At 38.6% G+C, this 288358-nt stretch overlaps 1 protein-coding gene and 2 long non-coding RNA genes across 5 annotated transcripts, besides 8 other annotated features; 1 reads left to right on the top strand and 2 right to left on the bottom strand.

Moving 5' to 3' along the window:
• Nucleotides 25870–27069: an enhancer, noted in NCBI's record as "BRD4-independent group 4 enhancer chr1:170803258-170804457 (GRCh37/hg19 assembly coordinates)". NCBI's record gives its function as "activates an origin of replication core promoter dependent on BRD2, P300/CBP, MED14 and CDK7 cofactors, and independent of BRD4, by STARR-seq in HCT116 cells {active_cell/tissue: HCT116}" and the evidence as "EXISTENCE:reporter gene assay evidence [ECO:0000049][PMID:35650434]".
• LOC124904454 (uncharacterized) lies at nt 35093–55287 on the top strand. The gene is made up of 2 exons (XR_007066729.1): nt 35093–35518; nt 53582–55287. It is a non-coding gene; the product is annotated as an uncharacterized LOC124904454 (long non-coding RNA).
• On the bottom strand, nt 121765–198418 carry PRRX1 (paired related homeobox 1). Of its 3 annotated transcripts, none has more exons than XM_006711388.4 (5): nt 198262–198418; nt 196727–196880; nt 141285–141460; nt 134785–134966; nt 121765–125138 (listed from the first exon to the last, which is right to left on the bottom strand). In XM_006711388.4, the coding sequence occupies exons 2-5, from the start codon at nt 196824–196826 to the stop codon at nt 125000–125002; spliced, it is 597 nt and encodes a 198-aa protein (XP_006711451.1). In that variant the 5' UTR covers nt 196827–196880; nt 198262–198418; the 3' UTR covers nt 121765–124999. The 3 variants fall into 3 exon arrangements, with proteins under 3 accessions (XP_006711451.1, NP_008833.1, NP_073207.1); NM_006902.5 differs by lacking the exon at nt 198262–198418 and adding an exon at nt 130838–130909 and having other exon boundaries at nt 196727–197055; NM_022716.4 differs by lacking the exon at nt 198262–198418 and having other exon boundaries at nt 196727–197055.
• Nucleotides 192192–192714: an enhancer, noted in NCBI's record as "H3K4me1 hESC enhancer chr1:170637613-170638135 (GRCh37/hg19 assembly coordinates)". NCBI's record gives its function as "activates a minimal SCP1, AML or CMV promoter by ChIP-STARR-seq in primed H9 embryonic stem cells {active_cell/tissue: H9 hESC(primed)}" and the evidence as "EXISTENCE:reporter gene assay evidence [ECO:0000049][PMID:30033119]".
• Nucleotides 192715–193237: an enhancer, noted in NCBI's record as "H3K4me1 hESC enhancer chr1:170637090-170637612 (GRCh37/hg19 assembly coordinates)". NCBI's record gives its function as "activates a minimal SCP1, AML or CMV promoter by ChIP-STARR-seq in primed H9 embryonic stem cells {active_cell/tissue: H9 hESC(primed)}" and the evidence as "EXISTENCE:reporter gene assay evidence [ECO:0000049][PMID:30033119]".
• Nucleotides 195562–196422: an enhancer, noted in NCBI's record as "H3K4me1 hESC enhancer chr1:170633905-170634765 (GRCh37/hg19 assembly coordinates)". NCBI's record gives its function as "activates a minimal SCP1, AML or CMV promoter by ChIP-STARR-seq in primed H9 embryonic stem cells {active_cell/tissue: H9 hESC(primed)}" and the evidence as "EXISTENCE:reporter gene assay evidence [ECO:0000049][PMID:30033119]".
• Nucleotides 197623–198150: an enhancer, noted in NCBI's record as "NANOG hESC enhancer chr1:170632177-170632704 (GRCh37/hg19 assembly coordinates)". NCBI's record gives its function as "activates a minimal SCP1, AML or CMV promoter by ChIP-STARR-seq in primed H9 embryonic stem cells {active_cell/tissue: H9 hESC(primed)}" and the evidence as "EXISTENCE:reporter gene assay evidence [ECO:0000049][PMID:30033119]".
• Nucleotides 200903–220273, bottom strand: LOC105371610 (uncharacterized). The gene is made up of 4 exons (XR_922277.2): nt 220083–220273; nt 205728–205778; nt 204339–204400; nt 200903–200987 (listed from the first exon to the last, which is right to left on the bottom strand). It is a non-coding gene; the product is annotated as an uncharacterized LOC105371610 (long non-coding RNA).
• Nucleotides 221244–222443: an enhancer, noted in NCBI's record as "BRD4-independent group 4 enhancer chr1:170607884-170609083 (GRCh37/hg19 assembly coordinates)". NCBI's record gives its function as "activates an origin of replication core promoter dependent on BRD2, P300/CBP, MED14 and CDK7 cofactors, and independent of BRD4, by STARR-seq in HCT116 cells {active_cell/tissue: HCT116}" and the evidence as "EXISTENCE:reporter gene assay evidence [ECO:0000049][PMID:35650434]".
• Nucleotides 229355–229854: an enhancer, noted in NCBI's record as "H3K4me1 hESC enhancer chr1:170600473-170600972 (GRCh37/hg19 assembly coordinates)". NCBI's record gives its function as "activates a minimal SCP1, AML or CMV promoter by ChIP-STARR-seq in naive H9 embryonic stem cells {active_cell/tissue: H9 hESC(naive)}" and the evidence as "EXISTENCE:reporter gene assay evidence [ECO:0000049][PMID:30033119]".
• Nucleotides 241086–242285: an enhancer, noted in NCBI's record as "CDK7 strongly-dependent group 2 enhancer chr1:170588042-170589241 (GRCh37/hg19 assembly coordinates)". NCBI's record gives its function as "activates an origin of replication core promoter dependent on BRD2, BRD4, P300/CBP, MED14 and CDK7 cofactors, with strong dependence on CDK7, by STARR-seq in HCT116 cells {active_cell/tissue: HCT116}" and the evidence as "EXISTENCE:reporter gene assay evidence [ECO:0000049][PMID:35650434]".

Below are 288358 nucleotides of genomic sequence, written 5' to 3'. Positions count from 1 at the left end.
TCCAAAATTCTAGCTTCAAACTTTAGTTGCATTGCAAGAATGCATCAAGCTCAACACCTATGAAGCTTTAAGAATTTTCAATTTTCATTTTTGAAAACTTTATGGTTTTATAACAGCTCCAATTATTCAGAATGTCCATCATCAAAGGCAACAAAAAAGAGGAATGTATGAAATATCCAACTCATAGCAACAAATTCAAACTTAACTATTAGGCCCGTCTTGCATCACTATAAATAAATACCTGTGGCTGGGTAATTTATAAAGAAAAGAGGTTTAATTAACTCATGGTTCTACAGGCTGTACAAGCATGGTGCTGGCATCTGCTCAGCTTCTGGGGAAGCCTCAGATAACTTTTTATTCTTTTTATTATTATTATTATTATTATTATTATTATACTTTAAGTTTTAGGGTACATGTGCACAATGTGCAGGTTAGTTACATATGTATACATGTGCCATGCTGGTGTGCTGCACCCATTAACTCGTCATTTAGCATTAGGTATATCTCCTAATGCTATCCCTCCCCACTCACCCCACCCCACAACAGTCCCCAGAGTGTGATGTTCCCCTTCCTGTGTCCATGTGTTCTCATTGTTTAATTCCCATCTATGAGTGAGAACATGCGGTGTTTGGTTTTTTGTCCTTGTGATAGTTTGCTGAGAATGACGATTTCCAATTTCATCCATGTCCCTACAAAGGACATGAACTCATCATTTTTTATGGCTGCATAGTATTCCATGGTGTATATGTGCCACATTTTCTTAATCCAGTCTATCATTGTTGGACATTTGGGTTGGTTCCAAGTCTTTGCTATTGTGAATAGTGCCACAATAAACATACGTGTGCATGTGTCTTAATAGCAGCATGATTTATAGTCCTTTGGGTATATACCCAGTAATGGGATGTCTGGGTCAAATGGTATTTCTAGTTCTAATCCCTGAGGAATCGCCACACTGACTTCCACAATGGTTGAACTAGTTTACAGTCCCACCAACAGTGTAAAAGTGTTCCTATTTCTCCACATCCTCTCCAGCACCTGTTGTTTCCTGACTTTTTAATGATTGCCATTCTAACTGGTGTGAGATGGTATCTCATTGTGGTTTTGATTTGCATTTCTCTGATGGCCAGTGATGATGATCATTTTTTCGTGTGTCTGTTGGCTGCATAAATGTCTTCTTTTGAGAAGTGTCTGTTCATATCCTTTGCCCACTTTTTGATGGGGTTGTTTTTTTCTTGTAAATTTGTTTGAGTTCATTGTAGATTCTGGATATTAGCCCTTTGTCAGATGAGTAGGTTGTGAAAATTTTCTCCCATTCTGTAGGTTGCCTGTTCACTCTGATGGTAGTTTCTTTTGCTGTGCAGAAGCTCTTTAGTTTAATTAGATCCCATTTGTCAATTTTGGCTTTTGTTGCCATTGCTTTTGGTGTTTTAGACATGAAGCCCTTGCCCATGCCTATATCCTGAATGGTAATGCCTGGGTTTTCTTCTAGGGTTTTTATGGTTTTAGGTCTAACGTTTAAGTCTTTAATCCATCTTGAATTAATTTTTATATAAGGTGTAAGGAAGGGATCCAGTTTCAGCTTTCTACATATGGCTAGCCAGTTTTCCCAGCACCATTTATTAAATAGGGAATCCTTTCCCCATTGCTTGTTTTTGTCAGGTTTGTCAAAGATCAGATAGTTGTAGATATGTGGCGTTATTTCTGAGGGCTCTGTTCTGTTCCATTGATCTATATCTCTGTTTTGGTACCAGTACCATGCTGTTTTGGTTACTGTAGCCTTGTAGTATAGTTTGAAGTCAGGTAATGTGATGCCTCCAGCTTTGTTCTTTTGGCTTAGGATTGACTTGGTGATGCAGGCTCTTTTTTGGTTCCATATGAACTTTAAAGTAGTTTTTTCCAATTCTGTGAAGAAAGTCATTGGTAGCTTGATGGGGATGGCATTGAATCTATAAATTACCTTGGGCAGTATGGCCATTTTCACGATATTGATTCTTCCTACTCATGAGCATGGAATGTTCTTCCATTTGTTTGTATCCTATTTTATTTCACTGAGCAGTGGTTTGTAGCTCTCCTTGAAGAGGTCCTTCACGTCCCTTGTAAGTTGGATTCCTGAGTATTTTATTCTCTTTGAAGCAATTAAACTTTTTCTTCTTGAATGTGAAGGGAAAGCAAGCGTATCACATGGCCAAAACAGAAGGAAGAGCAAGAATGGAGGAAGTGAACACACTTTAAACCACCAGATCTCCTGAGAGCCTCACTCACTACCTTTAGGACAGCACCAAGCCATGAGGGATACCCACTCCCAGGACCCAAACACCTCCCATTAGGCCCCACCCCCAACACTGGGTATTACATCTCAACATGAGAGTTGGAGGGGACATCCAAACTATATAAATGACACTTTCAGAAATAAATAACTTCCCAAATGAAAAAAAAAAAAAAGAAGTGGCAGATTTTGGAAAAGGCAAAGGCTAGTTTCTGTATTCAATAACCATAAAGCAGGAAGGTGAATGATTGTGTTCGCATAAAGCTTTGGTTCAGACTCAACCTTTAGGTGAAGCAAGCTAACTGCAAATGGAGAAATCTTGAGTACAAGACCTCCTTAGCATCCTGTGGCACTGAGGTGTCCCTAGCTTTATGCCTTGCAATGTTCTTGGCTAAAGGCTTAGAAACATCTTTTTGATAGTGGAAGAGAAGAGTTTGATATAAATTCACAGTCAGCCACCTGTTAGATTCTTTAGTAGGGTAGTGGTTCTCAAAGTTGTTCAGGCAGATAATCAGAAGACATGATGCTCTGTGTAAAGAAAGAGCCACAGAGCACTAACTGATTTCATTCCCCCAAACACACAGAATTCTTACCAGCAGAAAATATGACTCTGCTATATGTAAACAATGTGAAATAATAGAATCACAGCCACAAGCACACTATCCACAAAAGAGCAAAGCATCACACTAAACACCTTTGGCTGCTTACAAGTGCTTTCTGTTTTTCCAAAGAGCAAAGCCTGAGGCAAACTGAAAAGAAGATATTCTATTTGCCCTGCTTTTTGTCTCCAGTGAACTGTGAAAACAGAGCCATTATTTTAGCAGCTGGACAATTCCACCCAGTACTCTGTTGGAAAACACATTGAGAGCCACTATTTTAGAAAAAAAAAAAATTCTCCTCAAAGGGTCCTGGATTCTTCTTTTTCCTTCTCCTTTATTACTTCCATCTTCCATTTCAGGCACACAATACCCTAAGGCTCTTTCTAACACTTCCTTTGTAAAAAAAAATTATTATTATTCAATAAATGTCTTCACAATGAGATGTACATTAATATTAAGGCAAAATGTTTGATCATATGCAAGGATATTTACTTGTTTAATAAAAAGAATAAATAGTAGTAAGTTAAATAAATGAAGCTCTAATTATAGGCATCAACTAGCAAGGTAAGGAGCTCAAACTTTGGCCAGTGAGGACAGGAAAAGACAAAAGCGCTGAGCTCTCATAAGAATGAAAGGCGACAGGTTGGGCGTGGTGGCCCACACCTGTAATCCCAACACTTTGGGAGGCTGAGGAGGGTGGATCACCTGAGGTCAGGAGTTCGAGACCAGCCTGGCCAACACGGTGAAACCCCCATCTCTACTAAAAATACAAAAATTAGCCGGGCACGGTGGCAGATGCCTGTAATCCCAGCTACTTAGGAGGCTAAGGCAGGAGAATCGCTTGAACCCGGGAGGCAGAGGCTGCAGTGAGCCAAGATCGTGTCATTGTACTCCAGCCTGGGCAACAAGAGCAAGACTCCGTCTCAGAAAAAAAAAAAAAAAAAAAAAAAAAAAGAACTAAAGGCGACATTGCCTATTCCAGGAAGAAATGGCAGAGTTCTGAAGAGTGTAAAACTGCATAAGGAGAAGGAAGAAGCAGTAGAAAAAACTGTTTTATCTTAAGGTGGCTTTCTAAAAGTTTGTATTTCCTCATTTGGATGTAGTATTGATTAATGAAGCATTATCTGAGGTTTGGATTATTGCTGAAGTTCTAATTTTCTCCATCTAAAATTAGGGCATCACTGCCCATTTTTCTGTATTCTGAGCACTTGAATTTATTTTTTTAATTAGTGTTATGTTTTCATTTTTTCATATTTATTTCATCTTGAAATAATTCAACTCATAAAAAACTTGCAAAATAGTAGTGGTTTTTTTTCAGCCTACCCTTTACACAGCTTTTCCAAATGTTACATCTTATCTAAGCATAGTACAATTATCAAAACCCAAAAATAAAAACATTGACACAATGCTATTAAGTTAATCTACAGTCATACCTTATTCAAATTTTACCAGTTGTCCCACTAATGTTCTTTTTCTTGTACAGGATTCATTTAGTTGCCATGTCTTCTTAGCCTCATGTAATCTGGAACTGTTCCTCAATCTTTTTTTGTCTTTCATGACCTTGAAACTTTCAGTGAGTCCCTCAATTTGTTTTGTCTGATGTTTTCTCATGATTAATTCAGGGTATTCATTTTTGGCAAGGATGCCATGGAAGGGATCTCGCTCCCTTCTTAGCACATTCATATTAGGCGATGTCATATACTGTTACGTCTCATTACTGGTGACGGTAATTTTGATGCCATGGTTAAGGTGGCAACTTTCATTTCTAAACTGTTGTTACTCTTTTTCTCCTTGCAATGAGTAAATACCTTGTGGGGATATACTTTGAGAAAATGCAAATATCCTATTTCTTGTCATACTTTTGTTCACTAATTTTAATATCCAGTATGATTCTTGCCTGCAACAATTATTACTGTGGTGTCTGACAAATGGTGATTTTCTGTAGAGTTGATTCTTTCTACATTTCTCCCCTCCTCCCTTCTTCTCTTCTCACCTCTCTCCTTTTCTTCCTTCCTTTTTGTTCAAATTGTCCCAATTTAGCTATTGGGAATTCCTTCAAGTTGATTTCCGTATCTTCTCAATATATCTCTATCATTTTTCAGCACTTCCTTAATCCCTGGCACCACAGAATATTACAGATTCTTCCTGTCCTTTCTTTGACCCAGCCCTGGAATCATCCATTTTTCCAAGGAACCCTGGTTTCTTTTACTGAACAGAATTATTTAGAAACTAAAATCTTGGTGCTTTTTATGTTAATTCTATTATGTGTCATTGCTCCTAGGCTCTTTCCCCCAGAGAGAGCTGGGGAATATATGTATGTACATACATACACATGCACGTCTGTATTTCTTTCTATCTGTCATCTATCTAGCTAGCTAGCTAGCTAGCTATCATCTATCTATCTATCCAATCTACCTATTATCTATCACCTGTTAAAGACCATGAGTTCATACTAATATCTCCAATTCGAATCCAATACCATAAGTTTTTTTCTTTATTTTTTTTTTCTTAACCTAGATTTCTCTTCTTCCTTATTTGTAACTCTTTTCTCTGACAGGGAGAAATCTGGCTCTCATTGTCCACAACATATTTTCATGTTTGTTCAATCCCCCAAAAACACATAGAGTAGCTTCAGAACTACTAAAACATACCACGGTTCAAACCATGTTTATTTGCTAGAGCACATGTGTGCTACATCCTTTTTGTACTTAGTCTTACACCATATACTCAAAATCTGTTTCCCAAAGTTACTTAGGATAACTGTGTTCTTCCCCAACTCCTTCAGTGTGACTTGGTTATTCATTTGTTATACAGTTAGGTTTATTTGTTACTATTTGTGTTACATTTTGGGTTGACCTCCACACCTCAGCTGATTTAATTGTTTATTTATTTGGGGGCTATGTGAAACATTACCATGTTTCTAAACACTCAAACTAAACAAAAGGATATATCCAGAGAAGTTAGACTGATGGCTTATAATTAATATGTTTTCTTTATTCATTTACTTATTTTTTTATATTTTTCTCTGGTTATTATTTCAGTCCCAAATTCATAGTTAACATTTTTCCTTTTCTGTCACTCTCTTGGGTAGTTTAGTGAAGGGAACTCTAGGTATAGGTGATGTTAAAGATAGATATATAGAGATATGCACAAGGATTTATGCAGGCACATATTTATACATTAATAGAAATCACTTCCTGCTTCAAAATGTTTTTATTCAACAATCTATATTCCAAAACAATACTTCCATAGCACTCCTGCCTGAGGCGAAGTCATTCAGAAGCTCTGTTGATAGAAGTAGAGCAGAGGCTGCTGAGGAGTTTGAAGAGAACTGTGCCCTAACCCTCCTCCTCCACAAAACATGAGGATGCATGGCCAGCTGCGTGATCTTTTCCCCTTGCTGATTTTCTATGTCCTCCTTGAAGCTTTTGGCTGTTCCGAGCACCCTCCCCCTTTTTTTTTTCTGGCCCTTGCAACACCTTGTATACGTGGCTGCCTTTTCTGTTTTTCCTTCTTCTGTCGCTAATATTCCAAATTCTTGTTCTCTATCAGACAGTATCTTATCTACATTTGGTGCCACAAAATCTGTGAAAAATGTACAACAAATGCAAGATCAAAAATCAAAACTTGAGCTGTCTTTTTTATAAATGGCTATTCCAGCTCTTTCCTTTCCCTCCAAACTACTGCTGAACATTTCCCAAAAATAACCAGAATTGTTCAGGTTGTTCAAAGCAAATCATAAGCTAATTAGTGAGCAGAAAATCCTCCCCAAAGCCCTCTTGACCACAGGTACAGAGCTGCAGTAAAAGGTCAAGAGTAAGTAGAATCCTGTAGAATCCTCAGAAGAGGGCTGGTGTGTGGGCATGCTGGGTGAAGAGCCCACTCTGCCTGGAGAGTTAATCCATGACAGACCAGCCAGGTTGTAAGTCTCAGAAATGCACACAATTGGTCTTTTCTTTTATGTATCACATAGACCATGGTATTAAATTTACTTTTATGTGAATATCACAGAATATAAAGAAATCAAGGTAAAACAAAGAATTATGAACTTCAGATAATTTTTTTCTGCAACAAAAGTTATTATTCATGCTTCAACAAATCTCTAAAATTGTGGCACAATCTTCTGAGAAGCATTGTTAAATTGGAGTATTATACTGGAAAACTGTATTATTTAATATTTGACAGGATCTAATGATTCTCTACTATGATATATGAGGAAAACAATTCACCCAAGATTTTTGCTGATTATGTTATTTTTACAATTTCAAAATATAAGTCATTTTCTCCTATCATCTGGTTTCAGTTTCATAGTTGTGTAATTCTAATTCTGTATTTAAATAAAGTCACCAATTTCCACCAGTTCTTGTGTCATGGCTTCTCTGTTCCTGGCATCTTGGTGGCTAGATTTTGTCAAGAAGTGTGTTTTGAGATGTCCTAATGGGACCTGTCTTCTCTGAGTTCTTAAAAGCTTGAAAGCAGGTGTTTTTGTTTTGTTTTGTTTTTGACAGAGTTTTGCTGTATCAACCAGGCTGGAGTGCAGTGGCATGATCTCAGCTCACTGCAACCTCTGCCTCCTGGGATCAAATGATTCTTCTGCCTCAGCCTCATGAGCAGCTGGGATGACAGGTACCTACCACCATGCCCTGTTAATTTTTGTATTTTTAGTAGAGACAGGATTTTGCCATGTTGGCCAGGCTGGTCTCAAACTCTTGACCTCAACTCATCAGCCCGCTTTGGCCTCGCAAAGTGCTGAGATTACAGGCATGAGCCACCGTGAGCGGCCAGCATGTGTCTCTTGACCTGGACAATGCTTCATCTAGCAATGAAATGTTTTGGTTTTGCTTTCCTCTTGTAGATATTGTTCCACTGTCTTCTGGTATTGACCACTGCAGTGGTTAAGTCTGAGAGCAGTTTGGTTTTTCCTTCTCATAAGTGACTTGCACGTCTGTTTTGCTTTAGGGCCTGACTGATTTGATACACTTTCTTTCTCTTTGAAGTTCAGTAACTTTACTAAGATGTTTTCCCAAGTTCATACCCTGTGCCAGTTTCTCCTGGAATGCAGTTTGTCCTTATGTCCAACACATCTTGCTCCCCACCTTGAATCCTCTCAGACCACCTTTCACTCCAGTCTTTTCTGTAGTAGCCAACTTGATAAGCTGTCACCTGACAGTATCTTGCCTCAAATAATACTCAAATCCATCTCTTTCTGTCCAGGGCTTTGCCAATGTAGGGATTTGGGATTCCTAGGGGGACCCTCTAGACCCCTCTTCATGTGCAACTTTGGAAGTACAAGCGGGTTAACTTTATGCAACATGGTACCCTTTATTCTGGGAGGAATAGAAAGAGGTGTTGCCCATTTCTCCTTTTGAGTAGTGCAGGGTGCCACAGCAAGACCTGACTTGGGAAACACTGATGTTTGTATTCCCCTTCCCTCTTATGCTCTTCCCAGTTCTTCTCTTCTAATGCCTGGGATTACTTCCCAAAATAACTACCTGAACATAATACCTTGTCTCAGGCTAGGAAGAATAATTATTTCTAAAATGTCCTTGGATTATAGGTTTGCAACTTTTTGTTTATTCATTTATATTTATTTCACTTTTTCTCCTCTGTAAATGTTTCCCTATCTTCACTTTTTTTTCCATCTTATTTATTGAGCTTGCCTCAAGCCTACTCCAGGTTTCAAACAGATTTTCTCAGTCCAACATGACATAAATCTCTGTGATTATTTCATTTTTCTCTTTGATTCCTTTCCAGCACTTTGCCATCCTATTTTTCGTTACTTTTAATAGGTTATTGTCTCCTCTTTGATTTGTTGTTTCTCCTATTGGTATGTTTTTTAAACTTTCAAGGGATCACAGTGTATGGAAGGGTAATTAATTGTGTGATGTATGTTCTTCATCTGCTTTTTGCTTATGTTCATTTCTTATCTATGCATTGTCTCTATGAGAGTTTTTTTTCTGTATATCTGTCATTTTTAACAGGTCAACAATTTGCTGGAGTACAGTGGGGAGGAGATTGGTGAGAATGAGTAATGCAGTCTGTGTTTTGGGGCTTATGTTATTTCTTTTTCCTTGGGGGACCATCTCAGCTTGGTTTTCAACATTCTAACAGATCATATCGATCACTGCAAAGCTCTTTCTATACTTGCCTGTGTTGTACATTTGTGGTTTCCTTTTCCCCTCCCTTTTCCACCTCTTTCTCTCTCTCTTTTTTTTAACCTTTGGCAGCCTGTCTAAGCCAGGAGACCAGAATATAGACAGTAGCTGCTCCCCTTATGTTATTTTGTGGTGTTTTACTAGGTATCTAAAGAGAAAAATCTTTGATTTTTCTAATGGCCAGTACCAACCCCTAGAGCTCCTTGCTCTAATTAAAAGACTATACAGGGCTTTTAGATTCCCAAACTAGGGTCTCTAACCAATAATATCAGCATTACCTATAGACTTGTTAGAACTGCAGTTTCTCAAGCCCCACCTGCTGAATGAGAAACTCTAGGGGTAGAAATGAGCAGTCTGTGCCTTTAGGAAACTCCCTAGGTGATTCTGATGCACACTAAAGCTTGAGAAACACTCTTTTAAAAGAATCTCCTCTCTAAAGCCAGGACTAAGGAGATTTGTCTCACTTCTGAGTTATCCTCGCTCATTTTAGAGCAAATTACACAAAATTTGGGGTTTAGGATTGTGGTTTAGGGTTGCAGCTCTTTGTCCTAAGAAGATGGAGGGTATTTTTTTCTCTTCTTATTGTTTTCAGTGTGATTTGAAAGAGAAGGCAGGAATAAAAACATACATTTAAGCCCACAATTTATAACTGGAATTCTAGGCCACTGATCTGAAAGACAGAGCTATATGGAAAAGGATGGGTTTTCTAGATATAAAATCATGTCATCTGCAAACAGTGACAATTTAACTTCTTTCTTTCCAATTTGGATGCCTTTTATTTTCTTTCTCCTGCCTGATTGCTCTGGCTAGGACTTCCAGTACTATGTTGAATAGGAGTGGTGAAAGTAAACATCTTTGTTTTGTCCCAGTTCTTAGAGGAACAGTTTTCAACTTTTCCCCACTCAGTAGGATATTAGCTGTGGATTTCTCATAGATGGTGGCATTTAGTGTGCTGAGCAAATTACATTCATTCTATACCTAATTTGTGAAGATTTTTTAATCATGAAGGGATGTTGAATTTTGTCAGATGTTCCTTCTACATCTATTGAAATGTTCGTATGGCTTTTGTCCATTCTATTAGTAAGAGTGTATTAGTCTGTTTTCACATTGCTGATAAAGACATACCCGAGACTGGGCAATTTACAAAGGAAAGAGTTTTAATGGAGAACTCATAGTTCCACATGGCTGGGGAAACCTCACAATTATGGAGGAAGGTAAGGAGGAGCAAGTCACATCTTATGTGGATGGCAGCAGACAAAGAGACAGCTTGTGCAGGCAAACTCGCGTTTTTTAAAAACCATCTGATCTTGTGAGACTCATTCACTATCAGGAGAACAGTGCAGGAAAGACCCACCCCCATAATTCAATCACCTCCCACAGGGTTTCTCACAGGACATGTGGTAATTGTGGGAGCTACAATTCAAGATGAGATTTGCGTGGGGACACAGAGCCAAACCATATCAGAGATGTATCATGCTTTTGATTTGTATACATTGCACCATCCTTGCATCCTTGGGATAAATCCTACTTGATCATGGTGACTAATCTTTTCAGTGTGCTGTTGAATTTGAACTCAGGTTGCTGGTATTTGGTTGAGAATTTCTGCATCTATGTTCATCAGGGATGTTGACTTGTAGTTTTCTTTTTTTTCCTTCTGGTTTTATTATTAAAATAATGCTGGCTTCATAGAATAAGTTTAGTAGAATTCTCTCTTCAATTTTTTTATATATAGTTAGGAAAAATTTGTATTAGAGTAGAGCTTTTTTAATGTTTGGTAGAATTCAGCACTAAAGCCATCAGGTCCTAGGCTTTTATTTTATTTTTTTTTTTGGAGACAGAATCTTGCTCTATCCCCCAGGCTGGAGTTCAGTGGTGCGATATTTTTAACAGAGATGGGGTTTTGCCACATTGGCCAGGTTGATCTCGAACTCCTTACCTCAGGTGATCTGCCTGCCTCGGCCTCCCAAAGTGCTGGGATTACAGGCGTGAACCACTGTGGTGGCCCTGGGCTTTCTTTCGATGGGAGACTTTTATTAGATTGGTGCAAAAGTAATTGCCATAATGGCAAAAACTGCAATTATTTTTGCACCAACTATAAAGTCTTCATTCTTTATTGGTATGTTCAGACATTCTATTCTTCACACTTTTGCACATAGAAAACCCTAAAGACTCCACCAGAAAAATTTAGAACTAATAAATGAATCTGATAAAGTTGCAGGAAATGAAATAAACATACAAAAATTAGTACATTTCTATACGCTAATAGAAAATTATCTTTCAAAAATCAATAAAACAATCTCATTTACAATAGCTACAAAAACCCTATGAATTAATTTAACCAAGGAGGTAAAAGATCTCTACAATGAAAATTATAAAACACTGATGAAAAATGGAAGAAGACACAAAGAAATAAAAAGATGGCTGTGTTCATGGATTGAAATAATTAATATTGTTTAAATGTCCATAGTATCCAAGGTGATTTACAAATTCAATGTATAATCTCTATCAAAATACCAATGGCATTCTTCATGGAAGTAGAAAAAAAATCCTAAAATTTGTATAGAACCACAAAAGACCCTGAATAGCCAAAGCATTCTTGAGCAAAAAGAATAAAGCTGGAAGTGTCACACTATCTGACTACAAAACGTGGTATAAAGCTATAACAACCAAAACAGTATGGTACTAGCAGGAAAACAGACACACAGACTAATGGAACAGAATTAAGAGCCCACAAATAAATCTATGCATTTACAACCAATTGATTTTTTTTTTTACAAAAGTGCCAGAAACATACGTTGGGGAAAGAATAGTGTTTTCAATAAATCATGCTAGGAAACTGGATATTCACATGTAGAAGACTGAAACTAGATGCTTATCTCTCACCACATTAAGAAAATCAAAATGGATTGAATACTTGAATGTAAAACCTGGAACTATAAAACTATTACAAAAAAACATAGGGGAAATGCTTCATGATATGGATATGGCCAAGGATATTTTGGATAAGTCATCCAAAGCACATGCAATAAATGCAAAAATGGACAAATGGGATTGTATCAAAGGAAAAAGCTTCTGCACAGGAAAAAAAAATCAACAGAGTGAAGAGACAACCTACAGAATGGGAGAAAATATTCATAACTATATATCTGACAAGGGTTTAATATCCAAACTATATAAGGAGCTGAATAGCAAAACAAAACAACATACAAACGAACCCCAAAACAATAAATGGGAAAAAAATACCTGAATAGACATTCTCAAGATATACAAATAGTCAATAGGTATGTGAAAATAATGCTCAACATCACTAAACATCAGGGAAATGCATATCAAAACCATAATGAGATGTGGCCTCCCTCCTGTTAGAATGGCTATTATAGGCCGGATGTGGTGGCTAATGCCTGTAATCCCTGCACTTTGGGAGGTTGAGGCGGGTGGATCACCTGGGTCAGGAGTTCGAGACCAGCCTGGCCAACATGAGGAAACCTCATCTCTACAAAAAATACAAAAAGTTAGCTGGGCACGGTGGCGGGCACCTGTAATCCCAGCTACTTGGGAGGCTGAGGCAGGAGAATCACTTGAACCTGGGAGGCAGAGGTTGCAGTGAGCCAAGGTCGCGCCACTGTACTCCAGCCTGGTCAACAAGAGCAAAACTCCACCTCGAAAAAAAAGAAAAAAAAAAGAAATGGCTATTATCAAAAGGACAAAAAATAAAAAGTGTTGACAAGGCTGTGGAGAAAAGGGAACCCTTAAACACTGTTGGTGGGAATGTAAATTAGTGCAGCCATTATGGATAATGGTATGGATGTTTATCAAAAAATTAAATATAGAACTACCATATGATCCAGAAATCCCACTACTGGCTATTTATCCAAAGGAAATAAAATCCATATGTTGAAGAGATACCTGCACTTCCATGCTTATTGCAGCACTATCTTCAAAAGCCGAGATATGAAATCAACCTAAATGTCCAGCAATGGATGAATGGTTAAAGAAAATATATACCCAATGGAATAGTATTGAGCTATAAAAACAAATGAAATCCTGTCATTTGCAACATGGTTGAACCTGGAGGACATGATATTAAGTGAAATAAGCCAGGCACAGAAAGATAAATACTGCATAGTCACACTTACACGTGGAAACTAAAGTTGAATTGATGAAATTAGAGAGTATAATGGTGGTTCCTAGAGGCTGGGGTGGTTGGGCAGGGGATGAGGAAATGTTGATCAAAGAATACATAAATACAGTTAGATAGGAGAAATAAATTTCAAGATACCTATTGTATAGCAAGGTGACAATAGTTAATTTGATATTTTATATTCTTTAAAAACGTAAAGAGAGTGGATGCTAAATGCTCTCACCACAAAAAAATGATAACCATGTGAGAGAATGCATTTGTTCATTAGCTAGATTTAACATTACACTATGTATATATACAAGTCAAAACATCATGTTGTATGTGGTGAAAACATATAATGTTATCTATCAACCTAAAAAAAAAAAAAAAGGAAAATGATAGGCTTAGCAGCTAGAGGCCCAGTTTGGTTCTCAGTTCTGCATCTCATTAGTTTATGACCTCTGACAAGCCACTTAACCTCTTCAGGCTCCTCTGAGCCATGTAAACTCCATGCCTTTGAGCAACAAAAATGCTCCTTGTGATTTTCCTCCTTAGCTCAAGTTTAAATGCCTCAAAAGATAACGTTTGTTTTCTTTCCTGTAAGAGGTCATCACTGGGGAGTGCTCACTGCCATAACCTTGAAGCCTAAACTAATTCTACTCTTAATTTATATTTATTCATGTTCAAAGACAGTGACACCTTCTTTCAGTGAGGGTAATTTATTCAAATTTCAAGTCTTTGTCAAAAGCTATGGAGCCCTGGCAAGGCCTGCTTTCCATTAATCCTGTAACTCTGGTTCTCTAGGGGAGAGAAGGTAGCTGACTCCTGCTAGCAGAGGGTGAGGTGGAGGCCAAGACACCATAAAATTTGTATATGATTTCTGACTTTTCCTGTGCCTCATCACATTTGAAATAATCACACCCCTTCTTCCTCGGCTAAATGATTGTTGTTAAAAATTTACCATAGTGCGGCCGGGCGCGGTGGCTCACGCCTGTAATCCCAGCACTTTGGGAGGCCGAGGCGGGTGGATCACCAGGTCAGGAGATCGAGACCATCCTGGCTAACACGGTGAAACCCCATCTCTACTAAAAACATAAAAAAAATTAGCCGGGCGTGGTGGCGGGGTCCTGTAGTCCCAGCTACTCGGGAGGCTGAAGCAGGAGAATGGCGTGAACCCGGGAGGCGGAGCTTGCAGTGAGCCGAGATCGCGCCATTGTACTCCAGCCTGGGTGACAGAGCCAGACTCTGTCTCAAAAAAAAAAAAAAAAAAAAAAATTTACCATAGTGCTCAGCTAACCCTTAACAAATATCCTAGCAGGCATATCCACAAAGAGAAGACTCCTGGCCTCTAGTTATTTCTAGGGATCCCTGCTCCCACATCCAAATGGATTCATTGCTTCCTTCATTTTATTGGTCACTGATTTAATGTCTAGGAAAGTGCCACTTGAAGTGGGCCTGTGAGCCAATCCATGACTGGTCGTTACCAGTGTGTGATGAGATAATCCTGGAAATGAAGAGTAAACATTGAGACATGTGTACAGCAATTTGCTTGACATTGCATGATATCCAAGCAGGTGGTCAATGGACTAGTCTCATTGAACAGAGGATAAGCCAATTTGAGTATGACTAACTCAGAAAGTGAGTTGCATGTACCTTGAGTTATATTTTTCATGTCAGCAAGGACTGGTTACATAATTTCCTGAGCCCAACACAAAATGGGGGGAACTGTGTGAATATACAGGTTGCATGCCCATGGAGTGAGACCTGAATGCATTGTAGAATAATGTTATGACATGACATGATTATTTTAAAGTTGGCTAATCATCTGGAAACTAAAAGCATGCAAAAATTTGAGAAAATATAAGCATATATTTTTATAACTTATCATTTTTATACTCAGCTTAAATTTAAATCAAGCCTGGTTTTCAGTTTAGCTGAATAGTATCAAGTATAATAGGATAGAAAATATTTGTCTTGTTTATTTTTAATTCTCATGTTCAGTTTGTACTATAAGTGTCACTGGATTTTTTTTGTCAAGAAAAGACACATCTCTTATGAATGTGGCAGTTGTAGAAAAGCAAATGTTGAAAACAGAAGTTATTTAAAAAATTGAAGATCCAAAGAGTTTGTATTGATTTGACATACAAGTGTGATCCCCCATATATTGATTTTGTAACCATAGTTGAGGTTGAAGTGTGTTATCGCAGAGATGTAGTAGCTAATAAAGCAATAAGACCATCAGAGCAAAAGTACTATTAACATATGAAACTTGAAGAACTACATGAAAACTCAAACACTGAAGAAATAATATTAAATTAGAAAGCTGACAGAGCATATGCTCAAATACTATGCTTGTAATGTATATAAGCATATATGAATATGTATAAATACTATACCTGTAAATACTAGGCCACTGTAGGTTTCTTGTAAAGTAATACTTCGTATTGCTAAAACAGACAAACAATAACAAACCCATGTAGGGCTTTGATGGTTTCATTCTTTATAAGCCAGTGCACCTCTGCAACAACACACTTCAACCTCAATACATTAATATGAGAATGTATTAAAGATGGATACTTTGAAATTTGGAATAAATCTGCAACCAAGAAGAGAACTCAAGTAGAACTCTCCAGTGATTCTGTTGGTTGGTGTGTTCAGGAATGAACTAGTGATAAGGAAGACAGATTTGTAGAAGAAATAAAGCTGGTAAATAATTTTTATTGCATTTTGACAAATGCACCGGCACCACTACCATGACAATTATTTTCATATATGTCCAATTTAATCGCGATACTATGAAGGAAGCACTTGACTTTCAGCTTCATTGCTGACAACCGCAGCTAACTTGTAACTACATAAAGCTCCTCAGAATTATATCATCTAAAATGTGGTTTGGAATTTAAGTTTTGTGTAGGAGAATGTTCTGATGGCACAGCTGCAATGATGAAAACATTTTGGAGTCTGTTGAAGATTATGGAGCTTGCACTAGAATGTAAACCAATGCACCAGTTTCTTCACCAAGAAAATGTTGTTATGAATAAAGTGTCTTCTGATCTAAACAGTGTGATTAGTGATATAGTAAAAATTGTGAAATGCTTAGAGACAAATGTGTTAAATTTGAGAATTCTCTTCATTATTATGATAATTTGTAAGCTGATAGTAAACAACTCTTGTATGCTGAGATACAATTGTCATCCAGGGGAAAAGTTATATTGGAATTATTTGAACTATGAAAGGAACTGTTAGTATTTCTGCAAGGTAAAAAACCAATTTGTTTCCATCTTCTTAAAGCTGTGAATTAAAAATTTAGACTTGCTGATTTTTACAGCATTGTAAAAATATCTTATCTGATAGCTACATTAGTATTTCTAATGATTTCAATAATTCCATTTAAGAAAAGAATGTGATGCATTTTTAAAAGGCACATAAGATTAAAGGACAAAAATGAAAGATAGAAGCTTGGAAAAACGGTTTCTACAGATTATTATGACAATTAATTTCACAATAATTTTCAATGAAATAATGATTCTGATATTGCTTATCTGCAAAAAATTACCTAATAGTTTAGAATGTGATAGAATTTTGGATTTTATTTTTCAACAAAAGGAGATGCATGCTTAGGAGAGTCATGAATCTGCAACCTATTTCTTTCTTTGAAAAATAATTTAAATTGAACTAGAAATTTTAGAATATATTGTTGGAACTGGGTACAGATGGATTGAATTTGAAAATTTAGCAACACTTGCTTTATTTATTTTGAATAAAAGATTAAAAATGACTATCCAGAGCTTGCTAAAATTGCTTTAATATATCATCTTCCATTCCTGTCAATAAAGCTCTGTAGGTCTGGTTTCTCTACTCTGAGTGTTATAAAAGCAAAATAAAAATAATTTAGATGCACGTTTTCTCATGGGAATAATGCTGTCGTAGGTCTCACCACTATTATATGAGAAAAAAGCAAACCCATTTATCACATTAATATTGATATACATAGATAGTATGTTTTCAAAGTGTGAATATGGCATTTAATCAGAAGGGCTATTTTACTTAAAACTTATTTAGTCATAATTGCAACTGACCAAAAATTACAAGTGTAATAGAAATTATCTATTTTAATCACCTGTCTGCACATTTCAGTGATAACTATAATTTTTCTGTTATGCTTATTCAAACTATATTAATTAAAAGGTAATGTTTGTTTGAATCTAATAATAAAAACTGGTTATTGTCTGTGTTTTTCAATTTTATTTTTGAATTATATTTTATTATACTTTACTAAAATATTAATTTGATGTGGACTGGAAATTTTAAAAAATTTAGGAAATTTTAAAAGAAATTTTTTAACTTAAAATTTTTAAATTAAGAAGTTTTTTCAGAACAGCATTGATTTTAAGAGGAAATTCAAAGCTTCCCTCACTCCATCTTCAGCAATGAGGAACTTTAATGTAGACAAAACAAGGGAATACATGTGGCAGATACTATCATTTGCCTAGCAAAAGTAAGTCCCATCCCTTAATTTTTAGGATCAAATCCCCAGTTACATTCTAAAATGCAACATGCCCAGTTAAAGCATTATGTTTACTAGCCTCTCTGAAAGTACTGGGTGGCCAATGAAATGTAAGCCAAAATTGTCTGGTGAGAACCCTGGAAAAATCTCCTAAGGGTATATGTTGGCAGGAGGCATGAGCCTATTTTGGTATTTTCCTCTTTTCCCTGTTTCCTGCTTGGAATAAAGGTATGATCTGTAGAGATGCAGTTGACATCAAGAGCTGATCTAGAGGATAATAACCACTGTTTTTTGTTTTTTTTTTATTATTATACTTTAAGTTTTAGGGTACATGTGCACAATGTGCAGGTTAGTTACATATGTGTACATGTGCCATGCTGGTGCGCTGCACCCACTAACTCGTCATCTAGCATTAGGTATATCTCCCAATGCTATCCCTTCCCCCTCCCCCCACCCCACAACAGTCCCCAGAGTGTGATGTTCCCCTTCCTGTGTCCATGTATTCTCATTGTTCAATTCCCACCTATGAGTGAGAATATGCAGTGTTTGGTTTTTTGTTCTTGCGATAGTTTACTGAGAATGATGATTTCCAATTTCATCCATGTCCCTACAAAGGACATGAACTCATCATTTTTTATGGCTGCATAGTATCCCATGGTGTATATGTGCCACATTTTCTTAATCCAGTCTATCATTGTTGGACATTTGGGTTGGTTCCAAGTCTTTGCTATTGTGAATAATGCCACAATAAACATACGTGTGTATGTGTCTTTATAGCAGCATGATTTATAGTCCTTTGGGTATATACCCAGTAATGGGATGGCTACCATCAGAGTGAACAGGCAACCTACAAAATGGGAGAAAATTTTCACAACCTACTCATCTGACAAAGGACTAATATCCAGAATCTACAATGAACTCAAACAAATTTACAAGAAAAAAACAAACAACCCCATCAAAAAGTGGGCAAAGGACATGAACAGACACTTCTCAAAAGAAGACATTTATGCAGCAAAAAAACACATGAAAAAATGCTCACCATCACTGGCCATCAGAGAAATGCAAATCAAAACCACAATGAGATACCATCTCACACCAGTTAGAATGGCAATCATTAAAAAGTCAGGAAACAGCAGGTGCTGGAGAGGATGTGGAGAAATAGGAACACTTTTACACTGTTGGTGGTACTGTAAACTAGTTCAACCATTGTGGAAGTCAGTGTGGCGATTCCTCAGGGATCTAGAACTAGAAATAACCACTGTTAAAAATAATGTACCAAAAACATAGAAAGAGTCAAAATTTCTGATAGCTAGGGTGATTTTATCATTGGAATATTAAAACAGGTCTGTTCTGAAGTGAGAGAAAATCAGTAAAATAATTCAGTATACTTTTGAAATATTTATTTCTTAATTTACAACTTGGTTTTATTCTATTGATGAACCTATAAACTAGTTTCATCCAAAAATATTTTGAAAAAGTGAATTTTTCTCTAATAAAATAACATCTATCTATATACTTAAAATTGTAAAAATTCTTAACTAGGCTGAGTGTAGTAGCTCATGACTGTAAACCCAACTACTTGGGAGGCTGAGCAGGTAGAAGGGATCACTTGAGGCCAGGAGTTTGGGACCAGCCTGGGCAACATAGCAAGACCCCATCTCTACAAAAATATTTAAAAATTAGCTAAGCATGGTGGCATGTGCCTATAGTCCCAGCTACTGGGGATGCTGAGGCAGGAGGATCGCTTGACCCCAGGAACTCAAGGCTGCAGTGAGCTATGATCATGCCACTGCACCCTAGCCTGAGTAACAGAGTAAGATGTCATTTTTTATTTAAAAACTAATAAATTCTTAAGTGGATTATCTGAATATTTAAAAATAACAAGCAGAATAATACCTTGATCAGGCTATTTTTCTGCAATATATTGTCTTGCCATATGGTCATATTATATTTATTTTTTCATAAAATTGTCTACAACCTGCCTTAATGTCTTTTACTTCATGCTTCTTCAATTGATGCGTCTCTGTAGACCATGTTACTTCTAATTGAGAAGATACTTTCCCACAGGTGGTAAGGTATCCATAAGTTGGAGCAAATTTCGCTGTATGGAGGGTATTCTACATTTAGGTTTCGTGGAATTGACAGGTGACTATCTCAGCCCATTTCACCTGTGCTATCTTTTTGTCTCCATCCAGTGTCCGTTTCTTCAAAAAAATAGTTTTACAAGACAAAACGTCAAATAAATTCTCTTCAGCCATAATTCTTTTGAATTTTTTGGTACACTTAAATGTTGAAAAATCGCTGACCATCTCAAAATTTTATTTCATCCTGGTATGATTGTAAATTCATTTTATGAAGAATAGAAGCTCTCTCCAAAAATTCTCAGCAAAATTGAGCTTTCCAAATTATAATTATAGAATTTTAAAATTAAATCTTACAAGCCATTTGAGCTTTGGTCATTATTTCGTTGTTATTTCACCCTGGCTTTTGGAGGTATGTATTCTAGTCTGTAAGCATTTTTTTTCAATATTGCAATCCTATAAAAGTCCCAAATCTATCATTTCGGGCCCTCTATTTATTGATTTTTTTTGGAATAAAAATTTTTCATGAATTTTTAGGAACCAAGAAAGGTTTTTTTAAAAGCTATGCATTTAACTCAAGAAATTTGTAATAGATCAGGAACAAACATCAAAAATAAGAAAGAAACTACACAATAAAATATTATTCAGCTGTAAAAAAATTAAATCCTGTCATTTGTAACAGGAAGAATGGAACTGAATGACATTATATTAAGTGAAATTAGCCAGACACAGAAAGACAAATATTACATGTTCTCATTTATATGTGGGGGCTAAAAATATAATCTCATGGAGATCGAGAGTAAAATGATGCTTACCATGAGCTGGGAAGGGTAGTGGGGGAGTAGGATCAAGAAGGATTAGTTAATTTGGTACAGAAATACAATTAGAAAGAAAGAATAAGGTCTAGTGTTTGGTAACACAATTGAGCCACTGTAGTTAACAATAATTTATTGTACATTTCAAAGTAACTAGAAGAGTGGAATTGTAATGTTTCTAAAACAAAGAAATAGTAAATGTTTAAGATGATAGATATCCCAATTACCCTGATTTGATCATTATACATTGTATGCTTGCATTAAAATATCACACATGACACATAAATATATACAAAGAATTAAATAAAACAAATAAAAGAACAGGAAAATTGATGAAAGAATAGCAGCCTAAACCTGAATCTGAAAAAAACCTCACTGATAGAGATAAATCTCATAAGATTAATCAAGGGAAAAAATAGAAGACGCCAATAAACAAAGTATAGGATGAAAAATGGGAAAGAAATACAAGCATGATAGAGGTTTTATATACACATATATGAATGTATACGACTATTTCGACATCTATGTACTAGTAAGTTTGAAAAGCTAAATAAAATAAATATATTACACTATATTTATAAAGTGTTATATTGGCACAAGAGTAGAGGACTTGAGTAGATAAATATTATTTAAATATACATATATATTTAAAGGTGATCAAAGACTTCTCTTCTTCAACAGCCTAGACTCATGTAACTTTATAGGTAAATTTTACTGTACTTTTAAGAAACCAAATCTTATCATATTGAAGCTTCCTCCTAAATAGTAAAAGAAGATAAAGCTGCCAAGACCATTTTTGAAGCTATTGTACTCTTGATTCCCAAACTAGAAAAGGACAGTGCCAGAAAAAAATATTATGATCCACTTCACTTTGGAACAGAATGTAAACATCTGAAATACAATGTTAACTAATAAAATCCAACATTATATTTTAAAAATAATAAGTGTAATTAAGAAGAAATTTCCTCCTTAATGAAAGAATGATTATTGATCAGGAAAATCTATCAACAAAATTATAAGAAATCTTTGATTATCTCAAAGCAGAAAACTATTTCATAAGGTTCAATACTCATTTGTGATTTTTAATTATAGCAAATTAGAACTATAAGAGGGCTTTTAAATTGAATATAAATATTCAAGTATAAAACTATACAACACATAGTCCAATTCTTTCGAGAACTGGAACAAGACAAGGTGATTTACTTTGAAAATATTACTCAGTATAGAAGTAGAAGTATTTGTCATTGCAATAAGGAGAAAAGGAGATAAAATCATCATTATTTGCAGAGGATATAATTGTCAACAAAACAACCAAAACTCTTACCACCAATAAGAGAATTCAGAAAGATTATCAGATAGAAGACAAACTTACAAAAATCAGCAGCATGCATTAATAACAACAATAACTAACCAGAAAAAAAGTATATAGAATAATGATTTTCACAATGTTAAGAAAAATAATCTCTAGGAAGTAATCTAAGCAAGAATACACAAAACTTCATGGCCTTTCGTAAGGAATAAAAACGATAATTTGATTAAATGGAAAGAAATTTCATGCACTGGGATAGAAGGCTTTTATTTTATAAATATGTCAATTCTTCCTCAAATTAATCTATTAAGTAAATGCAAGCTCAATCAAAATTACTATTTATTTTTATGTTTTTTCTATTTATAGTTTATATTTAAATTTTTAGGGAGGACCAAAAGCCTATGGATAATTATAGCAGATTAAAAATTTAAGAGTTAAATGTCAGTATTGTCATATCACATATTATGGCACACTCCAAAGCTGGAGCAATTAGAAAATATGGCATTGGTATAAGGTCAAATAGGTGGTCAACATCATTGATCATCAGAGAAATGCAAATCAAAACTACAATAAGGTATCCTACTTCTCCAGTTAAAATGGCTTATATCAAAAAGACAGGCAATAACAAATGGTTGTGAGGATGTGGAGGAAAGGGAACCCTCGTACACTGTTGGTGGGAATGTAAATTAGCACAACCACTATGAAGAAGACCTTGGAGGTTCCTCAAATAATTAAAAATAGAGCTATCATATGATCCAGCAATTCCACTCCTAGGTATGTACCCAAAAGAAAGGAAATCTGTGGCAGACTGCCACAATTACTACTTGAGACCGTCACTACGACAGTTACTACTGTTACTACGTGAGACCGTCATTGAGACTGTCATTATGAGACTGGACGAAGGGACAAATGTAGAAATGAAAACTTAAAGACAAAATAAACCATTTTAAAGGAAGGGTCCAGGGGAAGAAGAAGAGAGCTCCCTGCTTCTAGTGAGCAAAGGCAGCCTCCCCTGAGCTTCCACAGCCCTTCATATTTATTGGGTAGGATAAGCAGGGAGGAGGAGGTAATGATTGGTCAGCTGCTTAATTGATCACTGGTTCATATTATTACTAACAGGCTTCAGATGTGCTTAATTACAAGAAACACTGCGCTTGGGGCATGACTGCCCTCAGCATTCCTTCTGGGTGGCAGACGCAATTTCTCAGCTTGCCAACATTCTGCATGCATGAGAAACAGTTTGCTGCTTACTCATATAGCCTCCAGTGGTATACTGAGTTGATCACGACCCTCACTCTTTCAGCCTGTAACAGAAATCAGTGTATCAAAGGGATATCTGCACTCCCATGTTTGTTGCAGCACTGTTCACAATAGCCAAGATTTGGAAGCAACCTAAGTGTCCATCAACAAATGAATGGATAAAGAAAATGAGGTACATATACACAATGGGGTACTATTCAGCCACAAAAAAGAATGAGACCCTGTCATTTGCAATAACACGGATGGAACTGGAGATCATTATGTGAAGTGACATAAGCCAGGCACAGAAACACAAACATTGCATGTTCTCTCTTATTTGTGAAACCAAAAAATTAAAACAATTGAACTCATGGACATAGAGAGTAGAAGGATGGTTCCCATAGGCTGGGAAGGCTAGTTGGGGGATAAGGGGGAGGCGGGAATGGTTAATGGGTACAAAAAAAAAAAAATAGAAAACTAAGACCTACTATTTGATAGCATAGCAGGGTGACTATAGTCAATAATAAGTTAATTGTATATTTTAAAATAATTAAAAGAGTATAATTGGACTGTTTGTAACACAAAGAATAAATGTTTGAGGAGATGGATACCTCATTCTCCATGATGTAATTATTATGCATTGCATGCCTGTACCAAAACATTCCATATACCTGCATTATACCCATAAGATTAAAAATTTTAACATTAAAAAAACAAAAGGTCAAATAGACTGATAGAACAGAATAAGGAATACCGAGACAAAGCCATTTGCGTTGAGCAAATTAATGTACAGTAAAGGTGATATCAGAAATCAATGGAAGGGGGGAGATAAATTCTTTGACAGATGATATTAGAAAGCTGGCTCAACATATGAAAAAATACTGAATTCCTACACATCACATATAAAGATGAATTGTACATTAAATTAAAAATTTTAAAAATGAATATTAAATTTATGTAGTTAATGGAAAAGTGCAATTGAATAATTTGGATTAATATTTCTTAAACCATATTAAATAATGTAAGGCAACCTAATTCTACCTTTTTCTCTCTCTTCACACACACACACACACACACACACACAAACACATACACGCACACACACTCTCTCTCTCTCCCCATCTTGCTCTCTCTCTCTCTCATATGTATATAATTACATCTAAATTAATGCTTCCCATTCAATGAAAGACACTTAGGAAAAGTTAACAGTGGCTGGGCGTGGTGGCTCACACTTGTAATCCCAGCATTTTGGGAGGCCGAGGCAGGTGGATCACCTGAGGTCAGGAGTTCAAGACCAGCCTGACCAGCACGGTGAAACCTCATCTCTACTAAAAATACAAAAAATAATTAGCCAAGCGTAGTGGTGTGTGCCTGTAATCCCAGCTACTCAGAAGGCTGAGGCAGGAGAATCACATGAATGATTCTCCTGAGGATGAGGTAGGGGTTGCAGTGAGCCAAGATCATGCCATTGCCATTGCGCTCCAGGCTGGGCAACAAGAGCGAAACTCTGTCACAAAAAAAAAAAAAAAAAAAAAAAAAAAAAGTTAACAGATGGATGAAATCATAGGAAATTATATTTCTGATGCCAAAAACTAAAATGTAATTATTTAGAATTTATTGGAAACTCTTCATAATTAACAAGAAGACAAAAATACTAAAAGGTATAAAAACATTTGACAGAAGTGGAACCCCAAAGGACTAACAAGCACATGAACAAGCTACTTAGAATCATGACTCATCAGAGAACACAGGCTAGATTAGTGAGCTATTACTTTTATGTATTTGACTGGCAAAAGAAAAATGGGTTGGGAAAGGGTTGGAATGCCAAATATTAGAGAGAATGAGGGGATATAGGAACCCTCAATACTACAATGAACACATAACAAAGTCAACTGCTGCAGCTATTCTGGACAGCAAACTGACACTATATGCATAAGTCACCCATCTGTACCCCCGGGACCTGGCAATTCTGTCTAGCCATATTTACCAAAGACTACTCACTCAGGTCAATAAGAGGGCATACTGAAGATGTTCAATTCTGTGTATTCATGATGGTGGGTGTTTGATGATGAGAAGTTTGAAGCACTGTAGGTGTCCATTTCAGGACAATGGTTAGAAAAATGTGCTGAATGAAAATCATGCAGCAGTTAGAAGTAACCAAGTAGATGAATAGAAAGCAACTTCAACAGATATACATTACTTAATGAAAAGAAAGGGGAAACAACATGTAATACAAAAATGATCCATCATAAAATTAGTTAGGGTGGAGTCCCTCTTTTTCTACTGTTTGGAATAGTCTCAGAAGGAATGGTACCAGCTCCTATTTGTACCTCTGGTAGAATTCGCCTGTGAATCCAACTGGTCCTGGGCTTTTTTGGGTTGGTAGACTATTAATTGGTGCCTCAATTTCAGAATTGTTATTGGTCTGTTCAGGGATTAGACTTCTTCCTGGTTTAGTCTTGCAAGGGTGTATGTGTCCAGGAATTTATCCATTTCTTCTAGATTTTCTAGTCAAAAAGCTGGCAAATGATATGAAAAGACACTTCTCAAAATAAGACAATTATGCGGCCAACAAACACATGAAAAAAAGCTCATCATCACCGGTCATTAGAGAAATGAAAATCAAAACCACAATGAGATACCATCTCACGCCAGTTAGAATGGTGATCATTAAAAAGTCAGTAAACAACAGATGCTGGAGAGGATGTGGAGAAATAGGAATGCTTTTACACTGTTGGTAGGAGTGTAAATTAGTTCAACCATTGTGGGAGACTGTATGGTGATTCCTCAAGGATCTAGAACCAGAAATACCATTTGACCCAGCAATACCATTACTGGGTATATACCCAAAGGATTATAAATCATTCTACTATAAAGACACATGCACATGTATGTTTATTGCAGCACTGTTCACAATAGCAAAGACTTGAAACCAACCCAAATGCCCATCAATGATAGACTGGATAAAGAAAATGTGGCACATATACACCATGGACTACTATGCAGCCATCCTTTGCAGGGACATGGATGAAGCTGGAAACCATCATTCTTAGCAAACTAACACAGGAACAGAAAACCAGACACTGTATATTCTCACTCATAAGTGGGAGTTGAACAATGAGAGCACATGGATACAGGGAGGGGAACATCACACACTGGGGCCTGTCAGGGGGTGGGGGGCTAGGGGAGGGATAGCATTAGGAAAAATACCTAATGTAGGTGATGGGTTGGTGGGTGCAGCAAACCACCATGGCGTGTGTACACCTATGTAACAAACCTGCATGTTCTGCACATGTATCCCAAAACTTAAAGTATAATTTTAAAAAAGATCCCAATACCACTTAAAATGCATGCTATGTTAGTCCATTTTCATGCTGCTGATAAAGACATACCTGAGACTAAGCAATTTATAGAAGAAAGAGATATAATTGGACTCACAGTTCCATGTGGTTGGGGAGGCCTCAATCATGGTGGAAGGCAAGGAGGAGCAAGTCACATCTTACGTGGATGGTGGCAGGCAAAGAGGAAGAGTTTTGCAGGGAAACTCCTCTTTTTAAAGCCATTGGATCTCATGAGACTTATTCACTATCACGAGAACAGCACAGGAAAGACCTGGCCCCATGATTCAATTACCTCCCACTGGGTCCCTCCCACAACACGTGGGAATTCAAGATGAGATTTGTGTGGGGACACAGTCAAATCATATCATTCCACCCCGGCCCCTCCCAAGTATCATGTCCTACCATTTCAAAACCAATCGTGTCTTCCCAACAGTCCCCCAAAGTCTTATTTCAGCATTAACTCAAGATTCCACAGTCCAAAGTCTCATCTGAGATAAGGCAAGTCCCTTCCACCTATGAGCCTGTAAAATCAAAAGCAAGTTAGTTACTTCATAGATACAATGGGGACACAGGCATTGGGTAAATACAGCCATTCCAAATGGGAGATATTGTGCAAAACTAAGGGGCTACAGGCCCAATTCAAGTCTGAAATCCAGTGGGGCAGTCAAATCTTAAAGCTGCAAAATGATCTTTGACTCCGCATCTCACATCGGGGTCATGCTGATTTAAGTGGTGCATTCCCGTGGTCTTGGGTAGCTTTGCCCCTGTGGATTTGCAGGGTAAAACCTCCCTCATAATCATGACTAATCAGATTATGCTTGGTGAATCATATATGTCTAAGCATGACTAGCTGCTTTCATGGACTGGCATTGAGTGTCTGCAGCTTTTCCAGGTGCATGGTGCAAGCTGTTGGTGGATCTACCATTCTGAGGTCTGGAAGATGGTGGCCCTCTTCTCACAGCTCCACTAGGCAGTGCCCCAGTATGGACTCTGTGTGGGGATTCTGATCCCACATTTCCCTTCCACACTGCCCTAGTGGAGGTTCTCCATGAGGACACTGCCCCTGCAGCAAACTTCTGCCTAGGCATCCGGGTATTTTCATGCATCCTCTGAAATCTAGGCAGAGGCTCGCAAACCCCAGTTCTTGATTTCTATGTACTCGCAGGCTCAACACCACATGGAAGCTGCCAAGGCTTGGGACTTACACTCTCTGAAGCCATGGTCTGAGTTTTACATTGGCCACTTTCAGCCACAACTGGAGTGGCTAGGACACAGGGCACCAAGTCCCTAGGCTGCACACAGCACAGGGACCCTCGGCCCAGTCCACAAAACCGTTTTTGCCTCCTACGTCTCCAGGCCTGTGATGGGAGGGGCTTCCATGAAGACATCTGACATGCCCTGGAGACATTTTCCCCATTGTCTTGGGGAATAACATTCAGCTCCTCATTATTTATGCAAATTTCTGCAGCCGCTTGACTTTCTCCTCAGAAAATGGGATTTTCTTTTCTATCACATCATCAGGCTGCAAACTGTCTGAGGTTTTATACTCTGCTTCTCTTACAAAACTGAATGCCTTTATCAGCACCCAAGTGGAATGCTTTGCTGCTTAGAAATTTCTTCCACCACATACCCTAAATCATCTCTCTTAAGTTCAAAGTTCCACAAATCTCTAGGACAGGGGCAAAATGCCACCAGTCTCTTTGCTAAAACATAACAAGAGTCACCTTTGCTCCAATCTCCAACAAATTCCTCATCTCCATCTGAGACCACCTCAGCCTGGATTTCATTGTCCATATCATTATCAGCATTTTTGTCAACAAGTCTCTAAAGAGTTCCAAACTTTCTCACATTTTCCTGTCTTCTGAGCCTTCCAAACTGTTCTAACCTCTGCCTGTTACCCAGTTCCAGTTGCTTCCACATTTTCAGTTATCTTTTCAGCAGCATCCCCCTCTACTGGTACCAATTTACTATATTAGTTCATTTTCACACTGCTAATAAAGACATACCTGAGACTGGACAATTTACAAAGGAAAGAGGTTCCATGTGGTGGGGGAAGCTTCACAATCATGGTTCAAGGCAAGGAGAGGCAAGTCACATCTTATGTGGATGGCGGCAGACAGAAAGAGAGCTTTTGCAGGGAAACTCATTTTTAAAACCATCAAATCTTGTGAGACTTATTCACTAGCATGAGAACAGCACAGGAAAGACCAGCTCCCATGATTCTATTACCTCCAACCAGGTACCTTCCACAACATGTGGGAATTCAAGATGAGATTTGGGTGAAGACACAGCAAAATCATATCACATGTCATGATAAGTACACAATATATATTTTGCAAGAACATATTAAAACTGTTATACACCCACCTGAGAATGTTTGTCTATGTGTAGAGAGAACATAGAACATAGAGTGGGATATAGGAATTTAAGTGTGGATGCAGTGAAAAGGGCTCACTCATACACTGCTGGTGGGAATGTAAATTAGTATAACCACTAAGAGAGATGGTATGGAGATTTCTCAAAAAGCTAAAAGTAGATCTACCATTTAATCTAGCAATCCCACTACTGGGTATCTACCCAAAGGAAAAGAAGTCATTATATAAAAAAAGACACCTTCTCATGCATGTTTATTGCAGCACAATTCATAATTGCAAAGTTATGGAAACAACTTAAGTGCCCATCAACAAATGAGTGGATAAAGAAAATATGATGTCTATATACCATGGAATATTACTCAGCCAAAAAAAAGTGAAATCATGTCTTTTACAGCAACTTGGATGGAACTGGAGGCCATTATCCTAAGTGAAGTAAATCAGAAACAGAAAACCAAACACCACACGTGGCTTTTAAGTGGAAGCTAAGCTATGGGTATGCAATGGCATACAGAGTGGTATAATGGAAATTGGAGTTTCAGAAGTGGGGAGGGTGGGAGAGGGCTAAGGGATGAAAAGCTACCTGTTGTGTACAATCTACACTGTTCAGGTGATGGGTACATTAAAAGCCCAGACTTCACCACTATATAATTTATCTGTGTAGCCAAAAACCATGTGTACCCATGAAAGTATTGGAAAAAAAAATTTTTTTTTGAGATGGAGTTTTGTTCTTGTTGCCCAGGCTGAAGTGCAGTGGCACTCTCTCTGCTCACTGCAACCTCCACTCCCAGGTACACGTGATGCTCCTGTCTCAGCCTCCCAGGTAGTTAGGATTACAGGTATGCGCCACCATGCCGGGCTAATTTTTTTGTATTTAGTAGAGACGGGGTTTCACCATGTTAGTCAGACTGGTCGCGACCTCCTGACCTCAGGCATGTGCCTGATTACAGGTGTGATTACAGGTGTGCACCACCACACCCAGCCTGGAAAAAAAATTCAATAAGATAAAATCAAAACATTTTAAAGGTATGAATAAACAAACAATAAGTAAAACAAGAAAAGACGTATGAATGGACTCAAGATGGTAAAGTGCCATGAACTGAGAAAATCAATGAATTTTTTTTTTTTTTAGACAGTCTTACTGTATGGCCCAGACTGGAGGGCAGTCGCACAATCTTGGCTCACTGCAACCTCCACCTTCCAGGCTCAAGTGTTCCTTTCACCTCAGTTTCCCAAGTAGCTTGACTATAGGTGCCTGCCACCAGGCCCGGCTAATTTTTGTACTTTTTGTAGAGATGGGGTTTTACCATGTTACCCAGGCTGATCTTGAACGCCTGGGCTCAAGTGATCTGCTTACCTCAGCTTCCCAAACTGCTGGGATTACAGTCATGAGCCACCACACTCAGCCAACAGATGTTTTTATGTTTGTATGCATCAATGCACCTGAAGTAAAAACAAAAAACTATATAAAAGAAAATGAAGAAAGAAGAAAAGAAAGGATGGAGGGAGGAAGGGAGAGAGAAGGAGAAGGCAACACAGGGGCACCAGGGTGTGGCTCAGATAAAATGAAAAGGAACTGATGGCAAAGACAAGTTCTGCTTCCAGCTATAGGGAGGGAAGAGGAATTCTCTTTGACTCCTTCCTTTTCTCACAAAGGTGACATTCAGGATAATGAGGGGGCCACATTCAATGTGTCTCTACGTATGTTTTCTTCTAAGGAACAAGGCCAATTATGAGAAAAGCATTTGTCATTTGTAGCCTCCGACATCTTGACACCATCCCTGTATTTTAGTAGTTCTCCGCCGTGTTCATCTTGCCTTTCACAGGAAGATGTCAGAACATTCATTTTCTCAGTTCACTTGCAGCTAGGCTGTAGACATGTGACCTGGATCATCACTCAGACATATTCATTTGAGATTTTAATTTGGTAAGTGTATTAGTCAGAGTTTTTCAGAGAAACATAAGGAATAGTACATTGTGTATATATACATACATATATATATAAAATATATATTTTTAAAATGAGACCAAGATTTATTATAAGGAATTGGCAGCAGGGCACGGTGTCTCATGCCTATAATCCCAGCACTTTGGGAGGCCAAGGCTAGCAGACCACTTGAGTTCAGGAGTTCAAGACCAGCCTGGCCAATGTGGTGAAACCCTGTCTCTACTAAAAATACAAAAATTAGCTGGTCATGGTGGCATGCACCTGGAATCCCAGCTACTTGGCAGGCTGAGGTGGGAGAATTGCTTGAACCTGGGAGGTGAAAGTTGCAGTGAGCCAAGGTCATGCTGCTGCACTCCAGCCTGGGCAACAGAACGAGACTCCATCTCAAAAAAAAAAAAGGGGGAATTGGCTCATGTAATTATGGAGACTGACAAGTTCCAAAATCTGCAGTCAGCAAACTGGACACCCAGGAGAGCTGATGATATGGTTTCAGTCTAAATGCTGGCTGGCTCAAGACCCACAAAGAGCCAATATTTCAGGTGAGTGGGAAAGCAGAAAAAACAAACAAACAGCAACAACAAAAAAAAACCTATGTCTCAGGTCAAAAGCAGTCAGGCAGGAGGTAGGATGAATTCCTCCTTACTCCAGAGAGGGTAAGAGTTTTGCTCTATTCAGGCCTTTACCTGATGGGATGAGGCCCAGCCACAATGGGGAAGAGGATCTCCTTTAGTCAGTCTACCAATTCAAATGTTAATCCCATCTAGAAAACCCTCACAGACATTCCCAGAATAATATTCCACCAAATGTTGGAGCACTCGTAACCCAGTGAAGTTGACATATAAAATTAACAATCATAGTAAGCAATGCCAGAAAGAGTATGCATGAGAAATCGAGCACCTTGGTGGTCACACAGATGGTGGCATCTGCTTCTTTGTGGCTAGCAAGAGAAGACCTTCTAGCATTCCATTGTTCATCGTGGATAGACACTATAGCAGTGGTGTTGAGAGGTGGCAGCAGCACTGCTTTGCTAAAACACCTGTAGCATGGTTGGGCATGGTTCCTGGCTGGGCTGTTATGTTCCTAGTTTGGCTCTTCAGCTCTCCCAAGTCTCTGTGAGTGTCCTATCTCCTTTAATATTTACAAGGGATGACTTGTTTTTCCTTTGTAACTAATAATCCTGATTGATACAGGCCCACAAATACCACTTTCAGATTATAACTTTTTGCACTGCACAAATACATATTAATGCAAGGCACTGCACTACATGATGGGAGTACAAACGCAAAAGACTTCCTGCTCTTCTGAGCATTTGAGTGGGGCTATGCCAGTTCTCTAAGATAGAAAACCAGATTGGAGTCAGACCGTGATAAGCAACAACTCTATGGACAAAAGCCATGTGCCAAGAATGGTAGGGCAGAGAAATGGAGAGTCTTCCTCCTTAAATCATCACTGAATCATCTTTAAGTGACCATACTGCCCTGGATTGCTTTTCTTCAGATATCTTAAGTGGAGGCAAAAACAACTCAAACCCCTTTTCTGTATAGGAGTAGTACACAGCCAGGGACTATTTTCCCCCAAAGATACATTTCTATGAGACATTTTCAGTTTGTACAACGAGGGGAGTACTACTGGCATTTAGTGAGCAGAGGCCAAGAATGATGCTAAACATTTCACAACGCACAGGACAGCCCCTCACAACAAGGAATTATCTGGTTCAAAATGTCCATAGTGCTGAAGTTCAGAAACCTTGCTTTATAGCTATGCTTTGTCAGGTTCTGTATAACTAACAACAGAGCACAATCATATCTGATATGGGTAGGAAGTATTGTTATTCTCATTTTACATATGGAAAAACTAATGTATGGAGTTAAGTAACTTGCCTACATCTTTGTGGCATAGGCACATCTCTCCTGGACTTATTTCAGTGTCTATGGCAATATACATTTTACCTGGTTGCTATCCAGCTAAGGCTTTACTTCTCAGACTCCATTTCAGCAAAAGAGAGCCATGTGATCAAGTGCTGGTTGAAGGGCTATGACCAGAAATGATTAATACAACTTCTTGATTATGCCCCTTAGTGGTAGAGATAAGCCTTCCCTTCCTTCTCATGTCCACTGTCTAGAATGCAGACATGATAATGTGAACTGGAGCAAGCCTTCTTGGAGCAAGAGTTGGAAACATATTGAGGGTGGAAAGGCTGTTTGAAAAAAAGGTCCTGCATTCCTAATACTGGTGGAGCTTCCATAACAGCTCTGGACCATCTATCTGGAATTAACAGCCCAAACCACCTCACCCAGAGTTTTACATGTTATATAAACTAATTTCTAACTTGTTTAAGGCACTGATTTTTTGAATCCCTTTGTTATAGAAGCCATGTCTGTAGCCTAACTAATACAGATACACAGTTACCAAATGGAGGACTAGAATTCAAACCCAAGTGCACCTTCATGTGCATGGAACCCATGCCCTTAACCACTTGTACTATACAGAAACCACTGTGTCTCTTTGTCTTCCTCCTTCTCGCAACATTACCCTATCCCTCCCACAATAGCCTCTCTTTATTACTGATTGAGGCATTCCAAAAAATCGACTGCCTCTCCTCCTTCCTCACTCCAGTCCTGCACAGAGTAAATTATATTCCTATAGGAGCAACATCAGAAACTCTAAAGAATTCTTTCTCCATTGACTTTATCAGCTATTGTTCCAGAAGTAGTGAGCCAGATCTCAGTAAAATGAAGCTGTTAGACTGAATGATATCCAGGATCTATTTAGGACCCAGAATGTTCTCATACTCTCAGGTAGTTTCTTATTACGGTCACAGGCAGAGAAGATGCAAAAAAAATATCATACAAGTATATGTCACTCCTTAGCGAAGTAAAACCTACAGGCCATTTCAGGTTCATATGTCATGCTATGCATACTTCCCCAGAGGAGAGGATATATTTTATTTTAAATATATAATTTAGGACTTACACCTGAAAATATGACTGATGGGCTTCCCTTTCACAAGCCAAAACTATTTTCAAAGACAGCATGTCTCATATTTCCCAGAGGAAGAGGTGAAGCAGGCTAAAATGAGTTAGAGTTCTGATGGGAAATGGGGTGTGAAAGACCTTTTTCACAGCACGGTTTTACTTTAAAGGAATATATATGTTTTAGAAAGTTAGTGACCCAAAGAATTATCCTCCAAGGTCTTTAATATTTTCAAGGCAAAGGCATATATTATCTGTGCATAAAAGACTGGAGAGAAGAAAACTAAGGTCTCAGGATGAAAAATCCTGAGAAAGGTCATACTCAGTGTCATAGCAGTGTGGCACAGGTTTCTTGGAAACTGGATTCAGGTTTATACAATTTAGAGATTATCTAATATATTTCATATATCATTAATATGTATTAGGCATTTCATGTAAGAGCAACACTGAAATCCAAATTTGAGAAAGAGAACGATCAAGCAATGTGACTTTCTTTACGGAAAGGTCAGTGTAGAGTTCATTTTGACGAGTTCCCCAGTGCAATTCCAGGTTGGTATTCTATTTAGAATGCTCTTGCTTGCAGGAAGCAGAAAAAATGCAAGTATGAGTGGCTTAAATGTTAAGTAATGTTGAGGTTCTCACATGACAGGAAATCTTAAGGTAGGACAGTTCAGGAGTTGACCTATTCAAAACTCAGGGAGGTCATCAGGAACCAGATGCATCTGTCTGTCCCCTCTGCCGTCTTCATCATACTGACACTCCTTGTGGACCCAAGATGGTCAAAGCAGATGAAAAGATGAAATGCTGATGACAGCATGGAGACAGACATGCCACAACCTCTCAATGTGTCCTTTTTTTAAAAAAAAAAACAGGATGCACTGTAGTAGACTTTCCTTTAAATATTATTGGCAAATTGGTTTTATACGCCCATTCCTAAATGAGCTCCTAGAAAGGGGAATAGGATTACTATCCTTGCTTAGACTAATACAGATTGCCTTTGTGGATCAGGGAAGCTCAGCTTTCTCTAAAACACAAGGCCACCAAATATCTAAACAAAAGGAATTATATTTTCAGTAAAGCCGAAGAGGAAGATTGGATAGGGAACCAATGACGTCCTTCAGGTTTTGCATTTGTCTTAAATACTTTCAAGGCAAAGGCATACATGGAGAGAGGTTTATAACATCTGCATATATAAGACTGAACGGAAAACAGTTGAAAGATCTGTAACAACTTAGAGTGAATTGAAAGTGGCAAGTGGGTGCTACTGCGAAATGACCATGGACACAAAGCACAAAGTCAATATTACAGTGTAAGTGTAAGAGAGGATAAGTTAAAAAAAAAAAAAAAAAAACTGTGGTATTGTAAAGTGAGAACCAGATTGGAAATCAGAATTGGAAGCAGCCCAAGTTCTGCCTCTTGCTGGTGTTATGGCTTTGGGCACACATAAATTTCCTTAACTTCAGTTAATTAGTCTGTAAAAATAAATAACGTTGCTTACCTTGAAGGGTGTTTCTGAGGGCCAAATGAGGTAATGCAGTCATTTATTCAAGTATTATTTAATAAGTGCTTACTATGTATTATGACACAATCTTTGCCCTAAAGAATCACAACTTAAAGGGCCAATGCAAGAAGAAAAGTGGCAATGACAACACTTTGTTCAAACAGGGCTGAGCATTTTGGGCTGTGGGAAAACAGAAGAGAGGCTCCTCACTCAGTCATGATGTGTCCAGAAAGGAGTCCCAGAGAAAATAACATCTGATCTGAGAAAAGAGAGAAACAAGGAGCAGAAGTTAGGTAAGTGAAGGAGGGGCAATTCAGGCAGAGAAGGCGGCATAGAGAGAGACAAAGAGAAAGAGTAATTTAGGAACCTGTTAATAAGTGCAGTATAACTGCATTTGAGAAGATAGCATAAGTTTGGGGAAATCATTAAAGACAAGACCAGAGAAGTTCAGCACAGATCAAAGAGTGATAAGCATTTTTTTTTTTTTTTTGAGACAGGGTTTCACTCTGTCACCCAGGCTGGAGTGCCTTGGCTCAGGTGATCCTTCCACTTCAGCCTCCCAGGTAGCTGGAACTACAGGTGCACACCACCATGCCTGGCTAATTTTTTTTGTATTTATTGTAGAGTCAGAGCTTCACCATGTTGCCCAGGCTGGTCTTAAACACCTGGACTCAAACAATCTACCTGCCTCTGCTTCCCTAAGTGGTAGGATTGCAGACATGAGCCACCACACCCAGCTGTGATTAGCATTTTAAACCTCTTTAATTAGAGGGTTCGAAATTTATTCTATTTGTCATATAGAGTCATCTAAAAAGGATTTTTAAGCAGCAATTGCATGACCATTTTTTCTCTTTAGAAAGATGACTCTGACTTTCTGGCAGAGACTATTTGGTTGTTACACAATATGTATTTTCTCACACCTTCCTTAATAGTAGAAATAGTAATTTTTAGTTAAATCCACGGGCACTTGAAATAAGCCCCACATTTGCTAGCCTTTCATAGCTAAGCGTGGAAGTAGGACTAAATAAATGTCTGATGAGCTGTAAGCAGAATAAATATGGTTAACTTCTAGGAAGTTAACCCCTTCTTTGTCATTTTCCCTTCTTGCTAGTTGACACAATGGTTGTGATTGCCATTGTTCAATCAAATGCTTTGGAACACATAGAAAAATTCATATGCTAAAGATAGCAAAGTAGCAAGATAGAACAAACTTGGGTCCATGCCAAGGAACTCTACTTTTAACCCTGGACCCACCTAACTTCAGACTTCTTTTGCGTGAGAGAAAAATCAATTTATATCTTGTTTATTTTTATTTTATTTCTTAAATAGCCAGATCTTAATTGACATAGAATGCATTATGCAAAGTGAATTGAGTGGCAGCAAAATTGGACATCCCAGTTAGAAAAATGATGCAAGTGAAATAATACAAGTGAACAATGATAGTTACTTGAAGTAGGAAAGTGAGAGTTAGCATTCACAGAGGCTAGTGATTTATGGGAGGTGGGAGATAACAAAGAGTGTTGACACTATTGATATTTTAGGTTAGTAATTCTTTGTTGTAGGGGGATATCCCGTGCATGGTAGGATGTTTTGCAGCATCGCTGGCCTCTACCCACTAGATGCCATTACTACCACACGGTTACAGTCATAACCGTAAAAAATGACTCCAGACAATGCCAAATGTACCCTCAGGGATAAAATCACTCCTGGTTGAGAACCACTGATACATGAGAAATTTTAATATTTGTAAGTGAGACACTTGCATGGCGTCCCTCTGGCCTTAAGAATTGTTTCAGGAATTGGCACATAACACATAATTCACACCAAGAAAATGTGAAAGGAAATTTCTGAGACTTTGTGGGAAAAGTTTCTATGCTTCCAAAAAACCCATAAGAAGGGATGGCTTTCTGTCTTCTGAATACTGTTTGTGTGCCAAGGTGAAGTCAGGACCAACTGCAGCCATCTTGTGCCCAGTCGATTCATGTAGGAGAGCAGACCTGGAGCCACAGGATGGAATGATGTCTGATCAGTGTTCTACCCCTGGTATTCCAATTAAGTGAGCCAAAATTTCCTTCATAATTTAATCCAGTTTGGGTTGGGTTTTCTTGTACTTATAGCCAGACTTCTAACCTACCCAGTGACTTTGGCAGACTGTCATGACTTGAGGATTAAACGGGAGGTGAAGAGTAGGAGAGTAGGGTGAACATAGTTACAAATAACTCATTGTGTATTTCCAAAACAACTAAAAGAGAAGATTTGGAATGTTCCCAACACAAAGAAGTGATAAATATTTGAGGTAATGGATATCTCAACTACCCCGATTTGATCATTACAGTTTGTATGCATGCATCAAAATGCCATGTGTACCCTGTAAATATGTACAATTATTACGTATCCATTTTACAAAAGTTTAGCAGTGAAAGGATACATATAAGGCAGAAGATGGGGGTGGAGTTTGACAGAGGCTTATTTGTTTATTTAAATGTGTGGAGGACTTGAGTCTGTTTAAATGCTAATGGGAAGGGGTCAGTAAAAAAAGAAAAGGTTGTACATAGAGCAAGGATGAGAAAAAATTCAGTACTGCAAAGTCCCTGTGGGCGTTGTGGGGGAGGGACAAAAAGGATGAAACTCCAGGATAGGTGGAATGACTCATTGTGGGTCAACGGAAGAAAATGTCTCCCATGCTGACATCAGGGATGGAAAAGAAGATGCAGATAAATTTGTAGTGTAGATGCAAGATGTTAGAAAAGTTCTTTTTTTGATCATTTCAATTTTTCTATAGAGTAGCAGGGAAAGGGGAACAGGATGTAGATCAAATGCATGGAGAAATTCTCAGAAACTCTAAGGAGCTGTCCAGGTATAAAATGCTCTACTTAATTTACATATATGGGAGCTCTTAGTAGATGACTGGTATCACAACTGTTGGACAAAGTAAGTTCTTGTCATTCTTCACTCTGTAGAAGGTGCTCTAGAGACAGGTTAAAACAGAGATGCCTGAGATGAACATCAACATAAAATACAGATGCCTGTGCTTTACATACTGAGAGGTTGCAAAGGTCAAAGGGGGCTCCCAAAACTCAGGGCTGCTTCCTCTTGATGACCTATGTTGTCCATTCTAAGCCCTTCTGCTGAGACGGACTTCAGAGCTGGGGCACTCATTACAGCTATTGTTCATCAAACAAATGTGAGAAATGGCTGTTTAAAGTCCACTTCAACATGGCTTTCCTCTCAAACCTCTTGTCTGAACTTTAATAATAGAATGTTTGGAAATCGTTAAATAGTTGCCTTGATTTGTTTAATGCAATGGCCATAGACATTTCATCGAGCTGACATAGGATTTATGTCTCAATAACACAATGACATTTGGTGAGCACTGGTTTCAGAACGATTTATGTCTGATCTGCAATTGGAGAATGATTTACACTCAAGTGAGGGGCAGAGTTATGAGAGACTCTGCTAAGACACCCTGTATCCTGTTGCTTACCTGCTTGCTTTCCACTAGAGATGGAGGGGAGATGGCAATATTCACTCTCTGACATATTTCCTTTATGGTTTTTTCATTAGAAAAAAATAGAAGTCTGAACTTGCTAGCTTATCTCTGCAAAATGTTTCCAATTATTCTGGTTCCCATTAGTTCTTTCTGTAAACTCCAAATTGGTCTTGGACAGCACCAGGATGAAAGCAGTCACAGGAACTCCACGCCAGACAAAACTCTTCAGTTTTCCCATCACTAATCTGGCCTTATTGAAGGGACCATGGCAACGGCCAAATTTTGCACATCTACTTGTAGATCATCTCAGTGCCAAGGTCACTGGAAGTTTTTTTCAGGCCTCTACTGATACCCACAACAAATAAGCCAGTGGGTCCTCAGGATGCTAGGGAGGTCACAGTCAAAATGGGATGGCCTCTTGGAAACCAAGAGGCAGAAAAAGCCCCAGGGGTGGCTCAGAGCATGGCTGCGTACCTGAGACGGATCCTGGCTGCACTGTTATCTAGCTCTGCAACGCTGGCCTGTTGTCTCATCTGTTTGTGCCTCAATTACCTCATCTATAAATTGGGACAATAGTACCTAATTCAGGGAGTTGTTCTGAGAAGATGTGACTAAGAATATCCAAAATACCAATAGTGGGATAGTTAGAGAGAAAAAGGAAACAAGTAGAGCCAGGAAATGAACAATCATCTTGAAAAGGAAAAAGAGAATTGAACTCAAAGTTAGAATTCTGGTTTTACATTCCAACTCTGTTTTTCATTAGCTATAGAAATGATAACTGGTATACCATGCAATTGTTTTAAGTACATGAAAGATCATTTGCAAAAACACCTAATAATTCACAGATATTGACTATATATGCATTCTCTTCCTTCTTTCCATGCAAGCAAGAAAGTGGATGAGTTTATATCTTGATTACCAAAGTGTTAGGTCATAAGGACGATGTCTGTTTTGTAGGGTAAGGCTGTCCTTGAAGAAATTTGTGAAGCAACCATAGGTTTCCTCTAGCATCTTCCCACTTGTCCTCCTGGATCTTTTTCTCCAGTCAGGAGCACCTACTTCCTGACTCCACACAGATTTTCCTTTTCAAATTGTTGTCATAGGTAAAAAAGCAATACTTAGTTCTTGACAAATAATGGTAAAAAAAAAATTGTAAAAACCAAGGGTATTGTAATTTTAATACAAAAACTCCAAGAGGCAAAGAAAAACTGTAGAGACTCACAGGGCACTATAACAATAAGAATGACATTTTTCAAAGACTTTTTTTTGGATGCAAGCCTTTTCAAGCCTTTCCATCTTTTCCACAATATAATGTAGTCAAATAGCCTGAGGTTTCTATGTTTTCCACATCCTTCTCTTTTTGCCCAAGCCAGTTCTCACCAACCTGCTCTTTCTTTTTCTTTTCTTTTTTTTTTTTTTTTTTTTTTTTTTTTTGCGACAGAGTCTCACTCTGTTGCCTAGGCTGGAGTGCAGTGGCATGATCACGGTTCAATGCAAACTTGATCTCACCTCAACTTCCCAAATAGCTGGGACTACAGCCACACACCACTGCATTCGACTAATTCTGTGTATCAGGATCTTTTCATGTTCCCTAGGCTAGTCTCAAACTCCAGGCCTCAAGCAATCCTCCTGCCTCGGCCTCCCAAAGTGTTGGGATTATAGGTGTGAGCCACTGCTCTTTTCTTGTGTGGTCCTATCAGCCCTAGTCTTTTTGTAATCGGTTCTGTCCTTCAGTATATCCATCACTAAGTCATTCTAAGAGCTCTCACCCTGGACTGGAAGGATGATGACTTCATGTTGTCATATTTTTTTTTCTTCTTTTTTCTCTGCTACACATTTGTTACCATTAAAATAAATGCCCAGAACAGTTCAAATTTCTCACAATGCAAAGCACTGGGATTCTTGGTGCTTTCTATTACTAGCTTAAGAAAAATCTGCACAAGCTATTGAACTTGAATTTTATTCATGTATTTGTTTTCTAAACAATAAGGAAATAGGAAGTAAAAACACAAATGGTTTTCAAAAAAATGCCTCAAAGTTGCCCATTCATTCTTTCTCAAACTATTTTATTTCCTTTGGATCTGAGGAAAAGTAAATAAATTATAACTGATTTAGTTTAAGAAAAAATTTTGAAGGTGAGAAAAATAGATTAGTAAGTAGATCCAGAGTTGCACTATTTCTGCAGTTTGATTCTGCAAGTAGTTATGTACCACATACGTGAATGTTGCTAGGTATTGTCCAGGACACAGCTTAGATATGGCCCCTGCTCTCTGAGACAGCACACCCTCTGCATATATGATATTTGAGTTTACCAGACTATATTCAAATTACCTCTCTAGATTGTCCATCTGTCTCCACTAGTCAGTGAGATACTCCAGGGCAGGAGTGTGACTTAGTTATCTTTGTGATTCAGATGTCTTATCCTCTGTTGACCCCTCAAATCAATTTTGATGCAGATTTCAATACTACTTAATATCTTCCAGGAAAAAAAGAAAAAAGCACCAAAAGCATTCTTAAACAATAGAGATTTTGGTGAAGCTTTTGTAAGATTATGTTGGGGGTTTAAAATCATAATCCCCGCAACAACCTCTTAAAGCTTTTTATCAGACATGAGTTTTCTCCCGATTCCTCTTGTCTCCTCAGAGAGTCAATGCAGTAGTTATGCCTCTTGTCTCTTGTCTCCTCAGAGAGTCAATGTAGCAGGCAAAGTAAATGAGGCCTCAAATCCAGTCCTTGCCACCCTTTCCAGGCAAACAGTCCAAGTGTGGGCGGTAGCCACCCAGAAGCACCAACTTCTTTTTCCCTGCACGTAGGCACTGTCCACTTTGCAAACCATGCGCCTCTAGGAGCTACTTCTCACCTGAACAAGAACTTTCTTTTTCTACTTCCTATGAAGCTCTGATGAGTTAGAGGCCCTAATTCTTCTCCACCCTCTGAAATTGCATTTGTCCTTTTTTTGGTGTTCAGTCCCTTTCTTGCCCTCACACCCACCCCCTCTGCTACCCTGCAGCCAGTCCACAGTGAGATTACCAGCGAGAATGAATTTTTACTTTTTTGTATTTGATTCTCTGGAGTCCTGACAACACCAGGCACATAGTAGGCTCTCAGTGCACGTATGTTAAACTGAACTTCATTTAGAATAAAACTTTTAAAAGTAAGAAACAAGTATAAAACATTACTAGACCAATGCCAAAAGAACACTAGAGATAACAAATGCAAAGTAGTCTTATAATAGAAAGTGGTATCACTTTTAAGTCAGTAGGAAATAATGTGTCTGGGCCAAATTTGCTGCGGTTATCAACATAATTCTTACTAACATCCAGTTTTATCATGTGAACAATTTATCTTTTTTAATAGAAAAATCTGTAAAAATAATCTCTTCTTAACTGCCAGTAAAATTTAATTCAGAGCAATAGAAAATGGAGAAAGTTTGTTCGCCATTAATGAAATGTTTGAATTATAAAATGTCTTCAGACAAATACAGTTTCGTTACGTCCAATTACTGGGAAAACAATCTAATTAGAAAAACAAAGTTTTGCCAAATGGAGGAACTTTAGTAATCTGTTTCAGTGAGTACATAAAAGTTAATGATTAAAATATGAATTACTGTATCACAATAGATCTTTCCAGAATTAGGAAATGTTCTCTCTCATAAGTGAAATATCTCTCTTTCTTTCTATTTTTATTAAAAGTCATAATCATTCAGTAAATTACTTGTAAATAATTTAAGAGTAAATTTCATTTTCGCTTCTGTGAAAATGATCATTTTTATAAATATTGAGACCTCAGCGTTGATTTTACTTTTTTGTTTCAGTGCTGCTGGGTATGTAGGATTACTATTCCTTCTGTTACAACTGCTTGCTCATTGTCCCCACTTTCCAAAAGCCTCACACACATAGACACTATTTTCCCTTCCAAGAAATCCTCAGGGAAGAGAATATAGAAGTACCACTATTGGATGTGGTCAAGGCTCATAAATAAAAGAGTTAAATTTCAGTTACCTGGAAATACTTACATTCTGCCAAGGCTGCAATCATTCTCTCACTTATAAATTCTAAGTTTAAATTAAATCAAATCCCAGTCTTTCTTGGTTCCAACTCTTCCCTTTTGGCAAGGCTTGTATTCTTGGTTCAAAGAAAGAAAAGCTTTCTTTTTTTTTTTTAAGGGGCTAAAGTCTTCTTGGACATTGAATGGTTTTTACAAATTACCATTTTGTTGTTTAAAAGAATAAAAAACAGCTGGGTTACATTCTCTTTGAAATGCACACTTAGTTAAAAATTAAACACACAAAAAAATTAAAAGCACTAGAGAAAAACACTTTTTGGTTTTGCCAAGACCCAAACCATTTAGGAGGAAGATGGGATAAGAGAGAGGAAAAAAGAATAGTCTGAACTGTGTTGCCAAACCCATTCCCCCTCCTGTGGCAGTGAAGTTCAGTAAGCCCAAAATAAAATGGTGCAAGACACAAAATTAGATTGAATGGGTTCTGGAAACAGTTATGGGTCTGGTAAGAGTGAAGGGATTTAATGAATATTTCTCATCTCTGTTCTCTTCTATCCCAAGAATAGTTGCAGTCATTTTTTTCTTACCAGTTTCTGAATTTTGCCAAACTCTATATGATAGAAGTTTCCTAAATAGAGGAATTGAATTTAAGTAGAAAACTACATTCTAGTCGCTTAAGTTCGTGGAAACATGTTTGTACTACAAATAGTATATAAATAATAAAAGTGATTCCAGGGAATGAAAAGTTACTAGCTCCTGCCAAATTGCTTTCATCACTCAACAGAAAGACAAAAAGTCAACCTTGCCCTAAAATTGTAGGTAAAATGGGCCCATATGTGGTGATGTTGACTTAAATTCAATTTAACAAACACTGTTCAGCACCTACCATGTTCAAATCACAGAACTAGGTGCTATAAGTTGATTAAAAATATGAGCAAGGAGCTAAAAAATGGATAGAGGAAAGAGAAGGGAAGGGAAAAACTAAAAAACAAAGTACAGAATAGAACCAGAAAACAAAAATCTTCTATTTTTCAACATAAAATTGTTTTATTCAATTCAAAAGTTCTCAAGATGCAAAACTTTATGAAATTATCCTTTTTCTGAAGTAGTTTTCAGTTTGGGGTATAGAAATATGTATCAAAAACTTGCATTAAAAGTATCATATAATTATTCAATTATTCCAGAAACAAAGTGTCTCAAAATGACTGAATTTGGAGTGATTAATTGTACTTTATTTGAAAGTCTCCCTTTAGAATTTCCAGAACCAAGTTAAACGACAAGAAAAATATTTTTACGGTTTCATACATTTGTTAGACAGGATTCTAACAGCCTCATGCCAGTGTTGGCAAAATTGAAAAAAGCTAATCTGTACTTGCAATTTTTCACATTTTCAGATTTCTTTTTACCCCCAACACAAACTCAACAGACTCAACTTTTTAATGACACTTTCATGCTGCCTGTATTTTTCCACTGAAAGATAATCTGATATGTTAATTAACACTAAAATGACACTATTTTACATTTTCCTGTCTTTCTATTTTTTTTTATTGTGCACATATTTCTACTTTTTTTTATTGTGCACATGTGCACAATGTGCAGGTTTGTTACATAGGTATACATGTGCCATGTTGGTTTGTTGCACCCATCAACTATCATTTACATTAGGTATTTCTCCAAATGCTATCCCTCCCCTAGCCCCCAACCCCCCAACAGGCCCCAGTGTGTGATGTTCCCTGCCCTGTGTCCAAGTGTTCTCATTGTTCACTTCCCACCTATGAGTGAGAACATGCAGTGTTTGGTTTTCTATCCTTGTGATAGTTTGCTGAGAATGATGGTTTCCAGCTTCATCCATGTCCCTGCAAAGGACCTGAACTCATCCTTTTCTATGGCTGCATAGTATTCCATGGTGTATATGTGCTACATTTTCTTAATCCAGTCTATCATTGATGGACATTTGAGTTGGTTCCAAGTCTTTGCTATTGTGAAAAGTGCCACAATAAACATATGTGTGCCTGTGTGTTTATGGTAGCATGATTTATGATCCTTTGGGTATATACCCAGTAATAAGATTGCTGGGTCAAATGGAATTTCTGGTTCTAGATCCTTGAGGAATCGCCACACTGTCTTCCACAATGCTTGAAATAATTTACACTCCCACCAACAGTGTAAAAGCATTCATATTTCTCCACATCCTCTCCAGCATCTATTGTTTCCTGACTTTTTAACCATCGCCATTCTAACTGGCATGAGATGGTATCTCACTGTGGTTTTGATTTGCATTTCTCTGATGGCCAGTGATGATGAGCATTTTTTCATGTGTCCGTTGGCTGCATAAATGTCTTCTCTTGAGAAGTGTCTGTTTGTATCCTTTGTCCATTTTTTGATGGGGTTGTTTGTTTATTTCTTGTAAATTTGTTTGAGTTCTTTGTAGACTCTGGATATTAGCCCTTTGTCAGATGGGTAGATTGCAAAAATTTTCTCCCATTCTGCAGGTTGCCTGTTCACTCTGATGGTAGTTTCTTTTGCTGTGCAGAAGCTCTTTAGTTAAATTAGATCCCATTTGTCTATTTTGGCTTTTGTTGCCATTGCTTTTGGTGTTTTAGTCATGAAGTCTTTGCCCATGTCTATGTCCTGAATGGTATTGCCTAGGTTTTCTTCTAGAGTTTTTATGGATTTAGGTCTAATATTTAAGTCTTTAATCCATCTTGAATTAATTTTTGTATAAGGAGTAAGGAAGGGATCTAGTTCCAGCTTTCTACATATGGCTAGCCAGTTTTTCTCAGCACCATTTATTAAATAGGGAATCCTTTCCCCATTTCTTGTTTTTGTCAAATTTTTCAAAGATCAGATGGTTGTAGATGTGTGCTGTTATTTCTGAGGCCTGTATTCTGTTCCATTGATCTATATATCTGTTTTGGTACCAGTACCATGCTGTTTTGGTTACTGTAGCCTTGTAGTATAGTTTGAAGTCAGGTAGCGTGATGCCTCCAGCTTTGTTCTTTTTACTTAGGATTGTCTTGGCTATGTGGGCTCTTTTTTGGTTCCATATGGACCTCAAAGTAGTTTTTTCCAATTCTGTGAAGAAAGTCACTGGTAGTTTGATGGGGATGGCATTGAATCTATAAATTACCTTGGGCTGTATGGCCATTTTCATGATATTTATTCTTCCTATCCATGAGCATGGAATGTTCTTCCATTTGTTTTTGTCCTCTTTTATTTCATTGAGCAGTGGTTTGTAGTTCTCCTTGAAGAGGTCCTTCACATCCCTTGTAAGTTGGATTCCCAGGTATTTTATTCTCTTTGTAGCAATTGTGAATGGGAGTTCACTCATGATTTGGCTCCCTCTTTGTCTGTTATTGGTGTATAGGAATGCTTGTGATTTTTGCACATTGATTTTGTATCCTAAGACTTTGCTGAAGTTGCTTATCAGCTTAAGGAGATTTTGGGGTGAGACGATGGGGTTTTCTACAGATAAAATCATGTCATCTGCAAACAGGGACATTTTGACTTCCTCTTTTCCTAATTAAATACCCTTTATTTCTTTCTCTTGCCTGATTGCCCTGGCCAACACTATGCCCTTCCAACACTATGTCGAATAGGAGTGGTGAGAGAGGGCATCCTCGTCTTGTGCCGGTTTTCAAAGGGAATGCTTCCAGTTTCTGCCCATTCAGTATGCTATTGGCTGTGGGTTTGTCATAAATAGCTCTTATTATTTTGAGATACGTTCCATCAATACCTAGTTTATTGAGAGTTTTTAGCATGAAGGACTGTTGAATTTTGTCAAAGACCTTTTCTGTATCTATTGAGATAATCATGTGGTTTTTGTCATTGGTTCTGTTTATGTGATGGATTACGTTTATTGATTTGCATATGTTGAACCAGCCTTGCATCCCAGGGATGAAGCCCACTTGATCGTGGTGGATAAGCTTTTTGATGTGCTGCTGGATTCGGTTTTCCAGTATTTTATTGAGGATTTTTGTATCGATGTTCATCAGGGATATTGGTCTAAAATTCTGTTTTTTTATTGTGTCTCTGCCAGGCTTTGCTGTCATGATGATGCTGGCCTCATAAAATGAGTTAGGGAGAAGTTCCTCTTTTTCTATTGATTGGAATAGTTTCAGAAGGAATGGTACCATCTCTTCTTTATACCTCTTGTAGAATTTGACTGTGAATCTGTCTGGTTCCCGATTTTTTTTTTTTTTTTGGTTGGTAGGCTATTAATTATTTCCTCAATTTCAGAGCCTGTTATTGGTCTATTCAGAGATTCAACTTCTTACTGGTTTAGTCTTGGGAGGGTCAATGTGTCCAGGAATTTATCCATTTCTTCTAGATTTTCTAGTTTATTTGCATAGAGGTGTTTATAGTATTCTCTGATGGTAGTTTGTATTTCTGTGGGATTAGTGGTGATATCCCCTGTATCATTTTTTTATTGTGTATATTTAATTCTTCTCTCTTTTCTTCTTTATTAGGCTTGCTAGCAGTCTATCAATTTTGCTGATCTTTTCAAAAAACCAGCTCCTGGATTCATTGATTTTTTGAAGGGTTTTTTATGTCTCTATCTCCATCAATTCTGCTCTGATCTTAGTTATTTCTTGCCTTCCACTAGCTTTTTACTTTGTTTGCTCTTGTTTCTCTAGTTCTTTTAATTGTGATGTTAGGGTGTCAATTTTAGATCTTTTCTGCTTTCCCTTATGGGCATTTAGTTCTATAAATTTCCCTCTACACACTGCTTTAAATGTGTCCCAGAGATTCTGGTATGTTGTGTCTTTGTTCTCATTGGTTTCAAAGAACACCTTTATTCCTGCTTTCATTTCATTATTTAACCGAGTAGTCATTCAGGAGCATGTTGTTCACTTTCCACGTAATTGTGCAGTTTTGAGTGAGTTTCTTAGTCCTGAGTTCTAATTTGATTACACTGTGGTCTGACAGACAGTTTGTCGTGATTTCCATTCTTTTACATTTGCTGAGGAGTGCTTTACTTCTGATTATGTGGTCAATTTTAGAATAAGTGCAATGTGGTGCTGAGAAGAATGTATATTCTGTTGATTTGGGGTGGAGAGTTCTGTAGATGTCTTTTAGGTCCACTTGGTGCAGAGCTGTGTTCAAGTTCTAGATATCCTTGTTAACCTTCTGTGTCGTTCATCTGTCTAATATTGACAGTAGGGTGTTAAAGTCTCCCATTATTGTTGTGTGGGAGTCTAAGTCTCTTTTTAGGTCTCTCAGGACTTGCTTTATGAATTTGGGTGCTCCCGTATTGGGTGCATATATATTTAGGGTAGTTCTCCTTCATGAATTGATCCCTTTACCATTATGTAATGGCCTTCTTTGTCTCTTTTGATCTTTGTTGGTTTAAAGTCTGTTTTATCAGTGACTAGGACTGCATCCCCACCCCCTTTTTTTTTCTTTCCATTTGCTTGGTAGATCTTCCTCCATCCCTTTATTTTGAGCCTATGTGTGTCTCTGCACATGAGATGGGTTTCCTGAATACAGCACACTGAAGGGTCTTGACTCTTTATCCAATTTCCCAGTCTGTGTCTTTTAATTGGAGCATTTAGCCTACTTACCTTTAAGGTTAATATTGTTATGTGTGAATTTGATCCTGTCATTATGATGTTAGCTGGTTATTTTGCTTGTTAATTGATGCAGTTTCTTCCTAGCATCTATGATCTTTACAATTTGGCATGCTTCTGCATTGGCTGGTACTGGTTGTTTCTTTCTATGTTTAGTGCTTCCTTCAGGAGCTCTTGTAAGGCAGGCCTGGTGGTGACAAAATCTCTCAGCATTTGTTTGTCTGTAAAGGATTTTATTTCTCCTTCACTTATGAAGCTTAGTTTGGCTGGATATGAAATTCTGGGTTGAAAATTCTTCTCTTTAAGAATGTTGAATATGGGCCCCCACTCTCTTCTGGCTTGTAGAGTTTCTGCCGAGCAATCTGCTGTTAGTCTGATGGGCTTCCCTTTGTGGGTAACCCAACCTTTCTCTCTGGCTGCCCTTAATGTTTTTTCCTTCATTTCAATCTTGGTGAATCTGACTATTATGTGTCTTGGGGTTGCTCTTCTCGAGGAGTATCTTTGTGGTGTTCTCTGTATTTGCTGAATTTGAATACTGGCCTGCCTTGCTAGGTTGGGGAAGTTTTCCTGGATAATATCCTGAAGAGTGATTTCCAACTTGGTTCCATGCTCCCCGTCACTTTCAGGTGCACCAATCAAATGTAGATTTGGTGTTTTCACATAGTCTCATATTTCTTGGATGCTTTGTTTGTTCTTTTTACTTTTTTTCTCTAATCTTGTCTTATCACTTTATTTCATTAATTTGATCTTCAATCACTGATACCCTTTCTTCCACTTGATGTAATCAGCTATTGAAGCTTGTGCATGCCTCACGACGTTCTCACGCCATGGTTTTCAGCTCCATCAGGTCATTTAAGGTCTTCTCTACACTGTTTATTCTAGTTTGCCATTTGTCTAACCTTTTTTCAAGGTTTTTAGCTTCCTTGTGATGGGTTAGAACATGCTCCTTTAGCTCAGAGAAGTTTGTTATTACTGACCTTCTAAAGCCTACTTCTGTCAACTTGTCAAAGTCATTCTCCATCCAGCTTTGTTCCGTTGCTGGCAAGGAGCTGCGATCCTTTGAAGGAGAAGAGGCACTCTGTTTTTTAGAATTTTCAGCTTTTCTGCTCTGGTTTATCTACTTTTGGTCTTTGATGTTGGTGACCTACAGATGGGGTTTTGGTGTAGATGTCCTTTTTCTTGATGTTGATGCTATTCCTTTCTGCTTGTTAGTTTTCCTTCTAACAGTCAGGTCCCTCAGCTGCAGGTCTGTTAGAGTTTGCTGGAGGTCCACTCCGGACACTGTTTGCCTGGGTATCACCAGCAGAGGCTGCAGAACAGCAAATATTGCAGAACAGCAAATATTGCTGCCTGATCCTTCCTCTGGTATCTTTGTCCCAGAGGGGCACCGCCCTGTATGAGGTGTCTGTTGGCCCCTACTGGGAGGTATCTCCCAGTTAGGCTACATGGGGGTCAGGGACCCAGTTGAGGAGGCAGTCTGTCTGTTCTCAGAGCTCAAATGCCATACTGGGGAACCAGTGCTCTCTTCAGAGCTGTCAGACAGGGACGTTTAAGTCTGCAGAAGTTGTCTGCTGGCTTTTGTTCAGCTATGCCCTGCCCACAGAGGTGCAGTCTGTAGAGGCAGTAGGCCTTGCTGAGCTGCGGTGGGCTCCACCCACCCAGTTCATGATTTCCGGCCTCTTTGTTTACACTGTGAGCTACTCAAGCCTTAGCAATGGTGGACACCCCTCCCCCTGCCAGGCTGCAGCCTTGCAGTTCAATCTCAGACTGCTGTGCTAGCAGTGAGTAAGGCTCCGTGGGCATGGGACCCGCCGAGCCAGGCACGGAAGAGAATCTCCTGGTCTACCAGTTGTTAAGACCTTGGGAAAAGTGCAGTATTTGGGTGGGAGTGTCCCGTTTTTCCAGGTACAGTCTGTCATGGCTTCCTTTGGCTAGGAAAGGGAAATCTCCCGACCCCTTGTGCTTCCCAGGTGAGGCGATGCCCCGCCCTGCTTTGGCTCACCCTCCATGGGCTGCACCCACTGTCCAACCAGTCCCAATGAGATGAACCAGGTACCTCAGTTGGAAATGCAGAAATCACCCATCTTCTGCATGGATCATGCTGGGAGCTGCAGACGAGAGCTATTCCTATTCAGCCATCTTAGAACGGACATCCTGTCTTTCTACTTTTTAAGAAGATACTTGAGAGATGGCTTAAATAACCCAGAAAGATTGTTTTCTCTTAGGATTTGTAAGTAGTCCAGTATGGTAGGAGCTATCAGAAGGCCCAGGGTGGCAGTGAACAGATGATGACTTGACAGCAGCAGAGCTGAGAGGTGGCTCATCATGGCTAAACATTATTGTGGTTTTCAGTCAATTTTCAGGCACATGGTTGGCACTGGGAACCAACATGATGGAGCAGGAGTCTGGCAGATGAATAGGACCCAGGAGCAAGGAATCCTGGCCCCAGATGATACTCTGATCCTAGAAAGCCAGACTGACTTGCAGTCAATATTCAGCCCTAGCCACTGGGTTGGGTTAGGGGGAGGAACCCCACTGACTGGAGAAGGAAAAGGCAGAAGCTGAAGAAAAGACCTGGAAAAACTACAGAACTTCTCAGAAGGGGGCCCAGAATGAAACCTCCAGTGTAGACTGGGACAGTGATAAATCTCCTGGTGATTATAAGGGCTAGGAGGGTATGATGAAGAGTGAGGTGCTATTATAGACTCAGGATCAAAAACAAGAACCTCAGGCTCCCAAAGCCGCAACTTCTCTAGGAATTAACTGCAGGAAGTAGCTGGGAACCCAGAACAAATGGTGAGTACTCCTTTGGCCAACCCTGGAACTGACTGAGTCAAGTTAATTCAAGAATAGAACCTGCAGCCATGGAAAGGCACAGAAGGCAAGGCTGGAAAGAAGCCTCAGGAGCAGGCAGAAATGGATCCCTTTACTAGTAGGAGAAATATACCAAGGGTGAAGGAAGGGACTTCCTTTGGTGGTCAAAGGATGCTTCTATTTCTCCTTCTGAGTAGACATTTAGCTTTGGGATAATGCTGATTTTGGAGTCTGATACAGTACTTCCTTTCGTCCTTTCAGCAGAAGACCCTGGGCAATGGATTATCTGAGCTTCAACTTTAAAAACTTAATAGAATAGGATTTACATACTTCCTAACAAGGGCATTGCAAATATTATAAAGTGTGAGATCTCCAAAAAATTCCAGTAGGATAAACATTTCATTTTTGCAAAAGCTGATGAAATTTGATAACAGGGTCATAGGAAATAAGAAATTCCTGGGTAAACTTAGGATAATAAAACATCCATTAGTGGCCATGCCTGTCATTCCATTATTACCTTCTTAAAACCCCAGAAGCACTGGGAATGGTCTCTTTGAGACTGGGCTGGACAGGATGATCCCATACATGAAGAAACTGCTAACATGGTGGTAGTGGGTGGCTCTCCACATAATCTCACCTTGCCTTGCCCAGCTCAGGCGTTGTCTTGCTAAGGACCCCATTATACTCTGCCCACCCTCTCAGGCTGATGTCTGCCCCACATCCAGCCCCCGCTTTTTGTCTTTCCTTCCTGCGTGGCCCTTCTAGAAATGGCCTGCCTCCCAGACTCCCTGCCCCCTGGCCCAGCACCATCCCAGCCACCACATTGACCTCATCCCAGAGATTCCTTAAGTCCAGGATCTTCCTTTGTTCTTTGACAGTACCTAATAGTACTTGGCACTATTTAAAGGTATTTTAAATATTTAAAATATTAAAAAGATACTTAAAACCCTTATTATATTCAACGCAATTCTGGTTTCAGTCTTCTTTTTCCTAGGAGTGAATACTAGTAGGATTTCACAAATTATCCTGTCTTTAATATATTGAAAAAGTTTCTGAGATATACCTAGGGTCAGAAGTCTGAGAGCCATGGGGAGCAAGGCAAAAACCAATTATGCTACCTCTGTTGTGTGGGCAAGTCAGTGAGATTAATAAAGCCTCCCATGCTGTATTCCGTGGGTTGTTATAAGGATCAGACTGAAATAAGAAAAACAAATGAACAAAATTATTTTGCAAGCTTTATTAAATTATAACATAAACCTAAATATCATCTAGAAATGTGTTTCTGTGGAACATCTGTTTTGCAAGGGGCTGGATAAGTGAGATATCACTGTGTTTGAGTCTGTTTTTTAAATAGTTTGGGACTTATAAGAAAACCCTCTGAGCTTCTCTAGCAAGGCTGAGCCTGGCCACAAGCCACTCCTGCTGCAAACTGGAATACTAAAACCCTCTTGATGGCAAATATTGTTTTATAACCCAAACCTCAGCCAGTCTTCTGCATGACAGTTCATCGTTGTTGCTACTGCTGGTTAACTTACAGGTTTTCAAAAAGGAACTGTTTCCTATTTTTCATATCAAGACATTTGGGAACCCCTCCTCCCTGTCTCTCCTCTGAGTCTTCACCTCCCCTGCCTACCCTGTGCAGCTCCCCCACAAACAGGAATGTGTCACTATAAGCATCCAATAAAGAAAGCAACATGTGCCCTTCAGAAACAGGTTTATCAACTTGAAACAGTACAATTCAGAGCAGAAAAGCTTCCTTTTCAAGTGTAAAGTAAACGCGTGCCTATTTTTCCAAGAACCAGATGGTGCCATGGTTCTTCCAGGACCAATTTCCTCAAAATATTATATTTTGTGCTTTGATAGGTTGGTGCTTGTCCCCAGTAGAAACTGTTAATAGCCATGGGATACTCCTCCTATCCCTTAACATACTCATGAGTAAGAAGTTGCTGAAATCAAACTATTTCTATCTTTGTTTTATTCATGGCCCCCCAAAAATACACTCCAACTTTCCCCACATCTCAAAATAAGATGATTAATGCAGGGTTTGCAAAGAAGGTAGCTAATTACAGGCTTTGAGGCTTTGGCTTGGCATCCACTTGAGAGCACAAAATATTTGAAGTTAATATGCCTGGGAAATATAAAATTTTAAAATATTTTTGTAAAGAGCTATTAATATCCTGTGCATTTCATTCCCATCCCCCTTTCAACCATCATCCTAGGGACAGAGGCATTTTGGAGAGTTTGATATGTGGCCCTTGGAGCCCAGGATATCTAGTGGACTGGCATTTGGCTCATACCTGAGAGATCTATAAGGCAAGAGACTGAGATGGACTAGCTGTTCATCTAGAAGAACAAAGACAATATTATTGTGGGCAACCTACCCTTCCAGAGAAGGGCGCCTCATTCCTGTGAGTCACCAGAGAGAGAGATGCCATTTCATAATAGTCCATGTTAAGCAAAACCATTTTTTCCTCCTTTAGGGGTACTAACTGGAAGAAAGGAATGCGAATGATTACCAATCCTGCTGCAAGTGCTTAAAGAAGATGGAATCAGAGTGTGGGAACCAGGCTGAACTACATGACTGACAGTAGATGACCGCCACTGCCACGGGATCCACAGGGTCCACAAAGGTGCTTTTCATTGGGCTGCTATATTTAATCATTCTAGGGTGACATATTGCTTTGAGAATTTAATCAAAGCTTCAAGTTTTCTTCTTGCACATTTTAAAGGAGAGTTCAGGGTTTTTCCAGACCTCTTGAAGGCTGTCCTTGGATCACTGTTCTCTCTCTCAGACCACCCCTCCCACCAGCTGAAGAACTCCTGTTTTAACCTAGCTTGTCCCATGTAACCAACATGATGTAACAACAGGTTTCTGGCCCTCTCTGTATTGTTCACAGCCTCCCCTGAATCACTGGTCCTGGAACTCTCGTCTCATGCTTCTGCTTTCCAACCTGGGCCCCTTCTTCCTGGCGTCTAACCTGAAATCTTATTTCTTCATATTTATGTTGTCTCCCTTTTAGATTTGATCTACTGCTTTGTTCTCTGCCTGATCATAATTCTTACAGTTCCGTGGTTAAACTCTAGTAATCCTTCCATAATATCCAATCTAGCCTCTGGGAACTCCCTACTTCCCATCCAACATCCAGGCATCCTTGTCCAGAGAACACTCCTTTGAAAACTTTTTCTAAATTTTGCTTAGTTTAAGGATTGAATCCACATTAACATTTTTTAAAACACCTGTGGGAGAAGTAACAATTAACCTATTGTCTTTCATTTGGATTCCCGTGTTAATAAGTTTTAGGTCTTTGCTTCAGAGAAGATTTTGTTGAGGAGAGTTTGAGAATTAAATAGAATGAAAAGAAGAAACTCTGCTACCAAAGGAAAGGGGGCTTTGAAAGCTGGAGTGTAAAATTATTAATTTTTCCTATCCCTCGTTCTGCTTCGGTCCCACACTAAGCTGAAGTGTTGAAAACAGTACAGAAAAAGTTTTTCTGACAGAAAAACATTTGAGTTATTGCTGAGAGTGCCTTGAGATGGTGTGGCATGCTGCCAGGCCTTTGGCATTGACTGCCACTAGCTAAAAACTGTGTGTTTATAGTGTTGATGTGTGCCTGATGAGCGAGAGACCAGCCCGCTAGGCTCAACCCCTGAGCCTGGCCTCTCTTAAGACCGTAGAAAGAACATAGCACACTCCCAAGGCTACAGCTCTCCGTGGTTCAGTAATTGACTTAGGTCAGCATGCCAGTCAAACCAGACAGCCTGACTTTTCTTCCCCAACAGAAACTTGAATTTATAAAATGTATTCACATCTCATCATTTAGGGATTTATGCCTGCAAGTCCACTATCATTAAAGGGTTACATGCATACATTCTCCTTTCCATTGTAGGGATTACAAACGCCTAACGATAGTAAATTATTCTCTTCTGCGCTGTACACTACGATTACCCTGTGGAATTTTTTAGACTGTTTTGTAAGGCATTACAGCACTAATGAAGTGTTATTTATACTACACACTGATTTTCTGTTTTGTTTTTCTTGAAGTTTCTCCTTGTTCCATCTTTTTTGATTTATCATACATTTAGCAGACTTGAGTATGAAAGCTATTTTTCTGTCACTCTTCAAACTTTAAATGAACAAGACTTTTTATGAAGTGTAATTTTCAATAACAATGAAATATTAGAAGTCCCTCTTGGAGTTCCTCGTTCCATTCGTGTGTGTGTGTGTGTGTGTGTGTGTGTGTGTGTGTGCATGTGTGTGTGTGTGTTTTCTGTTCTGGTTTCCCACCAGTGCTGTCTGTGATTGCCTTAGCCTCTGATATATGGAAGCAAGGATCCAGTGGAAGGTCACAGACGTTTCCTCTTACTCAGAGAATACCAAGAAGTAAAAACATAGACGACTGCACAACAGGCTGTGCATACAACTAATGGATGAATGACTTAGCTTAATTCGGGGTGTTAAGAAGGTTAAAGGTGCAAAGAGGCATTAGACAAGTTTTCCAAAAGATGGGAGTTATTCTTCGATATTGGTCTGTTTTATACTTGCATCTAAGGTGGATAACTTCCAGCCATTCTCCCCTAAGGGGAGAAGTTATCCACCTTAGATGCAAGTATAAAACAAACCAGTATCTCTAGAGAGCATGTACCTTCTAATCATCAATTTGAATTCAAATCGTCACTGCCATTTTCAAGTGTGATTTGAAAGACTTAAAAGAGCTTCTAGAAAATGGGTATAATAAAAGTACCATGTGAAGAGCATATTGTGAAGTATGTAAAAGGAGCTAACATTAATTCATGGAAGTGCTCAATACATTTTCCCTTTCTCTTCTCCCCTCTTGTCTGTACTCCTCTCTTCTCCCAACCTCCATTTCCATCAGCCATATTAAAACTAAATTAATCCCTAGAACAAGAAGTTTGTTGTAGTGCTTGTGGCAGACAATTTTTTTTTTCTTTTTGCCATACCAACAGCATCACCAGCCCTCTCCCAGTGTACCTTCTTTTTTTGCTGGCTAAGGGAAATCGACGTCTTGAACAATCTCAGAGAGTGAATCGTGATTGGATTTAGGCCTAGATGTGTGGCTTATTACTAGCCAATAGCACATGCAGAGAATCCTACTGGGGGCACTGGAGGAAAGATTTTCTCACAAATTAAAAAAGAGATTTATAAAGAACATTCTCCCTCCTCTTAAATAAACGTAGTCATGGCTTCCTAGGATGCCCGAAACCGCTAGCACTATGCTCTTGAACATGAAACATTAGCAACACATAGGGCAGAGTAGAAAGGTGGAAATCCATAGTTCTTGAGGATATCACTGTGCTGCTGAACAGCCATCCTTCCAGATTCCCTGCCATGTTAAAAAACATATGCTTTAGGATTTAAGGGACTTTTTGTCAGTATGCTATTATCTGCAGCAGATATCAGCTAACTGCCAAAGGGTTCCACAGAGCAAAGTTCAAGTCCCAGCTTTGTTTGTATGTGAGCTTGGGCAGGTTATCTAAACCCACATGCTTCCATTTCCTCATCTGTACAATGAAGACAGTAATTTTATCCACTACTTAGATTACTGTGAGGATTCAATTGAATCCTCAGTAAATGGTAATTAAAAATATTTTATTTTATTAGTATTTTTTGGACAAGATCTGTCTCTGTTGCCCAGGCTGGAGTGTGGTACTGAAAACACGGCTCACTGCAGCCTCAACCTCCTGAGCTCTAGCGATCCTCCTGCTTTGGCCTCCTGAATAGATGAGATGACAGGTACACACCATCACACCGGCTAATTTTTTTAAATTTTCTTTGTGAGATGAGGTCTCTTCATGTTGCCCAGGCTGGTCTTAAACTTCTGGGAGCAAGCAGTCCTCCTGCCTCAGTCTCCCAAAGTGCTGGGATTAAAAGTATGAGCCACTGTGCCTGGCCTGAAATTATTTTAAAACTTTCCCCAATTCACATGCAGATTATACCTTAGTCTAATTACAGACACAGCTCACTGTGGATTATTTGGATAAAAGTGTTAGTGATCTTTATTATTAAATTCTGCTACTCTGGCCATGATTGTTCTCTTTTCTCTTCCTTCTTCATTCTTTGTGTTGAAGCTCTGAGCCCCACTAGCGGATGGTCACCCCATTATATACATTTACTCATGGGAAGGATGAAAGGTCTTGGTGCTCATGTGAGTCAGTCAGGAATTTGAGGTTTTGCTTGAAAATGTGAAGCCTGGACAGCCTTTTTAAATTTTTTTGGTGCAGGGGAGAATTTGGAACTTTTAATTTCCTTTTAGAATAACTCTTTCTGGCACAGTGCCCTAAAGTCTCTCCTTTGTCCCCATCTAACTGTTCCTATAACCAACCCTGATATTTCTATTATGATCTCTAAATCAAAACCTCCAACATTATTAGATATTAATATTCTGTTTTTTCTTATTCCCAAGTATTATATAAAACTAGTCTTGTTTTCATAACCTTTCTTAGGATCCTTTCCTAGATTTTTAATATGTGTGTTTGTTTCCTTGTCTTAGTCACTTTGATTACACTTGAACTTCTCCTTAATGCTTTCATGCTAACTAGAATTCTAGCCTGCTCCTCGTCTTTATGCTTGTTCTATATCATCTCAATTTCCCATAAATCTGCACAGATATATCCAATATTTGAAACCTGTATCTTTCCTTTCTGTTCCTAAGCTGGCTCAGAATTTGGGCACAGCCAGATGGAACAAATAAAGCCGGCCTCCCTATTTTCCAGGTTTAAAAAGTACTATATTTATTGCTTTGGATCTCAAGGAAAGTTAAAAGGGTTTAAGAATGAAACAAAACAAAGTCCTTAAAGGGCCAGGCACAAGTGGCTCATGCCTATAATCTCAGCACTTTGGGAGGCTGAGGCAGGAGGATCGCTTGAACTCAGGAGTTCAAGACCAGCCTGGGCAACCTAGTGAGACCCCATCTCTACCAAAAATTAAAAAAAAAAAAATAGCTGGACATGGTGGTGTTTGCCTGTGGTCCCAGCTACTCAGGAGGCTGAGGTGGGAAAATGGCTTGAGCCTTGGAGGTCAAGACTTCAGGGAGCCAATTGCACCACTGCACTCTAGCCTGGTGACAGAGTAAGACCCTGTCTCGAACAAAACAAAACAAAACAAACAAAAACCCCTAAAGGATAATCATCAGTGGATATTTGTCAACTTTTTCTTGGCAGCCTAGCTGCAGAAACTTCTTCCTTTGTTGGAGAATCTGGGACTATAGGCTTGTGGTGGAAGGGCCCCCAGAGGTCAGGTACCTGGTGTCCCTGGTACCAAGCCTCTAAAGGGACAGCATGCCTACAACATCAAATTAATGCATTGCCACAAAGAAGCAGGGACTGCTTAGCATCTGCTTTGGTGACTGTGATGGCAGAATTCAATGTCTCAGACCCTGACTAGGGGCTGTGGTGGCTTACTAACCTGGCTGAGCTGTTGGAGACTCAGCTTGACTTCTCAGACCTTGCCCTCTAGCCACCACATCAATCTCAGAGCCACCAGGTACCCCTCCAATCACTTCCTTTTGTCTTAAGTTAGGCAAACTCCAATTCTGTTGCTTGCAACCAAAAAAAAACAAACAAAACAAACCAACAAAAAACACCTGAGTAACATGATTTACTTCTTCTGTTTCACTGTCATGGAAATAGCATGACATAATGAAACAGGAGAAATAAACTGTGTTACTCTTAACACTCTTAAGAGGAGTAAACTGTGTTACTCTATTAACTTCTCTCTTCACAGTGAGAATATGGGATCAAATTCTCTCATTTATTTGCTGGCAAACTTAGGCAATTAAGTTAACATCTGAGTCTCAGCCTGCATATCTGAAACAAGGGAAAATAATATCAAACTCACAGTGTTATTGAAGGAATTAAATGAAATTTTATGTGTAAACCCTTAGTTGTTTTTAAATTAAAACCTGATTCTGCCTTCCAATCATTTACAATTTAGTTGGGAAACTATAGTGTGCACGCTTAATAGTAATAGGTAACATAATGATGCTTAGTAATATCTCATGCACTGTTATAAATGAATGTACTGTTATATTTATTAGTTCACTTAACCTTTGCAACAACCTAGTGAAGTAGATATTATTTATCATGTTTTATAGATGAAGAAACTGAAACTTTTAGAGAGGTCACTAAGTATCGAAAGATCACACAGATGGAATTCAAACACAGGCACTCTTACTCCAGAGTGTGATCCTAAACAGCTCACTCATGTGAATAGGTATTCCACACTTTGAGGATGGCATAGAAGGGCCAAAAAAGAGATGCAGGCAAGATATTTGGCTGAGTTCAGAGGACAGAAGAACACTGTGTTTCAGAGAAGCAAGGGAAATCTTTGTAGTAGGGCGAGGCATGGCCGGGCAGGGTGGCTCACGCCTATAATCCCAGCACTTTGGGAGGCCGAGGTGGGTGGATCATGAGGTCAGGATTTCAAGACCAGCCTGGACAACATGGTGAAACCCCGTCTCTATTAAAAATACAAAAGAAATTAGCCGGGCATGGTGGCAGGTGCCTGTAATCCCAGCTACTCGTGAGGCTGAGGCAGGAGAATGGCTTGATCCCAGGAGGCGGAGGTTGCAGTGAGCCGAGATAGTGCCACTGTACTCCAGCCTGAGTGACAGAGCGAGACTCTAAAAAAAAAAAAAAAAAAGAAAAAAAGAAAAAAAAGATGAGGCACATTTTTAAGATGTCAGATTACATGGGTACTGAAACACTAGACTATTTGACGTAATGTTGTCGTAAGACTTTTCCTCTGTCAATTCCTTCCCACCTTCCATGGGAAGAAATATCTAATTCTTATTTGTTCTGAAAACTCAGCCAAACATTATCCCCTCCAGGAAGGCTTCTCTGACTTTCATTGACTGGGTCAGGCACCTCTTTTATGTGCATCCATAACTTATACATCCTATACATAGGTCCTGTAAATATTGGCTTATTTGTCTACTTACAATCACTGGTTTGTGGACCCTATGGATGCAGAGGCAATGTGTGTCTTACTTACAGCTCTACTCACAACATCTAACATAGTACCTGGCACGTGGTGGGTGCTCAGTCAGCGTTTATTAAATGAATGCGAATGAAGGCCCCCAGCAGAGAAAACCACGGAGACAAATCTGGCTGAAGACAGAATGTTTGGAGTGAAAACATTACCAATGTCGAAAGATCCTGGCCCCTTTCAGAACTTGATTGCAAAAATATAGATGATCAAAGATGATCAAGATAATTAAATTAGAAGACGGTCTAGAGAAAACTTCTTGGGGGTTGTATAAAAGACATATGAAAATGAAATTATGTGAGTACATTCAATATAAAAATAGAAAAATACATCAGCGTGATAACAACTAGTCATTTTGAATGGATAGTGGCCATTATAAGCTCAGTGCAAGTGTGTGTGTGTGTGTGTGTGTGTGTGTGCATGTACATGTGTGCTTATGTGTACATATATCTGTCAATGAAAGTTTGTGATTAATCATTTTGCAGACAATCAGAATTCCATGTGCACTAGTATTTTGTCCTAAGTTATCCTCCCAGAAGTCTCACACTCATAGAAATAATATTGGCTTTTTTTTTTGACATAACATTTTGATTACTCTGGCTCCAGCAAGTCTGGGGTTTGTTCTCTATCTGCATGCTTTTTGAGGAAAAAACTTTCTGGTCATGACAGACCAATATATGCACCTGAAACATTTTTAAAATAATCTAAGTGTTAGAATATGTGCCAAAAATAAGGATCTAGAGGAAGAGTTATAGGAATTGAGACATGACAGGGCACAGGGAGCCAGAATTATTAGTCAAGTTTTCATGGATAGGAGAATAGAAATCATGAGTGCCCTTGGGGACTGATTTCAGTGAGATGGAGAACAATTTGTTGAATGTCATGGAGTAGGTAGAGGAAGTGGGTGAGGGTCACTGTTGAAAAGGATTGCAAATGGCAGCAGATGCAAGAACAGAGACGGCATTTTGTTTCACAGAGAGCCTGGCAGGGTGCTGTTCCTAAGAATTTTTTAAATTAACATACAGTTAAACTGACTTTTTTTCATGTACAGTCCTATGAATTGATACACATATAGGTTCATGTCACCACCGTCACAATCAGGAAACAGAATCATTCTGTCATTCCGGATGATTCCTTGGGATACCCCTTGGTAGTCGCCTTCTTTTTCCTTCCCTACCCCCTGAAAACCATTGATCTGTTCATCACTATAGTTTTGTCTTTTCTAGAATATCATATTAACAGAATCATACAATATGTAAAACTTTGAGACTAACCTCTTTCAGTTAGTGTAAGGCCTTTGAAATTTATCCAATAAATGTATCAGTAGTCCATTGCTGAGTAGTATAGCATTGCCCAGATATACCTCAGTTTGTTTATTTATTCTGCTGTTAAAGGACAATTGAGTTGTTTCCAGCTTTTTGGCAATTATGACTAGAGCTGCCACAAACTTTCATGTATAGGTTTTTATGTGAACATATGTTTTCATTTCTCTAAAGTAAATTCCTAGGAGGGGAATTGCTGGATCATATGGTAAGTATATATTTAACTTTATAATAATTGCTAAACTCTTTTGCAGAGTGGACATACCATTTTGTATTCCCAGTGGCAATGTATGAGTTTCAGTTGCTCTGTATCCTTGCCTATCTATAGAGTTATCTCATTTAATTTTAATTTGTATTTATCAAATATCCAAGGATGTTGAACATTTTTTTTCTTTTTTATTATTATACTTTAAGTTCTGGGACACATGTGCAGAACATGCAGCTTTGTTACATATATATGCATGTGCCATGGTGGTTTGCTGCACCCATCAACCCGTCATCTACATTAGGTATTTCTCCTAATGCTATCCCTCCCCCAGCCCCCCACCCCCTGACAAGCGTGTGATGTTCCCCTCCCTGTGTCCATGTGTTCTCATTGTTCAGGATGTTGAACATTTTTAATGTGTTTTTTGCCATCAATATATCCTCTTTGGTGAAGCATCTATTCCAACCTTTTGCCCATTTTTAAATTGGGTTGTGTTCTGGTGGTTGAGTTTTGAGTGCTCTGTATATATTCTGGATTCAATTCCTTTGTCAAATATGTAATCTGCATATATTTTTTCCAGTCTGTAGTTTGTATTTACATTGTCTTAACAAATCTTTTGCAGAACAAACGTTTTAAGGTCGGATGAAGTCCAGTTTATCCATTTTTATATTTAATGGATCATGCATTTGGCATAATGTCTAAGAATTCTTTGCCTAATCCCAGTTTACAATGATTTTCTTCCATGTTTTCTTCTGAAGGCTTTATAATTTTCCATTTTCCATTTAGATCTATGATCCAATTTGGGTTCATTTTTGTAACAGGTGTGAGGTTAAAGTTCATTTTTGCATATTAATGGACAATTTAACTCTTTATTAAAAAGACTGTTCTTTCCTTTATTGAATTACCATTTTACCTTTGTCAAAGATCAATTGGTCAGAATTTGGTGGGTCCCCTTCTGTACTCTCTATTCTGTTTCATTAATCTATGAGTCTATCACTCTGTAAATAAGATCACAGCCATATATTAAGTCTTAAACTGGGGCTAGTGTTATCATCCAACTTTATAGCTCTTTTTACAAAATTATGTTAGCTATTCTAGATCCTTATGATTTTCATATAAATTTTAGAATAAATCTGTCCATTTCTACAAGAAAAATTCTCTTGGGAATTTTACTGAAATTGCACTAAATCTCTTGATCAATGTGCAGAAAATTAAATGTTGTTTGTTGATGTTAATTGACCGTACCCTGTGACAGATCTATACCTCCAAACATTGTTTCCAATACAGAATTCTGTCTCCTGCCTGATCCAAGGAATGGATTGGGCTGGGTTATTATTATGGCTGGTTCTTGAGAATGCAGATATCCAAATAATTACTCAGCACATCATAAATACAGACCTAAAAGTTACAGGAAGATACGCACCTATCTTATCTCTTCATGCTGTTACAGACATCTGAGAAAGATCTTAGATTAGGTTTAACTCTCTAGATGGAACCACTGACTTTCCATACAAGACTGAATAACCCAAACTTTGAGAGACAGCACAAGGTCAGGCTATTGTAATGTCACATTCCTATGGTTGAGAATTAGATTTGCACATTCAGGAGTAGTATACCTCTTATTAATAAATTGGGGAAGAACATTTTCTTGACCAGTAGATGTACATTATGGTGGCTATTCTTAGACTAAGATAAAGGAACAAATTTCTTCTGCTCTGAAAAATTGTTTAAAACTTGTGAGGTTTCTCTAAATATATAAAAGGGCACTGTTTAACAGGTACCCCAAAGATTATTTAGTTATCTAGGGAATGTACTTTATTCGACTCACTATTTACTATGAACTCAAAGTTCCAGATTTAAGTGAAGCTATGTGTTGATAGATTTTTGTTTCGTAGATATGGAGCTAAATTTATCTAATAGAAAATATAATCCCAAAGTCATGGTTTATTCTTCTGAAGGACATTACCAGCTTTGTATCTAATCAAGAAATTTTATTCTAATATTCCTTCATTAAGTTGCCTATAAATTCCCAGCTTCTCAAATGCTCTTTGAACCTACTAAGGTATGATAGCCTTTGCTAAGGCTATCATAATAACATATCATAAACTGGGTGGCTTAAACAACTAAAATTTACTTTTCACAGTTTGGGAGGCTTGAAGTCCAAGATCAAGGTGTTGGCAGGTTGGTTTTTCCTGACGCCTGTCTCCCTGACTTGCAGAGGGCGGCCTTCTTGCTGTGTCCATACGTTGTCTTTCCTCGGTGTGTGCACATCCATGGCATCTCTGTATGTCTGCATTTCTTCTTCTTTTAAGGACACCAATTAGACTAATTAGGGCTCACCCTAAAGACATCATTTTAACTTAATTACCTCTTTAATGTCCTTATCTCCAAATACAGCTACATTCTGAGATACTACTGGGGGTAATGACTTCCATTTTGGAGGATCACAATTCAGTCCATAGCACCATGCCATCATCCTACTCCCTCATAATTAATGAACTGAATGCAATCTTAGACACATATTCATTTGTATAAGGGTGATCATTTTAATTTTTTTGAAAAGTATCTTTTAACACTCTTCAGTGTAGTTCTGGTGTGATATTTGACCTTATTTATGAGACACAAGAATGCCTTGAGCATTTCCAGTGTTGCAATAAGGGGCCAAGAGTGGGAGAAAACTAAGAATAACACTTTACAGAATAATTTTTCTAATGTATTATCCTTAAACCCATCTCCACAGATCTTGCCAGTGTATGTTGATCAATAATAACGATGATTACACTGACTTTTGTGTTTTGTTCTTGACTGCTCTCATAGAGCCTCAGAATCATCTAAAATACCTCTAAGATGTTTTCTTTATTGGACCCAGAGAAAGTCACAGATTTCCTTGTGAGCAAATCCTCTGCTGCCAGGCGCAGCCCAGCAGAGCATCTTCCGTGTGAAGTCACATCCACCATGCATTCATGGTAATGTGGGACATTCAGGCCTCACCCAGACCAGCCACTCTTCTGAAAAATATTCTTCTGATGCCAGTGGTGCTTCCTAGACCTTTGTCTCCAGTTCTCAAATGCCCTGAGTTTTTAAATCTGTGAAGTGGCCTGTGGCTAATTAAAGGAGATTCTTTTTTTGTGCTTTCCTCCATCAAAGGAATCCCAAAGCAGCTTTTTCTTGTGCCACGAAGTTCTACAAATAATTTAACAAATAGCTCTTTTAGTCTTTATGCTCTACTTAGGATTTGATCTTAATTTCAGTGGAAACTAAGTTGGAAGACAATTTCTGTGATGAACACCAAATTCTATTTTTAATTTTTATTCTTATCCAAAAATTAAATTGTTATTATTTGGTCAAATTTATTACCACTGGCTCCTTCTTTTCTGAGCATGAATTTTCTGGCTGAAGGCTTCTCATTCCCCTGCAAAGACATATGTTCAGGTTATCTCATCATTTCTCCAGACATACCAGAAGATTCCAAAGTATCTGTGCAAATAGGTTTCTGGTAGAACACTCCCATCAGCTTGCCAATTGTCTTGGACTACCATTTGGATTTGAGCTAAGATATCCTCTAACCCAATACGAATTTATATAACATAATGCCTGAAGGAAAATATGAATGCTGTCAAATCTATAGGCAAGAAGACTAAGGCTCAAACCCATTAAGCAACTTGCCCAAGGGATTCCTAGACCTAGGATTTAAATCCAGATCGTGTGACTTCAAATACCATTTTTCTTTTCAACAAACCATAAACAAAAGCCTAGCAATCATCCTAGGAGGTCACCTGACAATCTGTCTACCAATTCCAGTGGAACCAGCCAATCATTCAAGATTCTGCAACTGACTATGGTAAAAGCAGAGCAGAATCTGAATACAAGTCTGCTTGACCACAGCATCAATAAAAATGACACAGTAAGGAAATTAAGGCCACAGGTATTGTAGCCACGAAGAACCCTATTTGAATTCTACTTCTGCCACTTGGACATGTTTCTTAAACTCTTTAAGCCTCAGTTTCCCATGTACAAAATGGAGGTAATAAGGACTACCCCATAGTATTCTTAAGTGTCAGTATAGTTTTTACTCTTGGCCCTAAAGAGTCATAGTTCCTCACTAAATGACAATTGTTGTTATGAGTAATAAATAATAAATTGTTAATTTATTATTATATTTGAAACATATTAGGTATAATATTAAGTATATATTTGAGTATAGTAGGTAAATTGCATTCAATATATCTTCTTTTTATGAACAAAAACATTTAATGGGTAATAAGTTTCCACAGTTTAAGTGGTCTCCAACATTTGCAATTAGACCAATTTTGAAAACAGCACTCAGGATAGCACCAAATCGGACTGCCAAGCAGGGCTCAGGAAATGAAATGTAAAGAAGAGAGCTTCCTCAAAGAAATGAATTAAAAGCTTGGTAGGATTTATGCTATTCAGAATATACTGAAAATGGAAGATGATTAAATTTCAGCCCTCTTTACTCCAAAGAAATATATAAAGCAAAAAATTAATTTGAGATACATTTTCATTTCAAAAAACTTTAAAATGTTCATAATTAGCATTTCCACTCTGTTTATTGCTGGGAAGTAAAATAAAACCATCAGCCTGGTTCTCTGCAATCAGTTGCTTATTCTCTTTTGGTAAAAGCTGTAAGTGAAAGTTTTCCCGGAGGCAGACTTTCTTTTCCTTTCCTATTTTTGGAAAGAAAACAACAGATGAAGAAACAAAATACCATTTTCTTAATATCATATTTAGAGACCATAATCATTATAGAGAGATAATGTTGAAAAACCAACCTGAAAAGAATGCATCAGATGCTTAGTCCATGTTGAGCAATATGGTGAATTTAGATGAATGTAATGCAGAATATTAATCATCCTGTTAACACAGGACTAAAACACATAAAACAATAATATGCAAAGCAGTTTCATAATTCAATACTGAAGGTGATACACAAAAATAACAGAATGATGGCATCAGATCTACCTGAAGCAGACTTGTAAAGACAGAACAATTCCTTGAGTATGGTAAAATACACCCATGATATTATGTTTCTAAAGACGTAAATTCAAAGGAAAAGTCTGTTAAAATTATAGAAAGAAGTCTGAGAGGGAATGATTGGTTGCATTGGCTTACAGACCAGGCGACAGTGTTGAATTTATAACAGGTACATTTCCAACAACAACATTTTATCATATAAATTTCTGTATTCTCAGTGTAAGTGCTATGTTTGGTTTTGTGTTGATGTTTGTTCTAGACACTTTAGAAGGCTCAAGCAGCCTTTATATCTAGATAGACAGATAGATAAATAGATAGGCTAGTTTAGATACATAGATAGGTAGACAACAAATAAGCCCAAAGCACTAATAGAGCTTATATGAATAAAGAATATACCAGAGAGTGATGAATGCTATGAAGGGCCATTGTTATACAGAAAAACTGAGTGGAAGAGGATTTTCACTGAAGCCTTCTCTGAGCAGTTGATAGATATTTCAGCTGAGACCTGCATGGCAGAAGAAGCCAGTCAAGAAAGGATGTGGACAAGCGTCACAACCAGAGGGAACAGCTAATGCAAAGGCCCTAACAGGAAACAATTTTAGTGTGGTGGTGGAACAGAAAGGAGGGCAATGTGGATTTGAATGCAGTGAGCAAGAAATAAGGTGAAATGGAGTTGGAGATTTAGAAGGCGGCTATATCATCTAGGTGCTTCTACACTGAAGGAAAAATTATTCTAAATGTGATGGGATGGCATTGGACATTGGGCAATGCCCAGATATTACTAGCATTTTTAAAAGATTACTCTGGCTGATGTGTGTAGAATAAATTATAGATGGATAAGAGAAAGGTAATTTCAGTAGGCAAAGGGAAAGTTGATGGTAATTTGAATAAGAATGATGATTTGTTAGACATATATAGTAATTGACACATTGGCACTCAGATATATAAAGTAAAGGGGAGAAAGGATTAAAGATAATAAAAGAATGTGGAACCTGGGTGACAGATGCCTGATTCTGTGACAGTGTGAAGGCTAGAGTCATGAAACTTAGAAGAGGTAGGTACCGTCGGGGATGAAGGCAAATTCTGCTTGGGACATATTAAGGCAGAAGTAATGTTGAAATATATAGTCCCACGAGTCTGTGAATGATTTAAGACTGAAACTAATGGAAACTAAGAAAAATCTGGAAATGGCTATTTATAAATCATTCTAATGAATATAATGGCAAAATCAGATGAGTGAAAAAGTATATAGGGGCAAGAGGAGAAAATGAGATCACCTTAAGAACCATTTCCTAAATAATGTTAATTTTCACTTAAATCTACAGTCTAATTTCTCTGATAGGTGAGGGTTGCAGCTGTGTAAGCGAGGGGTGCCAAGACAAGTGACCTTGAAAACATGACCTGTCGTTTGTTGCCTTGTTACTCCTTTCCAGTAGTCTGAGACAATAGGCTCGCATCACTCCCCAGTTTATATCAAATGTCATGTGTCCAATGCCCACCCTCAACCCATGAAATGTTGAGTTCTTTAATTTGTATTTCATTCGTCTTTAAATGCTCTGAATTTCTAGTCTGTGGACTTGCATATATTAGCAAAAATAAATAAATGTTTGTTGTCTGAAATAGACATAGTCTATCTAAAACTTGCTTACTCATCTCTATATTACTAGTATGTCTCTTTCCTTACATTACACCATAAAACTACATGTCTCCTAGTCCTCAGCCTCCCCAAAGCACTTGTCACTCTTTGTATAGGCACTTCTCAGTCTGGGTACTGTTGTAAACCTAGGCTGCCTTTAATGTGATTTGCATGGCTGAAGAGAAGCCATATGAGATTGTTATAGAAATCCTCAATAGTTAGGCCTAGGCAATACAAAGAAGGAATTAAAGGTCTGTCCTCCTAAAGATCCCAAGAGAATGTAAGAAAAATATTCTGGGCCAGGAAACACTGGTCACCCAAGATTATTACACACAAGAAATCAAGAAAACAACCAAGATGCTACAAACATAGGAGTGGATTCAAAATCTGTGTGACTCTAAGGGTTTGATCTTAGAATCTTTGGGACAACCACTAGAAACAAATAAATCCAAGAAATACTAGAAATCTGTCTACTGTTACTTAGAAGTACCACCTGACAAACAGATGTAAACATAAGGTACTAACAAGAGGCCCCCATCAATCCCATGAAATTCAGAGATCCAGGTACTGAATGAAAGTGACCACAAAAATATTGCCCCAAAACACAAGCAACCAAAGGCCTTATGCTATTCTTCCCTTATTCCTTCTTTCTATTCACTTACATTCATTCCTGACTTGTGCCTCCCTTGGCGACCTTCCCGTGATGAGGCAGAGAAGAGACTATGCTTTCCTTTTTACTGATGTGGCCTCCGTCAGAGGGGATGTTGTGCAGTTACTTTACTTCCCCTAAACATCATAATGCCAAGGGATTCATATAAAAATCAGCCCAACCATGAACTCAGGTTTCGTAGTCAGATAACTGCCAACAGATGGTGCCTTAGACACCACAATCCTATCCTATTTTAAAACGTGCTTCACTTAGCTGGTATTTGGCTTAACTTTCTCTATTTCTCCATTTCAGGAGCAGTTTGTCTCCCAAATAAAACAAATAATACTGTCAGAAAGTTTATCCTAATTATTAACTTGAATTTATTGCTCTAAAAGTACTAAGTCTTTCTCCTTCACAGACACTGGAAAGTTTAAAATATTCATGCATTATTACTCACATCACTCCTGAATTATGATTCAGTTAGGCAGTCTCTAATCTCTCATTATTTTCTCAACCCAACTCTCAATCCTCAAAATCACTCCTGTCTTTTCCACACATTCTTTATAAGTCACCAGCATCACTGTTGTATTGAGGACCCCAACCCCAACATGGAATTTCCTCATTCTTTCCCTAAAACTCAATAATGACCTTAGTAATATCTCAAATGTTGACTTAACTTTCCATCTAATGTAATCTACAGATGGTTTTCATAACCCAAGTTTCTTGCTGGAGATCAAGATAAAAGGAAATATGTTATCCTGTGTTGTTTTAGAGAATAAACTTCTGAAAAAATCTACCTTTATTTTTAATTCTGCTGTGTTCTTTTCTTCAGAGGGTTCACACCTATTTGTATCTATAGCTTTGAAATATTCCTAAAGCTCTTCCCTGAACAACCCACCTGATACACTTGGGTTTGGATCTTTAACTCCATTTCAGGCTGTGTCAATAGACACAGCCAACTGGAACTTTATCTTTAAGTCAGACTAAGCCATGCTTATTGGGACAGACAGTGAGAGAGTTTATCAATTCACCAGGATTCTTACAATTCTATTAACTGTGACTATTACCATTTAAAATTCATCTCTTATTGCTTAGAATTGATTGAATCGATTGGCAACACTGCCCACTGTGACATTATCCCTTAGTTTTGCTTTGCTAGCTAGAAGCTCTCACATTGTTTGACACCATATAATCACCAATTTCAGAATTAGTCAGAGATGGCACAGAAGGATTTGAATTCTGTAGCAGTAAAAACAGTACAGTCATTAACTTAGCTCTTTAGTTTGTTTTTCTTGGAATTCATCTAGTTCCAAATATTCTGACCAAAACTTAAAAACAACAACAAAAAATTCTCTGTAGCTTTCTGTGCTTACCAACAGATAAATTTTAAAAGTGTAAGTTGAATCATAGCTACCAAGCTAACAGTGGAATGCAATCTCAACGCTTCAAAGAGAATAAAATCTGAATATGACCAGCGTGTTATTTGAGACTGTGAGAACCTAGATTGTGCCATATGTGAGTCTCTTACTACATACCTGACATCAGAATAAGACACTCAGAAAGTTTAGCCAACACCATGACTTTGTCTAAACATTTTCCCCAAGCGTCCTTTAGTGGAAGTTTAAATTTCACATCTTCAGGCTAAAATGAAATTCCTTAAATCTTTCCTTGCATGACTTGTTTTGAAACAGAATAAGCTTTCTCCTGCTTGACCAAAATAATTATGCCTGTGTGCAGCTTCCAAGATTTAAATTGGGAATAAATCTTAGCAGGATAAAAAGTCCAGCACTGTTCTTTGTTGGGTATAAAAAGTGGTGGTGGGGAATGTGGTCTTAGAAGATTTTGGAGAGAATTCAGTCTTTTCGACACTGAATGCAGCACCACCACGTGGAAACTTCCATTACCACTAACTGCAAATCACAGAATCTTGGGTAACACCTGAGCATTCCTGTTCCCTGGCCAGCAGGGACATTTCATGGCCTTTATGCTTTAAAAACCTGTTTCCATTCCTGTATATTTCCTATACTTTCATCTAAGTTTCTTTTCTTATGGTTCTTATTTTTTAAAACATTAACTTTTTCACATATTTAGAATTTTTTTGCTATTTAATGTAAGGTGAGAATCTAATTTGTTTTTCGCCCTAAATAACCAATTTCAACTCTGTCCTGCCTCTAATTGAATTATATTTTTTCTTTAAAGGTATCAAGTTTTAAAAAATCACAGATGTTCATGTGACCTACTAACTTATGTCAATCAAAGCGTATACTTAATAATAACAAAATCTAAACAACTACCTATTGGCACAAATGGCTGAAGGGATAGTCATCAGTGAGTATAAAGTGTTTTGTTTCTGTGAAATAGTTTTAAAAATAAAAATATGGAAGCCCTATTTATCTTCCTCTCTCCATTAAATAAATATACCTCTCATCTCCTACCCATTTTTTTTTTTTTTTTTGAGACAGAGTCTCGCTCTGTTACCTAGGCTGCAGTGCAGTGGTGTGATCTCGGCTCACTGCAACCTCCGCCTCCGACATTCAAGTGATTCTCCTGCCTCAGCCTCCTGAGTAGCTAGGACTATAGGCATGCGCCACCACACCCGGCTAATTTTTGTATTTTGAGTAGAGATGGGGTTTCACCATATTGGCCATGCTGGTCTTGAACTCGTGACCTCGTGATCCACCTGCCTCAGCCTCCCAAAGTGCTGAGATTACAGGCATGAACCACCACACCTGGCCCCTACCCATGTTTTTGTTACCCTAAGCCTTCTACCCTGTTTTCCAGGACCTAAAACTCTCCTCAGAATTCCATTTTCACATCTTAAATTTTTTATTTCTCTTAAAATTATCCAAGGAGGACATTTACTTTTTGTTGTTCTAACCTTTCCAGGATGGAAAGGAAAGAGAGAGCTTTAGAAGTGAACAAATCTGGTATCACATCTTCGCTTGACTACTTAGTCACTGGTTGTTTTGGGTAAAGCACATGACCACCCTGGCTCTCACTTTCCATATCTGTCCCTTGGGGATCTCTGGGACATGAGAAGATCAGTATTAATGCAAATAGGCTCCCCGTAACAGAAAACCATGGTTATATTTTGTTGCATGATCTTGCTTAATCCATAGGCTGCAGACTCCTGAGATAGGGTGATAGCAGAGTTCATGCTACTCAGAAATTCTTGAGGTGGATGCTGTTTGGAGTTATCCACCTTTAGAGAGAAGATGAACATATTTTCATTGTTTGTGGAATACTAACATTATGTTAGGTTAAACCCTTATTGAGGGTTAATATATAGGAATAAATTTGTGGATATTAAGATAGCCAAGGGCCTGGAGCATATACACATTTTTGTTTTTTCATATAGCAACAACTCTCCATCCTCTTCCTAACAATACTCATTCACAGGTTGATTGAACCATGGATCAGTATGCTCTGTGCTCCTCTATCTGAAGAATGAGCAAAAAATCTAAATTTGGCTATTCAGATATAAACTTTCTGAAACTTGGATATAGAACACGTTGACTAAAGGCAAAAACTCCTGAACATTGCATTTAGGGGCCAGAATGCTAGAAAAATCAACCATCTCTTCCTGCTTTTTCAATGTCTGCAGCTACTGTAATTTCTCACCTTCCTACTTCTTTTATCCCCTCCTAACCCACACACATTGTTCCCAGCCTCTGGTAACTATCTCGAACTCCATGAGATCCACTTTTTTAGCTCCCACATGGGAATGAGATATTTATGAGACAAATGTAATGTTTGTCTTCCTGTGCCTGGCTTATTGCACTTAACATAATGACTTCCAGTTCCATCCATGTTGCTGCAAATATGGCCAAATGATATTCCATTGTGTATATATACCACATACCACATTTTCTTTTTTTAAGGTAAAATTCTATTTTTTTTATTTTAAAAATTCATTGGTAAAATATGCAAGCATAAACTTTACATTTTCAACCATTTTTTTTAAAAAAGCTTTTATTTTAGATTAAGGGGTACATATTCAGGTTTTTTATATAGTTAAGCTGTATCATGGAGATTTGGCATACAGATAATTTCATCACCTAGGTAATAAGCATAGTACCCAATGTGTAGTTATCTAATTCTCTCCCTCCTCCCACCCTCCATCTTCATGTAGGCCTGGTGTCTGCTGTTTCCTTTCTTTGTGTCCACATGTTCTCGTTTAGCTCCCATTTACAAGTGAGAACATACAGTATTTGGGTCTCCGTTCCTGCATGAGTTTGCTTAGGATAATGGCCACCAGCTCCATCCATATCACTGCAAAAGACATAATCTTTGTTTTCTGACTCTCTGCCTCCTCCCACTCTCCAACGTCATGTAGACTTTGGTGTCTGTTGTTTCCCTTATTTGTGTCCGCGTGTTCTTGTTTAGCTCCCACTTATAAGTGAGAATATGCGGTATTTGGGTTTCTGTCCCTGCGTGAATTTGCTTATGATAATGGCCTCCAGCTCCATCTATGTCACTGCAAAGGACATGATCTCAATTTTTTTTATGGCTGCATAGTTTTCTAGGTGTATATGTACCACATTTTCTTTATCCAGTCTACCATTGATGGACATTTAGGTTGATTCTGTTTCTTTACTACTGTGAATAGTACTATAATAAACATATGTGTGCATGTGACTTTATGGTATAATGATTTATTTTCTTTTGGGTATATACCCAATAATAGGATTGCTACATCAAGTTGTAGTTCTGTTTTAAGTTCTTGGAAGAATTGCTACACTGCTTTCCACAGTGGCTGAACTAATTTACCTTCCCACCAACAGTGTATAGTGTTCCCTTTTCCCTGCAACCTCACCAGCATCTGTTATTTTTGACTTTTTAATAGTAGCCATTCGGACTGGTGTGAGATGGTATCTTATTGTGGTTTTAATTTGCATTTATCTAATGATTAGCGATGTTGAACATTTTTTCAAATGCTCGTTGGCCGTGTATATGTCTTCTTTTGAAAAGTATCTGTTCACGTCCTTTGCCCACTTTTTAATGGGGTTGTTTTTTGCTTGTTGATTTGTTTAAGTTCCTTATAGATGCTGGATATTAGATCTTTGTTGGATGCATACTTTGCAAATATTTTCTCCCATTCTGTAGGTTGTCTGTTTACTCTGTTGATGGTTTCTTTTGCTGTGTAGAAGCTTTTTAATTGAAGTAGGTCCCATTTGTCAATTTTTGTTTTTGTTGCAGTTGCTTTTGGTGTCTTTGTTATAAAATCTTTGCCAGATCCTATGTTCAGAATGATATTTCCTAGGTTATCTTCCAGGGTCTTTACAGTTTAAGTTTTACATTTAAGTATTTAACTCATCTTGAGTTGATGTTTTTGTACGTGGTATAAAGAAGGGGCCCAATTTCAATCTTCTGCATGTGGCTAACCAACCCCATTATCTTTATCCATCCATCTACTGATGAACACTTAGGTTGATTCCATATCTTTGCTATTTTTGAATAGTACACATGCCATTTTAGATCTCCTGAGAATACTCTCCTTCAAGATAGCATACTGGTGCCAAGGTTTAGAAAAACAATAACAACAACATCAACAATAAACAAAGAAACAAAAGATACTCATTGGAGAGTTATCTCTTAAGTAGCCTTCTTTTTCTCTGGTTACAGTACATATTTTTTTCATATCCACACACTGTTTCCAATGAGTCTGAAAAGTTTATGTTTAATTTTTTAGCCACAGTGGGTTATTCCCCACTGGTTTACAGCCTGTTTCTAAAACCTGACATAAAAAGTCACACATCCAAGCAAGGTTATCAGTGGCTACATCTGCTGATTTCACATTCATACTTGTCAGAAAACAAAACAAAACAAAAAAACTACTGATCTGAACCAATTTCTGCACATTCTAGCTAAGTGAATTCTTTCTTTGTTAATCCATTAATTTAATAATTACTAAATATTTGTTCTATGGCAGCACTTTACTATTTGTCAGATTGCCATATGCTTTTTAGGGGTGCTCTTCCTCCTCTTTTCTATATTTCCTTCTCTACTCAATATTTCTCAGAATCTTTACAAGTTTCTCCTATTTTTGAAAACAAAAACAAATATCCCAAACTAATGTTTTCCTCTGGCTTCACCTTCTTTCTTTCCTTCACAATATTTTTCAATATTTAGGTGCTCAATCTATCTGGAATTGATTCTTGTGTATGGTTTGAGGTAGGGCTCCAAATTTATTTTTCTCTCATATGAATTATAATTATTCCAGTTCATTTACTAAATAGTTTCTTCTTTCTCCAGTAATTTGTTATGCCACCTACATCATATATCAAAATTCCATTTATGTATACTCTGTTTTGTGAGCTTTCTATTTTGCTCAATCAGTTAACAATTCATTCCTACACTATACCTTTTTAACTTTAAAATAGCTTTATAATCTTTACAGTAAAGTTTTTTTCTTTCTTTCTTCCTTTTGAGAAATAAATTGCCTATTCTTTGTCTTTTGCTGCTCTACATAAATTCTAGAGCCAATCTGCCAAAAAGTCTGTTGGGATTAATATTTTTATTTTGAGAACATAGAGCCAATTTATCTGCATTTCTAATTGTCATATACTTAAGTTATTTCATCAGGAACATTCTGATGGTAAAAATGTTTGCCACCATTTATCATTAATTCCTTAAGGCAATTTTCTAGGTATTAAAATGTTTAGTAGAATATGTTCTCTCCCCCATTAAACATTGTATTATGAAACATTTTAAATGAACAGACAAGAGAGAAAGAATAATAAAATATATTCAAGGTCAAAGATCTAGATCAAAAAACTATTAACATTTGGCCATTTCAAAGTAATTTGCAGACATCATGACACTCCTAAAAATAAAGACATTTCTACATTTCTTAAAAATAAGAACATTTTCTTATATAGCCATAAAATTATTGCCCTAAAGAAAATTAAACATAAATCCCTAATAAACCATAATACTAGTCCATTTTTAAATAACCCCCAATTGTCCACAAGATATCTTACTTGGTTTTTTTTCCTGAACAAAACAATCCAGTTAAGGTTTACCTATTGTATTTGGTCATTATATCTTTTTAGTCCCTCTTAATTAAGAACAGTCCCAATATCTTTTTTTTTCTTTTTAATAACATTGAATTTTTGAAGAGACTGGATCAGTCATCTTGTGGAACTTCTAAAATCTGAATTTGCTTGACTGATTGTTTCCATCTGGATTCCCTTTTTTTTAAATCTCCCATATTCCTGTGAACCAGAAATGTAAATGAATAATTAGCTTCAGATTAAACATGTTCAATAAGAATATCTTAAGAAGACTGCTGGGCACTTCATATTGTATTACATCAGGTGGCACATCAAATCCAGATCTTATTATTGGTGATGCCAAGTTTGAGCACTTGATTGAGATGTTAAGAGTCAGCTCTTTCCACTGTAATTTTTTCTAATTTTTACAATAAGACAGTAAACTATCTGGCTCCATGTGAATGTATCATTCTTAATTAACATTTTATCTAAGGGTTTTAGTACATTTGATAGTCATTACCACAATCAATCATTTTATTATGGAGTTGTAAGACAGTGAATATTTCTCCCAATACTATAATTTTTTTATGTTTACTAGTTAGCATTTTTCTATAAGAGAAAAAATTTTTTATCCACTAGAAAAAAACTACATTTCTCTTCTAAAATTGAGTGAACATCATTTTCATTTATTTACCAATTTATGCAACAAGATTTTTATATAATTACCACCTCCAATGATTTGGCCTGTGGAAATGCCTTCGACTGGACACATCCCTATAGTCTTTGAACTCTTGCTTTCTGACACAGAAAAGTTCAGGATAACCTTGTTATTTCCCAAATCATGATGCAGAATCAATCATTTCACCAAATCACCCTGATTTTTTTAATGGAAATTAAGTAGAAACAAAAATCTGGGCACTATGTTGTTTATTGTTACCAGGAAGATTTTTTTTTAGGCATCTTAAGTGAACAGGGCTAAGAAATATATTTTAAACAAAATTGTGAGTTTTAGACTTCTGTTTTTGGCCAAGGAGGACTAATAACCAAAAAATATATTGAACCATCTATATGAAACAATTTTCAAGACACTGAATATGAGACAACAAAGGACAGAGTTCCCCAAGAGATGGAAAACAAGTAAGGTGAGTCATACGATTATCAAGCTTATGCCTTTAAGAGAGCTTCCAGGCCCCTATTCAAGAAGTGGAAGCCCAAGCAGGGTCCAGTGGATTCCCTGAGTTGAGGAGAAAATGAAAAATCCAGAGAGAATAAGGCAGCTAGGGTTTTAGGCCAGATTACTGGAGAGGAAAGGACTGTATAGAAGGGAAGCTCTAAAAACAGAGGTTTTCTGTCAAGTATACAGCTAAGTGAATGTATGGAGGATAACTACCTGAGGCTGGGGAAGATCTACCCCAAGGATTAAAGACTGCTACATGTGTTGGGTGGGAAGAAGTGCCTATGCTTACCAGGCAGATTGGAAAACCTCAAAATTCCTGGGTCACTGAACAGGATACTCAGAAGGAACTCCTCTCAGTAGTGGAGAGTAATTCACCCAAGATTGAGCACGTCTCCAGTCCCATCTGAGAAAAACAAAGCAAAACAAAACAAAGCAAAATCATAAATCTCAAACTATCTCAAATCCTTTCCATGTATCTTAACTTTATCCGTGAATAAACTTTGACTACTTATAGAAATATAAAAACATCCAGCACCCAACAGATTAAAATTCACAATGTCTGAAATCTAAACAACAACGAAAATGTCAGACATACAAAGCAATATAACTTCTAATGAAAAGAAACTTCAAGCAAACAGAAATGACCCAGAATAGATATAGATATTATAATAAAATTATCAAGAAAGGGAATTGACAGCTGAATTCCATATATCCGAAAAGTTAAATAGAGTTATAGAAGGCATAATATAGACAAAAATCAAACTTTTAGAAATTAAAACTATGCTGTCTGAAATGAAAAATACACTAGAAGGGATTAATGGCAGATTAGACACCACAAAGAAAAAAGTAGTAAAACTGAAGACAACAATAGAAACTCTTCAAAATAAAATGCAGAAGAAAAAATAATTTTAAAAAGTAAAAGGTCACTAGCATACTGTGGGATAACTTTTAATGGCCTTATATATGTATAATTGGAATCCCAATAAAAGAATGGGTCACAGAAAGAGTATTTGAAAAAATAATGTCCTTTTTTTTATATTGATGAAGACTATATATATCTACAGATCCTAGAATCTCAAAAACAAAAACAAAACCTAGGACAAGAGTCATGATGGAAATTACACCAATCCTATTATAATCCAATTTCTCAAAAATAGTGATGAAAAGAAAAGTGTAAATGTATCTAAAGAACAGTGATACATTACAAATGTAGGAACAAAGTTAAGGATGGTCAAAGATTTTTTATCAGAAACAGTGTAAGTGAGAAGACAGTAGAACAACATCTTTAAAGTGCTGAAGGAAAGCGATTGTCAATCTAGAATTCTATAGCTACTAAAATTGTCATTCAGAAATGAAGGACATTTCTTCAAAAAGAGATTCTCAGACATACAAAAGCTAAAAGCGCTCTCCAGCAGACCCATACTTCAAAAAAAAATTAAAGGAGTTTCTTCAGGTGGAAAGAAAATGACACCAGATGGAAATCTGTATCTAGACAAAGGAATAAAGAGCCCTGGAAATGGTAGCTGTTGGATAAATCTCTGACAATCTCTTATTATTATTTAAATGTCTTTCAAATATAATTTTAGGCTGTGTGCAGTGGCTCACATCTGTAATCCCAGCAATTTAGGAGGTCGACACAGGAGGATCTCGTGAGCCCAGGAGTTCAAGACCAGCCTAGGCAACACAGTGAGACCTCATCTCCACACAAAAAATAAACAAAAATAGCTGGATGTGGTGGTGCATGCCTGTAGTCCCAGCTACTCAGAAAGCTGAGGTGAGAGGATCACTTCAGCCTAGGAGGTCAAGACTACAGTGAGCCGAGATGGTGCCACTGCATAAAGAAACAAAGAAATAAGATAAAATAAAAAGTTGATATTAAACAAAATTATAAATAACAATGTTGTTATATATAGTTGTTAATATAGTTAATGTAGAGTTTATAACATCTATTAAAGTAAAATGTGTTACAATAATGTCAAGATGGGAGAAAGAGACATATACATGTTTAAGGTTGCTACAGTATATGTGAAGCGATACATCACATGAAGGTTGACTGTGATAAGTTAAAGATGTATACTATAAACCCTAAAGCAATTACTAAAATTAAAAAAAACCCACAAAGTTACAGCTAACAAGCCAATAAAGAAGAGGAAATAAAATCATTAAAAATAATTCCAAAGAATACAGAAAAAGACAACAAAGAACAAACTAGACAGAAAACAAATAACAGGATGATGCCATAAAAAACCTTAGCTTTACACTCCTTCTGCTTTACCTTCACTATCCAGCCTCCAAATACATTTCTAGCTTCTAAAATAATTTCCTGTCTTCCAAAGCCTGTTCCTGCACACTTTCCAAGTTCTTTTCTTTTGACTTCCAAGTATCCAATACTTTGATTCACCACATCTTCTTTTTCATTTTTAGTATTTCCTACTCAGAGTGGGTCCCTTGCCTTATGAAACAGCCCTTAATTGATGTTAACTGTGTTCTACCACTGCAAGGACCCCACTAAGTTTTGTTTGCTTCTTCTGAGGCCTTGAGAGACTCTCAGCTCCACTGTGAGTTCTGGAGCCTACTCTACTAATCTTGGGTGATTATTTCTCCAATTACGTGTTAATCGGATTTTACATCTGCTCTATTTTCTTATTATGTGCGTGATTTTATTTATTTTTTTATTTCCATTGTTCTTAGTAGAATGTGTAGATAGGTTAAATTTTGGCAGTCACTATTATCTACAGGAACTCGTCCTGTCTTTCTCCTCATTTCCCATTTATACTTTAATGGTATGAAAGGTGGTTTCCTACTTAACTACAGGGTTCTTAGCTAGATCAGCTATACCCTTGTTGCAGACTTCAACAGGCAATGACTCAATCCTTACCTTATCAAATTGTCTGTACATTTAGATATTTATAGTTATTTCCCACTTCTTGAAGCACTTTATTTTTCTTTAGATTCTTTGATATCTAAAGATTTTATGGTTTTCCTTCTATCTTTTTGCCTACTTCTTGGTCTTTGTGCATTATTTTTCTTTTATTTGCCTCTGATTCAGGATCTTGTCCCAAATCCTGACTTCTTATCACTCTAAACATACTTCCTTCTTTTCATAACTTCATTTTTCGTCTCTATGCTAATGATTCTCAAAATATTTTTCTAAACCAATAACTCTTGCCCAAACCTCAAACTATATAGTTACCTGCCTAATGAACATTTCTATTTTATTTTCCAAAGCTATTCAAACTCATCATGTCCCAAACTAAATTCATTACGATTTAAGCCTTCACTCTTCCCAATCCTACTCCTCCTCTTAAATGCCACCAATCACCCACAATTATCCAAGCCTGAAATCTGGTGAGTATTTCTGCTACTTCCTCCTCCCTCTTCCTCAATGTCCAGATGATTCTACCTCCTTGGTGTCTATGACTCCAACAATTTATTACAATTACTGTTATCCCTATCTTAGCAAGACTTTATCATCTCTCACCTGAATTAGTTCACAGCCTTCTATCTTCCTGCCTACAATAATTTCCCCCGTCCAATCAATTGCTTATAGTGCAGTCAGAGTAAATTTTCTAAACTCTAACTTAATCATGGCTTTCAACTCCTTAAAATTTTTTATTTTTTATTTATTTATTTATTTATTTATTTATTTATTTATTTATTTATTGAGACAGAGTCTCGCTCTGTCGCCCAGGCTGGAGTGCAGTGGCGCGATCTCGGCTCACTGCAAGCTCCGCCTCCCGGGTTCACGACATTCTCCAGCCTCAGCCTCCCCAGCAGCTGGGACTACAGGCGCCCACCACCACGCCCGGCTAATTTTTTTGTATTTTTAGTAGAGACGGGGTTTCACCGTGTTAGCCAGGATGATCTCGATCTCCTGACCTCGTGATCTGCCTGCCTCGGCCTCCCAAAGTGCTGGGATTACAGGCATGAGCCACCTCGCCCGGCTTAACTCCTTAAAAAGTTAATGATTTGGTGTGGCCTCGAGATAAGTTCTATGCTCCTTACACTGTTTACAAAGTCAATAATTTAGCCCCTCTCTGTGAATTCAGTCTTTAATGTCATTACTTTTTCACTTCACAGTCTACATTCCAGTCATGCTGAACCTTGTGCAACAACCCCAGGACTTTGTCTATATTGTTCCTCCCTTTTCACATAATTAACTCTGGATGACCTTTTAGGGCTCATCTTAAACATTCCTTCCTCTTTAAAGCCCTCTCTGATCACCTCCTGCCACAGAAATGAGTTAGGGGCATTCCCTTTGATTTCATTATACCTGGTACTTATTCCTTCACAGACCTTTTCATACTGTAATTGTAACTTGATTACAGGTCTGTAATCTCTACTACATGATGAGCTATTTGGTAAAATAAATGTCTTCACTGACTTATCCCTAGAAGCTAACACAGAACCCAGCATGTAAAAAGCACTCAATGAATAACTTTAAATGAATAAAGTAATATATGCATATAAATGCAAATGACTGATTTACACTTACGTGTTTACTCTCAGTTGCTTTTCTATTGATAATTCTCATCACAAAACTTTAAAAAGTGTAAACATTCTCAGATAAGTATGATTCTAAGACTTGTAAAACTCACAATGTCAATAAAATTGGTTATCTTTATTATTTTAGACTGAAAGATTTTTAAATCCCTTAAAGTAGCAACTGTATCTTTCCAAATGAAACTGAAACTCTGCTAGGTTCTACTTTTTAGATGATAATAATAGATTGTACTTATTGAACACTGACTGTGTCAATCAGTGGTCTCAGAGCTTTATATGTAGGAAGTTATAGAATCCTCACAATTACCCAATGAAATCGCAAACTGAGGCATAGTTAGATTTAGTGGCTTCCCCAAAGTTACACAGCTAGTAAGCAGAGCTTGGATTTGAACCCAAGTAGTCTAGCTGCAGAATACTATTAAACACGATGCTTCACTGCCACTTGGCTGTCTTGGTTGGAGAGGCTTGGTTGGAGAGCAAGAATGCTCTCGTTACCCTTTGGTTCAGCTTCCAATCTTTAATATGCTTACATGTATAAATGTGTAACCCATTTCATTTAGACTCTGCAAAACCAACTCAGAATTAACTTTATCCTTTGAAACCAAAAGTATAAATGCTAATACCTTTTATTTATTTGTTTTTAATTTTTTTAAATACAGGGTCTTACTCTGTCACCTAGGCTAGAGTGCAGTGGCATGATCAAAGCTCACTGCAGGCTTGGACTCCTAGGCTCAATCTCTTGCTTCAGTCTCTTGAGTAGCTGGGACTAAGGTGCACACCACCACACCCAGCTAATTTATTTTTATTTTTTATTTTTGTAGAGATGGGGTCTTGCTATGTTGCCCAGGCTGGTCTCAAACTCCTGGCCTCAACTGACCCTCCCACCTCGGCCTCCCAAAGTGCTGGGAGTACAAGTTATGAGCCACTGCACCAGGCCTAATGCCTATTTTTAAGACAGACCATGCTGGCCAGGTGCAGTGGCTCACGCCTGTAATCCCAACACTTTGGGAGACTGAGGGGAGTGAATCACCTGAGATCAGGAGTTCAACACCAGCCTGGCCAACATGGTAAAACCCCGCCTCTACTAAAAATACAAAATTAGCCTGGCCTAGTGGCATGTGCCTGTAATCCCACCTGCTCGGGAGGCTGAGGCAGGAGAATTGCCTGAACCTGGGAGGCAGAGCTTGCAGTGAGCCGTGATTGCACCACTGCACTTCAGCCTGGGCGACAGAGTGAGACTCCGTCTTAAAAAAAAAAAAAAAAAAAAAAAAAGAGGATAGAATATGCCTTCATATATGTACATCTTTTTTCTTATAAATTCGAGGAAGCATGCATGTAGCAGAGAATTTCCTTCCTAAGTCTCAGGACAGACTGTGTAATTTGCAGGGCCCAGTGCAAAATGAAAACGTGGGGCCTTTATTCAAAAATTATTAAGAATTTCAACATGTCAACAGCAGAGCATTAAACCAAAAATGGAGCCCTTCTAAACATAGGGTCCTTTGTGACTGCTTAGGAAGCATGCCCATGAAGCTAGACCTGCTGAGTTTTCTTCCTAAGAGGCACCAGACAACCACTGTAGTTGACCCTTATTTGAGAACAATGCTGCTTAGCATTTCTGTATATGTGACTGAGAACTGCATCCCCAACTTAAAAAAAAACCAAAAAAAAACCAAAAAAAAAACGCTTTAAGTAGTTTAAGATAGAATCCTCACTAGCATTATCACAGCATTAAAATTTTATAATCAGGCCGGGCGCGGTAGCTCACGCCTGTAATCCCAGCACTTTGGGAGGCCGAGGCGGGCGGATCACGAGGTCAGGAGATCGAAACCATCCTGGCTAACACGGTGAAACCCCGTCTCTACTAAAAATACAAAAAAATAAGCCTGGTGTAGTGGCGGGCGCCTGTAGTCCCAGCTACTAGGGAGGCTGAGGCAGGAGAATGGCGTGAACCCAGGAGGCGGAGCTTGTAGTGAGCCGAGATCCCACCACTGCACTCCAGCCTAGGCGACTGAGCGAGACTCCGTCTCCAAAAAAAAAAAAGAAATTTTATGATCAAATAGGGAATCTAGAATATATAAAGTATCTATGTGTTTTACCCACTGTAAAATCTACCTGTTCACAACTCTGCAAAAGAAATGTGTTATTTTACAGATGAATAAACAGACTGAAAGACATTAAGTAACTTCCATAAAGCCTCTTAGCTAGTAAATTGAGGCACTACTAGTTAAGTCCAGAACCACCTGCTTCAAAGCCCAGGGTTTTTCCATTATGCCATGCTGCTTCTTCTGCAGCAATGGAAAAAAGTGCAGTCAGTGATGGACTAACACATTGAATTATGAGACATTAAGTTTTTGCCCTGAGCAAATAAAAGCTTATTCTTATTTTCCCTGTGTGTCTCCCCTGTTAATCCAAGATTCTTCAGTCATAGGCATGTATGCACAAGGACATATATGATTTTCAGAAAGGACAAGGGTATCTTCTGAGGCTTGGTGAGATCCCTATTGGGAATGCTGTCATGGTCACTCTCAAATATCAGGAGCAGATGCAGTCTATTAGGAATTACAAGGCCAGCTGTTGTTTCATGTCATTAGACTTTTGCAACCAAATGTGAAAAACCGACTTCTGCCAAGAGGCAAGTCCCCAGGCTCAGCAACAAATATCAATTCCAATTTAGTTGAAGTTCCGCAGAATTTTTTTTTCCTTTCTTTGTCATGGTTATAGAAGTGATTCTCTGCACATTGGTTGGAGCTCAACCTAAAGTATGTCACATTTTCCATCTATATTGAAGAAGATGTGCATTTATTCGTGCCCTCTAAAACAGAGCAGGGACATAAAACTTGTCTGGGATTTTGAGCTAAGAACAGTGCGTGATTTTCAGAACCAATCATCTTGCCTTGGACAAGAAAAAAAAGAATTATAATTTGTTGTTCTCTCTTTTGAACTGTTATATTGTCCAGTCAAGATAATTGGCCATCCTGCAATTCACAAATGGCTCTCCTTGGCAAAGCTTGATTTTGAGTTTGACAGTGACTCAGATGATTTCATAACATCTTAGAATCATGAAGTGTTAGCATTAGAAAGGACCTTAGAGATCGCATAATCAAATACCTCATTTTACAGATGAGGACACTGATGTTCAGAGATGCTTCAAGGTGGCTGTAGTCATAAAGCCGTCATATGAGCTGGTCCTGGAAATCTGAGCTCCTGCTCTCAGTCTAGTTCTCTTTCCATTCCTCCACAGCTGCCTTGTTTTCCTAAGTTAATATGTCAAACTCCATTTGCTCTTACTCTGCAGGCAGTTTCCAGTTCAGCAGGGAAACTCTTTGAAATACGAACACTTAAATGAATCAAGTTTTATTGAGCACATATTTTTAATTTTAATATTCAACACAGAATTCAGCGTGGTGCCCTGTGCATAGGGAGCCTTCAATCATTCTTCTACTCATTTATTCAGTCAACAAATATTTGCTGAGCATAATAAAAACCACAATAAGTGCTTATTAGGATAAAATTTATTGTTCATTTCTGCTAAGATAAATAACACATAATCCCTGCCCCAAAAGAGCTTATAGTACACTGGCCATATATATGAGCAATTAAAATTATTTAATAATTTATATGTATAAGTTTATATAAACTTTGGCAAAAGGCTATACTGACTATGTGGCATGTGAGATCAAATAATGTTACCAATAGAATCGTTACTGGATTGATTCTATTGTGAGGAATAGTACCACAGTTCTGAGGAAAGAGCATGAACAAAGGAACAGGAGCATGAAGGCCATACTTTATTCTGGAATCTTGGAGAGGCACAGGCTGCACAGCAGATGAGCAGGATATAAAGGTGGAAAGGCAAAATTACATCACATCTTGGAGGCTACTGAACATCAGGCACAGAAATATAAATGTTACCATGTAAAAAGTTGAATATTAAGGCAAGAGAACTAAAAGGATTTAACTCGTATGTCTGTAAAACTTGTACGGGAAAAGCGAGAGAGCCGAGAAAATCAGTAAACAATTACAAATTTATCTCTACCAGTGTAAATGAAATAATTAATTTTGTTTGATCATGTAAGTTTAGAAACCTAAAATAGCTCTCTATTGTTAATCTTGTACAATGTAAAATTTTCAGCCCTTCAATAAATACCTGCCCCACACCCTGTAGGCGTGCACAGAAGCAAATGCAATGTAACATTCATGTTTGCACACTGGTGCATTGTTTACAAGGCACTTCCTGATTTATTGTACCACTTGTCCTTTAAAGTAGAAAGGGAAAAGTTAACATCTTCACCTTGTAAATTATAAAATAAAGGTTTGAAAAGATTAAGGTTAATTTATTGAAGTCCTTTTCAGCATTTATTCTAGTCCTCAACTTTTCTGCGGTTATACATCTAATAAATGGCAATGACCGCTCAGATCCTTGACTTTTCTCCTCTAATAATCTTGTTCTCCCTAACTTTAGCCACACCCTCCCATGGACTTTCCCTAGGCTTTGCCACTATCAATAGCTTCAATCTTTCCAATTTTATTCATTCTAATCCCATTTTTCCCATCTGCTCCCTTTGACAATCCAAATCAATCATCTTTTATCATTACCACAATTAATAACCCTACCACTTTGTCACTGGAATTCACTCATTTAATGTTATTCTTTTCCCTTACACAGCTTAAATTCTATAGCTAGTTATTATAACCGTTCTATTGCATATGCCCTCAACAACCTTTTCATTTCCACTTTGTCAGAGCCACAACCGTTAATCCCACTCTGCACGTATTCTGTGCCTGCACTTCTGCTGCTTAATGTGGCTGGAAAAAAATAAAAACACCACACAACCATGTTTGCCTGGTCTGACCTCAACTTCGTGACCACTGTCAGAAAATCAAGCTATCAATACCTAGTCCATTTACTCTCCGTCTGCTCCAACGACTAACACCTTTTTCTGCTCAAATATCCAACACATTCTCCCTTATGTCCACTTTCAGTTGATGACCTTGTTTCCAGCTTTACTGAGAAAACTGAAGCAATCAGAAGAGAATTTTTAGACATCTGTCATCACATCAACCTATTTATCAGCATATGCAGGCAAATATCTGCCTTCCTGCCTGTTGTTAAACATAAACTCTCTCCATGATCTTACCTAAAAGAAATTTATCACTTGCATAGATCAAGTCCCACCTCCTCTCACCTGCTGAAGAGCATTACTGAAGAAGTTGTCTCCTCTCACTCCTACAACATCAAAATTGCCCTTTGTACTAGAAAATTCTAATCAGGATGCAGATATCTTCTTATTTCTTCCATATTAAGACCAAAAACAAAAACATTGTTTCACCCACCAATTCTAACCCCATTTCCTTGCTTCCCTTCGCAGCAAAGAGTTGTCTATACTTGGTGTTTCAGAGTAATGTCATTTCTTAAGCTCATTTTAATCAAGCTATTGCCTCCGCCATATTAAAATTGCTCTTGATAAGTTCACTGACATCTTTCTTATTGCTAAGCCCATTAGTCAATTCTCAGGTCTCATCTTCTTTGAACCATCAGCAACAATTAACACTGTTAATCATTTCTTGACATATTTTCTTCACTTAGCTTCCAGATCATCAACTTTCTTGTTTTTCCTCCTATTAGTGCTCCTTGTCAACTTCCTTTTGTTGGTTTCTTCTAGTCTCCTTACCTCTCTGTATTTTAGTGCTCCAGAGCTCAGTCCTTGGTCTTTTTTTTCTTTCTCTACTTTTACTTGCTCCCTTGGTGATCCCACCCAGTTGCATGACTTTAAAGATAATTTGTGTGCCAATGACTTCTACTTTTAACATTTTTAGCCAAGAACTCTTTTCCAGACTGCAGATGTGTGTGTCTATTCATCTATCTGACATCTGAGGGAAATGATGTATGCAGTGGTCCATTTCCAAGACAAAGTGCCTTAAATCGGCTTAGGTCAGCAAACTACAGAAGAAACGGGATATACTAGGCCCCTGCCTGGATAGCCGATGTCTGCTTGTTGGCCTCCCCCTTCCTCCCCCTTCCCCTGCCTCCACTTAGTTGCCCTCACCCAAAGCAAAGAAGTTTAGTCTACAATGAAAGTTTACTAGCCTGCCAAATAGCTTGCTTTGTCTGTTCTTTTCAGCCTGCCCAGGTGCTTAGGTCATAAGTCAAATATTTGAAGAGCCCCTGAGCAAACTAGGATTGCAATGCATTGTGGGCTGCAACAAAATGCAGTAAGACAACCCTAAAAAAGAACACCTTCAGCCCCTACCCAGCAATCAATAGGCATCGTCTGGGAAGATTGTGACCCCATAGTACTCAGCCTATAAGGAACCAGGGGAGGGACCTGTGCACTAGGGGATAAATTGCTTGTTAAAACTGTGCTGGGTGTGCCTGCCTATCAGACACCCATTCTTGCAAGACCATCATTAAAAGTCTCACTTTCACTGTTCTCCCAGTCTCTAAGTCCATTCTTTGGGTTGGATGAGTTTGTTTCTCACACATGCTTATTTGAATGTCTACTTAATCGTCTCAAAATCAACCTGTCCCACACTAAATCTTGGTTTTCTTTGCTGGGCTCCCTAAACCTACTCCTCCAATAGCATTACATGTCTCTATTAATGGCATTTCCACCCTTCCATTTGCTCAGGCCAAAACTTTTGAGTCATTCTTGACTCCTTTCTTTTTCTCACACTCTATATCCAATCTATCAGGAATTCCATTTTTCTCTACCTTTAAAAATCTCTCCAGATTCCAAGCATTATTCACAACATCTTCTGCTACCACCCTAGTCTGAGCCACCATGATCTCTAGCCAGGATTATAGCAGTACCCTCCTAAAAGATTTCCCTATTTATACTCTTGCCTCTCAATAGTCTACCCAAGTAGTTTTCAACTGAGGAAATTCTCCCCACCCTCTGCTGCTGACCAAGGGACATTAGATATTATCTGGAGACATTTTTTATTGTCACAACTGGGGGAGGTAGTACTACTGGCATCTAGTAGGTGGTGGTTAAGGATGCTATAAACAATACACAATACACAATAAATCGCCCGAAGCAAAAGTTTGATGCAAAATGTCAATAAGGCTAAGGCTGAGAATCTTCATAGCTGATAGAGTGATTTAAAAAAAAAAAGTTAATTTTTGGTACTATGTTAAAAACTCTTCACGGTTTCTTTATTTCATGCAGAGCAAAAACAAAGCTCTGACAATGCCCCATGAGGTCCTATATGATCTAGGATTTTGCTCTAAGCATTCACTCTGGCTGGGATGCTCTTCCCTCAGGTATGCATTTCACTAAATCCCTCACCTCTTCTAAATCTTGCCTGCTCTTTCAAGTTAGAATTACAAGCTTCTTTCTCCTGTGAAATTTCTGATTATCCTTATTCTGTTTTCTACTTTCCACAGCAATTATTAACTTCTAATATACCATAGCATTTTCTTTATCATATGTTGTTTATTGTTTGTCTCTAGCACATAAGCTCCATAAGGTCAGGGCTCTCTATTTAACCAAGCATCTAGAAGTGTGCCTGCATACAGGAAGCACTCAACAAATATTTTTTGACTGAATGAAGATAGTTGTTTGAAGGCAAGAGCCTCACTAGGAAAAAATTGGATATATTGGCATAAGTAGGAAGATCAGGCCATTCTCATAGCAAATATAAGAAGAGGACATTCTTAACCCTATTCTCCAAGTGAACAAGAAGTTTAAGTGACATGCTCAAAGTCACACTGCTAGTAAATAGGTAAGCCAGGATTCAAACCCAAGTTTACTTGAGTTCAAACCCTCTTCTCTTTAAACAGTGTGAACTGCACTTCAATAATCAGCATGAGATTAATACAGGGCTGAAGGAGGGGAACTCTATATCACTTTTTCCACTCTATAAATTAAGCAAAATAAATGTGGAGAAAAAATTCATAAACAAGGCTGACAAAATTCTTTAACTTTTATTTTAAGTTCACTGTACATGTGCAGGTTTGTTACATAGGTAATCGTGTGTCATGCGGGTTTGTTTTATGGACTATTTCATCACCCAGATATTAAGCCTAGTGCCCATTAGCTATTTTTCCTTATCTTCTCCTTCCTCCCACCCTACACCCTCTGAAAGGCCCCAATGTGTGTTGTTCCCCTGTAAGTGTCCATGTGTTCTCATCATTTAGCTTCCACTTATAAGAGAGAACATACAGTTTTTGGTTTTCTGTTCCTGTGTTAGTTTGCTAAGGACAGTGGCCTCCAGCTGCATCTATGTTTCTGCAAATGACATGATCTCATTCTTTTTATGGCTGCATAGTATTTCATGGTGTGTATGTACCACATTTTCTTTATCCAGTCTATTATTGATGGGCATTTAGGTTGACTCTATATCTTTTCTATTGTGAATAGTGCTACAATGAACATACGTATGTATGTGTCTTTATAATATAATGATTTAAAAGAATAGAAGTAATGGGAGTTGTGATGGTTAATACTGAGTGTCAACTTGATTAGATTGAAGGATACAAAGTATTGATCCTGGGTGTGTCTGTGAGGGTGTTGCCAAAGGAGATTAACATTTGAGGCAGTGGGCTGGGAAAGGGAGACCCACCCTTAATCTGGGTGGGCACAATCTAATCAGCTGCCAGCACAGCTAGAATATAAACAGACAGAAAAGTGTGCAAAGAGAGACTGGCCTAGCCTCCCTGTCTACATCTTCCTCCCCTGCTGGATGCTTCCTGTCCTTGAGCATCGGACTCCAAGTTCTTCAGTTTTGAAATTTGAAATTCGGACTGGCTATCCTTGCTCCTCAGCTTGCAGATGGCCTATTGTGGAACTGTGTGATCATGTGAGTTAATACTTAATAAATTCATATATATATATGGAATATATATATGGAATGTCATATATATATGTGTATATATGTGTGTGTATATATGTGTGTATATATATGTGTGTATATATATGTGTGTGTATATATATGTGTGTGTGTGTATATATATATGTGTGTGTATATATATATTTTGTTAGTTCTGTCCATCTAGAGAATCCTGACTAATATAGGAGTAAAAGAAGGAAGAGTGAGATGAGAAAAATCTAGTATTCCCAGAGATTCACAGAGCTGGCAGGAACTTAGAGGTCACACAGCTCTCATTTAGTAGGTGAGAATGATGAAGTCCAGGGGGGCAGGACTCTTTATTCCAGTTCAAAAATAGCTCTTATATGGCAGAGCCAGAATGGAAGCTAGGACATCCTATTGTAACCTAGTTCCCCTTTTACCATATCTCCATCATCTTTCCATAGAAAATAGAACTGCTCTTCCAAATGAAACTGGGCATTGTGCAAAAGTTTAGTAAAAACTTTAATAACTGTATTTAACTCAAGGGTGAGAGAAGTGACAGCTTAAAATAATGCTCTATTTTTAATAGATTATTTTCAAATTCATATGAATTTAACTATTTATGCTTCATTGGTCGGTTTTAATTAGCAGACTATTGTTAACACATAGTTAATAGATAAATATATAAATAATATATTGTTAAGATAGAAATATTCTTTCTAACATAACTAAAAGCTGTTTTTCCTCTTAAATTATTAAACATTTCCACAAGCTATGATCCACCCCTTTATTCTAGCAGATAGGCATTATTTATGTGCATATACATATTATATATGCACATGCATAATTTATCTCTTGCCCCTGAGCATTCCAGGAATATGTACTAATTTCCAAGATTATGATACTACCCACAAGTGTATATTTATAATCATGAGGACTGTGTAGACTATGGGTGGGTCCTTCAAACCCCAGTGTGAAGCAATTTTCTATAGCATCAGATTCTCCTCTCTTTTCAGTGGCCAGCATATGCCTGGTATTAGGGATTTCATTCCCGCTGGGTGACAAACAGGCATGGCAGCTATGAAATGGAAGTAGAGGAGGATATAAACTGGACTCTAGAGGACTGTCCCTTGAGGTTAATCTTTTGAGTTAAACTATCAAAAAAATTATTAAGACGTATGAGTACATCTTCAAATAATTTTCAATATAATAAATTAGAAAATACATTCTTTTTAAATTAAGTAGGTGAATACATCACAAAAAAAGTTGCACTTGTGCTACGGCTATAAGGAATGTTTCTTGACCCCAAAGCAAGGCTACTAGAATGTCCTGAAATAGGGCTTGTGCTCATTTACATAAAATGCAACATGAATGTCCTCAGGCCTCACTTGGAATTATAGGGATAGAGTGATATACAGTTCTCCAGTATTCTGCACTTACCTGCTTATGGGGACCTCTGGCTTCCACAGTCTCTCCCAACTATGTCTTGAAATCTCTATGAAGTGCTGTATATGCTGACAAATCAATCTTCCCACTACGGCTACCATCACACATCTGTTGTGTTTTTCCTCCCTAAATTCTTTCCATCTCCCACTCTCCCCACTGCCTGTCAGTAGATGCCTTCTCACAAAGCCATGGGACATTTCCCCTTAGCTACTGCCCCTGCTGTCCATGGTGCTGTCACCTGATGCTCCTCATTCTGCCTATCTGCAAGGTTCCAGGGCCATCTCTGTTCTAAGGAAACATGGACAGAATGCCTTTCTCCTCCATCTCAGTCTCTACCCAGCAAATACAAATTTACTATCCTAATAGCTGGCACCAGATTTTCTCTTACACAGAGAAATGACTGTTTAGTAAAATACTCTGATAAGCAACCTAGGATTGAAGGTAAGACATTGTAGCCATGGATGTTGCCTAGATAGAGGCCTGAGAAACAAATAGATGGTAAATTCTTCTGCATGAGACTGTTTTACTCATGAGAGGGAAGGCAAGCATGAACAAGTAACCTCTTAGGTGACATGAGGCTGGCATCTATGTGGACCAGAGGAAAAGATTCAGTTAGTGAATTTGTGGGCCAAGGGAATGTCTGTAAGTCCATTTGTAAGTGGAAGTTTCTTTTTTTGTTTGTTTTTGTTTTTGTTTTTGTTTTTTGATGGAATGTTGGTCTGCCGCTGAGGCTGGAGTGCAGTGGCGCAATCCTGGAGATGGAGACATTTTTAGATTGGAAAAGTCTGACATATAATTAAACAGTGTTTCCACTTCTGCAGTGTGAAGCCCTCCTAGGTCTCCCAGTTACCGCCAAATACTCCTCTGTATGCTAAACTCATGCCTGCATGCTGTGTGGAAATGGAAGTGCTGAGAGGGAAGGAGCTATGTTATATCTGGGTCACTGTGTGTAACACATAGATACAATTTGAATAAAAAGCAGAGGTAAACATTAGAATATCAATCCAACTCCCCATTCCACCTCTGCCAAGAAATTTGCAGAAGTCTTGAAGAAGTCTTTGGATTTCTAGGATTCATGGAATGGGTGAGCAGGGTTTAATCATTGTTTAATTACCTTTGGGACAGAGCCATGTTGTTTGTGTGATTTCCACTCCACTGTAAACTCCTCTAATGCAATGCCTCACTAAACCTTCATGAAAACTCACCTTCAATCTCTGGCTCTAGCTTCCTTCTGTTTTACTCAAAAACTGGTCAAAAGAGCCTAGCAGGAAACAGAAACCACATTACCCATCTGAGAAAAGGAAATACAAAATAATATTGCGAAGAGTTTTCAGATATTGACACACGGGATAATAAAGTGAGGAGGTAAGATAATTAAAGCAAATGATGTCCAAAGTGCCCCTAACAGGAGGGGAGTTAAGGGAAGAAGTTTTCCTAGATCAGAATTTCTCAGCCTCAACAGGATTGACACTTGGGGTCGAATAATTTTCTGTTTTGTGGGGCTGTCTATGCACTGAAAGATACCTAGTAGCACCCCTGACCTCTCCCCACCAGAGGCCAGTAGCTGTCCCCTAGTTTTGACAATCAAAAATGTCTCCAGGCATTGCCAAATGTTTCCTGGGGGGCAAAATTGTTCCCAGTTAAGACTGTCCTGAACGAAGTTGGAAGAAAGGTGAATTATCACTGAAACATAATTTGGGAGAGGCTAAAGAAGTATCTATACACAATTGTCTTTGTTGCCATTCTGGAACTTTATTTTTTGGAAATGAGCACAATGTAATAATGGTATACATTCCCTGAGCAACACAGCTCTTGGCTACTTTTCACTGTACCACATGCATCCTACCAGGATATTTACTTGGAATCATCTTCCTTACATTGGTCTAATTCACCTTTCAGATTCTACTCAAAGATTTCTCTACATCAATATCACTCTCTCATCAATTCCACAGATAGCAATCAAATGCCTACTCCTTGTCTCCCGAACGTAGTCATTCCATTCCAGGTTTTCCAAAAAAAGTTTTATACTAGTTCTCTTGGAACTCACCTGACTACTTTAAAATTATTTTGCATAGGTCTTCCTTCAACAGTAGACTGTGGAGTCTTCCAGAGCAGGATTTGTTTCTACTTAATTTTATGCCTTTGATAATAGTACTAAGAGCAATAATTCCTAATATGAGTACAAAAATTCACAATTTCCAAAGACCTCTCATAGAGTCTGTCTCATTTTATTCTCACAATGTTGCAAAGTACATGTATTTAGAAGTTAAAGTCCGGAGAGTTTTAGGGGGACTCAGTTAATATTATAAAATTAATCAACTGTGGCTCTGGATCTAGAACATAGAACTTTTACTCCTTCCAATGTTAAAAAATAAGATAATAATATTATAAAATCCATGAATTTTGGCGATAAGAAAGTCACTGGGAGATCTTCAAGAGTGTGTTTAGTTCCTGTATCGTGATGGGTAATAAACAAGCTTTGCAAGTTTGTAATGTTTTCACAGTGAAGAAATGTGAGGAGAACCTGTGCAAGAAACATGTGAATTTTGACAGTAAAATGGAGAAAGAAAAGATTATGTTAGTGAATTTGTGGGCTGAGGGAATACTTACAAGTCACAAAGCTATGGGCATATTGTTACATATAGTAGGAGATATTAGAGACAGGCTAGGAAAATTATAAAAGCGTAATCCAATGAGTGTCTTCCTGAAAAGATGGTAAAAGAGAAGATTAAAAGAAAGAACAAAGGCGGTATAAAAAGATCATTTTATTTTAATCCTTATTTTTCATTGAGTCTTTTTAAAAGATCCACAGTTTTCAAAATGAAAAACACGAGCAGATGTTTTTCAGTTGCATCTTATATTTAAATATTCAACAATAAATAATAATTTATCTGCTATGTACTAGGCACTATTCACCCATGAACTTACCTTCCTTGCAATGACCCTTTGAAGAAGTCATAATTTTTAACCATTTGCAGATTAGGAAAATGAGTATAAAAAGTAAGTAATTTTCTTACGGTCATATAGTTAACTCTGGAAGAGTGAGTGCAGAAACACCTCCATTGCGGGAACACCGGCTCTTTCCACATAGCCTGCCTTTCAGACATGAAACACACAACTCCGTCCTCAAGAAAGTTACTACCTTTTGGATGAGAAAGACAAGTAATCTCGTTGATTACCGTGCAACACAGAGTGCTGTGTTGTGTGGGGCTGCCTGTGCATCGTAAGATGTCTATCTGCCTGGGGGACCATCAGAGAAGGCTCCATAAAATATGACCATTTAAAATACTTCTTTGAAACATTTTTTAAAATCCCTAATATTCACCAAATGTTCCACTTTTAACCGTGCGTGTTTTCGTGAAATTCACATAATGTCTTGAAGAAAGGCCCTGCAGGGGAGAAAACAGGTTTTAGACATTTTATACTCAGTGCAGTTCTTTCCAGAGCCACCATGTGGTATTGTTGTGCAATTAAAACAACTCCTTTTTAACATTCTGGCCTTTCTCTTGACTAGTTCTCATCTAAGGAATATCTTTTCTGAATTTACTCTGTCAATTCTATAATGGGTGCTTATATTTTCCCCTTTAAGTGGGGCTTTTTAAATGTCTACTTTCTTAAATTTCTCCAGGAGCTGTGGGAAACGGTTGGCCAGATATATTTGTTCAGAAAAAAGCCACTAGGGCACATTTGCCCGTGTCATTGTTTCCAGAAAGAGGGACAATTCCATATTTGTTGGCTAGCTACCTTTCATCACAACCCCACATGGGATAGCAACACTTGGCCCCATAGGCCCCCATCAGGACAGAATCCCTTGCCCACACCACCCTGAGCCACATCTTTGATGCTCTCCAGCTCTTCCATCATGAGAGCCACATAAAAACACATGAAAAATTAGGTCTCACTTTATAACACCCTAAGGGAGCACTCTCTCTGGGAGAGGGCAGTGCAATAGAAGGAGCACATTGACTCTTGGAATTTGCATGAGTCCTGGAATCTCCTTGGAGACCTCTGGAAAGTTTCAGGCCTCAAATTTTCTATCAGTGCTTAAAAGATTATCTTTGTTTTCTGTCCATCACAAGTATCATCATTACTGCTTATTAGCTTTTATTTATTTTTTACTATTTTGTTGTTACATCTGGACCCCCCAAGGACAATTCCTTAGACTCCATCTAAGATTGTATTAGAAGAGAGGCAATACCTCAAATCAAATGTCAAATAACAATAATCCACAATATCTTTGTATTACTTGGGAGTTTTCGAGCACTTTCTCATACATTATTTTATTTAGCCTCACAGCAAATCCATAAGGCAGGTATTGAGGATTACAAATCAGGAAACCAAGTGTCTGAGAAGCGAAATAATTTTCCTCAAATCAACAAATGAGAGAGGCAAGGTAGAAATCAGACTTCTGATTCTCAGTGTACTGTGTTTCCACTGTACCTCAGCTACTTAAGCTAAGTGGCAGAGTGTGACAACAAACTGCACACCCAATAAACAGAGTTTGGGATAAAGGGCAAGGGCATAAGCATGAGTGAGAAATGAGGGAACCAGAACTTCCATGATGAGTGAGATTTTAATCATCAAAATGTAGTACATGCTTTGAACTCTCTTTAGGCAAATTCTTATAAAATAGCATAGTAGGCAGCCAGAAAGTTGATTCCACAGCTTTAAAAAAAAAAAAAAAAAAAAAACCCTTTCATCAGCAAATGTTTGTCATGATGTCTTTCATTTGAAAATGTGCTTTGCACATGTGAATGCTTAATACATGCTAGTTGATAATGACAATGAGGACTGATGGACTGAAATCACCTTTGGCACTAAACTTGTCAGCTTTCACATGAGTAGCATACGACGAAGAATGGTGTGTCCCATTAACAGCTCACTAAGCATTTGGGTCTGTAATAGTAACTTTTTGAACCCACTGTGGCACGAGTGCAGGGCTGATAACATAAGGCCGTATATACACAACGCCAATCATTCCGATGAAAACTGAAAAATTCAGTCAATCATCTGGAGATTTATCCACATGATACCAAACATCTGGATGGACTGTTTCCAGTTCCCACTAGGACAATGTCATGTAGATGCTTACATCTACTCTTAGAGACAAGTAATGCTTCAAGATAAATAAACTTTTACATAGCATGGCATATTTGGGGCCACAAGAGTATATTTAATTCATTGATTCCCTCAGTAAATATATTTATAAGAGGGAATACTATGTGTCGCCAATCACTCTTTTGGTACAAGAGACCAAACATGCACAAAGCATTCATGGTGTAGTGGAGAAAGACAGTGATTCCAATGCAGAGTAACAAAGACCATCAAAGAGACATAAACAAAATGCCAAGGGACTGCAAAGCATAAATGAACTATCTCTACCTAAGAAAGTTTGCAAAGCTTCAAAGATAAAATGTCATTTGAACAAGGTCTTATTCAAACAGAGTCAGCATGGGTGTTCTACACAAAAAAGAAAGTCAGGAGGAGTGAGGGAGTGATGTATGCAAAGATGAAGAGATACTAAAAGACACTTTTTAGGGAAAAGGAGAAACTGGGAGAGGGGTAAAATATAGGAAATATTGGCAGTATCTGTCCTGGGTCCTGTGTGTTAGAGGGCCATGTTTCAGCCCTCCTCCAGCCATGTGCTTTGTAAGAATAAGAAGTCCATTGGCAAGGGGACTGGCTCACCCAGAGCCAGCGCTTCTGCCTTTGCAGACCAGAGTTTGGTTTCCAGGGACTGTCTTGAATTCCAGGGATCCAGAATTCCCAGAGTAGAGCTCCTAGGAGTCCAGGAATTCTAAAGTTAAACCTAGCCTTTCAGATTGCTATAAATGTAGGATAATCAACATAGCATAGTATGGTGTGTTTTATTTACCTGTGTGTTACCTTGCTTTATAACTTTTAAATATCAAAATACATGGTATGTGAGACTCCATTCACACTCTTTTTTTATATTTATTTATTATACTTTAAGTTCCCCGGGGTACATGTGCAGAATGTGCAGGTTTGTTACATAGGTATACACGTGCCGTGGTGGTTTGCTGCACCCATCAACCCATCATCTACATTAGATATTTCTCCTTATGCTATCCCTCCCCTAGCCCCCCACCCCCAAAAGGCCCCAGTGTGTGATGTTCCCCACCCTGTGTCCATGTTTCTCATTGTTCAACTCTCACTTACGAGTGAGAACATGCGGTGTTTGTTTTTCTGTTCCTGTGTTAGTTTGTTGAGAATGATGGTTTTCAGCTTCATCCATGTCCCTGCAAAGGACACGAACTCATACTTTTTTATGGCTGCATAGTGTTCCATGGTGTATATGTGCCACATTTTGTTTATCCAGTCTATCATTGACATTGATGGGAGATTTGGGTTGGTTCCAAGTCTTTGCTATTGTGAACAGTGCCACAATAAACATACGTGTGCATGTGTCTTTACAGTAGAATGATTTATAATCCTTTGGGTATATACCCAGTAATGGGATTGCTGGGTCAAATTATATTTCTGTTTCCAGAACCTTGAGGAATCGCCACACTGTCTTCCACAATGATTGAAATAATTTACACTCCCACCAACAGTGTAAAAGAGTTCGTATTTCTCCACGAATACAAAAAACAAGGGTTTGTATTTCTCTTCTCCAGCATCTGTACTTTTTAATGATTGCCATTCTAACTGGCATGAGATGATATCTCACTGTGGTTTCGATTTGCATTTCTCTGATGACCAGTGATGATTAGGTTTTTTTCATGTTTGTTGGCTGCATAAATGTCTTCTTTTGAGAAGTGTCTGTTCATATCCTCCCACTTTTTGATGGGGTTGTTTTTTGCTTGTACACTTGTTTAAATTCTTTGTAGATTTTGGATAATAGCCCTTTGTCAGATGGATAGATTGTAAAAGTTTTCTCTCATTCTGTAGGTTGCCTGTTCACTCCGATGATAATTTCTTTTGTTTTGCAGAACATCTTTAGTTTAATTAGATCCCATTTGTCAATTTTGGCTTTTGTTGCCATTGCTTTTGGTGTTTTAGTCATGAAGTCTTTGCCCATGCCTATGTCCTGAATGATATTGCCTAGGTTTTCTTCTAGGGTTTTTATGGTTTTAGGTCTTACATTTAAGTCTTTAATTCATCTTGAGTTAAAGTTTGTATAAGGTGTAAGGAAAAGGTCCATTTTCAGTTTTCTGTATATGGCTAGCTAGTTTTCCCAACATCATGTATTAAATAGGGAATCTTTTCCCCATTGCTTGTTTTTGTCGGGGTTGTGAAAAATCAGATGGTTGTAGATGTTTGGCATTATTTCTGAGACCTCTGTTCTGTTCCATTGGTTTATATAACTGTTTTGGTACCAGTACCATGCTGTTTTCATTACTGTAGCCTTGCAGTATAGTTTGAAGTCAGGTAGTGTAATGCCTCCAGCTTTGTCGTTTGTGCTAAGGATTTTCTTGGCTGTATGGGCTCTTTTTTGGTTCCATATGAAATTTAAAGTAGTTTTTTTTTTTAATTCTGCGAAGAAAGTCAATGGTAGCTTGATGGGGATAGCATTGAATCTATAAATTACTTTGGGCAGTATTTTCATGATATTCTTCCTATCCATGAGCCTGGAATGTTCTTCCATTTGTCTGTGTCTTCTCTTATTTCCTTGAGCAGTGGTCTGCAATTCTCCTTGAAGAAATCCTTCACATCCCTTGTAAGTTGCATTCCTAGGTATTTTATTCTCTTTGTAGCAATTGTGAATGGGAGTTCACTCATGATTTGGCTGTTTGTCTATTATCGTTGTATAGGAACCCTTGTGATTTTTGCACATTAATTTTTTACCCTGAGACTTTGCTGAAGTTGCTTATCAGCTTAAGGAGTTTTTGGGCTGAGATGATGGGGTTTTCTTAATATACAATCATGCCATCTGCAAATAGAGACAATTTGACTCCCTCTCTTCCTATTTGAATACCTTTTATTTCTTTCTCTTGCCTGATTTCCCTGGCCAGAACTTCCAATTCTATGTTGAATAGGAGTGGTGAGAGACAGCATCGTTCTCTTGTGCCAGTTTTCAAAGGGAATGCTTCCAGCTATTGTCTATTCAGTATGATATTAGCTGTGGGTTTTTCATAAATAGCTCTTATTATTTTGAGATATGTTCCATCAATGCCTAGTTTATTGAGAGTTTTTAGCATGAAGTGGTGTTGAATTTTATTGAAGGCCTGTCCTGCATCTATTGAGATCATCATGTGGTTTTGTCATTGGTTCTGTTTATGTGATGGACCACGTTTATTGATTTGCATATGTTGAGCCAGCCTTGCATCCCAGGGATGAAGCTGACTTAATTGTGTTGGATAAGCTTTTTGATGTGCTGCTGGATTCAGTTTGCCAATATTTTATTGAGGATTTTCACATCGATGTTCATCAGGGATATTGGCCTGAATTTTTTGTTGTTGTTGTTGTGTCTCTGCCACGTTTTGCAAACTAACCAGCTAGCATCATAATGACAGGATCAAATTCACACAAAACAATATTAACTTTAAATGTAAACAGGCTAAATGCCCCAATTAAAAGACACAAACTGCCATATTGGATAAAGAGTCAAGACCCATCAGTGTGCTGTATTCAGGAGACCCATCTCATGTGCAAAGACACACATAGGCTCAAAATAAAGGGATGGAGGAATATTTACGAAGAAAATGGAAAGCAAAAAAAAGCAGGGGTTGCAGTCCTAGTCTCTGATAAAGCAGACTTTAAACCAAGAAAGTTCAAAAAAGACAAAGAAGGGCCTTACATAATGGTAAAGGGATCAATGCAATAAGAAGACCTAACTATCCAAAATTTATATGCACCCAATACAGGAGCACCCAGATTCATAAAGCAAGTTCTTAGAGACCTACAAAGAGACTTAGACTCCCACACAATAATAGTGGGAGACTTTAACACCCACTGTCAATATTACACAGATCAACAAGACAGAAAATTAACAAGGATATTCAAGACTTGAACTCAGCTCTGGACCAAGCTGACCTAATAGATATCTACAGAACTCTCCACCCCAAATAAACAGAATATACATTCTTCTCAGCACTACATCGCACTTATTCTAAACCTGGCCACATAATTGGAAGTAAAACACTCCTGAGCAAATGTAAAAGAATGGAAATCATAACAAACAGTCTCTCAGACCATGGTGCAATCAAATTAGAATTTAGGATTAAGAAACTCACTCAGAAATGCACAACTACATGGAAACTGAACAACCTGCTCCTGAATGACTACTGGGTAAATAATGAAATTAAGGCAGAAATAAATAAGTCCTTTGAAACCAATGAGAAAAAATACACAACGTATCAGAATCTCTGGGACACAGCTAAGGCAGTGTTTAGAGAGAAATTTATAGCACTAAATGCCCATATCAGAAAGCTGGAAAGATCTAAAATTGACACCCCAACATCAAAATTAAAAGAGCTAGAGAAACAAGGGCAAACAAATTCAAAAGCTAGCAGAAGACAAGAAATAACTAAGATCAGAGCAGAACTGAAGGAGATAGAGACACAAAAAACCCTTCAAAAAAAATCAGTAAATCCAGGAGCTGGTTTTTTGAAAAGATTAACAAAATAGATAGACTGCTAGCCAGACTAATAAAGAAAAAAAGAGAGAAGAATCAAAAAGATGCAATAAAAAATGATAAAGGGGATATCACTACTGATCCCACAGAAATGCAAACTACCATCAGAGAATACTATAAACACCCCTATGCAAATAAACTAGAAAATCTAGAAGAAATGGATAAATTCCTGGACACATACACCCTCCCAAGACTAAACCAGGAAAGAACCGAATCTCTGAATAGGCCAATAACAAGTTCTGAAATTGAGGCAATAATTAATAGCCTACCAATCAAAAAAAGCTCAGGAACAGACGGATTCAAAGCCAAATTCTACCAGAGGTACAAAGAGGAGCTGGAACTATTCCTTCTGAAACTATTCCAAACAATAGAAAAAGAGGGACTCCTCTCTAACTCATTTTATGAGGCCAGCATCATCCTTATTCCATTGACACTCTTGTCTTGAGTTTTGTAAATATTAGGCACAGTTCTGTATTTGAAGAGACTGGTCAAAGATGAAGCTGGCGAGAGAGGTTGGGACTAGACTCTGAAGGGTTGTACATGAGAAGCTTAGTAGAGACATTTCTAAAAATAGACATGTGAGCCATCAAATGGCTCAAATCCTTCCTTTCACATCTTCTTCCATTACTCCTGTCCTCGAAGGTGTCTTTCTCTCTTAAACTACTGTTATTATTACCCACAACATACAATATAGCTCTTAATTATAGAATTTCTAATTGCTTAATGAATATCAATGTTATCTCCCCAACCTGACTATAAGCTGTAATATTAGATAAGAAACACCTAATATTTCCATTTTATCTCCCATGGATATGTTGTATAGCTTTCGGGTGGTAGTTTTTCTAATGACTATTTAATGAGTCACTATAAAGGAGCTGTTAATGTAAAATGAATTTCAGCATTACAGCTGAGCCATGTTCTTATGCCATACCTTTTATATTCCTTTACCTCTTCAGGACTGGCTCTATAATTTGCAAAACCTGGTGAAAAAAAAAGTGGGATCTTTTATTGACCAATAATTGAGAATTTCAACAAGTGGCAGTAGAGCATTTGATATTGTTTGTATCTGTGTCCCCAACCAAATTTCATGTCAAATTGTAATTCACAGTGTTTTAGGAAGGTCCTGGTGGGAGGTGATTAAATCATGGTCATGACCTTCCCCCTTGCTGTTCTCAAGTCATGAGATCTGGTTATTTGAAAGTGTATAGCACCTCCCTTTTCTCTCTCTCTCTCTGTCTCTCTCCTGCTCTGGCCATGTGAGGACCACACCTGCTTCTTCTTCGCCTTCTACAATGATTTTAAGTTTCCTGAGGCCTCCCCAGAAGCAGAAGCCTGTACAGCCCACAGAATTGAGTCAATTAAACCTCTTTTCTTTATAAATTACCCAGTCTCAGGTAGTTCTTTATAGCAATGTAAGAACAGACTAATACAGCATTAAAGCAGGCATGGGGCCTTTCTGAATGCAGGGTCCTGTGTAACTGTCCAGGTTTGCTTCCCTTATTCACTTAAGATGACTTTCCTTTAGTCTTTGTCACTAAACTCAGTGAAAATGGCCTCTGAGTCTTCCCAAAGTGTGGTTCAGTGGTTGATGAGATGATTTTTGATGGTACACAGACGGACATTTGCTTAGTGTTATAGTTGTGTACCAATATGTTATGATATATATAATAGTTACGTAAATGTGCCTTAGAGAAATATAATTTGCACATCAATCAATAATTTCAGGTTTATTACTGTTTGGGATAAAGCTAAGTTTAAAAATGGGCCAGATTAAAGAAAAATGCTAAGTAAATAAGAATACAGGTGTTATGCAGATGTTGTAGAAAGCATAAAATGGTACTTCAATAATGGAAATTTGGAAACAGTGGAAAACTGGATGACTATGGTGTCCTAATGACCTCAAAAATGTGATGGCATTCTTGGGCCACACCTGACCTTTGATTTTCTGTTCTGGCTGATCTTTTCTTTGTGTTTTCTCTTTAGACTGGTAAAAGGTTTTCCAAAATTGAACAAAGAAAGGCTACTGAATCTGCAGCCCAGTTGGAGGCAGCAGTCACCAATCACCCCCCTCAAGATCTCAAAGTCCATCAGCCATTCACCACACCCTTTCCTGATCCTTTTTTGTACACAGAAAGACTCCTTACCAGGGACAGAACACATAATTGGACCTGGCCACAAAGCTGTTTCTACCAATTTTCCAGTCAGCCCTGAAGTACTAATAACAATCTTGACACTCTTTATTCATTATTGTGGATATCTTTAAAATGTGTATTTAATAATAATTCTTAGTAAGTAATAAATAATACTTATTCATTTATTATTAACTCCAGTTATTATCCTACCCAAATTTATACATGACACAGAAAATTTAGCAAAGATCACTTGAGATTATTGCCTGAATTTATGCTCCTTATTTATCTAGAGTACATAAAGGGGTAGAATTCCTAACCTTATTTCGTATTATCAACAATCCAGTAAGTATGAGTATGTCCATATTGTAGATGAGTCTCAAGAGGCCAAGTGACTTGCTTAAGGCCAGATAGTGGTCAAGTTTCTGAAGGAGGGTCTATTTCTACTCTTCCAATTGCTAAGTTCAAAATGTTTTCAACATTCTTTGCTTGGACACTTAACGTCAGGGCCCCCGTATTCCATTCTAGAATGAAGTTTCTTCCTAAATTCACATAGGACTAGCATTCCAAATTCTGAAAGGTGTTAATCTTAGGGATTTAAGGAACAAGTGATGAGAATTTCTGGGAATTCTCAGGAATTTCAAAAGTCCTAAGTTATTCTTAAATTATTTCCAACGTTCTTTACACTCTTCACTCATTATTATGGATATCTAAAAATTATTTCTTTAAATTATTAATGTTATTTAAATAAGGTAACATTCAGATTATCTAACAAAATAACGGGAGTATACAGAGTCACATATCAATATTACCAATATAAGATCTTGTTTTGCTTCCCAAACCCATTATTTCTTGAAACACTACTCACAGAATTTGTATAAAATATTTAATACAATAAAACATAAAAATATTAATTTTATTTACAAGAATGATTCACCATTAGCAGCATACAAGGCCATGAGCACATAGTTAAACTGCAAGCATCTACAAGCTTGCATCTACAAGCAAATCTGATTACACTGTGACCACTTCACTCTTACCTGCTCCTGTCCTGGTAACAAAAACATGAACCTTAAACTTCTGCTCCAAGTGGCATCACTTTCTGAGACTCATTTGACTCAATAAGTTTTCTATGTTGTTTATTGAGTTCAATTCTCTCAGAATATAATATTTTTCACATTTCTCCAATGTTTCAGCTGATTTTTCTTGGGATCTAGGATTTAGAAAAGTATATTCAGGTAGAAGAAATGCTAGGAAGAAATACCTGCGGGGAAACACTACTTAGGACAGGCAGAAATCTGGGATCATGAGCTTTTGGGTACAGCAGTTAGGGCAAACGATTCGTGTTCCAAGAAAGAGAAGGGCAACAACTAAGTGAGCTTTTTTAACAATATTTCCTCCTTTTTGAAATAAAGAGCCTTTTAAGCCTCATGTTAGGTAATGAGTATCCTACGTAGAATTAAAATCCACTATCTTCCCAGGAAGAGGTATTATTTAGGAGTTAATTGCTAGTTGCTTGTTTAGTCTTTCTGTGGCTGTCAGATTATTCCTGAATGGGAGCCTCATAAACAAGAAGCTTCCTAGCATGTCCTCTCCAGACCAAATGGACGTGTGTTTCCCATTTAAACATTTCATTTCCCCAACTGAAAACAAATCAGCTGTGTCTTTCGGATCTTAAGGGGAGAAGGTTGGGATTTATTCCTGGGCAAGCCTGAAGAAAACATTACCCTAATGGATGAAATATGTTTGCACAAAAAGACTTTTAAAAAGTGTTGCATTGGTCTTTCCCAACTTGATGTCCTCTTCCTTGAAAAGAAAGAGAGTGCAGAAAAATTCATCCGAATTAGCCTAGCTTTGTCCTTAAATGAAGAGTAACGGATTAACTTTGCTTTGGTTTAGATAAGCACCAAAAGAAATAGTCACTGTCTCCAGGAATTATTCACACACCTTCAACAATGTAGTCTAGAAGTCCCATTCTCTCCTGGCCATATACAGCAATAGAAACTCACTTCCTGTTTTCTCAAGCCAGATTCCCCTATCAATTCAATTCTTCCCAAGAAGACTCTCACTGATTTCTCAATTCTCAATGTAGTCAGCAAGAAAATTGGTCCTGGAAAAAATATTTGACTTTCTGCATAGAAAATAATGGTCTCTTTAAGATTGCAAGCCCACTGTGGAGGAATTTTGGCTTATTTTATGTTTTGTACCCTGATGAAGCACAGGAAATAGGAAAATAGAGTATTTTTCTTGGCAAACCTGGGGTATGTTTGGTTTAGCAATTGGACAATTTTTAGTTTAAACTGGGCAGCAAACATGAAGCCACTCTCAAAACTGTGTGTCAGGTTCTCAAGCATAATTAGGAAATTATATAAATAGGAAAATTCATCATCACTAACGGTTTTTTCTGAAATCTATATGATAGAAGTGCACAGGAAGTAAAATATGTTGGGTTTTTTCTTTTTTCTCTTTTTTGTGATTGATTTTGTCATAAGAAGGCTTAGAACCTCAAAGAAACTTGAGAGATGGCGAGGTCCACAGTGAACCCAAAGAACAGCACTCGTTAGCTAACTAGAAGCTGGTATCTTGCTCGCGTTGGTGCCATACCACTCAGCATTGAAGATATATAAGAATAGTGTAAAAGGGTATTTTAAAATTATTCTTATATGGGTATCTGATTCAAATTTGAAATGTAGATGTCACTTTTTCATCACTCAAACAGGTGAGGCTCCATCTGGACAGAGTCTGATATATAATTCTTATTTGAGGCTTGCCCCTAGAACTCACCATACATGTGTCTCTTTGCAGAAAAAATTTTAGCAGAACCAATAGGGGTCAATCTGTGATTTTATCCAAATTATCTTCTAGCTTTTATATTCCATTCTATGATGTCTATCATTTTTAATTTTTTAAAGACTAATTTTTCCATATAATAATCATTCTGGGATGTACAGTGAGATCTTACTTGGCAAGATAGTTCATATTCATGTGAAATGTAAGCATATTATCTCCATTGAAAAATCTTCCTCAGTTTGTATTTGGTATTGACATTATTGTCTTCCAATAAAAGACTATAGAAAATTTGATATAAACATAGAGATATATTAATGTTATTCACCAAGAGAAGTATATATATATATTATCAAATATAATAACCAATATGATAATAATGATTATCAGTGCTTGTTGTCTGATGTTAGCCAATGTTCTTTAGGCCTCAAGGGCAGGTCTGCATATATGATAGTCTCTGAATTCATAGTGGGAATTTTGTTTTTGGTATGGATGTCCAATTAATTGAATTAATCAACATATGCCAACAGTTTGTTTATTACTTTGCAGCTCAATCTATTGATCAATGGCTTCCGTTCCTAGATCCCACATCTTACAGATCAAACCTTACATCATAAGGGCATTCATGGAGCTTCTGTTTCCATTACTACATACTTTATTGGTCTGTCTACTTTTTTGTAGATTTATACAATTATACTGTTTTAATCAACTGTATTGAGGCATAATTTACATATAATAAAATGTACATATTTCAGGAGTACAGTTTAATAATCTTTAACAAATGTATATAGTCATGTAACCACCATGCCAGCCATGATAGGGAACAATTCCATTAGCTCAGACAGATTCCTTATGACCTTCACAGTCAATTTCCCCAACCGAAGCCCTAGGCAGCCAACTGGACTTCTTTCTACTCCTATAGATTTTTCCTTTCTAGAGTCTCACATAATGGAATTAAATATATGCACTCCTTTGCTTTATCTTCTTGCACTCAACCTGTTTTTGAGATATATCCATGTTGTCGCCTGCATCAGTGATTTGATCCTTCTTATTGTCATGCAGTATTCTATTTTATGCATATACCACAAATGTCTATCCACTCACCTGTTGTGGGCATTTAGGTTGTTTCCATTTGGTACTATTATGAATAAAATTGCTACAAACATTTGTGTTTAAGTCTCTATATAACCGAATGTTTTCATTTCTCTTGGAGAAATACTTAGGAATATAATTTGGTTTTCTGATGACTGTGTTTTCAGCTAGGTAAGAAACTGACAAACTGCTTTCCACGAGATTATACAAATTTTAATTCCCACGAGCAATGTTTAAGATTTCTAGTTGTTCTACATCTTTACCAATATTTGTTTTTGTCAATCTCCCTAATTTTAGCCGTTCTAATGGGTGTGCAGTGGAAGGTAAAACTAGTGAAGAATGTTGCTTCAATAACGTTTCATTTCTCCTGGAATTAGGAGCCCACTAACCCATTATCTAACATCTATTTAAAATGAGGATCATCTCAAATGAATCTTGTGATTCAAGTGCATTAACTATTTTTTCAAGACTTGGGTCAAAGTGACTCAAGTTACTTTGGGTCAAATATGCCAAGTTACTTTGGCTCACTTTTGGGTCAAGTCTTTAAAAAGTAATGCACTTGAATCACAAGATTTTTCACTATTTTGATAAACGATAGAATTTTTTTACCTTTACAGAAGTAATTGATTAAAATATTGAGTAAAAATGTACCTACAACAAAGTCCTCAAGTATGCCAATGAATAAGCATGGATTTTGGGCATGATTATGCAGACAGTAAAAATATTTATTCATTTGTACAATGTCATCATCTGTCTCATATTTGTCTATTTTTTCCTGTTGAGAAATGAGAAACTTACTCAAAATCTTCTTGGACATTTTCAGCTTTCTAGCTGCCAGCCTAAGGATAAAGCCATCAAGTAAAAGAGCACAAAAGCCCCGCCATAATAAATTTCCTCATTTTTTAAAGGCCTCCAAAAACGAAGATGAGCAAGTGTTTTTAGAATCTCCTAATCTATCAATTTACTAATTCTTCTGACTTAAAAAAGTATAATGAACACATTCTACCCCCTTGTGTCCATATTCTCTCCTCCCCCAACCCCCAACTTTTTACTCAAAAACCATCTGCTCAACTGTTTTCTGGGAAGCAAAATCAAACATGACAACAAATTTTAGTAAGGGGCTTGGATTGACCGAAAAAACAAACACAAACATTACATCAGTAAATCAATCTGGATTCATTTTTCTAAAAGATCTTTAAAGAAAGTGCTGTTAGGATACCCAGCAGATATTCCAGGACAGAAGGATAGGTAAGTTTCCATACCCTAAATCCTGTGCATTTGTAGATTACAACGTCCAAGTGAATGAGAGTCATATCAGTATTCAGGTAGCCTACCTGCTATGCCTCTTCAGGCTATCATATATAAAACCAGAGGCTGGGCGCAGTGGCTCACACCTGTAATCCCAACACTTTGGGAGGCCGAGGTGGGCAGATCACCTGAGGTCAAGAGTTCAAGACCAGCCTGGCTAACATGGTGAAACGCCATTTCTACTAAATATACAAAAATTTGCCGGGCATGGTGGTACACACCTGTAATCTCAGCTACTCAGGAGGCTAAGGCAGGAGAATTGCTTGAACCCGGGAGACGGAGGTTGCAGTGAGCCGAGATTATGCCATTGCACTCTAGCTTGGGCAACAAGAGTGAAACTCCATCTCAAAAAAAAAAAAAAGAAAAAACAGAGCAGGTCTGAGCACTGAGCATAGGTTGGTCCGCATATATGCTTGAGATAATCAAACTTACTACTATACAATATACTATATGATTACTGGGTACAGTTTGGTATAGTACATTCAGGCATCTCCCTCAGTCTGGGTAGACCAATATGAGCCCAGACCAGGTACACTCCTGAACTCAGTACAGTGGGATAAAAAATAGGCTGGGCACAGTGGCTCAAGCCTGTAATCCCAGCACTGTGGGAGGCCGAGGCGGGCGGATCACGAGGTCAGGAGATCGAGACCATCCTGGCTAACATGGTGAAACCCCGTCTCTATTAAAAAATACAAAAAAAATTAGCCAGTCGTGGTGGCGGATGCCTGTAGTCCCAGCTACTCGGGAGGCTGAGGCAGGAGAATGGCGTGAACCCGGGAGGCGGAGCTTGCAGTGAGCCAAGATCACGCCATTGCACTCCAGCCTGGGCAACAAGCGAGACTCTGCCTCAAAAAAAAAAAAAAAAAAAAATAGGGTTGCTCTGATGTACCCAGAAGCCAAGTCATCAAAACCTTAGACTGGGTATAGGGCTTGTCCCTATATACATACATAATAGATATAATGCCTGTTATCTCCCTTCCTTAAAATGTTGAAATATTTTCCTGGCTCTCCTATTCTGTAATTCTTTCTACTGTCTATGACTTTTCAAACATGGGCCATGATGTTTACCCCATCATATTTCTTTTGTTAATTATATTTAATTAATTTACAGTAAAAATGGGTTCATTGATATTTAAAATTATATTATAAATATTTATAAAGATTATGCTTGTTAATGGTCTTATTTAACTCTTCTATAAGCTTTCTAATTTTAAATCTTTATCATTTACTGACAGGTATGTTAAAATTTCCAACTGTGGTTGTGGATTTATAAATTCCTTCTTGTGATTCTATTGATTTATCATTTATAAATCTTAAAGCTCTGTTACTAAGTGTTGTTAGATGTTATCTAAAATTTTTATAGCTTCATGTTGAACAATTTTGTCTTTTTATCATTATCTAATGATCTTCCTGATCCCTAACAGTGGTCTTTGCATTAATGTCTACATTGTCTGTTATTGATGTGGGTAGACCAGATTTCTTTTGCCTAGTATTCATCTGATGTATATTTTCTCACACTTTTATGTTCAAAATTCTATCTTTGCATTTTACGTATCTCCTGTCAACAGCATATTTGCAAAATTTTAATATTCTGTCTGACCAGCAGCAATTTATTTGGTGTTGGGTTGAAGTGGAGAAGGAGATGCATTCTTTCCCTGAGACAGCAAAAGCTGAGTTAGGTACCTAGAGGTACACACAGCAGGGGCTTATGGGAGCCAGCCCAGATATTGGTTTTCTGAGGCTCAGAGGACAATTCTGTATTCATCCATAGGCCTACAATGCCTGCTTTCTGCCTTACTGATGGAAAACCAAGCATTAACTTCAAGTAGGCCCTTTGAAAACTCACCTGGAGCCAGGAAGGGTGGGATTGAGTAGGTCAGGAGAAGTAGGGACTGCTACCCTGGATGAAGAAATTTCTCCGTAACTAACTGGCTTCTAACACTTCATCCCTGAAAAGAAGGGGCATTGCACAAACAGCAGGGAGAGGGGATTTAAACAAAAGACTTCCAGGGACTTTTATTCACTCAAAAATTAATTCTACACTCTACTGCTTTGGGGCTAGGCTATTTTGTTACTAGAAAATAGGTTATTTTGTTAGAGGAAAAAGAAATTCTTCAGAAGTCCTCACAGTTACTATTCTGTAGACTTCCCATTGTGCTGGGAAAAGGGGCTTCTAAACTTCTGAGTGCCATTTTTATACGTAAGGGGGAAGAAACCCAAACCCTCAGCCTTGTGTAGCTAAGCAACAAGCCTTGTGTAGCTAAGCTAAGAAAACATGTTGTATATACTTCTGGAAAGAGCAGAGCAGTCACACACATTCCATGTACTCCCTCTTTTCCTTTCTGCAGTTTTCTTCCTCTTCTCACTGCCACATTACCCTCGTCTTTGAATTTCTTTTGCTGTAATGCCACACAGAGAACCTGAGCCTCCTGATCTGCAGCCCAGGACTCTTGCCAATGTATCTGAGTTGTTGTTTGATAGTATGGAAGGAAAACGGAGCCTGAAGTGTGACACAGGTACTGTGTTAATATTTCATGTATGTTGTCTCCTTTAATTTTGCCACTAATCTCTGATGTAGGTATCATTTTACAAAAGAAGAAAAAAGACTCAGGGGATAAGCAACTTGCCCAAGATTACACTGAAAGTAAGTAGCTAAACAGGAACTGGAACCAAGGTCCATGTTTTTTCCATTACATCATGTTGTCCCCTGAAATTCCCCTCTGAAGAATTCCTGTTAATGCTTGCTATTCTGCAGCAGAATCCTCCCAGACCTCACACATGTACTTCTCTTTTGCCTCATCTCATGCGTCAAAACTATATCCTATTCCTTTAAGACCAAGCAGTTGTGGAAATGGTTAATAATTTTCTCAAGGCATGGGTTGAGCCCATGCCCCCCGTGCAGCAGAATTAATGGGAGACTCCTGGAAACTGCGGTGATGGCAGGAATAAGTCTCTGCTTATGGCAATTTAGGTACAGTAGTAAACCAAGGGAGACATTTTTGGTAGAAGTCTTTTAGACTCTTGGACTCTTTTACATCTAAAAGCTTGACTGGACAAGTTGAATTGCATGCAACAAAACTTTCTGTAGTTTTCTTAAAAATATATTACGATTTCCCTTCTCCCTGCTTATCTAGAGCAAAGACAAGGATTGCACAAACATACCCACCCCAATCCCACATCTCCGTCTGCTGAGGTTGTAAAATATACCTTCCCATTCTTTCTTTCTACATTTAACAAATTTTGAACTATAATAATCACAGAAAAGTACAGAGGTTAACACCATAAACATGTTGTACTCACCACCCAGCTTTTATCAAATTTAATATTTTGTCATATTTTATTCTCATATTTTTAAGAAATAAAATATTTCAGATGTATTAGAAGCACCCAGTATACCTGTCCCAATCCTATCCTCTGCCCCCTTGTTCAGAAGTTGCTTTTGCTGAAATTGTTTCTGAAACAATTCAGAAATTTTATGAAATTATTTCTCACTTCTATGATTTTTTTGCATTTTTACTACATACATATATGTTTACAAACAACATACTATTAGAGTGTGCATTTTTAAACTTTTTATAAAGGGTGGCACATCTTTCTACAACATGTCCTCCCCTCAAAGTTATGTTTCTAAGTGAATAAATGTAGCTGTGTTTCCTTCATTTTCTATTTCTGAATAGTATTCCATTGTTTGAACATGTCACAATATGTTTATTCTCCCATTGAAGGACATTTTGTTTGTCTCCAATATTTTGTTATTGCAAACCATGCTGCAATTAACATTTTTGTTCATGTCTTCCTGTGCACATGTGTGAGTTTCTCTAACTGTCCAGGATTGCTAGCCTTATTTTACCTCTGCTTAACTGAATGACACTAAGCAAATAAATATGTGACTCTAGGAAATAATTTTCAGATGCCTTTAATTTGTCGATGACCTAGCTATCTTCCTTTTAGGAATACTGACTTTTTATAACTAAAATAACAGTTCGAAATATTTTCCATCAACTCCAGAGTGTCAGGCATTAATTTCTTGAAAGGGTTATTTAGTGTATTTATTTGTTATAACATTCAATTTACTTTATTAGGTTATAATCCAAGGGCATAAGGTGCCACAAGACTATGTATTACATATTCAAATATCCAATATGGGAGAATAATTTCCCCTGTTCATTGAGAACTATAAGTCTATGAGTTACCACAGGGATGTTGAAATGCTGGTGGTATAGAAGGAAGAAAGGAATGAGGGAAGGGAGAGTAGGAGGGAAGGGAGGGAGGGAAAGAGAGAGAAAGAAGAGGGAGATATTTTTACATTGGGCTGCGTTGCAGTAACAAATAGACCTTGCCGTGTAATGGTTCAACAGAATGGAACTTTATTTCTCTGTGGTACAACACTCCTGGATGGTTCCAGGTCAGTGAGGGTTGCAGCGTTTCTTTATGCGGTCACTTTTCTGTGTCCAGGCTGACTGTTACTTTACTGTCTTTAAAATGTGGCTTCCAAAGTTGATCAGAAGTTGTCACCTTAGACAGCCAGATGGAATAAATAGCAAGAAGAGTGAATGGGAGGTCTGAATGGGAGGATTGAAATAGTCAAATTCCAGTTATGCTCACATTCTATTGGCTAGGAATTAGTCATGAGACAAGATCTACCTGCAAGAGATGCTGAGAAATGAAATCTACCTGTGTGCCCAGAAGGAAGAGCAAATGGATTTTGCTAAAATGCTAATTCTCTCTTCCACAGGAAAGAGGAAAGAAGTTGTTATAGTTTTAATTGAAGTATTTGCAGCAAATATTTGACAACATTAGTAAGAAGAAATAGGTAATACCAATTGAGCTAAAAACAATTTACCATCAAAAGTGCTCTCTTTCTTCTTCCTTTCTCTGGTGTATCTGTGCTATTTTTGTCTGCCTACATTTCATTTCCTCATCTATCTTCTGATAACAACAGATCTCCACTACCCAGTCCTCATAGTTTTGAGAAGGATGCAGCCTAAGCCCCCCAAAAAGTGGAGTTGGAAGTAATGGCTGATATGCAGGAAGTTTACTTGGAAAATGATTCCACAGAGCTGGAATGAGGGGTTGAGAGAATACAGGTAAAAAGGATGCATGATCAAGGTGGCCACCACTTCAATAGTGACTGATGGTCAATAATTGTATGCATGTAGATGAAAAGTGGGGAGCATTTATCTGTTTGTTTAGTTGAAGTTCTATCTTCAAAGCTGGTGGAAATATCATGGAGACTGGGTACTGCAGTAATGACTGGGCTACAAGTGGGGACAAGAGGAGTTGCATTGGCACCCAAGTGGTGTCTAAGACAGGCAGGCAATGCTGGTCTGGCTACTCAGTACACCTGCACCTCCAAGGCACAATGATTGGCTCATGAGTGTACATACAAGCCAAGAAAACAGAATTCTCCCTCGGGATTTTTATAATAGCAGCTTGTTTCTAAGGTCCTTCTTCCAAAGCTAAATGGAGGTAAGTCTGCACCTTCAAGCAGCCCCTTTCCCTACTGCAAGGAGAAAATTTGCCTGCAGAGGTGGGAGATGGAGTCCTGGTGACATCAAGTCTCAGTTCCAGGACCTGAGGTTCTCAGAGTTACTCTGATTCTTATAAATCTCCCTTTCATCCTGTGACCACATCCCATCCATCTAATAAATATTCTGATTGACTATCTTAGCCTAATTTGAGTTGGGTTGCTGCCACTTACAACTGAAATGTACCTGAACAGAAATGTAAAAATGGATAGATGAAAGTGGAGTGTTACTAAGTACACACCTTCAAATCTAGACCTAGATGACCTGTGGTAGTTTGAAGAGCTGGAGGATCTCAATTTGAGGCCAGCTACCCAAGACTCCTGAGTGTCATACTGAGGGTCAGAATCTGCCAAATGGTAGAAACATTTTCCCATTTTCAAACAAAGTCAGGAATTGTGAAACGCAGTGAAAAGTACTGAGGCTTAAGAGGAGCTAGAGAAATGACTGCAAATCTTCTTTCCCCAGCCCCTTCCCAATCCCTTCCTGCTGTCCTTGCTCCCCACGGGCCAGGACTCCACTCCCCGTCTCGCTGTAAATTACAATCTGCTGGGATCTTGCCTGACAAGGACAGATTATCCTTGCCCAAGACTCTTGTGTCATTCTATCCAAAGGCAGAAGATTAGAATGAAGCCTTTAAATTGAGGTCCTAGGAATGAGCAGACCTCTGTGTCCTGTCAAGAAAATATAAAAATAAAAAAAAAAGTGGGGTTGGGATGGGTTCAGACTCAAGAATATAACTCAACAATATTTCTGACTCAACAATATTAATGTCTAGTTATGGAATCTCCAAAAATTGAATCAAAAAGCAGCCAAGCCAGATCTTAAAGGGTGTATGTCACCCATCCACAGGGATAATATAGCAGTGCCTGTTTCCCAGGCCTGGGTGTGCATGGCAAACAAAGGGTGAAGTAGGCAGATGTGTGCTGGATAGACTGACCAATGAAACCATTTTATTGTCAAGGGATTGCGTGCTCCATGTTCCTGGTGTCACATGCTACAGACAAGTAAACACTATCTTCCCCTGTACTCTTCCTTAAATGAAAATTTTATTGTTAGCCTCTCTTCTCCACACCCATTAGGAATGGTTAAAATACCTTAGCTATAGATGACAGGATCATAAGTTAGACCTACAGATCTAACTGAAAAATATGGGTGCCTCAGAGTTCCGAGATAAGTGTTCTTGAGAGTTTTTGGCATCGTGTTAAGCAGAGGCACTATGAATGGGAAGAAAGTGGTGTGTGTGCTGGGGCCCCCGGCATGGAATGTGTTGAATCTCTGCTACTTTTGTCAGTCCGTTGTCCCTTTCCTTCTGGTATAGCATTTCCCTTCTTATAGAAGGCTGCTCCTGCTCCATGACTATTTCCCTGTAGTACTCATGGATCTGCGTATCAGAGTGTCCCTCATAAAGCAGTCTGGTCAATCAGAGGATCCCCCACTCCCTGACCACAGTGCTGATTCAGAAAGCCCCATAAGCCTAGCCAGGCCAACCAGAATCTTTCCCCTGCATTGTTCTGCTTAGAACCAGCATGGAAGATTCTTTGCCCCTCATTAGAATGTGAATCTCAAGCTGCCACTACCCATACTATTTGTCTGCTCAAAGGCTGATTAGTTGGAAAGAATTAAGATAAGAGAAAGTAAGAGGCCAAAATAAGAGAGGGAAATAGACAGAATGCTGGAGTGTTGAGCTCTTGTCCAGTCTTGTGCCCAGGGAAAGAGTACAAATGGAAGGTCTGCATATTTATATCCATGTATTTATGTTATAAGTCAAGCTAACAGACTGTTAAAGTATGTTCTAGTCTCCTACTATAACAAACATACCTTCATAATGACTTGAACAGCCAGGTTTGCTGTTAGGATTCTCATACTATTTGGAGTTTCTTTCCAGAACATGGCAGTGGTGGAGAAGGGGGTTAGACCTTGGCCCCAGCCTGTGGCCTTTGCATTTCTCTCCTCACCCCAGCCCCATCGTGCACCAAAAGTGGATGTGTGTGTGGGGGGGGTGGGAGCAACTGTAGCACACATAACCCAGGTCTACCTGCACACTCTCACCTCCACCAAAAGTAATCTTTTGACTACCCCTCAATGATATATGAACCACAAGAAGAGCCTGTTCAGGCCCTGAGAGGGGGCTTGGGATCACTTGTTTAGGGAATTTCAAATCTCAAGTACCGCAGTGTGGTCAAGAACTGGGGGTGTAGGCTCCAGGTGGGCACATGCAGGTGGCTCCATAAACTCTTTTCTCAGGAGAGGGACACAGACAGATGAATATAGGTGAGGCTCAGGGCATGGCATATGGGCCTTGCCTGATAGAAGGTTAAGGACTTATTGCTATGGTTTGGTTGTGTCCTCACCCAAATCTCACCTCAAATTTTAATAATCCTCACCTGTCAAGGAGGGGACCAAATGGAGATACTTGAATCATGTAGGTGGTTTCCACCATACTGCTCTCCTGGTAGTGAATAAGTCCCATGAGATCTGATGGTTTTAAGAATGGGAGTTCCCCTGCACAAGCTCTTTTGCCTGCCACCATGTAAGACAACTCTTTGCTCTTTCTTCACGTTCCACCATGATTGTGAGGCCTCTCCAGCCATGTAGAATGTGAGACCCACTAAGCCTCTTTCCTTTATAAATTACCCAGTCTTGGCCAGGCGCGGTGGCTCATGCCTATAATCCCAGCACTTTGGGAGGCCAAGGCGGGCAGATCACGAGTTCAAGAGATCGAGACCATCCTGGCTAACATGGTGAAACCCCATCTCTACTAAAAATACAAAAAAATTAGTTAGAAGTTGTGGCGGGCACCTGTAGTCCCAGCTACTCAGGAGGCTGAGGCAGGAGAATGGCATGAACCTGGGAGGTGGAGTTTGCAGTGAGCTGAGATCACGCCACTGCACTCCAGCCTGGGTGATAGAGTGAGACCCTGTCTCAAAAAATAAAATAAAATAAAAAATAAATTACCCAGTCTTGGTTATGTCTTTATTAGCAGTGTGAGAAGAGACTAATACAGTAAATTGGTACCAGTAGAGTGAGGTGTTGCTGTAAAGATACCCAAACATGTGAAAGCAACTTTGGAACTGGGTAACAGACAGAGGCTGGAACAGTTTGGAGGGCTCAGAAGAAGACAGGAAGATGTGGGAAAGTTTGCAACTTCCTGGAGACTTGTTAGATGACTTTGATCAAAATGCTGATAGTGAATGATATGGACAATATAGTCCAGGCTGAGGTGGTCTCAGATGGAGATGAGGAACTTGTTGGGAACTGGAGCAAAGGTGACTCTTGCTATGTTTTAGCAAAGAGACTGGTGGCATTTTGCCCCTGCTCTAGAGATTTTTGGAACTTTGAACTTAAGAGAAATGATTTAGGGCATCTGGCAGAAGAAATTTCTAAGCAGCAAAGTGTTCAAGAGGAAGCAAAGCATAAAAGTTTGAAAAATTTGCAGCCTGGTGATGCAATAGAAAAGAAAAACCCATTTTCTAAGGAGAAATTCTAGCTTGCTGTAGCAATTTGCATAAATAACAAGGAGACAAATGTTAATCACAAAGACAATGGAGAAAATGTCTCCAGGGCATGTTAGCATGTCAGAGACCTTCACTGCAGCCCTCCCATCACAGGCCTGGAGGCCTAGAAGGAAAAAATGGTTTCATGGGCTGGGCCCAGGGCCTCTTTGCTGTGTATGGCCTAGGGACTTGGTGCCCTGCATCCCAGCTACTCCAGCCATGGCTAAAAGGGACCAAGATAGAGCTTGGGCTGTGGCTTCAGGGGTGCAAACCCAAAGGTATTGCAGCTTCCATGTGGTGGTGAGCCTGCAGGTGCACAGAAGTTAAGAATCGAGGTTTGAGAACCTCCACCTAGATTTCAGAGGATGTATGAAAATGCCTGGACATCCAGGCAGAGGTGACACTGCAAGGGCAGAGCCTTCATGGAGAACCTCTGCGAGGGCAGTGCAGAAGGGAAATTTGGGGTGAGATACCTCAAACAGAGTGGGGCACTGCCTAGTGGAACTGTGAGAAGAGCACCACCATCCTCCAGACCCCGGAATGGTAGATCCACTGACAGCTTGCACTGTGTACATGGAAAAGCCACAGACACTCAAGACCAGCCTGTGAAAAAGCAACCAGGAGGGGCGCTGTACCCTGAAAAGCCACAGGGGCAGAGCTGACCAAGGCCATGGGAGCCCACCTCTTGCAGCAGCATGCCCTGGATGTGAGACATGGAAGAAAAGGAGGTCATTTTGAAGCTTTAAGATTTAACCGTGCTGCTGGATTTCGGACTCACATGAGGTCTGTAGCCCCTTCATTTTGGCCAATTTCTCCCATTTGGAACAGGTATATTTACCCAATGCCTGTACCCCATTGTATCTAGAAAGTTACTAACTTCCATTTGATTTTACAGGCTCTTAAGTGGAAGGGACTTGCCTTGTCTAAGATGAGATTTTGGACTTGAACTTTTGAGTTAATTCTGAAAGGAGTTAAGACTTTGGGGGACTGTTGGGAAGGCAGGATTGGTTTTGAAATGTGAGGACATGAGATTTAGAGGGGACCAGGGGTGGAGTGACATGGTTTGGCTGTGTCCCCACTCAAATCTCACCTCAAATTGTAATAGTCCCTATGTGCCAAGGGCAGGGCCAGGTGGAGATTACTGAATCATGTGTGTGGTCTCCTCCATACTGTTCTCATGATAGTAAATGAGTCTCACGAGATCTGATGGTTTTATAAATGAGAGTTCCCCTGCACAAGCTCTTTTGCCTGACACCATGTAACACAACCCTTTGCTCTTCCTTTGTCTTCTGCCATGATTGTAAGGCCTCCCCAGCCCTGTGGAACTGTGAGGCCACTAAACTCTCTTTCATAAATTACCCAGTCTCAGGTATATCTTTATTAGCAGTGTGAGAACAGACTACTATACCTGCCTTAAAAGGCCTGCAAGTTTGTGTACCATCTAAATTCATATGTTGGAACTTTAACCCCCAATCGGATATTGCTAGTAGGTAGGGTATTTGGGGATAATTAGGTTTAGCTGACGTCATGAGGGTGGAGCCACCACTGTGGAATTGATGTCCTTATAAGAGAAAGAAACTAGAGCTCACTCTTTTTGCCGTGTAAAGCCACAAGAAGATGGCTGTCTCAGGAAAAGGGCCCTCACCAGACACGGAATCTGCCAGCATCCTGATCTTGCATTTCCCAGCCTCCAGAACTGTGAGAAATAACTGTGTGTTTTTAAAGCTACCAGTCTATGGTATCTTGTTATAGCAGCCCAACTTGACAAAAACAGGTATAGGCTTTGTTCCAGGGTCTAGGATCCCTGGGGCTGTCCTGGCTCTGGCAGCATATCTCGGCTGGGTGAGCTGTCCTTCAAATAAAGCCTCTTTATAAATTTGACTAGTTTGATGTTTCTACTACTTGCAACTGAAAGAATCCTTATTAATAAGCTTATAATGCCATGCAAGGGGTTCCATTTTTTAAAAGCATTTATTCCTACCATAACTTGCTAAATCAACCTTCCCCCTCCAGCACTCTGGTGAACTGTACTTTTGAAAGTCATGAATCCAATGGTCTTTCCTCCATTCCCAATTAGCTGGCCTTATCTATAATATTTGAATATATTAAACATTCCCTTCTTTTTGAAAACCTCTCTTAACTCTGGAATAATAAATAAGCTTAAATCTCCTATTTTTCAAACAGCTGCTTTTAAATACACTTTATTAGCCATCTCCCCAACTAGAGATGTTCTTCAAAGTATTGTCTTCCTCCCTGGCTGAAACTACTTTAAGTCATTTACTGGGAATAATTATTTGAGTCATAATGGCACTCTCTCATTTCAATGAACCCATTTGTTATTGTACCTCTAAGTATCACCTCCTTAAAGATTAATTTCAAACTTATATCTCCATCTTCGACTTTGGTACCAAGTCCCATTTTTATGTCTTCACTTACTGCATGCTTACATTTGGATTTCCAGCTTCAATAATACAACAAAAATTGTGCTTATCTTCTGTAGTTTGGTATTTTCCATTTTGGGTAGATTTTGTCAGTTTTGTCACTGATTCATTTTCCCAGTCCCCAGGTTTTAAACCAATATTACCTTTGACTCCATTCTCTTTTTCTTGCTATGAAGTCCCAATGATTCTTTCCTTGCAAGATGTTTTCTAATCATCCTTTCTTTTTTGTTCCCCTTGCAGCAATCTCTATATTATCTGCTTCCAGTTCCTGTTCTGCTCTAGTTTACCTTCATTCTTTTACCAGAATAATCCTGCTAAAGTAGCATTTTTTTTTTTTTTTTTTTTTTTTTGAGACAGAGTCTTGCTCTGTCGCCCAGGCTCGAGTTCGGTGGCGCAATCTCGGCTCACTGCAAGCTCCGCCTCCCGGGTTCACGCCATTCTTCTGCCTCAGCCTCCCAAGTAGCTGGGACTACAGGCACCCGCCACCACGCCCGGCTAATTTTTTGTATTTTTAGTAGAGATGGGGTTTCACTGTGTTAGTCAGGATGGTCTTGATCTCCTGACGTTGTGATTCGCCCGCCTCGGCCTCCCAAAGTGCTGGGATTACAGGCGTGAGCCACCGCGCCTGGCCTAAAGTAGCATTTTTTCACATGGCTTTTTTTTCTGCTCAAAAGCCTTCAATAGATCTCTGTGGCCTGAGGAAAAGTCCAAACATCTTTGACATGTGGTACCCTGCAAGATTAAGCCTCAACTTGCATCTCTAGTATCTTCCATTCAACTTTAAAATTAACTCTCCATCTCATCCAGGCCCATTTTGCCATACATCTTTGAATACAAATTCCTCATTCCTATATCCCTGCCTTCACCCCTTCTTCTCCATGCCCTCACTTGAAAAGCCATCACCTGTTCTTCACCTGTCCGGATCCTTGCTGATAAAATTCAAGTCCCAGTTCCTCTGTAAAACTGGTCTCCCACTTCAACTAACAGCATGTTCTCTCTCTTCCTCTTCTGAACTCCTTTTATCTGTTCTGTTTGATACTTATTAATATATTATCTTGAACTGTTGCTTATTTTTGCATGCTAGGGTTGCTTTTTAAACCAGATTTTAATTGATATGAAAACAGCATCTGTGTCTCACAATTTAGTTTTTCTGTCCTCCCCATGACCACACACCCATGCTATGCACAATGGATGCTTAAGAAATTTTATTTTTCTATTTCTTTACTCCAGAAGAAACAGCCATGCTTATATGAAGTCTTTTCCATATGGTGTCCAGTATTGTGAATGTTAAAGATATTGATTTTGAAAATGCTAAACTCTCATAAAAGTTCCACTCTATTCTCATCTATTATAATAGTAAGTGTCCCCTCTTCTTCCTACCATTGTCTTTGTTTCTGAGGAAAAATAGATTATTTTCCTGTTTTATGGAAAATAATATCACACTCAGATAAAGTTATCTTGTCTATAAGCCCTTCTTACCTTCACTGTTCTGCATGTAATCTCAGATTCTAGCAGATCTGTGTTTTTGAAGTTCAAAGAGAAAAGAATCAGCAGGCTTAAATGTATATAACAAAAGACATGGTAGAGTCCTTCTTTCTTTTTATTGAAAAGAAATCATTTCTATTCTAGCGCAAACAATGTATATTTTACAACATAAAGCAAGATATAATTTACATATTACATTTCTTATGAGATCTTTATACCCTAAATGTCATTCCCTTTTTTATTAAGTCACCTCTTCTGGTTTAATTTAACCTGCCAAGTACCCTACAAATCAGCATCTTGTTTGAAGGGAGATTGAGGACACAGGCAGATAGTTCCTATGTATTCACCTGTATCTGGTATCATGATGGTGAGGAACAGGGTTATGTCTTGACATTTGCAGCCCTGAGGACCTCCACTGACAACTGGCTTAAGATCCAGAAGGCATCTTTTCCAAATCACATACCAAACTTGTATTTTAAAAATTTGATAATAAATGAACAAAATTGAGAGCTTGTACAACATGTATATTTCTTGATCAAGTGCTTAGATAATACATGCTTATGGTATTGGTTCACCAGCAGTGAATGTTTCTTTGGCTGACCAGCACTTGTTACTCTATGATATTCCCAGACATTGCTTGCTTGAGACATTGGATAAAACCACCCAACTTCACCTATCATTTGGGTTTATGGGTTCAGGCTTTGCTGTTTGCCACTGGAAATGGATGTCTGAATCAAAATTTCAAATGATTTTGTTTCACATGTCCCTCTATCTAAGGTTTTCCCCTTCTCAGTAAAACCTTTTCATGTATGATTTCTGTTCCCTCCCTATAATTCAAATCTTCTTAGCCATTCTCTTCAAGCTCCAAACCTCCAAAGTTCACCAGTTACTTGGATTATACTCATTTCACTTAGAATGTTTCAGTCTGTTGGGATGTACAGTTCCTTCAAAACTTGATAATCCACAGCAACTAATGGGACAAATGGATGAATGGGGGAACTCTTCAGGAAGCAAGTAATGCGTGCTGTTCAGCAAGCCTACATGAACCATTCAGTAAGAAATGTTTTAATAGTGGGCTAAAAGAAGAAGGAATCAATTGGTGAAAGCAAAATGTATAAGATGAGCTTCATTATTATTTAAAGAACTACAGAATCAACATTTGAAATACAATTTCAGATTGGTGGCTGTTAGATTGAAATAACATCACCATTAGCTCAATCTGATATGCCAAGGGAAATACAAATGTGTGCTAAAAGTGCATCTTAAACCCAAAAATCCTTGCCTGTCACTCAGACTACAAAGTTGGCATGTTTGACCAAAATTGATCCAAAGTTTTTTAATCACTCACAACTAAAAATTATTAGAACTAAGCTGGTCAGGATGAAAATATAAATTAAAAAAATCTGTTCTATGTGTCTTAAATTATTCTTTGGTCAAATGATGTGATTTTTGAGAGATCTGAAAATATAAACCTATTTCTCATTTCCAAATACAAGGTTATAAGTATGTACAGCAAGGTAGCATTTTCTTACTAGAAAACAAGGCTTTCAGGTACCGTATCATTCCATTAACATTGTACACTTTTATAGTCCCTTTCCTCCCATGGCTACAAAGTGCTGGACATACAGAGAATACAGGAAAGAATAAAGGAGCAAATGAATAGAGCCTCACAACACCCCTGTGAGGTAGGTAAGTATTATTAATCCCATTTTACAAATGGGTAAACTGAGGCACAGCATGGTAATGTAGTTGGTCAAGTCCACCTGGCAAGTTACAAAAGCATGGCTGGGAACAAAGAAAAAGAAATGGAAGATCAGTCCTGGCTCCCAGCCCTAGACACTAAACTTTATTTCAAAATATTAAAAAATAAAAATAGCCCACAATTGCCTTTTAAATGTTGGAATTTAGAAAAACCTTTAGGTATTCCTCTTAAACATGTGCCTTTCTTTCATATTCCTGCTAAGTGAAGAACGGATAGATGACTAAATGGTATTCCTTACTCTCTCTAACTGCAATTCCCATGATAGATCAGATGTATCAGCATTTCACCAGAGCTCAGGCTCCAAACTCAAGGACATTTTTATAGCCTCAAATAGTTTCTAATTCATTTAAAGCCCTAATGTGAAAATGGGACCTGTTCTCAAACAGCTGCCCTATCAATTATTCTGTGGCTTTAATGAAAACTTCGTGTAGAAAAAGAAAAGCAGCAAGATCCCTAATTAATGTTTCATCACTATAGAGATAAGAACAGTGGTGAGGGTGTGTAATTTGCTTTTTGTATTGTTTGGGAAATTGCAAACTTAAGCTTGCAATATTATATATATATATGAAATATATATATAAATATATAAATATATACAGTATATATATAAGTGTGCATCTCACTATCCTTAAGGCACGAAAGAGATGTGGGCATGCCTTTTAGAACTCACTCTTTGTGTTACTAGAGAAATTTCTCTTCCTCTCTCAGGTGAAAAATATTTCTTCTACCAAATAGTCTGTGACAGCAAATCATTCAAAGACAACAAATATCTTTAACTTAAGATGATTGATTGATTGATTGCATAGGGTGAGGGGTGGTGGTGATAGTGATATAATCTGTAGCTTCAAGCTTAAATCTATAGCTTAGATGTAGACTTTAGTGCTTAGAATTAGCCAGACGCAGCCAATTACATTGGATCAGACAGTCCAGTGAGCAGATGTTGTGCACAACTATTTTTTCAGAGGCTGATGGAAAAACCTTACCATGACCAACAAAGATGGAGACAATGAGAAAGGGAATTATGTCTGTCCAGCACAGATTCTTCAGAAAGACTTTGGCTTTTCGAAAGCTCCTAGAGCTTCTATAAAGAGAACTGGGAAGAGGACAGGGTAAGGCACTAAGGTTCAAACAAGTCAATGAGGACAGTAGAGGCAATCATTCTGGATATATATATATATATATATATATATAGTTTCTTTGGCTGCTGTAGTTTTTTTTAAAACTTCATACAATCATGGGGGTGGGTGGGCTGAACCTAGCTGAAGAAGCCTGGAGTACATTAAGCAAAGCATGAATGAAAGAAAAACAAAATAAACACACACAGAAACAAGTGGTGGTGGTATCCCAGAGGGAGGAGGAACATTTGTTAACTAATTTTCATTTTGCTCCTCTCCTGCTTTTCTCTGCCATGGTCCCAATATTTTAGTTCTGCTTTGTTTGTTTGTTTGTAATTTACTTTTTCCCCCCAGCAGATGAAGAAATAACAGAGCAGGATAGGTGTCTTATGGTTTTTGATTTCTTCTTAGGCCTGTTTAATTATTTTTTTTCCTCAGTTGACTGTTGGCACCTGGTTCCTCTGTAAACTATATTCCTTGGCCTTCAGTCTCAGGTTGGCAATGCTGTTGGCCATGTTGATGCCCTGTGCAGGGCTATTGTTGGCACATGTGGCAGAATAAGTAGCCATGGCGCTGTAGGGACAAAGGAGAGAGCAGGGAGAATAACAGGCATTAGTTTCACAAAGCTGCAAGTCTGTGCCCCAGATGGATGTACTCTCAGCATGGGGGCAGGCAGGGGCAATGGCTTGGACTAGATGACCTCTAGGGTCCCTTACAGCCCCAGCTTTCCATTCGTCTAAGGTACTTAGGGAAGAGTGGTCATGTTTTGAAGAGCAGGAGAAAGTGGTGTAGAGTGAGGAAAGGGAGGAAGAGGTATTTGTTGTGGTGGATACAGTGAGTAATGATTTATTTCTGGGGTGAGAGAAGAAAGTTGCTCAAGTTGAATAGCAGGTGTTTCATCAGCTGACTTATTAAAACAGTATTTAATCTCTTGTCCTGCCTACCTCCCCAGCCTGTGGGAGCAGTGGGGAATAGAAACAAGCATTTGAAAATAAACTAAAGGGAATTTTGCTCCTTCACTCTAGATAACTGACCTTAATTCTAACACATTTTAGATAATAAATACCATAATAAATAATGTGCCTGGAGAACCAGTTAAACAACCTAACATATGTTCTCTGCCATTCTTAATTTACTGGTTGATAGCACCAAGCTTGCTGAATCAAGAGGTTACTAAGCCACTGGCCTTGATTTTAAAACCTCCTCAAGAGAACTTGAATAGCATACACTGCCTTTTGGGTCAGTTATTTTGAAAATGTTTAAATCTCCTAGATAAACTATCAAAGTCTCCATTTTCAGCATTCTTGATTTCAGAGGTAACTGTTTCTCACTGTCTTCATTGCTGAGAAAAATCTAAACTTGTTTTTCATTGTCATAGATTACAATTAGGACCTAAGAACACCACTAGGCAGAAATTTATCATTGGTGGGTTTCTGTTAATTGCATCCATGAATCTCTGTTAAAGGAAAAAGAAATGGTTTCATAGACTTAATAGCAAATTAGTCTTTCTACTAAATAGTTAAAAGTATACATATTTTACTTCAATAAAAATGTTTTTAGTTGCTTCTAAGATTAGCAAAATCCCTTTCAACTCAGGGCTGGAATGAGATAGACTTATAAATGGAATGACATGTGCTCTTCTGTTGCCTGCATTCCAATGGAATTTTGTCAGCCACATAAGACTTTGTGGTTCTGGGGATCAAGTGACAAGATCAGAAAGAGAGAAAAGTAAAGCTACTCCACAAATAGAATATATCATTGATACTTATTTGGGACACCACGGAGTCAAAACTCATAATAACCTATTTCAGCTCAGTTACTAATAATTAACTCAAGAAAATTAAGTTAAGAAATATAATGAGTCCCAGATCACTAGGTCTTTCCAGAAATATACATCTTTAATTTAAAATCTTTATAGCCCTGGTTAAGTGTATGGGTGACTGTGTGTGTGTGTGTGCACACATACATGTATGTGTTCTGACACAGGAGACTCAGAAAGGTTTCAAAAGGATCCTACCTTCTTCTATTTCAGTTTTGCCTGCTTAACTCTTACTCATCATTTCATGATAGATGATCTCAACCCTCTAGACCAGGCTACGTTCTTTTATAACACACTAAACTTTTGCTTTTAGCACTTGATTCAAGTTTAGTTAATAATTTGTTTAGTATCTATCACTGTTTCAACTATAAGCTCCATAGATCAGACACCACATCTGCCTTGTTCACAACTGTTTCCTCAGGTAGAAATGACACCATATCTAGTACCATGTGTTCAATGAATAGACAGATAACTAAGAAATATCTATATATAGTGTGATTAAATTGATTCCTGCTCGATGTCATTGGTTTCTGTCATTCTGCTGTGAGCAATGATTTCTAAAAAAAAAAAAAAAAAAATCTTACCAATATGCTTTTATTCATAGGAACTGGTCCTTACTGCCAATTTTACTATCTTAATAGAAAGGGCAAAGTCAGTAGGACATGACAAAAGCAGGAGCTGGTGACTGTGTATACTTGGATCCATCAAAAAATATATTTCACAATAAAAACTGAACAAGTTATTAGTACAGTTTAGACTATCACTTCAACCACTGCCTACCAAGGGATAGAAGCAGAAGAGTTCCCAGTTAAGGTAGGTTTAAGTTAGAAGTGAGATAAATGACCAGAACGATACACTAAAGTGGGACAAGTTTGTTTTAGAATATACCAAGAAATGTCATTTATTTTCAAAGCCCATATATGTATTATCATTTAGTTCACAGTTCCATTCAAGACCTTACCATAAATGTATGTAAACCCACAAAACCTATATTCAAAAAATTTCTAGGGTATACCAAGAATCCGAAGATCTAAGTATCTGAGAAAAAAAGACTATTGGATTTGGGAAATGTACCTAAGTCATAGATTATTATAAAATCAACCAAGTCAACCTTTCTTAATCAGGTTTCTGTGAGAGAATTAAGCCCTAAAGATGATGCACAATTAGTGAAATTGTAAACACATAGAAGAGAAGCTGGAATTAGGAGTTGTCTGTATTATTTGCTAAGTATTGAGAACAAATTTGAATGGCTTCTGAAAACAGAAAGCTAAAACTTATGAGAGAGTATAAAGAAAAATTTTCTCATCCCAAATTGTAGATTGTCATAGAATATTGTGCTTTTAAGTACTTGGTCTAATTTTCTGAAAGATGATGTGTTTTTTGAGATTCTGGACAAGCAAAGTCTTATGTAACAGAAATGTGCCCTTTCTTAGATAATCAAAGCTGTATTCCATCTCTTTAGCCAAAAAGGGAGATTAGAACCTTGGGGAGATTATTTTAGTTTACTGAAGATGCTATTGCTATTTCCCAGAAATGTCTCCTATAATAACGATTACAAGTTGTCTATTGCATAACCGTTTTTGCTGTAGTGATTTCAGAGTCAACTAGCTTTACCACCTGATATTCTAGTCTGAGGACTTAGCAGGGTAACACATTTCTTGGAAATACTGAGTTTCTCTCTTGAATGTAGGCAAGACTGTAATATCCCAAATGAGATGAATGTTAATGCACTTTCTATCTCAAAAACAAATTAATGGGAATTCAGATCATCTATTACACAGGAGATTGGATATTCACTGGCACATTTTTCACATAAACGGCAGCCTGCTTTTCCACAGTAAAGAACAGTGCCCTCGTCTGATTATATGGTGGCATTGTATAAGAACACCACCAGAGGCAAGTCTGTGACAATGCCTTATAGGTATCCCTCAAATTAGTGGATTAACAAGTAGTTGTTTTTAATGAATGAATTTAGCAATTCCCTAGGAGCTTGATAGGTGATAATATTTTCCCTTGATAAATGCTTAGGAAATGTATAAACTTTCAAAATTGATTTAACTTGTTTCAGCATCCTATAGCCGCAAGAAGTAGGATAAAAGAACCAAAGCCATCTTATTTCACAGCCTCTTAACAAATGTTTAGAATATGTAATCCTACAAATAGGGATTCCAATAATATTTTGTACACATACTAAATAATTGCAAGTCTGTTTTCCAGTAGTTTGACATGGATCTAGCTTCTCAATTTGAGCTAAGGGTGCCATACAGGCAAGCAGTGAGCAGTCCTTGGATATACCAGTGAAAAGCAAAACTTGTATTACAAGTCAGAAAAGACAGAATTAGTGAGTGAGTACTCTAAGAGTATCTTAGTCATTCTTCAAAAATGGCATTAGAAGTAAGATGCAGAGGACCTGCCTCCTAAAGTGTCAACAGATGCAAGAGAGCCTTGAGTGGCTGCCAATATGAAATTGTTTGTGACCATCTGCTTTCCATGTCACGGAGACTTCTGACGTTCTGCTTTAGGAAAAGAAAGAGAACCCTGAAATGTTTTCTTAAAAGTCCAAAGAGGGTAATTAACTGTTTTCAACCAATTTATAGGGCCATTCGGAACATGTAAAATGACCAGTCCTTCCTATACAGGATTAAGCTTGCTCGGGTAAAATGGTGAGATTGAAGCTAAGTGATTTGTACAGATTAAGCACATGACAACAACCAGAAGCCTGCTTAACAACAACCAGAGATCCTGCCTGTTGGTCTTGCCTTCTAAGTAAAACCCACTTATTCTTGGAAGTGGGGTACAGACATAAGTTCTGGGACTGAGTTTTTAGGCTTTGGCTAAAGCCCCATTTTTAGTTAGTTTTAGTTAAGTTCTTTGTGTCAGTGACCAAGAAACCACATTACTGAATAAAGTGCATTGAGAAATTAGAGATTAATAATAAATGCTTGCACCCCATCTGTTGATTCAGCTAATCTGCCCTGAGACTTACACAGAGCTGACACATTTAAATCAGCTTCAAATGTTTCCATTTACTTGTTTGGAGATTCCTAACAGATGCAACACAGCCATAGAGAGCAGAATGCTAACCACTAGCAGAGGTGGAGTACTGTTTTCACTGGGACAAATCATTTTTTATCATTTCAACCTACCCTGAAAGTTGTGAGGAAAAAAAAATGTGTTAAAATGATTGTCAAACATTGAGGAAGTATGGAAAATACTATTCGTACTACGATTTTAAAGCCAGGAAACGTATGGACAACTGCCCCTCTGCTTTCTAAACACCTATAGTGTTAAGTCCCACAAATCACAAAACAATTGATAGCTTGGGAAAAAAATAATACCTGACTCTATTTTCAACTCTTTGTTTTCTATTTGGCCCTTTGAACAAATGATGACAAGATGTTTACAATTTCACCCTAAAGACAAATCTGTCAGCCGAGAAGTCTATGAGTTTTCCTGAAATCCTTGGGTTTCACCAGCTCAGGATTTTTTCAAAGACTGTAGGGGTTACGGTGTTCAAGACTGTGATGCATAGAAGTTGCAGAAAGTCTCGGGTTTGTTCTTTTGTCAGTGCAAGAACAACGGAGGCATACTTGCTTCACCTGATAAAATGTAATACCAGTTTTCCTAGGGAAATTTACTTTTAAAAAGAGATCTGGTAAATTCTTTGGAAAGGGATCTTTTGTGATTTAAATAACTAACTTCTATTTCTAACTTCTGTTTTGAAATTCAGAAGTTGATTTTCTAATACGTATATTTATCTCTTAAAGTGAACACACTTGCACATTTCATTGGTAAGCTTTCCGTTTGTACTGTATGTTCAGTGATCTTTCTGCTATGTTTAACTTTTCATTTTAGAAATACTTTTATATATAAAGCCTCTTGTATCTTTCTATTGTTGCAAGACTTTTTTTGAAGCGCACACTGCTTATCGATAGGTTCCAAACACCCCTGTGAAATAAGCAATAGGGAGATTATTGCTAGCTTCATGTTAGATACAAAGCTGCATAAGAGAGCAATGATCTGACTGGCCTGAGGAGCAGCAGAAGCCAGGACAAGAACGTAGTTCTTCCGAACCCCGTCCTGTAACCTACAAAGTCTCGCTATTCAAAATGTGTACCAAGTGTCAACAGCATCAGCATCACCTAGAAGCAAGTTAGAGATACACAATCCAAGCTCCAACCTGGAATTAGTGAATCAGAGTTTGCACAGTCACGCGATCCCAGATGTTTCCTGTGCACAGCAATCTCTGAAGAGCCCTGCTCTAGATTAGTATCACACTATGCTTCATTTAGTGGACATGCTTTCTTGCAGCTCTGGTTACCAATAATATTCCTCACTTGAGGACTTCACTGCTGAAATTTCTAGAACTGCAACCCCCACTTTCTTAAACACTCTGAATTCCCACTTAAACCCTACCCCAAGCAGCCACCCTCTTCCCCCTCTGACAAGTTACCTTTTCAGTGTCTTCCGTTAGAATCCGTTATGAAGCCCCTCGTGTAAACAACATCTTGGGAGGGACGAGGATCTATTTTTGAAAGTGTGAAAGGGAGAAATAAGCCAAATGCGTTCAGCAGATGTCAGGCAGCACCATGACCACGATCAAATGAGGGGAGGAGAAGGATGGGGAGGGAAGCTGTGGACAAGGATAGCTGACCTCTCTTTCACTCATCACTAGCTTTCTTTTAAGCCCAGCCCTCCCTCTGGAAATGGCACTTCAGGTAAATAATGCAAAACCAGGCCATTCACTATCCACTTCACCTAGGAAAGGATGTCTCTGAGAAAATGTTTCTTGGCTACTTCATCTCAAATAACAGTCAAAAGTTCAGGACTTGGTTGATCACTGCTACCCACGAAGCACGAAGCAAAGCACTGCAAGATTAGTGAGTCTGAATAATTCTGGTGCTTGTGTGTGCTTTCACTCTTACAAGTTGCCTAAGAAAAATAGTTCTGAGTTAAGCAATGGGTGTGTGTGCCAAAAACAAGCTTCCTTTAACTGGCCACGGATGTAAAGAAGGCACCTGCCAGGACAACAGTGTCCGTGATAGGGAATGCTTTGTCCCTCTGGTGACTCAGTTGCCTGCCTAATGTCATCACCTCTAACATGCTCAAGGGAATGAGTGAGGTCATGACAAGCTATAATTAGAGCAGACTATATGTCCCAGTTTGCTAGGGACAATCCTGGCTTATACCTGTTGTCCTAGTATAATTATTAATAATGCTCCCCTTTCACTCTAAAAAATGTCCCAGTTTGAACAATAAATTACACATCCATGACTCTGGATGTAAAAGACACCCAGAAAAAAGTATGTTGGCTATTTTCCAACCCAAAATTCTGACCATATGCAAATAACTGCTTTTATGCCTTGGTTTTCTCCTTTCTTTTTTCAGGGGATAACTGTGGAAGTCAGCAAAATATCCTTTCTGGCAAAACTGTCGCTCACTGTCTCTGGCTTGTATGACCAAGCCACGTCTATCAGTCCAATGGGATGAGGTCCCCACAGAGTGTGGACTTCAGCTGCAGGCATGCCTCACTGATCTGAGATATCTCTTGCATAAAAAGGGGATTTTAGATAGTTTTCCAATCTTATACTTTTTTTACTACTTTCAATACAATGCAAGGTTTAATTTGAATGAAAATATAGTCGTGTGGCTTAACATGTTGGATGAAAACAGGGAACACAAGCATTAGTTCTAATTCTCCTTGCTGAAGACTTAAATTTGGGCAAGTGTTTAGTCTCTTCTTTGGAAGCACAGCAAGACAGAGCTATCACACAACAGTGTTCCAAGAATTAACCAAGAGAAATGCCTTTTAATGAGTGTCACATGTGAGATAACTAACTTGACATAATAGTACCAACAAGAACAGTGAGTTAATTTTTCATAACACAAAAGTCTATCATTTCCTTTGCTTTGGATCACTTGTTTTTCTTTTTTATTTCCTTAACAATATTTCCTATCAAGCTTCAAAGTGTGAAATCATAACATAGTTTGGTTCTAAACATAGCAGAAAATTCTCCAAATAACAGAATAGCTTTTTGCTACTTTTAGAAATCAACCAAAATATAAACACTTCAGTCAACATTGGATCAAAAAACATTATTATTGATTAAATTATTGTTTTAACATCACTTTTCTGCTTATATCTGAAGATTAATTTATTCTTCATACAGAATATGAACAGATTTTATGATTTTCTAAATTAATTTTTACAAATCCAATTTCTAAGAGAGAAATGATATAAAAGCATACCAAGAAATGAGTAAAATGTACTAGGTCATATGACTTTAAGTGAAAAGAGCAGAATACAAAATAATATATACACTAAAGCTACATCTATATAAAACATTGAACTCTAATCACAAAAATGAATATACTAGTTATGTCAAGATGGTGAATTATGGATGTTTTTAAAAATGTATCCAGTATTTCTACATAATTCTTTCCATTAAAATAGAATATTTCCAAAAAAGGCACGCATAAATTGCCACGTTAATAATTTCAGTTAGATGTCCATATACTAAACACATATGATGCAGACACTGAGGCTCAAATGGCTGAGGTCCAAGTAATATAACCCTATATTAATTCAGGAATGATTTCATCCCCATTCATGCAGTGTGTGCTGTGTGACGCCTCTCACTGGTAAGGACCACGTGGCAGCCATCTGGATTGTTTATGGCTGGTATGAAAAGTTCCTATGGAGGACCCAGACAGAAAAAGGGGCAATACTTCCTGGTTGTGACCAAATTCAAACCAGAGATCTTGAAGCATCAGGCTTTGAACCACACCCATTTTCCAAGCCATTTAGCGTGTTCATGAACACACCAAATTTCTCTTATACCAATGTTTATAAGAGAAATAAAGCAGCCTTTCATTTATTTAAAATATTAGAGAATATGTGATTTTACAGTGGTCTTCAAAAAATGTATTTGTAGTAAATCTTATAGGAGAGGAGTTTAAATTTAAAATAGGGCACACAGATATAACTAATGTTTCAAGATCAGTAAGGCACACCACATCTGAGTGCAATAGGGCCCAGAATAAGACTTTCCTAGATGTAGGGTCTCTATGTGCTAAGACAAAAAGAATTCAGGCTAATTTTATAACAGGGGATTAAAACAAATTTCCAAGTGCATTTACCATGTTTCTCTAAAGGAACTGATTTGGAACAGAAAGAAACTTTTAGATGAGGCTTTTTGCTTTGATTAAAGCTAAGAACCTTTGAAAAACACTTGCATTTCAAAAATGTAGCATTTCATGTCAGAAATTCAACTTCATCTGAGACATAATCTCCTATATTTCATTTAAAACCTCTCCTTAAACCAATAATTAACCTTGACAATAAAAAGGTAAACAAAAGCATAATAAATGAATTTTTGAATAGTTCTTCCTCCACTGAAATCAGCCAGGGAGAACACGTAGGCTTGGCCTGGTTTCTCAGAGTACTCAGGTATATTTTCAAAGAAAGTCACTCTAGACTAATCCAATGGGTTAGGAATTTGTGTCTCAGCTTCCCTTCTGGCAGCCTATATTTTCTGAACAGCATAATAATGGGAGGTTAAAAGCCTCTTTATGAGATTGAAATAGTACTCTGATATTTGTTTCTTTAAAAATGTTCAACTTTTTAATATAAAAGTTTAGTGTAAATTATACATTCCTTTTTTATTTAAAAGAAACACACACAGACACACACACACACGCACACACACAAATACACACAAACTGATCCCCAGAGAAAACTTCAGACAAGTAGACAAGAATTAGCAATAGATTAGGAAGGCATTTGGCATTATAAGAAATTCACACCTACTAACAAAGAACCTTGGCCATGAAAGTGATCAGAATGAACTTGGCTTTTCTTTCCTCCTCTCTCTGTCATAGTCCCTCTCGTCTCTCTCCTTCCTTCCTTCTTTCCTTTCTTTCTTCCTTCCTTCCTTCTTCCTTTTTTTAATTCAAAGCCAGTTTTACTGCAAAGTTTGCCTTTGGCCCTATACTTGGAGTTTTACAAGTTACGTCCCTACATTTGCATAATACAACGAATTTAGCTTAAATTTGGAAACAGGGTAAAGTTTTGTTCCAGAATTGTTGCAAGAGGAACACTGGGCACAGCTTAATGATCTTTTCTTTTAGATTCTTCCTCATCTTTGAAACCTTTGCAAGAGTTCCTGAGTCCAAGAGGAGATTGGTGAGATAGCCTGCCCCTCTCACTTCTGCCCCAAACCCTGCTGCTGGGGCAGCTTATAATCTCCTGGGAAAATGTGGGGATGTCAGCAAGTTGAATGTCTCTGAAGAGATTAACCCAGTAAGAAATGTCGGTGAGCTGCACAAGCAGCTTGAAACATGACCGACCGCTGAGAAACATGTGGAAGTGGAGCAAGGGAGAGTGGGCCAGTCATTCACCTGTACGGAGACGCTGTCCCCCAGGAGAGATAATCGGTGGGTCTCGGAGCAGGACGAGGTACGATGGGCTGCTCCACAGCAGTCACGTCTCCTGAGTAGGATTTGAGGAGGGAAGCGTTTTTATTGGCTAGCATGGCTCTCTCATTCCTGCGGAACTTGGCTCTTCGGTTCTGAAACCACACCTGGAGGATTGTTAGGAGGCAAGAAGGCATAAGGAAAGAGAGGAAAAACAAAGAAGAAGGGGTTACATGAATGAAATTCTGCTTGATTTTACTATATAATGCCTTCCCAAAGAAGATATAAGATGGCTATGGAATTCTCCGTAGAACAATAGAAACATGCCATCCGCCTTCCCTCAATGAGGGCCATTCTTAAAGGTCAAGACTATTACAACAAGACCATGAAATTCTCCAGTAATCAGGTCTCCAGATATGGGATCTGTGACTTACCCACGGGACAGCAAAATATGGGTTATAATCCCTGTTACAATTGTAATCAAGAAAAGTGAAGAAAAATCTCATTAGGCTTCTGCCACAGAAATAATGACTTTTCTAAAAGCTTTTTCAAAATTCTTCAAAATGTGAAAATTTCATCTGCTTTCATAATAATTATATTTTAAGAAAATTCCCCATCTCCCAAAAGTAGATGTTCCAACAAAGATTTAAGAAGGAAATGTTTTATTTGGGAGGTGCAAAGACCACCATTTGGGGAGCAAGGAAGTAACAGAGATGAAAAGGCAACCACTAAAGGGTGTACTACTAAACCAGCTATCTCTGTGGTAGCTCAATCCTGCAGAGAACCTGAAGACTAAGACTAACGTAGAACACACACTTCAGAGTTATCCCTCTTGGAGGTGATAGAGCTGGGTGTGTGTACACTGGATCCTGTCAGTCATTGTCTATTAATGTTCCAGCACTTCTAGAATGCTGAAGGCAGGGCACTCTCCTGAAGTTCTAGGAAGAAACTGCTGGCACAGAAATGCAGGCACTGAAAGTTGGAAGCTGACCAGACTACACCTAATTGTAGGGTTCAAGGGAAATGGACAGCACTGACAGCATTTGCTACAACTAATAATAAACCTATAATTTAATTTTATTTATTTTTATTTTATTTTATAAGTTCTGGGATACGTGTGCAGGATGTGCAGGTTTGCTACATAAGTCAAACTGTCTCTGTTTGCAGATGACCTGATCCTGTATCTAGAAAACCCTATCGTCTCACCCCAAAAACTTCTTAAGCTGATAAGCAACTTCAGCAAAGTCTCAGGGTGCAAAATCAGTATGCAAAAATCACAAGTATTCCTATACACCTACAACAGAAAAGCAAAGAGCCAAATCATGAATGAACTCCCATTCACAATTGCTACAAAGAGAATAAAAAACCTGGGAATACAGCTAAGAAGAGAAGTAAAGCACCTCTTCAAGGAGAACTAAAAACCATTGCTCAAGGAAATCAGAGAGGACACAAACAAATGGAAAAACATTCTATGCTCATGGATAGGAAGAATCAATATCACAAAAATGGCTATACATCCAAAGTAATTTATAGATCTAATGCTATTCCCATCAAATTACCATTCACATTGTTCACAGAATTAGAAAAATCTACTTTAAAATTTATATAGAACGAAAAAGAGCCCGTATGGCCAAGACAATCCTCAACAAAAAGAGCAAAGCTGAAGGTATCACACTATCTGACTTCAAACTATTCTACAAGGCTACAGTAACCAAAACAGCGTGGTATTAGTACAAAAGCACACACACAGACCAATGGAACAGAATAGAGAACTCAGAAAAGACTGTACATTTACAACCATCTGATATTCATCAAGCCTGACAAAAACAAGCTATGGGGAAAGGATTCCCTATTTAATAAATGGTGCTTGGAGAACTGGCTAGCCATATGCGGAAAACTGAAACTGGACCTCTTTGTTACACCATATACAAAAATTAACTCAAGATAAATTAAAAACTTAAGTATAAAACCCCAAACTATAAAAGCTCTAGAAGAAAATACAGGCAATATCATTCAGGACATAGGCATGGGCAAAGATTTCATGATGAAAACGTCAAAAACAATTTCAACAAAAGCAAAAATTGACAAATGGGATCTAATTAAAGAGCTTCTGCACAGAAAAATAAACTATCATCAGAGTGAACAGGCAACCCACAGAATGGGAGAAGATTTTTGTAATCTATCCATCTGACAAAGGTCTAATATCCAGAATCTACAAGGAGCTTAAACAAATTTATAAGAAAAAAACAAACAATCCCATGAAAAAGTGGGCAAACGATATTGTTTTTTAAGTGTTACCAGGGCTAGGAACTTATATAAGCACACTACATACATTATTTCTAGTCAACATGACAATTCCACGTATTAGGTTTTATTATTTCTATTTTACAGTTGAGGAAGCAATTTCAATGAGATTAAATACAGTCATGCACCACATATGATGGACCTCATATACGACAGTGGTCTCATTAAATTATAATACCAAATTTTTGCTATTTGATATGATTAGATACGCAAATACTTACCATGGTATTACAATCGCCTACACTATTCAGTAGAGTAATATGCTGTACAGGCTTGTGACCTAAGAGCAATAAGCTATACCCTATAGCCTAGGTGTGCAGTCAGTTATACCATCTAGATTTGTGTAAGTAGACTCCATGATGTTTGCACAATGACAAAATTACCTAAAAATGCAGTTCTCAGAACAGATCCCCATTGTTAAGCATTGTATGACTGTAATCTGTTGAAATTCACATAAATAATAAATGGCTGAGTTTCTGAAGTCAAGGACATCCAATTCATGATCATACAACTCTTCTAGAGTGCTATGGAATTCTACTCATTCATTTACTCATTCAAGAAATCTTTATGGAGCACCTGCTATGGTCCAGGCCCAGTACTAAATGCTGGAAAGAGAGAGATGAGAAACTTATTCTCTGCTTTTAAGCAGATCAAAACCTATTAAATGAAGACATGTAAATTTGAAAAACTACAAAACAAGTATTTTAAGTGCAATTATAGAAATGTATAACAAGGTATGGGAGAAGAAAATTCTTTTTGTGGAGTGAGCAGTTGTACAGCTCGAGGGGCCAACATACACATAAATTACCACGTGATCAGTGCCCTGTAGAGCTGTGCAGCATGAAGGGCCTGGGTGGAAATTGGCCAAGGTGGAATCTGGACTTGGCTTCCCACACTCCTGGCTCTTCTGTTTCTAATGTGCCTTCACATTGCTCTTAGAGCTATCATCTTAAATGTTAATACAATCACCTTATTGCCTCGTTTTATATCATCTACTGGCTCCCCGTTACTCACAGAATAAAATAAAAACTTCTTAACCATAGAACTAAGGCTGTTCAGGAATTAGCTCTTTGTCCATCAATCCAGCCACAAACCACATCACTCTAACCTCATACACTGGCCCTCTAGAGCTCCAGCTCCTACCCTGTGCTCAAAATTACCTGTGGACTCCTAAATGTGTTAGGCCCTTTCCTACCTAAAAATATTCACACCGGATATTTCCTTTGCCTATTATATTCTTCCCCGCTTTGTCCGGGTATCAAAGCCCATATATTTTTTTCAAAGTTCAACTTTAACATTGAACATGACTTAAAAGTCATACTGGCTACACTACTTTCAAGATTTGTCCTGTGAGTTGTTTAATTTCTCTGCTCCTTTGTCTCCTAATCAGTTGGAGATAACAATATCTACTTACAGGATAGTTTTGAGAATTGGCCCAGAATTAGTGCCTAATAAACATAAATTCTCTCCCTTTTCCCCCAGGCAGATTGGATCATTCCTTCCTCTGGTCTATCACTAATTATTGTACATTCCACTGATGTAGGAATCATATTATGATATCATAAGTGTATGGTTTGTACATCTATCTTCTCCACCCCAGTCCAAACATCCTTAAGGAGAGGGTCAGTATCTTATTCATCCCCAGCAAAACAAAACCGGGTTCAAGAGTATAATATGTGCTTGATAAGTGTATGAGGAAAAAAAGAGGAAAAGAAGAAAAAAATAAATGTTGCAAAGATGAATAAAACATGGCCTCCATCCAAGAGGCCTCCTCAGTCCTGTGGGGGAAGTTGGCCCAGATACAACTCAATATAATACATTTCATGTTATGATAAATGCCATAAATGCAAAGAAGCCCAGAATCAGAAGGGATTGGTTCAGACTGGGAAAAGGTAGGCTTTCATGGGGGAAGAATGAAGTCATGAAGGGAGAACTCTGCCCTACTCACTTAGGAAATGTTCACTACTCTAAAAGTCATTAAATCATAGCAAGGTGGGAAAAGAGAAATAAAAAATAGTTCCAACATATAAAAAAGGTATTTCCCTGTCATGATAGGGGCAAGACAGTCCCCCAACCCCAAAATTGGTCTTTCATTTTTTTTTTTTTGAAATGTCCACCATTGCCCTCTGCAGTTTTCCTTATTTAAAATTTAGATCACCATAGCAAAAGTGGCACATTAGTGTGCTGTGGGTTACTGGACTAAAAGTATTCATTACACCACCGCAAGCTGAGGCGTGGCATAAAAGACATGGGGTTTTTGAGGAGAGAGGAAAGGATTTAACAGCAGAGTTAGAGATTTGCGGTAAGCAGTGTTGAGGAAGAGGGTGTGGGAAGACAAATTGCATAATCTGCACTGGATGGCGAATGGGAGAGCAAAACTGAGTATTGTCTCTATGGGTCACTCTCACTTGAGCCCAAAGGGGCACCTGCACTCACACTTCCTCCTGATCTACCCTCAGGGGCCCCACAGGCTCCCACGACTTTCTTCTTTTGTCACTGACATTTTTCTTTTTTCTCTTGGGGAGTACTTCTTGGTGAGGTCCCTGTTTCCCCGTGGGAAAGCGTTCACACTTTCTCTTCAGGCTGAAGGGAGCACTAGGATCTCTGCATCAACTCCACAGTGGTCTCCCACTGTGTACTGTGCCTCCTCCATAGACACAGGCCCTAATCGATGGGCTAGGAATCTACCCTGAGGTCTAGCTCAAGTTCTGGCTGTTCAAGAGGGTTATCATTTGCAGAAAGAAATTATTAACACTCAGACTGAACATAGATATACAAACAATAATTTTGTAAGGAAGACAAGACAGATTGGACCTACCCACCTTATCAAAACAGCATCTTGCTACTGGCAATATGGAAGACAAGATCTTTCAGCAGAGACACAACAAAGCACTACTTGAAAAGGCATTTAGCCAAGAGACTCTTATTCATTCAGTTTTTTTGGGAGGCGGGGTGGGGAGTGGTAATTAAAAGCATGAACTCTGGATCTGCCTATCTGCATTCAAATCCTATTTCAGACACTTCCTAGCTATGTGATGTTGTGCAAAATACTTTGACCTCTCTGTGTCTCAGTTTTCTCATCTGCAAAATGAAGAACACTATCCACATCACTGAATTGGTGTGAGGATGAAATAAATTACTTATGTAAAGAACACTACTTGGCATATAAGGGCTCCAGTAGTGTTAGTATTACGTATTGTTATGAGTTAATCGCAGGTTGTATCATGTTCTAGATGTCTGGCTTGCAGTTGGTGTGTCATGGCACTAATGTTAGAAAGAATGGCTATTCTCTTTTTCCTGCCTTTCATGCTCTTACCTTCTTTCAGTTCACAGAGACACTGAAGGAAAATAAAATCATCCACTTAAGTGTGCTCTTAACTCAGTTCATAAGTATTCATTTCCCACTCCATCAGTGCTCATACTCATGTGTACTTACAACAAGTTTCTTGAAGACTGGGGAGGAGAGCTGAGGTAGGGGACAGAGAATTCATCTCTTTAACCACTTCGAGATCAGATTGAAATCTAAGGGTGCAGAGTAAAATACTCAGATGGACAATGTATATCACATAAATCTGGAAGTGTCAGAAAGAAAGGGGTGCTGGGAGAGGAACCTGTAGCAAGGATTATTCTGCCCTACCTGAAGGCATTCAATTTTATTTAAAAAAATACTTGCTGCCCAAAGAAACACAGCTGGAAACAGGATTCTATCCTCATGCTGACCATATGTAACCCTTATAAGTACCAGCTCCCATCTGAAGCCTATAACTTGGGTATTATTTATTTGTTTGTTTGTTTATTTATTTTTGAGTCAGGGTCTCACTCTGTCACCCAGGCTGGGGTGCACTGGCGTGATCTCAGCTCACTGCAACCTCCACCCCCCAGGCTCAAGCAATTCTCCCACCTCAGCCTTCCAAGAAGCTGGGACCACAGGCACGCAGCATCATGCCTGGCTGTTTATTTATTTATTTTGTATTTTTGGTAGAGATGAGGTCTCACTATGTTGCCCAGGCTGGTTTCGAACTCCTGAGCTCAAGCAATGTGCCTGCCTCAACCTCCCAACGTGCTGAGATTGCAGGCATGAGCCACTGTGCTGGGCTATAATTTGTGTTTTTAAACAGTTTTCAGAGATGTGCCTCTGAGGAGGGTACTACTTGGTGCCAGCCTCTCACAGCTTGAGTTACCTGCACTCTCGCCTCGGTGAGGTTCACCCGGCGGGCAAGGTCTTCTCGCACAAAAGCATCAGGATAGTGTGTCCGCTCAAAGACACGCTCCAAAGCCTGCAGCTGGCTGCTATTGAAGGTTGTCCTATTCCTTCGCTGCTTTCTCTTCTTTTTTTCTTCTGAGTTCAGCTGGTCATCTGGAATAGAACACAATGATGAAAAGAAGCCAAATTCACTGTAGGAGTCCCAGTTAAGACTTTTTTATGGTATATCTATAGTGAGATCTTGCTTCATTTGCTCACATCTTTATCAAAGTCCTATAGCCAAATGCCACTTTGCATGTGCAAATGTGGCCATTAGCGCTCTCAAGTTCATATGTCAAGAATCCCAGCAACTCTAATGCTTGGCTGTTGCCTCTAAATCTGGGACAAGATCTGAACTGTCAGAGAGACATTACTTGCATGATCCTTGATGCCTGTTTGTCAAGGAAAATCTTACCCCTGCCCATGTTCTTTGGACTTCTCTAGAGATAAAGGAAGAAGAGTAAATGGTTTTGTACCTTATTTGTCTTTGACAATATTATGCTCACTCATATAGTTTAATAATCAAGTAGACCAATTATCTCCTGGTTCCTTCTCTCCTAACATATATACATGAACAAATACATAGAGTTATAGAGAGGAAACTATGTTCAAACCACATTACAGGGATTTGTTTTACCATGAACTCTCCTTGAAGCAGCAAGTAATTTCTAACACCATTCACTCAAGGCTCCATGCTGTTGCAAAGGCAGGCTTCAGAGGCCTCAGCCTAGATCAGGACTAGTGCTACAATGCCATCAACCCAAGCTAACATTAGCCTGGGGCTCACTCCCTGAGAACCCAAGAACAGGAAACAGTTCAGAAAGATCCCTGAAAATGTTTCACTCAAACTTGAGTTCTAGGACCCTGAGATCTTAGGGACCTTTGAAGAATCACAACTCCATTTTTACCTGTCAAGATCCTTCCTTGGTTTTCTCTGAGTTCCCCTGAAGGTAGCGTGGTGAGATAATTGTCCAGGTTGTCCATAGCAGTCAGAGTGTAGTATGCTCCTCTCCTGCTGCCCCCACCCAGCCCAGTCAGGAGTGATGTATATGTGAAACTGAATGGAATACCAGCTGTGCTGACACCTCAATCAAACTATCACCCTAAGGCCTGAGCTCTGCAGAGCCTGTGTAGGTCCCAGAGATTTGCAACACCATGCTGCCAAAACCCAAGTCACATGCTCCATCTAATGAACTTGACTTACATTCCCCATAGCTTTTCCCCAAAGAGGCTCAGCCCAAAGAAAATTATGAAGTGTTGGAGTGAGGATGGGGAGAACAAGGAGAGCTTGGCCATTCACTATTTAGAAAGTACTTTTGGCTCTCTCTTCTAATATGCAAATTCTCCTGATTCTCTCTGATTATAAACACACAATGTACTCAGCAAAACTATTAGCACAAGTCATGATGACACCTACCTCAGCTATAATATTGTTTTTATTACAAATTGAGGGAATGATCTAGATTTGTGTACAGAGTCAAAATGTAGCTTAAATCCAGAGGCCTGACAACTGAGGCCTCTAAGTCTTTTGCTAAGAGAATCCTTCTTCATCAATGCTTCCTTACCAGGAATACCCTTGAAGCTTAGAATAGAGACTGCACATTTCTTCTTGATAATTAAAGCACCCAGATATAGTAAATGCTTGCTGAGTTTGTTTTCAGGGAAAACGTGAAACTCCTCTTGTCCTTAGAAGACTGTTTCTGTAGAAAAAAATGTCAGATGATCTCAACCAGATTCCTCCAGCCAAGAAGCTACCATACCTTTCTCTCTGCTTCATGGTTTTGTACAGTCCACCTTCTCTTTGGTATTTTACACTTGTGGTGCCTTACCTCAGGGCCCAGCTTTGGTGGCACTTCTGTGACACTCAGTAAGAATGTAAGATCAGCTGCATCTTGGAAATGGAGCAAATTTAATAATAATTTTTGAGATCTACCAATGCCTAAAATATTCCAACCAACATCACTGATTATACCACTAGCTATTAGCAAAATTAGTTTGCAATAAGATCAGCACTAGAATTCAAACACCTAGGATTAAATACCTTTCAGTAGTTACATTGCACTTGCATTCTCCTTCCTATTTAATATTTGGAAGCATTCCTCCCATTCCTATTCATTTTTCCAAATCATTTTGTCTCGTACTTCAGGTCTTTCTAAGTAATACAAGCCCTTGTGATAGCACAATTATCTGAATTTCATGCCCCCAAAACAGAAGTCTGCAAAAAAAAAAAAGAAAAATCCTTAGCTTCTGTACTTTGTTTTAACTGAGACCAATTAGACACTAAGCCATTATTTTTAATCATATAGAGAAAATCCCCTATTAAGCCAATCCCATGACTTGTTTTCTTCTCTCAAAGAAAATTCTTTCTTAGGTGCAACCACAAATTATAAATCTTTTATGTTGTTTCAAAAGCCTATTTCTTCTTGTACTGCCAACTGCAATCAAGACCAAGAATATTTTATGTTTTGTTCTTAGTATTACAACCTGCTACATAATCTCAGTAGTTCTTTGAAATATTCCACTGTTCAATCAAATTCCACTGACTGTCTACCATAAACCACCAACTCCCCTGATGTGGGAGTAAGGGAAATGGAGAATTATAGTTTATGACAGGGAATAAATAGCTATGATGACCTGAAGCAATTCCAGCAAAAGTTTCCCAGTGAATGTTCTTGTTGTTTTTAACAAATGAAAACACTAGTTCAGATCATGTTGAAGGTGAGAAAAGACACAAATAACAGGGATCCAGGGAGTCTGGCTCTGGCAAATGTCCTTCAGAGTGCAAGTATAATAGAAAGAGACGATGAGCGGGCAACAGAGACAGCTCGAGCAGCAGTCCTGGGGATGGTCTGTCTTTGCTCACTAATCACAAAATGTGAGCTCCCTGTTTTTCCCCAAGAATGCAGAACAGGACCCAGCACAGTATCTTCAGCAGTACAAAAGGAAACATAAACACTGTAGAGGTTTACAAATGCAGGGTATCTGAAGGACCTGTGATAAACACATTTATCAGATTCTTGGCTCTGGTTGAATACAGGGGAGAGAAAGCAGTGTATTTTTACTAATTCCAAGAGGGTCATCTTTTCTTGCAAAAACAACTACAGTGAAAGTTGATTTTGAAACATGCTGTCTGAAGATACTGACATCCAACTGGATATTAGAATGCATCTCATTCTTTGGCATTCTAAAATGGGAAGGATTCACCAAGTTGTAGAATAACCAGCGGAAACATGAATACATTTTTTTTTTTTTTTTTGAGATGGAGTCTCGCTCTGTCGCCCAGGCTGGAGTGCAGTGGCGCGATCTTGGCTCACCGCAACCTCCGCCTCCTGGGTTCACACCATTCTCCTGCCTCAGCCTCCCGAGTAGCTGGGACTACAGGCACCTGCCACCACGCCCAGCTAATTTTTTGTATTTTTAGTAGAAACGAGGTTTCACCGTGTTAGCCGGGATGGTCTCGATCTCCTGACCTCGTGATCCACCTGCCTCGGCCTCCCAAAGTGCTGGGATTACAGGCGTGAGCCACTGCTCCTGGCCTACATGGATACATTTTTTATCAAAGTTGCAATGTTTCAAATCCAAAGTGTTTATGGATTTTATAATTTTTTTGATGATTGAGTAAACTGAAAATATGTAGTTATTGTTGCTCTTAGTAAAAACAAGCAAAACAGCCTTATAAATAGGTGTAGTCTTGCTGGGATCATGAGTCATAAAATATTGGCATCTAATGAAACCCATGAAATTGTCGAATTCAACCATCTTATTTTACAGATGAGTTAAATTAGATCTAGAAGAACAACGTGACTTGCCCAAAATCACAATGCGGACTTGGGACCTCCAGCCAGAGCAAGAAACCAGGATTCCCAATTCCATTCCACTCTTAAGTGCAGATGACAACATACACGCTGTGCAAGAGAGAAACAACAAAGCATCCAACACATAAATGGAAACCATTCCCCAGGGAAAATATTTATAGGAAAGACAGATTTTTCCATACTAGCTGTTATAAAGAGGGTCTGAGAAAGAGGGTCGATGAATATCACATGTTGTCCTTTCTACCAGAATAGCCATTAAAAAATGCAACCATTCTCATCTAGAAAGCCATTTTGATCCAGATGTTCTTGCATTCTTCTTTACAATGATATCCATAAGTCCTTGCTTCATCAATTAAATAAGTGCAGGGTTATTTTAGCTTAGTAGTATGCCCCATCTTCTATCTTCTCCCACAATCATAGGAGATGATTTTCACTTTAGGACACAGTTTAAAATCTCTCTGTTCCTAAAACACATCTCAAATCTTACCTTCTCTATAAACCTTTTCTGATAGCACCAATTCATATTGATTTCTCAGGCTCTAAATTTATATACATATATTAGTATATTATCAAATACTTTTTAAAAATTATGGTTCAATATTTTCTCTGTAAATATTTTGTCACCTTAATGTATTCAGGTATTTCTATAGAAAAGAGATAGGATTCCTTGACATATTACATTACAGTAAAAGTTGAAAGAGTTATAGTAATGTCATGGTATAGAAGCAGTCCCACAATATTAGAATTTTAGTGATTTATTTAAAGTTTTAAAGGACTGAGTAATTTCTGAATTCTTTTTAACAATACATAGCAAGTAATTATGTTAGCATTGTCTTTTGTCTCTGGATAGTTTTACCCACAGAGGAAAAATTCTTTTGCAGTGTTTCTTTATCAGATAGGATAGTCACCAGATTTAGAGAGGGAAAAAGCCTTGTGGTCTGATTCCTCTGCAAATGTAGGAATTATTCTTTCATTTTTATCTTTTACTAGAAAAGCGGCTGCAGGATACATGAATTACTTAAACCACCAAGAAAATACACAAGAAAGAGGTACTAAAAGAGATGGGTGTTTCTAATGGATCACAATGTTAGAATACATATGAAGAACTTCTTGAGAAAAGAAGACTGTAAGCCCAAGGTAGGCTACCCTCTGTGCATTCAAATATGAGTTAAAGAGAACAATAGCCCTGACCTCGGCTCTAGTATGAAGTTCACTCTGGACTCCTCATGTGGCTGCTGAAGTTGCCCTAGAGGGAAGGTGGAGAAGAAGGCATAAAGTGCCATCCTCAAGCATGGGGACCTGACAGCATGTGGTGATCCCTATTCACTAAGGCCTTGCTCTTGCCATGCAAGCTTCAGCTAACTCCAACACCCCTCACCCTCTTCTGCTCTGCATCCTGTGGGAGGAACCTTAGAGATTCCAAATCATTGGTCAGCCAAACGTAATTTAAAGGTACGGAAAAACATATTTTAGGAATAAAATCTGAAGAAAAATGCGTTTCCTATGCCTGGGTCACATCAGTTTGGGAAAAAATCTGATGCAAGAAGATAAAATGCCAGCTCCAGTAGCAGAAACCAACTACCACATCAAAGTTTGTCATCTGCCTTTTGGTTGAAAGCATGGCAGGCAAGCGGATCTAAAGTGCAGCCCGCTGATCATTTTATGGGCATTGAACAATGTTTTCAAAGGAACTTATATTGCACAACAGCTACTTACTTTAATGGGATTTGTGTGGTTCAGGCCCCGTAACCTTTGGAAAATTGAAAGGAAGTGTAATTGCAAAAGCCACTAAAAACCGTTTAGCTTTTATTGCAAGGCCCATGAAAAGCAGTGAAATAGAGCTGTGGCATTCATTTGAGTTTCTTTGGCTACACTTAGCATTAACTGAAATTAGGACAGCATCTTTCTAATATGTGTCCTGATAAATGGCACATGGGTCACTTAACTGGGAAGATTGTTGCAATATAGACTGAGCTTAGTGCATCACAATGACCAAAGCCAAGTTTAGCAGCACACACACATCGTCTCAACAGCATAGCCCTTCAGCGGTCCTCCATCATTGACTCCCAGCACGTATCAAGAGCGAACAAATCTCTGCCAATACAAATACCCAACTGTGCAGCTATTGCGCATTATCACAGCACAGCTACCTGAACTATAGCCCACTAAAGCCCCTAAACTTTGTATGGTCGTCTTTACTGTCATCTTGGTATAGACTTGGTTCATTTTTAGTCAAGTATCAGACTAAGCCTTAGCAAATAGAATTAAAACATCTTATATGTGATTTGGGAAATGACATATGTTCTCTGGAGAACAAAATGCTCTAAGAAGTGTGAAATTACATTATTTTGCATGGTTTTGATCAAAGAGATGAGTCAGTGGCTCTGTGTAAAGCAACAGTGGTTCTGTGTAGATAGCTCAAAATTTAACTTTCTCAATATAGCCAACCCTCCTTTCAAGTAGAAAACACTCAAGAATGTGAGGTACTCTAAGGTGATTTGCACTGTTTTTAGCTTCTTTGTTATATATTTCTTTTCACCTCTATAGAACAAATACTTTTCTATAGCGCCAAAAATGTTAACACAATCCATATCACCTTAAGCGCTTTAACTCTCTTAAGACATTTTCCTTAAAGGATTATTGATCAGAACCCCTGAGAATATCCAACACAAAGCAAGGTTTTCCATGTAGTCCCATATTGGAACTGTACTTACTTCTGAGGCTATGTTGATAAATCTCCCCACCCCACCGCATTATGTGGGCATTTTCCGTGTGATGATGAATCTGTTTTAGGCTATAACTCCAGAGCACAACATTTGTGTTTGTATTTAATTGAAGCTCTTATCAATGTTCAGTAAGTGAATAATCAGACATGAAATACTACTACTAATAATAATACTAATGTATTCCTGAATCCATAATTTACTAATACGAATAACAATAATGTATTCATGAATATGTTAGAATTCTTACTGTAAGAGATGCATTATTGAACAGAGTACCCTCTCTTTGATAAAGACATGAAATTCTGGCTTCAGATATGTAAGCTACCTCCAATTTTTCTATGGATGAATTACCAGTTTACTCATTTTTTCAATTCATTGCAGGATGCCAAAAAAGGGGAAAATAAGAATCTTTTTGTCAGACCCAACTAGCTATAATTGGGATGGAAGCATAGTTGGAAGTGGAGTGGAGTAGAAAGTAAACCAGCTTAGAAATAAGAACAACCTTTGTTCTCATACAGATCCTGCCACTGACTAGCTGTGTGGCCTTGGATAAGATGTTTCACTTGTCTGAGCCTCAGTTTCCAAAATGATAAAATGGGAGTAGGATCACCTGCATCCTGGGGTCATTTGAAAATTTAATAAATGCATAAAAGGCACATAGGCTGACACATAGTAGGCATTTGACAAGAGGTGGATTTTACTTCTACCAGTGCTACCATAATGTGTTCTCAAAAATGGGCTGGTCAAGCCATTGCTGCTGTACCTTTACTCTTCTGCTCACTCTTTGTTGTTATTTAGCTGTTCAGTAAGATTTCTATCACAAAATAACTGGAGAGAAAGTGAGAAAGCCATTCAAATACGTTTATATGGCTCGGTCATGTTTGATGGAGAGCATAACAGAACTAGGAAACTGGAAAAATGAATAAAAGCTTTAAAATTCAGCAAGAACTGAGATATAGGGTAGACTCAAAATTGCACAAGGATATATATCATGCACAGGTGTTTGCCCCAAAAGTTCCATTTGGGGCATTTTTTTGCTATTATTCAATTCTTGGCTTTCTAAAAAGCCAACTTGCCTTCTTAAATTCAAATTTTGGAAAAAAAATCTAGAAAGCAAATAGATTCTAGTACTCAGACGGATAAGCAATTGGTACCTTTAACAAGTAGTCTCACTAGAAATTAGCTTCAGAAAAAAAGACAGGAAAGAAAAGAAAGCCAAGAGCTAAAGACAGGTTATGAAAATTCAATTATTTCCCAGCCTATTTGCTTTTGGTTAACTAATTTGGTTGCCATATGCCTAAAAACACAACAGTTGAGTCATATTACTCACTATTTATTCAGTGACTCTTTTAAAAAGAAATGTCTGATTATTTTGGTAAATTCCAAAAGGATAAGAAGAAACCAAAGTTCTGGGAAAAGAGTGAGTTCTGACTGAGATATTAGAAGCTTTCTAAACTTGCAATAATCCAGATGTGTGGTCCCCTTGGAAGTGCCTGGTATTTGACTAGGAATTTGACTAGGATTACAAACAGAGCTGAGGATGAGGCATATCCTCTTGTCTTCTTCTGCTGAGGTTTTTTTCCCTTTGCACTGAGACTGCTGTCACTTCATAAAAGAGACAACATCAATCTTGCCATTACCAGTAGAAACTAGTGTTTTCATGAGAGGCAAGCATCATATGTCACCTTTTTCAATGATTCCTTATCTTTTTGGTTATAATTTTTAATGTTCTAAAGAAAAATCTGGTAAGCACAGGTTCTAAAAAACCAAGACTGGAAGCAGACAGGAATGAAGGAGATGTACATAGTTAATGAGTAAGCTCAGCTCTTAGAAGGACAGGAGTGATGGAGCAGAGCTTCTCTGCTTAGATAGAAAGACAGCTACAAGGCATTTGAACTTATGAGAACAAAAGTATGACTTGAATTTTCTTATAATTTTTTATCTTGTGTTAAAAGGACAAGGTGCTTATAGCAGAGAAAGCCACAATAACAGAGAATTAGCTTTCCATCACAGTAAGAGATAGAACCAAAGGTAATTCTGTAACACTATATAGAATAAATGAAGAGGGCTGAAAAGGATATCAAAGTTCTTCTTGGTGTTACTCTGGTCTTGGATGTCAAATAAATCTGAAGATGAAAACATGCTAAAATGGTCAAAATAAGAAGCTTGATATTTTTAAATACTTTTTAGATGAAATAAAATTCTCTTTAAAGAACAAAAATTCAAATTTTGTTTAAAAAATAAGAAAAGTCGAAGTGTAAATAGTGGCTTAAAGCTTGACTTTTTTGAGGAAATTACCATTCTTTAACATCTGAAGCTTTCAATTTCTGTATCTGTAAAATGGGTTGTTGGCTTAGTCAGCTCAGGCTGCCAAAACAAAATACTATAGACTGGGTAGTTTAGACAACAGAAATATGTTTCAGAGGCTGGAAGCCTCAGGAAGAGGGGCTGGCCTATATGGGTTCCTGTTGAGGGCCTGCTTCCTGGCCTGCAAACAACTGCCTTCTTACTATATCCTCATATGGCAGAGAGAGCAAAAGAGAGCAAGCTTCCTGGTCTCTTCTTATAAAGACACTAATTCCATCATGAGGACTCACTCATGTGACCTCATCTAAACCTTATTACCTTTCAAAGGTCTTACTTCCAAATAGTGTCACACTGGGGGTTACGGATTCAATATATGAATTTGGGGAGGATGTAAACATTCAGTCCATGACAACTGCTTTAAGATACAAGTGATACATATATTTTTAAATGATACAAATTGTGACAACTAGCTGTACACATTTCCTTATATTTTATTGTAAAATATGTATTATGGAGCAATAGTGGAAATGGCTTTGGATTGGAAATAAGGAGACTTTGATTCTAATTCAGGGGAGTTACTGGGAAAGCCTGTGATGTTAGCCCTCAAGTGTCCTAACTGGCATAATTGTAAGTTGGGCTATGGGACTAAGATCTGTTTCAAATTCAGCATTGTGGAGTTATAGGATAGTTTTTACACTTCCAATGCCTAGCCTAATAAAAAACTTTCAATAATTGCTCATTTAGCATGATGACTGAATTATATTCTTTTGGTGGTGATGGTGTTGGTGGTGTGTTTTTTTACTTTTTTGAGAAAAAGTTAGGCTGGATTTTATCTTGCATAAGGGCTGTAATGTAATTACCAGGCCTGAGGAAAGCTTCAATGATTGACATATTCCTCCATGCCCACAGCACTCTGCAGGGATAAACTCCAGACTGAAATCAATGTGAATCTTTAGAAGACATTAGTTTACCTCTAACCACAGTCTAGAGAAAGAAGAAACCTAAGATGTTTTTTAGAATAACTATAAAGAGTTATTCTATCTTCTAAATTTACTAAAAGGAAATAAGAATAGCTACATACTTCATTTCTCTGCCATCCTTGACCTCTTAACCATGAGTCAAGTGGCGTCAGCCTTGCTGCAAACACTGCCTATATCAACCATTTTAGGGTAATCCCAAAATGGATGCCACTAACAATGGTTACATTCAATCTTGACTTTAGCATCCTCCCTATCACTTTATTCATTCATTTGAACAAATATCTATTGAGCACCTACATGCCAAGCGATGAGATGCTCTGAGTAGAGAGAAATGTTGTATGTTGTCTGCACTTCAAGATACTTACTTTCTAACTGATCTGGAGAAAGAAGTCAAAAGCACTTGACAAGTAAAGTAATAGTAGAAAAAAAAAATATTCCAGTACACTTGGTGACCATCAGAGCCAGGAACGGGCCAGGAAGGAGGACAGATATACCAAAGAGAGTGCAAGGTTAGAAAACACTGCATGGGCCTCTCTTTGTCATACCTGAAGCTTAGCATCCTTTTCTCAGCTGATCTATTATTTCTCACCCAATCACTCCACTCTAGTTGTACTGCTAATGGTGATAAAAACATAATTTTCTTGTCCTTTTCATTTATACTTTTCTCTGACCTTGTCTTTCTTTGCCTAATAACACATCACAGACCTTACCCATACCTACTAACTTTTACATTAATGGCCCCTTCTCCTTTCCTAAGTCTCAGCTGACCTGTCAGTTCTTTGTAGGAACCTTCTGTGATCAACAACCAGAAGTAGTCTTCTCACTATTCTTCATCCAGCATCTTAACCATTTGCTTTATAACACTTATGACAGTCTGTAATTATTTATGTTGATTGTCTCACACTAGAATATAGCTTCATGAGGGTAGGCACCTTACCTGACTTGTTAACTGTGCTATCCCGGCACCTGACATTAGTCTTCCATATTTTGGGTACTTCTCTTAGAATTATTAAATTAATATGTTAGACTCTGCTTGGTGAAAGTGCCTACTCTGAACAACCTGGTCCATTCACACTCAGCCACCAAACCTGACCACTCTTTCAGGGATCAGTTTCTGTAATAAGGTCTTGACACACAAAATTTCCTGCTTACTGCATTTTTGTAAGGCATGTAAATTCCAGGATCAAGTGTTATGCAGGTTTCTCATGCACTTTCTCAGTGAATGACTTTGCAGCAGTAATTATTCTGATTAGAAAGTAAGCCTTGAAGGCAGGTGAACAAAGTGTGTAGAATAGAGCCCTAAACCTTTTAGTAGTGCTCAGTAAATGTTTGACTTTGATAATGATGATACATATGGAATTATTGACCATCTTGCTCCTAGAAAAGACAAAGGAAGTCTCAAAAGGCTTGACCTGATACAGTTATTTCTATGTTCCAAAAAACATATTTAGCTTGAGGTTGTATTTTCTTCTAGTTAGTCATTTCCAGTCACCGTGTTTTCTGTTCCCTTTCTCTGGCAAAGGAGCTTGGGCAAAAGCCTGGCTAATTCATTCTCCAATATACAGGAACATTACGGCCTGTCAACCACACCTAAGCCTTAATTATATGGTGATTTCCTCTCCAAGGATATGCGACTGTTTTAACTAGTAAGGAAGCCGATGCACTAAGGTCATATGAGAAAAAAAAAAGTTACATTTGGGTAAAACACCCAAAAATTCATGTGGAATAATCTTATTCCATTGAATCATGTCCCCTGTTGTTGAACAGCCCTAAAGAAGTCCTTGTTAATAGTCATTCTGTCTGCCTGGAGTGGAAATCTATGAGTAATCTGTGTGTCACTGTGACTCATGTCGTGACCAGCACTTCCAAATCCTCATCATCTGAAATCTGGCAAGAAGAATTTACACTGCTCAACTCATAACAGGAAGAAAGTAGGATGAAGGAAAGACCTAAGAAAAAGTTGTATTGATTAAACATAAAATGATAACCAGAAAAGGAAGATAATCAAGGTTAAGGAAGGACAATGACTCTTTAATCACCATCTGGGTCATTCTCTTCCTTGGCATCTGTTTCCAATATGACTTACATGACAATTACAGATATATTTCCTCATATAACCTTGGGTCTTTTTTCAGGTTTTCCCTATTTCTAAAAATTTTCCAATTTTTAAATTACTTTGAAAAAGGACTTTGATAGTAATATGTTGAACCAAGAACAAGGACAAACTGGATATACTAGTGTTTAATTCCACTGCAAGAGCATTTCCAACAATTGGTAAAAGTTTCATTGACAAGCCTTCTTATTTCTTTTCTTTAATCTATTTGATTAAAATGGCACAGGGTATAATTATGTGGTTAATTTACTCAGAAGTCAGCACCTTTAAAATAAAGCATCCTAGGAATAAACATGAAAATTTCATAGACTCAGGAGATTCTTATAGAAAACATATACTGGTTGGATGAGTAGATGGAAGAAAGGATTTGAGAAAATCAGATTTTATAAACACAGTGTTTGCATTAAATCAATTAAAGAAGATGTGTGCATGGTAACTGATTTGGGCAAAGGTGGGGACATTCTAAGCTACATTTTAATTTTTTTTTTTATCTGGCCAACAAGAGAGTTAAAAGGAAATATTTTCCTTTCTTGCTATTCAGCTGTGTTCTGCAGACCCCTGCTGGGCTCCTTCACTTTGTTCTATTTGGTTATTTCCATACTAGGGCTTTTTAGTTGTAGTGGTCATACTTTCCCTGATGATATCATTAAACTTATTCCTTTACTACAGATCTGTTAGTTTGAGGAGAAAGCTTCTTGACTAGAAGGATTATTACAATTTTCTTTCCTAGAGACATCCAGGTATTTTTTTTTTCTTTTTCTTTTTCCTTTTTTTAAGGACAGGGTCTCACTCTGTCACCCAGGCTGGGGTACGGTGGCATAATCACAGCTCACTCCAACCTCATTTACTGGGCTCAAGTGATCCTCCTGCCTCAGCCTCCCCAGTAGCTGGGACTGCAGTTGCACACCACCATGCCCAGCAGTCTTTTTTTTGCTAGGTTTGGGGTCTCACTATGTTGCCAAGACTAGTCTTGAACTCCTGGTCTCATGCAATCCTCCTGCCTCAGCCTCCCAAAGTGTTGAGATTACAGGTGTGAGCCACTGTGCCCTGCTGAGACTTCTGGTTTGAGCACCAGTCTCAGGTCTTCCCAAGACCAAATGGCACTAAGCTTTTCTGGCCATGAAGTGTAGGTGGTCACCAAGTGATACGAATATAGGTAACTTCTTGACCTGAGAGAACCCATTTTTTATATCAAAACTTGTCTCTAATTAATCATAGCCCCAGACCAAATTTATACAATTATAACTTTATACTCTTTCCCACATTTTCAGCAATTCAATGTTAGTAAAGTTTTTTCATAGAAATGTATGAGAAGTCAACTTTATATAATGGGGTACGGGGGAACGTCAGTGGATCAGAAGCCAGACGACATGAGTTCTCTGTCTCTGGCCCAAAAAAGTCATGTGATCTTGAGAATGTAACTTTGCCAATCTAGGTTTCTATTACTGTTGCTGTTGAAAAAGGGCATAGTATTAAATTGTTTTTAATAACTCTTTCTAATTTTAAATTACAAACTCCTCTTCAAGTACTTGACCAATAGATACATCTGTGCCTTCAAAGAGGTATATAGTAAAGAATAATATACTTAATTGCTAATTACCTCCATTTTTGGAATCTATAAATTTAACAATGGATTAACTAGACACTGTGTAATTCCATGGATATACATTCCTGTGGTCAAATCTGCAATGTCTTTGACTATTTTTAAATAACACTAGTAATGATATTTGCAGATATCAGGGTTATTTCAACATTGCATGAATGCTTATTTTCTTTTAGATAACTTTTAAAGATAATGTTCAGATTTAGCAGGTATTCAAATACTTAACAAGAGACCAAAGAAAACTGTTGAAAAACTATTTATAAAGTTCCAGAGTTTTTAAAAAATCTAACATTTAAGGGTGGGGGGCATAATTTCTCATAAAATGTTTGTGTGTGTGTGTGTGTGTGTGTGTGTGTGTGTATGTGTGTGTGTGTGTGTCTATGTGGGTATATGTGTGACTTAGCCCAGAGAACCCAAAATTGAACTGGTAACAGCAGTGCTAGAAACATGAGAACTAGAAGCAGATTCAATTGCTCACATGAGAAGGAACAACTTCTTGCAATGCAAAAGTTTTACTTGTTTGAGTTCTCTACGTAGCCCACTAAAACTGCTGAGACTTACTGTCATTACCTAGTACAGTACTAACTGTATCTGCTAGCTCACTTTGACATAGTAGTTTCTGGTAGGAGCTCCCAGACAATAGGTCACATGATATCACTGCCTGCTGAACTTAGCAGTAAACAAAAAATATATATTTTAAATAGATATTTCAGGGCCAGGAGAGGTGGCTTACACCTGTAATTCCAGCACTTTGGGATGCCAGGGCGGGTAAATCACTTGAGCCTGGGAGTTTGAGACCAGCCTGAGCAACATTGCGAAACCCTGTCTCTACAAAAATAACAAAAATTAGCTGGGTGTGGTAGCATGCTCCTGTAGTCCCAGCTACCTGGGAGGCTGAGGTGGGAGGATCACCTGAGCCCAGGTGGTTGAGGCTGCACTGAGGCCATGATTGTGCCACTGCACTCCAGCCTGGGCAACAGAGTGAGAACCTGCCAAAAATATGTATATATAATGTCTAAAATTTAAATAAACCAAGGCAGAGGATGTAAGGTTCCTAGTGAAGTGAATTGCCAGATTATGCTGGTTGACACAACCATGAGCTATATAAATGAGGTCTTAAATTGCTACGTAATGCAGACATGGAGCAGGAAAGTGGCAAAGTGGTGACAAAAAAAAAGAATGGGGTACATTTAAGGTGAATCACTAAGGATGTTCTCCCATTACATTGTGAGAGTTTATATATTGAGACCATTCCACTAGGACCCAAATAACATGTGTGCCTTTGGAACTCTTTGCAGTGTACATTTCAAAGTTCAGACCAAAGCCACTAGGTAAGTTTTATGGGTCCCTCTAGAAGAGCAGTTTCTTGTCAGGGCTGGAAAAATAATGGCACAAAGCATCCAGTAACAACAGAATCTAGGCCTGTTAGTTTGATCCCAAGATGATGCCCCTTCCAAAAGGAGAGAATCCAGAAGAAAAATTTATTCTCCAGACTGAGTGTGAAAGACTAATATTGAAGATTTGGAAATGTTTTGGGTATAGTCTATTACACACCAGGTGCAGATCTGTTGGGGAAAATCTATTTACCATTTTATTTGTTCCAACAAAGACTCTCATGAAGTTGAGTTTCTCCAAGATCATCATTTGTGGAGGCTAAGGACAGGAAACAGGAAAGATGTATGACACCAACTTTCCAAAGTCTATCTTGCTTCTCAAGGTTCCTTTAAGAACACAATACAGCTGAGAAGGCAAGTTTGCATTCAGGCCTATACGATGACTGCAGTGACCAATGGCCAATAAATCAATTACATCTTGTGTACCCTACTTAACCTATGAATATGATGAATATTTGGAGTGTGTTTTTTGTGGTCTCATGCCAAAAGTTAACCACAGCTTAGAGATTCTTGAACTTTAGAAAAATAAGTAGAAATCTATGTCCCCCACTTTATTCTCAGTGTAGTTGGAAAGAACAGAATTCCATGAGAGAGCAACTTAATTGTGTTCATAACTTCCCAGCGTTGAGAGGTTGCGTTTATATAGGCCTTTCTTTCAAAGATCATAAAACACCTCACTTACTTATGTTATTTCATTTATATTCTAAATGTGTTTATAGTATAACAAAAGGACACAATACAATTTTAATTTTAAAAAGTGTTAATTTAATAAATTTTAACAAAACTAAGCAAAGTTATATTTATCTAGTTTAACACTTGGGGAAATCAATGTTTAGTTATATTTCAGAATAAAAATGGTCAGTGGGTAAGTTGATTAGTTTTACCTTTAATTAAAATTTTTATTTTTGCTTTGCTTTTCCCAGTACTCTAGGCCACATTAATTATTCTCCTTCCTTAACTCTGAGCTAGTGCTCGATTCACACAATTTAGGACATGGCTGTATATTTTCATGATGTCTTCTTTGTTTTCTATGTATTTTGGTCTCAACTACGTATTCAGGGGGAAGAGCTGACATGGACTGGAAATGACATTAATTAGAAGACAGAGCCTTGAGAGCCAGACCTGTCACTCACTGTCTTTCAGCAAACTCACTCATCTTGCCTGAGCCCAGGGCATGCAGCTGATATCTGGTAGTTTGGCTACAGAGCCCAAGTTCTGAAATAAAATGTAAAATACCAATGGAAAGTGTCCTAAATGCTTTAAAGAGTTGTTGTGAGGTTCAAGTAAGATGACTTAAAAAAAAAACACTATTATATAATGTATTATTATTATAAACTCTGTGAAGACAGAGACAATATTTTGTACTTTTGCTATATACTTTCCAGGAACTAATGTAATGTCAAGTCAATATGATTTACCAAGTAAGTACTTAATAAATATTTCTGAATAACAAACAATTATTAAGTACTAACTACTTGCTAAGAACCTCTGTTAAGTGCTCTGCATGGACCATTTTGTATTTCACTACACTAGGAGGTCTTGCAGATGAGGAGACCAAGGCTCAGGGAGCTGATCATCCAGGCCCAGGGCACACAATGGACGACATCTGGTAGTTTGGCTACAGAGCCCAAGTTCTGAAACACTTGACATTCGTAGAACCAATGATCCTGAAAGAATTCAGAGGTTATAAAATTTTCTTCCTATAAACTATTAAGAAGTGGAAGAACTTTTAAGAAATGGATAGGAATTCGTGGCAGTGTATTGGGTATAATTTTAACCCAGAAATTAAATTAGATAGACAGATAAACTTCTTGATATGATTGGATTGCAATTCTATGATTTTCATAAGAGATGTTTTCTTCAAAGAAATGCCTCTGAGCATTTGATTTGGCTTTGCAAACTGAAGTTCCAGCCTGCAAGATATTTCTGTTCTTCTCTTGATCAAATGGTTATAAATCCCTCTCAGAATAGTGGGAGCATTAATCTAATTATGCACGAAGCCAATGAGAGCAAGATAATTGCATAGATCTACCCATCCATTTCACCCAACATCGTAAATTATTGAAATGCTGCAACCTAGCTTTCTGGGTTTTAAAAAACACTTTCCAAGTTTTAAAAACACTCTGCTATTGCCATTTATGGGAGACCCACATTATATTGTCTTTTTGCCTTAAGTACCATAAAACTAAAATTTTAAATTTGAGCGTTTACCCTTTAGAGGGTGCTCATGTGATAGAAGAATGGAAAACATGTGATACGTTCTTACATGAACACGGGTAAAAGCCTCAATCCTGGGAACTAGTTACCCTCACTCTAAAGAAATTAAGTTGAATAGTTCTCTTTTTACTTGTTATAAATTACATTTGTTAACAGAGATATGGATCTGCTTTGCCTGCACACACACCCATTGTACAGCACTGCCAACTCCATAGGGAGGAGTCCGACAAACCCACTTCTTAAAAGTTCTTCCAAGTAGAGAGTACAATTGTGGTTATTAGAGGCTTGAAAGGGTGAGGGGAGGGGAGGACAGGGAGAGGTTGGTTAATAACAGATACAAAATTACAGCTAGATAAGAGGAGTAATTCTAGTGTTCTAGTTCCAACTAGTGTTCTAGTCTCCAACCCCCAGAGCCATGGACCGGTAACAGTCCGTGGCCTGATAGGAACAGGGCCACACAGCAGGAGGTGTGAGGCAGGTGAGTGAGCATTACTGCCTGAGCTCCGCCTCCTGTCAAATCAGCGGTAGCATTAGATTCTTATACGAGTAGAAACCCTATTGTGAACTGCGCATGCGCGGGATCTAGGTTGCAGGTTCCTTATGATAATTTAAATTAATGCCTGATGAGCCGAGGAGGAAGTTTCATTCCAAAACCATTCTCGCCCCCTCCCCCCGCCTTCCCCCATCCATGGAAAAATTGACTTCCATGAAACCGGTCCCTGGTGTCAAAAAGGTTGGGGACTGTTGTTCTATAGTGCTATCGGGTGACTATAAAATAATTTATGTATATCTTCAAATAGAAAAGAGGATTTTGAGTGTTCCCAACACAAAAAAAGATAAATGTTTCAGATGATGGATATGCTATTAATAATTACTCTGATTTGATCATGACATTGCATGCATGTATCAGAATATCATGCTGTACTGTATAAACAAGTACAATTACAATGTGTCAATTAAAAATAATAATATAATAAAATATATTTTCTGTCTGACTTTAGGACATTTGTAAAACTTGTAGTTGAAGCATTCTCCCTGTTGCAATAACCCTTTCGAATAAAATCTTTCCTTAAAAAAATTCTTCTACTTCTTAATAGTTTTTGGAAATAAAATTTCATAAACTCTAAATTTGTAATTCTTGAACAAAACAAGCAAAACATTTGGCCTGAGTAGAAATGGAATGATCAGATGCCCACAAGTTAAACTGATTTCATGCCCAAGGATTATATGAGCCTTTAAACCATGGAATTCAAATTAAGTTGCAATGACAAATCACAATTCAGAGTTCCTATGTTGTGTTTTCTTTCTATTTAATGTAATATATGCTTACTACTGGTGATGAGTACTGGCTGGTAAGTATGAAAGGTCAATCTTTCCCACAAGGAGCTCAAAATTTAGTGAAGAAAAACAGATATATAAGCAAGTAACTTCAAAAATGAGTTATGTAAGATAATGGAGGATATATATTGTAAAGCTGTGATGCAAAGGAAGGATCAACTGTAACTTAATAGATGAGATAATAGATGAGTCATAAAGAAGAGGAACTAATTGCACTAGATTTTGATGGAAAAATACACATTTTGACCAGTGGAAAAATACTGTTTGTAATGGACAGAGCAGGGTGATAAAGGCAGTATTACTCATTCCTAAAAGTGGATTTTTACCTCATTTATTCCTCATAACAGCCCTATGAAAAACTATGTCACTGTCCTAATTTCAAGAGTTCAGAAAAATAGACTTCTCAGGAATGCAGTGCTGGTAAGTGATATGATCATGATTTCCCTATGTTGTCTCAGCCCAGCATTTGGGAGCTTTAAGAAGAGAAGATGAAGCCGTAGTGGGAAAGTAGGGCCAGATGGTAGAGGACCTTTCCCAACATGCTAAGACTCTTTGAACTGCATCCTCCAGGGTAGGACAGTCAGTAACGGGTTTTCAGCAGCAAAGTGGGTGATAAGGGCAGTTTTGTCTCCAGGTAGCATCCTGGTAACTTGGAGTTTGGTTTTGGCTGGGCATGAGACAAACATTAATGCTTTACAGATTCAGAAGGACAGTACTAATAATACAGCCTGTCTGCTACTTTTAATGGATAGGATGCTCAAGGCCTCTCTGACTGCTAAACTTTGACCACAATATCTCTGTCCATCATCTCCCACTTTCTCCCCTGTATAGGTCTGTTTTCAATTCTCCTGGTCATCTTTCTTTCAATCTATGACACACACGTGTATCTAAATTACTAGATAAGTAAAGCAGGAATTCAAGACACAAGGACATGTCATTTTTTAATGTATGGAAGAGCTCTGACGGACTTTCCAAATGGTCTGAATATATATCCTAAAGGTTCTCCACCCTATAGTAGAACCTGCAGTAACACACTCATCAGCGGTTCTATACTAGCTAGAAACACCTCCACCTGCCAACATTTCACCTGAGACCTACTGGACTTCCTGGGCTCAGGAATTATTTCCTATGAATGAATTTGGCTTGAACCAACTCATTCACACAAAAAAATAACTTCCAAATGCATAAAATTGAATATGGTGTTTCATTTGCTTAAAAAAAATGGCCATAGGAGGCCATAGGACATTTTTAAGTTTGTAACCCCATCAATACATTTAAATATGATTATAAGCATATATATGAAAACCCTTGAAATCCATCCGCTTGGCTGGGCTCAGTGGCTCACACTTGTAATTCCAGTACTTTGAGAGGTTGAGGCTGGCAGATCACCTGAGGTCAGGAGTTCAAGACCAGCCTCGCCCCATCTCTACTAAAAATACAGAAATTACCCGAGCGTGGTGGCAGGCGTCTGTAATCCCAGCTACTTGGCAGGCTGAGGCAGGGGAATCACTTGAACCCAGGAGGGGGAGGTTGCAGTGAGCCTAGATCACGCCACCACACTCCAGCCTAGGTGACAGAGCGAGACTCCTTCTCAAATCCATTCACTTGCACTTTTGAGGCACACTGGTATTTCTCGGTGCACTTTTGTGTTGCTTTGTTTCATTGTGAAAGGTATGAATCTCAGTTTACATCCAAGCAAGCCAATCTTTCTTTGAGCCCATAGGAACCTGATTTCTCTCATTTTTGCCATCCTCTGGCCCCTTTTACTATAATTTTCCCTTCAGTCTTGTGGTGCACAGACCCTTGGGGAAGCCTTTCCCCAATCCCATTGCCCATAATACAGTTTTCTGTGAACAGACTAGAGAGCCATCTTCTTGCCATTTATCTAGAGGAGCTGTGTGCAAACTAGAGCTCATGAATGGGACAGAGAAAGAAATGAGACCCATTTAAAAACTCAAATAATTCTCATTCCAAGGAAGTAAACATTTGCCCCTCTGAAAGGGTTTTGTAAAATAATAAAATAAAAAGTAAAATAAATAAAAATCCTTATTAATGTTCACTAGAGAAACAGAAAAGTCTTTTCCACAGAAAAGTCCTTTATGTGCTGAAATTGGCAGCCGGACGGCCTGAGCATTTATCTCCTGCATAGAAAGTGCTCTGTCAGGAAAGCTGTGACTAACAATAAGCTGAAAAACACACCACAGACTTCCACTGTATTTTATTTGGCAGAGAGGAATTATTCCTCAGCACAAAGTATTTGCAACTGGCATCAGTTAAACAAGAAATTACAACCTTTAAAAGCCCTATTTATCATTAGCTGCAAAAGTGCAGACTTCACCGTCAATTACTCTGACAAAGGATCACAGACCATCAACACTGCACACAGGATAACAGTCTTGGCAGCCAAAAGGCCTTGCTGAGGGGAGGATTAGACAGCTAGCTAATAGCCCGGGGCCCCTTCTCCAGAGACCCCCTTGACACTTCCTTAGCCACCCTCCTCCCCTCTCAGGACTGACTCTCCTATCTCCAGCCCTCGTCTCCCTTCACCTCATCTAGTGGAGACTGCTGGACTGACAAGGTTTTGGCAGAAAGATGTGACAGTTGTGCCACCGTCATTTCTTAAGAATCATTGGCCAAATCAAATCAGCAACAACTTTACGCCAATTCTGCTCTGAATGTGTTCTGTGGATGAAAATGGAAATTACTAGATAGATATCTGAAAGCTGAAGAAATAATACGGTGTTACTCCTCTCAGCTGCTTTGCAAGGCTAAATGGTCAGGAAAAAAAATAGTCTATTTTAATACGCAAAAGGCCTCTACTGTGATTCTAAAACAACTTTCTAAACCCTGAATAGTGCCTATGTATTCTTGGAAGAAGCCTTTTTGCATTGAGCTGAAGCATTTCCCCATCTTTAAATGATTCCATTCTTTAGGATCCGAAAAATAAAGAGACGCTTTGTTTTTCAGTTTTTAATTTTTTTAAAAAGTGTTTTTCTCAAGTGGTTATATAATGATAAGAAATCTCTTTCAAGAAACATATATAAGTATATAGCCTTATTTAGCTTTAACTTTCCAAAAAAGTACAAGGTAATAATCAGTGTTTCTGTCACCTTGTTGCCAGTTAAGTTGGTTTGAAATGGTCCTGGAGTTTCTCTCAGAGGCACAAAGCTTACAGATGATTATTTTTCTCTTCAATATTTTTGTTTTTGTTGGCTATATTTGTCTCCATTTACAAATGTGAATAATTCTTGAGAATAAAGTAAAATAGCGTAATATGTGTAAACCACTTACATAAGATTTGGCTCATAGTGTTTAACAAATGATGATGATACTGATCTTGGAGATGATACTAACAAAGATAAAGATGATGATGATGGGGAGGTGGAATATGCAGTATTAAAAATTATGTTATATAAAGGCCTTTTAATAATACAAAAGAACACAGTGATTTATATATAGATCTAGATCTATTTATATATGTATATATAGATATACATATTTGTATATCTATATATTTATACAGAGATATATTTCTACATATTTATATATACATATTTATATATCTTTATATGTATATATTTATATATCTATATATGTATATATATTTATATATGTATATATTTATATATCTATATATGTGTATAGATATTTGTATATGTATATATATGCATATATAAATATATGTATATTTACAGATACATAAAATATATCTTTTTTTAAGGATTCCAGCTGCAAATATGGTGTATTCTTAACTATATAAGAAAATGTTCAGCAAAAGATTGGAAGAAAGTGCCTTTGAATAATGCAAAGATTAGAAGAAAAACCTCTGAATGATGCAATAATGAAGACTTTTTCCCTTATCTTCCTTTCTATATAGTTCTCTAATTCTTTAAGATAAGCTTGTCTTACATGTATTATTATAAGAAAATAGAAAATACAGGCAAGTCAATAAATCAAAACAAAAATATCACACTTGGAAGATTATGTATTTATAAAACTTTTACACATGCAATATTATAACCCTTCAAGGGAGATCATTGTTCCCATTTTACAAAAGTAACTAATGCTCAAAGAGATGAAGCTGTTTTCCCAATGGAAATTAGTTCCCCAGCACAGCCAAAGCTAAGAAAGACATGGCTTATCTTACTCCTAGGCCTCTGCGCTTTCCATTTCTCCTGGCTGTCTCCTGCCTGGAGAGCGTGTGCATGCATGTTCACATTCCATATCTTTTCCAGTTAATGTGTATTTAAGAAGTGGCTCTATTCATGTATGAGGCCCCTAATCTCTCCAGATTAGAGAATGTTCCTTCACGTTTGGTCTGCTATGTTCATGAAAACTATCACAGGGCTATCGCTTGTAGATGACCTCCTCCAAAAATCACAGGAGTTTGGATAGTTTTATTTAGCTCTATTAAGTTCAAAAAATGTGCCAGGCAGATTCTCAGTCCAAAAATAATCTCCTTTCATTGGTGTTCTAAATTAACTCATGGAGGAATGAGCCGAGCTAAATTAAAGCTTTCATACAGTGAGGCCCAGGGATTTTTACTGAGTGGTAAACGTTTTCTTTCTCTGTGAGAACTTTACTGTTTCCTTCCTCTAAGAGAGGCTGTGCTTAGAAGCAAAGAAAGTAGCTCAAAGCAGATTTGTGAGAATTCATTTTATTTGACAAAGACTCTTAGTGTAAGCCCCCAGTGTGGAACCTTTAAAATTTTATAGGTTTTCCTACCTTTTAAAGTAATTTGCATGTAAATAAAGGGATATTAATCTCTAGCACAAATGGCAAAATGTGTTCTTTGCCCTTTTTTTAACTGGAAAATTGAATTCGTAAGAATCATTGAGTGAGGTATTTTTACTTATAAACGACTTCAAATAGTTTGACAAATCTTGACCACATCTCTTCTGGACTGCTGGCTGCACCTTATGTTATCTTTTCATAACTATTGGAATACTGTGGCACATTCCTCTCTGAGAACCGCACACTAGAGAATAGGCAATGTAGGACGTAAAATATAATGTTAAGATTCAGGGTTGCCTCTTTTTCTCTAATATAGACATATCTCTGCTGGTCATGGTTAATGACGTATTTATCACTATTCTTGCAGTGTGGGGATAACACCCACAGGGTTTACAAATAGACCTAGACAAGCATGCCTGGCTTGTCCTACTGCCATATGGCCCGGATACTTTTCATGTGTCACTCTCTCCTTTGCTCCTGCCTACCTTGCACCTTGAATGAGTGACCAGTGCAGGTGTGAGGCACATGCTGATCCCTTCTGTCTCTTTTTCTGTACTGGTCTTTGGACATGTCTACTGCTAAAGATAGAGAAAACTAAAAGGCCAAACAAAGCCTTTATGTTGAAATGTAGAGAAAAGCATGTTTTATTTTATTTCTCCACACTGGACATCTGGATGATCCTAGAAAAGTCATCCTAAATTGCTCCAAGCATGTGCTATGCATTCAATAAAGGTTCCATCAAAGGTCTCAGAGAATAGAGAGGGGGGGAAAAAAAGCATACCCAGGAAAAGAAGAGAAAAGAGAAAAGAAGGATGGGGATCACGATATTTGAAGGAAAAGATGCACGTTCATACTGATCACACAAAGAAAAGTGTGTGAGAGTGAGGGCAGGCACTCAGGGACTCTTTACAGATTTGTTGTTGACTGGAGAAGTGTTTGAACTAATAGGAAATATAATTGATTGGAATTGATATGTTTAATTAAGTTGCAAAAACTCAAGCCTGGCCACATAAAAAATTGTGGTCTTGATTCTGAAGAAGAAAATACTCTCTTCTATTCAACTGTGACTGAGGATCCCACACATCCCCAGCAGAGAAGAATAGCCTTTCTACCCCTGGACAATTACTCCTTCCACCAAGCGTATGTCAACAGACAAATGACACTAGTGTCAAATATGTTCTAAAAAGGTTTTGGTAAAAAGAGAAAAACATCCAACTGATTGAACCTTAGGTATGTAGTATTAAAATAGCATCTCGTTTAGAGTGTCTACAACCATAATGCAGCTATGGGAAAGCCATTGGTGGGACATAATAAGCATTATGTAGGGGCTCAGTTTCCAGTCACAGTTGTGCAGCTAGCTGGCTGATCTTGTGCAAATCACTTCAGTTTCCTCATTTTGCCAGTAAGAGATTTGGAAGGGCACCCTCTCTAGCTCCTTCTGTCTCTAATAGTTCATGGGGTATGGTTGTTGCATTTAATCATAACAACATCGGATATCTTGCAAATCAGGCCTTCACGGACATTTAGCAAACCATCTCCACCATCACTGAGGAGATAGACTCTTCCAGTGCAAGTCTTTGCAACTACAAGTAAGGTCAGATCACCACAGCATATCTCCCAATGCATCGGATTGTTAGACTATGTCAGTTTCTCCAACTTACTACATGAAGAGGCTGACTGACATATTAGAAGCATTGATGCCTTTAGCCTCCTCTTAATTCTTAAGTCTACCGTTATTTTAAAAACAACAAAATCCTTAGATGTTATCATACTTTTAATTTTTATCTATAAGGCCACTTCAAGCACAGCTGTTACTCATTAGATCCAGTGGCTGAGAGCATTTGATTACTACAGGAAAAGGAAAAAGGGAAATCAGTAAAGTTTCATTTACAATCTGCTTTCATTGTAAAATAGCAGAAGTCCTGAATCAACAAGAAGATCTGCTTGGTACTAAAAGCATAAATATGCTTTCTTAAAACAGCGGTAAATACTGTGGGCACATTTCCCAGATTTAAAGTACTATCCTAATTCTGTCTTATTTTCCCCATAAGTACCCTCATACTTCTCAACCCGTGTGACTAGCTTTTGAATAAGCAAATGCAATTATATAGGGAATATGCCTCTCCTAGATGGAAATATAAATTTTGCATGCACATACACATAGACATTCACAGAATTTTCATATAAATTTCATAAGAATCATTTCCACTCTACAACGAAAACAGCTGTTCTGTGTGAAAATCTTGAAGCAAGGCTGGATCCTGTCTGCCAGGAATACTGGAGAAGGAATTTCGGCTCCCAGAATAGGTTTGGTTTGATCATTTATAAGCTCTCTTTCAACTCTGAATTCAAAGTTTCTGTAAGTTACTATTTTTTCCTAAATTCATTTTAAAAAATTGATCAAACCTTTCTACCGTGTTTCATGTGTTGGCAGGTACTATAAAAAAAACACAAGTGAGAAACTGAAACCTTATGGTGCTGAAATTTGGATATATTTGCACCTGGGGTTTGGACTCACTTGCACCTGGAAACCAAAGTATGTGGTAATAAAGTCCTTCGTGGCGACAACTTTCCTCCAGGAAAATTGCAAAGTTCTTTACAAAACTAAGCCTCTCTTTGCTTCATGGAATCTCTGTGTGGTGAAAACATGAAAAAAAAACTAGTAATAAAATATGTATAAATAAGATGGAATTATTGCTCCCAACCATTTTTCTTTGTGGGCACAAACCTTGCCTGAGTTGTATACTATGCAGACCCATTGCCTTGCCGCTACATCTCATTTTCCCCATTCGGATCAGATTTCTTAGAGAATAAATGTCCCTCGATCTTGTGTCTCCTCTTGTAAATTTAGTCTGATTCAAGGTCTGAGCTTCTCATCTTTTCGATCCAACTTCCAAAGAAATTTTAAATAATAAATTGTCAGCTTCCATCATACTATCCACACTATCAAATTTCTTATTTCTAATAGTTTTTCTTTTAAGAGTCTAGCTGAGTAAGTTTTATCTAACAACATACATTTCCAAATTATTTACAACAGTGATTATTGATTTTAGTGGGGGCTGGTGGATAGGGAAAGTGGAAGATCACAGCCCAGCAAAAAAGTCAACTGTTGTTCTTTCCTGGTACCCTTCATAAGAAAGGCTGTACTGCCATATCAAATATCCTCTTTCCTGAGAGCCTGCCTCTGAGATTGGTATGTGCAGGAAATTACATCATACTAGAATTTGGTCATACTGACCCTAAGTACACCCGTATTCCAGTGTTTCTCTCTTTGACCCCACCTCCCTAATCACACTTGCATGCTGTCTCCACTCTTTATAGTATATTTAGAACCTTTCTACAGCATTTTCTATTTTGCGAGTCATTTATCAATGCTAATTCATCTCTTCTCACCCTGATTCCTTTGAGGTAGAGCCCTGTAATTAGTAGTAATAACAAAACCATGGTATTTAGCTTTTCTATAGCTTCTGTCTCCTGAGAATGCTACAAATATTAACAGCACACATTGCAGTCTCCCAGAATTGCTTGGGTCACAGAAGGACTGGGGAAAAATGCTGTGACTAGCCTAAGTGGAATAAATTGAAGGTTGGGTTGGAAGTGAATCAAGATGCTGGTGTTAACATGCCTGAATATTTAGGAAAAGTTCCAGGATCACTTCATGATGAAAAGCAATAAGGCTGTCAAAATTTGTCTGGCATATATATAGGATTAGGCCAAGTCCTAAAATTTCCCAAGACACCTCAGGGTCAAGGGCTTTCTGCAGAAGGTAAGCCTTTTGATGATATAAAAATTCTAGAAGTCTCAGTTGCAGAAAAATGTGAGAGATGCATGTGCGTGTGCACGTGTGTCTGTGTGTGTGTGTGTGTGTGTGAGAGAGAGAGAGAGAGAGAGAGAGAGAGGATTTGTTAGTTCGTTAAGGGGTTTCTTCCACTTATTTCCATGAAGATTCTCTATTTGACCCATTTTAATCCCCAATACTTGTTGTAGATGATTACTTCCTATCTTGAAAAAAAAAAAAAAGATTCAACTAGAACAGACCTGGTTCTTAAAAAATAGTAGAACTCTAGTGGCCTGAATTTAAAAAAAAAAAACAGCTTTAACTTTTCATCAAATACACACAACAATTTAAGAATAATGTAAGGTGATCCCTTAACTACATTCTAGAAAGTTAGCTACATTGTAAAATATGTCAAGAGTGAATTAAGGAAAGATATCCCGACAGGCTCACCAATTCTATTTATTGGAATTTTGTAGGCTGTTATTTTGAGTTAAACCCTTCAAATTAAGAATTTAATCAAAAGTATTGAAACAATGGAAAATAAATTGGGTTCTTACCCCATAAGGATTTATGTCAGTTATTAGAAAGGGCTTCCTGATCCTGGACAATTGTTATTAATAATACAAATGTATATTTTTCCTGGAAATGTAAACCTGAATAGATCCAACTTCAATTTTGGTCTGCCAGGATAAAAACAACTTTATTATGGAATTGGCTCCTCTCTCATGGCATGACTTTCCATTTGATATTATATTTATGTGTATATCTAGAGTCTAGATTCTAGACCCATATATGACCTCTTAAGTTTCCTAAAGGACAGGGAGCTTTGTATTCCTCATAGCACTTAACACAGTACCAAGCACACAATAACTGTGCATTAAATATTTCTTGAATAAATGTGCTGATAAGGCAGGCTTAGAGAACACTGCTTCCCCTCACCCTAACAGAAGGCCCCATAGTGCTCTGAAACTTGCTGCTGGAACTCTGTTGACCACAACCCAGAGCACAGGGTTAATATTTTCATCCTTTACGTTAAACCATTTGGACTATGCTTCATTTTGTTTATTTTCAATACTATCTTTGTCACAACACATAAGAGTAGAAGAGAAAGCGGGAAGGAGAGGAGGGGAGAAAAGGTGAAAAGAGAAGGGAAAAGAAAGAAAGAGAGAAGAGGAAAGAGTGAAATTAAAGAAAGCAATTGACACAACAATATATCTGAAATAAAAACAAAAATATTAAAAAGAACTAAAAAAGGTGGGGGAAGAGAGGCAGGCAAGGAGGGAGGGAGGAAGGAAGGAAGAGAGGGAGGGAGGGAAGAAGGAAGGAAAGGAAAGGAAAGGAAAGGAAAGGAAAGGAAAGGAAAGGAAAGGAAAGGAAAGGAAAGGAAAGGAAATGGAAGGAAAGGGAAGGAAAAGGGAATAAATTTCTTCTTAGGGATGTCAGAATCCATTTGAGTGGCAACTCTATAAAAGCAAGCTGTTTCTCATTATTTATGTAAGTTTGATCTGATTAAATCCATCAACAGTTTCTAAAAGACATTACTTTATATTTCACTCTCTGGTTGGCTAATAAACATTTTTTAATCCACTCTTTGGTTGCAAACATGCAACCCATCTGCTTTATTTCTTTCATTTATTCATTCAACAAATACCTTTTGCACAACCATTTTCCAGGTCTATGATTGGCACTGGAAAAACAGTGGTGAATAAAATATGGCCCTCACTTGAAAGGCTACATTACCTTGCTCTCTCGATAGCTTTCAAAAACACAAATTAGTGTATTATCCATCCCTAAATTTTGTCAAGCATCTTTTCATTACATTATCCTCTCAAGCCTCTTTTTGTCTGTCTAGATAAAACCACGAGTACCTTCTCTTTGGAATCAAGCCTTTTCTGATGGACTATGTCTGACCAGTTCATGCATTTCCTTATTTTGATGCTCACAGCAAAGACTGCATCGAGCTAACTTGCTGTTCTCTCTGTAGTCTCTTACATTTTCTGAAATATCCATCTCTCTGAATATCTTCTAAATTTAATTTTACTGATACCTTTCCCAGAGTCACAGTTCCAGGGCCTCTCTGGTACATAATTCAGGTGGCACATATTTAATCTGCCCTGACCCAATAAAAACATTTGAATACTTAAAGTCTAATTTATATTATAATTATTCTTATCACACAAATTCTCATATATAGGAGGAAGCAGGGAAGTTGAATTTTACCAAACACTTATTTTCTCACATTTTCAAATTCAAAAACTAGGCTGGTAATGTTAGCTATAGATTGTGCTTATGAATATTATTATAAATAAATGCTAAGATCCAACTGACTTTCTCATACGCACCACACACACCTGAAGGGTTCAAAGGAGCAAAATTGATTATTATAACTTCTCTCTCCAAGTCTATTCTAAGTGATGAATATCTACTCATCTGCCACTATTCAGCTTATAGTTCATATCTCCCATGATGTTTTTCTTTACCCACTGAGCTGACAAGTTCATCCTTGTGACCCTTCTATATCCTGCCTTGATCCTGACTCCATCGCAGAAGCCATAACATGCAGCTGATTTAGGGTTCATATGTCTATCTCTGCTAAACTATAAGCTCATAGGGGGCACGGACCAGACCTTATCTGATGCAATATTTCTAATACTTATTACAGTGCGTGGGACATTATAGGTGCTCAGTAAATGTTGAAAAAATGGGGGGGGAGGGGAGGAGTAAGGATCTTATATACAGTGAAATGCTAACCAAATGCTAGCAAGAGCTAGAGACCTGGCAGCTCTTGAATTTTCCAAGCGATATATTGTATGGAATCTGTTGAGAAGTGTTTCATACAGATGAGGAATGCCAATCCAGTCTTTCTCAGACAAAATGGAACCAAATCTTTACAAAGTTTTCTCTTTTTGGATCTCTCTCCCTCTCACACACACACACACACGCACACACACACACCCACAGAGAGAGAGAGAGAGAGAGAGAGAGAGAGAGAGAGGGAGAGAGAGAGAGAGAGAGAGAGACGGAATATTAAATCTCATCAGTTCGGCTCTACAGATGCTTGGTCTTTATGACAACCCAACCTGTGTATCCCATGCACTCCCCACCTCACTCCATATCGCCACCTGGTGCCCAAAAGCAAGAAAACTACCTAAAAAATGAAAACGATTTTTTTAAAGCTGATAAGTATCAGGACCTTGGAACCATAAACTGAAAGTTTAAAACAAAAACAAAAACATGTGCTTCTTGGCATAGACATCTGGTCACAGGCATATAAAGATTAAACACACAAATCTTCCTCAAAACTCACCCTTGTTTCCACTCACATCTTTATGAATGTTCTCAATTGTTGCAGCCCCATGGACTACCTTCCCACATAGATTCCATGATTTAAAACCTTTTCTACTAAATCAACTATATTTTGTCATTTGCATTAAGTAAATTCAAAATTGTCAGACTATGATATCATTTAGCCTGAGATAGCCAGGAATATTGTTCATTCATTGACTTATTCAGCTCTTTAATGAGTCCCTACTTTGTTCTAAGAACAGTACACAGCTCCACAGAAAGAGTCTCACTAAATTATTATCAATCCTGTCAAAAATCTTAAGTTCTTCTTTTGCTTATAGAGAGTAAACATACATTTTTATTAATCTTTTTGAAATAACAGAAAAAAAAATAAAGGTCCTCTATTACTGCCCAAAGAAGTTAGGGAATCTGAGATGGGGAACCAATGGATTAGAAAAGAGCATATTCTGATAGATTAAATACAACTTCAGATCAATAATTCCTGAAGAAAAAGTCTCAAATATCTATGTTTAGCTCAGTTAATCTTTCATCTCATTATCAATATGCTATTGATTTCTAATGTATATTGATAACAATTATATTGTCACAGAACTAAAAACCAAAAGATGCATAGCTAAAGAATAATATGAATTTCACTTGAACTTGAGTCAGCACAAAATTATCAAATAAGTTTCAGTACTGAAATTAGCAAGTATATAGTTAAGATATGGGAAGAAAAAAATGTCAGTCAGGAATTTCCTGTAAACAGTTCCCAGAACAAAGACAAACTCTTCAAGTGTCACAATTAAATGGGTGCAAAAATCAGTACAACATAGTAAAGTTTTATATGTTAAATATGCCCATTTATTTTACTTTGCAAGCATAGCAGTTTTATTATTTTGGTCTTATAATGTTTCGTCTATGAAACGATATAGTCAGCAGACTATAGGAGGTTTATTTAAATGTTTTTATTTAAATAAGTCAATATTCATACCTTTTAAACATAAAATTTTATTGGTAAATAAATTTCATAAATCTGTATAACCCTGAACATTCACCTGAAATTAATTTTCAAGGATATTAAAAGTTAGAAACTGTTGAAACATACCGGACAAAGCTATCTTTAAGAGTAAATTTTTAAAAATTCTATTACTTTTTCAAATGGATTGGTTAAATAAAAGCAATTTTTAAGAAAAATAGAAAAAAAATAGATACCTTAATTTTCTGCCTCAGTACAGTCCAGTTTCAGAAATATATATTAACACTATATAACATTACAGTTTTTGGACCCACTTTGTACTTGGAGTGTTAGTTTTCCTTACATTCTTATTTTATACTGCTTTCTGGGTCCAAAGTCAACAATGAGCTCCAGGATTTATTTCATCTCTCAAGATCTTTAGGGTAATAGAAAAATAATAATAATAGCAACTTTTGAGAAGTATGACAATGAATTTAGAGGTCACATAGCAAGTGAATAAATGTATGCCTACATGCTTGACTTCTAAATTATAGAGTAAGCAACACATTGCTTCTCAATCAAAATATTCTTGATGATTAGCTATTTCTCTTTCCCGGTCCTTCTCTTTCTCCTTTCTTTTTCCCCTTTTTCTCACCACAGAGCTTTTTGAATTGAGTAGAAGTATTTGGCCACTTGCTCTTTGACCCCGGTGTCTCCTGAGACTATATATTCATTTTGAGAATGAGTCCTTTTAGTTACCTAAAGTGTCCTCAGACTAAATTGTTTCCAGATGTTTACAAATATTTCAAGGATATATCCACACAGTTTTTATGGCTGAGTGATAACGGACTCCACAATGTCTGTTCAATTGTAAAATAAGAATCAAGCACATGCTATAAAATAACTTCCATGAAGCAGGGACTTGCTACACACGAGGCACAATGCTAACCATATCCTATACATTATCTTACTTAATGCTTACAAAAACCCTATAAAGGATGTATTATAATCCTCATTTTAGAGAAAAGGAAAGTGAGGCTCAGAGGGCGACTTCATAGAACAATTAAGTGACGGGAGAAGGGCGCTATATCAAGTCCATGTTCTTAGCCCTTGTGTCCTGCTGCTCTGTCGAAGCAAACGTCATCTACTGTTAGCTTAAGGCAGGAAAGAAAAGACAGAATTCACAAAAGTTGGGGAGCATCCCTGAGCATCCAAACAGATTGCCTTTAAGAGGCTAGAGAAGGAGACTTGTAGGCCAAGAGTTCTTGTTTAGTTTCAATAAATGCCTCCAATGGGCTTGTTCACCAAATATGCTTTCAACAGACTGTAAATGTGCAATGCAGACATTTTCTCATCGTTTAAAAACCAGCCTTCACAAATGGGGTTTTGGAAATTGCCTGTTTCGTGTTTATTTTGTTCTTCACTCACAACATTCTGACTTGTAAAGTTAAAAAAAAAAGAGAGAGAGAGAGAAATCCTAAATGGTCAAGATGACCTTTTTGTAAAAAGCTCTTCTTATCATAGAAATTTTGCTTTTTGTTTAACCTTGTGGTACTCTGAGGGTGGGGGGCTGGGGGAGGATGCTTAATTAGTAAGAAAACTTGAATGACGTGCATTTGGGATGGGACTGGAGAAGCGTCCAGTCAATTCTTGTTTATTCTAACTAATGGAGAGAGGCAAGGCATAACCATTTATAAGGCACTCAACCAATGTTATTATAGTTCTGTCTCCCACATTACATAGTTTCCTCATTTTTGTTTCATTTCCAAATGATTTTGAACCCTCAAAGTGTAGATTCTCTGATAAGGAAATAAAGAAACTCTGGAGTGTGCAAGTTAGAGAGAGGTGTCAACTATAGATTTTAAAAGAATACACCAAGTGGTAAATCCATATGCAGGCAATTAAAAGGTGACTCTGTTTGTTCTGGAAATATCTCTCATGGAATCGACTGCACAAGCCGCTGCAGCCGCCCGTCTCCTACCAATGCGAAATGTCATCTATTCATGCCACCTCCTTCTCTGTTCTCATCAAACAGCTACCCCCTAAGGCTAGAATTTGAATCAGTGTCAGAATTGCTGACCTTGGCAGGTCACATTTTTCTTAGACCCACTCCCCAAGGCTCTACACAACTCTCAGACTTTTGACCTTGCTGAAAACTATGGGATTATTGGAACAAGAAATTCTATTCCCCACGTCTCTTCCTTCCCTTCTGCTTCCCCTACGCCCCAGTGCTGCTGTAGCTCCTTTTAAAGAAAAGCTCGCTTATGAAGCACAGAGCTGCTTGCTCTTGCCCTCTTAGGTTTTTAGTCCTCTAAGCTAGCATTTTTTCCGAGCTGCCATTTTCCACTCACCAGACAGTATTTTTAAAAAATATCTGAAACGTAAATAGCAACTTGTTTTTTTTTTTTTTTTGTACCCTTAACTAAGGATCTATCAGGCTTTTTTTTAATGTAATGTTGTTTTAAATCATTTTTAAGTGAGCTTAATGCTGGTGAAAGGTGCCGGATTGACAGCCTTGGAGGCAGACGGTCTACATTTTAACTATAACAGAGTGAAGCAATATTGACTACAGCCAATGAAATTCACAAGCCTCACCCTTCAGTTCAGTCTCTTGTGGGAATGAACAGGTATATGTCCAATTGAATTTGCTTGTTTAGTGTTTATATTGTTCTTAACTCTCAATAGTCTGACTTGTAAAAAAAAAATCAATTACACTCAAGTTGCATTCACATGCTGCCTTGTGCACTCAAGGCCTGTCCTTATATACCCTTGCTAGATATGAAAAATCCACCCTCTGAATCCCTAGCAGCTTGTTACCCTCTTATTATATTAGAGCTTCATAGAGGTATTCATTAGACTTCAAACCATGTATAACTTTTCCTCCACATTGTGCCCTCTTCAGATCTCCATGATTAAAAAAAAAGAAAGAAAGAAAGAAAGAAATCAAGCAGGCATTACCGTTTTCATTTTACAGGTAGGTAATACAAGCCAAGAGTGGCAGAAATAGAGGCAGGATTGAAATCTAGATTTTCTGACTCCAAATTCCAAAATCTTTTAGTCTCCATCTATCAAAATGAATACTTTTTAAACTTTCAAGTTTGGATGACAGCACTTTCATTCTCAAATCATTTTCCCTCTAAATGTGTCTTGCAGATGGCCTAACAAATCCCCTAGCTCGAGTCAGCCTTCAGAGCACTGCCGGGTTGTTCCTGAGTCAGCTGCTAGCCCACACTTGAATCACCCTTTGACAAGACTTCCCAGGCTGTGGCCTCACCCACCTCACACAGTCCTTGGTGTCCTCCTGCGTCAGGAGGTGAGCAAGGATAATGGGTCCAGTCACAAATGGTGTCAACTGGCTTACTCTGACCCAATTTTCTTCTCCGTTCCTTATTTCAGATCATTAATAAAGACATTAGTGAAAGCTCAAAGAAGAGATAAACCTCAAATAAGCCTTGGTCCAAAACCAATATTTCAGCATCAGGAAAAATATTGATTAAATTTCCTGTGCCAAGAAATTAAAAAACTGGTAGGTTCTAAATTGTAATTTGGAAGTCAGATGACTGCCTTTCTTGTTCCAAGCTTCAGTTTACATGAAGTCTAGTTTTTCTTTTCAAGTACTAAACTTCTCTGCATGGTCTACCTAATCAATGGCATAACTCTAGGTTTATACTGATTATAACTTATCCTTTGCCAAATTATTTTTAAAATCATGAAAAATGTTGGAAAGCTCAAGATGCTGAGAAAAATGAGATAGTGAAGCATTTCTTAACTTTCTTCATGGTGCTACAAACTGCAGAATGCTTAAAGTATCTGAGTTCCAAATCTTTTTTTGTGTGTGTGAGATGGAGTCTCACTCTGTTGTCCAGGCTGGAATGCAGTGGCATGATCTTGGCTCACTGCAACCTCCGCCTCCTGGATTCAAGTGATTCTCCTGCCTCAGCCTCCTGAGTAGCTGGGATTACAGGCGTGTACCACCACACCCAGCTAATTTTTGTATTTTTAGTACAGATGAGGTTTCACCATGTTGGCCAGGCTAGTCTTGAACTCCTAACCTCTAGTGATCTACTTGCCTTGGCCTCCCAAAATGCTGGGATTACAGGCATGAGCCATCCCGCCCAGCCGATTCCAAATCTTTAAAAGCAAGATGTATCTATACAAATAGTTTATTCTGATAGTATTCCAACTAGCTGTTTCTTATGGGTTTAAAATTCTCATAGCCTGGAATCACTTCGGGGTCATACAAAGTTCCATCTGTAAGAAACTACAAGAAAAGATCTGATTAAGTTTCTGAGATAAAATGTCTGTCTTGGAAAAGAGAGGACAAGCCTGAGAAATAGGCATAGAGAATAAAAGACTGGAAGAAGTTGAGGTTGCTATTAACATTTTGAGCAGGTGCCACCTGAGAGCACGAGGGACCATTGAGTGATAGGGAAAAGAGGAGGAACAGGATCTATGACCCCAGGAGCAGATATGTTAAAATCATGCTGAATATGAACTATGTGAGGCACAATTTTAGATCCATCTCGCCAGCTGGATGATTGGCAAGAGGTCATGCCATTCACTTCTTTAATATCCTCCAAAGTGCTTGGCATGATGCTGAATACAATGCATACTTGTTAATCAAAAAACTGGTGGTGGGTATAATTTTCTGATTTTAGCTCCCCTGAATTTTGGTTACTGTTTCATTGTTTGCTTGGAGAAAAGACCTAACTGATTTCTGACTTTTGGCTCCATTAATGCATACACACTAAAAAGAAGAGACTAAGACCTAGGAAACACTAAAAACTTCTGAAGACATTTCAGTTACACAAGTCTTCACATATCTGAATTGCAGTCTTTAGCAATGCTGCCTTCTGATGTTTTGCTAAATTACAAAGAGCTGCTTTTGCAGAATTTAAAGCAGAACCCTTCCTTTCTGGGAAAATTAAAGGCAGTACCTGAATTATAGACTCTAACATTTCAAATAACAAAATCAAAATAAATTGCTCCTATTTCATACCCCACTGCACACAACCAACCACTCCTTCTCCTGGAAGCAGCTGCTTCTAGGGAGCCCACCATGGTAAGGCTTGGAAGTTTGAGAGAAAACCCAGGTACAGAAACAGAGAAAAGATGAGACTGAGAAAAGATGAGACTAAGAAAGATGAATGTCCTAGGTCAGTCCTCCAGGGCAGGCTGCACAGCCTCATTGACATTGTCCTCTCTTTTCCTCTTTCATTTGCTAAACTCCGCTGGCTCCGTCAGCCTCCTGAGCCCCTGTAGGAGTCACACTCTGGGTGCCGACCACTGCTGCTCTATCCTCACCCATACAGCCAGTTCAAGACACCATCATCTCTCATCTGGCCTGTTGCAATAACCTCCTAACTGCTTCTCCTTCTTCCTCTAATATCCATTCTCCATAAAGCAGTTGGGTTGTTCTTTTAAAGACATAAATCACATTACAAAACTCTCCGGTTTCAATGTCTCCCTGGCTTCCCATTGTCATCACACTTTGAATATAAGCCCAGTTCCTCAGTGTGACCTACAAGTCCCTGTCACCTAGCCCCTACATATCTCTCTGACTTTGTCATCTCTCAAAGTCCCATCACTTACTATCTTCCAGTCACATTGACCTTCTTTCTGTTCCTTGGCTATAAAGCTTGTTCCTGCCTCAGGGCCTTTGCACTTGCTGTTCACTTCCTCTGCCTGGAAGGCTTTTCACCCTGCTCTCTACATAGTTAGCTCTCCTTCTTTTCTTTCATATTCCTGCTCAAATAGGCTGTTTCATTTCTTTCATAAAACTTACTAATCACAATTGAATTACTTATCTAGGTGTGTGTTCATTTATTTGTTTATTGCCTTTTTTCCCCAGGAGAATATAAGGTTCAGGAGAAAAAGCAACGTGTTTATTTTATTCACTGCTGCATCCCAGAACCTAGCATAATGACTGGCACATAGTAGGTACTCAAGACACATTTGCCAAATATGTATGAAAAAAAAATGAGTGAGAGAAAGAAAAAGAGATGGGCATGGAAGTCTGTTCTACAAACATAACATTTAAACCTAGGCCTCCAACTTTGTTATACTAACAAATCCCAGGAGATGGGGGCATGGGGTGCCCAGAGTTTATGGAGTGTTTGCCTAGATGATGATAATTCAGTACCTTATTTCCTCTTCAGCTACTGTTCTATGTGTTTATCTTCCTTACGGGGAACTCTAGAGGAGTGAGCAGGATGTGACTGAGGCACCAAAACCTTACTGGCATTCTTAAGCCATGCAGTGTGATAATACTATCAAGGGTGACTGAGAACATGGGAGCACACAGAAGGAACATTGAATTCAGACCTTAGAGGTCAGGGGAGAAGGGGTTTGGAGAAGGCTGCCTAGAGATTAAATTCATCTAGTTCTAAATTTTGCCTAAATTTTGGTCCTATACCAGTAAAGAGAGAAGGGCCATCCCTTTCTTCCTCATTCTGAGCCACAAATCTATTTCTTCCAGGATGCAACATACTAGCTGCTTCCATTTACACTACAGTTCAACTGTATCACCCATCCACCAATCTTTTGGAGGTTTCCTAGGAACCTAATCACAAATTAAAACATTGCATTTGGACAAATGAATTTCCAGTTCCAAACAGCCAAATTAGAAACAACTGTCTGAATCTTTTAAATAAGATTATATTCTTGGCTATAAATATTCATTTCCATAGCAACAGAGAACATAATCAGAAATGTTGAACCTGTCCCCTTTTTGTCAGTGTTTTACAATTCAATATTAGGTGATGCAAATTAGGAGCTTGGTTCCACCTGTGAGTTAAGGTTGTTACATAAATATCTGATTTAATCTTCAATAGACTTGTCAAGAAGATATTTCTATTTTTCCTGTGATTAGAGCTCATAAGGGCTGGGTGGCATGTTCAAGGCCATACTTTTGGAAGGACCATGGTCAAAATCAACTCCTCACCTTCAGGAAAGCTCTCTGGCTCACCTGTTTCTTCTCTAGTACTATCTTCCAACTCACTTCTTCATTTATGTTCACTGAGCCCTGTAATTGACTTCAGATTTGCTGCTTATCTGACATCTAAATGTCTAGTGCTATTAAGAGGGTTTTTTTTTTTGCAAAGATAACATTTTCTGCAGGATTATCTGCAGTTTTAATTTGTAATTCTAGCACAGTCAGGTACCACAGTTACAAGAGTTCTATGTTCCACTGAATAAATGCCACTGAAAAACCATTGAACTCAACCACTTCCTTCCAATTTTCTAGCCACTGGAGTTAGAAAATACTGGAATACAGTAGAACAGAGGGGTCAAGACAAGTTCTGGTTTGTCAATAACTAACTTTGAGGCTTCAGGCACATTGCTCCAACTCCTCTGAGTCTCAAAGCCCTATTGGTAAGGTGGGGGTGGCAATATCTATCACTCAGCACTATTGTGAAAATTTAAACAACATAATTAGTATACATTACCCAGCACAGTACCTGATCCATTATGGTACTCAATACACCTTAATTTCTTCCCTTTAGTTCCCTTCTTCCATTAAGAGACCCAAAGGCACAAGTTAAGTGGAATCATTTCTGAGTCTCAAGGTTAAACACAAATAAATATGGAGACAAATCCGAAGTCTCCTCGCTCACCTAAAAACTGCCTTTGTTGTTTCATTGATACATTTTACATACCCATGGGTTAACAGGAATAGAACCACATTTTACAGTCACATTATAGAAGTCACTCCTACATGGTTCTGGAGTTGTCTTTCTATGGAAGCAATATGCTTGCTACTCAGAAAATTGTATTTTATTTAAACCAGGAAGCCCAGCTGTCTTTGGTAACTGTTCCTCCAAAAGGAAAACTCATTGAGAAGGTGATGCAGCCAGGATAACTTTCAGGACAATCATAACCAATGCCAGCATCTGCAAGGCGTGAACTATGGGATGTTATGACACTTGGTGAATTACTTCTGACGTACTTAATTATGCAACAACAAGATTTGCAGGAGCATAACCACATAGTTCCCCTGAGTATGCTGCCAGTATGCTCCACAAATGATTAAATATAAAATAAACAAGAGCTAACTGTGAATTATGAAGTTGTAATTCCACCAACGGGGTTCCAGTGATGTCATAAACCACTAGAGCAAAATTCATGTCACCAAAGGATCCCAGATGGGCTTAGAGAACTGTAACTCAGTAGTGGTCTCTACTACAGACGTGGGTCCAGGAAACCCTTTCACCTCTGTTTTCTGCCCCTTCACATCTCTACAAGTGCCCTTCTTTCTTGTTTTCTTCCTTCAAGTTTTCTAAAATCATACTTATCCTGCTTTTCTAAATGTAGTTCCTTTTAATTCATTCATTGGTCTATCATTCAGGGCAGATGAACAAATACATCCTTTGGACAACGATTCATAATTATATATACTTCATTAGAAAAAAAAAGCCTGATATTTAATAGAAAATCCATTTAGGACAAGAGCCCTGAAACGTACCTTAAAAGGGGATATTTGAGATATAACTTTAGCATATGTCAAAACTACTAGTGGAATAAATGCAGTTGTCTTTAAATGATACATTTGGATAGGTTATGTTGAAATTTCGTACACAACCTTTTCAAAAATCAGCATCAGAAAAAAGGGAAAATTAAAACTTGGCTTTATCAGACCATAAAAAAGATAAGTAAACAAAATTTCAAAATAGAAATATTGTGCTTTATCAACTGTCTGAAAGTAAGGAAGGACTTTGTAAGAAAAGAAGATAAAGATAAACTTTCATTTAAAAACATACTTAAAACTAAAATTAAATTGCAAACATCATCCATGGGGTAAGTTGCCACTTCTTTGACACATGTTTTTTCTTCTAGAATAAGTGCTAACAACCACCTAAAACTAGTTTTAATATGTACAACCACAATTTATCAATATATGACAAAAAATAAAATGCCTGTAATCCCAGCACTTTGGGAGGCCGAGGTGGGCGGATCACAAGGTCAGGAGATCGAGACCATCCTGGCTAACACGGTGAAGCCCCGTCTCTACTGAAAATACAAAAAATTAGCCAGGTGTGGTGGCAGGCACCTGTAGTCCCAGCTACTAGGGAGGCTAAGGCAGGAGAATGGCATGAACCTGGGAGGTGGAGCTTGCAGTGAGCCGAAATTGTGCCACTGCACTCCAGCCTGGGCAACAGAGCCAGACTCCGTCTCAAATAAAATAAAATAAAATAAAATAAAACAGTTAGTCTTACTTAGAATTTTGACATCCCCTGATGGTTGCCTCACATTGTTTTTCTTGGTTTTATGTGGAGTGCTTAACAAAATGCCAGATGCCTAATAAGTGCTATATGTGTGCTCTTTCTCACTTGTTTGTTCACATATTCGTTTATTCAGCAACCGTTTGTTAAGCCTCCTATAATATAAAAAGCACCATGATAAGTGCTCTGAGGCTTAAACTGTTTGCCTCTGCCCTTGTCTTTAAAGCTGTATGTACTCCTTTGAAGAGATGAGACTGACACTTAAGGAGAGTTAAATAACAATGGAACACACAGGATACAGTGGATGTCACGAGGAAAATATTATTCAATACCAATTGCTATGGGAGAAAGTGGTCTGGATCAGTGTTTTCAGACTTTGTGGGATATAAAAATCATCTGGGATATTTAATATGCATATACTTTGGAGATTCTGAGTCACTGGGTATGAGTGGGGCCCTGGAATCTGCATTTTGAGAAACCTCAGTTCATTCTGATGCAAGTGAACCAGGCATCACATTGAAGATATGCAGGATTAGAGTATAAGGACACTAGAGAAAGAATCTCATAATCTGTTATTTCTCTTATCCCTATTCTCTAAATTATTAGACATGAACTGCACATATGGGAGAGACATAGACAGAAGAAGAAAAACAACGGCCAAAAGAAAATCTTCCTAGATGAGGAAGGGCTTCATGTGCTCCAAAGAACAGAGACCCAGAGTTATCTACATCCCCAGTTAGAGATCCTACACAATATGATAAAATATTGACAGCATTTTTAGCAAACACACACACAAACACTTTTCCGTATATCAGAATGCTATTGCCAAGAGAGCTGTGCTCCTAATCTTCGCCTAACACTCACTTAGCATGTTGGGGCTGACCTGCCCCTTCTCTCTTGCATAAGGCACATGTTAAGCTACTTTCCTAGACCACAAGCACACTAGCCTTGCAATAAACTTGTCAAAGTGCCTCACCCATGGTGACCAGTTTTCTCCACATGTACGACAACTGCTAGCCATGCTGATCTATTGCTCACATATGCCAGAGAGATTTAATTGTTGATTGCTTGGCAAAAAAATAGAGTCCTGGATGTTTCATGATATAGAAGTGCCATCTGTATGTCTTCCAGGCTTATCAGATTTCAAAGGAAAATATGTATGAAAACAGGTCACATATCAAATGGAGGACAGAATGTGTATCTTACTCAACTGGTTTAGGAAATCTAAGTTGGCAAAAGAATGGCAACTTTATGTATAATTATAGTTAACATGGTGAGCATTATTCATGTACAAAAAGTTAAGTAAACCCACAGAAATCTCAGTGGAGCAGTAAGGCAGTGCTATGTTAGAGGCACTATAGGACAGAGAGAAATTAACGTGGTTGGCCTCCAGAAATTTACTAGCTATGTCAGGTCTGGAATAAGAAACCTTAACACCTTGTGTCCCAAGCATATGTCATAGAGTCTCTATAAAATTCAGAAACTAGAGGAAAGGGGATTTGTCTTCTTCAATCACTGTAACATCTTAAATCCCTGTAAAATCTTTAATATTGGTGCCATCCAAAAATATAAAATGATCTGTGTTATTGTTTCACGCTGAGAGAGGAAGGGTGACCTAAAGGTGATAACCATAGTCAGCAACTTCTGAGCCAAACTCCTGGCTCTTCCAGATACTCATGGTGTGGCGGTATAAGTATCACTGAAAGTTATGAGGCATCAGTTTCTAATTGTAGATAGAAAACAAATAGACTCAATAAGTGACATGCTGTAAGAGTATGGCTTTTGGAATATGCAAATATTCCTAATTTCAATGGCACTAAATGGCCTCCAACATTGTTTGGGAAGCCACAGTGGACATATATCCATGCCTGAAATAAGTCATACTAGTCAGAGATGCTGTGGGGTGGAAATAATGTAAGCAAAATGCCCAGTACCCTACTACCATTCCCACTGAAGGCACTCAAATAAATGCTTGCCCTAAAGGGCATTTATAACAATTTATAATAAAGCATTTATTTGAGTAGGGTACTAGGCATTTTGCTTACATCATTTTATTATTCCAAATAACAAATCTGCGTGATAAATATTAATGTGCCAGTTTTATAGATGAGGAAATTGAGACACAGAGATTTGTCTAAAATCAGTTGGCAAGTATTAATGAATGGTGGAACCATAATTTAACACAGAATTTTCTGAATCCAACATAAAACACATGAAGACTCCTAACGTGTCTAAATCTAAATTTAAAATATTTCACATTTTGAGACCTTGCTGTAAATCCAACAAAATGCATTCTTGTTTTTTTTATTGTTACTTGACAACTTAATTTAGAAAATTCGCCATTCACTCCCTTATAGTATGACAACTCACATGCATTTAGCCCTTTATTTCTCAAATATTTTCACAAACACAATCTCTTTCCAACCTGCTGTGTTAGCATGAAGAAGATAGGTGCAGCAGTCACATGCCAATTTTATAATGAAGAACATGAACCAGAGGAATTTAAAAAGGTCTGTGCAGCATGGCAATATGTTATGAAATGGCATGCCAGACTCTTCATTCCTAACTCAGTATGATTTCACCAGATAATAATGCATCTAGAGGAATTTGGTTGACATCAAAGATCATACAATATAATGAAAAATAAATAAAATGGGGTCAGAGCAGCTCCAAGCCACAGTTTTCCTATCTGTAAAATGAAAATAATTAGCCCTATCTTCTTAAAATTGGCTTTATAGAACATAGCAGCATCTGCACATTTTCTTAAAGTTTGTGAAGCAGTTTTATGTTTTATCCCAACTTATCTTTCATATTAAGAATTTTATTAATTCTTTATGACAAAGTAAGTCATCTAAATAAACCAGCAGTCTGAGTATATTAATTCAGCTGAAATGATTATATTTCAAGGACTGCATAGATTGGATTTCCTGGCCTTCAAGGTAGCTCTGATTCTCCAAATCAAAAAGCCCAAAACAGTTCAGAAAACAGATATTCTCACCACCCAGAAAAAAAAAGAATGTGAAGTAAAGAAAAAAAAAAGAGAGGGGAGATATAAATTTAAATAGCAGTCCGTATATTCTGAGTAAGAACGATCATACCAGGAAAAATTTCTTCCCTGAGGAAAGCTAAGAACAGACTGTAACAGTCAAATGTGGAGTGATATTATTTTCTATTTCCCTTGTCAGAAGGGATTCAGTCTTTGAAATATGGCTAGCAAAACTGCAGATTTTGGTTCCATGATTAATTAACTAAATTATATTTTATTTCTTAAATGTGTTGAGGATTCAGCCTGTGGTCTTCCCCTGATCTTGAGGATTAGAGCTGTTGAACAGCACATCTGGTTATAGGCCAAGAGCTCTCTGGGTGGTTCTCTTTCTTTCCTCTCTTAGAAATAGGCAATGTGGGGGAACTTCAGAAACTTTTATTAGGCAAGTGTGGTTTTTAGTTTTCAAAAATGGTGTTTACTCTCTCTCTTCTCCCTTTCTCATGAGGAGAAAGATTAATTATTAACATATATGTCATTCATAATTTAAAATTTCTGTTCTACGGGATTTTATATCACTTGTTAATACTTTCCCTAAATAAAATATTTGTATTCATCAGGCAAATGTTTTAATCTCCACTTGCTTGGGAAAAATTTTTACATAGACTTCATAATAATAAAATATGTTGTTTCCCTGAAATTATCACATTAAAAAAGCTGAAATGCTGTAGATGCTCATGTCTGGGTAAATGCACTATCTTTAATTTTTAATAATTGCTTCTTCCTCTGTCAAACCACACTATCATGTCCTGGAAGATGTCACTATCTTACGTATACCTCTAAAAGGTATAAAGAAATACCTTTATATAGTAAATCATTTTCCTCCTTCTTTCTTTCAAAAAGCATGCATGAGCCTTAAGATATTTAATTTTAAAAATTCAAGATTCAGGGACCAAGAGTAGTAGAAAATTTCTAGTTTGCTACAAAATTTTTCCCCGACTAATTTTGTGAGCTCTTCCTCACCAAATCATGTAAAAATTGATTTTTGGAGCAGTAGTTCTCTAACTGTGGTCTAAGAACATCCTTTAGGTATTACGCAGGCTTTTCCCATTTCAAAAGAAGACATGTGCTCATATCTAGGGAAGTTTCCCAGCTAGAACAAGCAGAAAAGGAAAAGAAGCTGTTTACTCTGAAGGACTTTACTGCTGAAAATGTACCCACTGGAACTTCAGAAAGCTGGGAATTAACTGATGCCACAGCTTTCACAATCCTTGGAGAACTGTTGTTAGTGTGGTGCATGTTTGTTTAATTTTTCTGATCAGAGCAAGTGGGTTAAATGCTTACACAGTTTTTTAATTTTAGAGAAACACAGTCTTTGAAAATGGGGTTAAAACTTTTTCCACTGAGTAAAGAAAAATCAATAATGAAGAATGTTAATGCAATATGATGCCAATTGTGTAAAAAGTGTAAGAGAAAATATTTTAACACCAAAATATTAATTGTATCTAGCTCAGACTGGTGAAAAATTGGTGTCTTGATAGTCCCGTTTCAATTTTGAAATGTACAATAATACATTTTCAAAAATGAACATGTATTACACTTTGGTATTACTCCTATAATTTACAAAATTACTTGCAGCTAAAGATTACAAAAACAGAGATGGGGAGGAGGGGAGAAAAAAAAGGATTACAAAAACAGTAGAAGTACTCCGTACAAAAAAAAAAAAATTTGCTTACTGCAGCGGTGTTGTACACTGCAGAATACACCTTTTCCCCAAAAGTCTCTAAATCTTAAAAAAATCTAGATAATCATAAAATATTTAGAAAACAATTGAGCACTACTTGTGGAGCCACTGATTGTTATTTCCCATAGTAAGTCTTGAGAAAAGAGATTTGTGTGGTCTGGAATAAAGTAGTCAGAGAAGGTTTCGCAAGGAGGTGTGATGGGAGCAGAATCTTGGAAGAAAGCATGGGAAGATTTGCAAAAACGAGGCACAGAGCAAGGACACTTCACATCAGAAGTCAGAGAAGCCAAAATGAGACCAGAGCACATGAAAGGAGACTAGAACACAGGGAGTTAGTATACTAGCCTAGCTAGCATACTAGGGAACAATAGGAAAACAGTTACAATCTGTGTGTGTGTGTGTGCGTGCGTGCGCAAGCGCGCACACGTGTGTGTGTGTGACAGAGAGAGAGAGAGAGAGAGGTATCAGGCAGGCTGCTAGAGCAGGGATGGGAAGGTAGACTATCAAGAGTGATTTTTAAAATCAAGATAATTCAATTTTGATGTAAAGAATGAAAAGTGATTGTGAGTTCTAAAGAAAGAACATGACATGATTTTTTACATGTACTTGTAGAAAAATACACTAGCATTTGTCATTTGGAAATTCAACAAATATTCTTTAGGGATCTATTATATCCAGTCTTTGTAACCAACACATTAAGGACAAGCATGGATACAGAGAGTTTCCACAGGCTAGGAGGGTGGTACAGCAGTGCAGGTGAGCCAGGATAGAGACTTAAACAGTAGATGAATTCAAATTATTTTAGAAGGTAAACTTGATAGGATTTGGGGATGGATGGAACAGAAACATAAAGGAAGGAGAGTCAAGGATGAGTCTGAAGTGCATAAGTCTTGCATCCACATGTTACCATATAGGAAAACAGGGAAAGCTGTAGGAGGATCAGACTGGGGAAAGAAAGTTCGTTAGTTCCATGTTTTGTTGATTTTGAGGTCGAAGCACGTTTGTGATATTCAAATGGAAATGTCAAATAAGTGGCTGCAGATATGGATTGCAGCTCCAATGGAGAGTCTTGAAGCTGTAAACTGGGAGTGGTTAGTATATAGATGGTTATTAAAATGGTGGGCCTAGAAGATAACTCCTAGGCAAAAGGTATGAAATGGGAAGGGGAGGGTAAAGTGGCTAGTACTTAGGCTAGATTAGAAAGGTGTTCCACCAAGGATGGAGAGCTCATTCTCTCACTTGGTAAGCATTAACTGAACACAGGCAACAATTTAGCAACTGTCCCAGTAGTATACTACTGCTGGAGTCTAGACCAGTATTTAGGGAAGCAGCACTGGTAGAAAATGGAAAGTCACAATGTACATAATTATTTAATGTTACCTCCCAGTTTGAATTAATGGTGATATGTGAAAATGCCCAGGTATAAAAGTTTACATTGAATACCTACTTCAATGGGAACTTTCAAATTCATATATTTATGAGTTAGCTGAAAATAAAACAGAATGATATCCAGTCCCCAAAACCTAAATCTCCAAGAAGTCTCTAACTTAGCTATTATAAAATGAATTAGCAGAAAAGAAAAATACATAAAGATACCAGGTATATTACATATAATTGAGCTCAGCGGTCCTCTTGTTTTCTGAGGATCCTAGAAAACAGCATTTAGGAGACCTCTGTGGCCTCTAGGTGTCAATTTTCTCTGCAACACAGATTTTCGGCAAACTGCTGAAGCAGAGAGAGTACCAAAGAAAGGGGAGTAGACAAGGACAGGAGCCTGGGGCACTGACTCTCACCACCCTCCCGGCCCAAACCAAATCTAACAATCCCTTTGAAGACTAACACTAAATTTGTGTGGAAAATAACAATGGAAACTTGAGAAAATGTGGTTCTCTGTATATATCTGAAGTGCTGGCTAGGTCTTACACTTTGCCCATATTCAAGCTGATTGAACTTAGCATATCCTGGCTCAAATTTTGATTGAATTGGGCTCCTTGGCCTTTAAGTTGTATATATGAATTCTCTTTGAAAAGATTTGGCATCCCCGATTATATTTAGAGGACTGGGATCACCCATCTGTTTTTATGCTTATTTATAACTACACCACTTTCCAGCACTGTGAGGTCCTTGAAAATATAATGACATGACTGATGATGAGAAATTAAGTGAATGGGGTGAATGTTCTTATTCTCAGACAAACGTTTGTGGGAAAGCAATTTGCCTTACAGTTCTGGCCTTGTGCTCCTGTTTCTAGTGAACACTCCAGCTCAGATTATCTTGGAAAGTATGTATTAACCATCATCTATGCTATGAAGACAAAATATATATTATTCCAGTTTGTTACTCTCACCGTGCCTTGATTTGTTGACCCCCATTGTCAGGGAGTGGTAAGAAGTCGAAAATCCCTAAATTTACAGAAGGGGTTAAAAATTTATCCTCATCTGTCCTGTGAGTCTCTTGAAACTCTTGCCCAAAAATGGAGGATCAGTGGAGGCCAGGAGTCAGATTTGCAGATTGGAAATGGCTTTAGGTACCCAAGTTGCAGGCTCACACAAGATTTGGGGCAGTTATTGTTCTTTCGTGAGGAGGAAAGGTTACCCTGATCCCAGGGCCTAAAACTCTATGGTGCCAGGTTTTCTCTTCTGTCTTAACACTCCAGGCACTGTGAGGGCTTCTGTGGCAGTTTTTCAACATCTCACTAATACCAGCCACTTCTCCATTTCTCAGATCTGCCCTTCTTTCTTTGAAGACCTCAAGTACATATGCAGAAAAGTCCACACAGCTCCATGGGGACAAACCCTCTCCTCCGCCATGGAACCCAGGCGTCAGTCCTAGCACCCACCAATTCCATCCACGGTCATCTGGCCCCACTCCCCTCCTGCCACCCTGGAACCCCGACCACCCTCATTTGAAAGGAGGAGAGGCAGGCAGCCAATGCTCCTGCCAGGTGTCTACATGTTTCCATTAAGATGCATGTGTGTGCACCTTATATTCCTATAGTCCCTGAAGTGTCATCAAACTATTATTTCCCACGTTTTGTTACTGTCTGTCCTGCAGGAACCCAGAAATTTTTGAAGGCAGGATAGGTACCAGCGCAGCCTGGGAGGAGCGCGCCCCCTTTCGGCGAAAGAAGGCAAGGAGGAAAGCGTCTGGCGAGGCTCGCCGCTAATTTACCCGGCGGAAAGCAGCGCCTGGCGTCGCTACAGCAGAGAGGAGAACTGCGAAGATGGGGTGGGGGTGTTTGTTTCTTTGCCGAGGCAGAGACCACACCACTATAACCAAAAATACTGTGGGCTCTGTTTTCAACGTTAAAATTCTTCATTCAGTTAATTACTCTTCCACCCATTCCACAACCTCAAGCCCCAGTAAAGGTGAGATCCAAAAAGAGCCCCCTGTTCCGACTCCTATGTCAACTTTATTACTGCATCCGAGTTTCCGTGTATTCTCTCTCTGCCCGTTAAGAAAGTTTCCAATCACTTCACAGTAACTCGGTGAAAGTAAACAAAATAGGAGTAGAGCCTGCCCTTGCCCTTTCTCATAACTCGGATCTTGGGGATTCAAATTAATACATGAATTTCAGATTTATACCTTTGTAAGAGAGCTGAGCCTGGGCAGACTCAATGATGGTAAAAATAAGCCCCAAAGTTCTCGGGAATTAGAGCTTCTTCATTACGTGGAACAGCTAAGGGACTGGGACATCCAGTACCAGACGAATGTATTCTGGGCATAACTCAGACCCTTATTCCTATATCTGAGAACCGCGGGAACAGAAGAATCCCCAAGATGCTGGTTGTCCTCAGATTCCTCTAACTCACTTGTGCCTCTGATTGATTTATTCTGACATGTTTTCTTTATTTTCTTTCATAAAATTTCCTTAACCAACCACCATTTGTGCCTTAATTCCCCTCCCCTACGCTAACATGGCCCTAAAATCATCTTCCCAGATATATTTTTATCAAGAAAAGTAGTCCCAAGGCAAGTGAAATATGGTATTTTTTTAATCTTAAAGTTAAAAATCGATACCCCATAATTGTCTGGATGAGTACTTCCCTGAGGCTGCCGCATTAAATTAGAAAAATGACAACGACAATCTACTAATATTTAGTCCACAGTGGAGAGGTATTACTCAAGAACATCTACACCTGAAAAACAAACCTGCCAACCCTGAACCACTAATGACTGTTTCTCTGCAATGTATCTCCTAACTTATTGATTTTAGAATAAACAGCATTTGGAGAAAAGGAGGCATGGCAGCCGTTTGCTGACATTATTATTGCTGTTTGAGACTGTTGGGTTTTGAGTGCTTGCCTGCTCACCAAGCCGTTTGATTTTAAAGGAATCCAAATTCTTGTGGATACATAACGCTGACATATGCATCCTCTTTATTAATATATTGCTGTAAACGGAGTTAAAGGACACCCAAACAATGGGAATGGTACTCAAAAAGCATCAAAGTAAAATACAGAATTCGACAAAGGGCTCCCAATAAGATTACAACGGTGTACACTCACAGGCAGTTCTCTAAATGTTTGGACACGGAGAGTTGGCCCCTTATCCAAACATTGCCTGTAATTTTTTATCTGTAGCTATAAGGAATACTTTAAGGGTCCTGTTAATTAAACTTACAAAGGCTTAGATAGAGAATGCGAGCCCCCACGTTTTACATTTTCCTTGAGAGGATACTCTGACCCCCAAAACACTTCTATCACCTGTAGAAAAATAAGCGAAATGCAATCCTTATCTCCTTCTCTACAAACACACTCCCGATTTCAAAAAGTTGTTCCTCGTATAGCTTCTTCTAAAGGGGGGAAAAATACATTCATATTTCCAGAGCTGTTGAAAGTGAGCTCGGCCTTGGAACTGGAGGCGCGCCGGGGGTCGCAATGCAGGCACAGGCACGTACAGACCTTTGCAACAATCCGGTACCTGAGGGCCCTAGTGCTTCCGCCAAGGAGGGTTTTCCAGGAGTTAGGGGTCTGCGATGGTGGTGTGGTAGGCTGATGGATGGAGCGGGAAACAGTGTGTAGGAGAGGGATTGTAAAAGAAACATGCCTTTTAAAATAAAAAATCAGACTGGTCTAGGGATTGTCGTGGTTGAAAATCTACAGTTGTTATTTCTTGGAAAAGGGGCCTGGCTGGGAGAGACATTCAAAGCTGGGTCGGTGGAATAGAAACGCATCACTGCTTCTGAATTTTTTTTTTTTTTTTTTTTTTTTTTTTTGCAGTGGGGAGCCTGAAGGTGACATCTTGTTGGTTTGGAGATGATTTATTCGCTCGTGTTGTAAAATCTAAAATGACACTCCTGGGAAGAGGAAGGAACTATAAGGACCCGTGTGACCCATTGCTGTCTGCCTGAAGCCCTGGCGCTCTGACCTGAGTGCACCGGGGTTAGGTGTCTCAGCCAAAATGCAGGACTGCACGACGTCTAACACATGGGAGAGATGCTCTGAAACATGGGGGTGGGTATTCACTGCATTCCAGAGTTGGGGGATCTGGAGACCCAGTGAGTCCTTCGGACTTCACAGGCCTGTCTCCCCACACTTCAAATTCCAAATCGTCCTTCACCCAAAAGTGGGTAGGAGTCACTGGACTATCAATTTCCCCAAAATTCTAAGAGAAGGAGGTAACCCGGGCCCCTACTTCTGCATGTAAAATAAACCGAAATCACCACCTCTTGGCTGGCCTTGACATTCAGCTCTGGGGACTCAGTGAGGCACTTAATCCTGTATTTCACCTCCTCTAAAGAGAAAAGTTTCCAAGCTACCCTTAAAGCTTTATATTTCATTGGCTCCCCTCTTCAACGAGATAATTGAAGCTCAAATTTAGACTGCCAGTGGGCCCCAGAGTCCCAGGATGGTGCTGCATAAGAAAATTTCTGGCGCCAGGGTTGTTGCAAAAGCTGAGACTCTAGAAGCTGATATTACTGTGATGAGAATTCCAACTTGGGAGCGCCCTAGAAAATGTTCCCGCTCTCCTGGGCGTTTCTCTGGCGAAGAGAAGTTGGCGGGGCAAGGTCCCGAGAGAGTGTGGCTGGTAGATTGGGCAAGCAATTCCTTTGCGCTGCGTTTACACCTCTCCCTTTGTGACAAATCGATTTCCCGCGTCGCTGTTTTGTATTTGCATCCCGCCGCGGCCCGGGAGCCAGCTGCGCCGGGTGCACACTTAGCACCGGCTTGTGAATGTGTGCGTGTGTGCGCGCGTGTCTAATTGACTTTCCGTCTACCTTTTTATGACTACATGTGTTTCCAACAAAAGGTCTTATTAGGACAATCTGGTTTCGCTAATTTAGAGGTTGGAAACGTGGAAGGCAGGCGCATTTTTTTTCAAAGAGTTTGCAGAAGTTCAGATTAAGAAATGACAGCGGGATGCACTGTCCTCATTGAAGTAGGTCTGCCTATTTTTATGACCTGTTCCTCTTTCCTCTCCCTGATTACCCATGTTCTGCCACCACCCCCATTCACACTCCACACTCTCCCATTAGCCACTGGATCCCAAACAATGTTAAAGAACTATTTCTTTGAACACTTAATGTATTTGAGCACAGAAGTTGAGAATTTACTAGTCTGGGAGACTCAGTAAAAAGTGAAAGAAAGCATTCTACAGAGAGGACAGTGTAGTGAATATCAACCAAGGTGGGGGTGGGGACAGAATTGCTGATGGTGAGTGGGGTGGGGAGGGTCTGGGAGAAGCCCTCACTTTAGAGAATACCTACTCCTTCTAACTATATTCGGCCCAGGTTATAGTTAGGAATTTTGCAAAATTAAGAATCTAATATTGAAGGTGTAAGTGGAGTTTGTTTTGCTAATTTCAGCTGAAGAGAAAATTTAGAAAGGACGAGGACTGTTTCTATATAGCTAAAAGAGCCAAAGGCTTCTTTTTAATATTCCCCATCTCTCCGCAGGAGACAATCGTTTCCCACTCGAGTAGACTTCCAGCGGGATACAAAGAGCGCCAGACTCCTGGTTTCATCCCTGAGTCCCTTTGGGGGTGGGGGAGAGTCTGCTCTAGCCATCCTTTCCCGAGACACTCCCCTCTTCCCTGATTCACAGTCTGAGCCTCATTGTCACTGCAGGCTGGAGGCCCAGCTGTCCTGACTTCCAAGTAGCTCACAACAGCTTTCTTGGCAACTCTTGATGGGAGCCCAAAAACTAGGATTGCGGGTTCCCCTGGACGCTTGCTACCATAAGACTCGTCAGGCCCTCCCATTCTCATGCCAGCGGAGAAAAGAGAGGTTGAGAAAAGTGCTTATAAAAGCAACAAACTATTCGTTAGAACGCTACCCTCATCTCTCTAGGAAGCAAGGCCTGGAGTGTGTGTGTGTGTGTGTGTGTGTGTGCGCGCGCGCGCGCGTGTGTGTTTCTCGGCTACTTTCCTAGCTCCAGGTGCCTGTCACTTCGTCCCCATCACCTCACTCTGCCTTCTGCGGCCTCCTCCGGAAGCTGTCTCTTGATCATGCTTCCGCAGAGCATCCTCTTTCTGAGCCTCAGTTTCCTTTCTGGGTCTTCTCCCCACAAGGCCTCTCTAGTCATTGTAACTCTGAGATGAGCCCGAGTATCACGTGGGCGAGTTTCTAGAGTCTTCTCCCCTTCTCCCGGGACATACAGTCCCCAATTCCGCCCGGGATGCTGAGCTTGTCCTCGAGCGCTCCTGAGGACTCCACGTGCTCCACAGGGCCTCTGAGGCGCCAGGCTCAGGTCTCACAGAAGCCTGTCCCCAGTCCAGGGCAGCCTCCCAGCCACCGCGCGTCGCCTCCGAATCTGCTCGGGGGCGCTCCATAGCTAGCTTCCTCTGGCCAGCCCGGCTCCATACCCACTCTAAGGCCACGACGAATCCCGAGCTCCCTTCTTGGGAGTGGCGTCCACTCAGAGCCAAACAACCGGTACAATTTTCATCCCTCTTCCCCTGCAGTATCTGAGGGCCACCACGGCTGGCTTGTTCCCTAGGCTGGCCGAGGCCGCTGGCCTTGGCCCTGGTTTTCTCATCCTCCAGCCTCCTCATAGGGCAAAGCAGCATCTAGTCTCTCCTGCCCCACTCTGGTCTTCTAAGCAGAAGTTTCTTCGTGGTCCTGTTTTCTGTTGTGGGTCCAGCCTCTAGTATCCGAACAGTGGTAAATGTTGCAATTAATAAGTCGTCCTGGCAAAACAGAAACGACTGGACGTGCAGAATTGGTGAAGCTGGGGTCTACACCAAATGCTGTTCTCCCTACTTTTTTTTTTTTTTTTTTTTTTTGAGACGGAGTCTCACTCTGTCATCCAGACTGGAGTGCAGTGGCACTATCTGGGCTCACTGCAACCTCTGCTTCCCGGGTTTAAGCGATTCTCCTGCCTCAGCCTGCTGAGTAACCGGGATTACAGGCGCTCGGCACTACGCCCGGCTAATTTTTGTATTTTTAGGAGAGAGGGGTTTCACCACGTTGGTTAGGCTGGTCTCGAACTCCTGACCTCGTGATCTGCCCGCCTCGGCCTCCCAAAGTGCTAGGATTACAGGCGTGAGCCACCGCGCCTGGACTCTCCCTACATTTTTCGTTTTTCATTTTCCCTGGTAAAACGTTTAAAAACAATCATAGTATTTCTCAGTGCATTTTGTTAGAACTAAGAGTGCCTATGCAAACACTTAAGTAATGCTGCGGGTGCAGCCTCTCAAGCACCCAAACCCTAAAGAGAACGTCTCTGTCTCTGCGCCTAGCCCTTTATGCGGAACTTGAGGACACCTGGTTCTTCATTCCTCAGAGTTGGCCACCTTTCTCTGGTGTCCAGGCCAGACTTCCTCATTCAGTTCCTGTAGCAGTCTGCTAATGCATTGGGTGGATCGGCCCTAGGCCGCTTTTGGCTAAAAACACCCAGGGGCGCCCAGGCCGGAACTAAGGAAGCAGGGTGAAGACCAGGCGTCTTGAGCACACCAGAGGCTCTCTCTGCGGCTTGCTGTAGCGTGGCCCGCGGGGCCACCACTGTGCCCGGACCCTGTTTCCAATTGTTTCTATGTGCAGTTTGATTTGTATGTCTATTCTTTGAGAGTCTGAAATAGGCAACGTTTTGTGAAAATCATAGAATGCTGGAGGGCCCCCCGGTTCCACGATTTCCAAATTTGAAGACAAAAATGGTAACCAGCAACTACTGACATAGAAAGCAACCAGCCTCATTTGAGAACTTACAGCTAAGTTCAGACTCTTGCAACCTCGAGGAGAAGAGGGAGTATCTGTACATATCTGGCCACATGTCACCTGGGATGAACAGGGTGACCGGTCTGTTACAGACTTGGGGGCATGGGGATACAATTGCAGTCTCTTTTTAAGGCACTAGCGAAGCGAGATTTTCATGGGTCGCGAGGTTGGTCGGTGAGGATGGGGAAGGGAAACTGGACTTTTCTGGGCGTTTAAGAGCCAATAGGGAGAGCTCCTCTAAGGTGACACTGGCCTCCGCACTGAAGCTCGCGCCTCCCGGATGCAGCTCGCCTGTGCGGGATCATGCGGGGCTGGATTTCAGGTTTCACCCTTAAAGGACATTCCCTTTGCTTGGCCCGAGTTTTCCCAAGCCAGCCGGGCTTTTGACTCTGCCAGTCTCAAACCCATTTGCGGTAGAGGCAACAGCAGGGGGCAGAGAGCAGCTCCAGCGTCTGGGGCCGGGCGTTCTCTCGGGGCCTCCCGGTCGCGCCCGGCCTTACGGTGCCCGCGTGGAGAGTGCAGCCTGAGCAGCGCCAAGTCCTGCTCCCTGTGCCTGGTGCCCTCCCTCAAGCCGTCATACGCTGCCCGAGAGAAGCCCTTCCAACCCGACTCAGCATCTTTAACCTGCTGCTTTCCCAAACAGCGCTGGCTCTCTGAGTTTGCACCCCGCTAAGACCTTTTCCCAGCCCAGCCCCGCCGCCCCGCGTGCGGGATGAACCGAGCCGGTGCCTAGCCGAAGTAAAGAGAGTCCGCCGCGGACAGAGTCCCTGCCTGAGACCGCAGGGCCTCGGAGTGTCCCCGGACCTTGGAGCCTCTCTCCAGCGTCCTCCTTGGCTATGCCCTCGGCCGAGACCCGCTTTTCTCATCTGGTTTCCCCTGTGACTGGCCCTTCCTTTGAAGTCTGCCATCACCTCTCCTGGTCCCAGGACCTTGTCTTTCTGGCCGCGGACGGGCTCTAGCTGCCCTACACGGGTCCCCGCCCTCTGTCCCGGGCACACACCCCCGTGGGCATGCGCCCCTCACTCACTGTCCTGCTGCGGGGTGTCGCTGCCGCTGGTGAGTCCCGGCGACTCCAGCAGGCTCCGGCCAGCCTCGCCCACGTTCTCATCCGCCTGTGCCGCCACCATGTCCCCGGCTTCCTCCAGGTCTAGCAGGTGACTGACGGAGAAGTTCTTTTTCGCCTGCAGGGTGTCGAGGTTGCCCGGGCTGTCCAAGCGGCCGCCCAGCGCCGGTTGCCGCTCCAGAACGTGCCCGTAGCTGGAGGTCATGGTCTCCCCCACCGATCCCACCCACCCCCCTCTTCCCGCTCGAATCAACACCAAACGCTGTGGGCGCGAGGGGGGAGAGGAGCCGAGTGGGGAAGAAAGAGGGGGGTAGTGGAGAGAGAGAGAGAGAGAGGGAGGAAGAGGGAGGGAAGGAGAGGAAGGCCAAAAAAAAAAAATTGGAAAAGAGGGTGGGGGACCCCCTTCTGTAGAGCAGAGCGTTGTGCACCAGCCGCCTTCCGCAGCATTGGTTGATTTCCTGAGGCCAAGTCCGGCGCGGTCCAAAGAGATAATCCACAGTAAAATACAATATTAAAAAGTCACCCTATGTTCAAGTCAGGAGAAAAAAATCCCTTCCAACTCTCCAAAAGTGTCCACACGCACAGACTAAAAATAATAACAAGGGGGAGAGAGGAAAGCGGAGGCCAGCAGGGCGGGGGAGTTAGGCAAACAGAAGAAGAGAGAAGAAGGGGTGGGAGAGAAGAATCAAAGTGAATGGTTTTTTTAAAGGTTAAAAAAGTTATTCCCAGGCAAGAGTTCAAGCACCAACAGAAGAAGGCTTGTTCCAGCTTTAAAACATCTTCAAGAAAACGTGTTCCCCCCTCTCTGCACTCCTGTGGATTCTCAGGAGTGACTAAAGTTTCAGGAGGAGAGGGTGATGTCTTGCAGATGTATTAGAGAGCAGGATTCTCACTTTACTTTTTGTAAAGAGTAAAAAAAAAAATTAAGAATTAAAAAAAAAAGGCTTCAAGAGTCCGACGGAGGGTGCTGGTGGGTTCCCCCCTTTCCCCTTCTCTCTCTCCCCCTCTTCTTGCTGGGCTCCTTTTTCCTTCTCAGTTGGATCAAGAAGCTCTCTGGCACTTCAAAAGGCACAAACTGGCATGCAGAGGAGGCTTTGTAGGGAATACAAGAAAATTGGAGACCCCTGGGAGGGCAGATCTCGACTTAATAGGAGCCTGTAATTACGTGGCAAAGCCTTTGTGCTGTGCCTGACGTTTCACAGACCCCCTTTCTCCATCACAATCTCCTTCTTCCTCCTTTCCCTGGGACCAAAAAACAGTCTGATTAAGAAAACCCCCTTTGCCAACATCAGAGTTAGAGAGAAAGGGAGAGGGAGGGAACAAGAGAGAGGGAGGGAGAGAGGGAGGGAGGGAGGGAGGAAGGGAGAGAGAGAGAGAGAGAAAGAGAGAAGAGAAATGAGAGAGGGAAGAGAGCAAGAGAGCCCCTTTGGATTTCTAAAGGTCTAATTATCATTCCCCTGCAATAATATCACGGGGAGAAAAGACAAACTGAAACTCACAGTCACTTCAAACGTGCTGATTATTTTGCTTCGGCATTAACTCCTCCAGATTTGTTTAAGATCCTGTTGGAAAATCTCATTTGCATGTTTTGATAACAGCTGTGGGGAAATTTGGAAAAAATCCACCACCATCACAATCAAATTTTCTTCTCCTTCTGCCTTCCCCCAAACCGCCCCCCCCCAAAAAAAAATTTTCTGCTGTTCTAACAGTTTGGGGCGGAGTACAGGGAGAAAGTAAGCATATTAAGGCTATTTTTGGTTCCGTAGAGGGAGCCTATTAAATAATGTAATAAAAATAACAAAAGGGATGATAATAGGAAGTTCTCTCACGCCTCTCGCAAGGACTAAAGGCAGGTTGGGGAGATCCAGAGGGCACCGAGTTTATTTGAGGCTTTCCCCGCCATTAGGCATACCAGGACTAGGGCAATGAGAAAAGTACGTGTTTATTAAACTGGAAGAAAGGACTCCAAATATATATTATAATCTTTCTCCCTACCCCCGCCAATTTTGTAACTTCTACGGTAAGGCCAAAGTTGCTTCCCCAGGCGAGGACGCTAAACCCAGAGGGTCCCGCTGCCCAGATTCCTTGAAGCAGGCAGGAGCACTCCCAGAGGCAGGAGTTGGGGAGGCTTCCGTGCGGTTCTGCGTCCAGCCTGGCTGTGGTGGCAGGAGGACAGAGAGGGGCGGAGGAACCCCCATCTAAGTCTACGGATAATCCTCTGTCGTCCGTCTGCGGAGCCCTAACCTGACAGAAGACAGAGAGGTGCTGAGCAGTTTTTTCATGACCTGTTGGAATTTGGTAACAGCTTTAACAGTCTCATTAGAAATGAGTTACTGTATGACGACTCAGTAAAATATTAAGTGCTTATTTGTGGCGTTTTATGTTCTTTAAACGCGCACTCACACACACACACACGCATCCGTACTCCCGCACTCCCTTGATTGCTAGACTTTTTTTTTTTTTCGTCCTATAGTCAAGAGGCTCGACTGGAGAGAAAGAAGGGTACGAGTGTGTGTAAATGGTTTCTGGGCTCCAAACGGCCATAGTTAGCCCAGAACTTCCAGCCCTGATCTGGGAAAAGAACATTTGATGCCATCAAAGGGCTGTAGATTGAAACCAGATGTGCTCGCCTCGGTTCTTTCCATGCATTTAATTAAGGAACTGGGATGGAGGAGACTTTTTCATCATTAGTCCACCCACTCCCCCCTCCTCTCGGCGGTCTTTCGCCCTCCCCCCACTCTCCCCGCCCCCACCCCCATCCCTTGGCCGCTCGAACCCCCGACCGGGAGCCCAGAGCCCTGCCAGCGCCGCACTGTGCGCCGCGCAAGTCGCTCGATCTCCCCAGCGGTACCGGCTCTAAGCAGTAAACATCTGTGCGCTTCTGAGCCAGGGACGCGCGTGGGGGGTGGGCGTGCACGCGGGTGGGCCAGCGCAGAGTGGGAGCTTGTGGGTGCTTTCCGTCGGGATTTCCAACTCAGCTGCCTCCGAGAGCCTAAGCTGAGCGCCGCACGTGCTCGTGCCATCTGCTGTACTGGACGCAGTCTAATAGCGCAGAGAGGTTTCCATCCGGCATCCAGTTCGATGTGGGCCGTTTTTCCCTTCCCAGCGGTCTGTCCTTGGAGCTGATCAGTCTCCCCAAAACCTCCCTAGAAATAGAGCAGCTCCTCGCCTCTCCCTCCTTTCGCACTCTCTATCCTCATTTACACAGTTGCGTTTTAACGTTGCTGTTTTTCCCCTACACATACCCAATTGCCCGTCGTGACAAAGGTGTGGGTAAGGGCTGGGGACTTTTGGCACCCCCAAGACACGATGTTCCCCCTAAAGATCCAGCGTCCTCAGTCATTTAGGGGGTCAGCGTCCTCAGATCGCCCTTTCGAGGAAATTGCCTTATCCGGGTGAATGGTCAATATGGTTGGGGAGCGAGGAATAGCTACAAGCAAGAGAGTTTATAGATGGGCATCCGGAGGCATACGCAGTCGGCTCCGCTGATATTCGGACGCATTCTCTAGAGGGACCGGGCGCTTCTTGAAAATCACCCACTTGTCATTCGTGTTAATATCAACCAGTACCACCAATACCAACTAGGATGCTAACGGTTTCAAGAAAAACACCGCACACATTTACTAATTTATGGACTATATATATATTATATAATATACACAATGTATAATATGAATGTATAATATGAATATGTATAATATGAATTTCTATGTTCTATGAATTTTCCCCAAATGTCTTTCAGACTGATGGCTCAGATACCCGCCAATGAGCTGGGCTTGTCAGACCTGTGCAGCGCCGCTCCTGCAGCTCTAGAAGCGCAAGGTCGGGGAGCCCACCTCTAGAAAAGGAGGTGGTCTTTGAAGAGTGAGGAACGGAGACTGTCTTTGAGTCCTCGGAGCTGGAACTCGGGAGCAGAGTCCCAGGGTATTCAGGAAAAGGGAAGAGCTGCGTCGGGGACTTAGTCGCGGTCCCCGGGCGGGTGGGGGGCGCGAAGCAAGCAGCAGGGCCCGCTCCCGCCGTTCCGCAGTGCTTTTCTCAGAATCCCGCGGAGGTCACCAGAGCGCTAAGGCTTGAGAGACTCTTCACCACTACGGAGAGGCTGCTCTTTCCTGGGATATCCCGTAGGCCTCAGCTGCAGGGACCAAGCCCTGGATTCCTCTAGCCCCGACATCACCGCAGGGAGTTTCGAGGCAGGGTGGGCTGCGGGACGCGTTGGGACAGTCTCCTAGGAAGCAAATCACAAAGGCAAACACCCTGCAGAACTGATCCCCCCCACCGCCCCCCGGCTTTTCTTGCTTGTTTAAGTCTTTGTGGGTTTTTTCTTTTCCTTTTTTTCTATTAGCAATTACAAGTGGATTGGATCCACACTCTGATTATGTTTACACACATTTGTAATTTGTTGAGAGTCTGGATTGCAATTTTAAAAATCGGGATAACCCTTCAGGGAAATTCAAGACAGAGCTGATAATGCGTTCACCTCATAAACGACAAAAGGAGTGCTTGAGCTGGAGAAGGCGCTCCCGAAACCCTCCGAGCCAGAAGTGATGCTCTCCCCAGGGCACCCATAGGCAAGCCGGGAGCTCCTTCCCAGAGCGCCATAGGTCGCTGCTCCTAGCCTCTCCTTGACCTCCAGGCTCCAGGTCCTGCTCACAAGAGGGGTGGAGCAAGGGGGAAATTGAAGGACCAAAGTTCTCTGGGCTTGGCTCACGTTGTAGGAACCAGAAGGGCAAAGCACCCTGAGAATTTGAACGACCATCTGGCAGAAAGATGTCAGGAGAGGAGACTTGAGGAAGCTTTGGTGGACAGCACATACTCATCTCCCAAGCAGGCGGCAGGCTTGGCCTGGCATTTAGAAGGCCCGGGAGAATAGCCTGCTGTTGCCCCTGTAGTTCCTTAATCACTACTTTGCTTTCCCCATGTGACTTTTGGGGGTGGGAGAGAGAGCTGGAAAAAGAGAATTTCTAACTCAAAATCTCTGAACATGTGTAGGCCTTTCTTTGGCTTTAGCTTTGACTTCCATCCATCAATTATTATTTTTTGAAGTTTGAAGCCCTGCATGATGTAACTAACCAGAAACTTCTCCCTTATGACCCTTCCAGCATCTGAGACCCACTTTCCAACCATTCCTTCTGCCCTGCCTCCTTTACAATAACTCCTGTTTTTGAATTCATCCCTATGTAAGTGGGAGCAAAGCTGGATCTAGCAAGGAAACTTGCCAATAGATCAGACCAAGGTAGGAGAGAGGTTTGGTTCCCAGCCATGTGCCTTTGGGTGGTCTTATTAATAGTCAGGTTTGGTACTGATTACTGCCTAGGGTTTCCCTGGCACTGAAAGTTGGCAGAACTCTGCCTTATCTGGCTAGCAGAATGTCTCCCACCCTAAGCAATTTCCTCTCTGAGGTGGAAACCAGGGGTTGCACTCCCTGACATGTTAATAAACTAACATGATAATTAGGTGACAGGTCACAGGTTCCATGACACATAAAGAAGACAACACCACTCTCAGGCAAATAACATGCTGTGGGAATTAAAATGTTTTCCTTCTCATGGTTGACAATCTAGGACATATTCATTAGCAATGATACAGGGGAAAAGACAAATGCAAAATGGATTCTGCAGGGTTCCCATATTTTAATGTTTTTAGGAGTCTTTATGTCAGGCTTGAAAGGAACTCTCCTTTATCCTTCCAATTCTGATTCTTGTAATAATAAGTGTTATTTCAGGAGCATTTCTCCTATGCTCTATTCTTTATCCAATAGCCCCATTGAATTATTTTGAAATTTTATAATAATCAAAGGAAGTCAGACTAAAAATACATTTCCAAGTAATGAGCTGGTAATTGATCTGCTCTGTTATAGTCTGGGAAGCCCAATATATTCAGGTGGGACCTAGAATAGTTTCATTAAGCCCATCTGCTCCTCAAATCACTGGCTGGACACTGACTTTGCATATATCACTGAGGCAGCTTTAGCTAAAGACATCAGTGACATGCACATTTACAAATGCCGTAAGTATTCCTCATGCCTTATTTTGCTAAATGCTTCTGCTATAATTGATAGTGTTGAGCATCCTTTTTTTTTTTTTTTTTTTTGAATATTTTTCTCCTGGTCCTCTATTTCTCTGACCACTTATTTTGGTTTTCATAGTGTATTCCTTTTTCTCTGCTCACTCCTTAAATATTTATATTCTCTAGAATTCTGGTCTTCATTTTACTGTCTTTCAAAATAAATAGGTTGTTCTTAGAAGATATCATACTTTTTATGGGTTATGTCTTGGTCTGTTTTATGTTGCTATAAAAGAATATCTGATTGGGAGGCTGAGGTGGGCAGATCACAAGGTCAGGAGATCGAGACCATCCTGGCTAACACAGTGAAACCCTGTCTCTACTAAAAATACAAAAAATTAGCCAGGCGTGGTAGCAGACGTCTGTAGTCCCAGCTACTTGGGAGGCTGAGGCAGGAGAATGGCATGAACGCAAGAGGTGGAGCTTGCAGTGAGCCGAGATCTCGCCACTGCACTCCAGCCTGGGCAACAGAGCGAGACTCTGTCTCAAAAAAAAAAAGAATACCTGAGACTGGGTCATTTATAAAGAAAAGACGTTTGTTTAGCTCACGGTTCTGCAGGCTGAGAAGTTCAAGGATAAGTTCAAGTTCAAGTCCTGGCTTCTGGTGAGACCTATTCTGCTGCATCACAATATGGCAGAGAGGGTAAAAGGGGAAGTGGACATGTGTGAAGGGAGGGAAACCTTAGGGGCATCCCAGCTTATAACAACCCGCTCTCATGAGAATCCATTCTCCTGAGAACTGATTCACTCTTGTGAGAACAAGAATGTTTTTACTAATGCTAGAACAGCACTGAGCCATTCATGAGGGATCCACTGCCATAACCCAAACACCCCCCACTAGGCCCCACCCCCAACTCGCCCTCACTAGGGATCAAATTTCAACATGAGCTTTGGTGGTAACAAACAAACCATATCCAAACCACAGCAGTTAACTACCACCTGTTTGTCAATGAGTCCAAAATGTAAACCTTAAGCTTGTCCATCTACTTACTGTCATCTTGTGCAAACTGAGCAAGTTACCACTCCAAGCCTCAGCTTACCCATCTCTCAAATAATGCTAATTATGGCACCTACCATATATATTTGTGAAAATTAAGTAAGAATGCAGGCAATCAATTTATCACAGTGCTTAGCATATAGTAAGCTCTGAAGAAAAAAAAGATAGCTATCTCCTTGCTGGATCTGCACATTTATTGAAGAAACATAAATTTAAACTCTTGCCCCAGTAGTAAACCTAGGAATTATCCCAAATTCCTTCCTCTTTGATACCACCTCCAGGTCTGCCTATATTATCTAGCTAGCATCAATCCTGATGCAAAATAGCCAATAAATCCTTATGGAATTGGAACTGAAAATAAAGTAATACTGAAGGAGGTGAATAGGCAACACTATATGTGAATATGTATGTATTATATTTACAGTGTGTTCATATTATATAAACATAACAACAGTTAGTAGTCCAGGTGTCTTGCCAGATGCTTTCAGAGGAAATATGAGTATGCAGGTGCCATACCTTCTCTGTCTTGAGGAACCCAAATCTTATTCACCAGGCTGATTCAGATGTACCACAAATGGCTATTGAGAGGATTAAGAAAGAGAATAAAGGAAAAATGCCTTATCATAATCAATACTCAACAAATGTTAGTTCCCTTCCTCCACTCTTTACCTTATGCTCAGATTCTTCTGGGCTTCACAGGATAATAGGAAGCTTAATTCTTGCTATCTTCCTATTTTAGAAAAATCCTTTAAGGTTGGGCATATGCATGTAACTTAGATGCTTAAAAATGGGAATGGCTCTAGGCAAGCAGCAGCACACAGAGCTGTAAGATAAACCAATGCCAACCCCTCATTCCTTTGCAGGAAAAATTCATGCCTGGTAGGTTTTTTTGTGTCTCACTCTGAGAATTTGAGAACCTGCATACTCACCAGACTATTGGCCCTGAATAAGACATCTAAACTGAGATCCCAGACTAGGTTGGTGCCTCTGCAAGCTCTTCAACTTTTGGGCCCTGAAGCTCTGTTTCCAGGCCAGGCAGACGTGAGATGGAATCCAACAGTACAAATACAAAATTCTCTGGACCTGGGTAAGTTAGGCTGATTTGAAATGCATAAGGTCCTTCAGCTGACTTTGGGGCTTATTTATAGCATACCTGGTAGGTGTGCCACTTTAGATAACCTTCCTTGGCTTGCTGCTCCCATAAATCTGGAACCAAGTACAGCCCACTTCTCTGCTTGCTTTCCTCCCCTTCTACAAATCTCTAAATTTCTGAGCTTGTCTCTCTCTTTTCTCCCAGATCTCCACTTTTTCTATAATGCTAGCTCACAGGTAAACATCCAAACTGGTTACAACTTCTTTTGTCCCTTTATACCTGTTAGGTTAGGTATATATTTTACCCTAATTTTTCTTGTTTTTATCTTGTTAAAGACACCCGGATCTGCCTTATTTCAAGTTTTTCTCCACAGTAATTTCACAAAATTTCAGAGACTTTTTTTTCTTTCCTGCCTCAAAGTGATGCTTTGAGATAATGTGTATGTGAGGAACTCAGTGTAAAAGGTATGAGTGTATATAGGACCAGTTACATTTGTCATTACAATTACAGTTGTCATTCTTTCCTGACATTCTTTTCTTGCCTTTATCACTACAGAAAAGAAGTAAGGATTTATATGGTGGAAATAAGAAAACTAACTTTTATTAAAAAGTCTAAAATACTGTGTTATATCAGCACTTTGCAGATCACAAACCTATTAATTCCACATTTTGTTAAGTCACCATTCACCTCTTTATACAATACATACCTTTGTCTTTCATGAACCTGGTACCCAGCTCTGCATTTAAAGCACCAAAACTACCTATCTCCGAAATACATACTGGAGAAAAAAAACACTTCCTTTTGCTACTTACCCTTTTATTCTTTCCTCTTTCCTGATTTGTTCTTTTGAGCATCATCTGCTCCTTTAAATGAAAAGTCAGAATTATTTCCTTCAAAATATGAAAAGAGATTTAGTGACCTCTCTAATACTCATTACTATTGTGTGTCTCAGTCTCCATTAAAAATTATTACACAGGATCAAAGATATCAACATTTATATTCTATTTTGGACCAAATGACATAAAGTAGTAGTTCACCATTAATCTTTAACCATTACCAGACACTGTGTTACATCCTACTTTGTCCCTAATGTGGTGTAAAGACTAGAGGCTTTAGAGGCTTTGAAAGTTTATTCTTTGTTTCTAACTCTTTAAAGAAATTTTGAGCAAGTAACTTAGTTCCTCTGAGTCTCACACTTTGAGTCTCAGAAGCTCAAAGTACATCTGAAAGAAAAGTAAGGCCGGGAGCGGTGGCTCAAGCCTGTAATCCCAGCACTTTAGGAGGCTGACAGGGGCGGATCACGAGGTCAGGAGATCAAGACCATCCTGGCTAACATGGCGAAACCCCGTCTCTACTAAAAATACAAAAAATTAGCCGGGCGTGGTGGCGGGCGCCTGTAGTCCCAGCTACTCGGGAGGTTGAGGCAGGAGAATGGCGTGAACCCGGGAGGCAGAGCTTGCCATGAGCCGAGATTGTGCCACTGCACTCCAGCCTGGGTGACAGAGCGAGACTCCATCTCAAAAAAAAAAAAAAGTAAGATAACAAGTAAGACCTAACATAGTGCCTGGCAAGTAATAAATACTCACTAAAATTTAGTTCAGAAATTCTTTTGGCAATGATGTAGTAGCTTATAGCAGAAGAGTAGTGCTCCCTGCAAAAGCAACTTAAGAACCTAAAAATATTTATATCTTCCTCACTTCAAATATCAGACACCTGCCAAGGCGATCAAGACTTGAGCAACTGTATATTCCAGACAAGGATGCTCTGAGGTAAGTCAGACTTGTTTCATTCCATTTTTATCCTTGGGTTATCGGCAGCACTTTGGAATAAAACAAGAGACTGAAAAAAGAGATAGTATTTGTTTAAAAAAGGAGAACAGTAGAGATTTATGCAACTGTATGGCCTTGGAGGAAGAGAAATTGGAGTTTGGTATTGATGAGATTTTATAGAGAAGGGAGGCTGAGACAAATGAGACCAACATTCACATCAGTCTTCCCCACAAGGTATTAGCCAATTAAGCTGCGTAAGCAAAAGGCTAAGAAGCAGAACATAATGTGAATAATGGCAAATCAGAGATTTTTGCAACTTGACAATACTAAGGAGACAAAAACTGAAGTTCATGTCAAAGAGAAGAATCCGTAAGAAACACTCCAGGCTCTCTGTTAGAAGTCCTGGAAAGCTACACCCTATGAATGCAAAAAAATTGCATGTAGACCGAGCCTTAGAAAGACTGAGTTTAGTCCCAGGTTGGATTGAGCTAATCTGCCTCTCTGTTGCCTTTCAAGATAGGTTGAATCCTCTCTGGAGAAATATAGCACTAGAGTCTTTTTTTTTTTTTTTTTTTTTTTTTTTTTTTTTGAGACAAAGTCTTGCTCTGTCGCCCAGGCTGGAGGGCAGTGGTGCGATCTCAGCTCACTGCAACCTCTGCCTCCCAAGTTCAAGCGATTCTACTGTCTCAGCCTCCCAAGTAGCTGGGATTACAGGTGCCTGCCACCACACCCAGCTAATTTTCATATTGTTAGTAGAGACAGGGTTTCACTCTGTTGGCAAGGCTGGTCTTGAACTCCTGACCTAAAGTGATCCACCCACCTCAGCCTCCCAAAGTGCTGGGATTACAGGCATGAGCCACCAAATCTGGCCTAGAATCATTTTAATGTTTACACAAAATGTCCAACATTTGATAAAAATAACAAAAAAAAGGCACCAAAAAATCTAGTGTATTAAAAAATTAGACCAAGACAAGCAATACACAACACACATGGACTAATTAACATAATCAAAGTAATAAATGATAAGATGAGAATTTCACAAGAAAACATGCAACTATAAGAATCAAATGAAATGTTCTAGAACTAAAAAATGCAAAAACTGAACTTAATTCAAGAGATGAGTTTATCAGGATATGTGACACAGCTCAAGAGGGAATTAGTGAGCTGGAAAATAAATAGGTCAGGAGAAAAGACTGAAGCAGAGAGCAAAAATAATGAGAAGTATAGAAAAAACAGAAGAGATATATATGATAAGATATAGACATATGGATAATATCTAGCATCCACGTAGTTGAATTTCAGAAGAAGAATAAAGAGAGGATGGGGGAAATTTAAATAAATTGGGTTTGATTAAAATTTGTCCAAAGTTGATGGAAGACATCAAGTCACTGATTCAAGAAGCTCTTTAAACAACAAGATGAATAAATACAAATAAAAGAAAATGATACCTACATACATCATAATAAGACTGGTGAGATACAAACAAAACACAAACAACAAAAAGGAAAAATTTTTAAATGGCCAGAGAAATAAAGATATTTTGGCCCCAAAGTAGCAAAAGCAAAACTTTAGGCTGACTGCTCAACAGAAACAATGAAAGCCAGAGACAATGGGATGACATTTTTTAAGTACTGGAAACAAATAACTGCCCTCCTGAAGTTCTATGCCTAGTGAAAGTATCTTTGTTAAAACAAAATGAAGATAGTTTCAGACAAAGTAAAACTTGAGATCAATTTGCTACCAGCAAACTCACACTAAACACAGTTTCTAAATGATTTTACCTAGAAACATAGAAATTCAGGAAGAAATAAAGTGCAAAATAAATGGCAAATATGTCAGTAAGTCTGAATGAATATTGACTGTAAAAATAATGATAACAATAATGTCTTATGGTCTAAATACACTAATTAAAAAACAAGAAACATCATGCTGCTACAGATTGCTACAAGAGCTACTCCTTAAATATAAAGAAAAAGAGAAGTTAAAAGCAAAAGAATGAGAACATTTTGTGAAAAGATCAGCAAAACAAAGAATATGAGTACCAGAAAAGATAAGCTTAAAAGGAAGAAACAATTTTAGACATGAAAAAGGACATTTAATAACAACAAATAAAGTGAATGTTATAGGAAAACATTACAATTAAACTTTGTATGCATCTATTAGTGTGGCTTCCAAAAATAAATATTAAAAATTAGATGAACCAAGAGGAGAAATATACAAAACCATAATTATAGAGAATATTTAATATATCTTTCTCCATAACACAAAAAAAAATTATTAAAAAGAGGGGAGGTCTGAAAAATACTTGGCCTAGTTGACACATATGGAACACTGAAGTCAACTATGACGAACTATGTATATTTTTTCCAAATGCATAGATAACATTGACCAAAATGTTAATGACTATATGCACTGTGGTTTGAATGTTTGTCTCTTTCAAAACTCATGTGGAAACTCAGTCCCCAGTGTAACAGTATTAAGAGATGAGAACTTTAAAATGTGATGGGGCCTTTAGAAAGGTTATGAGGGCTCTGTCCTCATCAATGCATTAATAGGTTTGCAGGAATGGGTTAGTTATCATGAGAGGGGGTCTGTTATTAAAGCCAGTTTGGCTGTCTCTAATAAGCTCCCTTGCCATGTGATGCCACCTTGGGGGCTCTAAAGAAAGTCTCTACCAGTAATAGGGCTCTCGCCAGATGTGGCTCCAAGAACTTGGACTTCCCAGTCACCAGAACTATGAAAAATAAATTTATTTTCGTTATAAATTACCCAATCTCAGGTATTCAGTTGTAGCAACAGAAAATGGACTAAGGCAGAAAAATATATGCAGAGCCATTAAATGAGTCTCAAAATTATTCAAGGCATTGAAACTAGTCAATTAAATGCTCAAGCTAGAACTCAAGTGTAAAATAAAGACATAATCAGATGAGATAACCAGAAGATTCCAGTATGCTTGGAAATTAAGCTATTTTATTCCATAAACTATTTATCAAAGAAGAAATTTAAATGGAAGCTAGAAACATTTTGGACTACACAGTGAAAATCCTACATATCCAACATATAGAATGCATCTAAGGATATTTCTGATGGAGATTTTATAGTGTTATAGTCTTAAGCTATATTAGAGAAAAAAGGACTGAAAACTTGTGATTCAAGTATCTATCTCAAAAACATAAAAAACTGAAGATTAAACACTAATAAAGTAGAATAAAAGAAACAATAAAGATGAACTGAAACTAATAAGATAGAAAAAAAAGGAGGTACAATGGAGAAAGTCCACAAAGCTAAAAGCAGATACTTCGAATAGACCAAGAAAATCAGTAAGTTCTTTGCCAGTCTAAGAAAGAACAAAAGAGAAAAAAAATGAATTATCAATATTGGGGTAAAAAAAGGGGAATCAACACAGATCTCTATGTATTAAATACATCTTAAGAGAGTAATTATGTTTTCATTCAAATAAATTTGAAAATTCAGAAGAAATGTACAGATTCTTTAAAAACAGAATTTAATGGCCGGGCACGGTAGCTCACGCCTGTAATCCCAGCACTTTGGGAAGCCGAGGCGGGCGGATCACCTGAGGTCAGGAGTTCGAGACCAGCCTGGCCAACATGGTGAAAACCTGTCTCTACTAAAAATACACACACACACAAAATAGCCAGGTGTGGTGTCAGGCACCTGTAATCCCAGTTACTTGGGAGGCTGAGGCAGGAGACTCGCTTGAACCCGGGAGGTGGAGGTTGAAGTGAGCTGAAATGGCGTCATTGCACTCCAGCCTGGGCGACAGAGTGAGACTCCTCAAAAAAAAAAAAAAAAAAAAAGCCGGGCTTGGTGTATCACACCTGTAATCCCAGCACTTTGGGAGGCCGAGGCAGGTGGATCGTGAGGTCAGAAGATGGAGACCATCCTGGCTAACATGGTGAAAACCGGTCTCTACTAAAAATACAAAAATTAGCTGGGCGTGGTGGCGCGCCTGTAGTCCCAGCTGTTCCGGAGGCTGAGGCAGGAGAATCGCTTGAACCCGGGAGTCAGAGGTTGTAGTGAGCCAAGATCTCGCCACTGCACTCCAGCCTGGCGACAGAGTGAGACTCCGTCTCAAACAAACAAACAAACAAAAGAGAATAGAATTTAACAAGATTAACACAAAAATAATTATGAGTAATCTTGCACATTTTAAAGAAATCGAATTAATCTTTTCCACTCAGAGATCTTCAGACAGACTCAGAATGCATGAAGGATCAATTTTTTCACTAACTTAAAGAAGAAATAATAGCAATATTATAAATACTCTTCTGAAGAATGAATAAAGAGGACACATGTCTGCAGGCGCGGTGGCTCACGCCTGTAATCCCAGCACTATGGGAGGCCGAGGCGGGCGGATCACGAGGTCAGGAGATCGAGACCATCCTGGCTAACACGGTAAAACCCCGTCTCTACTAAAAATACAAAAAATTAGCCGGGTGTAGTGGCGGGCGCCTGTAGTCCCAGCTACTCGGGAGGCTGAGGCAGGAGAATGGCGTGAACCCCGGGGGGCGGAGCTTGCAGTGAGCCGAGGTTGCGCCACTGCACTCCAGCCTGGGCGACAGAGCGAGACTTCGTCTCAAAAAAAAAAAAAAAAAAAAAAAAAAAAAGACACATGTCTCAACTTGTTTTATGAGGCCAGCATACTTCTGAAAACAAAACCAAAATGAGACATTATAAGAAAAGAAAATAACAAAAAAATGAAAATTACAGGTCAATAAGTAAACAAACAAAACTATTATATGAAATACTGACAAATCAAATTGAGTAATACACAAAAATCATAATACTTCACAATCAAGTTGAGTTTATTCCAGGAATGCAAAGCTGGTTTAATATTAAAAAGTCAATCAATGTCATTCACCACTTTAAGAGAATAGAAGAGAAAAATTTTATGTTTATCTAAACTCATGAAGAAATAGTATTTGATAAAATTACACATTCATAATAATTTTTAAAAACCTTAACAAACTGGGGATACAAAACAAGTCCCTCAATCTGATAAATAACACTTATGAAAAGCCTACTGAAAAAATAATACTTGCTGGTAAAATATTCAAAGCTTTCCCCCCGAGATTTAGAATGAGAAAAGGATGCCTACTAATGTCATTTCTATTTACATTCTTTTAAGGCCCTAGGCAGTACAATAAAAAAGAAGAAAAACTCATTAAAAAATTGGAAAGAAAGAAATAAAACTCTTTTTATGTGAAAATGACATAGTGATATATCTAGTCTAAAGCCAAATTAAGATACCATCATACATTCACCAGAATAGTTAAATGAAATAGACAGTGCTTTTAAGAATTTAGAATAGTTAGAACACCACTCTCATATGCTGAAATACTCATATACTGCCGGTAACTTTGTACAAGCAACTGAAACTCCGATACACTGCTTCGGGGAATGTAAATTGGTACAACTTTTGAAAACCAGCAGCACCTACTAAAGTCAAATATATGCCATGACCCAGACATTTTATTCTGGGTCATAGGTAACAATCCAACAGAAATGCTTTCATACATGTACCCAAAGAAATACACACACACTCACACACACACACACACAAACAGTAATGCACTATTTGTACCAGACCCAAACTGCAAATAACCCAAATATCAGTATTATGGGTAAAAAAAATTAATATATTTATATAGTTGAATACTGTCTGCTGCTACATGCACCAACATGGTTAAATCTCACAAATATAATGTTGATTAAAAAATGACAGGCACAGAGTACAGTTTGTACATTTCATTTATTTAAGAAAAAAAATGGTTCTCTCCATATTCTACTTCCCAAGCTGAAAACATCTCATATTATTACATTTCTCACAGAAACTATAGTTCAAGCAAGAAATCAGAGGCTCAGTTTTTGGTATTTATCTACCACAGAGGATTTCTGTAAGAATGAGTAGGAAATGTGAATAAAATGCTTAAAACAGAATGTTAATTGCTCTAAAAAACGTAAAATGTTTTCACAAATTGCCTTCTAATATTTAGCAGGATTTTAACTATGCTTTTTTGTGTCTGATGAAATTATATACTAAGTATATAGCATTGCACACAGGCATCTGAAATATATAAGGCCATGATAATTCTCTCCCAGCTATCCAGTTGTTCACACTGACCTCAATTTTATAACCAAGGAATTGTAGTAGTAGTAATAATGGCTTAATGAGTATTCGCTATATGTTAAACACTGTGCTAAGTGTATATTCTTTATCTTATTTAATCTTCACAATAACCCCATAAGGTAAGTTTTACTATTTTCTTTTACAGATAAGAAAATCAAACAAGTAGTTTTCCCAGGGGATCACCCCGGCATGATTAGAATCTGGTTCCCTCTGATGACCAGGCTTGGACTCTTAACCACCTTGCTAGATGGTATATCATGCCGGAATGCATTAATGATGTAAATTCAGACCAATTCAATGGTCTGAAACTGTATAGTTAAGATTTAGAGTAAATTTATTCCCCCATATCCCTCTGTTTCCCTCCCTTAGCCTCTACTTCACCCTCACTTGACCCCCTTGAGTTACTTTGCACTACACTGGCAATTGAAAACATAAAAATATCACAAGGAAGAGGAAAACAGTGATACCTTTGCTTATCTTATTAAAGGGTTCATATCCCAAAATAGAGTTAACACGGATTGTTTTAGAATCTGTCTAGTTTTTGAATGCTTTTCCTGAAGATGGAGTAAAGAGGGAGGTTATATAGTCAGCATCCAGACTTGCTGTTTTTCTTGGTAAAACAATGGAAAAGAGGGAATTACAAAATGAATACTTAGCCTATAAATCAGAGAATACTTGTACTTAGATTATTTTTTCTCCTTATCTTTACACCCACCCTATTTTTGAAAGGTATTCGTTCTTTGCAATGAAAAACTCATTTGCCATGTCACATCGGGATGCATATTGTTATCAGTATGTTTCTCAGGTGCTAGGAATCAGGCTCCTCTTTTTGGACAGAAGGGAAGATTTGTCATGGCTCTGCCTCTGGATTGTGTTGGTGAAGTATGTTCTTTCTGGAGATAACAGCTTCAACTGAAAAAAATCTGAACTTCCATAAGTTGAAGAAAATTTTCAGCTACTGCACCCTACTGCAGTGAGAATAATAATAAAAACCTTGGACCCATTACTCATGAATGAGAACAAAGGGAGCTTTATTGAAGATCAAATAAAAAGTATAAATACTGAGTCAGACAGCACAAGAAGTGAGGATTAAAACATTCTTATTGCCCATATTGTTGTTAATGGCATTTGAGATTCAAGGTCCAATATAATTCAACACAATAACCCTTGTACGTCTTGATTTTTCTATATTTGCAGATTCTTAACTATTCACCTTTTCACCTAAAACTTTATTTCTCAACAAGATGTGTGTCTTCATTGCACTTTTCATGTCTGTTTATCTCAAAGCCTAACCAGCCAAATGTGTATTTTTAAAACAATCCTTCAGGCCTTTCTGAATTAGACACACATTTATTCACTTACTAAAAAGGTGTCTAGTGCCTACCAATTCTGAGGGGTAAAAAAAAAAAAAAATCAGATCTGCCTACAGTGTGCTCACTATCTAAGAGGGAAGAGAAACAAATTGATATTTGTAAAAACATCTGTGTGGTAGAGTCAATGATTGAACACTCTATTTCTCAAATCTTAAGAGAAGTATTTTTAAAAATTTTTATAACATCTATTTATCCTAGCCCCTCATCCATCAGGGCCAAAGGAAAAGCCTAAATTAAGTAATTAACAGCATCTCAGACCCCTGGGGAGTGTATAATAGTCTCTCAAAGATAACTTCATCTCTTTGGGGATGTCAATGCTCAGTCTTTCAGTTTGCTTTCCCTTCCTCTGAGTTTCTTCTACAATGGCATCGTAGTACAGCAGGTCTTCAGATAATGTCATTTTACTCAATATCGTTTTGCTATGAAATTGATGAAGAAAAAATTTGATTTCTGACCAGGGTCACTGTCTGTGCGAAATTTGCATGTTCTCCCCATGCCTTCATGGGGTTTCTTGGATACTCCAGTTTCCTCCCATATCCCAAAGCTGTGCACATTAGGTGAACAGTTGTGTCTCACTGGTCCCAGTCTAAGTGAGTGTGTGTGTGTGGGTGAATGACCCTGAGATGGAATGGCGTCCTGTTCACGTTAATTCTCGCCTTGCATCCTGAGCTGCTGGGATAGGGTCATGGGAGGCCATCCATGACCCTGAACTGGAATAAATGGTTTGGGAAATGAATGAATGGACACAAATTATTGTCAAATAAAAATCAGTAAAGTGTACAATAATCATACAATGCATGGCAATAAATGATGCAGTACAAAAGCACTTGGCAAGCCCACCACATTTGTTATTATTTTCTAATGGCGTGTGGGTAGGAAGAGCTCATTACAATTCTTGCTTTGCAAACATTATTCTTTGATTTAACCCACCACCACTATGACCACTGTCACTCAATGATTCGCCAAAAATTGGATAAATACGTGTCTTACTTGCGTTTATTAATCTTTCTTTAATGTATATAGAGCTCACTTTTATTTCAATGTTTCATATTAGAAGTATTTGGTGTTCTTTTTTTTTAGAAGCTTGGTGATTTTTGTGTGTATGTGACCAGAAGTATGCCATAGGAACTTAAATCTTGTTTATATCAATTAGCCTATGGTAAAATTGGTTTTGTTATATGCTGTTTTGCTTAAAGTCACAGTTTTCAAGAACCTATGGACAACATTAAGTTAGAACTTACTGTATATCAAGGAGGGGTCTGAAGTCTACTACAAGCTGGGAAGAGAGAGTCTAACTTCCATGAATAAAAGTTCTATGTTGACTTTTAGTTTCTCTGTGACAAAGTGTTTGGTGGGGATCAATCCTTGGGCTCCCTTTTGCAGTTATTATTAATACAGGTGTTTTTCTACTTAGCTCATCAGTTCATTTTAGTCTTCCCCAACTCACTAAGCTCCAGTTCAACTCTCTCCAGGATTGAACATTCCTCTCAATCTGAGCCGGCTGGGTTCAGCTTCCCAGCACTAGTATATTGAGTAGGTCCCCTCACTGTTTACTGCAGCAGTCTCTTACAGGTCCAATGGGTCAACTCAATTACCTTTCTCACTCTCGCCCTGCTCCACACCATGAGGCATGTAAACTTCTGGATCCCTTCCATCTACTAGAGGAGATGAGGGAGTCTTTTAATAGCTAACTCAGGCCTTACAAGCAAGCCAAGTCTCTCCACCATTTTATTTTGATACAGGATTGTACCCCGTGAGGCCATCTCTTTCCAGAGTTCCAAAACTCGGGTCTTTGGGAAGTAGGGAGACAAGCTCTTGGAGTTAGTGAAAGATGGGGAAGATGGGGCCCCCATGGAGAGAACGTCTGAGGGACAAGGTCTGACCTTTACCTCCTCCTACCTCTTTTTCTCCTTTCCTTCTCATAATCTATTAGACCAATATTAGGCCATATTATTCTCCCTTCCCCGTATGGGAAGGAATTATGCCTATGAATTCTCTCTACCCTTGAGAGCTTGATATTGAGGTCAGCCTGTCCTAATTCTTGATATGATAAAGAAAGTTTAAAAACAGAAATTTGTTTACTCTCTCCACAATGCCAGCCTTCTGAGAATATTGTCACAAAAATGACTAAAAAGTCCCATTTTTGGTAGTCAGAAGTTGAATGTCAACTATTTTCTTGCTTTTTTCTTTTTCATTCCTATTTACCACCTTCAGGTAGATTAATATTTCTGAATAACTAGAAAGTTACAAGTATGGAAATATAAAAGATAGGTATACATTTAATATGCATTATATATTATGATATATTTATATCTTATGACATTAAAATATATTACACTTCTATAGTTTTATAACATACTATATGCTCTTATATATTATTAAAAAATATATTATCCCATTCTAAATGTATAAATTACAATGGAAACACCAAGAAGGAACATATAGCTGTATATAAAACTAGAGAAAGGATTAATTAAATTGCTAGAATTGGCTGTTTCTAATTTTTAAAAATATAGCTAGCACAATCTAGATACCAAAATCTTAGAGCACAAAAATCAAAAGACTCATCAATTTCCTAAACAAGATGTTAACTAAACAACCTAAACTATTTATTAAAATGCCAAGCCACAATGACTAAGCAAAAGAAATGGATGGTTTGATAGCAAAATATGTATTACCATTATTCATCAAATAAAAAGTATCAGAAGCGATACTTGGATGGTGTTTAATAAAATTGAGCATATATTCTCAATAAAACTTTAAAAAATAGAATTAGAGAGTGACTTTTTAACATGATAAAAATGCATACCTTAAAATGATTGAACAATATCATTCATCATGATGTAATCCTACAGAAATTCTCATTAAAGTCAAGACTAATGAAAGGAGTCTATAATTGCAATGGTTATATAAGACTATACAGAAAATGCCAACTAACACGATTAGATAGGGAAACTATGTAATAATGTAATAATACTGGAAAGAGAAAGTAAATTTACCAAATACCATAAAATAAAAAATCAACAAAAAAAAGTTCCTTAAAACTAATGAATTCAATAATGTAGTCAGTTACAAATCAAACATTTAAAATTCCAAAGTTTTTCTAGATATCAAATATAGTCAGTCGGAATACATGATGTTAAATGAAATACCCCAATCATAAGGATAATAAAATTTCAAATATCTTAAGTGCAAAATGAAAAACAAATGTGTAAGGCATACAAAAGAAGACTAAGAAAGCACTACTGAAGGACATAAAAGAAGATATGACTTGACATGGATGGGCATTTCCTACCCAGTTGAAAATACTCAATATATTAAAAATGCCAATTATCTCCAAATTAATCAGTAAATGTAACGCAGTCCCAATAAAAGTTACTTGTTTTGGCTAGGCACTGTGGTTCACACCTGTAATCCCAGTACTTTGGTAGGCCTAGGCAGGTGGATTGCTTAAGCTCAGTAGTTCAAGACCAGCCTGGGCAACATAGCGAGACCCTGTGAGAAAATGGTTTTTGAGTTCAGATAGAAGGAAAGTGTCTGATTTTCTGGAGAGTATTTTGGTAAATTGTATTAAAAGCATTAAAAAATTGCTATGGCATAATAATCTGGCTTTTAGGAATAAATGCTTAGAACATAATCAAACAAGAAGACAATGATCTATATAAAGTAATATTCCTTACAGCATTTTTATAATAGAAAATATGGAAAGAACCAAATAGTCTAATAATGGGGTGATTAAATACATTATAAATGCAATTAAATATTGTGTAGCTATTAAAATAATGAAGTCAATGGAGTTGCTGATTTGGAAAGATATTCACAGTACAGGTGTTACGTGAAAAAATTAGGCAAGCATGTTTATAAATTATATATTTGCATAGAAATGAGACTGGAAGAAAGTGCACGTGTTGGAATTTTTCATGATTTAATTGTATAATTTTTTGTTTGGTGGTTATTTATTTCTTCCAAATTTACATTCATTTCTTGTATTATAAGCAATAAGTAAAAGCAAAATAAAGCAAATAGAAAGGAATTACCCAGGGCTGGGATCAGTGGCTCACACCTGTAATCTCAGCACTTCGAGAGGCCTACACGGGCAGGTTGCTTGAACCCAGGTGCTCAAGACCAGGCTGGACAAATAGTGAGATCTCATCTCTACAAAAAATGCAAAAAAAAAAAAAAAAAAAAGCCAGGCATAGTGGTGCATGCCTGTAGTAGCAGCTACCCAGGAGGCTGAAGTGGGAGGATCACCTGAACCCAGGAGGTAGAGGCTGCAGTGAGCTGTGATCACACCACTGCACTTCAGCCTGTGTGGCAGAATGAGACCTTGTCTCAAAAAAAAAAAAAAAAATACTATATCCAAAAAGAAATTAAGTCCTTTCAATTCTCTTTCCTTAATATTGTTTGCCTCAATTCTGTCTCCACTGACTGGGCTGCTGCAGTAATTTGCTAACTGGTTTCATTATGATTAATATCTCTCCACCATGCCAACAAAGTGGATTTCTTAAAAAGAATATTATCATATTTGTCTCTTTTAATATTATCCAGTGGTTCCTTATTGCCAGTAAAAGAGAGCATAAATATCTTAGTATAGTGATGGCATGCACTTCCTTACATTGACTAGATTAGCATTACCTCCTACCTTCCTTTTCATGTATCAGGGACTTAGCTTGTGCCCTTTACTTGTCTGTAATGGTTATCTCACCTGCTTTGCTAAAGATTAGCTTTTGCTCATGCTTCAGGTGTCAGTTTCAAAGCCACCTCTCACAAAAACACTTCCTGAACTTTAAGGAATACTTCTGTCCCTTCTCATCTTCTTTGCCCAATTCTCTATCTCAGCCCCCACTTTTCTTTTTCTTTATATGCACTTATACTTTGTAATTATATTATTTATCTATTCACGTAGTAATTTTTAAAATCTGCCTTCATTACTGTAACATAGTCTTCCTGTGGGCATGGACTGAACATATCTTGTTCACTACTAAAAGGAACTTATTTAATAAATAAAGAGTTGCACCCTTATTCTGATCAAATCTATCTTCAGCTGTATAAATGTGTCAGGCTATTTCAGACTCTACTTTCACATTTTTAGTTTTACCTGCTTGGAGAATCTGTCCTTCTCCTGAAAACCTGTATTTGGTCCTGTTTCAGGAAATTGACTCAAACTTTACTTCCTCTAGAAATCTTTTTTGATCACTCTCATCTTTGGGCCCTGTTGAATCATAGTTTACCCTCATATCATAGAATATATCACATTCTATTGCTTTTATTAGTTCACATGTCTATTTTCCCCTGTTAAAATGTATGTTTCTTCTGGGTATGGAGTGTTTTTATTATCTCTGTTCTCCCAGTGTTTGGCACAATCTGTAGTTGGCTCTCAGGGATCAATCAAAGTTGGTTGGATGAACCAGTAAATATGTTTCTGTAAAATGCTTCATAGAATTTGTAATTAGTATCTTCATTTTATGTCAAATAATTCATATTTAAAATCATTACAAGACTACTTGATTTATAGTAGAAAGAAAAGACAAGAGCTTTCTAGAGGAAATGTCAAAGGACAGTCCATCTCTCTTTTACCAATGGGATGTGTTAAAATAAAGCCCAAAAGATATTCTCCATATATCACCTAATCCTTCATCAAAACCACCAATAATGACAATGAGAGAAAACAGTTGAAAGAAAGGTTAAATTCACTGGCATTGTCAACTTCAGCCAAGCACCTATTGTATTGCAGCTGCCTGGACCTTTGAAAGAATTTTAAATAGGCATGGCCTAGAATTCTCAAGTCTTTGGTTTACACTTCATTAAAAAACAAAACAAAACAAAACAAAAAAAAAACAAAAAAAAAACGGCACTGACTTTATCTCTGCTTACCACCGCTGAACTGAAGGCACTTCTAGCTTTGATGGGACCAAGCCTTGGAAACTGGTCTATCCCAGTGGGACTGAAAATCTGTCTCCTTTGGTTTTGGAATCACCATTGTGCATTCTTTCTCCAGGCTCACAGTGGTGATGTTATTTCCTTAGCCTCAGACTCACAGTTATGCAAGGACAGCCTCCAGTACACAGATGAGCATAAAACAGCTATCACTGCAGGTGCAGGGTTGCTTTTATAATGAATTAGTGCCTCCTTACTGGGAACTAGGAGAGTCCTGCTGCTTGACACTTTTTAGTTATTAGGCAATGTCTGAAGGCACCCAATATTTCTATTCCACACTTACCCTTTTCTGGAGCAGAAAGCAAGTGCTGTAACAGCTGTGTGTGTATTTGTTTTCTTTGGGGGCAGATAGAAGCCAAAGAAACCACAATAAAGTCTAAAGCACAGCACTTCCTTCACTTACATAAGGATTACAGAAGCAGGTGCACAGTGTTTGTTTCTTCTTGGTGTAAAATAAGGCATCAGTTTTCATATTAATAATTCATATTTGTTAATTTATATTTCATTTTAAAAAACTTGCACCAACTTAATCTCTGCTCACCCCCTCTGAACTGTAAGTACTCTTGGCCCTGGTGCAACCAAGCCTCAGGAAACTGGCTTATTCCAGTGAGACTGGAGAAAAGGGAACCCTCACACACTGTTGGTAGGAATGTAAATTAGTACAGCTATTATGGAAAACAGTATGGAGGTTCCTCAAAAAATTAGAAATAGAAGTACCATATGATATAGCAATCCCACTACTGGGCATATATGAAATCAGACTCTTGAAGGATAACTGCATTCCTCTGTTCATTACAGCACTGCTCACAATAGCCAAGATGTGGAATCGATCTAAGTGGCCATCAGCAGATGAATGAAGAAAGAAAATATAGTATATAGCCACAATAATGTAGTCAGTTACAAATCAAACATATATACAACTACAAATCAAAATATATACTATTCAGCCTTAAAAAAGGAAGAAAATACTGTAATTTTCGACAACATGAATTAATCTGGAGGACATTATGTTAAGTGAAATAAGCCAAGCACAGAAAGATAAGTACCAAATGTCCTCATTCACACATGAGTGTAAGTATGTCTAACTGGCCGGGCATGGTGGCTCATGCCTTGTAATCCTAGCACTTTGGGAGGCCAAGGCAGGTGGATCACAAGGTCAAGAGATCGAGATAATCCTGGCCAACATGGTGAAACCCCGTCTCTACTAAAAATACAAAAATTAGCTGGGCGTGGTGGCATGTACCTGTAGTCCCAGCTACTCAAGAGGCTGAGGCAGGATAATCAGTTGAACCTGGTGTGTCTGGAGTTGGTTTCTTCCAGTGGGTTCGTGGTCTTGCTGACTTCAAGAATGGAGCCGTGGACCATCGCAGTGAGTGTTTCAGCTCTTAAAGATGGCATGGACCCAAAGAGTGAGCAGCAGCAAGATTTATTGTGAACAGCGAAAGAACAAAGCTTCCACAGCATGGAAGGGGACCCAAGTGGGTTGCTGCAGCGGGCTGGGGTGGCCAGCTTTTATTCCCTTATTTGTATCCCCCCATTTCCTGTTTCTGTCCTATCAGAATGCCCTTTTCTCAATCCTCCCCGTGATTGGTTACTTTTAGACTCCTGCTCATTGGTCCATTTTACAGAGTGCTGATTGGTCCATTTTACAAACCTCTTGCTAGCTACAGAACACTGGTGCGTTTTTACAGAGCAGTGATTGGTGCATTTTACAACCTCTTGCTAGCTACAGAGCACTGATTGGTGCGTTTTACAATCTTAGCTACAGACTGCAGATTGGTGCATTTTACAATCCTCTTGTAAGAAAAGTTCTCCAAGTCCCCACTCGACCCAGGAAGTCCAGCTGGCTTTACATCTCACCGGGAGGCAGAGGTTGCAGTGAGCCAAGATTGTGCCACTGTACTCCAGCCTGGTGACAAAGAGAGACTCCATCTAAAACAAACAAACAAACAAACAAAAAGTCTAACTCCTAGAAACAGAGAGTAAAATGATGCTTATTGGGGGAGATATTGGTCAAATAACACAAAATTTCAGTTAAACAACAGGGATAACTTTAAGAGATCTACTGTATATCATGGTGACTACAGTTAAGAACAATATGTTTTATACTTAAAAATTTCTAGGAGAGATTTTACAGGTTCTCATAAAAAATGGTATGTAGGCCAGGCACGGTGGCTCACGCCTGTAATCCCAGCACTTTGGGAGGCCAAGGCGGGTGGATCACGAAGTCAGGAGATCGAGACCATCTTGGCTAACACGGTGAAACCTAATCTCTACTAAAAATACAAAAAATTAGCTGGGCGTGGTGGCAGGCGCCCGTAGTCCCAGCTACTTGGGAGGCTGAGACAGGAGAATGGTGTGAACCCTGGAGGTGGAGCTTGCAGTAAGCCAAGATTGTGCCACTGCACTCCAGCCTGGGTTACAGAGGGAGACTCTATCTCAAAAAAAAGAAAAAAAGTAAGGTAATGCATATGTTAAATAGTTCAATTTAGCCATCTCACAAGTTATACATATATTAAAACATCATGCTGTACATCATAAATGTATACAATCTTTACCTGTCAGTTGAAAAAATGACAACACAAAAAATAATTCACAAACAGCCCATCATCATGGCCATATATATGGGGTGAGGGCTATCTCAGCTATGCTGTAGAACTCTTTGAAAAGACATACCTGATGTTTGCCTCTGCCCTATTAACTTGATCATATCAGCATCATTAGCCTTAATCTCATATTTGAGGACCCATAACGTGAAGGGTCACACATATATGGTATAGATGAGGTCTACATTAAACTGAAACCCTCAGTCTAAACATTGTAAATTCCAAGGAGTCAAAAGGGCCAAACAGAAAATATTTTATGTTTTGTTTTTTGTTTTTTTGTTTTGTTTTGAGATGGAGTCTCACTCTGTTACCCAGGCTGGAGTACAATGGAACAATCTTGGCCCACTGCAACCTCCACCTCCCAGGCTCAAGCGATTTTCCTGCCTCAGCCTCCCAAGTGGCTGGGATTACAGGGGCCCACCACTGAGCCTGGCTAATTTTTGTATTTTTAGTAGAGACAGGGTTTCACCATGCTGGCCAAGCTGGTCTCAAACTCCTGACCTCAGGTGATTCACCCGCCTCAACCTCCCAAAGTGCTGGGATTACAGGAGTGCATTTTATGTTTTAGGAATATTTTTCACTTTGCTGTAACCTTGATTGTTCGCTAAGATGAAGAACAGACTATTCCAGAAATATCCTTTTTAAAATTTATTTTATTATTATTTTTTTTTGAGACAGCGTCTTCCTCTATCACCCAGGCTGGAGTGCAGTGGTGCAACCAGGGCTCACTTCAACCTCTGCCCCACCCTGAGTTCAAGTGATTCTCCCATCTCAGTGTCCGGCCCCCTCAGTAGCTGGGACTACAGGCAGGTGCCATCACGCCTGGCTAATTTTTGTATTTTTTGATAGAGATGGGGTTTTGCCATGTTGTTCAGGCCGTCCTCAAATTCCTAGGCTCAAGCAGTTCACCCGCTTCGGCCTCCGAAAGTGCTGAATTACAGGCATGAGCTACGCTGCCTGGCCAAGATCCATATCTTGAAGCACCTAAAGACTAAGGCTGGCCTTTTTCATATTCCACAAACACTCCAAGCTTTTGCCTACCTAAGAGCCATGTAGAATTGCTCGGTCATGGATTATCATTACATTTGAAAGTTTTATAGGTATCACCAAATTGTGAAACACTGAATTTCAGAAGATGTTTCTTACGTAGGATTTTATTTAGATATATGGGTGATACTGTGAACAATACCCTTGACAATGTTTATGAGTTAATGCAATAGTGAATTATGTGTTTGAAAGAGACTAATCCTAATCATTACTATTAAATAGATATAGTTATATAGCAAAAATATTTCTGAAGCCCACGGGGTGGCTATCCAGTTTACTTCTCCTGAAAAGTGAAGGGTAAGGAGCGTGTGTTGTTTTTCTGCTGTGTTTCCATAGGGTAGCGGCATCCTGCCTTTGGCTTCAGTGCTTGAAGCCAAAGAACAATTAACAGAAGGTAGTGTCAGGTGAGGATCAGTGTAGTCATTTGCTAGGGCTGCCATAACAAAGTACCAGGAACTGAGTGGCTTAAACAACAGACATTAATTGTCTCACAGCGATGAATACCAGAAGTCTGAAATCAATATGTCCACGGCAGTCATTCCTTCTGAGTATTGTGAGGGAAGGATCTGTTCCAGGCCTCTCTTCTTGGCTTATAGATGGCTGTATTTTCTCTGTGTCTCTTCACATCGTCTTCCCTCTATGTATTTCTGTCTCCTTTTTGCAAGGCACCAGTCATATTGGGTACCAGTGATTTTTCCTTCATTATCTCCATGAATACTCCATCTTTAGGCCTTTACGAATGTCATATTCTGAGGCACTGGATAAGACTACAACATATCTTTTGAGGAGGGAGGGTGAGATACAATTCAACCCAAAACAATAAGGATGGTCTGAGGTTGGGCAACCAACAGATGAGAAAGCCAAGATCCAAAAGCAAGGGAGACTGGAGATTTAAGAGAACCCATTCATGATGGGGTTCAAAGAGCCCAGAGCGATCAGAAACTTGGAATAATTCCTAAGCTGAAATGCCAATAATTGCAGTAATTTTTTATGTGATGTCCCTAACAATAATGATGTTTGGGTCAGGAGATTTTAAAGAAGGAAAAAAAAAAAAACAACCAAAAACTGAAACAAGAGGCCAGACACCATGGCTCACACCTATAATCCTAGCACTCTGGGAAGCCAAGACGGGCAGATTGCCTGAGTTCAGGGGTTTGAGACCAGCCTGGGCAACATGGTGAAACCTCGTCTCTACTAAAAATACCAAAAAAAAAAAAAAATAGCTGGGCATGGTGGCATTTTCCTGTAGTCCCAGCTACTTGGGAGGCTGAGGCATGAGAATCGCTTGAAACTGGGAGGCAGAGGTTGGTTGCAGTGAGCCAAGATAGTGCCACTGCACTCAAGCCTGGGCAACAGAGACTCTGTCTCAAAAAAAAAAAAAAGGGAAAAAAAAGAAAAAACATTTGAACAAGAGGAGAGCTGCGGTAGCAATGGTGTAAAACGAGGCCAAGTTGTGACACTGTCCATAATCAGGGGACTATAATATTATTTAATATTACCATCTTTGACCCTTCTGAACTCCTTATTTATTCTCATTTTGGTTTTTCTTTCCTTTCGTTTTATATTGAAGTAATTTAGATTGGGTTTAATTCCAAGTAGTTTTTGCAGCAATAAAGTCTATTTTGCTAAAGACTTCCATGTTCCATGTCTATTAAGTTTCTGAAGATGGTGAATTCTATTAAAAGAGAGCTAGAGAAACAATTCTTCAAAACAACTTGAATGCTAAGTTTGCACTCTTTAAGGGGGAAAATAAATTTTTTAAAAAGAGCATAAGAATCTAATAAAAGTGTTGCCATTCTACAAATTCAGGTCAGAAAGAAATGTTGCAACCTCCCTGTCAAATCAATTTAATTCCTATTTTAAGACTGCAACACATGAGACAAAAAACATAAACGTTAATATTTCTTGGACTTCTCCATTCTGGGTTATAGTACAGATTTTAGATTTTATACAGGGTGAAGACTAGGGGTGAGGCACCTTGTCTTCAGTCTTTCTGCCACATTGATAGCCATGGAAATGTCTTCTGCCCACATGACCCTTTCAGGACCAACAGATTCCTACTACTTCTGGAATGTTTCCAGCACAGACCCTTTCTTGATGAGATTGCTTGTGTGTTCTTCTGCCTAAGAACTGCTCAGCCAGGTCCTCTTGGAGGTCTCAGAACATTTCCTGTGGTGCCCTGAGAAGCAGGATGTTGATCTCTTCTACTCTAACAGCTCACAAATCTCTTTCTTTTCTTTCAACCCACTAGCTCAAAAGGGGCAGGGTGATTTTCACCCTAATGGAAATAATTTTCCATTTGTTCATGCTATAGAATTTCCTTCTTTTTGCCTCCTCAGCATACTCCACAACCAATCATTTCCTCTGAAGCTTGGGCTTTTAGAAACAATGGACAGAATGACTTTGATCTGTGTTTGCTTCCTTCCTTGCCCTGTATCATCATTCCTGAGTAATGACAGGAGGACTAGCAACCTTCAATGTGGAGAAGGGAAGGTGGAAAATAGAAAAAGGGTATGTTAATATCACAAAATATGTTTCCAGGAGCACAATTAAGGTACAAGTGTTCTCAAACCAGTTACATCTTTACACACAGTCAGTAACAAGCAAGACTAATATCATGGCTAATAGCATAAAGGGAGACCACCAGAGTTAGCCAATGGCTTTTTTATTGTTTTGCTGGGGAAAAGACTCAGTGAAACTTTACCCAATTAAAATTTATCCATAGCTATTTTCATCTTCTGAAAACAATATGACTTAAACCTCTTCAGTTTAGAATATAATGCCTCTGGAATTTCCCAATGCTTCATTGAGAGTCTGCTTTCTAGAGTCCATATGCTGCTTGTACATCACTGACATCTCATTAATAGCATTAGTAAAGGATGACTCAATGAAAGACTCTCCATTCTATCAAAGCAGTAGATTTTGTGGTAAAAAGAGAAAAAGTAAATTGGAAGTTGCAGTTGCCTTCCCAGGGCCTGCATGCCTTAGTCTACATTGTAGTCACGCATGTAAGATGTGCCAAATCAAAAATAATTGTTTTTAGAAACAAATGCCAGCTTTCTAAGGACCACTCAATTTATTTCATACTTTTTTTCCACAAAAAGTAGACATTTCAGAGTGGCATTATCATCTACCAGAAAAAGTTATCTGATGGCATTTGGCTTACCAGAATGAGAATTCTTTTTAGATTGTTAAGCAGCTACTGACTACTTAACAGTTCTCACATTACACTGAATATAAGCAGTATTGCTAAAAGCCAATACTCATCTGACATAGTGAAATTGAAATTAAGCACAAAATTATAGAAAACATCAGAATATTATTATTCACTTCTCAGAAACAGTGTCATCTAGGCAGATGGCATGGCTAATTCCTGTAATCCCCACACTTTGGGAGGCTGAAATAGGAGGATCTCTTAAGGCCAGGAGTTTGAGACCAGCCTGGGCAACACAGCAAAACCCCATCTCTACAATCAAAATAAAAACAAATTAGCTGAGCATGGTGGCACATGCATGTAGTTCCAATTACTCAAGAGGCTGAGGCAAGAGGATTACTTGAGCCCAGAAGTTTGAGGTTGCAGTGAGCCATGAGAATACTACTGTACTCCAGCCTGGGTGAAAGAGCCATACCACGTCTCAAAAAATAAAAAAGAAAGAAAGAAAGAAAAAAATAAAGAAACTAAAATCAATGTCATCTAAGCACAGATAGACAAATGAATGCTCACTCTTTTCTTAGGGGATGAGCAATTAGCCAAATGCAATAGCATGTATTTATAAATTTTTATATCACAAACTAGACTTCTAGTCTCTGTTCCAGTATGTAAGCTACTTGGAAATTGTCATTCTCATCCTCAAAACAAAGCAACAACAAAAAAAGCTGAACAAACTGAAAATAAACACTCTTCTTATATCCTTCAGAAAACTGAGGTCACAGGGCAAACTCAAAATAGAGAAATAGGTTAATACAGAAAATCACAATTACCAGACCAGAAGCAAAAATCTTCTGCAAGAACCAGTATCAAGATATGAAGATTTCAACTGTAATTGACAAGTTGTTGGCAGCTCAGTGTGGACAAATTTGAGAGTTAAAAACTCTAGGGGGCCTAATCTTAGGGGAGCCCCTATTCTTTTGTGAGTTTTACATCTAGAAGCCCTACCAGGTTTTCACAGTGAATATCTGGTAACAAAAAAAAAAAAAAAAAAGAAAACAAACAAAAAAAAAAACCCTTCTGTTTCCTGAAGGGTATGGGGAAAGTTTCCATTTAAAATTTGCCCAGATTATTTTGTTCTTCTCAAACAGGCCTACTCTCATGAAAAACTATTTTACCAGAGTTTAATCAATTGGAGGTCTTATCAGAACCTAACTGACCTGAGAGAAATACTCTACTTCAGCTACCTCTAGCCAGTCTTACTCACCAAAGAGGAGGAAAAATTGAGAAGCACTCATGAAGCTCACAGCTCAGGAGCACAGGCTAACTAAAAGCCTAAGACTGCATCAAAGGACTGTGGAACACTTACTCTTGCCACACACCTTACCATCACACCAATAGGGCTCTTGTATAATAATTGGGGAATACAACTAAAAGAACTGGATGTGTCAGACTTTATTTAAGAAGAAATCTCTAAGGAAACTCAGAGACAACCAGAAACACAAATAGAAAAACACAAGAGGAAATGTTAACCTCTGACACCTACAGCTACAGCCTAACTCCTAGTCAGATAAACGTAAAGCCTCACAAAAAAGACCCTATCTACCTCTGTTCCACTTACCCAGTATTTCATGTCTAGCTTCCAATATAAAATTGTAAGGCACAATGAAAGACAAAAAAAAATTTTTTTGAAGAGATAGAGCAAGCATCAGATCCAGAGTCAGACATGGCAAGGATGTTGGAATTATTAGATTGGGAATTTAAAACAACTATGATTAATATGCTGAGAGCTCTAGTGGAGAAAATGGACAACGTGAGAACAGATGAGTGATGTAGGCAGAAAGGAGAAAATTTTTTAAAAGAATCAAGAGGAAATATTAGAAATCAAAAACACTGTAGCAAGAATGAAGAATACCTTTAAGGGGCACTTCAATGAACTGAACACAACTGAAGAAAGAATCAGTGAGCTTAAAGAAATGTCAATAGAAACTTCTAAAACTGAAATACAAAGAGAAGAAAAGACAACAGAATATCCAAGAATTGTGGAACAATTACAAAATGTATAACATACACATAATAGGAATACCAGAAGGACAATAAGGAGAAAACAGAACAGAAGAAATATTTGAAGCAATGCTAACTGAGAATTTCCTAAAGTTAATGATAGACACCAAACCACAGATACAGAAAGCTCAGAGAACAAGTAGGATAAAAAACCAAAATTTACATCTAGGCATATAATTTTCAAACTGCAGAAAGTTAAAAACAAAGGGAACATCTTGAAAGAAATCAGAGGAAAAAACACCTTACCTATAAAGAAGTAAGAATAAGAATTACACTGGTGGTGTGGGGGTGGTACATTGGTGGGGGGGGACGGGGGTGGGGGTCCGGGGTACGGGGGTGGGGACTGGGGACGACGGGGATGGGGGACGGGGACGGGGGCTGGGGGAAGGGCCAAGATGGCTGACAAGAAGCAACAGCATTAGGAGGCTCTCATTGAAAAATAAAACATAATAGGCTTGTGAATCCTTTACCGGCAACCAAAGTATCCAGGTTCTGTCATCAAAATGGACTCGAGGGCTGGCATGACCCATGGAGACAAGGAAGAACAGTGTGGTGCTGCGGCCCACCTGAGAGCCATATGGGGAAGGGGAATCGCCGCCCCCCAGCCAAGGGAGGCAGTGAGTGAGCACGCTACTCAGCCGGGGAAACTGCTTTTTCCACGGAACTGTGCAACCCACGGATCGGAAGATCCCACTTGCGAACCCAGTCCACCAGGGCCTAGCACCCCCACCCCAGAATGCACAGATTCTTACAGCTTCTCAGCTAGAATCTGATCAAGCCTATCGAACTCCCAGCAGGAGGGGCGACCAGCACCGGCTGTGGCTGCCTGCTGTCTAAGTTGTTTGAGCTCCTTTAGGGAGGGGCAGCAACCAGCACTGGGACTCACAGCTGCCTAACACACTAAGCTCTTTGGGTGGCGGAAGGGCAGCAACCATTTCTATAGCTCCAGGCTGCGCTTTTCCCCTGCTGGAGCCAGGGAGGCTGGACGGCTCAGTCCCAACACTTGTCCCCACAGCCCAACACACCAGCTGGCCTGCGGTCAGAGTGCATCTTCAGGCCTAATTCTGACCCATCCTTCCTCAGTGGGCGGGGCTTTCCTGCAGGATCTCCAATAACTCCAGCCAGAGCCTCAGGGACAGAATTTGGATCTCCCTGGGCCTGAGCCCCTAGAAGGAGGGGTGGCTTCAGTCTCTACAGACCAGCCGACTTAGCCTCTCCTCCTGGTAGTTCTGAGGAATTCGGGCAGCCCAGATGAGTCAGTTCCCCCCACCAGTGAAACACACCCTCTCCGCCAAGGGACAAAGTGCTCTGTTAAATAGGTCCTGCTCCCTGTTAACCCAACTGGGTGAGACCCTCCAACAGGGGTTGTCAGACACCCTATACAAGAGCAATTCTACTGACAACAGGTTGGTGCCCCTTGAGATCAGAGGTTCCAGAGGAAGGAGCAGGCACCCATCTTTGCTGTTCTCCAGGCTCCTTGAGTGACATCTCTAGACATGGGAGTGAATCAGATAAATAAGGCCTGAAGTGAACCCCCAGAAACTTCAGCAGCCCTATAGAAGAGGGACTTCACCATTGAAAGGAAAACAAGCAGAAAGCAACAACAACAGCATCATCAACAACAACAAAAAGCCCCCACAAAAACCCCATCCAAGGATCAGCAGCCTCAAAGACCGAAACTAGACAAACTCACGAAGATGAGAAAGAATCAACAATACAATGTTGAAAACCCAAAAGAGAGAAATTTATAGTACTAAATGCCCACATCAGAAAGCTAGAAAGATCTCAAATTGACACCCTAACATCACAATTAAAAGAGCTAGAGAGTCAAGAGCACACTAACACAAAAGCTAGCAGAAGATAAGAAATAACTAAGATCAGAGACGAATTGAAGGAGATAGAGAAACGAAAAACCCTCCAAATAATCAACTAATCCAGGAGGTGGTTTCCTGAAAAAATTAACAAATAGATTGACCGCTAGCTAGACTAATAAAGAAGAAGAGAGAGAAGAATCAAATAGACACAATAAAAAATAATAAAGGGGATATCGCTACTGACCCCACAGAAACACAAACTAGCATCAGAGAATACTATAAACACCTCTGCACAAATAAACTAGAAAATCTAGAAGAAATGGATAAATTCCTGGATGCATACATTCTACCAAGACTAAACCAGGAAGAAATTGAATCCCTGAATAGAACAATAATAAGCTCTGAAATTGAGGGAGTAATTAATAGCCTCCCAAACAAACAAACAAACAAACAAACAGGACCAGACAGATTCACAGGTGAATACTACCAAAAATACAAAGATGAGCTGGTACCATTCCTTCTGAAACTATTCCAAACAATTGAAAAGGAGGGACTACTCTCTAACTCATTTTATGAAGCCAGCATCATCCTGATACAAAACTGGGAAGAGACACAACGACAACAACAACAAACTTCAGGCCAATATCCCTGATGAACATTGATGCGAAAATCCTCAATAAAATACTGGCAAACTAAATCCAGCAGCACATTAAAAAACTTATGCACCACAATCAACTCAGCTGCATCCCTGGAATGCAAGATTGGTTCAACGTATGCAAATCAATAAATGTAATCCATCACATAAACAGAACCAAAGACCACATGATTATCTCAATAAATGCAGAAAAGGCCTTTGATAAAATTCAACATCCCTTCATGCTAAAAACTCTCAATAAACCATATAAATAAACTAAATAAACATATATTGATGGAACATACATGTAAACAATAAGAGCTATTTACGACAAACCCACAGCCAATATCATAATGAATGGGCAAAAGTGGTAAGCATTCCCTTTGAAAACCAGCACAAGACAAGGATGCCCTCTCTCACCACTCCTATTCAACATAGTATTAGAAGTTCTGGCCAGGGCAATCAGGCAAGAGAAATAAATAAAGCGTATTCGAATAAGAAGAGAGGAAGTCAAATTGTCTCTGCTTGCAGATAACATGATTGTATATTTAGAAAACCCCATCATCTCAGCCCAGAAACTTCTTGAACTGATAAGCAACTTCAGCAAAGAATCAGGATACAAAATCAATGTGCAGAAATAACAAACATTCCTTTACACCAACAATAGGCAAGCAGAGAGCCGAATCATGAATGAACTCCCCTTCACAATCGCCACAAAGAGAATAAAATACCTAAGAATACAGCTAACAGGGGATGTGAATACAGATAACAAGGGATGTGAAGGACTTCTTCACTGCTCAAGAAAATAAGAGAGGACACAAACAAATGGAAAAACATTCCATGCTCATGGATAGGAAGAATCAATATCGTGAAAATGGCCATACCACCCAAAGTAATTTATAGAGTCAATGTTATTCCCATCAAACTACCATTGACATTCTTCACAGAATTAGAAAAAACAATTTTAAATTTCATATGGAATCAAAGAAGACCCACCCCCCGATATAGCCAAGACAATCCTAAGCAAAAAGAACAAAGCTGGAGGCATCACGCTACCTGACTTCAAACTATACTACAAGGCTACAGTCACCAAAGCAGCATGGTACTGGTACCAAAACAGACATGTAGACCAATGAAGCAGAACAGAGACCTCAGAAATAACACCACAGATCTATAACCATCTGATCTTCAACAAACTTGCCAAAAACAAGCAATGGGGAAAGGATCTCCTATTCAGAAAATGGTACTGGGAAAACTGGCTAGCCATATGCAGAAAACTGAAACTGGACGCTGTCTTTACACCTTATACAAAAATTAACTCAAGATGGACTAAAGACTTAAATGTAAAGCCCCAAACCATAAAAACCCTAGAAGAAAATCTAGGCAATACCATTCAGGACATAGGCATGGGCAAAGACTCCATGAAAAAAGTGCCAAAAGCAATGGCAACAAAAGCCAAAATTGACAAATGGGATCTAATTAAACTAAAGAGCTTCTGCAAGTGAAAGAAACTATCATCAGAGTGAACAGAAAATCTACAGAATGGGAGAAGTTTTTGCAATCTCCCCATCTGACAAAGTTCTAATATCTAGAATCTACAAGGAGCTTACAGTTACAAGAAAAAAAAAATCAAAAATTGGGCAAAGGATATGAGCAGAGACTTCTCAAAAGAAGGCATTTATGCAGCCTACAAACATATGAAGAAAAGCTCAACATCACTAATCATCAGAGAAATGCAAATCAAAACCACAATGAGATACCATCTCACGCCAGTCAGAATGGCAATTATTTAAAAGTCAGAAAACAATAGAATAGACACCGGCAAGGCTGTAGAGAAATAGGAACGCTTTTACACTGTTGGTGGGAGTGTAAATTAGTTCAACCATTGTGGAAGACAGTATGGTGACTCCTCAAGGATCTAGGACCAGAAATACCATTTGACCCAGCAATCCCATTACTGGGTATATACCCAAAGGAATATAAATCATTCTACTATAAAGACACATGCACACATATGTTTATTGCAGCACTATTTACAATAGTAAAGACATGGAACCAACCCAAACCCCCATCAATGATAGACTGGATAAAGAAAATGTGGCACATATACACCATGGAATACCATGCAGCCATAAAAAGGAATGAGGTCATGTCCTTTGCAGGGACATGGATGAAGCTGGAAGCCATTATCCTCAGCAACTTAACACAGGAACAGAAAACCAAACACCACATGTTCTCACTCATAAGTGGGAGTTGAACACTGAGAACACGTGGACATGGGGAGGGGAACAACACACACCAGGGCCCTTTTGGTGGTGGGGGATGAGGGGAGGGAACTTAGAGGATGGGTCAATAGGTGCAGCAAACCACCATGGCACACATATACCTATGTAACAAACCTCCACATTCTGCACATGTATCCCATTTTGTTTTTTTTTTAGAAGAAATAAAGAAAAACAAACAAAAAAAGAACTACATTGGGCTTATTTTCAGAATGCATGCAAACAAGAAGAGAGTAAGGTGAAATATTTAATGTATTAAAAGAAAAAAACCACCAGTCTAGAATTCTTCATTCTTCTAAACTAAAAGAGAAAGATTTTCTCCAACAAGTAAAAACTGAGGAATTTGTCACTAGCAGATCTGCCTTGCAGGAAATGTTAAAAGAATTTTTTCAGAAGGAAGAAACATGACATGATAGATACTTGGATCTACATAAAGAAAGGCAGGGCCGGGTGCAATGGCTCACGCCTGTAATACCAGCACTTTGGGAGGCCAAGGTGGGTGGATCACGAGGTCGGGAGTTCGAGACCAGCCTGGCCAATATAGTGAAACCCCGTTTCTACTAAAGATACAAAAAAATTAGCCGAGCATGGTGGCGGGCACCTGTAATCCTAGCTACTCAGGAGGCTAAGGCAGGAGAATCGCTTGAACCCGGGAGGCAGAGGTTGCAGTGAGCCAAGATCACGCCATTGCACACTCCAACCTGGGCAACAAGAGTGAAACTCCATCAAAAAAAAAAGAAAAAGAAAGGCAGAGTGTTAGAGAAGAAACATATGACAGTAAAATACCATTAACTATGGATCGTCTTCAAAAGATGAGCTTACCTACTTAAATCATTAAATATACAGAACTAAAGTTTTTCTCAGAAGAGAATCATAAATTCTAAAGGATTTTTTTATTTACTCAATACATTATTTTCCTATCAATAATATGTCATTTCTAATGGTTTAATAATAGGGTGCTTTATTTGTTCAACAAACAATTATTGAATGTATGCTAAATGTTAGACTCTATTACTATTAATAGAAAAAAGGAACAAAGTTAAAAAGAATTATTTCTCCCCAAAAGAAGTATACAATTTAATAAAGCTAGAGAAATGCTGCTTGAAAATTTACTAATACAGTGAGCTGAAATACATGAGTGTCATATACACAAGTTAAGTGTCACTTTCAGGGAAGCATCTGACTTTAAAGATGTCAGGCAAAGTTCATTAGAGGACACAGCATTAAAACTGAAATTTAAATGTGAGAGGAGTTTACAAAGGGATGATAACTGTGTATGCAAAGGTATAAAGAAGCATGACATGTATCAAAAATGCAAAGTGGCCAGGGGTGGTGTCATACCTGTAATCCCAGTAATTTGGGAGACCGAGGCAGATAGATCACTTACAGACCAGCCTGAGCAACATGGTGCAACCCTGTCTCTACCCAAAAAAAAAGCCAGGTGTGGTGGCACAGGCCTGTAGTCCCAGCTATTCAGGAGGCTGAGGTGGGAGGGTCTCCTGAACTTGTGAGTCCGAGGCTACAGTGACCCAAGATCATGCCACTGCACTCCAGCCTGGCGGACAGAGTCAAAAAAAAAAAAAAGAAAAGAAAATGCAAAGTGATTCGGTATCACCCACATTTAGAGAAAAAGAGTGGGGAATGAGGCTGGACCAGTGGAAGTCAGGTAAGAAAAGTCTTACATGCTTGGCAAAGGGATTGACTTTTGTTTATTTGTTTTTGTTTTTGTTTTTTTGAGACAGAGTCTCACTCTGAAGCCCAGGCTGGAGTGCAGTGGCGTGATCTCAGCTCACTGCAACCTCTGCCTCACAGGTTCAAGTGATTCTCCCATCTCAGCTTCCTGAGTAGTTGGGATTACAGGCATGCGCCAACATGCCTAGCTAATTTTTGTATTTTTAGTAATGATGGAGTTTCACCATGTGGGCCAGGCTGCTCTTGAACTCCCGACCTCAGGGGATCCGCCTGTCTTGGCCTCCCAAAGTGCTGGGATTACAGGCGTGAGCCACCGTGCCTGGCCTTTGTTTTTGTTTTTCTGTAGACAAATCAGGTTTATTGAAGAATAGTGGATTATAATAACAAAAGCACTAGGTAACATTTATTGACTGTTACCTTATTCCAGGCTCTGTTCTAAATAGCTTACCTTTATTAATTTGTTTAAGCCTCACAATCTGCTGCAAGACTCAGCATGGTTAAGTAACTTGTCCAAAGTCATTCAGCTCAGTGGCAGAGCTGGGTAGGATGTGACGTAGTGGCACTTGTGTTTAGAATTACCTTTCTGATAGCCATGTAAAAGATGAAGAGGTTGGTGATAAACTCAGGCAATGGTCATGGGGATGGGGAGGAGGGGCAGATAGTCAGAAAGTAGAATTGACAGAATTGATGATCAAACAGTCGTGTGAGGGCTAGGAGAGGAAGATCTAGGATGACTTTGAGGTTCTTGGCTTGGGAAAATGGAAAGAGATGATGTCACCGTTCCAAAAACAGGGAATATTGGGAGGAAAACAGTTCTGAGAATATTTCATTCACTCATTGATTCATACATTCATCTCTTCAGTCAATATTGTCTGCCTATCCTAGATTAGGCAATCTGTTAAGTGTTGGATATACAATGTTAAGCAAAATAGACAAAATTGTCATATAGCCTGCAGTCTAAGAACAAAGTCAATTTCTGAAAACATTAAAGCTTCCATAGGCCATCAAGCTAGGCATTTCTACAAGAAGCCTTGTAGATAGCTTTCAAAATTCCTGTTGATCCTCTAAAATTTACTGGAGACCCAGCCTTTTCCTGGACCCACAGCCATGTCCAGTCCAGGATCAGGCCCTGAAATGTGTCTTAGATTCCATGCACATTCACTCTGGTCTGAAGTCAACACACATAGCCAGAGGTAGGGTGGCTCCTAGGCTTTGACCAGTACACCTGCAGCAAGCCAGCCTTGGGAGAAAGAAGATTCTATCTTTAAGGGAATATGTCCAAGGGGGCAGATTATGTGTTTAGCTTCAAGAGAAATCTGAATTGGAGGTAGACATGTGAAGGTCGTCAGCATGTATATGGTAGATTAGGCCACTCATGTGAATGACTTTGATAAGAACCGACAGCTGAAGACAGTGCTTGCAGTAGCATTAGGAACAGGTGTCCACAGAAGACTTAGAAGAAAAACCTGGATAGGGAGCAGGAAAACCACTAGAATAGTGTCACAGATTCCCAAGGAGAGGAGAGCTTTAAGAAGACAGTAATGAGTAGAATAAAATGCCCCTGAGTGATATGTAAAGCATGAGCTGACAGTGTCCTGAATATGGGTTCATTTGTACTGACCTTCATCCATTTATATATTAAGAGTCTTTGCTGGGGATTTTGGTATTGACGCAATAGATTCCATCATTATAATGAACTCTTGGGCCAACATTACCCAAGCTCTAGACTGCTTTTGGGCTTGAGGGTATTGTAATGATGGTTAAATTTATAAAGTATTCTTCCAGGATGATTTGTTCAAATCAGATATCTTAGAAACATATTTGCTGGAGTCTTCAATTTTTTATTTTTCTTCTATCACTTTGAGTTGTGATAATAGCCAAAAAGTATAGAAAACAAGATTTTTTTCTTTGGATAGTTGATCTATTAAGGTGGAGTTTTAGTTTGCAACAAATCCAAATTATTGTCAGCTTGGTTATACATTTTAATTTAAAACGTGGTTTATCTGGTCTTTTCACTCTACCATAATAGAATTTTGGCCTCAAAATTAATTTGGCATCCTTTTTGTATAGGGTAGCATTTAGCATTCAGGCAGAGCACAGTGGACATGTTCTGTCTTTGCTTCATAGTATATGTGGACTCAGCTAAAGAGACTTAAATGACTGGGAGTGACTTGAACAATTGAGAGACAGAATCATTTAGAGGCTTCTTCCATGTCTGGGAACTGGTCAGGAATAAATCAGAGCCTGGGCTAAGCAGGGACTGTCACCTAGAACTCCTACATGTGACTATGTGATCTGCATGTTGCCATGTGACCTCTCCATATGGCTTGGGTTTCCTCACAGTATGGTGGCCTCAGGATATGCTGTTGGACTTATCACATCATGACTCAGGATTCCATGAGCAAGTGTTCCAGCAAACACGGTGCAAATTGCATGACTTTTTATGACTCAGTCTCAAAAATCCTGTGGCACCACAAACTCACCCAAATCAAGAATGAGTACACAAATCGGACCTCTTTATGGGAGAAATGACAAATAATTTACAGTCATGTTTTAAAACTGCCATACTTATCAAAGGTGCTCTGATAACGAAATTACAACAAAAATAATTAATGAAGATTGACTAGCTACATATTATGATGTGAGAACGGTATAGAACCTTAGTTAGAAAGACTTGTGCTGGGTTTCCAAAAATAAGAAATCATGCAAAGAACATTATCTGGATTCATTTTTGCATTCAAAAATTATTGAAAATACTGTGGTGAAAAGACAAAGTTCTTGCTCTCATAAAGTTTACATTCTTGTAGGAGGATGGAATGGAGGGAAACAGATAATAAAGAAGTCATAAAATACATTAATAAGATGATCTATGATAGAAATATATGTCTGAAGAAAACAAATTCATTTATTAAAGATTTAGCATTTAAGAGAAATTTCAATGCTAGACCAAAGGATCTAGCTTATCACAATCATGAAAGCATGGGATATAAATTATATAAGATCCAGAGAATCTACACAAGAAGGAAAAAGATGAGATGACAAAGGTTGAGTGCTGAACAACATTTTCAGGAAGCACAGAATATAAAAACTTGGATATGCAAGTTCAAATGTCATACAAAAGATTGGATTTGAGGCCAAAGAAAAACAGAGCCAAGGGCTAGAAGCAAGGTATAACTGAAGTTGAACAAGAATGAGGTTGATAGAAAAGCACAGTGAAGTTGCTGTAATATTTCCTTTTTGGCATCAACTATGTATAGTGGATGAGGCTGATTTAAGGAATTGAGGTGAGATGTGCCATTATATACAGCAGTCTATAAATCATTAAAGAGACATAGTAGAGAGAAGTTATTTGCAAGGCATATAATTGTCAAAGAAATGACATTTAGAATATATTATAAACTGCTAGAAATTAATTTCACAAAGTCAAACAATCCAGTGGGAAAAATGGGCAAAAGATATGAAAAGAGAAATCACAGTAAAGGAAATCAATCTCCCTATAATCAAGGAAATGCAAAATAAAAAGTACAACAATGAAAAGTAATAATAGTGAACTATCATTAAATGGCATCCCACACATATACATATGTAGACTAGTTTTAGTGGTTACAATAATTAGAAGATATATATATATGTATATACTATCTTGGATAAATGTTAATAACTATGGTAGGGTAAAATCATACAAAAATGTAAAACAACATAATATTATCTAAGTAAAATTTTAAAATGTGCAAACGATACTACATAATGATTGCTGATACATCTACAGGTAGTAAGGTATAAAAACAACAACAAAATACACACCAATTTCAGGTACTAACATGGAGAGAAAAAAGGAAATGGAATTGCAGGAGAGGATTGTCTTCTATTGTACCCTTCAAATATTAATATATCTGCTATGTCTTCTTTCTTACAAAGAAGGTCTTTTTTTGTGTGTGTGTCAGATGGAGTTTCACTCTGCCACCTAGGCTGAAGGGCAGTGGTGTGATCTTGGCTCACTGCAACCTCCACACTCCAGGTTCAAGCGATTCTCCTGCTTCAGCCTCCCAAGTAGCTGGGATTACAGGCGCCTGCCACCAGGCCCCGCTAATTTTTGTGTTTTTAGTGGAGATGGGGTTTCACCATGTTGGCCAGGCTGGTCTCAAACTCCTGACATCAAGTGATCCGCCTGCCTTGGCCTCCCAAAGTGCTGGGATTACAGGTGTGAGCCACCGCGCCCAGCAACAAAAAATTAGATCTAAAGCGAATATGATAAGATACTAAACCATGTAAAATATGGCTGGTGATAGTGTACTATTTTCTGTTGTTTGAAATATTTTACAATCACCTCTTTTTTAAATATTAGAAACATAAAGCATATGGGTTATTAATATGTAATTCTTTTTTGTGAGACAACTGGGAAAAGCCACTTGTCAGATCTGGCCAAGGAAGATGTGTCTGTCCTTATCCAGTTTGGGTCATATTCTCCTCCAGTAAGACCTTTCCTGTATCAAATAAAAGTCTTGTCCTATACCTTGTTATTTAAATTTTTACTTCTATATGTCAGAATTTTAATACTGATTACAGAAAATTCTTGGTTTCTCCATTTTAAATATTCCAAAGTTCATACAGTAAATTCAGAGTTTTTTTTTTCATTTTTAATCAATTATATTTATAAGGAGATTTGCTTACTGGGAAACATGTATTTTCTGAAAAAATACTAACTATGAATCTCTTTGTTTCTCTCTTCTGAGTTTTCAATCTTATTCTTGTTGATGTTATGGTGGGAGATAGGGGATTTTTATTCTTGAACTTTTTGGTGGGAAAAGAATAACTATAAGGATCTGCAAATGACTCATTCATTGTGTAGAAATTATAGACTTCATGATATTTCATTTCTAAAATTATTTAAGCATCTAATTCCTACTGCAAAGCAGCATCCTAGGATATGTGTTGGCTGATTATATAGCCACGTGGACCATACAAGAACACAGAGAACCCCTGGAGAGTCTCATGAAGGAGGTACCATCCTTACCTGAATTAATATAACACTTTTGCACAGGGTAAATTGTTGCCAAAGAGTAGATTTTGTAACCATTTAAATGCCAAATCAAATATTCTATTATTAAAGGGCAGTTTATCCTTTCTCTGTCTTACTCCTAATACCCATAATAGTAACAGTAATTTGGAAATTTCTCCAGTGGGATTTTGCTCAAGTTAATACTACTAAAGTTTAATTTCTTTTTCTTTTTGGTGATACCTATACCAAGCACTCATGCTTCAGAAAAAGCTCTAAGCTTTGGCTGCAGCAACTTGAGCCTTGCTTTCTGCCATGCACACTGGAATGCACAACTCACAATAGTTTCCAGATATATCAGTTCCCTTCCTGTCTAGGACATTGTATTGCCACATGACCTTTGCCAAGTCACTTCTTTCTGCTCTGCCATAACATAAGGTTGTAATTATGATGATCTCCCTCTTAGAAATGTGATGAGAAGCTATTCATAACAAAGACTGTAAAAATTGCAAACATGATGAGAGAGGCAGATATTAAATGTAGGAAAATGTTCTAAATTGAATATTTACTTCCTGCCTGACTCCACCTGTCCTTAAAATTTATCCATAAAGACAACAGTAGCAAGAGTGCCTGATTAAGCCCTTCTGTTAATACTATCCACTTAAAATATATTTTTCTGATCCCAAATATGGCCTGGATTTTCAGGCAGATGATATTTATGTGTGTAAGTTATATTTTCATTGTTCTTTCATCAGGCACATGGTCTTTCTTTTTTCTTTCCCAAGAAAACTGAGATCACTTCGATGGTTTTAAATTGGCAATGTGATCTTGTTCAATGCCAGACACATGACATGTTCTAGTAGCCCTCTGGACCTGGGTCTGGGATCATATTCCCCTCTATCCCCAATACATGTTCCAAACACTTGTGAGCATGCTGGAGGCAGAAGGCTTAAAGAGGTGAGATCAGGCCAGGCTGGCATCCACTCTGTAGGATTCAGGGACAGACTCAAACTTCAAAGTGGTGCAGGAGTGACTGGCAAGGCACCAGAGTATTCACGGTAGGTGTAAGGACAACAGGAGAAAAATAAGCCGTCTTAGTACATTTTTTCAAGTTTCTGTTTGTCTTCCATCTGCAGGCTCTTTAAGCTGCCTTCATATTTGGATGTGGAGGTTGAAGTATTGCTGACCAATGCCAGAGTCACAGGAATATCCTGCTGTGCTTTTGATCTTCCCATATGACTGAATTTCCTGAATCATCATGTTACTGTGTGTGCACATATGTGCACATGTGAATCTTCTGGCACATCTCCCAGAAGCGCTAGTTCTGGGACAAAGGATCCATTGGTGCTTTCAGGATGTAATATTGATCACTTTGGCTTTCCTTGGCTCAGAGCCAGACACTTCGTCTCTCACTGCACAAGATGGCTGCCAGCTCCATAAGCTTGTCTCATTGTGACGGCCCTCGGCAGGACTTCCTGAGAGCAGACTAATTTCTGAGAGGCTTTGAAAAATGTTGTTTTAAAGTGGAACTTTGTGTTTTACCAACTATGGACAGTGCTTGGAATCTTGTTATTGACTTTTAAGATCTGTGGTACATCCTATGTTTAATTATGTAATACTCTCCAATACTCAGTTAAGCAGGAACGTCAATGACACAGAAAAACTCACTAGGTTTTTTAATCCCATGGTTTTGCACACTTTTTTATCTAGTATCAGTCTTAGTCAACTCCATAATTTGGACTTCAGACTTAATGATAGTTCAAAAGTCAAATTCGCAAGTATGAAAGGACGAAATCTCCTAAGTTTTCAAAGTGTTTCTTTCATGTATAGTACCACTAAAATTGTAAAAGCAAAGGATTTAGAAAAAACCTTGATGCCAATGCTTTAACATTAAAATAACATTTAAATTAAAACATTTAAAATAAAATGTTTAAAACTACGATTATCTTCAGGTAGATATCTTTCAAATCAAGAACATGACTGCAAATTTGACCCATTGCAAGTTTCCAGACTACTCAAGAAAAAAACAACACCAGAATCTCCTTTTCTCTTCTTTTTCCAAGTACTGTGTCTAGGACTTGACCTAAGCAGAAAGTGAAAAAGACAGAGTGTTCTTTCATTTCCTTTCCAGATTTCCATTCTGCTTTCAGCCACATCATCTTCACACACCAAAAATGTGTTGACTGCCTTTCTTCTTAGAAAGAAAGATTAGTCACTAAGCACTTGAGTGTGAATTTATCTCATATATGATTCTTTCCTGTCTCCCAGAGAAATAATTTTATTTTTAAAAAAAGGACATAGGAAGGAACACTTGCGGTGGACTTTAAGAGATCACTGCATCTATGAGAAGGAATGGCTGAGAACAGAGTATTTGGTCATGTCATAATTTTTATTCCATTAGTGAGACCCTGTCCTTTGCTACTGAGGTGTGTTAGCCTTTGTTAGGAGATGAATTTGCTGTTTTCATTAGCCTCTATTTTATTTGACTCCTGAGAAATGTCCAGAGCAGGTCTCTAACCTAGGCCAAAACGAAATATAATCTGAATTCCCAACATTCCGTGTGTAATGGAAAGAGCACATGCTTTGGAATCAGGAAGACTTGGGTGAGTCTCCTTGTTCAGTCATTTACCATCTGTGTGATCCTGGAGAAGGTATTTAACCTCTTCAAATCTTAAGTTGCTAGTGTACAGAATAAGAATAATGCTACTTAGCTCACGGGGTTGTTGTGAGGCTAAGTGAGATCATAGGTATGAAAGTCTTAACACAGTATGTGACACAGCTGATTTTTAAATAAATTTCCTTCATTGTATGCTCTTAAATGTCAGTAGTCTCTATCAAGCCTGGTGGAGCTCACTTCTTAATGATACTAAGTAATCTAAAAATTCAGCTGTGATATTTTTAAAAAATTATATTCCATGGTTATGATATCACCAGTGTTAAATTTAAACTTGCGATGACAGCACAGCTGTGAACTCTTTGCGTGTCGTATCCTTTGGAAGCAGGGCACTGTGACAGTCCTGAAGAAAATGCTATGTTTGCCATTCTTTGGGTGCACTCGTTAGATTCTTGAATTTCCAGACAGAAAAAGCTGATTGTATTTAGCTCATTTACTCTGAAGAGCCTACTTCAAATCCTTTCTTTGAAAGTAGACAGATTATATATAAATGTGTAGTGTTATTTCTCTATATTCCTATAAGTGAACTCAGTAGTCTGATGTTAATAATAATCTGTTTTAAAACTCATGTTTCAAACTCTCCCAGAGAGAAACTTAATAAAAATTTTGAAATTACAGAGTAAAATAATATGAGTTTGAAGATAAGCTCAAGACAGTCTGTTGACTCAATAGAGTGATATTTTGTTGTTGTTGTTGTTTCCAGAATGACAACAGTATAATGGTAGCAGCCTTGAAAGTCTAGCCATTGATATTTTGACTGAGGAAATCACTCTCTCTCCACGGTCTTGAGAAAACATGGCATTTTGCTACAATCATTACACAGTATGCATGGCACTGTCTGTTTAATCCCACACATCTTGATGTCATCTAGATAACAACAACAAAAATGGGTTGTAATTAGGAATAGGGCTCATGTTCATATAGGCAGTAGTACAGTGAACAGACCATTAGAGCCCAATCAACAATTAAGTAGGCTTGCAATTCAAATTCTGTTTTTGGCCTTTCTCTCTCATATTTTGAAATCACATTTGAGTTGTTATTCCAGGCAATCATTTCTTCACTATTATAGTATTCAGACTCTGTGCTTGCAAAATATAGGATAATGATTTCATTGTTTTCCTTTCCCTACAAGAGACTCTTTGAGAAGCATGGCAAATAGGAAAAAAATGAAAATTCATGGTTTTGAGTTCATCTTCAGGTTATACCACAGGAGACAAAGCTTTGCATACAGGTGGTTGTCATACTATAAAATCTTCAAATCCTCATGGTTGGGACAAAACTTCTTGTATTCCTCATTAAGCAGGATTCATCGTTCAGCTAGCTCCGTGCCACAGGTAAGTTGGACAGCTGAAAGTTTTGAAAATATTCTGGTTTTGCAGAAGGCACATACTTTCATATTCTGCTTACCTTAATTGAAATCAATTTCAGGGAATTTTTTTGTTCATGACACTATATCTCATCTCTCTTCACACTTTCAGTTGCCACATTAGTAGCTTCCTTTACTGCAGTACTGTTTATATTCACAAAAGTCAGACCAGTCACCTATTAGTCTCTGACACTGGCACCAAGCATTGCCTTTCTTCATTCCACAAACACCTACGAAACGTCCTGTGTCTACTTTCTGCTATACTTGGAACATTTGGCAATAAAAAACTAAGTAGAGGACATGCCTCTGTTTCCAAGGAACTTGCCTAAGGAGAAAGCATGACAGTTGCCTTCCATCATATGTGTATTAGTTCATTTTAATGCTGCTGATAAAGACATACTCAAGACTGGGCAATTTAGAAAAAAAAAAAAAGGTTATTGGACTTACAGTTCCACATGGCTGGGGAGGCCTCACAATCATGGTGGAAGGCAAGGAGGAGCAAGTCTCATCTTACGTAGATGGCAGCAGGCAAAATAGAGCTGGTGCAGAGAAACTCCCATTTTTAAAACCATGAGATCTCATGAGACCCATTCACTATCGTGAGAACAGCATGGGAAAGACCCACCCCCATGATTCAATCATCTTCCACCAGGTCCTGCCCACAACATGTGGGAATTATGGGAGCTACAAGATGAGGTCTGGGCGGGGATACAGAGCCAAACCATATCAATACAGAATTTAAAAGTTAGAGATGTCCATCTATTATCCAAAATACCATCTACTCTAGAGATCCTAACCTAGGATGCTGCAGGCTGAATCCAATCTAAAGACAAGTTTGGTTTGGTTCACACAGTATTTGCAAAAACAATTCCACAAATCTTCAATATTTTGAAAAGAAAAGATATTAAATAAAATTCCAGATTTATGATTTTTCTTGAAAAAAATGGAGAGATGTAGCAACACAAGGTCTTCCTTCCCACTTGGCAATAATTGGATGGAGTGCCCCACTATGTCACAGTGCCCATCACTCTCTTACTGTGTCCTCTCAATTTCAATAATTTCTACAAATATAGTAGGAAGTTTCTAGCAAACTGGTAACTTGAATGTAGCTTGTTTTCCCTCTTCTTTCAACCGTGGTCTATTCTGCTTTCTGAGCTTCAAGACCACTAAAGCTGATTGATACACTCTCATGCTGGCAAAACTCAAAGGAGTTTTGGACTTTGGACTCAAAGGAGAAAACTTATATAGGGATTTTTTTTTCTCTGTGTAGTCTGGGAGAACCTGGAGATCAAACAGAGATCCTCAAGGTGAAGATTATAAGACTGCGGATCTTGAAAAAGAGTTTCTGTTTCTAAAACAGCATAGATCCTTGGAAGAAGATTGGCATTCATTCCATTGAAGGTGCCTGGTTTTCTGACCTTAAAGAACTGAGGACCAAAGCAGGTTGAACTTTCATTGTCCCCAGGACTGGAAAAGAATAGCTCACAGCAGGAGGGTTTTCACATGGTACTTCAACAAGGGCCAGCCCTTTATTTGTAAAGGTTGCTTCACCTTCTACTATAGGGTAGGCTTATAGTAAATTGAAATATTTAAATAACTAGTTTACTTGTGATGAAAAATAATCAATTGAGGAGAGCCTATCAGCTCATGAGAAGAAGACAGGTCATAATGCATAGCACACTCCACATAGCTGCTGAAGGAGACACATAGATTTAAATGCAGCCCCCTCTTTATCAAAGATGGCTGAATAGGAACAGCTCCAGTCTACAGATCCCAGCAAGACTAATAGAGAAGGTGGGTGATTTCTGCATTTCCAACTGAGATACCCAGTTCATCTCATTGGGACTGGTTAGACAGTGGATGCATCCCACAGAGGGCAAGCAGAAGCAGGGTGGGGCGTCGCCTCACCGGGGAAGTGCAAGGGGTTGGGGAACTCCTTCCCCTAGCCAAGGGAAGCTGTGAGGGACTGTGCAGTGAAGGATGGTGCTATCTTGCCCAGATACTACTCTTTTCCCACAGTCTTCACAACCCATAGACCAGAAGATTCCCTTGGGTGTCTATACCACCAGCGCCCTGGGTTTCAAGCACAAAGCTGGGTGGCCGTTTGGACAGACACTGAGATGGCTGCAGGAGTTTTTTCATACCCCAGTGGTGCCTGGAACACCAGTGAGACAGAACCGTTCACTCCCCTGGAAAGGGGGCTGAAGCCAGGGAGCCAAGTGGTCTTGCTCAGCAGATCCCAACCCCATGGAGCCCAGTAAGCTAAGATCCACTGGCTTGAAATTCTCGCTGCCAGCACAGCAATCTGAAATTGACCTGGGATGCTCAAGCTTGGTGGGGGGAGGGTCGTCCATCATTACTGAGGCTTGAGTAGGTGGTTTTCCCCTAATAGTGTAAACAAAGCCACCAGGAAATTCAAACTGGGTGTAGAACCCACTGCAGCTAAGCAAAGCCACTGTAACCACACTGCCTCTCTAGATTCCTCTTCTCTGGGCAGAGCATCTCCAAAAGAAAGGCAGCAGCCCTAGTCAGGGCATTATACATAAAACTCCCATTTCCTTGGGACAGAGCACATGGGAGAAGGGGTGGCTGTGGGTGCAGCTTCAGCAGACTTAAACGTTCCCGACTTCCAGCTCTGAAGAGAGCAGTGGATCTCCCAAAACAGCCCTTGAGCTCTGCTAAGAGATAGACTGCCTCCTCAAGTGGGTCCCTGACCCCCATGCCTCCTGACTGGGAGATGACTCTCAGCAGGGGTTGACAAACACTTCATACAGAGGAGCACTGGCTGGCATCTGGTGGGTGACCCTCTGGGATGAAGCTTCCAGAGGAAGGAGAAGGCAGCAATCTTTGCTGTTTTGCAGCCTCTGCTGGTGATACCAAGTGAAACAGGGTCTGGAGTGGACCTCCAGCAAACTCCAGCAGACCTGCAGAAGAGGGACCTGTTAGAAGGAAAACTAACAAACAGAAAGCAATAGCACCAACATCAACAAAAAGGATGCCCACACAAAAACCCCATCCAAAAGTCAGCAACATCAAAGACCAAAGGTAGATAAATCCATGAAGATGAGGAAAATCCAGCACAAAAAGGCTCAAAATTCCAAAAACCAGAATGCCTCTTCTCCTTCAAAGAATCACAACTTCTTGCCAGCAAAGGAACAAAACTGGACCGAGAATGAGTTTGATGAAATGACAGAAGTGGGCTTCAGAAGGTGGGTAATAACACACTCTTCTGAGCTAATAAAGCATGTTCTAACCCAATGCAAGAAAGCTAAGAACCTGGATATAAGGTTACAGGAACTGCTAACTAGAATAACCAGTTTAGAGAAGAACATAAATTACCTGATAGAGATGAAAAACACAGCGTGAGAACTTCGGGAAGCATATACAACTATCAATACCTGAAATGATCAGGCAGAAGAAAGGATATCAGAGATTGAAGATCAACTTAATGAAATAAATTGTGAGGACAAGATTAGAGAAAAAAGAATGAAAAGGAAGGAACAAAGCCTCCAAGAAATATGGGAGTATGTGAAAGGACCAAACTTTTGTTTGATTGGTGTACTTGAAAGTGAAGGGGAGAATGGAACCAAGTTGGAAAACACACTTCAGGATATTATCCAGGAGAACTTCCCCAACATAGCAAGACAGGCCAACATTCAAATTCAGCAAATACAGAGAACACCACTAAGATACTCCTCAAGAAGAGCAACACCAAGACACATAGTGGTCAGATTCACCAAGGTTGAAATGAAGGAAAAAATATTAAGGGCAGCCAGAGAGAAAAGTCGGGTTACCCACAAAGGGAAGCTCATCAGACTAACAGCAGATCAATCTGCAGAAACCCTACAAGCCAGAAGAGAGGGGGGCCAATATTCAACATTCTTAAAGAAAAGAATTTTCAACCAAGAATTTCATATCCAGCCAAACTAAGCTTCATAAGGGAAGGAGAAATAAAATCCTTAGAGATGAGCAAATGCTGAGAGATTTTGTAACCTACCAGGCCTGCCTTACAAGAGCTCCTAAAGGAAGCACTAAATATGGAAAGTAAAAACTGTTACCAGCCATTGCAAAAACATATCAAAATGTAGGGACCATTGACAAAATGAAGAAACTGCATCAACTAATGAGCAAAATAACCAGCTAGCATCATAATGACAGGATCAAATTCACACATAACAATATTAACCTTAAATGTAAATGCCCCAATTAAGACACAGACTGGGCCGGGTGCAGTGGCTCATACCTGTAATCCCAGTACTTTGGGAGGCCAAGGTGGGTGGATCATCGGAGGTCAGGAGTTCGATACCAGCCTGCCCAACATGGCAAAACCCCATATCTAGTAAAAGCACAAAAAATTAGCCAGGGGTGGTGGTTGGCGCCTATAATCCGAGCTACTCAGGAGGCTGAGACTGGATAATTGCTTGAACCCAGGTGGTGGAGGTTGCAGTGAGCCAAGATCGTGCCACTGCACTCCAGCCTGGGTGACAGAGCAAGACTTCATCTCAAAAAACAAAACAAAACAACAATAACAAAATAAAAAAAAACACAGACTGACAAATTGGATAAACAGTCAAGACCCATCAGTGTTCTGTATTCCGGAGACCCATCTCACGTGCAAAGACACACATAGGCTCGGAATAAAGGGATGGAGGAATATTTACCAAGCAAAGAGAAAGCAAAAAATAAAAAAAAAGCAAGGGTTGCAATCCTAGTCTCTGATAAAACAGACTTTAAACCAACAAAGATCAAAAAAGACAAAGAAGGGCATTACATAATGGTAAAGGGATCAATGTAAAAAGAAGAGCTAACTATCCTAAATATATGTGCACCCAATACAGGAGCACCCAGATCCATAAAGCAAGTTCTTAGACACCTATAAAAACTCCAACACAATAAAAGTGGGAGACTTTAACACCCCACTGTCTATACTAGACAGATCAATGAGACAGAAAATTAACAAGGATATTCAGGACTTGAACTCAGCTCTGGACCAAGTGGACAAATAGACATCTACAGAACTCTCCACCCCAAATCAGCAGAATATACATTCCTCTCAACACCAGATACCACTTATTCCAAAATCGACCACATAATTGGAAGTAAAACACTCCTCAGCAAATGCAAAAGAACAGAAATCATAACAGTCTCTCAGACCACAGTGCCATCAAATTAGAAATCAGGATTAAGAAACTCACTCAAAACCGCACAACGACATGGAAACTGAACAACCTGCTCCCGAATGACTATTGGGTAAATAAAGAAATTAAGGCAGAAATAAATACGTTCTTTGAAACCAATGAGAACAAAGACACAACATACCAGAATCTCTGAAACACAGCTAAAGCAGTGTTTAAAGGCAAATTTATAGAACTAAATTCTCATGGGAGAAAGTGAGAAAGATCTAAACTCGACACCCTAACATGACAATTATAAGAACTACGGAAGCAAGAGCTAACAAATTCAAAAGATAGCAGAAGACAAGAAATAACTAAGATCAGAGCAGAACTGAAGGAGATAGAGACACGAAAAACCCTTCCAAAAATCAATGATTCCAGGAGCTGGTTTTTTGACAAGACTAACAAAATAGACAGACTGCTAGCCAGACCAATAAGGAAGAAAAGACAGAATAATCAAATAGACACAGTAAAAAATGATAAAGGGGATATCACCACTGATCCCACAGAAATACAAACTACCATCAGAGAATACTATAAATACTTCTACACAAATAAACTAGAAAATGCAGAAGAAATGGATAATTTCCTGGACACATCTACCCTCCAAAGACTAAATCAGGAAGAAGATGAATCCCTGAATAGACCAATAACAAGTTCTGAAATTGAGGCAGTAATTGATAGCCTATCAACGAAAATACGCTTAGGTACAGATGGATTCACAACTGAATTCTACCAGAGGTACAATGAGGAGCTGGTACCATTCCTTTTGAAACTATTCCAAACAATAGAAAAAGAGGGACTCCTCTCTAACTCATTTTATGAGGCCAGCATCATCCTGATACCAAAACCTGGCAAAGACACAACAAACAAAGAAAATTTCAGGCCAATATCCCTGATGAACATCGATGCAAAAATCCTCAATAAAATACTGGCAAACTGAATCTAGCAGCACATCAAAAAGCTTATCCTGCACCATCAAGTCAGCTTCATCTTGTGAATGCAAGGCTGGTTCAATATAAGCAAATCAACAAATGTAATCCATCACATAAACAGAACCAATGACAGAAACCACATGATTATTCAATAGGTGCAGGAGAGCCCTTTGATAAAATTCAACACCCTTTCATGCTAAAAACACTCAATAAACTAGGTATTGCTGGAACATATCTCAAAATAATAAGAGCTGTTTATGACAAACCCACAGCCAATATCATACTGAATGGGCAAAAGCTGGAAGCATTTCCTTTGAAAACTGGCACAAGACAAGGATGCCCTCTCTCAGCACTCCTATTCAACATAGTATTAGAATTTCTGGCCAGGGCAATCAGGTAAGAGAAGGAAATGGAGGGTATTCAAATAGGAAGAGAGGAAGTCAAATTGTCTCTGTTTGCAGATGACATGATTGTATATTTAGGAAACCCTATCACCTCAGCCCCAAAACTCCCTACTCTCAGGATATAAAGTCAATATGCAAAAATCACAAGCATTCCTATATACCAGTAATAGACAAACAGAGCACCAAATCATGACTGACTTCCCATTTATAATCACTACAAAGAAAATGAAATACCTAGGAATACGACCCACAAGGGATGTGAAGGACCTCTTCAAGAAGAACTACAAACCACTACTCAAGAAAATAAGAGAGGACACAAACAAATGGAAAAACATTCCAGGCTCATGGATAGGAAGAATCAATATCATGAAAATGGCCATAATGCCCAAAGTAATTTATAGATTCATGTTATTCCCATCAAACTACCATTCACTTTCTTCACAGAATTAGAAAAATCTACTTTAAATTTCATATGGAAGCAAAAAAGAGCCTGTATAGCCAAGACAATCCTAAGCAAAAAGAACAAAGCTGGAGGCATCACGCTACCTGACATCAAACTATACTGCAAGGCCACAGTAACCAAAACAGCATGTTACTGGTACCAAAACAGATATATAGACCAATGGAACAGAACAGAGGCCTCAGAAATAATGCCACACATCTACAACCATCAGATCTTTGACAGATTTGACAAAAACAAGCAAGGGGGAAAGAATTCCTTATTTAATAAATGGTGCTGGGAAAACTGGCTAGCCATACGCTGAAAACTGAAATTGGACCCCTTCCTTACACCTTACACAAAAATTAACTCAAGGTGGATTAAAGACTTAAATGTAAGACCTAAAACCATAAAAACCCTAGAAGAAAACCTAGATAATACCATTCACAACATAGGCATGGGCAAATACTTCATGACTAAAACACCAAAGGCAATGGCAACAAAAGCCAATATTGACAAATGGGATCTAATTACACTAAAGAACTTTTGCACAGCAAAAGAAATGATCATCAGAGTGAACAGGCAACCTACAGAACGGGAGAAAATTTTTGCAATCAATCCATCTGACAAAGGGCCAACATCCAGAATCTACCAGGAACTTCAACAAATTTACAAGAAAAAAACAACCCCATCAAAAAGCGGGCAAAGGATATGAACAGACACTTCTCAAAAGAAGACATTTATGTGGCCAACAAACATATGAAAAAAAGTTCATCATCACTGGTCATTAGAGAAATGCAAATCAAAACCACAATGAGATACCATCTCATGCCAGTTACAATGGCGATCATTAAAAAGCCAGGAAACAACAGATGCTGGAGAGGATTTGAAGAAATAGGAACGCTTTTACACTGTTAGTGGTAGTGTAAATTAGTTCAAGCATTGTGGAAGACAGTGTGTCAATTCCTCAAGGATCTAGAACCAGAAATACCATTTGACCCAGCAATCCCATTACTGGGTATATACCCAAAGGTATAAATCATTCTACTATAAAGGCACATCCACACGTATGTTTATTGCAGCACTATTCACAATAGCAAAGACTTGTAACCAACCCAAATGCCCATCAATGATAGGCTGGATAAAGAAAATGGGCACATATACACCATGGGATACTATGCAACCATAAAAAAGAATGAGTTCATGTCCTTTTCAGGGACATGAATGAAGCTGGAAACCATCATTCTCAGCACCTAACACAGGAGCAGAAAACCAAACACCACATGTCCTGACTCATAAGTGGGAGTTGAACAATGAGAATATATGGGCACAGAGAGGGGAACATCACACACTGGGGCCTGTCAGGGGGTTTGGGGCAAGGGGAGGGATAGCATTAAGAGAAATACCTAACGTAGATGATGGGTTGATAGCTGCAGCAATCCACCATGGCACATGTATACCTGTGTAACAAACCTGCACGTTCTGCCCATGTATCCCAGAACTTAAAGTATAATAATAAAATAAAAAGATTTAAATGCAGCCCAAAGTACTTCTTGTGTCTAAAACCATAATTTCTGAACTGAGTAATTTAGTAAATTAGTTGATGAATTGGATGGTTACCACTGAGACTAAAATTAGTGATGTAGAATATCAAGTAAAGTAATATCTCAGCGTACCCCACAATATCTCAAAGACATGGGAATTATACATGTACACACATGCACAAACACACACACACAAATACAAAACACTTAGAGGATAGAGCAGGAACCCCAAATGTGAATTATGGAACTTCTAGAAGAAGGAGGTACAAAAGGAAATGAAGCATTAAGAGGAAAATAATAGACTTTCCTTGTTTAAATAAACACCTAATTTGCAAATTAAAAGAACAGATGAGGACAAACATGATGGTGCACATCTGTAATTCCAGCTACTTGGGAGGCTGAGATGGGAGGATCATTTGATGTCAGGAGTTTGAGACTAGCCTGGGCAAAATTTTTTGTGAGATCCCATCTCTACACACACACATAAAAAAAGCTTAAATTAGCTGGGTGCGATGGAACGTATGGTCCCAGCTATTCTAGAGGCTGAGGCAGGGTTCAAGGCTGCAGTAGGCTAAGATTGTGCCACTGCACAACTATAGTCTGGGTAACAGAGCAAGACCCTGTTTCTAGAAATAAAAATTGTTTGAAGAATGATAAGAACCCCAAAAAATAAATTTTAAAAAAAGAAAAAGATAGTAATATAATTAAATTATCTCACTAACTGCTTAAGGGCAAAAAAGGTAAAGCAAGAAGGGATAATGATCAGAAGTTAAAAAGGAGACATCATAGACTAATTAAAGCTGAAAATAATTACAAAATAATATTTCCCACAACTCTAAACAACAAATTTGAAAAAGTCAAAGCAAGAATAATTTCCTAGAAAAATAAAATTACCAATGATGACACAGGAAGAAATGGAAAACATCCATGGATCAATTACCATAAATGAGATTGTCAAATGATTAAAGATTTACCATTACAAACAGTACCAGGAGCAGATGAATTCATAACTAAGTTTTATCTAACCATTTAAAAATAGTTAAGTTCGATGATAGTGTTACTATTTCAGGTCATAGGAAAAGGTTTTAAAATTCTTTAATTTTTTTAACAAAACCTGCATAGTTTTGATATCAAAGCCTAACAATAATATTGCAAAGGGAGGAAAAATAAGGCCAATTGCACCAGCAGGTAGCTATAAAAAAAACATTAAGTATTACCAAATACAATTTGTGATACATGAAAAGAACAAACATATATTTTTAAAGGTATGTCTCATTGCAGGAATGAAAGACTATTTTGTTATCTATCAAGATAATCCATTATATCAAATATTTGAAAGTAAAAACCCATGTAATTATATCACTAGCTGCTAAAAAGTTATTTTATAATACAGCTGTAATTTATAATTTTTAAAAGATAATTTATTAAACCCAACATCTAAGGTCGTCCCAAATGGCAAAACACTAAATCAATTTCAATAAAATTTAGGAACAAGATAGGGGTAAGTGCAAATTCTGTTATCATTGAACATTATTGCGGTGCTAGATTTTAGCAAGTAAGACACATAGAGGAAACTATAGAATACTTGGAGATAATTTTTTTAAAGGAACAGGTTCTATATGAAGAAAATGTAAAATCTGTTGCTAGATATAAAATAAATGTAATAAACGGAAAGCCTTTCAATGTTCTTTTATGGAAAGATCTGAAATAATGAAAATGTTAATTTGCCAAAAACTATTACTTAAATGTAATCTCCATTTCAATCCTTACAGGGGTTTGGAGGAAGCAGATAAAAAGACTTCAAAGTCTATAAGAAAGCAAACATTTCTGAGAATAGTCAAACAAATTTTGATAGATAGTGAGTATACTATTAAAAATGGAAATCAAATTAATATGGTCATAGGCATAAGAAGAAACAAATGGATCAGTAGAACAGAATAGAGAAGTCCAGAAAATACTTAATTTGATATTTAAATAAGAGGGAAAATAATGAATTATTTAGTAAATAGTGCTGCCATAGAAATCTACCTATCAGAATAAAAATAAAATTAAACCCTATTTTATACAAAATCGTTTTCATACAGATTAAAACATTAAATAAGTTTAAGAAATAAAATATGGCAAGAAAATCTAGTATACAATCAAGTACAATCCAGGGGCAGGAAAAACATTTTTGTCTTCATAAAAGACTTTTTTGAACAAATGAAACTTAAACTTTTTGAATGGCAAGATAATCATATATTATATTATGTATTATAATGTTAGGTATGTTACATAATAAATAAATTTCATATATAAGAAAAAATCCAATAATTTACAAAATTGATTTGGGAAATATATTTACAATGCAGATCAACAGATATTTACTAACTATAATAATCAAAAGCTCTTACTAAATGGCAAAAATGGGATGTGAAGCCCAATAACAAAGAATGTGAAGAGGCAAACAAATGGGCAACCAACATATGAAATGTTCTTACTTTAATTTGCATTTCCCTGACGTCTTTTTACTCCTCATTAGACTGAAAAATTAGAAAGTGTTGAAACATCAATTGTTGTCAGGTTCATTGAGACAAGAGTTCTTTTATAAATTGCTGGTGAAAATGTGAATAGTTTCAGATGGATACCAATCTAACAAAATATAGAAATTTATAAAACATGCGCATTTTAACTCAATAAATCCCACTCCTGGACATCTGTGCCATGAAGTGAAAGCCATCAATTTTTAAAAAATGAATTTTGTATGAACAGATATATTGGAGCATTGTTGATACTGGCAATAATATAAAATAGTTAAGTAAATGTACCTCAGGATAGGAATGATAGAGTGAATTATGATACAACTACATAATGGGATACTGTGGAGCCATTAAAAAGAATGAATTAGAAGTCTAGCAGTTGTTTTGGAGAGATTTTCAGTAGATGTTTGGTATAAAGAAAGCAGAAAAGTATAAATCTCATTCCATTATTATAAAATAAACAATGGTAAAATGCTATATTTCTAAATATATATTTATGAATATATTATTTATATACGGAAGGATGTGACCACAGAGAAAAATGCGAGTGGCTCCATACTAAGTTATTAGTGTGGTATAGCTCTGTAGTTAGACTGGGGCCATGTGACAAATTCTGGCCAATGGACTGTGAGTAAAAATGACTGATGTAGTTATGAAATGATGTGCTTCTGCATCTCTATCTTCCCCTGCGTTGGCCAATCTGAAAGGCACATATTCCAGATGGCATAGCTACAAGCTTGAGGAAGACTGCCGATCCACATCAAATTTAGCAAAGGAAAATTAAATTTATTTTGTTAAGTCTTTCAGATTTTAGCATCTTCCTCTTGTGGAACTTACATTATCCTACTTCAGCTATTAATTTTTGAAATGAGGTGTTGCTAAAACTAAAAGCTTAAAATGTATGCTGTGTATTAGTGGGAAACAGGCAGTGAGAAAATTGACATGAGATGAAAGAAAGAAATTGATGTTATTCAGTGAGGGAAAAAAGTGAAATCGTCACTTGTGGTAACTTGGGCAGCAGAACAGATCATATGCTTAGCAGAAGAGATTAGAAGAGACAATAATTAGAAGTGAATATCAGCTATTGCTCAAGCTTTGTCAAAATATTATAAGAAAATTATAAACTCAGAAAAAATTCGCTGATTTGCAAGCAGAAATGAAAAGGAACAGACAGAAAACAGATATTTGAGGCCATGCAGGTTTGGGAGCAAATACTTGTCAACCTCAAAGAGTATGAGATAGTAACAACAACAAAAGATTTTAAAGAAAAGTGCCCCATAAACCTCGTTGTTGGCAAAAGTCATCACATTCAGATTCTCACTGTCAAGTCTGAAATCCTCAAGACAACTACTATTAAGCTGAAGGACAAAGGATGAAAAAGCAAATAAATAAAGCGAATCTGAAAACTATGCCTCAAAAATATTTAGGATGTGGTCACTGGCACATGGAACTGAGCAAACAGATAAGAAGCCTACTGCATTTTTAAAGTATTAAGCCTAGCAAGATTTTTAACTACATTGTTAAATAAACTATTAGCTTAGACCACTGTGACATTTGGCTGTTCAAGACATGGAGGCTTCTGGCCGGGCGCAGTGGCTCACACCTGTAATCCCAGCACCTTGGGAGGCCAAGGCGGGCAGATCACGAGGTCAGGAGATCAAGACCATCCTGGCTAACATGGCAAAACCCTGTCTCTACTAAAAATGCAAAAAAAAAAAAAAAATAGCGAAGTGTGGTGGTGGGCACCTGTAGTCCCAGCTACTCGGGAAGTTGAGGCAGGAGAATGGCATGAACCCGGGAGGTGGAGCTTGCAGTGAGCTGAGATCATGCCACTGCACTCCAGCTTGGGTGACAGAACGAGACTCCATCCCGAATAAAAAAAATAAAAATAAAAAAAAAAGACATGGAGGCTTCTACTTCCCGTCAAAGTAGATTTCCATCCTACATAAAACAACTAAGAAGTCAAAGAAAATACATGAAACATTGCTTCATGAGACATCAGATATGAAGCAATGAAGGAAAATGATGCTCGAGAGATGGGAGACAAACAAGGTGAGCCCTACAATTATCCTAGCTTACAGCCCAGAGAACATGCTCAGCCAGGGCAAAAATGGGGAAATTCAGGTGGAGTATGGCAGTCTTCCTGAGTTGAGGAGACAGAGCTAGGAGTTGGAGGGAGAACAACATGGCTAGATTTTGAGGGCAGGGTAACCAGAGAGAAAAGAGCTGAACACAGCGAGAATTCTAGATGTCTGGGTAGTGTTCTTCTCAAGTATTAATCTGAACGTTAATCAGCACATGCACGTGATGAAGTAACCAAGACAGGGAAAAACCCACTGGAAAGGATTAGATGGAGCAGTCCCACAAGCTAGAGTGGAAAACCTAATAATCATGGAGCTTTAGTTAGAGTACTCAGAAGGATTTTGTCTCAAGATAAGAAAAAATTACCTTCTGACTACATGCTGCTATATTCCAGCCTAACAAAACTTAACAACAAACTGTTTCTAAATAGTTCGCCAGGCACGATGGCTCACATATGTAATCCCAGCACTTTGGGAGGCTTAGGCCAGTGAATCACTTGAGCCTAGGAATTTGAGATGAGCCTGGCAAACATAGCATAGTTTGGCTGTATCCCCACCCAAATCTCATCTTGAATTGTAACTCCCACAATTCCCATGTGTTGTGGGAGGAACCTGGTGGGGGATGATGGGATTATGGGGGTGGGTCTTTCCTGTGCTGTTCTTGTGATAGTGAACGAGTCTCACGAGATCTAATGGTTTTAGAAACAGGAGTTTTCCTGCACAAGATCTTCTCTTGTCTGCTGCCATGTGAGATGTGCCTTTTACCTTCTACCATGATAGTGAGGCCTCCCCAGCCATATAGAACTGTAAGTCCATTAAATCTCCTTCTTTTGTAAATTGCCCAGTCTCAGGTATGTCTTTATCAGCAGCATGAAAATGGACTAAGACAGTAAATTGGTACCAGTAGAGTAGGGCGTTGTTGAAAAGATAACTGAAAATGTGAAAGCAACTTTGGAACTGGGTAACAGGCAGAGGTTGGAACAGTTTGGATGGCTCAGAAGAAGACAGGAAAATGTGGGAAAGTTTGGAACTCCCTAGAGACTTGTTAAATGGCTTTGATCAAAATGCTGATAATGATATGGACAATGAAATCCAGTCTGAGATGGTCTCAGATGGAGATGAGGAACTTGTTGGGAACTGGAGCAAAGGTGACTCTTGTTATGTTTTAGCAAAGAGACTGGTGGCATTTTGTCCCTTCCCTAGAGATTTGTGGGACTTTGGACTTGAGCGGGATGATTTGGGGTACCTGGTGGAAGAAATTTCTAAGCAGCAATGCATTCAAGAGGTTACTCGTGTGCTGTTAAAGGCATTCAGTTTTATAAGGGAAACAGACCATAAAAGTTCAGAAAATTTGCAGCCTGACAATGCCATAGAAAATAAAATAGCATTTTCTAAGAAGAAATTCAAGCCAGTTGCAGAAATTTGCATAAGTAATAAGGAGCCGAATGTTAATCCCCAAGACAATGGTGAAATGTCTCCAGGCCATGTCAGAGACCTTCATGGCAGCCCCTCCCAACACAGGCCCAGAGGCCTAGGAGGAAAAAATGGTTTCACAGGTTGGACCCAGGGTCCCCATGCTGTGTGCAGCCTAGGGACTTGGTGTCCTGCATCTAAGCTGCTCCAGCTATGGCTGAAGGGTCCAACATAGAGCTCTGGCTGTGGCTTCAGAGGGTGCAAGCCCCAAACCATGGCAGCTTCCATGTGGTGTTGAGCCTGTGAGTACACACAAGTCAAGAACTGGGGTTTGGTAACCTTTTCATAGAGTTCAGAAGATGTATGGAAACACCTGGATGACCAGGCAGAAGCTTGCTGCAGGAGCAGGTTCCTCATGGAGAACCTCTGCTAGGGCAGCACAGAAGGGAAATGTGGGGTTGGAACCCCCAAGCACAGTCCCTACTGGAGTACCACCCAGTGGAGCTGTGAGAAGAAGGCCACCATCCTCCAGACCCCAGAATGGTAGATCCACTGACAGCTTGCACCATGCACCTGGAAAAGCCACAAGCACTCAATGCCAGCCCCTGAAAGCAGCTATGAGGGAGGCGGTACCCTGCAAAGCCACAGAGGCAGAGCTGCCCAAGACCATGGGAACCCACCTCTTGCATCAGCATGACCTGGATGTGAGACCTGGAGTCAAAGGAAATCATTTTGGAGCTTTAAAATTTGACTGCCCCGCTGGATTTCAGACTTGCATAGGCCCTGTAACCCCTTTGTTTTGGCCAATTTCCCCCATTTGGAATGGCTGTATTTACCCAATACCTGTAATACCTGTATTTACCCAAAACCAATGTACCCCCATTGTATCTAGGAAGTAATTAGCTTGCTTTTGATTTTACAGGCTCATAGGCGGAAGGGACTTGCCTTATTTCAGATGAGACTTTGGACTGTGGAATTTGGGTTAAGACTTTGGGGGACTGTTGGGGAAGTATGATTGGTTTTGAAATGTGAGGACGTGAGATTTGGGAGGGGTCAGGGATGAAACAATATGGTTTGACTGTGTCCCTAATCTCATCTTGAATTGTAACTCCCACAATTCCTACATGTCGTGAGAGGAACCCAGTGGGAGGTGATTGAATTATGGGGGAGGGTCTTTCCTGTGCTGTTCTTGTGATGGTGAATGAGTCTCATGAGATCTAATGATTTTGAAAATGAGAATTTCCCTGCACAACACTTCTCTTATCTGCTGCTGTGTGAGACAGGGCTTTTCACCTCCCACCATGAGTGTGAGGCTTCCCCAGCCACATGGAACTGAAAGTCCATTAAATTTCTTTCTTTTGTAAATTGCCAAGTCTCTGGTATGTCTTTATCAGCAGTGTAAAACGGACTAATACACCCATCTCTACTAAAAATACAAAAATTAGGCAGGAGTGGTGGCATGCACCTGTAGTCCCAGCTACTCAGGAGGCTGAGGCAGAGAATCAGTTGAACCCAGGAGGTGGAGGTTGAAGTGAGCCAAGATCACTCCACTGCACTCCAGCCTGGGTGACAGAGTAAGACCCTATCTTGAAAATAACAATAACAATAATAATAATAATTTAACAATGTCCTAAAATAAAGCTCAAGGGTTAAACTGTTTCTAAATAATTTAACAATGTCCTAAAATAAGACTCAAAAATATTTATAGGAATAAAAAATCTCAGCTCTGAGAGAGGTAAAATTCATAATATCTGGCATCCAATAAAAAATATTATCAGTCTTGCAACTCATATGATTGATAATATGGTATTTGAAAAACCCAATTAGTCAAAACTAACACATAAATGACACAGATAATAGCGTTAGTAGACAAGGTCATTAACACAATTATAACAGAATTCCAGATGTTTAAAAAGCTAGAAGAAAAATTAAACATGTTAATTAGAAACATGAAAGATATAAAAGAGAACCAAATTAAACTTCTAAAGATGAAAACAATGACCCAAATGAAAAATACAATGGACAGGATTAATGGCAGATTAAACATTGCAGAGGAAAAGATTGGTAGTGAACTTAAAGATACAGCAATAGAAACTATCCAAAATAAATCACAGAGAAAAATAAAATACTAAAACAAAAAAGACAAACAGAGCTTTAATGAATTGTGTAACAACTTCAAGCAGGCTAATATACACATAATTCCAGTCCCCAAAGTATTAAGGGCAGGGAGGACAGAAAAAAACTGAAGGAATACAGTCATCCCTCTGTATCCGAGGAGATTTCTCTATTCAGAAATCCCTACTAAGATACCAAAAATCTAAGAATTCTCAAGTATCTTATATAAAATGTCATAGTATTTGCATATAACCTATGCACATTCTCCCATACACTTAAGTCATCTCCATATTATAAGTAATTTACATTATATTAACTAATATAATACAATATATATTAGATATATAATATAATACAATGTAAATACTATGCAAATAGTTGTTATACTGTATTGTTTTTCATTTGTATTCTTTTTTATTGTTGTATTATTATTTTTATTGTTCTTTTTATCTTCAGTTGATTGAACACTTAGATGTAGAACCAGCAGATATGGAGGGACACTGTGATGCCAAAATAATGACCAAAACAGTTCCAAATTGAATGAAAACTATAAGCTTACAGATCCAAAAAGCTAAACAAATGAAGAAAATTACACCAAGAACTATCATACTTAAATTTCTTCAAAATAATAATAGAAAAAAATCTTAAAGCAGCCAAAGAAGGCATATTACCTACAAAGGAACAACCATAAGGATGATAGTACATTTTCATCAAAGTAATGAAAGTGAAAAGGCAGTGGAGCAACATCTTTAAATTACAATAATGCATCATTCAACAATGGTGACACAATCTGAGAAATGCATTTTTAGGGGGTTTTGTCATTGTGTGAACATCACAGAGTGCACTTATACAAACCTAGATGGTATAGTCTATTACACACATAGGCTATATGGCATAACTTACTGCTCCTAGACTACAAACCTGTGCAGTATGTTACTGTACTGAACACCATAGACAACTGTAATGCAATGATAAGTATTTGTGCATCTAAACATATTCAAACTGAGAAAAGATAAAGATACAGTAAAAATACAGGAGAAAAGATTTTTAAAATAGCACATCTGTAGAGAGCACTTACCATAAATGAAGCTTGCAGGACTGGAAGTTTCTCTGGGTGAGTATTTTAAAATACTTATCTTTCTTCAATAATAAATTAGCCTTAGCTTTCTATAATCTTTTTACTTTATAAAGTTTATAAAGCAGATTTGCTTACACCAGCAGCACCACAAACACGAGTAATGTGTTTCACTATGACATCATCACTAGATGATAGTTTTTCAGCTTCATTATAATCTATGGGACCACCATCTTATATGCAGTCTGTTGTTGACTGAAACATTGTTATGCAGTGCATGACTGTACTGAAAGGAAAAAATAAACCTGTCAAACACAGAATTCTTTATTCAGTCAAAATATCTTTCAAAATCAAAAGTGAAATAAAGACATTTTCAGACACAAAATCTGAAAGAATTTATCACCATCAGACCCACATTACAAGAAACTAGTCCAGATGGAAATCTGGATCTAAATAAAGGGATGAAGAGCATCAATAATGGAAATTATGTGAATAAATGTTAAGACTTTTTGTAAAGTAAATATGATTGACTTCTAGTTACGGCCAAGTGAGGAGAGTGACAAATCCTCTCTGAGAGAAGCAACCTAAGCTGGAGAAAATTGACAAAAACAACCATTTTGGTTTATGGAAATTGGCCAAAGGCATATAACAATCTGAGAAGTGTTCAGTCTTGAAAAAGCTGAATTTCAGGTAAAGAAAGTGGGAATTCATAGCACTCTGGCGTGGGGCTCCTCCTATCCTGTTCCCCCAGCTCAGTGAGCATGAAGGCTCTGCCAGGGATGGGCAAGCCATGGAACTAGCACTCTTTCTGGCAGCCTGGAGAAGTGGGTGGTACCTACCCCAATGGCATTGTCAGAATAAGTGACTTCAGGGATGTGGGACAGTAGGGGAGGGCCAATAACTTGGCTCCACAGGCTTGAGATTTCAGTCATAATTGGCACAATATTTTTCCTAGCTTTACACATGTGCCGTGAAGACTGGAGAGGGGCCAAATTATTTATGTGCTCCTGGCTGACCCTGACAATGTGTACCTGCATTTAGGAGGCCAGAAAGGACTTGGTGAAAAGTAAAACCTGGGACAGACTTCAAAATATACTGAATTTTAAAGGTGCTCCCTTACCAACAGATTAATTTGCAGAGGTCAGAAGACTTACTGGCTTGAGGTATTTGAGCATGACTTCTGTCTAATCATTGCCTGAGGCTACACAAGTGCAGGGACAACCCCTAGGAGTTCGGTCTTGAAAGTCAAAATAAGAACTAAAAGAAAACACACAAACAAACAAAAAAACTAAACTGGCCAGAGATATTTGTGACCACACACTATAGGGGAGTCAGATTTCACAAATTTAGCCTGGGTAATTTATTAAACAAAGAATAAACAAACAAAAGGGAACAACAGCAACAACCTTCAGGGCAAAAATATCAGCATCTAGAGTTGCTACAAACAATGATAATATGTACAAAGAAATACAAAAGTGTGACCCATTCAGGAAAAATATAAGCAACCAACAGAAACTATCTCAGAATGCCCTGTCTCCAGAATTTGAATTTAGGAAGCAAATGCTTCAAATAATATGCTATAAATATGTTCAGAGTACTTAAGTAAACTATCTTTAAAGAACTAAAGCAAAGTATGTCAACAATGAATTGACAAATGAAGATTTTCAATAAGCTTAAAAAAAAGACCAAATGAGAAATTTTGAGTTAAAGAGTATAACTGAAAAAATTTAAAAATCCACTAGAGGGGTTTAACAGCAGAGTTGAGATAGCAGAAGAAATAAATTGATGAATCTAAAAATTAATCAATAAAATTTATCCCATAACAACAGAAAGAAAATGATTAAAGGAAAATATTCAATCTCAAAAACACATGAGGCATGATCAAGCATACCAACATATATGCAGTAAGATTTCCTGCAGGACAGTAGAGAGATAATGATACCGAAAATATATTTAAGGAATTAATGGCCAGAAAATTCCCAAATTTGATGAAAAACATTGAAGCTTATTAAACTCCAAGTAGCATAAATTTTAAAAATCCATATAGATACAAGCTATTGAAAGACAAACAGGAAATCTTGAAAGTAGCAAAAGTGACTCATTATGTACAGAGCAGCGTCAATACGAGTGAAGACTCATTTCTCAGTAGAAACATTGGAGGCCTGAAGGCAGTGAAATGTCATATTCAAAGTGCTGAAAGAGGAGTTCGAGACCAGTCTGAGCAACATAGCAAAACCCTGTCTCTACAAAAAAATGCAAAAATTAGATGGGCATGGTGGCGGGCACCTGTAGTCCCAGCTACTTGGGGGGCTGAGGTGGGAGGATCACTTGAGCTCGGGAGGTTGAGGCTGCAGTGAGCCAAGATTGCATCACTGCACTCCTGCCTGGGCAACAGAATGAGATCCTGTCTCCAAAAATAAAATACAAATAAAATAATAACAATAAAAAACAAAGTGCTGAAAGAGAAAAATAACTATTAACCAAGAATTCTATATCCAGCAAAATTGTTCTTCAAAAAGGAAGCCAAAGTAAAGATATCCTCAGCTAGACAAAGAAAGTATTTGGTCTTCACAGACCTGCATATGCATAGTAAATATATTATTGTTTACTATATTGTATATATTGTATTGTATAATTAAAGCTTTATAGCAATACTATGGAAATATTGAACAATTGTGAAAAAGGATTTCTAACCAATATCCCTGTTAGAGCAGCTTTGAAAGGTTCTATACATTCTTTTCCAGTCTTTGTCCATTTGCATATACCTTTCACCTAGAGTAATAATAGTGTAAAGACATTTGCTACAATTTATTCACTTTATAGTATATTATCACTTTAGTAATTGTATAATATTTCATATTATGAGTCATTGTTTAGTTACTCATTTTCCCAATTTGGAACATTTTCAATGTTTTTAAAGTTTTTCTATTGTGAATATTTTCCTACATATAACTTTTCCCTCATTACATCTTTTTCTAGCCTAGATTCTAAGAAATGTGTTTACTTGGTCATTTTATATCTTACCTTGCTTGCCTCTGTCACTCCCACCACTTTACTCACTATTTTTCTTTTTGGATCAAATGCATAGAAGACTAACTACTGGTTCTGGCCTACCATCCTTTCTGTTTGCCTGCTTCTACTTGAACTCCAACCTGTCTGGAGTTCTGGAACTTATGGCACCTGCTTTCTATCTTAGAGCTTCTGTCTAAAGGCACAGAACAAACTTATTTAAAGAAAAATGTATTATTTCCTTTAAGAAGACATTCCACATATAATCAACTAAAATACATAGAACTTAAAAGTTGAAAAAAATTACACTGAGAAAAGAAGTGGTGATAAATACAATTATCTAGTGGAGTATAAGGTAGTTTACTCAGGAAGTTTTCATAAAGGAAATTACCTGGTGTTGTGGTTTAAAATAGATACTAGACCTAACATGTTGAAAAAATAAAATAATCAATAAAATGTATATTTGTTTATCACCTGAGATCTTTTCCTTATATGAACTCTGTTTGGGACTCAGCAAACTTGATTAAGGATGTTGAGTATGGAGTGACTTGGAACCAAAGGCAGTGCACAGGATCAGACTGTCCAGGGTTAAATTCCTGACTCTACCACTTACTAGCTATGGGAACTCAGGCAATTATCTAATTTCTCTAAGCCCTAGTTTCCTCATCTATAAATAGGGAATAAGTATGTAGATTTCATAGGGTTATAGTAAGAACTGTTCACATCTGTAAAGTGCCTAGGTCAGTAGATCTTAATCAACAGCAGCAACAGCAACCTAGTAAAGTCTTGTACCCAGTGTGACGTAGGCTTCTTCAGGCATAATGTGTTTAACGGACTCTTCCTAGCATTCCTGTCTATAAAATATACTCTAACCATAGAAAGTAGTTGCATATGAAAAATCTAAAAATTCTTGTTAAATCAGTGGCTATCAGATTTATCATCCACTATGAAAATATCTCTAAATTAATTAAATTGGGTCAAGACCGAAATAAATAAAGCATAACTCACCAAGTTCATTATAGGTATTGACAAACACACCAGTTTCTCCTAACAGTGTCTTTGAAGGAATGCTTGAGTTTTGCTTAGTTACTACATGAAAAAGATAAACAGGTAAAGGGGGGTACTCCTAGTCTCTAATTGTTAAATTCATGATTATTTTGTATTTATTTGTTTGAATAAAAGGGTGATTGATGCAGTAAATTTTCTAAGGACTTGAAAAAACAAAGGAAACCATTACAAGATTAACTATCACAAATCACTTTTTAATTATCAGATGCCAATGAAAAAGTCAATGATTCACTTTGGGCCCTTGATTTTGCCTAAGTCAGGATTCTAGCTAGTATGAGAATGATTGAGGCTGTAGACCACGGCACTACTGGAAAAAATACCCAGCTCTTTGGGACTCTGTCATCATGGGGATTATGGATGCCAGGGGCTCTGGCAGAGTTTGGACCTGTTTTAGCCTTGCAGTCACATTTCAGTGGGGGCCTGACCAAGGAAATGTGGGAAAGGTGTGTCTTCCTTTTGCCTCTGTGAATCTCTGCTGACGTTGGCCAGACAGCTGCCAGGGGCTAACGATGTGCTTCAGATCTTCATCCTGTGGCCTGTGAGGTAAAGGCAGCACTTTGCTAACAACCAAACAGATGGACATCTCTCAGCAAACAACCAGACCGTATTCTACTCTGGCTCAGGGATCAGAATCAACCCTGCTGATTTATTTTAAGACTTTGCCAGTGGGAATGGAATTTAAAACAGTTTTTACGTCCAAATGCCAAATGGGATTTGACACACATGTATACATTCAGTTTTAGGACCAGGGAAATTCCAGGGCCTTGGAACTTGGGGTTCCCAGTAGCTCCATTCTCCTTCCAAATGCTGACTTCTTTGGCCTCCCCTACAAGCATTACTATGCGTTATCCCTGCCACAGAAATTCCATCCATGGACGATGGTGAATATTACAGATTTCTGTCTCCCTTTAACACCTGGCAGCCTAGGAAACAAACAGCTAAATTGAAGCTAACTTAAGTTGATTTCCTTTAAGCCATAGAAATAAAATAATGCATTTTTTTTACCAAGATATAGTAAATACATAAATATACTAAGGCTTTTAGTCACCTCATGTTGCTTCCAGAAGCCAAGCAAATGTTTTTCTGGTATTCATCTTAGGAGTACATTGTTTCCAAAGATGCCTTATGCTAATCTGTGTTAGTTATGCCTTACTTTCACTTTGTGAGCTATTTCAATGTTGTGATATCCATTTTACGAAAAGAACAGAACACCTATTTCCCTGTGTTTCTACTTTTCCATGTCATGTCCCACCTACACCTACATTAGTACTAAATTGACTTCTTCCAGGACGTTTGCCAAGTGTCTGTCTAAGTTTTTTCTTCCCATCTGCCAGGGTGCTCCCTGATATTGACAAAGATTGTCTCCAAGCCTTCTCTGCCCTTCCTTGGTTTGCTTGTTCGTGTTTTCCCAGTCTGAGGTTAGACTGACTATGGGGCTTTCCACAGAAGAAGGGGTTTGGATAAGCCAGCAGTTTAAGCAGGTTTTATGATCAGCCAGTGTAATAAAATGCATTCAGGGGTCACCCGAGAAACTTTAATCAGCACCAGGGGTCACTGGATAGCACTTCTAGACAGGAGAGAAAGAAATGAGGAACAGAGACTCAAAGAGGAGGAAGAGTTGGGGGAAGGGGATAAGAATAGAAGGTTCTCAAGTTATCTGAAATAACTTTTAAAAATAATCAATGTGTTTTGCAATCAGAAATGGTAAAAAGAGCCATAATTGCCCAGCGGAAACTAGAGATCTGCTGCAAATTCAGATGAGAATTTTACCCAAAGCTTAATTTTTTTCCCCTCGTGCAGTTTTGCATGAAAGTTTGGCCTTATGACTGGTCTCGGGATGGATATCAGATATCTCACCCTGAAGGGAGAAACATTCCCACCAAATCCTTCTCTCCTGAAAGAAAAAAAAAAATTCTGCATCCAATAATCAGAGCCTGGGCAGACAAATTGGCACCACTTTTTTTTTTTTTTTCCTCCAGCCTCCCTTTTATTTTCTGTGAGAAATAAGACTGCAGACTTGAGTCACAATTCACAAATATTTGGTAGTATTATGTTGCAAGAAACTGAGGGGGAAAACCAGAAGGTAATTCTTAAAAGCTTTGCCTTCACTCATGCAAACAAACTTTATGCTTCTCAATAAATCTCCTGTTTTGTAAGTGGCCATTAAAATAACAGATCATTTGATTAAAATTCTGTTTTCTTTTCACAACAGTCATTTGGAATTTTTTGGGACCTCCAAATGTGGTCTTGGCCATGATGTCATTAGCATTTTATTAACGCATTCAAAAGGTTAAAAGCTCTTAGTTTTTATAGGGCTTTTAAAAGCAAACATTTGATTGTCTCTTGCATAAACTGAGTCTGAACCCATTAAAATGTGACAACAACTTCAGAACTGACCCTGTTTAAGGGTAAAAAATTGATCAAGGATTTGCCACATTTTTAATTGCATTCAGTGAAATGAAAACTGAACTGATGCCAATATTTGGGAATGAAAAGAATTAAATCCAGTCCAACACCTTTCAAAATAATAATGATATTTTTTAAATTGGGGTTTTTCCCTTTTAGAGTTGAATGATTCTTTATGGCACAAAAATAGTTTATAGTTAGAAAAGTTTATTTTTCCCTCTCTAGTTCAGTCACAATGCAGTCAGTCTGTCATTAAAAATAAGATGGAAAAATATTTTAAATGTATGTTTCAAGCATCCTGGCCTGGAAGAAAAAAACTGTTCAGGGCAGCAACAGTAAATTTGCCTTTGTTGTTTATTTGGATAGAAAACCATCTGTGGCTGTATAGATTTGGAATTATGTTACCGAACTTTTAGAACTAAAGACTCTTATTTTTAAATTAGGCACCTCGGAGAATTATGTCATAAATCCACAATAAAATAATAAAATCAGTGGTACTGGAGCATATGTAGCCATTTATTGTTATTTTCCACTTTGCCTCATTTTCATCATATATATTTTTAGATTGGATTGCCCCATCCCATTGAATGATCTTTTGTACACAAAATAGAAAATTCCTGCCCTCCCATCCCCCAATTTGCACTCTAAATTAAACTATATTAGCTCCATTCTATTTTTTTTTCTATTTTTGCCTCACTGATTATGAAGAGTTTTCTACTTTTCTTTATTGTTCTTATTCATTAATTTTTAGTGACATTTCCTATTCTAGTACACTCTGTTTTTCAGGGCATATTCACTCATTTATTTATTTATTTTTTATCCCTTACAAATGAACTACTGAAAAACCATCTTCCTGAGCCTTTCTCTTAATTGCTCCTGTGTTCTGAGGCATTGGGGGAACTACATAACTAGCAGGAGCCGATCAGCAGATAAGCTTGCATAACACGCACTTAATTATACAAACAAGTCTTTCTGGAGAAAGTCTTCTGACAATTACCTCCCGAAATAAATATACCTCAGTGACTGTCAATAGTAATAAAACCCACACAATCATTTCTTAAAGCTTTTATTGTTTGCCTGTAATTAGCATGTTGATGTGATTAAAGCTACGTTTGACTTTTGATAAACCCCAGACTCCTATAGATAACATTTCCAGCAGTTCAAAGCTGCTTTCATTAGACGCGATATTTATCTGATTTGTAACCAATCAATTGGAAATAAAACTTTCCTACGGCATGCCGTTAAAAGAGCCAGCAGCAGCCCTAGTTTCCTCAAGCCCCTCTCCTAGTCTAAGTCCTTGAACGAGATGGATTCCATATGGTTAGGAGAAAGGGGCAGGAACTGGAAAGGTATAGAATGTAGCTCTGCGAAGAGCCCCTTTAAATTCACTGCCTTATTTCTACATGCTGCTGTTGGAAGGCTCGGTAACTGCTGTAACCAATTTTCTTGAAAAATACACTTTTGTGTGGCAGCAGAAGAGCCTGCAGAACTGGGGTTTGTTAAGGGCATATTTGCGATGTTTACTCAGTTTCCATATTTTACAGTTTATGTCCGATTCTTTTATCAGACCCTTTTGATCCTGATTTTCACTTTGTGCTCTTTGACCTTCCCCCAAGTTATTTCTCCCTCTATTTCCATACTATTCCCATTGTATATATTCTTCCTTCCCCGCTTCCCTCCCTGTCTTCCTTCTCCTCTTCCTTCCTTCCTTCCTTCCTCCCTCCCTCCCTCCCTCCCTCCCTCCCTTCCTTCCTTCCTTCCTTCCTTCCTTTCCCCTTCCCGCCTTCCTGGCTTTTGGTTTTTATACATTTGTCTTCTATAACAATATTTAGTTTGCAACCAATTTAATTTTCCTTGTGCAAAATTACAAAACTCTACATTCTGAAGTTTTAACAAGTACATTTTCAAAAATTTATCCAACTTAGCAAATATGCCGAAGATGTGCTAAAGGTCCCCAAGTGTTAGAGGAGTGCTGAGCTGCTAACAGCATCCCTACATTATCACTGTTGTGACGTTGCATCCTACATCTTTTCTGTGTAATTTTGCCACAAATGCATTTATTCTTTTCTCGGTAGAAAGAATAAGGAAAAAGGAGAGAAAGAAAGTCAATCCACCTTCAAAATCTGTATATATTTATTCAAAGCACTTCTTCTCTCTTGCCCTCCATACTCACCAGACATTTTATATTTTTAGAAATGAAATAGGGGAAGGAAAATATTTTCTATAATGGAACTAGTGTTGACATGCAAACCTTTATGGATTTCCAGCCATGCCTCATTAAAATCTCTCTTTAAATGTATGGTAAACATGTGCATAAATGTTATATATGCTATGCTTTTAAAACGGTTTTAAAATGAATGTACACAAACAAAATATTTTATTGCTATTAAAACAAAAACATGAAATCTATATCTGTGAAGCCATTTACACTAATCTGAACATGTTCAAAGGCCTTCCATTTGTATTTAATTGTACAGTTTCTCAGCACTCATTTCAAATGTTTTCTCAAACACTGTAATTTATAACTTCATAGATAACCCCATATAATTACAATTTTACTTAAGCACATATGTCTTTGCATTGATAATTCAAGGGCATTGTCTTGAAAATGCCAGTTCTTTCTAATCTTAAAATGACGTTATTTATGACATTAAATATCTTGGAAATGAATACCATTTATATATGTATAATCTAGAGGCAGTTGCCCTTAAAAACTGAGGAAATAGGAGGAGGAATTATTGCTGAAAAATGAATGACTGAGATGATAACAAGATAGGATGTGACAAATATGTCTCTACTGATCTGAGCTTTATGAATATGCTTATAGCCAGGAGAATTTCTGAGAATGCCGGTCTCATGGAAAAAGTCCGTAGTATATACTATGTGCCTCTTGAAAGCAGCTTTTCTCAAACAGTTTAAATATTTCCTTTTCCGTTTATTTTAGAAATCATTAAAATCCATTTTTAAAAAGTCAACTGTAATGTAGTTCTTCACTTTCAATGCATTCCCTCATTTCTCCATTTCCTAATTAATAAAAATCAAGGTAAGTCACTTGGCAAATATATCATGCTACCAAAACAAAAGATATTCTCATCATCTTGATTTTGGATCCATTAATTTAAGATTATGAATCACATATTTTTGGATCTGTATTTTTACTTAACTGTAAAAAGTTAAGAATATTTTAGAAACTAAAGCTAGAATTTTTTTTGCACATTGATTTACTGTATTTCAGCATCCACATGATCACTAAGATAACAGAGATTCAGAGCATTATGAACTTGAGCAGTTCCTTTAAAATATATTCTGCACATAACTAAAACCACAGCAATACAAGTAATAGAAGGAAAAATGGTTTGCTGATTTACAAAGAGAAATCATGTATTTGCCACTTTATTCTCATAGGCGCTATCTGGTTGAAGCTCCTCTGAGAATAAAACTGCAGAAATACATGATTTCTCTTTGTAAATATGTAAACTTGAAATATCTCATCAAATAACTGAAAATAGAGAAGGAAGTCTGGTCTAGCTGGATTTTTTTTGTCGGCGTTTAAGCATGTGTGTACATACGTGTGTGTTTATGTGTTTGTGTATAAGGACACATAGGTGACCATGGCACCGTGATTTAGCTGTAAGGTTTTTTTTATAATTTACTTCTCTTGGACCAGCTATTGTATACATGTATAACTTTTTTCTTCTTTTGGTGGAGAGAACATACATTTATCTAGTCATCGACTATAATTTCACAATGACAAATATCAGAATGAAAACTGAAACATCTAGCCAGCTATCTGGATTGTTTCCCTTTACAATGCCAAAAGCAAGGTGTTTGAAAATCATCGAGGCACAGGCCTCATGTTTTCAGTTTTTAATCCAGATGTTTGGAATCATGTAGATACAGCCACAAGCTCTGTTCCCTCTCTGCTGAGGGAGCCTGTCATCTGTAGACAAGGAGCATTTCAAAAGTCCTCAGTGGAGCAACTGCAGAAGTGATTGAAATGACATTCTCCAGGCTGCATAACTAAAGACAGGAAAGTTTGGACATTTTTCCTTACAGGTAGCCAAACCAAGTCATTCCAGTTCACATCTCTTTTCTTATATCTTGAGGTAATTTTCTCCCACATCAGTCTTTGCACTTGTGTGTGTTAATTTCTTTATTTTTGGTTCCTGAAACTAACATGCTATTTTTAAAAACTCTATACATAATTCTATAGAATTTTGATTTTGTTCATAAATCCCATGCACATCATCAGCAAATAGCCCTGTGTTTCACATCTCTGAAAATAATTTTCTGATACAGGAAAAGAATCTCTTCATTTTAAGTGTGACCTGAAGATAGAGTGAGCTTCCTGCTGCACGGGTAAGTTTTTCAAAAATACAGACTGTCCATGAACTTGAGCAGGTCTAGACAGGAAGAAATAGTTCAGTTTCTACTGTCCTATTAGACTACAGGGCTAATTCAAGTTTAACTAACTCTCAATTTGTTAGAGAAATTGACTTTGCCTTATTTTTCTTACATGCTAATTTGAAGCACACTTATGAGTATTTTCTGGTGTTAGTCATTCTGAAGTCTAATCACACATTAGTGAAAATAATAACACCACCTTAAATCCATTCAAGTTCCCCAAACAAGAAGGATGAGGACAAAGATGTACCCTGACAGTGTGTTTCACTTTATAGTACAGAATAATATTCATGATGCCCTTTAAAACTTACTCCATATATATACAAAGGTATAGATGCAAAATTGTTTGCTTAGATTTAGAAAAAGCAAGCATTTTTTTAGGGCTATATGTGGTTACATAGCTAGTGTGACTGTACTTTTCGTTTTTCCACAAGTCAAAACATACTGTGACAAGGCCAGTTAAAAAGAGTTCCAATAAAACATAACATAGTTCAGTAAATAAATGAATATAGAAACTTCTATTCTATGGGTGTCTAAAAACTAATTCTTAAAAAGTAACTCAAAGGATTCTTCTGAGGGAAGTCCTCCACACAACATGGCAGTGTTGAGTAAGTCTGTTCACAAAGAAGGTTTTGGGAAAGCTGCAGACTCTCACAGAGAAGTGGTCAAAGGCGGCATGCATTTCTATTCCCAAACATGTCTCGGTGCCACTCTTTGGAGCCTGGCTCCTTCTACGCTGTATACAGGTTTGATGGAGTCAGACAGCGTGGGCTCCAGAGACTCTATTTGCTCTGATCTTGGTAATTTTTGCAGAGTCACTATAGAGCCCAGAAGAAAGAACACCAAAAGAGAAGTTTTTTAAAAAGAAAAGAAAAGGAAAAGGAAAAAAAGAAGAAAAAAGAACAGGCACTCTCAGCTCCAACGGAAGCTATGCCAAGAAGCAACTAACCAAAAACAGACTGAACAGAGACGAGAAATGAGGAAAGAATAAAATGGTTTGGAGTCAGGCTGACAAATGCACGAGAGAAAAATTCACGTGGTTTCAGAGAAGTACTTGGCAACTATCTCAGAGATTCGTGTGTGTGTGTGTGTGTGTGTGTGTGTGTGTGTAGTTTTTTATTTTTTTTCTGGAAGAATATTTTGCAAATTCTTCTTACTGAAAAAGATGAGTTATTTTCCTTCTTTTAAATCATGAAGAAATCATCCCTATTCCCCCACTTCCCCCCTCCACCCCCGCAAAGTCTGCCTCCTCTAACAACGCAGTTTTCAGTTTTAAGATGTTTTATTGAGTTGAAACACTACATCATTTCCTATGGTCTCTAACCAAAAAGAATACTAAACCCCAAATGTGTCAGTCTATTGTTGTTCAACTCAGTTCCTAACACCCCCTTATAAGGAGATAGGGACCATTCTGCTTGTTTCATTCAGTCCATTTCAACAAAAGCAGAGCAGTTGTTTCAAAAGAAGGCGGAGCGCACTGCGGGCCAATTTTGATTCTGCATTACTTTGAGTAGTCTAAGCAGCCTCCAGGCTGAGGTCTGCAAGCATTTGGCTTATTAGATCTAATCCACTGATGGCTTGTGTGGTAATGAATGTCTGAAATGCTTGTCTATGATTAGGAATTGTTAATGCTGTCCTCATGGGCTCTGCTGAACTTTCCTGCTAGTAAGCAGGGGCTTAACACACTCAAATCATCCATGGAAGTTAGTGAGCTGGCGACACCCAGAGAGAAAACTTGCCATTGTGATGCTAATTTCCCTCTCACCTTTGACCAGGAGTGAGTAATTATATATAATTTGTAGAAACAGTTCTTCTGGAATGAATAAACACAAGGGAAACAGGGAAGTTTGCTTAAACTCATTGAATACCTTCAGGGTAAGAAATACAAAGGTAGTCTGAACTTAATTATTTCCCTCTGCCCTATCATCAAAGCACTGGCAGATTTTAACTGCTCTGAAAGTTAAGGCAACAGTGTGAACATTCTTATTTAGACCCCTTCCTGCAACTCTACAGAAACTAGATTTGATGAAGCAAAGATGCTCGGAACAGTTGCCAGAGACTTTTGTTTTCTTCTGTGATAGATGTGTTGTAAAGGCATTGATACTGTTTAATCATGACAGTAATGACTATACAAAAGGGTAGCATTCAAGCATCTATTTTCTGTGCTTCTCCCTTGACACTCCACTCCTCCTCCTGCCTCCATGTGTCAACCTTAACCAAGTTGTGTTAGGATAGACACACCTGGAAAGTTGATGGCTCCCACCTCTAGGGTAACTGCCATTCTTCCCCTGAGAACATTTGTGTAGTGTCTGAGTTCTCTGTGCCTTTGAGAGAAGTCTCTTGAAATACGTGTTCTATTTGTGTTCCCATTTCCAGTTTTTTTTTTTTTTTTTTTTTTTTTTTTACATAAGAAGTGAGCTCCTCAAAGGGCTAAAACTCTGAGTGGTGCAGTTAGAAGACAAAGTCAAAGCAGCTGTGATGTGGACAACAGCGATGATCCAGGGGTACAGCACTAATCCCTTTTCCAGGATAGACAGTGATAGCTGAAGGACATGCATCTTAAACACAGTCCACCATAATGTTTGTAGTGTAATATTGACTGAAATACCATTTCTATCAATTTCTACTACTGATTGAAAGTTCTGGATAAGGGAAAGTCAAATCTGGCCCCTCCTATGTATTGGAAATAGCAGGGGCATTAAAGTGAGACAGATTGGGATTCACAAATTAACTACATGATATATTAGCTGTGTGTTCCTTGACTTCCCTGAACTTCAATTTTCTTACCTTTAAAATGAGCACCACATCAAGGAAGTTTTAAGATAAGATACAGAAAGTGCTTGGTAATATTAAAACAAAACAAAACTTGACACTCAATAAAAGCTAATTGTTTCTTCCACCCTAAAAACAAAACAACAATTTTTGCAGTGAACAATTTTGTTGCAAATCATTCTAATGTCCGGTTTTCAGCTGTCTTTGATAATTGGTGGTCTTGCTATGCCATAGCTATTATATTAGATCACGAGAGAGTCGTGTAATTGTAGAAGTTATAGGAGACATGATGAAAAATGTCTTACTCTGAAATTTACCTTTAGTACCAAATATCCATAAACAGGTTTTTGCGCTGTAATAATAATCATCATACCATGATTTTTTTAGCATTGTGGTGTGAGCCATAGATAAATTATTTCATTTATTTCTCATTACAATGTTATGAAGTACTTATTTCTGTTCTACAGATGAGGGAATGAAGATTCAAAATGGTAAAAAAAAAAAAAAAAAAAAAAAATTCCACTACACAAATAATGGAGATGAGATTCAAACCCGGGTCCTCTTGGCTAAATCCCAAGCTCTTAACTGCTGTGTGTATACTGCCTTATGCTACTGAATCACATAGTACAGAATCCATCATAGCAACTCTATAGATCTTCATTTAGACTCTGCTCAAATACTCATTTTTCCATCTGTGAGGTGACTCATGTCACTTTTTGATAACTCTGTTTTTCTATAGGTCTTTACTTTGAATCTGATGATCATCACTGTAAAGCCAGGAAGAACATTTAAACAAGGGGCAAAAATGTGCTATCATAGGTGGTAAAAGAAAAGAAAAAGCTGCTGAATTCTCTACAAGTCTCCTAGCCATTATCTGGCTTGTAGTAATATTGCTCAGGGTCGTTAAGTATTATTTTTCATTTGTTTGAATATTTTCATGGCTGACATTTTAGAACCGCCCTTGCCATATGTGGCTATCAAGAAATTGAAATGTGGCTAGTTCACACTGAGATGTGCGTAAGTGCAAAATAGACCTTGGATTTCAAAGACTTAGCACAAAAAAAAAATGTGAGATACCTCATTAGTTGATTACACATTTAAATGATAATATTTGGATATGAGTTAAATAAACACATGTTAAAATTATCTTCACCTGTTTCTTTTCACTTTTTAAAATGTGGCTACTAGAAATTTTTACATTACATATATAGTTTACATTTGCAACTTGCATTGTATTTCTGTTGAACAGCATTGTTCTGGAACCTCAAAAGTGGAATGTACCAGATGTTTGAAATCTATCAAATCCACACCTTGCTCCAGATAGTCTCAGAGAACAATAAAAGCAAATGCTTATTCAGCTTCCATCCTATCCTGCTTTAACGCTTTGACTACAAGGTCCTTAGAACGCATGGAGAGATATTTATCCTTTGGCCAGAGGCTAGTGCTAAAATGAATATCCCTTAATCATCCTAATTTAAGGTTCATAAGAATTATTTCTTTTATACCAGAAATATTGCTTTGTGTTATAGGCAAATGCATGGCCTTATTCCTTAAAAACCATGGAGTCAGCTTTGGAAAAATTTGGGCATTTGCCCCCACTTTTTCTGGGTGTGGGTGGGTGTGGAGGAGTGATGTGGAGCAGAGGACAGATAGATAGCTATATTAAACAGACTTAAGGCCCAAGGAGGCTCAAGTACCACCTTGAGCATCCATGATGAACATAAATGTCTTTCCAAATCCCGATTCTCCATCTGAACACAACAGAACACTATCCAGAGTAACCAAACACATTGAAGACCCGAGTTGGTTCTGATAACTGTTCCTTGAGAAATAAAATGGTGTTTCCAACCACCCCACCTAGAAATGGTTTGTTCAGGTTACAGAGAGGCAGCTACAACTGATTTCCATCTTGGAGGAAGGAATTGTTTCCGTCAGCCTGCCTGCCTCTGCGTGCCTGCCTCCACCTGCCTGCCTGCCTCCACCTGCCTGCCTGCCTGGAATTGCAGCTGAGCCATATTTAGCCTCTAAAGCTAGATGTTTTAGTGCCTGGCTCTTTTTAACTGGCATATGTTAAGAGCTTTGAATTAACAGGTGCATAAAAACTGTCAAAAAACACTTAAATCTCAAGACAGACTGTCAGTTGTATTAAAAAATATGGTGTTACATTACCATGCACTCTCAACACGTCCAGCATGTTACAGCTTGGAAAGTCCTTTCTCCTTCTGAGCAGCCCAGCAATGTTAATCCATCTCATGAAACAGAAGGCCATGGTCCTTTAACCTCTTGATGGAGGACAGGGGTTTTGGGGGTGGACGGGGTGGGGAGTAGTGGATCAGAATCATGGAGGGGAAGGTTTTCCCTTTTGTGACTGAATTATCTTTCAGTTTTTGAGATCCCCATTTCTAAACCAAGCTAATTGGATTGGAGGGAAAAAGAGCTCTCAGGGCTCTGTAAGGCATACTTGAAATGGTTCCTTTTAAATAAAATAAACAATTTATTATGTAATGTGGTTAAATTTAAATTAAAATTAGGACAGGATGGCAGAAAGAGAGAAGATGTGTTGCCTAAAACTGTGTGAACAGTTTCAAGTGAATGTATAAAAGCCACTACTTGGTTAAAATAAGTGAAGTCAAGCATGATTCAGTTCACGCAGAGTATAATATTTGTTTCTATGTATGATATTTAAGAGTTCTTTTTTTTTCTTTTTTTTTTTTTTTGTGAGACAGAGTCTTGCTCTGTCACACAGGCTGGAGTACACTGGTGTGATCTTGGCTCACTGCACCTCCACCTTCCGGGTTCAAGCAATCCTCCTGCCTCAGCCTCCCGAGAAGCTGGGACTACAGGTGCGTGCCACCATGCCTGGCTAATTTTTGTATTTTTTTAGTAGAGATGGGGTTTTGCAACGTTGGCCAGTCTGGTCTCGAACTCCTGACTTCAGGTGATCCACCGCCTCGGCCTCCAAAAGTGTTGGCTGCAACCAGTCAAGATTTCTTTTATTATATTTTTAAAGGTAGTAGTTATATATTACTAACTCTAAAATTGGGATGGGAGAACCTAGCATTTCTGGCTTAAGCACTTTATTGCACATAGTATGCATCATAAAAGCATTTTTAATTTAACAAAAGTTTGATATGACCTGTGCTATGTTTTATAGTGATGTTTTGGATTCAGCACTCAGTCCTAATCTTTCAAATAGCTGGGTGACTATGACTAAGTTATTTACTTTTTCTAAGCTTCATTTATCTTTTAAACTGTAACATGGAGGTGGATGAAGGTGGGATTGGTGAAAAGATTCTTTTTTTTTTTTTTGAGATGGAGTCTCACTCTGTCACCATGCTAGAGTGCAATGGTGCAATCTCGGCTCACTGCAACCTCCGCCTCCCGGGTTCAAGTGATTCTCCTGTCTCAGCCTCCCAAGTAGCTGGGACTACAGGCGCATGCCACCACGCCCAGCTAATTTTTGTATTTTTAGTAGAGATGGGGTTTCACCATTTTGGCCAGGATGGTTTCAATCTCTTGACCTTGTGATCTGCCCGCCTCAGTCTCCCAAAGTGCTGGGATTACAGGCATAAGCCACCATGCCCAGCCGGTGAAAAGATTCCTCAACCTTCATTTTGGTTCTAAAAGTAAAATCCTAGGGTGTATGGGGTTCCATTTTGTACTGAGTGTCACTTTTGGATATCTCTCTGTAGAATACTAGAGCTACTGTGTTAAAATGATGGGGCAGATTAATGGGTTTTTTTAGTTTTTAATTGTTTTCTGTGTCCTGGCTTTTAGATTGTTGGGTTTTTGTTGTTGTCGTTGTTCGTTTTTTGTTTGTTTTTGGTTGGTTGGTTGGTTTGTGTTTGCTTTAATGTGCATTCCAGACCCAGAAGGCTTTCATAGGTCAGGATTACCAGGAAAAAAACCCTAAAATGGAGATGCATATAATAGTTTATTGGGGAATATGTTTGAGGACAAACAACTGTAAGAGAACCAAGAAAGCAGGACTGGGCACAGCAAGAGGTTCAGATGTGATGCAGTCATAACAAAGACCTCAGCAGATCCCATGGGGAGTCCTGCCCCCCAGCTCAGCCCAACTGAGGCAAGGGGGTTAGTCCTTTCTATCCACATAATTATTCATCTTTGGCTGTGCTGCCTTCCACCCTCCCAAGGGGAACAACCTTTGGCAAGGCCATTCTCTTTAGCCTAGAGAAACTCCTGGAGAGAGAATCACCAGTGAGCCATTAGCAGCCAACACTAAGGGATTTAAAAAGTCAAACCCTGTTGGTTTTTTTTAAAGTGAACCCTAGCCAAAAACAAATAGTATGCACTGTTCCCAATAAGCTGCTTTTCCGTTGGAAGGTGTTTATTGTTGTTTTCTCCTTATTGAATGGCAACAAGAAGTTACTTTTCGTAATAGGCAGTGACAAAGAGTTTTTGCTAAAAGGAATTATATTCTAAGAAAGACCCAAGTGTGGGTGTTTCAACTGACAACATTTCCTCTCTGTTTGGATACTCAGGGTTTGCAGCCTCTTTTGAAATTCTGATGTGCATGTGTATGTCAAATGGTCAAGGCTTGTTCCTCATTCTTACATATTCTCTCCTTCTCTCCTTTGCCCACAGAGGTTTTCTTCTGGCTTTTCCCAAGCTCAGTGTCAGCCAGTCTGATGTAACTACTACAACAGGCTAAAGAAGGGGGTGCAATATCATAAAACCAAACACTGTTGGTAAATATTTTGATTTTTGAAAAGCTGAAAAACAATTGTTATTTTGGAAGTTGAAGGGCCAAGTCTAGGAAGGAAATTCTTGAAAAGGAACCTGTCCCTGGCACTGACAATCTCTTAAGTGGGCAGATATTTTTAATTTGAATATGGAACAAGAAGATCTTTTTCTCCAAACGTTGGGATGAAATCACATCTTTACCAGCCTGCCAGCAACTTATAATAGAAAAGAAGAAAATTACTTGAGCTCTAACCATGGAGAACTTAAAACCATAACAATAAAACAGACCAAAATGACCCAAACAAACAAAAACCACTTTTCATTCCACTGTGTGAGCTAAACAATCCCATCCCCCCAAATGTGTGGTTTTTATTTTAGTTTATTTACATTTAGCCATCCATTTTGCCTCTCTTTAAAGGAGTCTGAGGTGTTCAGGAATGAAAGTGAGTTTTTCCAGGTTATTTATATTACCAGTTTTCATTGTACCATCTTGATTATTATATGAGATGTCAAATAATTCATTTTTCAATCTTTAAAGAAAATATATAACAAGTCCCTGAAAAATATTATTCTGTTCACTTTAGCACTCTAGTTTTACAAAAAAGTTATGGTCAATGGCTTCATAACTGATTCAGACTTGACACTTCATCAAAATTAAATGGGACATATTTATGTAGCACAAATCTCAAAGTAAACCAAGTCTTGTGCTGAGTTATAGAGTGCTGGGGGACTCTGAATGATCACAAGACTGTGGGGAAAGAGTGGGATGGAGGGGTGAGTGGTGGGACTTGAATGTGAATTGACAAATCCTAAGCATCTCCCAATATTACCCTGGAATCTTCACTTTCCAGGCCCTCACTCTTTGTTTTGCCTTGCTTTGCCACAGCCTACCAACTCCACTTGGCCTGTGGCTCGCCTGCTGGGATGAGCAGCCTCTTTATTTGCCGATGCCAAGTTCTCCCCCTCAGCTGACTTTCATGTGCCCAGAGTTTCTGTCTCTTCCCACCACTTTTAAACTTGGATAAACAGTACATCACAGGCATAGGATACATGCAAGCATCTGACACCCAGCAGCCATTGTGTTAATGTAATCCAGAAGGGGGAGGAGTTAATACCCTACAAGGCAATGGGAAAGAGGAAATGGTTGAGACCTGGCCAGATAAATTCCTTCTTCTTCCTCACACCCACAGGCTGCTCTGAAGCATCATTTATTAATATGAAATTTTTAATATGAAACTTCTGCCTATCTGTAGAACTTCCCACTGGATATAGCTCCTGCATACCCAGCCATGTCTCTTTACCATCACTGCAAAGCCGTGGCCAGCACAACATTGCTTCCTGTTTCTTCTCTTCTTCCCTTCCTTCTTCCTCACCCTAACCGATTCCCCAAGTAAAGCATCAGCAGTTAATCCTTGCCTGCTGATAACTATACATCAAATAATTATCACATTGTGGCTAGCTCATATATAATGTCTTACTCGGGACAAGTAAGACAGGAGGAAAGCATGAAGTCTTTTGGAAAACTGGTATTTTCAACAACCTGCATAAACGACTGAATCTTAAAAAAGTGGCGTACAAGTAAGAAATCACCCCGAGGAGTTAGGAATGCAAGACAAACCTCCTTTAAGATCCTGGTAGCAGAGAGTGGCATAAATACACTTCTTTCAGGGAAAGGGGGGAAGGGGTCTCTCTACTTCCTCAGAGCAGTGCAGCTCCTCTGCAGGACAGCAGGAGCACAGGGTGGCCCAGAGGGACCATTGGGTGGCAACACCAGCAGCAGGAAGTAGTCCAACCTCAGTGGCTGCAATAAAGAACCTTCACTTGTATTCACAGGAAAATCACTAAAGGGAAACAGACAGAGAAGGGAGTATGGCAGGTGGTACATGGTAGTTTGAGAACTTATTCTGAAGAATTAGTGAGGCATCTCTTAGGAGTTTTAGAACTAATTGGAAATTTGGGAAAGGAGAGGATTCAGGAAGGTTAGACATTCTGAAATATGAACTAAACAAAAAGCCAACTTTTATCATGCAGTTGTTGTTAGAATGACTAACAACATTATATATGAGCTAGCCACATTGTGGTAACTATTTGCTCTATGCTCTTGCATGACACATGATTTAAAGATCATCATCAATCCCGTTGTCAGTAAATGTATTACCACTGTTTTATTCTAGTTGGTATTCAACTGTGATGCATATTCATATATATATTATGCATACATAAAAGTGGCACATGGATATTGTGCATTGCTGTTCATTTACTGCCTTTCCCTTCACCAACTCTCTTCCCACCTGTCAATATATCTTCTTTTAATTCAACAAAAGGATCACAATTTGTTGATTTTCATTGATGTGTCTCCAATATCATAGTACTTGACACATGGTAGATATTCAAGAAATGATTGTTTGAAGAATGAAATTTGTCAAAAGAGTTCACTCTAGAGGATTAAATCTCTTGAAACAATCTCCTATTATGAAAAATCCTAAATAGGCTTTATTCTAAGACTACACACTAAGCTATGTGAAGCACATACTTTTGAGGCCTAATGTTTATTTCTTGTTGTTTATTTACCCCAAAGAGTACATCTCAGTTAATCAGGCAAAGTAGAGGCCATGTGTATTATCATGCAGTAGAAACAATGTATCATCATGTGAACACAATTCATCATCATGAAAGTAATGAGGAATGGAAGAAAATATGTGAAAACCATATATTCATAAGGGGTGAACATCCAGTATACATAAGGAACTCAAACAACTTAAAATCAAGAAAACAAATAACCTGATTTAAAAAATGGGCAAATGAAATGAATAGACGTTTCTCAAAAGAAGACATAAAATGTCCAACAGGTATATTTTTTTAAATGCTTGGCCAGCTGCGGTGGCTCATGCCTGTAATCTCGGCACTTTGGGAGGCCAAGGTGGGTGGATCACGAGGTCAGGAGATCAAGACCATCCTGGCTAACACAGTGAAACCCCATCTCTATTAAAAATGCAAAAAATTAGCCAGGCGTGGTGGCAGGCACCTGTAGTCCCAGCTACTTGGGAGACTGAGGCAGGAGAATGGTGTGAACCCAGGATACAGAGCTTGCAGCGAGCCGAGATCATGCCACTGCACTCCAACCTGGGTGACAGAGTGAGACGCCATCTCAAAAAAATTAAAAAAAAAAATGCTCAACATCACTGATCATCAGGGAAATGGAAATTAAAACCACAATAAGATATCTCACTCCTGTTAGAATAGCTATTATAAAAAAGATGAAAGACAACAAATGCTTGTGAGGATGTGGAGAAAACAGAACCCTTGATCATTGTTGGTGGGAATGTAAACTAGTACAGCGATTATGGAAAACAGTACAGAGGTTTCTCAAAAATTAAAAATAGAACTACCGTATGATCCACCAATCCCACTACTAGGTATTTAGCCAAAGAAAATGAAATCAGTATGTTGATGAAATATCTGTACTCAGCATTATTCAAAATAGCCAAGATAGGGGAATCAACCTAAGTATCTATCAGTGGATGGATGGATATAAACATGTGGTAGTTATACATAATAGAAAACCTTAAAAAACAGAAGGAAATCCTGTGATTTGCAACAACATGGATGAACCTAGAGGACATTATGTTAAGTGATAAGCTAGGCACAGAAAGACGAATGCCATATGAGCTCATTTATTTGTGGAATTTTAAAAAGTTGAACTCATAGAAGCAGAGGATAGATAGCGATTACTAGGGGCTGGGGTTGAGTTGGTATGATGGAGTTGTTGCTGTTGATCAGAGGATACAAAATTTTTGTTAAATAAGAGAAATAATTTCGAGAGACCTTTTGTACTACTTGGTGATTAAATAACAAATATATTCTTGAAAGTTACTAACAGAGTAGATTTTAAGTGTTTTTACCACACAAAAATTATGTGAAGTATTGCACATGTTCATTAGCTCTACTTAGCCATTCCGCAATGTATGCCTATTTCAAAACAAATGGTGTACACAATAAATATATATAATTTTTGTCACAGAAAAACTAAAATTTAGTTTGAATTTTACAAATACACACAGCCTTCTTGTGTGTATAACGGGGCATTATTTCTGTCATCATCCATGTGATTGTTCCGGAACCATCTTCATCTTCCATTCTGGGTGGCTAACAAACACCACAGTCAGAAGTAGGGAAAGATGCAAAGGTAGTGCTGAGAAGAAAGCCTCAGGAGATGATAGGATGTACTAGAAGAAAAGTGCTGAAGTAGGAATCAGAAGACTAGAGTCTTTCACAAATTTCTGAACCTTTTGATCTTCCATCTCTTCAACTATAAAATGGAAATAATAATAATTCTTTGCCAGACTTGACTGGTGTTCAGGAATATTCAGTGAAATCAGAACTTGAGAACTTGGAAGTTTTATACGGCAATCATTTGCTGTTGTTGTTATTGTTGTTATTTTAGAGATGGGGTCTTTCTCTGTTGCTGAGGCTGGAGTGCAGTGGTGTGATCATAGCTCATTGCAGCCTTGAACTCCTGGGCTCAAGCAATCCTTCTGACTTGGGCTCTCAAAGCATTGAGATTTAGAGGCATAAGCCACTGCACTGGGCCTGTGTTATTATTACTCACTTAACAATCTATTTAGGAGGTAACTAGGCATTAGAACCAGACAAAAAATGGCCCAATTCCTGAGTACCCAACATAAGACTTATATGAACTTTGACAGGTTACTTCATCTTTCTGAACCTCTGTTCTTCATTTTAAAATATAGCCAATTCTGCCTGTTAGGGTTGATGTCACAGTGTTGCCAGATACAGCATTTGAATACTTTATACAAGTTTGGTTTTAAATGTTATTTTAAATAGATATTTGTGAAAGATTTCAGCTCAAATGTGTCATTTATTTACTAAAAGAAATGGACACTTTGATGCATTATATAAAATACACAGTGCAAACTAAATCAACTCCCTAAAGATGAGGACATAATCTCATCTTTTCCAACTGTGATGAGACCCAGGAGAACCCAAACATTTTCAAACAATTAGCAGTACCCTGATCACATGATGCTCCCAAACAAGATCATTGTTTTCCATCAGACCCTGGAATTCAGTAACTAACCCAAGCAATAGTTGATATGGGATATTAAAATAGTGTAAGTCAACTGAAGAAGGGAATTACCTGTGGTGAGTGATAAACAATAAAAGTAAGAAGGTAATACTGGTTTAAAAAAAAAAAAAAAGAAGACAGAAAAAGCATGTTTACAAATGGCAGAGAACATAATAAAAGCAGACAATTTAAATCTAGTTTTTTTTTTTATTATTGTACTTTAAGTTCTGTGATACATGTGCAGAACGTGCAGGTTTGTTATATGGATATACATGTGCCATGGTGGTTTGCTGCACCCATCAACCCATCATCTACATTAGGCATTTCTCCTAATGTTATCCCTCCCTTTGCCCCCCACCCCCAACAGGCCCCAGTGTATGATATTCCCCTCCCTGTGCCCATATGTTCTCATTGTTCAACTCCCACTTATCAGTGAGAATATGCAGTGTTTGGTTTTCTGTTCCTGTGTTAGTTTGCTGAGAATGATTGTTTCCAGCTTCATCCATGTCCCTGCAAAGAACATGAACTCATTTTATGGCTGCATAGTATTCCATGGTATATATGTGCCACATTTTCTTTATTCAGTCTAACACTGATGGGCATTTGGGTTGGTTCCAAGTCTTTGCTATTGTGAATAATGCTGCAATAAACATACATGTGCATGTGTCTTTATGGTAGAATGATTTATAATACTTTTGGTATACACCCAGTAAAGGGATTGCAGGGTCAAATGGTATTTCTTGTTCTAGATCCTTGAGGAATTGCCACACTGTCTTCCACAATGGTTGAACTAATTTACAATCCTACCAACAGTGTAAAAGTGTTCCTGTTACTCCACATCCTCTCCAGCATCTGTTGTTTCCTGACTTTTTAATGATCACCATTCTAACTGGCATGAGATGGTATCTCATTGCTGTTTTGATTTACATTTCTCTAATGAAAAGTGATGAGCATTTTTTCAAATGTTTGTTGGCTGCATAAATGTCTTCTTTTGAAAATCGTCTGTCCAAATCCTTCACCCACTTTTTGATGGGGTTGTTTGTTTTTTTCTTGTAAATTTGTTGAAGTTCTTTGCAGATTCTGGATATTAGCCCTTTGTCAGATGGATAGATTGCAAAAATTTTCTCCCATTCTGTAGGTTGCCTGTTCACTCTGATGATAGTTTCTTTTGCTGTGCAGAAGCTCTTTAGTTTAATTGGATCCCATTTGTCATTTTTGGCTTTTGTTGCCACTGCTTTTGGTGTTTCAGTCATGAAGTCTTTGCCCATGCCTATGTCCTGAATGGTATTGCCTAGATTTTCTTCTAGGGTTTTTATGCTTTTAGGTCTTATATTTAAATCTTTAATCCATCTTGAGTTAATTTTTGTATAAGGTGTGAGCAAGGGGTCCAGTTTCAGTTTTCTGCATATGGCTAGCCAGTTTTCCCAACACCATTTGTTAAATAGCGAATCCTTTCCCCATTGCTTGTTTTTGTCAGGTTTGTCAAAGATCAGATGGCTGTAGATGTGTGGTGTTATTTCTGAGGTTTCTGTTCTGTTCCATTGGTCTGTATATCTGTTTTGGTGCCAGTAACATGCTGTTTTGGTTACTGTAGCCTTGTAGCATAGTTTGAAGTCAGGTAGCATGATGCCCCCAGCTTTGTTCTTTTTGGTTAGGATTGCCTTGGCTATACGGGCTGTATTTTGTTCCGTATAAAATTTAAAGTAGTTTTTTCTAATTTTGGGAATAAAGTCAATGGTAGCTTGATGGGGATAGCATTGAATCTATAAATTACTTTGGGCAGTATGGCCATTTTCACAATATTGATCTTTCCTATCCATAAGCATGGAATGTTTTTCCATTTGTTTGTGTCCCCTCTTATTTCATTGAGCAGTGGTTTGTAGTTCTCTTCGAAGGAATCCTTCATATCCCTTGTAAGTTGTATTTCTAGGTATGTTATTCTCTTTGTAGCAATTGTGAGTGGGAGTTTGCTCATGATATGACTGTTTGTCTACTGTTGGTGTACAGGAATGCTTGTGATTTTTGTACAATGATTTTGTGTCCTGAGACTTTGCTGAAGTTGCTTATCAGCTTAAGGAGCTTTTGGGCTGAGAAGATGGGGTTTTCTAAATATATAATCATGTCACCTGCAAACAGAGATAATTTGACTTCCTTTCTTCCTATCTGAATACTCTTTAGTTCTTTCTCTTGCCTGATGGCCCTGGCCAGAACTTCCAATACTATGTTGAATAGGAGTGGTGAGAGAGGGCATCCTTGTCTTGTGCCAGTTGTCAAAGGGAATGCTTCCAGCTTTTGCCCACTCAGTATAATATTGGGTGTGAGTTTGTCATAAAAAGCTCTTATTATTTTGAGATATGTTCCATCTGTACCTAGTTTATGGCGTGTTTTTAGCATGAACGAGTGTTGACTTTTATTGAGGCCTTTTCTGCATCTATTGAGATAATCATGTGGTTTTTGTCATTTGTTCGATTTATGTGATGGATTACATTTATTGATTTGCATATGTTGAACCAGCCTTGCATCCCAGGGATGAAGCTGACTTGATCATGGTGGATAAGCTTTATAATAGGCTGCTGGATTCGGCTTGCCAGTATTTTATTGAGGATTTTCACATCAATGTTCATCAGGGATATTGACCTGAAATTTTCTTTTTTTGTTGTGTCTCTGCCAGGCTTTGATATCAGGATGATGCTGGCCTCATAAAATAAGTTAGGGAGGATTCCCTCTTTTTCTATTGTTTGG

The sequence above is a fragment of the Homo sapiens genome, chromosome 1 (assembly GCF_000001405.40).
Source record: "Homo sapiens chromosome 1, GRCh38.p14 Primary Assembly".
Lineage (NCBI taxonomy): Eukaryota > Metazoa > Chordata > Mammalia > Primates > Hominidae > Homo > Homo sapiens.
The sequence above is the reverse complement of the archived record's forward strand: the minus strand, read 5'-3'. Positions and strand labels throughout refer to the sequence as shown.

What these genes read in the sequence shown, in the direction of transcription:
- PRRX1 (NM_022716.4), bottom strand. Translation starts at nt 196,967, where the DNA reads ATGACCTCCAGCTACGGGCACGTTCTGGAGCGGCAACCGGCGCTGGGC. An exon ending in CGACACCCCGCAGCAGGACA is followed by an intron (nt 141,461 to 196,726) that starts GTGAGTGAGGGG and finishes GTTCTATTCCAG; the next exon opens with ATGACCAGCTGAACTCAGAA. An exon ending in TCACCGAGGCGAGAGTGCAG is followed by an intron (nt 134,967 to 141,284) that starts GTAACTCAAGCT and finishes ACAATCCTCCAG; the next exon opens with GTGTGGTTTCAGAACCGAAG.